Source organism: Artibeus jamaicensis, unplaced genomic scaffold (assembly GCF_021234435.1).
Source record: "Artibeus jamaicensis isolate MK-2021 breed Jamaican fruit bat unplaced genomic scaffold, CSHL_Jam_final contig_456, whole genome shotgun sequence".
Lineage (NCBI taxonomy): Eukaryota > Metazoa > Chordata > Mammalia > Chiroptera > Phyllostomidae > Artibeus > Artibeus jamaicensis.
The window spans coordinates 7,798,327-8,037,431 of NW_026521839.1; the positions used below are offsets into that span (position 1 = coordinate 7,798,327).

General features: G+C 44.6%; 1 protein-coding gene across 6 annotated transcripts; it reads left to right on the forward strand.

Moving 5' to 3' along the window:
• Positions 1-18,275: 18,275 nt before the first annotated feature.
• Positions 18,276-139,998, forward strand: KLHL3 (kelch like family member 3). Of its 6 annotated transcripts, none has more exons than XM_037163489.2 (15): positions 18,276-18,785; positions 36,555-36,674; positions 56,361-56,467; positions 67,539-67,660; positions 76,358-76,520; positions 89,282-89,391; positions 103,224-103,340; positions 107,319-107,468; positions 119,802-119,919; positions 120,330-120,527; positions 122,046-122,147; positions 125,313-125,441; positions 129,651-129,791; positions 131,603-131,746; positions 135,371-139,998. In XM_037163489.2, exons 1-15 carry the CDS (start codon positions 18,772-18,774, stop codon positions 135,397-135,399), a joined length of 1,764 nt encoding a protein of 587 aa, XP_037019384.2. In that variant the 5' UTR covers positions 18,276-18,771; the 3' UTR covers positions 135,400-139,998. The 6 variants fall into 6 exon arrangements, with proteins under 6 accessions (XP_037019384.2, XP_037019385.2, XP_037019389.2 ...); XM_037163491.2 differs by lacking the exon at positions 18,276-18,785 and adding an exon at positions 54,861-54,954 and having other exon boundaries at positions 36,608-36,674; XM_037163490.2 differs by lacking the exon at positions 36,555-36,674.
• Positions 139,999-239,105: the final 99,107 nt, after the last annotated feature.

Below are 239,105 nucleotides of genomic sequence, written 5' to 3' on the forward strand. Positions count from 1 at the left end.
GCGTGCCTCCCAGGTCGGGGGATTTTCCCTGTCCGACCCTGCTGTGCTGCTGGCTTCGCCCCTCTCACCAGTTTAGCTGAGCATTTTGTTGTTTTTGGACTCCGTATTGTCGATTTTCTGTGTGATTTTGTTGCATTTATTGTTGTTAAAACTTTATTGTTTTTAGGTTTGGATATACGAGGATGCAAAGTGTTTCCACCTGCACCTCCATCTTGGCGGAAGTTCTGGGAAGCTCTTTATCTGTCCTTTGATTTTAAATGATAGCCTTGCTGGGGAAAGTAGTCTTGGTTGTAGGTCCTTGCTTTTCATCACTTTGAATATTTAATGCCAATCCTGTCTTGTCCTGAAATGTTTCTGTTGAGAAATCAGGACAGTCTTATGGGAACTCCCTTGTATGTAGATAGATGTCTTTCTCTTGCTGATTTGAAGATTATCTCTTTGTTTTTAACATATGTCATTTTGATTGTGATGCATTTTGGTGATGGCCTCTTTGGTTCATCTTGTTTATGACTCTCTGTGCTTCCTGGACTTTTGTGTCTCTTTACTTCATCAGGTTAGGGAAGTTTCCAGTCATTATTTCTTCAAATATGTTCTTAATTCCTTGCTATCACTTTTCTTATTCTGGTATCTCTGTGATGCAGATGTTGTTATACTTCAAGTTGTTCCAAAGGTACCTTAAACTGTCCTAATTTTTTTAACTTCTTTTTCCTTTTTGCTGCTCTGACTGGTTTATTTTTTTCCGTACCTTGTCTTTCAAATCACTGATTTGACTCTCTGCTTCATCCAGTCTACTGTTTATTCCTTATAGTGTTTTCTTAATTTCGTATATATCTTTTTTTCTGACTGGTTATTTTGAAAGATTTATGTGTCCTTCTCTATGCTTGCCATTTCTTTGTTGAAGTTCTCGCTAAGTTCCTTCAGCATCCTTTCAACCATTTTTTTTAAAATCTTTTTGACCTTTCTGTCTGGTAAATTGCTTACCTATATTTCATTTACCTTTTTTTTCCCCCCCTGGAGATTTTGCCTAATTTTTGATTTGGGGCATGTGTCTTAGTCTCTCCATTTTGGCTGCATGTTTGTGTTCATTTCTGTGTATCAGGTAGATCTTCTATGTCTTTCAGTCTTGGTAGGTTTGCCTTGTAGTAGGTGTCCTGTAGGACCCAGTGGTACACTCTCCTTGATCATTTGGACCATTTGCTCCAGGGATATCCCTTGTATGGGTTACGTGAACTCTCTTGTTGCTGTTGGCCTATTTGTGCATGGGATTGACCCTCAGGCTGGGTGACTGTGAGGTTTGACCCTGACCATAGTATATGAGCTGCTGCATAGGTACTGACCACACTAAGCAGAATTTGCCTCAGCAGCATCTGGTGCCTGTCGACATCTCTCTTTGTATATGCTGCTTATGTGGCTAACTGGATCCTGCTCTGCTGTTGTTGAAAGTTGGCACAGGATGTGTTGATTCTGGGGCCTTTTGGGACTCTGGAGCAGCTTAGTGTCAGACACTACCTGTGACTGACTGGCCCTAGGCAATCTGTTTGGAGCTACACAGTAATCCCTGTTTGTGGCTGCCTCTGCTGGGCCCCAGTGTGCATGGGAAGGATCAAGCTGTGCACCAAGGCTGGCTACTGCCAGCATCATGCCTGGAGGCCAGTCACCCAAAGGCCTAATGCACCCAGATATCCACCTCCAAATACCTCTGCCTTCTGTCTGTCTGTTAGGCTTAGCCACTGAAAGAACTTCTGGTGGTTCTTGAGTTGCATGAGGAAGGTTCTCAAGTGAGTCACCAGGTAGGGGTGAGTGGTGTTCACCAGATTGAAACAGGTTCAAAGTCGGTGTCAGTGCATAGTGTGAGGGCACTTGGCAAATGTCTCAGGGTATACCAAGCCTGGCTGCTACCTCTCAGATGCCTGCAGATCCTTGTGTTGGATGGCATCTCAGGAAGTCATAAGGGTGAGGCTATCAGAGTTTATCAGGTCCAAACAGACCAAGATTTGGCTGTGTGAAGGGAGGTCAGATATGCAAGAGAGAAATGGTCATGTTCTAGAGCCACACAACTCAGTCCGTCCCAGTTTCTCTTGGGAGCCTGCTTTAGCAGGGCAGCCCACCAGGAGTTGGAAGGGTGGGGCTAGTTGATCTCCCATAAGAGGAGTCGCAGGTCAGGCTTGGGGGAAGGTGGGAGGAGTGGCCTCTGCCCCACAACCATGTAACTCAGTCACTGACACCCCCTGAGTCTTCTTGAAATTATTCTCTTTGGCCCAGATAGCTGACTCCTCAGGAGGGTGTGAGCTCCACGGGGTAGGATGTCAGGGAGATCAGAAGGTGGGGCTATTGCATTTTCCCAAGCTGATGCTGTAAGGAGGGGAGTGCTCCACCTAAGCAAGATGGTGTCTGCAGTATGGGAGAGGGACTCAGCACAGGGATACTAGCAGCTGACCCTTCAGCTTTCTGCCTAGAGCTACAAACCCCAGTCTCTCCTTACATGACTAGTCTGCTCTGCCCTTCTTCCACCAGAGCTCAGGGTGAGTGGCTGTGAACAAAATTTCGTGTGTTGGCCCTTTAAGAGGGTGCCTATGCCTCTGGCGGACTTCTGTCTTTGGGAGACAGAATTCCCACTGAATGTTACAGCCAGATGTTATGTGGGCACCTCTTGCTGGCTCTGGTGCTCTGGGCTGGGGAGCCCAGTGTGGGTTGAGACCCCCCCACTCCTCAGAAGAAACCTTTGCAGCTGAGATATCCCTTCAGAATATCAGCCACCCGTTGGAGTGAGGCCAAACCCTTTTCGCATCTCTGCCCTTCTTACCAGTCTCAGTATATATTCTTATGTAAATCCTTGGTTATCAGACTTCCGTTCAGCTAGTCTTCATTTGGTTATTCAGGTTGATTGTTCTATATTTTAGTTGTAACTCCAGTTTTGTCCTGGGAGGAGGTGAGTGTAGCTTCCACCTATTCTCCCACCATCTTGGATCTCCCTAGAGGATATATTTTATTTTTTTATTTAAATTATTTTATTGTTGTTCAATTACAGTTGTCTGCTTTTACCCCCCATCACTCCCCGCCACCTTAGCCAAACCCACCTCCCTCCCTTGCTTTCACCCTCGCCTTGGTTTTGTCCATGTGTCCTTTATAGTTGTTTCCTAGAGGTTATATTTTAGTGACATAATGAAACAATGAAACAATAAATTATATGGGATGTTAGGAGATCAGTGGTATGGGAAAATTAGGGTAAGGGCTGGGAGCGCTGCCAGGCAGGATGTCTGTGAAGACAGTGCCATTTAAAACAGGTGGTGTGGGTAGGCCTCTCTGGGCAAGTGACATCTGAGCAAAGACCTGAAGGAAATGTGGGAGTGAACAATGGAGATATTTAGGGGAAGAGCAAGAGCCCTGAGGCAGGATTATGCCTGGTCTTTTTGAGGAAAAGCAAGTTGGTCAGGTTGGCTGGAACTGAAGGTAAGAGAAGCAAATGTAGGGATTTTTAAACTGTTGTAAGAGTTTTGGCTTTTACTAAACGGTGTGCCATTTCAGGGTTTTGAGCAGAGGCATGGCACTTGGATTAAGGGAGTGTTTCCACTCTCCCCTAACTGATAGCAGTGGTTCACTATGTCTAGACTGGTAGCAGTTCCTTCTGGAGTCTGGAATTTTGATACATGCTTGGCAGTGGGTGCCTGTAAAAGCTTGAGTACTGAGTTCTTGGGCAGAAACATTACACGTGAGTGTATTTTGTATGACTCTCATGGTAGGGAGAGAGCATAGAGAGGCCTGCACATGCATTCTTGCAGACAGCTTGTGGCTTTTTCTCATGTGAACCGACTAGCCTTACTTCCTGGCTGTAATAAACCTTAGCTATGAATACAATTGACAGCATTGCTACGTTTTGTGACTTCTAGATAATCTCAGTGTAGGGTTGGCCTTGGGAACTGGGTTGGTCTTGAAAGCCCCTGACACAGCTAACATTTTTTCTAGTATAACCAAGTTAAGTGGAAAACATCAGATTGTGGGTAAAAGGTGCAATTTTTAAAAAGAACTTCACTTGAGGATATGTTGGTATGTTTATGATGAGAGAGAGAGAGAGAGAGAGAGAGAGAGAGAGAGTGAGAGAAACATCTATCAGTTGCCTCCCATAGGCGCTCCAAGCAGGGATTGAACCCACAACCTAGACATGTACGCTGACTTGGAATCAAACCCACAACCTTTTGGTGTACTGGACAAATGCTCAAACCAGCTGAGCCACCAAGTGCTGAAAGGTGCAATTTTGGAAAACTTTTCACATAGGTCAGCCAGCTCTGTGTATTGTGGAGAGCTGTTCTGAGCATTTCTGCTTTGTTAATTCCTCGTCTTTCTCTAAGTCTTTTCATTATTACAGCTTCTGGCAGTTTTGAGCATGGGAAGATGCACTGCCATTATGCAAATTCTTTGTAAACAAGTTTATGAAATAGACTGCCTTGTATAGGCCTTTAAATGATCTAAGGGAAGGCAATTGTTGACACAGGCATCATAAATAATTCCTCAGGGAGGAAGGAAGTATAACTGCTTCATCTTATAACAGGTGTAAGCATGTCAGTACATTAGATCACATTTTGTTTGCTTGTAAACTGCAATGGAATGTGTAGCAATCTGGTCTGATTTAATCACTTCATATCACTCCCCTGAGGATGAAGTTAATCCTGTCCTGATCTCGTAATAAGATTTTGGTATAGAGAAGATGGGACTTTGGTCACAGAAGGGAGCTTGTGGCCAAAAATGCCCATTTGAAATCTCTTCTGAATTTCTATATTCCTGACATCAGAGATACGGTCAGTTTCCCTCAAGTCTCTGGATCCATATGTACATGAACTTGAAACTTTTATTTTCAATAATGGTGGAACTGTTTGTACCCACCAATTGATTTTAATCACAGTTTGTACTTTTATAAGTGAAAATTCAGACAGTAACTTTACCGTCAGGCTGGGAAATAGGATAAATGAGGAAGGTAAATATGGGTAAATTAACCAGAATCATTAAAGTGACTCTAGGACTTTAAAAAAATATTTATTTAATTATTAAATTACTTTGTTGTTGTTCAATTACAGTTATCTGCATTTCCCCCCCACATACCCCCCCCCATCCCAGCCAAACTCACCTCCCTCCCTTGCTTCCACCCAACCCCCCCCTTGGTTGTATCCATGTGTCCTTTATAGTTGTTCCTGAAAACCCTTCCCCAGTTATCCCCTTCCACCTCCCCTCTGGTTACTATCAGTTTGTTCTTAATTTCAATGTCTCTGGTTGTATTGTGTTTGCTTTTTTCTTTTGCTAATTATGTTCCAGTTAAAGGCAAGATCATATGGTATTTGTCCCTCACCGCCTGACTTATTTCACTCAGCATAATGCTTTCCAGTTCCATCCATGCTGTTGTAAAGGGTAGGACTTTAATACTAGGGATTTAACCTAAGAAAATAAGTCAATGAAAGGAAAACAGTCTTTGCATAAAGATGGTGATTATAACGTTACCTATAATAAGAGATTGGAAACTATAAATGTCAAACATTAGGGAAATGTTTACTAAATTGTGCTCTGTGAAAAGGTGAAATATAAAAAACTTTTCATTCCGCCAACAGATGGCTGGATAAACAAAGTGTAGTATATGCATACAATGGAATATTATTCAGCCAAAAAAGGAGTGAAATTTTGATACTTGCTACAATATGGATGAACTTTTAAAATATTATGCTACATGAAATAAGCCAGACACAAACACAATGACAATTATTGTATGATTGTACTTACATGAGGTATCTAGAACAGGCAAACTGATAGAGGCAGAAATTAGAATTAGAGGTTACCAGGGGCTTAGAGGAGGGGAGAATGGAAAGTGCTATTTAATGGGTACAGAATTTTGGGGGGAAAGATGAAAAAGTTCTGGGGATGGACATGGTGATGGTGCACAACATATATGAGATGGGTATTATTTTTTATTTTTATTTTTATTTATTTTTATTTTTTTTAACTTTTTTTTATTGATTATGCCATTACATTTGCTCTATTCCCCCCTCCATTCCCCTCCACCCTGCATACCCCCTCCCCCACCATTTCCCCCTTTAGTTCATGAACACGTGTCTCAAATTCCTTAGATTCTGTATTTCCCCTACTATTCTTACCCTCCCCCCATCTATTTTCTATCTACTGTCTATGCTACTTATTTTCTGTATCTTCTCCCCCCTTCCCCTCCTCCCACTCCCCTGTTGCTAACCCTCCATGAGATCTTCATTTCTATGGTTCCACTCCTGATCTAGCTGTCCTCTTAGTTTGCTTTTGTTTTAGGTGTGGTTCTTAATAACTGTGAGTTTGCTGTCCTTTCACTGTTCATCTTTTTTATCTTCTTTTTCTTAGGTAAGTTCCTTTAACATTTCATATAATAAGGGCCTGGTGATGATGAACTCCTTGAATTTGGTCTTATCTGAGAAGCACTTTATCTGTCCTTCCATTCTAAATGAAAGTTTTGCTGGGTAGAGCAATCTTGGTTGTAGTTCTTTGGTTTTCATGACTTGGAATACCTCTTTCCAGCCCCTTCTTGCCTGTAAGGGCTCTTTTGAGAAATCAGCTGACAGTCTGATGGGAACTCCTTTGTAGGTGACTGTCCCCTTAGCTCTTGCTGCTTCTAGGATTCTCTCCTTCATTTTAATCTTGGCTAATGTAATTATGATGTGCCTTGGTGTGTTCCTTCTTGAGTCCAACTTCTTTGGGACTCTCTGAGCTTCCTGGATTTCTTGGAAGTTTATTTCCTTTGCCATCTTGGGGAAATTCTCCTTTATTATTTGTTCAAATAAGTGTTCCAGTTGTGGCTGTGCCTTTCCCCCTTCTGGTACCCCTATAATTCGGATGTTGGAACGTTTAAAGATGTCCTGGAGGTTCCTAAGCTTCTCCTCATTTTTCTGAATTCTTATTTCTTCATTCCTTTCTGTTTGATCATTTTTTCTTCCTTCTGGTCCACTCCCTTGATTTGAGTCCCAATTTTCTTTCCATTACTATTGGCATCCTTTGTATCACCATTTATTTCAATTAGTTTAGCTTCCATATGTTTCTCTAATTTGTGACTAAAATCCACCAGTTCTGTAAGGATCCTGATAACCAGTGTTTTGAACTGTGCATCTGAAAGACTGGCTATTTCTTCATCACTTAGGTCTATCGGTTCTGGGGCTCTGAGTTGTCCTAGAGCCATTTTTGGTCTATTCGTGCTGTTAAGTGAGCGGAGCAAAGCCTTAGTTGTTTACCAGGACGGGGAGACCCAGGTCGCTGGTTTGTGACGCTGTGTGTGGGGGCGTGGTCAGAGAGGGAGCAATGGCGGTCCTCTCCGCTAGCCCAGCGCATCCAGTAACTCCACACGTGTGGGGCTTGTTTATCCGGTCGGAATTGTGCGAGCCTGCTGCTCCGCGCCGGCTTCCCTTCTCACTGGTTTCTCCGCACGTACACGCGCGACCGACGGACCGACCCGCTGTGCGCTCCGGCAGCCAGCTCGCTCGCGATCAACGCCCTCGGTTGCCTGCGCGCACCGCGCACCGCCCCTGGAATTTTTTCTTGCTAACCTGCTCCGCTGCTGGCCTCCCTCCTCGTACCGGTCCAGCTGAGTATCTAGTTGTCCTTTGGACTCCGTATTGTCGATTTTCCGTGTGGCTTGGTTGTGACTGCTGTTAAAAATAGTTGTTCTTAGATTTGGTTGTGCACAGAGGCGAGGTTTTTCCTCCACCTACGTCTCCATCTTGGCGGAAGTCCGAGATGGGTATTATTTAATGTAATACAATAGGTAAGTATACTGAAGTAGTGGGTTTAAACAATTAATCATTTTAAATTACTTTTTAAAAATTTTAAATGAATTCATGAGAAATTAAAAGGACCTAGTTGTAACTACTTATAATTATGAATATCCTTTTTAAAGCTTTAAAGAGTTATTTACCAAATTTGCAACTTTATTTCTATTCCTTGTGTCCTATTCCTTTAATTGAAAATGCAGCTTTGGCTGCCTGCTGCAATAAAAGCCAAACTTAACCGATGCCGGTGCAAAAGCAGAGTTTTTCAGATGCCGCAACCTGGAGAATAGTGGACTCCCATCTTAGAGACCATACTCCTTCCTGTTCAAGTCTGTGGTTCTTATTGGAATAGGGAGGGAAGGGCTTTTTTTCTATTCAATTATCTTGCTAGCTTTTGGCCTGCTAGGGCCCTGTTCATTCATCTTTGTATATGTGGGCCCTCTCCATTTATCCTTCTAACTTTTGGCATCCTCAGTGTAAGTACCTCTTCCTATGCCATCTTGGCGAATGAGAAAGACTCCCTGGTGCTCCCTGACAGTCTACAGTAGCACTCCCTGCTTCTCCAAACTGAAAGTTGTTTTCCTCTATTAAGTTTCCATGGTACCTTTTTTCTACTTAAAAAAAAAAGATTTTATTCATTGATTTTCAGAGAGAGGGGAAGGGAGGGAGAAAGAGAGGGAAAGAAGAATTAATGTGTTGAGAGACACATCAGTTGGTTGCCAACCAGGTACCTGGCCTGTAACCCAGGCATGTGCCTTGACCAGGAACCAAGCCAGTGACCTTTTTTGGTTCACGGGCTGGAGCTCAATCCACTGAGCCACACCAGCCAGTGTTCTACACTTCTTTTCACTCTCTCCCTTTGTTTTACCACTATGTATATCCCTGTATAATGTCTCCAACTAGTTTGTAAGCTCTTTGACATTCTATTCATGTAGGATATATGTTGTGGGTCCCTGGTTCGGCCCATTACATAGGCTATGATAGTCAGTAAGACTGAATTATAAGCATGCAGTTATATGAAGGTAGAGAGTGACCAGAATGTCTGGACATACTCATTCATGGGTTTTGCATTAATCACTGGCCTGCCTCAATTCTCTGTACCTGCTATATGTGCAGACCTGATCTCACCCACATACATCATTGTGTTCTGTCCTTGGGACTCTGCCTCGTCTATTTTTTACCTTTTCATGTAAAACAGCCCAGTTTTCTTTGCACCCAGAAAGGAAAGAACCAGAGAGGTGAGAAAGGGCTAGCAGGTAGAGAGAGAACCAATGCAGTCAATTTGAAGTTGCAAGTACCCATGAAAAAGTTGTAAGTAGAAAATTACGTTCATTCTTGAATAGAATGTTCTGTGAAGGATGCTGGTTTCCCCCCACTTTCTAAGCCATTGGTGGGTGTAATCAGATTTTGCTTTTGTTATGAAGAGATGTGCCTATTCACCAGCAGAGGGCACCAGTTGCAGGCTGAAGATTTGAGAGCGGAAGGGATTCTTACTAAGACCCTGAAAGAGGAATTTTTTGCAATGTATTGACCTGTGTGATGCACCCTGCTTGCTGCTCTAGTTGGTCTGGCTTTTCTTTGACTCACTTGGGGTCTAATGATGTGCATCCAGCTTTCTCTAAAAGCAATATGTGGCTAGGCTTGGTTGATAAAGTAAGGTACCAAGGGAAACCAGGGGGAAGGACTTGATAGTATGGCATCCTGTATAAATATCTGTAAGTGTTCATTCGCTGTTTTTCCCCCTGTACAGGTGAGGTGGGAAGGGCATTAGTCTAGGCATATGAAGATCTGGTTTCATACCCTAATTGGCCCTCAACTTCACTAGAGGATACTGAGCCACTGGAGGTCTCTCTCTCTCTCATCCGCATCAGCTTATTTCTATAATGGAGGCAGTAAGATAGGGGTGGTGCTTGCCGTGCATAGGACTTAGTAGTGGGCTCTGAGATCAGGCAGACTTGGTTTTAAACCCATGGGGCCATGGTGAAGTCATTTAACTCGAAGAACCTCAGTTTTCCACGTTTAATTTTGTTCCGATAGAGCTTCTTTTATTGGATTACTTTTAAAAAATATTTTTAACCTTTGACCCCCACCATCCATTTCTCCCTTCCCCAACACCCTGCCTCTGGCAACTGCCAGTCTGTTCTCTGTATCTGTGTGCTTGTATTGTTTTTTTAATTTAAAACATTTTTAAAAATTTTTAAATTTATTTTTAGAAAGAGGGGAAGTGAGGGACAAGGAGAGAAACATTAATGTGCAAGAGATACATCAGTTGGTTGCCTGTCACGTGTCCTCAGCTGAAGACCTGACCCACAATCCAGGCATGTGCCCTGACTGGGAATTGAATCAGCAACTCTTTGGTTTGCAGGCTGGCACTCGATCCACTGAGCCACCCCAGCCAGGGCAAAACATTTTAGTTTTTAGAGTCCATATATAAGAGAGATCATACAGTATTTGCCTTCTCTCTCTGACTTATTTCACTTAGTATAATGCCCTCAAGTTCCATCCATGTTGTTGAAAATGGCAAGATTTTATTCTTTTCCATGGCTGAATAATATTCCACTCCACATGTGTGTGTATCAATTTCTCCCTTCATTCATTCATAGGTAGATACAAGTTGTTTCCATATCTTGGCTATTATACACAATGCTGCAGTGAACATGGGGGTGCATACGAGGTCTGTCCGGAAGGTATCCAGCCATGCGATGTGAAACAGATATTTATTTGAAGAAGATACAAAATACAAGAAACATTGTACATAGGACAATGATGCCTCAGTCCCCTTCAAGGTAGGTACCTTGGGATCTCACACAGTTCTCCTAATCACCATCAGTGTGTTGTATTTTCTTTCATCTCATAGACAGTCTGAAATGTCTTCCTTTCAAAGGTCATTTTATTTTGGGGAAAAGTCAGAAGTCACAGGGCACCAATTCTGGGCTGTAGAGGGGCTGAGTCACTTGGGTGATTTGATGTTTCATAAAAACACTGCATGAGATGTGATACAAGAGCAGTCATGTTGTCCTAATGAAGCTGCCAATCACCACTTGCCAATAGCTGTGGCCTTTGGAATCACCCGAATAGTTTGTCGATAATGTTCAGCTTAATGCAAAATTTGATACAAATTCATTGCTCTATTCCACCCAGAAGTGGAATTGTTGGATCATAATGGTAGTTCTATTTTTAATATTTTTCCCTGGCTGGTATTGCTCAGTGGATTGAGGTCTGGCCTGCAAGCTAAAGGGTCACTGGTTTGATTTCCAGTCAGGGAACATGCCTGGGTTGGAGGTCAGGTCCCCCAGTAGTGGGTGCAAGAGAGGCAACCACCCACTGATGTTTCTCTACTTCTCTTTCTCCTTCCCTTCCCTTCTTTCTAAAAATAAATAAAATCTTTAAAAAATATTTCAAGGAACCTCCATACTGTTTCCATAATGGCTATATCAATTTACACTCCCACCAACAATCTGTATCATTATTAACACTTACTATTTCTTATCTTTTTGATAATAGTCATTCTAACAGGTGGCAGGTGATATCTCTTGGTTTAGATTTGCATTTCCCTGGTGATTAATGATGTTGAACATCTTTTTATGTACCTGTTGGCCTTTTGAATATGTTTCTTGGAAAAATGTCTATTCAGGTCTTTGCCCATTTCTTTTTTCTTTTTTTCCTTCTTTCTGCCTAATACCTTTCTGTGTTTTGCAGTTCTGTTTTTAAAATTATTTTTTGATATAGTTTATTGATTATGCTATTACAGTTGTCCCATTTCCCTCTTTTCACTCCCCTCCACATTCCCCCCTTTCAGTTCATGTCCATGTGTCATACTTATAAGTTCTTTAGCTTCTACATTTCCCACACTATTCTTACCCTCCCCCTGTCTATTTTCTACCTACCATCTATGCTACTTATTCTCTGTACCTTTTCCCCCCACTCTCATCCTCCCACTCCCCTGTTGCTAGCCCTCCATGTAATACCCATTTCTGTGGGTCTGTTCCTGTTCTAGTTGTTCCCTTAGTTTGCTTTTGTTTTCGTTTTAGGTATGGTTATTAATAATTGTGAGTTTGCTGTCATTTTACTGTACATGTTTTTTATCTTCTTTTTCTTAGATAAGTCCCTCTAACATTTCATATAATAAGGGCTTGGTGATGATGAACTCCTTGAACTTGACCTTATCTGAGAAGCACTTTATCTGCCCTTCTATTCTAAATGAAAGCTTTGCTGGATAGAGCAATCTTGGATGTAGGTCCTTGCCTTTCATGACTTGGAATACCTCTTTCCAGCCCCTTCTTGCCTGTAAGGTCTCTTTTGAGAAATCAGCTGACAGTCTGATGGGAACTCCTTTGTATGTGACTGTCCCCTTATCTCTTGCTGCTTCTAGGATTCTCTCCTTCATTTTAATCTTGGGTAATGTAATTACGATATACCTTGCTGTGTACCTCCATGGGTCCAACTTCTTTGGGACTGTCTGAGCTTCCTGGACTTCCTGGAAGTCTATTTCCTTTGTCATATTGGGGAAGTTCTCTTTTATTATTTGTTCAAATAACTTTTCCCCTTGTTGCTCTTCCTCTTCCCCTTTTAGTACCCCTATAATTTGGATGTTGGAACGTTTAAAGATGTCCTGGAGGTTCCTAAGCCTCTCCTCATTCTTTGTGTTCTTGTTTCTTCCTTCTTTTCTGTTTGGTTGTTTCTTTCTTCCTTCTGGTCCACTCCATTGATTTGAGTCCCAGTTTTCTTCCCATCACTGCTGGTTCCCTGTGCATTTTGCTTTATTTCACTTAGTGTGGCCTTCATTTGTTCCTCTAATTCGTGACCAAAATCAACCAGTCTGTGAGCATCCTGATCACCAGTGTTTTGAACTGTGCATCTGATAGGTTGGCTATCTCTTGATCACTTAGAAGTATTGACTCTGGGGCTTTCATCTGTTCTTCTGTTCGAGCCATAATTTTTTGGTCTGTTTGCACCTATTATGTATGAGGGGCAGAGCCTTGGGTGTTCTCCAGGGTGGGTCAACCCAATCCCTGGGTTGTGATGCTGTAGGTGGGAGTGGGGTCAGAGAGGGAGCAATGGTGCTCACTCTGCTCTCTCTTGGATTTCGGTCCCCTCTGCTGCTTCCCAGAAGCAAATTGGGCCCTTCTGGTGCTGGTTCCCAGGTGGGTAGGCTTGTATACATTCAAAGACCCTGTGGGTCTCCCCAGCGAACTCTCCTGTGAGGCTAGGAGCCTCTCCTGGTACCTCAACCCCCAAAAGTTTTTTCAGTCAGTGCTTTTACACTTTATTTCCCTTCACTGGGGCCCTGGGTTGTGCAGTTTGTCTCACTGCCTGTTTTCACCTAGTTTATCTGTGTACAAATGTGTGTCCTTGGTCAGCCACCGCCTTACGCATCTCACTGGGTTTGCTCCTTTCCACCCCACACCTGGGTCTGCCAATCACCACCTCTTTCTGCCGGGATCCCTCTCCGCCGACCTCCGACCCCACCCCTCTCACCAGTCTAGATGAATGGTTTGTTGTTGATGGACTTTTGTACAGTTCAGTTTTCTGTCTGTTCTGGTTGTGTTTTTGTTTCTAAATCTTTGTCGTCCTTAAATTTGGTTGTGCGAGGAGGTACAGTGTTTTCACCTACACCTCCATCTTGGCCAGAAATCCCAGAATTTATTAGTTCTAACAGAGGAGGGAAGTCTTCCAGACTCATTTTATGACATCAGTATTACTCGGACACCAAAACCAGAGAAGGATACTACAAGAAAATAAAATTATAGGCTAATATTCCTGATGAACATAGATGCAGTAATACTCAACAAAATACTAGCAAACCAAATTCAGCAGTACATTAAAAAGATCATTCACCATGATTAAGTGGGATCGAGCCCTTGGATGCAAGAATGACTCAACACATGAAAATCAGTCAGTGTAATACAACACATTAACAAAATGAAGGATAAAAGCCATAGGATCATCTCAATAGATGCAAAAAAGCATTTGACAAAATTCAACATTTATTTATGATAAAAACTCACATTAAAGTGAGTATAGAGAGAATGTACCTCAACATAATAAAACCCACATATGTTAAGCCCACAGCTAACATTGTACTAAATGGTAAAAATTTGAAAGCCTTTTCTCTAAAATCAGGAACAAGACAACAATGGCCACTTCCACCACTTTTATTCAACATAATAATTGGAATTCCTAGCCAGAGCAATTAGGCAAGGAAAATAATTTAAAAGCATCCAAATTGGAAAGGAAGAGATAAAACTACAACTATTTACAGATAGCATGATGATACATGCAGAAAACTCTAAAGACTCCATCAAAAAACTGTTAGAACTAATAAACAAATTCAGTAAGATTGAACAATGCAAAATCAATACATAAAAATCTGTTGTGTTTCTCTATACCCCACATTCAAATCAAGGACAATAGTCCCTTCTATAGTGAGGATTAAGTGACAGCGGTACATGTAAAGTCTTGGGTCTTTACTGAATCTGGCCCAAAGTAAATAAAATGGGGTGGGACCTGTTATTACTATTCAGGGGATGTTATCTTAAATCAAAGGAGATGAGGGATGCAAAACACTTTGCAAGCATTAAAGGGCAACATAAATGTGGTGGGTGATTATTCTCTTGTATCTATCTACTCAGGGCATGGGTTCTTCTACTCTCAGAGGAAGAGTTCAGAGGGAAGCCAAACATTACTCTGGATAAGGTGCTGTTCTGTTTACCTTTTGATGTTTTGGGGTTTCAAGGTAATTTTCAGTTTCTGCCTGTCTTCCTGGGCTAAGGACACTAAGCAGCTTATAGGTAGATTCTGCTCATCAAGTGTCCAGGATCTGGGGGAAAGTTTTGCCGATACAGATGTGGGTAGGCCTTAATTTAGCTCTGGTTTTGCCTAATCCTTGGTGACCTATTAGTAGTAGTTGTTTGCTGGAGTTTTGGAAATGGTTTTAGGAGAGGCCCATGGCTGTGCTTCCTGGATTAGCTACCCCGGCTAACTTCTTGACCTCAGAACCAAGGACTCAGAGAGGTGTGGTTTGGTAGCATTGGCATAGGCAATGCAAATAATAGCTGCTAATGGTTACTGAGTGCTTATTGTAGGCCAGGCTCTCTGCTAAGTGCTTTGCATACTTTCACATTGAAACCTAACAACCCTGGGAGGTAGGTATCATTATTATCTCCCTGTTACAGGTGAGAAAATTGAGACTTGTAAAGAAACTTGCCTAGGGTTATGTTTCTGGTAAATATATTTGGGCCCTGTCTGATCAAATGATGTGAGAAATCTTTTCATTGTTCTAAGTGGACTTTGCATTTAGCTGTGCATTAGAGTCACCTATAAAGTTCATTAAAATTCTTGCTTCTTGGGCCCTAACCCTCTTGTTGTGAGGTAGAGCCTGGTCCTGTAATGTTTTCATTTTCCCAGATTTATTGAGGTATAATTTACATAACATAAAATTCACTCATTTTAAGTATCTAGTTTGATGAAATGTAATAGTCATATATAATTGTGTAAGTATCACCATAGTCAAGATATGAAACAGTTCTGTAACCCTAAAGAGTTTGCTGAGTCTTTTGATTCCCTGATGACTACAGTGTTTATCAGCTGGGCAGATGTTTTTGCTGCTGCACAGCTAGGTGCGGACCACTGTATTGTGTTATGGTACCTGCAAATGTGGGGAACTGAAGTTCTGGAGGAGGACAAAAGCAGAAAAAAACACTTAAAAGGAAGAATGAGACTTAAAAGGAAGGAAGAGGAGAGTATTATGCCAAGTAAAATAGGCCAGTCATAGAAAGTACCATATGATTTCACTTATATGTGGCATTTAATGAATGAAATAAACCAACAAATAAAATAGAAACACACTCATAGATACAGAGAACAGACTGACAACTGTCAGAAGGCCGGGAGTAGAGGAGCTGGGTGAAAAAGGTAAAGGGATTAGGCAACCCCCCCAAACAGTATGGTAAAAGGGGTACCAGAGGGAAAAGAGGGTAGGGGAGAGGTAGAAGAGGGTAAAGGGGGATAAATGGTGAGGGAAGGAGACTTGACTTGGGGTGGTGGATACACAATACAATATACAGATGATGTGTTATAGAATTGTACCCCTGAAAATTATGTAACCAATGACACCCCAATAAATTTAAAAAAAAGAAGAATGAAAAGCTGTGCTGTACTGGCTGCTTGTGGTGAGACAGACAGTGGAGAAGAGAACCTTCTAGACCAAATTCACTTAAACAGCCATCAAGTTTCTTCTAACATGGTTTCTTCCTGAGCTGCATAGAGATGAGGGATTCTGAACCAAGTTGATGCAGATGGCTGGGTAAATTGCTTTGGAGTGGAGAGCTGGGGCCTCTGGGCACTATTGATAAGCTGTGAATGAGCCTTGGGTGTAGCGAGGAGGGCTAGGAAGTGGGTAAGACACTACTGCTAGGCTTCAAGGATGGGACCTTTTCCTCCAGGCAGACGCTACTTTGGTTCCTTTGACTTCCCTCTACTGCAAGAATTCCATAGCAACTCTAAATTTGAAGTCCAATCAGTATGAACCCTAGAGCCAACAGGTTCAGGTTGTGGCCCTAGAGAACATTTGGATAATAAGGTAGAAAATGTAAACTGTAGCTCAAACTGGAGAAAATTAGTTAGGGCGGGAACTTTGTGGCAGCAGTCTGGAGACTTTAATTCTTGGCTCAGTTCTGGCCCCAGAACTGAGGATCTCGCTAGATCTTACTCAGTGAGGATCTATTAAGCCTTTTCTCGAAAACATTCCCTGCACCACCTCTGTTCTGGTACTTCCTGTGCGTAGAGTGAGTGGAGGATAGAGGAGCGTGCAGGTGGTAGTAGTATGGTTTCAGCACGTACATGTAGTGACAGCCTGGCAAAAGTAGATTGCAAAGAAAATTTTGTAAAATTTTAAAGAGCCTCTCAATAGTTGTGTATTAGAACCGACTATGTTCAGCCCTTGTGTATTTCCTTTCCTGGCCTTGTTTTTCCTTTCTCTCTGGTTTGTGAGATGTGACACCACCCCCCCCCCCCCCCCGCCCCGGTTTCCTGTATGGAAGTTGTGAATGAGACTATGAAGTTATAAAAGAGAGACTCATCTTATTTTTATGTCATTTTTATGAATCACCCAGTTGTCTTCCTGATGGATGCCTGCACTTTGGCATGGATTCTGGGATTCAGTCTCCTTATTTGTGATGTTCAGTTACTCCTGGTTCATGTGATTTACCTCAAGAGGAAATGTCTGGAGTAGAGCCATAAGACTGATTAGAGGAGGAAGGGACAGAGAAAGATGCGAGAGGAGTATTGTTGTTAAAGGAGGAAGTGGTGATAACAGGGCTGTGGTTCGCAAATAAGACCACCCAGGCTTCTTCTCATTTGAGAAAGAGTGAGTTTGGGTAACGGCCTAATCTAAGAGGTCACCGAGTTGTCAGGACATCATCTTCAAGAATAACATATTAGTAAGTTTGAGTTCAACAGGCTGTGTGAAGTTTAAGTTACTCTTAGTTTGTATTACCTCAGTGTCCCTCCTTCCCAAAGCCTTGGTTTCAGGGCTTTGTAGCAATGCAGAAACTTAGCAGGCCAAAATTATAACAATAATAGGTTTCTTGAGCATCTCTCTTACTTTTTCTGAAGCCCCCTACAAAAAATTACAGTCTGATAAAATTTTCTTCTTAAAACAATCCCACAGATTATTGTCATAAGAAAAACGGAACATTAAGACATTTTTTAGACTCATGATTTCAGAGTTGAAAAGGACTCTAGAGATTGTCTGGTCTCATCCCATCTTATGGACGAGGTACTGAGGTCCATAGTGAGGAAGAGACTTGATGAAAGCCACTCAGGTGGCTAGTGGTAGAGTGGATCCAGAGAAGCCCAGAGGTGACACGGAGGGTCCCAGAGCAGAGATGCTCGTGTATAATTTACTGAGGCACCAGGGAAGCTTCTAAACCCGTTTTTGTGCCTAATCAATTATCAGTGGTTGGTTGCCTCAGTTACCTCTAAGCTTCTTGGTTGTGGCTAGGAGACAGACTGGCTTCCTGCCTTCCCCAAGATTATGTGTTAGAGTTAAGTGAGTCTGACTGGAGTCTCAGCAGGTGGAGATAAGAGGATGTGAGACACTTAGGCTGGAGATGGGGAGTCAGTGGGAAACTTAGTGGTTAGACTCATAGATTAGTCAAATTTCAGTGCGACAGACTTCAGGAATATGCTTTAGGTTTGTGCTATGAAATTTGGCCTCTTGCAGTAAAATAGGGTTTGTTTCCATTCCACCTGTTTCGACTAGTTTCCTTTTCTAATTTCTCTTTGCATTCTTCTCAGTTCTAGTAGGCTCTTTCCTCCAACTACTCTCTACTTGACTCTCAGAGCCACTGCAGCTTTTGGGAGAAGGAACTGGAACATGAGCTGTGACCTAAAAGTCAATTTCTCCAGGTGGATAAACTCCTCTGTGAGCCACAGAGGGAGGGGCCTCCTCATTCCAGCAATCTGGCCAGGCTGACAGACTCCTAGCCTATGGGGGCAGGGGCGGAGGTGGGGGCCAGTATTTCTTGGGCTAGTGAGGAACTGCCTGAGCCTTTGCAGTCTAGGCAGAGGAGAGGGAAGCCTTTGGGGTGGGCAGGTCGCCTAGCCTGGGGATGCCTGGGCAGATGTGGAGGCAGCTGGAAAGGTGGCACCGCACTTGGGTCGCTGGAGCTGCGCTGTTCCTAGGAGACGGAGGAGCAGCAAGCCTGCGGGGGAGGGGGAGCAAGTGGGTTGCTGCTTTTAGCAGCTGAAAGGGCTGCAGGGAGCTCTGGGTAAGACATTTTCTGCGGCTGCTGCTTCTGCGGTACAAGCTGCCGCTAGTAAGTCAGAGGAAGGAGGATCGAGAGGGAGGAGGCTTCATTTGCAGCCATGCTGAATCACTGTTGCTGATCAGAGCTCCTGCTGGTTGGCTGCGAGAACTGAGAACAGAACTAGGCTCTCTGGGTGCGTGTACAGTTCAGCAGCTGCCATCCCCGCTGGGCCTCGCACAATGGAGGGTGAAAGGTATGTATTTACAAGTGTGTGTTGTGTCGTGTGTGTGTGTGTGTGTGTGTGTGTGTGTGTGTGTGTGTGAAGTGAATGTGAGCTCATGCGGCAGCCAGCAGCTTTTGTGTGTGCGTTAGCTAGGCATGGTTGGAAGACCTGGCCGCTGACGGAACCCAGCAGGAGGCCGAATAGACCAGGGAAGCTCCTTTCTCCGGAGATCTAGCTTTACCAAAGGCAGGTCGGGTTTGCTGGGCAGCAGAGCACCCTGAAAGAGGGACTTCCTGGCTGGTGTTTGGGAATAGTTTCAGCATGGGCTGACTCAGAATTGCCTTTTTCAAGCTGTTTCAAGGAGGCATTTCCCTTTCCTGGTTACTTTCCCCGGGTGTTTTTTCTTTGGTGGGTTTTTTTTTTGATGTCAAAGCAGGGCTGGCGTGGCATAGAGTGATTGTGTTTTCACACAGAGGTGCTCAAATCTTCAGCAACCGTGTCATGCTGATGTCTTTCCTAAAAGTGTGTGTGTGCAAGCATGTGCGTGTGTACCTATATACGCACACAAGTTCAGGTAAGAAGGAGAGAAACCTATCAGATGACACTTGCTCTGATTTGACTTTCATTTGCATTGAAAAGTTTATAAATGATATTGGAAGGTGTGTGCTTAAGAGGAACTCTTGCTTCTCCCTCCAGGGGTTTCTTATGACAGGAATTGGCAGAAGGGAATTTAAGTATTTCTGTTGAGCCGTATCTAACTAGCAAAGGTTTATTTCCTGGCAGGCACACACATGTAAATTTTCAACTATTACGTGAGGATCTGATTCTTTCATCGTGAAAGTGCTTGGTGCAGTGCAGGGGTGGGTCATTCTTCTGTGTACTAAACATCTCATGTTGTGCCAGCCTCTTCATTCTGTGGATCTGCAGCTGGTAGAGAACAAGGCTTGCCATTTTCCTCTAGGTATGAAGACAGCAGGGAGGGGTCAGGCCTTAGAAGGTGCACCACTGAGGGGAGGACTGATGTTTTGTGTTGCCAGTGTGATGCACATGGTGACTGGCTGGTTAAATGATAATAGGTTTAATGAAGTCAACACCGTCTGGAGAGTATCTGAATAAACACCCCCTGTTTTTTTTTTTTTTGCACAGATTGTCCCTACTCTTGCATCTTATGGTGCAGAGTGATGTCATTAAACATATCTAGACCTCATCAGAACTGGCATGATTGTTGGGTGTCCTCTTGTCTGAATCACTTGCTGGTCACATCTCCTGCTGGTTGGCTGCGGGGACTGAGAACAGTGCTATGCTCTCTGGGTGCGTGCACAGTTCAGTGGCTGCCGTCCCCGCTGGGCCTCAGGGACTGCCTGGGGCCTCAGGGACAGTGGAGGCCCCAGGGACTGTTTCTTGACGAGACTTCTCGTAGGAAGAGTCTGGGACTGACTTCCTTCCTTATTTATTTATCCTCACCTGAGGACATGGTTATTGATATTAGACAGAGGGGAGGGCGCGGGAGAGGGAGAGAAACATATATATGGTAGAGAAAGGTCAATTGGTTGCCTCTCCTATGTACCCCACACTGGGGACGGAACCCACAACTTAGGTACGTGCCCTGACTAGGAACTGAACCCCCGACCTGTCGGTTTATGGGCCAACACTCCGTCCAACTGAGCCACATCAGCCAGCGCAGGAGAGTCTGGGACTTTCTAGACGGAGTGTGCTGCTGGCGCAGCCTCTCCCTGGATGATCTTTTGCAGTGGAAGCTTAGTGTTGGACTCCATGTGACCTGATTCCTAGACTTGGAGCAGAGGGGGGCAGGGTCCTCAATTTCCTTTTGGTATGGTATCTAGCGGAAGGGTAGGGGTGATGTGAACGGAGGATTATAAATTCTGGACCAGGCCTGTTTTCTTGGGGCTGAAAGGTCCAAGTGAAACGAGCAGCAGCAAATCAAAATACTGCTCCCCAAGCATTTTTAGGTACCTAATGTGTTCCCAGTACAGTACTCAGTAATGTAATGAGTCCGTGCCCTCAAGGAGCTCTCTTGTTCAATACTCAGCTGGTGCCTTTCAGCTGGCATGACTCATTTCTTTTGCTTTATAAGGACTGTTTTTGCATGTGTGAGTTTTTTGTTATTTGTTTTTGTTTTTTGCTTTTCCCTCATTGGAGATAGAGAGTAGGTAAGAAATCCAAACTGAGCAGTTCAACATTCACCATGTCACCCAGCTCACTACATTTAGTTTCTACTGCAGGTCCAGCTTACCATGCCAGGTGTTCGTTCATGTCCTGAAGTCCGGCTCCATGTTCCATTTCTACTGCTCACCCAGACCCTCCCAAGGGATCCGTGGGTCTCTTGTGGTCGCTCATCCTGTACACTGTCCTACCCAGCCTCAGATCACTTATCTTCCAGAGTTCCTTTTGCCTGGAATGCCTTTCTCTCCCTTTTTCCTGAAAGTTTAAAAATTCCACTTTATGTGGGAAACCTCAGCTTTCTAAGTCCTAGCTGATGTTTTTCTAAATTTCAAGACATCTAGGTTGTATCTTATAGTTGGCTACTGAATAATAATTCCAACCACCAGATTTTTTCCTGCTGTTTTTTCATGTATTTTATAAGTCTCCAAACTTGGAGATTGGTCCTCAAGGGCAAGGATGGTGCCTGTGCCTCTGGCTAGTGCTCACTTACTGCTCTGTGACCGTGTGCATAGTAGGTCCTGGATAGTTATTTGCTGATTAGTTGATAACTCTTGTGGGAAACTCTGATAACTGAACAGAAAATTGTTTAGAGAGGGGACTGAAACCTTTGGTCAACAGCTTCATCCTTGGATACCGGCCTTATTATCTCGGTATGGATAATTGACCCTATGGAATGCTTTGAGGTAGGGGGAGAAGGGGGGAAAGTAGTCTTGTTTTACAAGTTCCTGGAGAAACCCAGGGCCAGGGAAGCTGAGTGATTGGCCAAGGGTCACATGTCAAACCTCCAGAGACTGGAGGAATCCTGAATCTGGGGCTTGTTCCACACTTAACCTGATGAAGCTTAATCGGGGCTGTTTTTAAGCATTAAACATTTTCAGCCAAGAGATTTTTAATGAACAATTTTCTTTCTTTGCCATGAGGGTATGAAAATAACTTCTACCTTTCAAGGCTATTAATTGAAAGCATGGGCTGTGGAGTGAGGCCTTGCAGTGGATCTGTTTCATAAACTGTGACCTTGAGAGTGTCACTGTTTTTCAGAAATAATTTTTCTGTTTGTTGCAAAGGGAGTCATAGTATCTATATCTTATGGAGTTGTTGTGAAGATCAAATGAGACAATATGTATAAAGCGCTTAGTGAACTTTTTCTGGCACAGAGTGAGTGCTGAGGAAATGGAGGGTGGTGATATTACTGTTATTCATTAGTCTTTTATACCCTGTGACTCTACTGGGGTCCTAACAGCTTATTTTAGGGCCTTCTGATATTTATCATCTGAAGCAGATCATGTGGGACCATTCCCGTGAGAAAATTGGGGAAAGCTTATCTGGCCAGCATCTTGCTTCTCCCTGATCTATCTCCTCATAGTAAGATGCAGGAGTTGGCATTTCCTCTTCTTGGTTTCACCAAGAACTACCTCAGTCCTCTTTTTTTATAGGCACCTTGAGGCATCTAGAGGCCTTAGTGGTTTGGAACCATGAACTGGATACACCTTCGTTGTGCTTTGCAAGTTCTCCGGCTCTGCAGGGCCTTCTGAAGCTGTTCCCCATCTCTCTCTGAAGGATCTATATGACTTGGTCTGTCAGAGGAAGACAATTCTGTCTTCTATTTTGCAAAAAAAATGCTCTCAACTACTAGTGGCAGTTGCTCTTGCTATTGCGATTTTATTTCAGTTTTGGAAATCATACTTGTGGGTGGATTAAAGTAAACTTCTATCTTATATGAGGTACCTAGAGTAGTCAAATCCATGGAGACAGAAAGTACGGCGGTGGTTGCCAGTGGCTGGGCAGAGGGCGGAATGGGGAGTTATGGTTTAATGAGCACAGAGTTGCAGTTTGGGAAAGTGAGAACTGTTCTGGGGACAGATGGTGGCGATGGTTGCACAACGACATAAATGTACCTAATGCCACTGACATGTACACTTACAGGTGGTTGAAATAGTAAATTTCATGTTACATATATTTTGCCACAATTAAAACAATTTTTTCAGTCCTGCCCAGGTGGCTCAGCTGATTGGAACATTGTCCCATACACCAGAAAGGTTGCAGGTTTGATCTCTGGTCGGGGCACATACAGAAGCCAGCCGATTGCTGTTTCTCTCTCTCTCTCTCTCCCCCTCCCACCCCTTTCTCTCTCTCTCTAAAAATCAATAAAAAACATGTCCTCAAGCGAGAATTACATTTTTTCCCCAGTCCTAGTCCCTGGCATATATGCAAGAGTTGCAGATAACCACAAGTTTTGGAGGAGCATCATAAAAAGGGGAAGTTGGTCATTCATTTTTCTTAAAATCTTAGTTTCCTTCATCAGAGGCATCAGGGTGCCCCTGCTTGAGGTGGGCCCCATGCATCCAAGTTTATGCGGTGAACTTGTGTGTGAACACTTCTCAGAGAAAGTATGGCTCATCCTTACCCAGGAGGCTGGACTTTGGGGAGCTTTGGAACTGGGAGAAGCTTATCATCTGCCCTTGATCCAGGAACAGATAGATCATATTTTCCGAGAAGACACGACTTACAAAGCTGATGATCTCTAAATACCGAGTTTTGTAGTGCCAGGGAAGATGCTGGTGAAACCCAGGCAGGAGCAGGTATGGAGTACAGCGCTCCTGCCTTTTCTCTCTTCCCACAGCACCTTGCTGGGTCCTTTCCCACCCCAGGAGTCGTGAGTAGAAACTTTTAAAGAAATTTTTTGGCCATAGCTGCTGCCTGAAGCAGATGAGCATTTCATCCATGATAATTGAAATCAAATACTTTTAAGCAGAGTAAGTTTTTCAACTGCAAAAACACAAAGTCAGTGACAGAAATCACTTAATTTCCCCATATCCAGATTTGGGTTTTTAGGATCTTGCTTGCTAGGTTTTAGTTTGTTATTTCAGACCCAGACAAGAACATTTTTGGATAAGTTTTCTAAAGGAAGTTTTTTATTTGATGAAATTTGCCATTGTAGAACTGACCTAATTTTTTTCAGTTGCTAGATGAACCCTAAAACTAGGTTAGACTGAAAATACCTTACTCATTAATAAATTATATAAAAGATAACTTGAATGTACTTTGTTCTCAGATTTTTTCCCTATTAAATAAGTTTATTGGTTCTCAAACTAGATACCTGTAACTTTTTATAATTTATAACAATTTTTAGAGGCTTAGCACAATTTTCCTGGACTTTTTAACTTATTGAGAGTCTATCGTAGCCTTTATCAAAACCACATACAGAACAGCTCAGTTTTCCTATTCAAACCAAGTACAAGGCTGGCTTCCAAAATACCAGATAACAAGGGGTGTGTTTTCTTTTAGTCCTTCTCTTTCCTTGTTTAATTCTGCCTAAATTCTCTTATGTTTTACATTTTTACACAGCCCACGTAAGAGATTCCTGCCCCCCCCCCCGGGTTTTGAAGGAAGTGGTCTGTGAATTGGACTCTTAGGAATGTGATTAGTAACATACCTGTTCTAGAGGTTGTTTATGAAGGAGCACATTCTAAGAATGGCAGCAGCTGCAGTCAGCTTTGATGAATCATGAGGGGCTTGTGTGAAAATTCCAGACTCAACACAGCGAATAATACCGACTCCAGGAAGTGCTGCAGTTGCCCAGTCAGTGGCGTGGAGTAGTGCTGTGTCACAGGTGCTGGTTCAGTCCTTTTGGTTTAGCCTGGTCTGGCCACACAGTGAAGAACCTCAGAGTAGGACATAAGAAACGAGCCCCCATGGCCTGATAGGCTGTAGACATTGTCCCAAGTCAGTGGACGTTCCTAGTAAAAGCAGGGACCCTGAAGTCAGATAGACCTGGGTTTGAGTGTCACTTCTCCACTTAGTAGTTAGGGGGGACTTTTGGGTAAGTTATATCTCAGCGCCTCAGGAGATAATAGCACCTTACTTGTAGGGTTGTTCTGAAGATAAAATGAGATAAAGGAGGTAAAGTGCTTTTTTGTATCATTGGCTTTCAGTTATTATTAACAGTTACTAACAGTTACCTAGGAGCTGTTGCTTCCTGATGCCTGTCTTCCATGCGTTCATGTGGGCCATTGCAGGGACTCAGCCTGGTGCTGTGACCAAGGGGGCACTACTGAAAGAGTACAAAGAATGTCGGACTTTATAGACGCCTCTGTGTAGGTGGTATTGCCTGATGGCAGGATCGTTGCAGGTCCTGAATCCTGCTGCCTGAACATCTTCGAGTACCAGGTCCTTTGTTAATCCAGAAGGAGAAATATAAATGAGGTCTTTTGAGCTTGAACTTTAGGATTGGGATACATGCTAGATCTGCAGTTTGCCCAGAGTCCTATAGGTTCCAAAATCCTATCTCGTCAGCATCCTAATGTTGCCCAGACTTGGAGAAGCTGGGTCAAGCTGATGACCTCATACCTGAAGTACAATGGTCAGAGTGGCAATTTGTTAATTTACTGTGAAAACTATTACTGGCAAGATGTTCCTGAGGGTTTGCCACCACTTTCTTGCTTCCTGAAGGAGAACCATGGGGGAGGCTTAAATTGATAAAAAAAGTTTCATGGTAAACTAGGGACTGAGTTATGGCACTTAAATATTTATAGGCTTCAAGCTTCACTACAGGGGTCTGACCTGAGGCTGAACCAAATGACTATATCTGTTAATTTAATAATTTTCTTTCCTGGATAGTGTGGGATGAGTGGGACCAGGGGCTTTCTCTTTCTGATTCTTGTTTTTTGCTTTCTCTTTATAACGGATACTACTTCTTTGTAGTATATGTGCTGCTGAAGCGAGCACTAAAGGGTACTACTTTTTTCGATGAGGGATTTTTAATGCATTTGGTATAGTTTTATTCCAACCGAGTTGGTTTTTTTCTTCTTTGGGTGACTTTCCTCTTTTTCTATCTCATCTGTAGCTTGAACATAATGTGCCTGGGCTCTGTGTGTGTGGCCCAGTATCGGTGCAGCCTGCTGAAACTTTATTTGAATGTCTTGAAGCCTTTTAGAGGCGATGCAGTTCATAGCACTCAGGAGCATTTCTAAGACTTCCCTTTCCTCTCCTCTTTCTCTCACACCCTGGATACTCATCTGACAGGCCCTCTCCACCACTGCCCCCCCCACCCCGCTGCCCCCCATCCCCAAACACTTCTGCACAGTCGGCCTACTCACAGGCTTTTCTGTTTCCTACTTTGCTTACATGCTTTTGAATGCCTTTTCCTTTCCAGTCATTGCCAGAATTTTCTTCAGCGATGGAAAGAGCCTAAAAACTGACACAGTAAGCAGCAATAGCAGCCCATCTTGCTGCCTTCCTTCATCTCTGGTTGATGCTGGCTTTCTCTGGCCCCCATCCTCCTGATGCAGGGAAACTGGACTGGCTAAGAAAGAATTCCCCAAATACCTCATGGGGAAGGCAGGAGGGGAAGCCGAGAGGGACAAAGCCATAATTATTTTAATAAAGGGAAGTGAAGATAGATGGAATAGTTGGTGGTTATTCCTTTACTTACCTGTCCATTCACTTACTCAATAATCATTTATTGAGCACCTGTCATGTGCCAGAAGCTAAGAATAGAGAGGGAAATAAGACACCATCCCGTTTTTCAGGGAGCTCAAAGTCTAGGGTGGGCAGTGGTGTGCTGGAGCCAATAATCACCCACTTACTTGCAAGAGATGTTTATTAAATTTTTAGGAATTTTGTGAGTCAGTTCTTAAATACAGCTCTTATTAAAAATTAAATTATGTGACTTAATTATATTAAAAACAAGTGTAATAAATATTCAAAACTCATCAGTTTCTAATTAAGCTATTCTGATCTGTGTCTCCTAGATTATGTCTCGTGTCCGTGTAGTGGAAGTGCTGTGTGGTGATGTAGTGACGTGCTGCGGCACATCTCTTCCCAACTCCGTGTAGTCAAGTGACCGTTGTGCTGGTAGCTTGAAATATGCTGTGGTGGGAGTATTTACATCGTGGAAATTGGCAAATGTTAAAAATCAGGGTTCCCTTCCTTGGCAAACAACTGTTAAACATTTACCAGCACACACTCTGTGGGGGAGACAGAGAAGTAAGAGGTAATTACATTGTGATACAGAGGGAAGCACAGAGTTCTGTGGGAACACACAAGAAGGGAAATTAATCTAGTGGGTAGCAGAGGGTGAAAGGGAAGACTTACAGCAAGAGGCTTGAAGGGCTGATAGGAATGAGCTAGAAGTCTGGGGAATGAGTGGGGATAGGGCAAGTCCGGTGTATTTAGGCAATTGCAAGTAGTTTAGTTCTACGGTAACAAGAAGTCTTCAGGGCAGTGATGGGATTATGAGGGGCCAGGCTAGGTCTCTGAGATTTATTCTGAATGCAGTGAGGGACCACATTCCATGCTCACATTGACATTCTGTGAGGATCACTCCGGATTCTGAGAGGCTATTGTAGCAATCCAGACAAGAGGTCATGATGGCTTGGACTGAGGTTGTTGTGGCAGTGACTACGGAGTGGAGAGATATTAAAGGAACATAGGTTTGATAGGACTTAACGGCTGTATGTAAAGGGAGGAAGGGAGGGAGAGAGAGAGAGTATATCAAGGATGATATCTAAATTTTTGCTTTGGATAGGTAAATGGGTGGTTGGTTATGCCTTGGAGATGGAGAATACAGGAAGAAGAGGAGGCTTGAAGGAGGGCAGAGAGCACCAGTTTTGGATATGTTGAGTATGACTTACTCTGCAAAATCTAAGTTTGGGAGCTAAAACATTGAACATGCAGATCTGGAATTTACAGCATAGGGTAGGGCAGGAAAAAAGGCTGTGGGAGGTAGTATGCCATGGGAAGAGCTTCTAATATTTAGCATGTATATATTTTTATTTGTAAACTCTACAATTAATATTTTATGTGTATTGATTTGTAGTTTAACTCTGAAGGCCAACTCTACTTTGGTTTTTAAAATTTTAAAGTAGTTTATTTTTTATTGTATTTTTTCCATTACATTTTCTTACCCTTTATACCCCCTCCACCTCCTCCCACCCCCTCCTCCCTTAGGCAGAAATTGCAATCACTGCACTATTTTGTTAGGGTTGGAGGCAGTGGTTGGGGCAGACTATCCTACTCTGCTCTACTACCAATTGTAAGGATAATTGAAAGGTCTTCAGGTCAGAGTTCAATGATGACAATTATGTAATGAGGGCCTATTGTGGGCATGGCTTTATGTTGGGCAGGCCAGGCCATTCAGAGAGTCCTTGGATACATTGTCTTGCCCACCAGGTGTGTCAAACCGAGTATGAGGGAGATGGATGGTTAGATGGATACCATGAAAAGGTAAATACGGGGAAGTATTTTATGTGCCACTTGAGTTATAAGGCAGAAATACCGTAGGAATTTTGGAAAGGCAGAGATAGGACTGAAGTATTCAGAGGGCTTTACAGAGGAGGCAAAGCTTAGCTGGTTTTAGAAGAATGGGTATTTAGAGTATGGGAAGGGAGAATCTGTCTACAGTAGAGAGTTCATCTGCTCAGTATATAAGTGCCCAGTAAAAATTTAATTAAGTGAGAGGAAAGGCCAGCATTTATATCCAGTCCAGGACAAGGAGGGCTTTGGATACTAGACAAAAATCATGTCTTTATCCTGTAGGCTGATGACTTTTCAGCTTTCTGGCTACAGAGTCCTTTGAAAGGACACCTTATGTGGACACCCAATATTCAGAACAAGTGGAAGCAGAGGGCTGTGACTGAGCCTCCGGCTTATAACCTTCATGGACCCTGAGGAGATGTATGGGCAATGAGGATCTGAAAGATGTGGTCACAGTGACCTTTTAGAAGGGTCAGTTTACTAGTGGAAGTATTTGGAGGGAGGGCATCTATAATGGAGAACAGCAGGTGAGAGGCCAAGGAAAAAAGAGAAGCAGAGAAGCCCAGGAAGGAAGGGCCAGTCATGTTCATTGCTCTTATGGCTATGGATCTTGACTATCTCATATGTATGACTTCTTACATAGCATCATTGAGAGTCTGAATTGTGTCTGAGCCAACTTTCAGTCCCCTTTCTGTGAGCTGTTGTTGGCATTTTTACCTACTGAGCTGGAGGAATTACTATACTGGGTTCACCATGGCACAGTGGTGGTTCATGTAAGTATGTTTAATAATAACAGGACAGTATGTGAACTCAATTAAACTTCTGGGCTAGATATGTGGTGGTTTGACAAAATTGACTAGTTTGATGTGTTCTGATTCTGTGGGGAGTAGAAATTTCTTTGATAATTATTTCTGTATAATTCTATAGGGAAGAATTCTACAAGGATTCTGGCTGGCCCACCCCTCTCATCACATCTATTATTTTATTTTTTTAAAAATATTTTTATTGTTGTTTATCATTTTCTGCCTTTTCCCCCCATCTGTTTCCACTCTCCCTTATTATTGCCCATGTGTCCTTTATAATTGTTCTTGCAAACCCTTCACCATTTTCCCCTGAAATTCCCTCCCCTGGCCCCTCTGGAAACTGTCAGCCTGTTCTCAATTTCAGTGTCTTTGGTTATATTTTGCTTGCTTGTTAGTTTTGTTGATTAAATTCCTGTTAAAAGCAAGATCATATGGTATGTGTCTTTTACCACCTGACTTATTTTGCTTAGCACAGTGCTTTCCACTTCCATCCATGCTGTTGCAAATGGTGGGAGCTCCTTCTTTCTTTATGCTGCATAGAATTCCATTGTGTAAATGTACTATAGTTTTTTGATTCATTCATTTACTGATGGGCACTTAGATTGCTTCCAGCACTTGGCTATTCTTTTGTTTTTATTTTTTTATATTACAATTTTTTAATTGTTTTTCTTTTTTTTAAATTATTTATTTATTTTTATTGATTATGCCATTACAGTTGTTCTATTCCCCCCTTCATTCCCCTCCACCCTACCCCCCATCCCCACCATTACCCCCCCTTAGTTTATGACCATGTGTCTCAAGTCCCTTAGATTCTATATTTCCCATATTATTCTTGCCCCCCCATCTACTTTCTATCTACTGTCTATGCTACTTATTTTCTGTACCTTCTCCCCCCTTCTCCTCCCACTCCCCTGTTGCTAACCCTCCTTGAGATCTTCGTTTCTATGTTTCCACTCCTGATCTAGCTATCCTTTTAGTTTGCTTTTGTTTTAGGTGTGGTTGTTAATAACTGTGAGTTTGCTGTCCTTTCACTGTTCATGTTTTTTTAACTTCTTTTTCTTAGGTAAGTCCCTTTAACATTTCATATAGTAAGGGCTTGGTGATGATGAACTCCTTGAATTTGATCTTATCTGAGAAGCACTTTATCTGTCCTTCCATTCTAAATGAAAGCTTTGCTGGACAGAGTAATCTTGGTTGTAGGTCTTTGGATTTCATGATTTGGAATACTTCTTTCCAGCCCCTTCTTGCCTGTAAGGTCTCTTTTGAGAAATCTGCTGACAGTCTGATGGGGACTCCTTTGTAGGTGACTGTCCCCTTAGCTCTTGCTGCTTCTAGGATTCTCTCCTTCATTTGAATCTTGACTAATGTAATGATGATGTGCCTTGGTGTGTTTCTTCTTGGGTCCAACTTCTTTGGGACTCTCTGAGCTTCCTGGATTTCCTGGAAGGCTATTTCCTTTGCCAGATTGGGGAAATTCTCCTTTATTATTTGTTCAAATAAGTTTTCCACTGGTGGCTGTTCCTCTTCCCCTTCTGGTACCCCGATAATTCGGATGTTGGAATGTTTAAAGATGTCCTGGAGGTTCCTAAGACTCTCCTCATTTTTTTGAATTCTTGCTTCTTCACTCTTTTCTGTTTGGCCAACTCTGGTCCACTCCATTGATTTGAGACCCAGTTTCCTTTTCATCGCTATTGATTTCCTGTGTAATTCCATTCATTTCAATTAGTTTCGCCTTCATATGTATATCTAATTTGTGGCTATAATCAACCAGTTCTGTGAGGATCCTGATCAGCAGTGTTTTAAACTGTGCGTCTGAGAGTTTTGCTATTTCTTCATTGCTTAGATTTATAGGCTCTGGGGCTTTGAGATCTTCTGGAGCCATTTTGTTCTGTTCATGCCCCTTAAGTACGAGGAGGGGAGCCTTGGACTCCCAGGTCGCTGGGTTGTGACTCTGTATGTGGGGGCGTGGTCAGAGCGGGGAAATGGCGGCCTCCTCTGCTGTTTCTTGCCCCTGGGTGAGGAGCAGAGCCTCAGGTGGTTCACCAGGGCAGGGCCACTTAGGTCGCTGGGTTATGACGCTGTATGTGGAGGCGGGGTCAGAGCGGGGAAATGGTGGCACGCTCCGCTACAGCTCGCCGAGGGGACCTGCTGGGTCCCGGTCCAATAGCCCACTCCCTCGCTTGTCTATCCACACACGGATGCAAGACCACAGTCAACCCGCAGCCCCGCAGCCCCGCTCCCTTGCTGTTTCCCCGCGGTCATTCACTGAGTTGCCCACCAGGTCTAACCCTGCTCCTGGATTCCGCGCACCTGAGTCTGTCTGACAGAGTTTTCCTGTGCAACCCTGCTCCTCCAGCTGCTGGTTTCGCCCCTCTTACCAGTCAGGCTGAAGAATTTGTTGTTATCAGACTTCCGAAAAGTTCAGTTTTCTGTGTTGTGGCTATGTTTTCTGTTACTAATATTTAATTGTCTCTAAACTTGGTTGTGTGAGGAAGCACTGCGTCACCACCTATGCCTCCATCTTGGCAAAAGTACATCTATTATTTTTGACCCATTTGAATCTTAACTGTGGCTCAACTTGAAAGTTGCTGCAACTCTGCGACATCTGAGCATGGATGAAGGCTCCATTGTTCAGCAGCCAGAGCTTCAGATATGGTGGAAGGGCCACATATAAATTAACACTGTGGACAAAACTGATAGGCCTCTTGCCAGATCATGAAACTCTGAAGACTGAATCACCTCAGCTGGGCTGGGTGAGAGTTCTTAAAGCCTGGTGTGGTTTTAATAGGGCCTGAGGCTTAAAGGTGGGTTGAAGCTGGAGTCAGTTCTTTAGTCTTGGAGAAATCAACCACTTTGTGCTTAGAGTAAGGGCATATACTAATAAACACTTTTCAGCAGAAAACATCTTGGGGCTGCCCTGACTGGTCTAGCTCAATTGGTTGGGCATCCTCCAACAAAGCAAAAGTTGCTGGTTCCATTTCTGGTCGGGGCATGTGCCTGGGCTGTGGGTTTTGTTCCTGGACAGAGGCAACTGACTGATGTTCTTCTTTCGCATTGACGTTTCTCTCCCTCTCTAAAATAAATATTTTTAAAAAAAGCATCTTGTGGCTGAGTCTGCCCAGAGATATCAGAGATATCAGAGGTATTACCTAGAGGTGTGTGTGATTTTGGCTGGGTCTGGATAGGGTGAAAAGTATGTCTTAGACATTGAACTTTGGCAAGAGAGGAGAATATACCTCAGCATGGTCTGTGTTTCACAGGTGGGGAGGGGAGTCTACCAGCCCTGTCTGGTATCAAGAACTGAGCATGCTGGGGATTGGGCCTTGAGAGAGTGGGATTGGGCTATCTGTTGGGGATTAACTAGTTAAGATTTGGCATGAATTGAGGGAGAAAGGTGTAGGAGAGGGAATGGTGGGATCTAGCAACTCTGTGTCTGAGTGTGTGATTCTAGGCTGAGTCATGTGTATGTGTGTGTGTGTGTGTGTGTGTGTGTGTATGTATATATGTACTATATTGCCAGAGGGTATAGGCTGTGGTGTAAATAATTTGGGCTGATTCAAGTCAAGGACACCTGAGCTCAGATCCCATCTCTGACACTTATTATCTGTGACCTTGTACAAGATTCTTAACTTCTCTGAGCCCTCAGATCCTCTCTTTTTTTTTTTTAAGCATGACCAGATGACCTGTTCATACCATGTATTTTTTTTAAGATTTTATTTATTTATCTTTAGAGGGGAAGGGAAGGAGAGAGGGAGAGAAACATCAATGTATGGTTGCCTTTCGTGCGTCCCCTGCTGGGAAATGGCCTGCAGGGAACCTGCCTGCAACCCTGGCATGTGCCCTGACTGGGAATCGAACCGCGATTGTCTGGTTCGCAGGCCCGCGCTCAATCCACTGAGCTACACCAGCCAGGGCCAGATCCTCTCTTTTCTTAACTTCCTGCTCCCTGGAAGGCTAGTGGGTTGCCAAGAAGCTTGCATCTTCTAGAAACGAGAGACCTCACTCCATACTTCCTGCGTCTTCACAGCCAAGCAGAGCAAGGGATGATAGAAACCCTGGGTTCCTTCTGATGTCAAGTCTTTCCTTCGCATCAAGGGTGGAAAGGGCTCTGAATAGAATGGGGCCCTACCCAGCCCTATAGTCATCACGTGGTTCTTTCAGGGAGGCTTTAGTGTAAAATGCATTTTGAACTTTGATTCTCCGATAATAGACAATCTTTTGTTAAGCACAACATTATATTAACAGGGATATATTATTATTGGGCCATTCTGGTAGGCTGGAAATTATAAAAACACAACAAGGAAGAGCAAGCTATCCCGGCTGCTAGTCACATGGGAGATTGTTGTCAGTGCTTCCAAAATGGCTCTGTTTGGTCTACATTTATTCTGTGTGTGTGAAATGGAACTAACAGTGTTTGTTCACTGGGCTTTTAGGAGCACTCATCTTATTAGTTCCCTGTTAAAAACCTTCAGTGGTTCCCTGATTGATACCAAATTATATTGTCTCTTCCTGGCTTTTAAGTCTCTCTACAATTTGAAGATAACATTTATAATGAATATATGAGCAATGTTTTATAGTTTTTAGATTTATCCCAGGGATACAAGCATGGTTTGGTTTTAGAAAATGTGTTAGTATTATTTACCACATAAAAAGAATAAAGGGGAAAGTCCATATGATTATCTGATTAGATTCACAAAAACATTTGATAAAATTCAACATAACTATGATTAAAAAAATATACAAGGGAATTTCCTTAATTTGATTAAGGAAGGGCATCTACAAAAATCATACAGCAAACATGTACAATGGGGAAACATTAGAAACACCTTTAAAATCAGAAGGATGACAAGAATATTCATTAGCACACATTAGCCAGTGCAGAATTTCTTTCAAAAAGAAATTAGAGCCCTAAGAATTAGAAAAGAAGGAAAACAACTCTTGCATTATATGCAAGCAATATGATTGTTTATACAGAACACCTAATAAAATCTTTTGACAAATAATTAGAAATAGAAACATTTGGTAGGTGGTTGGAGATAAGATCAGTTTGCCATAATCAGTTGCATTTTATAAACCATAATAATAAAAATATATAATTTAAAAGATAATAAAGATACCATTATTAAAAGTACCATTAAAGATACCATTATTTAAAATTATTAATAAAGATACTGATAATTAAAGATACCATTTCCATTATAAAATGGCAACAAAAACCATAAGGTACTTAGTCATATATTTGTAAGATCCTCATATAGAAAAATATAAAAGTTTGAGTCAGAGTAAAGAGGACCTAAATAAATGGAAAGGTATTCTATGTTCGTGCATAGGAAGACATAATATCAGAAAAGTGTAAGTTCCATTCAAATTGATCTATAAATTCAATGCAGTTTCTTTCCAGATCCCATCACAGTCTTTCATGGAACTTGATAAGCTGATGCGAAAATTTGTGTGAAAGAGTAGAGAGACTGAACAGTCACCTCATCTGAAGAGTAGTAATAGGCCTGGGGACTTGTTCTATTGGATAACAGGCCTTATTATGAAGTTGCAGAAATAATGTGTTACTGGTACAGAGACAGATAAACTGACCAGTGGAATAGGTTAGAGTGTCCAGGAACAGATTTCTGTATATTTGGAACTTTAGTATGTGACCTAAGGCGGCATGATAGGTAAGTAGGAACAGCAAGAAGTATTCAATAAGTGGAACTTAGACGAAAAAATAGATCCCTATTTCACATCATGACACAAAAAGCAACATAAGCTAAAATAAGGGATTAAATATAAAAGACAGTAGTATAAAATAAAATATCTTTCTGGCCTTGGAGGATGGAAGGACACTAACTATAAAACAAACTATGCTTGTGGGGTTTCTTACATGAAGTTTTTCATCTTTATTGGGTACTTCCACTTCCTGATCACAGTTTCAGTTTTGAGATTTTCTTTATCTCTTTAAACACATAGCTCTAATCATCTGCCTTTGTGCATCTCTTTATAGTTACTGTCTTGTGCTTGCCTAAGTTCTTTGCACTCGTATACACAGTCCCACAGTTCAGACGTCTGTGGCTTACATTTGCTGCACTGAAGAAAGGAAGCTGAAGGGGTTCGGCATGCACATTTGAATGTCACAAATTCCAGTGTGACATCTACGGAGATTCTCAGGTCTCTGGAACATTCTTGTAATTACAGTATTCCCTTTCTCAAGCCAGTTTGCTAAGCTAGGTAGTAGCATGGACAGAGGGAAAGGGAAAGGCAAAGGAAACTACCCTTACCGTCTTGGAGTTAGAGTTGGAGTGAATTGTGGGTCCCCAGTTCTAAAGATGTGGAGAAGGTTTTGTTTTGCTACTAGCAAAGCAAAGCTTAGCCTTGTCCTAACAGAGGTGACTCCAAGGTTCCAGACTAGACCACGGACCTGAATAGTTTCATCAGTCTGGGGAGAAAGTCCTTTTTTGCTCATTCTTTTGATTCATTCTCGCTGACTTTAGACATGTTGCTTAGGAGTAGTTGGGATCTGAGTATGTTTTTTCTTTAGTACAGAGGGCTTTGAGATTATAAATGACTCTTGCTAGTTACCACCTGCTCATTTAGCTCACATAGACAGCCTTTCTTTTCATAACAAATTACAACCCCTTATCTTTGTATGGGATATGGTTTTCCCCAAAGCACTTACCCTTGTGTCACTGTTCTCTGTACCATAGCCAATGTGATCTTTCTGAAGCATAGATGTGTTCATACACATCATGCTTCCTGCTCACTTCTCTGCTTAAAACCCTTCAAAGGCTTCTCATGGTTACAGAATGAAATCCAAACTGCTTACCTTATATGACACAGCCTGTTCAGTCTTCTAGCCTTTTCTCTTGATAATCTTCTCTAGTTTTACTGAACTTCAGTACTTTGAAACACTTGACTCTTTTTCTCCAGGTCTTTGTGCATACTGTTCCCTCTGCCAGAACACTTTCCATCTTCCTTTTTACCTGGTTAATATATGAAGTTTTCCCTCAACATACCAGCATTGGGACAGTTGCCCATCCTTTGTGCTTCTTTAACTCTTACTGAACCAATACTTACAATACAGTGGCTAAATGCTTACTTGGCTTTCTCCTCCATTGAGCTCGAAGTTTTGTGAAAGCAGAGTCTGTGCCTCACTTATTATTGTGTTTCCCTTAAATTTAAATACAGTGCCTGGTACATAGTAAGCTCCATTGGATGTTGAATGAACAAACACTATGAATTGAGTGGTATAGTGTCCTCCCACTCCTTACCGTGTTAGGGGATGGAAAGATGGCAGTTAAGGACACTGACACAGTCACAAAAGTGCTTGGTGGAAGAAGCTGAGCTAGGACCTGGCTTCTACCAGAGGAATGAATGCATTTTACATTGAAAGATCCTGTAGAAATGCCTGACCCAATGCATTACTTCCCTGCTGCGTCTGTGGTTAACAGAATAGGCTAACAGAGATGCCCCTGGTGGGTGGGAAAATGCACGGCCTTGTGGCAGTCAGGTGAATGGTTTACCAACATGTGATCCTTTTTTCCCCCTCCCACTTCCTTCCTGTTTACAGCATCAAGCTGAGCTCCCAGCCACCGATACAGGCTGGGGATGATGAGAAGAACCAGAGGACTGTCACTGTCAACCCTGCCCACATGGGGAAGGCATTCAAGGTTATGAATGAACTGAGGAGGTACTTTTCCTATTTTGCCTGTGCCCTTTTGGAAGGAACTTCCTGGGTGAGCGTCATCAAGTTCTAATAAGTCAGGATACCACCTCCTAGTGACTTCTGACTTCCCCCTGTCTGCCCCTGCCTCAGATAATCTCTTGGCTTCTTCTTTCGAAATCTGATTGAGACAGATGTCTCTCAGAAATCTCTCTTTCCTTTGTATTTAACACCTATCATTTTAGTACTTCATCACAGGGGAAAATCCTTTATGGTTACAGAAGTTCTGTTCATGAACTTGATTTTCAACTGAACCAGCTGCTTAAAGTCCAATAATAGAATGATTGTAACACCTACACACAATTGCAGATTAAAGATTGTGGATGCCATGCATTTTCTTTTGTGCTCTCTCTCTCATTCCTTGGTCTGAACTTTGCTTGTTAAGACCGCCACATAAATGGAAGAATACCTAGTTTCTCAAATGCAGCTTAACTCTATAAAGAAAGAGATGAAATGCAAATGCACTCATCCTCTCTGAGCTGAATGGTGATGGGTGTTAAGGCTATTTATAAGGCCATTGTGCATGTGCGATGAGCTTATTACAAGACAGGTTCAGGGTACTGACCATATTTTTCTATACAAAGCTTATGTACACAATTTCTTTCTTGAGAGCCCAGAACTTCTTTTGCCCATGCCATTATTTACTGCATACTTCATCCTATTATGAGCTGTAATTGTTTATCTCCTTTTTTCTCTGTAGCTCGAGTTACCTGAAGGCAGGGGCAACGTCTGAATTATTTTGATCTCTAGCACCTACTTCATAGGAATGGAGGCACTGCATAGACTCTGGGATGGATGAGTGGGGGTAAAATGTAAAAAATGTAAATAGATCAGTGAAAATTATATTCTGTAGTACAATTAGGTGTTTTATGAAGGAGGAATGCATCAGGTACCTTCCAGGTGGTAGGTGTGCAATGATTACTTGTTCCTTAAAGTGTATTATGAAAGCAAATATGTTAACTGCAACTTTGGAGAACCCTTCCTAAAGGGGATGATGCTTGAGGTAAATTTTGAAGGACAAGAAGAATAAAGAATAAAAAGTGGTTAGGAAGAAGTATTCCAGGCAGAGAAAATGGCATGAACAAATGTATGTATAGCTGAAGATATACTTGTTGAGTAGGAAGTTGAACTATTAAACAAAAGTTCTATCTGATTCTACATTAGTTTCCTAATTTCTCCTTTTTGAAGGGCCCAGTCTTTGGCATAAAAATCAAGTACAATTAAATTTATCTTGTCCCTATTGCTCAATTAAAATTTTTTTTCATTATTCAAGTATAGTTTTCTGCCTTTTACTCCCATCCCAGCCCACCCCCCCAGCCCTTCCCACCTCCCTCCTATTTCTACCCCCCCCTTGTGTTTGTCCGTGTATTTTTTATACTTGTTTCTGCAAACCCTTCCCCTTTCCTTCCCCTGAAATTCCCTCCCCTCTCCCCTCTGGTCACTGTTAGCCTGTTCTCTATTTCAGTGTCTTTGGTTATATTTTGCTTGTTTGTTTGTTTGTTGATTAGGTTCCTGTTAAAGGTGAGATCATATGGTATTTGTCTTTCACTGCCCAACTTATTTCACCTAGCATAATGCTTTCCAGTTCCATCCATGCTGTCGCAAAGGATAGGAGCTCCTTCTTTCTTTCTATTGTATAGAATTCTATTGTACAAATGTGCCATAGTTTTTTGATCCATTCATTTACTGTTGGGCACCTAGGTTGCTTCTACCTACTTCTCAATTTTTAATAAGCCTCCTGCCAGATTCCTGGAAGCTCTGTCCATATTCGTCTTAGTCAGTGGTCAGTGATGATGTTCATGCCTGTGGGTATGGTTCTCTTGTCAGTAAAAAATTTTCTTTTGAAGTTCTTTATGTAGTTCCCTTGAGTGTGGCTTGTGCACTTGGTCTGATTTAAGACTCCAAGTTTCCAAATAAACAACTTAACTTTATACCTCATAGAATTAGAAAAAGAAGAAAAATAACTAAGCCTAAACTTAGCAGAAGAAAGGAAATAATAAAGATTAAAGCAGATATAAATGAAAGAGACTAGAGAGACAATAGAAAAAATCAATAAAACCAAGAGTTGGTTTTTTTAATAAAAGGATAAAACTGACCAATGTTTAGCTAGACTAACCAAGGAAATAGAAGACTCAAAATTATAAATGAAAGAAGAGACATTACCACTGATACAAAAAAATACTAATGATCATAAGAGGCCAATGTGGATGATTATGTGCCAAGAAATTGTATAACCTAGAAGACATGGATAAATTCTTGAAACATACAACCTTCCAAAAGGTTGACTAAATAAAAAAGAAGTAGAAAATCTGAACAGACCAATAATGATTAAGGAGATTGTATCAGTAACCAAAAATCTCCCAAAAGAGAAAAGCCCATGATCAGGTGATCTCATTGGAGATTGTATCAGTAACCAAAAATCTCCCAAAAGAGAAAAGCCCATGATTAGGTGATCTCATTGGTACATTTTACCAAACATTCCAGGAAGAATAAATAATCAGTCTTTCTCAAACTTTTCCAAAAACCTGAAGAGAAGGGAACATTCCAAAACTCATTTTAATAAGGCCAGAATTATCCTGATACCAAAGCCAGATAAGGATAGTGCAAGGAAATAAAACTACAGGTCAATGTCCCTGACGAATAGTGATGCAGAAATTCTCAACAAAGTACTAGCAAACTGAATTTGACAGTAGATCACATACCATGATCAAGTGGGGTTTAACTTTGGGATGCAAGGATAGTTTAAGATATGCAAATCAATAAGTGTGATAAACCACATTAATAGAAAAATCAAATGATCTTTTTAACAGAGGCAGAAAAAGTGCTTCAATACCCTTTCATGATTAACACCACCCTACAAATTTGGTATAGAAGGAGCACACCTTAATATAATAAAAGCCAGATATGGCAAACCCACAGCTAACATCATACTCAGTGGTTGAAAGCTTTTCCTTTGAGGTCAGGAAAAGGACAGGGCTATCCACTCTCTCCGTACTGTTGAACATAGTATTGGAAGTACTAGCCAGAGCAAGGAAAGGAAATAAAAGGCATACAGATCACAAAAGCAGAAGTAAAATTATGTGTGTTTTCAGATGACATGTCCAAATACAGAAAATGCTAAAGATTCCACTAAAAAAGTATTAGAACTAATAAACAAATTTGGTAAAGTTGCAGGATACAGAATCAACATACAAAAGTCAGTTGCATTTCTATACACTAGCAAGAAACTAAGGAATAAATCAAGAAAAACAATCCCATTTACAATAGCATAAAAACAATAAAATACCTAAGAATAAATTTAACAGAGGTGAATGTGTGTACTGAAAACTATAAGACACTGATGAAAGAGATTGAGGAAGACATACATAAATGGAAAGATATTCTGTGTTTGTGGATTGGAAGAATTAGTATTGTTAAAATGTTAGTACTACCCAAAGTTAATAGAGTCAGTGTAATTCTTGTCAAAATTCTGGTGGCATTTTTCACAGAAATAGATAAATCAATCCAAAAATATGTAGAGAACCACAAAGACCTTGCATAGCCAAAGCAGTCTTGCCAAAGAAGAGCAAAGCTGGAGACATCACACATCCTGATTTTAAACTATATTACAGTGCTGTAGAAATCAGAACAATATGGCAGAGACACATAGACCCATGGAATTTGATTGAGAACCCAGAAATAAACCCATTTATATATGGTCAACTAATTTTTGGCAAAGGAGCCAAGAATTCTCGATGGGTAAAGGACAGTTTTTTTTTTTTAAAAAAATTACCTTATGTTAGGAAAACTGGACAGCCACATGAAAAAGACTAAAATTGGACCCCATTTACAAAAGTTAACTCAAAATTGATTGAAGACTTAAATGTTAAGACCTGAAATGATAAACTCCTAGGAAAAAAAAAACAGGGAAAAAGCCCCTTGTCATTGGTTTTGGCAATGACTCTTTGGATATGACACCCAAAACACAAGAAACAAAAGGAAAAATAAGCAAATGGGAGTATATAAAACTGAAAAGCTTCTGTATAGTGAAGGTCAGCAACAAAATGAGAAGGCAAATTATAGAATGGGAGAAAATACTGGCAAATCATATATTTGATTAATAATCAAAATATATAAGGAACTCATACAACTCAATAGAAACACTAAATAATCTAATTAAAAACTAGACAAAAGACCTGAATAGACCTTTTTGAAAGAAGACATCCGGATGTTCAACAGATATGTGAAATGGGCCTCAACATCACTAATTATGAGAAATGAAAATCAAAACCATGATGAGACATCACCTTATACTTGTTAGAATGGATATTATCAAAAAAACAAGAGGACATAAATGCTAGCAAGGATGTGGAGAAAGGGAACCCACATCCCTTGGGTCGGTGGGAATGTAAACTGGTACAGCCATTAATGAAAACAGTATGGAGGTTCCTCAAAAAATTAAATATGTAACTACCCTATAATCTATCAATCTACTTCTGGGTATATATCTGAAGAAAAAATGGAAGGAAATCCCACTATTTGCAACAACATGGATGAACCTTGAGGGAATTATGCTAAGTCAAATGTCAGTCAGAGAAAGACAAATACACTATGATCTCACTTGTATGTGGAATCTAAAGAAGCTGAACTCAGACAGGAAGTAGATTGGTGGTTGTCAGGGTCTTGGTGGGGTGTGGGAAATGAGGAGATGTTGGTCAGCAGTACAAACTTCTAGTAATAAGATGGATAAGTTCTGAGGATCTAATATAAAATCTGGTGATTTTAGTTATCAATACTGTATTGTATGCTTGAAAGTTGCTTAGAGGTCACAATAAGTGGTAACTATGTGAGGTATAGATGTATTAACTAACCTGACTGTGGTAATCATTTCACAATACATGTATGTCAACCATTACATTGTATATCTTAAACTTATACAGTGTTACATGTCAATTATACCTCAATAAAACTGAAAAAAAAAAAAGATTCAAGATCTCTTACCAGACCTTGTAGACTTGTAGCCAACTCTAGTAACTGCTGGGAGGGAGGTAGAGCTCAGGGAGTGGATATGCATACAGAATCCTCCCCCTTTTCCGTTACTAGCATTTTTTTTCTTTTTCTTAAATAGCTTAAAGAAGAAAGTCATCCTGCTATGTTCTTATTGCTTCTTTGGGAAGTTACCATGTTTTTGCATCTTTCCCCAAAAGCACCTACTTGGATTTAAGATTGTCCAACATTTCTGCTTCTTCTTTACCTTCATATAAATCTGCATTTGCTGGTATGTTCTGAGGAACATTTCCTTAAGATGCTCTGTGGGAAAAAAGAGCTTGGAACCCAGATGAGTTTGAAAAATGATATATATTTTTTGTGTCTCACTCTGACATTCATAATACATATTGGCATATTAAAAACTCTGAGAAGTCCTGCAATACACTTGTTTGAGGATTCCCCACACGTATTTGACCACAGAACCCTCTTTGGTTGTCATTATTATGTATAGACCAACTGTTTTGTGAAATTTGTTTTGGAGAATACTGATGCTTTGCTGAAATGTAGGTGAATAATCTTTATTATTCAAAGTTTTCCAGAAAACCATATGTAATTATATATGAGGATATTTAAAAATATATTTTATTGATTATGCTATTACAGTTGTCCCATTTTTTCCCTTCACTCCCCTCCACCCTACATACCCTCTCCCACCCACATTCCCCCCTTTAGTTCATGTCCATGGGTTGTACATATAACTTCTTTGCCTTCTATATTTCTTAATATTATTCTTACCCTCCCCCTTCCTATTTTCTACCTACCATCTATGCTATTATTATCTGTAACTTTTCCCTCACTCTCCCCCTCCCACTCCCTTGTTGATAACCCTCCATATAATTTCCATTTCTGTGGTTCTGTTCCTGTTCTAGTTGTTTGCTTAGTTTGCTTTTGTTTTTGTTTTAGGCATGGTTGTTAATGATTGTGAGTTTGCTGTTATTTTACTGTTCATATTTTTTGTCTTTTTTTCTTAGGTAAATCTCTTTAACATTTTATATAATAAGGGCTTGGTGATGATGAACTCCTTTAACTTGACCTTATCTGAGAAGCACTTTATCTGCCCTTCCATTCTAAATGAAAGCTTTGCTGGATAGAGTAATCTTGGATATAGGTCCTTGCCTTTCATGACTTCAAATACTTCCTTCCAGTCCCTTCCTGCCTGTAAGGTCTCTTTTGAGAAATCAGCTGACAGTCTGATGGGAACTCTTTTGTAAGTAACTGTCTCCTTTTCTCTTACTGCTTTTAGGATTCTCTCCTTAATTTTAACCGTGGGTAATGTAATTATGATGTGCCTTGGTGTGTTCCTCCTTGGGTTCAACTTCTTTTGGACTCTCTGAGCTTCCTAGACTTCTGGAAGTTTATTTCCTTTGCCAGACTGGGGAAGTTCTTTAATATTTGTTCAAATAACTTTTTTACTTGTTGATCTTCCTCTTTTCCTGATGGTACCCCTATAATTCAGATGTTGGAACGTTTAAAGTTGTCTTGGAGGTTCCTCAGCCTCTCCTCATTTTTTCTTCATTCTTTTTTCTTCATTCTTTTCTGATTGGATGTTTCTTTCTTCCCTCTGGTCCACACCATTGATCTGAGTCCCAGTTTCCTTCCCATCACTATCGGTTCCTTGTACATTTTCCTTTATTTCACTTAGTGTAGCCTCCATTTTTTCATCTAATTTGTGACCAAATTCAACCAATTCTGTGAGCATCCTGATTACCAGTGTTTTGAACAGTGCGTTTGATAGGTTGGCTCTCTCTTCGTTGCTTACTTGTATTTTTTCTGAAGCTTTGATCTGTTCTTTCATTTGGATCATTTTTTTTGTCTTGATGTACCTCTTACGTAGTGAGGGGTGGAGCTGTAGGTATTCACCTGTGTGGGGCAACCCAGTCACTGCGTCGCAACACTGTATGTGGAGATGAGGTCCAAAAGGGAACAATGGCGTTTGCTTTGCTCTCTGCTAGAGTTCAGTCACTTCCCCCACTTCCCACATGCAAATTGGGCCCTTCTGGTGCTGGTTCCCGAGTGGGTGGGCCTGTGTACATTCTAGGACCCTGTGGGTCTCTCCAATGAACTCTCCTGTGAGGCTGGAAGTTTCTCCTCCTGCCGCCTCAACTCTTACAGGTATTTTCAGTCAGTGGTTTGAAGCTTTATTTCGCTGAGCTGGAGCCCTGGGTTGCGTAGTCCATCCTGCTCCCCGGTTGTTTCTCCCAGTTTATCTGAGCACGAATGTGGGACTGTCAGGTCTGTAATCTGCCACTTCGCTGGGTCTGCCAGCCACCACCTTACCCACCTGGGTCCTCCAGCTGCCACTGTGAGTCCTCTCTGCTTGGCTGCCGGACTCTGCCCCTCCTACCAATCTGGATGAATGTGTCTTCTTTAACTCCTTGGTTGTCAGACTTTCATACAGTTCGATTTTCTGTCAGTTCTGGTTATTTTTTGTTTTTTAAGTTGTTGTTGTCCTTCTTTTGGTTATGTGAAGAGGCACAGTGTGTCTACCTATGCCTCCATCTTGGCCAGAAGTCCATATATGAGGATATTTATCATAGGAATTGGCGCATGTGGTTATAGAGGCTGATATTCCCACAATCTGCTGTTTGAAAGCTGGAAACCAGGAAAGCAAGTAGTATAATTCAGTCTGAGTCCAAAGATCTGAGAAACAAGAGCCACTGGTGTAAGCCTTGCAGTCCAAAGGCCTGAGTACTGGGAGCTCCCTCGTCTGAGGGCAGGAGAGGATGGACAGTTTAGCTTAACAAGAGAGAATTCCTCTCCTTTTGTTCCATTCAAGCTGTCTGTGCTGTCTGCTGTGGGCTGGATGACGCCCACCTGTGTAGGTGAAGGCAGTCTTTTCTCAGACTACCAATTCAAATGCTAATCTTCTCTGGAGAAACCTTCACAGACAGGGCCAGAAATAATGTCTTATCAGCCTTCTGGGCATCCCTTAGCCCAGTTAGGGTGACACATAAAATTATCATAATCTTGTTCTTTCTCTCTTTATTTTTCAAATGGACCATAATTTATGTATATTTTGGCTGAGAAAATTTTAGATCAAGTTTAGACATGGATTTCCTTAATTTTTCTGCTAATTTTTAAAAAATATTTTATTTATTTATCTTTAGAGGGGAAGGGAAGGAGAGAGGGAGAGAAACATCAATGTATGGTTGCCTTTCGTGGGTCCCCTGCTGGGAACTGGCCTTCAGGGAACCAGCCTGCGACCCAGGCATGTGCCCTGACTGGGAATCGAACCTCGATTGTCTGGTTCGCAGGCCCGCGCTCAATCCACTGAGCTATACCAGCCAGGGCTTAATTTTTTAATTAAACACTTTTATTTTATTATATTTTTGGTAAAATGAATATATTAGTTACAGAAAATTTAGAAAATACAGATGAGCAAAAAGTCATCTATAGCCTTGGCTGGTATAGCTCAGTAGATTGAGTGTGGGCTGTGAACCAAAGGGTCTCTGCTTTGGTCCCCAGTCAGGGTACATGCCTGGGTTGTGGGCCAGGTCCCCAGTGTGGTCCATGTGAGAGGCATCCACACATTGATGTTTCTCTTCCTCTCTTTCTCCCTCCTTTCCCCTCTCTCTAAAAATAAAAATAAAATATTTTTTAAAAATTTAAAAAGTCATCTATAATTATAATACAATGGTAATGATTTTTAACACTGGAGAGAATATATTTTTTCTTTAAAATACTCATATATTTCAACTAGATTTTTCCTCTTACCACTATATCGTACAAGTTTTTCTATGTCACTAACTCTTCTACAGCATTATATTAAGTGATAAATGATATTCTATCTTTGGTTTATTTTTGTAAACAGTTGTCCTGTTGTAGGATGTTTTGGTTTTCTAAGCCCCCAGGAGCATAACACTTGTGCTGGTTGCATGTGGAGCCGCACAGCATAGTGGTCACAAGTATGGACTCTGGAGCCAGCCAGCCTGGTTTCAAGTCTTGGTTCTGGTACTGATTGGCTGTGTAACCTAGACAAGTTAATGAATTTCCCTCACCTCATTTTTGTCAACCCTAAAATGAGGCTAATAATAGTTCTAGTTCAGCTGGCTTGTTAAGAGGATTAATGAGTAAAGTGCTTAGAACAGTGATAGCACATATATTATTGTTAAATCTTGTGCACGTTCATGATTATTAATGTCAAATTAATTCCTAGAATTGCCAATTTCAACATCATATAGAATAATAGTAATCATCATCATCATCATAAATACCTATCTTTGGATATTGTTATAAGGCCTCTGAACAAAGTGAACCTTCTGTAAAGTGTTACCTCTTATTCTGATGATGATTTGCTAAAAGCACTGTGCTTAGTTACAGGAATATGGCAGTAGACATGTGAATTGAGGTCTTGCCCTTATCAAAAGTTGCATTCTAGTGGTGTTTAAAGATTATATCAAATTTTAAGATATTTAAATGGCTCATTTTAAAAATTAAAGTGGAGTGCTCACTTCAGCAGCACATATACTAAAAACTAGAGTGAAATGGGTGAGGACGTGAGAGAAGGACCTGAGAAAACTTTATTGATCTGTGTGAGTTTAATGGGAACTGGAGAGAGACATACTTTATTTTGATGACAGCCTGAGTAAACCATCGCACCATACAGGGATTAAGCTAATGAAATGTTACATATTTCGAGGACCTAGGGTTATTTCTTGCATTGTTTTCACATTCTCCTCCCCCAATTTTCAGCTGTTTTACTTTAAGCACACATGTTCTTTGCCATTTATGGATCACACAATTCATGAGTTTCCTATTCTTTTTACTTCCCTAGTGGAGAATGGGCTGTTGGCATGGTAACCACCCAATCTTCCTCCTCTTTCTGTGATTCGTAGCTCCGTTCTAGTCAGACAAACTGCTGCTTCTGGGCAGCAGAGCACTAATGGCTCTTTGGCTCCTGACTCTCCATCCAACAATAGGGTATATGGTCCTTTTTTGGAATAATACACCCCGACCAGGTAGGTCTGAGAAGGAGAGAGTCTTTCCTAGGTCATTCTGACAGTTCTAACCTCTCATTTCACCATTGCAAACAGTTGTCTGTCCTCATTTTTTTTTGGTGGGCTGCCACTATGCCTTTAGTACTGGAGTAGCGATGTTAGCACATTGATTTTATCTTCTTTTTTTTGGTACCAGCTTTATCAAGATGTACTTCATGTGCCATACAATTCATGCATTTAAAGCATACAGTTTAATGACTTTTAGTATACTCATAGTCATGCAACCAACAATCAATTTCAGAACATTTTTATCACTCCTGAAATCCTGTATACTTTAACAGTAATCCCCCTGTTTTACCTATCCTTCCTGCCCATCCCACAAACCCCCCAGCTTAGGCAATTACTAATCTACTTTCTGTCTCGATAGAATTGCCTGTTTTGGAATCATATGATATATAGGTTTTGGTGACTGGCTTCTTTCATTTAGCAGCTGCACCGTTTTGCGTTTCTACCAGCAGTGTATGAAAGTTCCAGTTTCTCCATATCCTTACAACACCTGTTTTTTTATTATAGTCACCCTAGTGTGTGTTAGGTGGTATCTCCTTGTGGTTTTGATTTGTATTTCTCTGATGACTAATTTTGTTGAGCATCTTTTCATTGATCATTGGCATTTCTCTATCTTATTTGGAAAAATGTCTCTAGATCAATTGCTTATTTTAAAATAGTATTTTATGTTTACTTACCTTGAGTTGTAATGTTCAAATTCTTTATATATTTTATATACAAACCTCTTATATAAATGATTTCAAAAATATTCTTTCATTCTGTATGTTGTCTTTTTACTTTCTGCAAAAGCAAAGTAAAAAGACTTTTTACGTTCTTTGAAGCAAAAGGTTATAAATTTTAATATCTAATTTATGCTTTTATTTGTTTGTGCTTTTGGTGTCCTATCTAACAAAGCATGGTCTTATCTAAAGTCAAGAAGATTTACCCCTATGTTTTCTTATAGTTTTAAGAGTAAGAGTCTTATAGTTTTAGCCCTTAAATTTAGGTTTTTGATCCATTATGAACTAATTTTTATATATGATATGAGGTAGGAGTCCAATTTCATTCTTTTGCATGTGGCTATCCAGTTGTGTGAGTACCATTTGTTGAAAAGACTATTCTTTCCCAGTTGAATGGCCTTGGCACAATTGTCAAAAATTAATTGACTATAGGCTTCTGGTCAAGATGGCAGTATAGGTAAATGTGGTACTCACATCTTCCCACAACTACATCAAAATTACAACTAAACTACAGAACAACCATAATTCAGAACCCCCTGAAATCTAGCTGAACAGAAATCCTACAACTAAGGATATAAAGAAGAAGCCACATTGAGACTGGTAGGAGGGGTGGAGGGGTAGAATGGGTTGGTCCCACACCCACATGTGGTGGGTAAAATTGGGAGGAATATCTCAGCTTTAGAGACCCCTATCCTGAGAGGGAGAGGTTCCAGCTCCACACCACACCCTCTATCCCCTAGAAGAGAAGTCCCCATAATTTCTGGCTGTGAAAACCAGCAAGAATTGTGGCTGAGTGAGATGGAGAGCTTCTGAAGTCCCAGGCAGTTCTTCTTAGAGGGCCCCTACATGTTCTTACTCAGACTCACTCCCTCTGAGCTCCAGTGCTTGGGCAGCAGCTTGAAAGTCACCAGGGACGTGTGGGAGGAACTGAATTGTCTGGCATTAGGGTGAGAACTGGGGGGCAGCTTTCTCCCAGACAGAAGTGCTGGCAGAGGCCATTGTTCCTTTGATGAACCCTTCCCCTGCAGACTCAGCAGATGGGTGTCATATCTGAGTCCCCATCAACCTGGCTAACACTATTTACCAAGCCCTTGTGATTTTCTGAAATTCTGCCTCACCCAACTTTGGACCCACCCAAACTGTTTCCAGTGGCTTTTCTATACAAATGGCCTGTCTTGGCTCATGCTTCAGACTTTTCTACAATCTCTCAAACAAGCAGCATCTGGCCTTGGCAAGCACTGTACCTCTTGCTAAGTGGTCCCAGGTCTAACACTAGTGGCAGCTGGTCTTGGTTCACAACTTGGCCTCTCCTGGGTACCTCCAGGGCCAGCACAAATAGCAGCCATATGCAGATTGTTTTGTAGCTCATGCCAGGTTACACTGGGTAGAACACATTAGGTATCTGACCTTGGCCTGCATCCTCTGGGAAGCCCCAGAGCCAGCACACCCAGTCAAAAGCTTCAGGACACATTGAAGCACTGCCCAACCACCTCCACAAGTGACACACTTAAGGGGCAGACTCAGTAGACACCAGAGCCCCACTGAAATAAGTCCTGCTCCATAGCATGGGCCCCCTGCACGACTGATCCTCCATGGTGGTTGCGGCCAGTTCTTGCAGTTGATTGGCCTGGGGGTAAATTCCTTTCATTAATGTGCCAATAGAAATGAAGACTCAACTACAACAGGGAAGTGTACACAGCCCACACATGGGGCACAAGTGGAATACCCAGCTCGGGCAAACAGGAAGGCTGTGCTACTGGACCCTACAGAACACCTACTACATTAGGCCACTCTACCAAGCCTGGGAGATGTAGCAGCTCTACCTAATACATAGAAACAAACACAGGTGGCTGCCAAAATGAGGAGATGAAGAAAGATGTCCCAGATGAAAGAACAGAACAAAATTTCAGAAAAAGAACTAAACAAAATGGAAACAAGGAATCTACTAGATGCACAGTTCAAAACTCTGGTTACAAAAATGTTCAATGAACTTAGAAGAGGAGCAGATGAACTTAGAATTTCAACAGCATAAAAAAGAGTGAATCAGAAATAAAGGATACAATAACTGAAATTAAGAATCATTTACAGGGAACCAACAGTAGAGTAGATAAAGCTAAGAATCAAATCAGTGATTTGGAATATAAGGAAGCAAAAAACACCCAATAACAATAGCAAGAAAAAAAAAGAATTAAAAAAATGAGGATAGTGTATGCAGCCTCTGGGACAACTTTTTAAGTGTACCAACATTTGCATCGTGGGGGTGCCTTAGGGAGAGGAGAGAGCAGGGAATTGAAAACCTATTTGAAAATATAATGACAGAAAACTTCCCTAATCTGGTAAAGGAAGTAAACATACAAGTCCAGGAAGTGCAGAGAGTCTCAAACAAGATGAACCCAAAAGGGCCCACACCAAGAAATGTCATTTTTAAAATGCAAAAGATTAAAGACAAAGAGAACCTTAGAAGTTCAAGAGAAAGGCAGTTAGTTTTTTATAAGGGGGCTCCCATAAGACTTTCAGCTGATTCTCAACAGATACTTTGCAGAGCAGCAGGAATTGACAGAAAATATTTAAAGTGATGGAAAGGACCTACAACCAAGATTACTCTATCTAGAAAAGCTATCATTTAGAATCAAATGACTGTATAAAGAGCTTCCTAGACAGGAACTCCCCGCCCCCCTCTATGAAGTTCGCCACCATCAAACAAGTATTAAATGAAATGTTAGAGGGTTTTCTTTAAAAAGAAAAAACATAAAAATATGAACATAAAAATATGACAATAAATACATACCTATAGAAAACAAACTAAAAAACACAATACAAATGAACAAGCAGAACAGAAACAAGATTCAGATGCAGAAAATATTTTGACAGTTGCCATGTGGGAGGAGATTTGGGGAGATGGGTGAAAAAGTGAAGGGATTAAGAAGTACCAGTTGGTAGTTACAGAATAGTCATGGGGATGTAAATAAAGTATAGTATAGGGAATATAGTCAATGATATTCTAATAAGTATATGTAATGTCAGGTGGGTATGAGATTTCTTGAGATTACTAAGATCACTTAGTAAGTTATACAATGCCTAATCACTGCGTTGTACACTAGGAACTAATATAGTATGTCAACTGTAATTGAAAAATAAAAAATGATTTAAAGTAAAAAAAAAAAAAAACCCAATTGGTTGTAAACATAAATGTTTATTTCTGGACTCCCAGTTCTCTTGAGATCTATCTGTCTATATCCTTATGCTCTTACTACACTATCTTTAGCTGTAATAAGTTTTGAAATTAGGAAGTGTGTAACCTTCAACTATGTTCTTTTTGAAGATTGTTTCGGCCATCCTAGCTCTTTTGCATTTCCATACGAATTTTAGGTTCAGCTTGTTAATTTTTGCAAAGAAGCCAGCCAGGATTTTGACGGAAATTCTGTTGAATTTGTAGAACAATTTGGGGGAGTATTGCCATTGTAACAATATTAAACTTCAATTCATAAAAACTGGTGATTTTTCTATTTATTTAGGTCTTTAATTTCTTTTAACTGTGTATTATAGTTTTAGAACATAGGTGTTGTACTTCTTTTGTTAAACTTATTCTTAAGTATTTTATTCTTTTTGGTGCTACTGTAAATGGAATTTTTCTTAGTCTCATTTTTGGATTGTTCATTGTAAGTGTATAGAAATACAATTGATTTTTAAAATATTGATCTTGTATTCTGCAACCTTCTTGAACGCATTTATTTGTTCCAATAATTTTTAGTGGATTACTTAGGATGTTTTATATACAAAATTGTCATCTGCAAATAGAGGTTTATTTCTTCCTTTCCAATTTGGATGTCTTTTATTTTCTTGCCTAATTGCCCTATCTGGCCACCCTAATTTTATCTTACTTATAAGCAGTATGTGTTACAGTTGTTCATTCCTCTCTTGGAGTTCTTGCTTCACTTGGGTGCTTGGATACCCCACTCTCAGTTTTTCTTCCATCTCACTGGCCACTATCTTATCTTTTTTGCTGGTTCTTCCTATTCCCACCCAACCTCATAACCATCCCCTACTTCTGAGCTCCATGCTTATGGATCCACTTGCCTACTTGGTAACCCTCCTTGCATGTCCAATAGGCAGTTCAAACTTAACCTCTAATTTTAATGAAGTATTTTGTGGAAAAAGAAGAAAAGAAGTTAACATTTACTGAATGTTGACTATTATTACTGTTCATTATCTTGGTTACAACACATCTCAATTTGGATACTCAGTTCTGGTACTCAGGATTCAAACATGAACCTTGGTCAAATTTGATCTGTAGTCTGTGCTCCTTACTGAGAGCTATACTGTAATTCTTTATAAATCACAAAGTACAGAGCTCTAATTTTCCTTCTTCAAGATTGTCTTTTGGAGTAGAGTGATAGCTCAGAAAAAGAAGGATCCCATGGGATCTCTGCTAAATGGCATTAGAAGGGCTTGTATGCCACGCAGTGCTCCAGAGCTGCGCCTCCCCTTTTCCGTGCAGAACGGAGACACAGAGGTGGTTCCAGTGTGCAGACAGGCCTTCTCACCCACAGGGAAAGTCTATTTTGAGTTTTTGGCAAGTTTTTCTTGGTCACTTTCCCAAATTAGAGTTTTCCTGGCCTTCAGATATACCTCTCTCTTATTAGAACTGTTCTTATTCATTTGCTTACCTGGATTGGCCATCTTTATTCTTCGTTTCTTCTTGTCGCTTTCTTTCTTTCTTTCTTTCTTTCTTTCTTTCTTTCTTTCTTTCTTTCTTTCTTTCTTTCTTTCTTTCTTTCTTTCTTTCTTTTTTAAAATTGATTATGCTGTTACAGTTGTTCTATTCTCCCCTTCATTCCCCTCCACCCTGCCCCCCCATCCCCACCATTACCCCCCTTTAGTTTATGTCCATGTGTCTCAAGTCCTTTAGGTTCTATATTTCCCATGCTATTCTTGCCCCCCCCATCTATTTTCTATCTACTGTCTATGCTACTTATTTTCTGTACCTTCTCCCCCCATCTCCTCCTCCCACTCCCCTGTTGCTAACCCTCCTTGAGATCTTCATTTCTATGTTTCCACTCCTGATCTAGCTGTCCTTTTAGGTTGCTTTCATTTTAGGTGTGGTTGTTAATAACTGTGAGCTTGTTGTCCATTCACTGTTCATGTTTCTTTAACTTCTTTTTCTTAGATAAGTCCCTTTAACGTTTCATATAATAAGGGCTTGGTGATGATGAACTCCTTGAATTTGATCTTATCTGAGAAGCACTTTATCTGTCCTTCCATTCTAAATGAAAGTTTTGCTGGATAGAGCAATCTTGGTTGTAGGTCTTTAGATTTCATGACTTGGAATATTTCTTTCCAGCCCCTTCTTGCCTGTAAGGTCTCTTTTGAGAAATCTGCTGACAGTCTGATGGGGACTCCTTTGTAGGTGATTGTCCCCTTAGCTCTTGCTGCTTCTAGGATTCTCTCCTTCATTTTAATTTTGGCTAATGTAATGACGATGTGCCTTGGTGTGTTTCTTCCTGGGTCCAACTTTTTTGGGACTCTCTGAGCTTCCTGGATTTCCTGGAAGTCTATTTCCTTTGCCAGATTGGGGAAATTCTCTTTTATTATTTGTTCAAATAAGTTTTCCACTGGTGGCTCTTCCTTTCCCCCTTCTGGTACCCCTATAATTCGGATATTGGAGCATTTAAAGATGTCCTGGAGGTTCCTAAGACTCTCCTCATTTTTTTGAATTCTTGCTCCTTCACTCTTTTCTGTTTGGCCATTATTTCTTTCTTTCTGGTCCACTCCATTGATTTGAGTCCCAGTTTCCTTTTCATCACTATTGGTTTCCTGTGGAATTCCATTCATTTCAATTAGTTTAGCCTTCATATGTTCCTCTAATATGTGACTAAAATCAACCAATTCTGTGAGCATCCTGATCACCAGTGTTTTGAACTGTGCATCTGAAAGTTTTGCTATTTCTTCGTCGCTTAGATTTATCTCTGGGGCTTTGAGGTCTTCTTGCGACATTTTTGGTCTGTTCTGGCCCTTTAAGTGTGAGAAGCGGCGCCTTGGACTCCCAGGTAGCTGGGTTGTGACGCTGTATGTGGAGGCGTGGTCAGAGCGGGGAAATGGCGACGCCCTCTACCGCGTGGTCGGTCCAACCGCCCACTCCCTCGCCTGTCCGCTCGCGCGCAAATAGGCGACCGCAGTCAACACGCAGCACCGCCTCCCCACTGTCTCCTCTGCAGTCGCTCACCTGGTGGGTTGCTCGGTCGCTCACTAGGTCCAATCCTGCGTTTGGAACCCGTGCGTCTGGATTCGCGCATCTGGATTCTGCGCCTTGGTCCGTCCGACTGAGTCCTCCTGTGCAACCCCTCACCAGACGCTGATTTCGCCCCTTACCGGTCGGGCTGCAGAATTTGTTGTTAATGGACTTCCGAAAAGTTCAATTTTCCATGTTCTGGTTGTGTTTTCTGATGCTAATATTTAGTTGTCCCTAAACTTGGTTGTGTGAGAAGGCACGACACATCCACCTATGCCTCCATCTTGGCGGAAGTCGTGTCGCTTTCTTATTCATTCATGAATTATCAGCTCCTTTGTGTTTGTGACTGATATTTCTCTGTGACATTACTTGTTCAGCACCTGGTACTGCAAATTTATTTGGTATTTCTGATGCATCTTTGTCAACACTTTTCTCGTTAAAATACTGGTTGTCAAAAAAAATTACTTATACTTTATTTATTTATTTATTTATTAAAAAATTATTTATTTATCTATCTTTAGAGGAGAAGGGGAGAGGGAGAGAAACATCAATGTATGGTTGCCTTTCATGCATCCCCTGCTGGGAACTGGCCTGCCACCCAGACATGTGCCCTGACTGGGAATTGAACCGCGATCCTCTGGTTCGCAGGCCTGTGCTCAGTCCACTGAGCTACACCAGCCAGGGCCAAATTACTTATACTTTTAAATAGCAGTAATAACTTAATTTCCTCCCTAAAATCTTTAATGGAAGTGAAAATGTCCAAAATGAGTCTATTCATAATGGGAATACATTTTTAGAATAAATTTTGTCCAGGTTAAAAACCAGTCTGTTCTCAGGTAGCATCTACAAACTCATGTGGTCCCTATGATGTATGTCCCAAGGTAGCTGGAAGATGAGAAAACTGTGGTGAGGTCATTTGTCCCTCTTTTCTTAGCCAGTTAAGGGCAGAGCTAGTGATGTTTCCAGGTGAGCTGGCTTATTCAGACAAAGTTTGTGTGTAGGGTCTGCTGGCCACTGCATGGTAAGGTCCCACCCCTAGGTTTTGCCTCTTGGTGCTCAGAGGTTTCACTCTTCCCAGAAGCCCCCTCACTGATACTTTATTGCATACTGTAGACCTTTCCTTACCACCTTCCCTTATCAGAGTTAACTTATTTTCTGTCTTTTTCCATACAAGTGTCAATCAATCACGAGGCATTGTGGTACTGTGTGTGGATTAAAGACTCAAGCTTCTGTAGATTTGAGCCACTTTTCTGAGCTTCATAGACCAGGTAATTGCTAAGTTTGTTTGCAGCTCCAACCTTTTCAGACTTCATGATTCTGTTTCTCTGATGAGTGAACCTGGACTAATGTATTAATAATTGGCAATGGTTTAATATGCTATACCAGGGATGGCAAATATGTAGCTTCTTTTCCATTTATCGACCATCACACGGAGCCCAGTCGTGACCTCAGACTTCTCAATCACTGTAGTGTTCTAAGTAACTACTACCAATGAATCTCAGTTGAAATGTATTTGTCCTGCCTGAAGTACTATGAGTGCCTCAGTCTAAAGGTGGGACTAGTGGTGGCAGGATGCCATAGACGCTAGGAACATGGGTTCTGGGGCTGAGCGACCTGCATTCAAATCCTGTCTCCACTGCTGTCTTTCTGTGTGACCATGGGAAAGTTACTTACCTTCCCTCGGCCTCAGTTTTCTTGTTTGCAATGTGGGGCGTAACAGTAGCCCTACTTCATAGGGTGGTTGAGAGGATTAAATTAAGCTATACAAGTGAAAAAATGCTTAGAACAGTGCCTGGCACATATAACTCAATGTTAACCATTATATTAATAATAGGCATGATAAGAAATTGGAAGGCAGGTAGAGGAAAAATTCTTGAGTCAACAGGGCCTTTCAATCTCCAAAGTAGTCATATATTCATTCTATCTAAGAATGTGGGTTGATCCCATTTCAAAATTTATCCATTTATTTAGTAAAAATGTAGGGCCTACTATGGGCCATGCATGCAGCCAGGATATAACAGTGACGGAGACAAGTCCCTTTCAGCGTCCACAGGGTAGAGGGAGTGACAAACAAGTAGAAAGGTAGTTATGGTATTCTTAATAATTACAATGATGAGAGTTTGCGCAGGGTCTTAAGGGAGCATAGTATGTAGGCAGAGTCTTCTTGGTGATAGTGTTGAATTTGGGTGGGAGGAGAAATACACGAGTGATCCCCATCTGGCTGATCTTTGCCGGTATTGCATAGGCAGTGGATCTCTTGGGGAATTGTTAGTACTTGGTCTCACTGGTGGCACACCTCAATGGCATGCTCATGCCCCTTGGCATTCATTCAGTGACTCAGCTGGCAGCCCCAGGCTTTTCCCACTGCTCCCTGGGCTGCCATACTCCTGTCTCAGTCAGAGCTGATGGAGTGGGGAGCAGAGAAGTAAAGACAAAAAAAGAAACTGAATTTGCAGCCATGGACTAGTTGGATTGCTCTGTGTTCCTTAGGAAAGCATGAATGTCAGACTTGTCAGGGACTTGGAAAAGTTGATGAGTCCATCCTGCTGCTTAACTCTATGACCACCTTATTCAGCATAGTATGGAATCTGGGTGGGAGGAAAAAATACCGTTGTTTGACTGGGGTGGGTATTGGTGCTGTGACCCATCTTGTCCCCTCACTGGTGTCTTACAGTAAGCATCTGTTGTGTGACGTGATGATTGTGGCAGAAGATGTCGAGATAGAAGCCCACCGTGTGGTCCTGGCAGCCTGCAGCCCCTACTTCTGTGCAATGTTCACAGGTATGGTGTGGGGAAACAGTAACCCACAGCTATGAGGCTGTAGCCCTGCCCTGGGAGAATGTTGAGGGAGGCGGCACTAGGGGAGGGAGGAAAGAGAAGGCTGTGACACCCACCCTGAGGAGCTTCTATGTGCTAGGCCAATTGGGCAAGTAGTCCTTTGAGACAGAAAGAGGTAGCATCCTATAGTCCATAAGTTCTCAAACTTTGGCATGCTTCATAATTATGTGGGGAGCTTGTGAAAAATATAAACTTTTGGGTTGATCTCCATGCCTTCCAATCTCTCATTCTGCAGGTGAAGGACACTGAAGTAGAGAGAAGGGAAGGGACTTGCCCAGGTTACACAGAATGAGTGGAACTTGACTTCCTGATGGCTGCCCTCATCTTGTCCCTCCTGAGCCCTTCCTTAGAGGAGGGAAGGGGTTGTAGGAGACGTGATAGTGGGACCTGGGGTGGGGAAGAATAAGACCTAGAGATATTCACTATCAGTCATTCATTTTCAGCATCTTTGCCAATGTTCCAGGGAGTGCCTGTTCCCTGAGCATGCCAGATAGCCTTGCCCAACCATTTCACATGTGTTACTGCTGAAACTAAATTCCTTGAAACCCCTGGGCTGAGCTGCCTGTCTGTAGAGCCTCACAGCCTCTCCCCTGAGCTAGGTCCATGCAGTGCTCTAGACTGCAGTGCTCTAGACATCACTGCTGACTGGAGGCTGCTGGGCTGGGCTGGGCTGGGCTGGGTGAGACCATGGACTGGGTCAGGTGTCCCTTTCATCTGCTTGCTAAGGACCCTGTGCTTCCTCTAGTATGGTCACTATTGCTCTGTGTTCTTGTCTCTTTCCTGGTGTCTGCAGTGCGCAGGCTCTAGCGTCTCATAGATCAGGTGTTTCTTATACTGCCCTTTACAGTTCCAATGTCTCCACTTCCTAGAGGTCTCCTCTGACTGCCTAGCCATAGTTCCCCTCATAGTTAAGTCTCTTTTCCGTCCCATAAGTTGAGTACCATATTTTTTGGACCATAAGATGCACCTAGGTTTTAGAGGAGGAAAATGGGAAAAAGTTTTTTCAAGCAAAAAATGTGGCAAAATATTTAATAACATAAATAACATGATATTTCACCAATGTAAATATAAAGCTACATTCAGACTATAAGATGCACTCCCATTTTCCTCCCAAATTTGGGGGGATTGCATCATATAATCTGAAAAATACGGTATATTTTCAGTACCATTTAAAAATCGTGTTGATTGGTTATTTTTATGTTTTCTTACCTATTTCCCCTTACTAGAATATAAGCACCATGAAGTCAGGGATCTTGTTGGACTTGTTTGTTACTATGTCCTGAGTATATGGTGCCCAACAGGACTTGTATTTTTTAATTTAATGAATGAAAAGTCTCTCACACTTGATTGTGAGCTTTGGGCACTTGGGGACTATGTCTTGTCACTGTTGAATCCTCAGTGCCCACTATCAGGCTTCGTATTTATGGCACAGTCAATAAGTAGAGGTCGAAAGAGTGAACGTAGGCTTGCTAAGAACGGGTGAGTGCGGGCACAGTTGTGCTTCCATAGGCCCTAACCTTTTTCTTAATCCACTACACAGCCTCCGCTGGGCAAGAGTAGTTCCTGCTGGGCCGGACTTGACACTTGGGTTTTCCGAGTGCCTCACATGTGTGTCCCCCTTGGCTCATCATGTGGAGGAGTGGTGTCTCTGCTCAGTGGACCAAGTGACTCTTTCCTCACTTTGAACCCTGGGCTAGAAATTTCACAGTGGAACCTGTAAAACCAGATAATTTAACCACCTGGAAATTTGGAGCCACATTCTCTTTGAAACCCTAGTAGTAATGTTTTAATTTTTCTCCTCTCCTTCATTCATCTCTTTTTAAAAATATAATTCATTTTGTCTGCAATAAGTATTTAGCCAAAATTTCAATGAATATCTGTCAGACATTATTCTTGTGTGTGTTGTTCGGAAAGTCCAGTGCTGTGATAAGAATCTGTTTGGAATTGCAATATATTTAGTGTTGGCTCCACTTTCGGCTAATGAACTTGCCTCTCAGGTAGTGGAAGTGCCTAAGCAAAATGAAAATGACATTAGAAATGGAATAGAAAGTTGCTTTTCAGGCAGATCTTGAATTGTAGTAATTGAAGGGAGGAGAGAATCGAGAGAAGAAAGCAATTTAATGTGATGCCCAGCTGAAGCCGTCTGTTGATTCTGGTTACCATCCATCTGCCCACTAACTCATTAATCATGTATGTTCACTATGGAAAAAAAATGAGGAAATGTGGGCAAGTGAAAATATTAAAAATTACATGCAGTGTAACATCTAGATAACATTATGATTTATGTTCTTTGAGATTTAGATACCAATGTATAGATACCAATTATATAATATTGAGTTCATTTTACATATATACAGTTGAATATCCTCTTTTGAGGTATATACTTAAAAAAATTGCTGTTCGTCTTCCTGAAGTGTTCTCCCTCCCTGCCTGTTTGCCTGCCTAATTCCTATTCACCTTTCATTACCACTTATGCATCATTTACTCAGGAAGGCCTTCAACAATCCCCTTGGATTAGGTTAAATCCCTTTGCTATTTACTCTCATGGTACCCTATGTTTCTCTTCGGTATTACTGCTTATCGCATTATTTCCTCAATATCTGACTTCCCAGGTCAGTCATAAGCTTTATGAGGGTAAGAACTGTACTTTTCTAATTTGATGCTTTGTTCCCACTGTCTAGCATGGTCTTCCATTGTGTAGATGCTCAATGAAAATTTGCTTAATTGAGTTTAACAGTATATTGTAACTATCTTTTCATGTCATTTAAATCACATCTGCAGCATCTCCAAGCGTCCCTAATGGCTTCTTAAGATTCCATCATATGTATCCTAATTGAAAATGCATTTCCTTATCGATTGGAAATTAATAGGCATGTTATTCCTATGAATCTTTACTTACATTACTGATTATTTCCTTAGAATAGATTCCTAGAATGGGAAATATTTGGTTCAAGGGTGTGTACATTTTGAAGACTCGGAGACACGTGCCACAACTGCACTGCCCTCGGACGGTCGTATCAGCTCATGCTCCATCAGCAGTAGACGAGATTTGTGTATTTTTTGAGGCCCCTTGGCTTTGCTTGGGAAGCAGACAACATTGCTTGAACCTTGGTAAACAGGTAACATTGCAAAATTGTGTTCTGATGATCAAGTTCAGCTTTAAACTGCATACAATTAGTAATGGAAAGGCCGCTGACTCATCATGCAAGGCCTGTTTCTGTCGGCGTGTTTAAGGCCAAAAAGAAAACGAGATGCAGGCGACTCTCTTGTAGCTTGACCGGTGCTGTCATCATTTTTCACTCAGGCTTTAAAGGGGTTTTATTCTTTTGTCCTCTGAGTTTATATTGCCCAAATGTCCTGTGGTATCCAAATACCAGCTGTACTCTTGACCATGGCCTGCTCACAATAATTTGGAATAAATGTGAAACGGTGGTCTGAGTGCCCACAGCAGAGTGTCTAAAGGCAGGCAGCCTGTGGGAAGACCCGGGGCCGGCAGTCTCCCTAAGGGTCCTGCACACCTTCAGCTTGGTGCCATCGCAGAGGCCAGCGGTGCTGCGATCTGCCCACCTTTTTCTCGTGAGTGTGGAAGATTCCCCCCACCCATCTCTCCCATCTAAGACCTCTCTCCCAGGGGTGCTAATTTTCCCGAAATAGCCTAGTCAGTTTCTCCTTTTGTCATGCCCTTTACTGGGGGTCTCCCACAGTGTTCGTACTCCATATTGGTCCCTACATTTTGTGTAAGTAGTTTAAGAACAACCCCGTTTTACGGTGTTAAAGGAAGTGAGTTTAAGGAATATGTGGGCTCAGGGTCTTATGCCCATCAACACGCTGCAAGGGGTTTGGGCTCCCGTTCCAAAGGAAGCCCCTGCAGTGAGCTGTCCCGTCCTCCTGGTTCTGTATGCAGGAGCTGGTTATAGATGGTTTTTGTTTTTTTAAAGAAGAATTGCTGTCCAGTTTTTATAAGATGTAGGCTGATGTTTAGCTCTGGTGTCTTTAAACATGTAGTGAGTAGAAATAGGGAGGAGAGTCAGGAACGTGCCGGGATCAGAGGCGAGGGGCAGTGCATTTGAGTGAACTTGAACTATCCACAAGGCACAGCAGTGGAGGCCCGGCTCTCTTACTCGCTTTCCAGGTATGCGCTCCTTTCACAGAACTTTGTTTCCACCCCTTCTTCATGCCAGACTCTGCCAGGCCCTGACCCTTGTTTGTGTTCTCTCTGTTTGCGTGTTGTACTGGTGCCTTTGAAGATCTTCACGGTAACATGCTGCTCAGTAAGACTTAACTCAAGATGTTGGGGCCCGGAGGCAGGGAGTACTAGGGAACTGAATTTTCCGTGGATAAAGGAGGCCAGAGGGGAGGGTGTGGAGTAGGAGTAGTGAAAGGGGTCTGGTTTCTGAGAGTTTGCCTTCAGGAGTCAGGGGTTGGGTAGAATAGTTCAGAAAAAAAAGATTGGAAGCTTCCAAGGCTGCTCGGGATTAAGGAAGAATGGCCTTATCTTCCACATAACTTGCCTTTAGCTCTGTGCTGAAGTTTAAAGTTAGTTAGCTCTGGGCTGAAGTTTACAATGACATAGGGTTTCTTTTTCCTGTCCCTAAAAAGTCAAAGCAGAGTCAGCCATTCTTTTCTAGCTTAAGAGACCCAGATTTGAGGATGAGGGGTATAGTACTCTTGCCTAAAAATATGTTGCTCTTGGTGCAGAAATGATGAGTATTTTTAAAGAATTGATTTCAGGCTCTGGCTGGTGTAGCTCAGTGGGTTGAGTGCGGGCCTGTGAACCAAAGAATCGCAGTTTGATTCCCAGTCAGGGCACATGCCTGGGTTGCAGGCCAGTTCTCAGCAGGGGGCCCACGAGAGGCAGCCGTACATTGATATTTCTCTTCTTCTCTCCTTCCCTTCCCCTCTAAAGATAAATAAATAAAATCTTTAAAAGAAAGAATTGATTTCACCCCAGCCCCCTTCATTAAGGTATTGACAGTTTGACCAAGATGGTCCGGGGTAGACATTTTGGACTTAAGAGTGTAGCTCAGCCTTAAAATTTAGTTCATTATTGGAGAAAAGCATTGGTAATGAATGGTTTATGAACGGTCATAGAAAAGTTGTTGATGTGGAGGCCTCTTTGCTAATGATTAAAAACAGGGTGTTAATGCCACCTTGTACTGGGAGGTGGTGTAGTGTCTAGAAAGTCCTTGGATAAGGCCGTGGAGCCGTAATGACCTGGGTTCAGCACCTAATACCTTTGTGGGGAATTCAGTTAACCTCTGCAATCTGTTTTTCTTATCTGCCAGGCTAGAATAATAACCATAACCAGGGAACAAATATAGGAAATGGGAATAAGGCACGCAATACAGAATAGGTACGTAAAGCGTACTTGTTATTCGTTGAGCACATTGTAGTTTACAAAGCTCCTGTGTCGGTGAGGGATGGCCCTGGCATCAGCCATCCTGATGGTGGGTGGGGCTGATGTGAAACCTATGTGTGGCCACACAGGTATTTTCTTCCAGACGTGGCCCCCGTGTGCCACTAGCTGAGCGGAAAGGTCTTTCCAAGTGGAGAAAGCGTGAGGTTAGGGGAGGCAGGGAGATGGGGTGATACCTGTCTCTGCAGTTCTGCTGGATCCTGCTGTCCTAATTCCCACTATCATCATCTCCTTTGCTTTTCACACAGCCTTTGGGTAAAGGCCGGGCAGGAATGTCCTTACTTCCCGGGAGACAGAGGCCAGCCTTTTGCAGTTAAATGGCCCAGACCACCCCCTTTCAGGAGAGTTGGCTGGGATTCAGGGAGGAGGCAGGGTGTTCCTTTTTCTCATGTGAGGTTAATGTGTGACATGGGTCTCTGCTCTAGCCAGATGAGTTGGCAACCAGACATTAGGATTTAGACAGATAAGAATTAGGTGAAAGAAGTTTAATAACCATTTTTAACACTCATGAAGGATCATTTTACAGAAGATAAGGAGCTTCTGTTTTCTTTCTCCCCAGACCATGAAACTAAATTGCAGCAGTAAGGATTCAAGTTACGAACAGAGAAGAATTCTGTAACATAAGGACTTTTGAATACACTTTTTCCTTCCCTTTGACGTACTTTGTAGAGGTGGTTGATGGTTTAGCACTGGTTCTTCAGAGACCTGTCAGAGCCACTCCAGTATTCCTTTCTCATTTCTGAGGCTTCTTTTTGCTGAATAGTAAGAGTGGGGTTTATACTGGTGACTGGGAAGAAGAGCCAGTGATTTTCTAGACTTCCCGAGTCTCCTGTGATGGTGCAAGGTTTTCCCTCTGCTTCTTGAGCTGCATCTCCTCCCTCCTGCTTCCCTTTGACCGCCTTCCACCTGAGAAGAGCTCAGCTGTCACCTGGTGTGCTTGCCAGAATCAAGAACTGTGACTTGTGTGCATTGCTTGCTTTCCTGGGCTCTTTCTGGTTCTTGGAGACTTCTAGGTGTAAGGTCCTACGGCAGAGCATAAGGAATTAAATATGTTCAAGAAAATACCTTAGTTTACCACCATCATCTTCCACTCGATTTACTGCAGCTGCCTTCTAATTGGTCAACCTGCCATCTATTTTGTTCCCTCATCCTCAACCCATTCTCTGTACTGTAGCTGCAGCGACCTGTTTCCAAAGTAGAAATCTGATGTATCCCTCACCTGCTTAAAACCTGCCAGAGGCACCCCATTTCCCTCAGGATGAAGCCTAAACTCCTTAGCATGACCCACAAGGCCCTCAAGTGCTCCAGACCCTGCTTATGTTTCCAGCCTCATTTCCTCCCTTTCTCGCAATGCTTTTGCTAAACTCAGCTTCTAATGGTCCCTGGACGAGTCATGTTCTTTCTTAACTCCAAATCTTTACATACACTATTCTCTCTGCCTGGAATTTTCTCCCCTCACATTTACCCCTCTTCTGAGTAATAATGATTCCTTCTCCAGATCTCATTCTAGATCAGTGGATCTTAACCATCAGGAATCAACCTGACTTGAACAATGGACCCTCTCTGCAAAAACAAATGTGTGCTCCTGTGTGCTCACATTCTGCATACAGTCCAGAGTGCAGGAATCCTTGTTTAAGAACTTGTAGTGCTGAGCCCCCTTTACTAGCATTTAACACGTTTTCTCATTGTTGGTTTACTCCTCTCTCTCTCTTTCTTAATCTGAGCTCTGTGAGGGCAGGGCTTTGACTTGTTCACCATTGTGTCCTCTGAACCCAGCATATACTTGGCACATGGGGTCTGTTTGATATATGTTTATTGAATGAATGAGTGAATCAACAAATATCTGCCTTTGAGTGGCTCTTGTTCTGTTTGAAGGAATAGACATGGATGTTAACAGATGACAAGCAGAAGATGGAAGGGACTAAAAAGATGTGCATCCAACAGACATTTTCTGAAAGTTCTGAGTCTACGGTGGCTGAGCTGGGCCTCTGGGGGAAAACCAGCCAGGTTGCCTTTATTCTAGTCTACAAAGACACATGTCTGCCTGTCTCTTCTCCCGAAACCAGCAGCCATTGTGGGATGAGCCTGGCTCTAGCAGGCATTCGTGCTATATAGAGAGCACGGGTTGACCTTGAAAATGGAAGTACTTAACAGGGCTCGTGTTCTGTTTTCTAGAAATATTTTGTTAAAGTCGTAGAGGTGAGTGAAGAAGCAAGAATGACCAAACCTTTGATGGTTTCTGTTCCACAGAAATTACTGGAGTCCTTGGAATTATGAGATGTCAAGAGAAAGCCTCTACTCTTCCTTTGTTTCCTCGTTCCAACAAATATTTTTAAAGTGCTTGTTATATGTTACACACTTTGTTAGGTGTTGAGGGTATCTTGAAAAAATAAGCTGACAAGATCCCATTCCTCTTGGTCCATGCTGGCTAGTGTTAAGTACCTCAGAATTTGCTCTCTGCAGAATTTGAACCCAGGGCTTGTTTGGGATACTTTCATCAAGGTCACTAGTTAGGGTCAGGTTTGAATTATAGAGGGTTTGTTAGAAATGATGTGAGGTCTAGAGTGAGGCCAAGGTTCAGGTCCCAGCCTCTGACCTGGGATACCTCCTGTGCAAATACCTCTTGAAATGCCAATGCCGTAATTTGTAAAATGGAGGTAATATCATATGTCGCCTGAGGTTGTTATAAAGGTTAAATGAATTAACATGTATGAACCCTTAGCTGAGGGCCTGGCGCATAGTAGCAACTATTATTACCACTTGTAGGGGCTGTTTAAGCTGAAGTTTTGGTTTGGTGCAGTAATTGCCGTTGGTCCATTAGAGATAAAGTTGAATATGATAAGTGTGTGACTTACACAGGTCTCCAATTTTCCTAAGGGAGCTCTTAGAAAATAGTATTGTCTTTAAGACCCTAGTTTTTCTTTCACCTGTTTTCCCCTTGCTTATTTTATTTTATTTTTTTAAAGATTTTATTTATTTATCTTTAGAGGGAAAGGGAAGGAGAGAGGGAGAGAAACATCAATGTATGGTTGCCTTTTGTGCGTCCCCTGCTGGGAATCGGACTGCAGGGAACTGGCCTGCAACCCAGGAATGTGCCCTGACCAGGAATCGAACCTCGATTGTCTGGTTTGCAGGCCCGTGCTCAATCCACTGAGCTACACCAGCCAGGGCTCTCCCCTTGCTTATTGATGTTTTAAGTACTTAATGCAGAAAATAAGTAACTTCAGAATCATGGTAAAGAAGCAGAAAATAAGTCTCATAAGTCCCATCATCTAGAAAACTAGGTCTTAACATATTCTGGACATTTGAGGCTGATAGAAATCATTTGTCATCCCCCCAGAAAATTCAGACTTTTGTTCGTATATATAAATATTTTCATACAATTGCAGGAATTTCCACTTGTTTACCCAAAGTTACAAGACCTTCACCTGACTCCCAATTGCAGATTTCAGACAGAAAATAATCAGGCCAGGTTCTGATTTCTCGCTCACAGGCGGGCTGCTGAGTCCCTTGGTTCTCGCAGTCAGGCTGCTCTGTTTTTGTTTTTGTTTTTCTAATGCCCAAGTTCTTAAACTAAGGATTAGTTATCTTCAGTGATATTTTGCAACATAATCACCAGCCGACTCTAATTTCCTCCTGGGCATGTTTTTGTTTGCATGTCTTGGAGTAAAATCAAGAAAGATTGTGAGAACCTAGCTTATGGGTGGAGGAGAAATCCATCATCTTTTCCGGCTTCCTCTTTGCTTGTTCGTCCTGCTTCAGGGCTCTGGGTGCTGAGGCCTTTGGACTGGCTTCTACGGGCAGTCTGAGGGAAGAGAGAACAAAGTGTAGGGTCTCTGGTCTACCTGATCTGGCAGTGAAGCTAGCAGGCAGGGTTTGGAACGTCCCCCCTTCCCCTTGCTGCAGTCATTCATGTCCAGAACTCTGTTGGGGCAGGAACTGTGGACTGGTGGAGGAATCATGTGCTGTCCATGTGGCTTGGAGGTAGGCGTCTGCAGCCCACATGCTGGACTGCACTTATTTTCTTGGCTCCAGTGCACAAATTCCACAGAGAGAAAACAACCTCCCAGGCTCTCTTTTTGAGCTGACATGAGGGCTTCTGAGTCCCTGTTTCGTACAGTCAGGTTGCCTTTATTCCAGCCTATGAAGACACATGCCTACCTGTCTTTTCCTCCTGAAACCAGCAGCCGTTGTTGCATGAGCCTGGCTCTAGCAGGTGTCCGTGCTGTACAGCGAGGGCAGGCTGAAGTGAGCAGCCTCAGGCCTGTGAGAACGTGCTGCCGCCGCCGCCGCCTAGCCCACAGGCCCGCGTCCTCTCTTTCTAATCCAACTGTTCTCCTCGACTCTGATCCAGCTTCCACCGTGCATTCCAAATGTCACTCCAAAACACCCATTTGTTGATGTCATTCCCCTCTGTGAAACTCTCCAGTGATACTCTTCTTAGTGTCAAGTCCAAACTCATTTGCAGGGCTTACAGCGTTCTGTAAGTCCTGGCCCCTATCTGCCTCTTCAGCTGCCTTCCTCGCTGTTACCCTAGGTACCAGCCATGCCAACCTTTTGCTGTTGCCAGAATTTATCTCATTGGCAATTTCCTCTCTTTACGCTTATGGTTGATGCATCCAGCTCTTTTCTTACCTTGCTGCCTGCGGAGCACTCTGTTCTCTAATGCCTAGCTCAGAAGTGACCTACTAGGGTGTCTTCCCGGATTCCCCAGGCAGGACTCCTTGCTCTGTCTTCTGCATCCTTGGGATTTAGTCCTCTGTCTTGGTTACAGGTGTGGGGTCAGAATCATTGGTTTCAATCCTGGCCTGACTTGCCCTTTCCTGGATTTGCCTCAGATTCTTCATTTGTAAAGTGGGGGTAATGTTAGTAACCTCATAGGTTGTTCTGAAGATTTAAAAAGGCAACACTTTAAAGTGCCTGAGACAGTGTTTGGCCATAGTCAGCTAAATGTTACTTTTTATTGTTGTTGTTATCATAGTTACTTTGCATATGCCTCTACTAGTTCTTACCACCTCTGTTTATTAATATTTTTATAAATCTGCCAGACTAGACCGTGTGCTCTTTGAGGACAGGGGCATATTTTTTTCTCTTTTTTGGGCCTTCTGTGTAGAGGTTTACAGTAAATGTTGGTTGAATGAGTTATTGCACACAGATTTGCCTTCACAATGGAAATGGGCAACAGATAGAGTGGGGATTCTTAATATCAGGTTTGTGGTTGATCACAGACCCAACGCTGATGTGTCCTGATGTGTCGTCAGCTGAATGCCAGAATGAATTCCTTCTGGTGACTTCCAGAGTGGGGTCAGTGCTTTTATGTTATTTAGACAAAGCAGGAGGCCATGTGAAAGTTAAGCATTCTCTAGGTCAGGGGTGTCAAACTCATTTTCACCAGGGGCCACATCAACCTCAGGGTTGCCTTCAAAGGGCTAAGTGTAATTTTAGGACTGTAACAGCTCCTTAAGAGTTAAGTGAGAGCTCGGCAGTACTGCCAGGTAGAAACAAGGTGCTGGGCCGGATTCGGCCCGTGGGCTTTATGTTGCCACCTGTGCTCTAGGTGCCACGTTCATGTCCATTTTGTTTTGTTTTGAATTGTAGGTGACATGTCTGAGAGTAAAGCCAAGAAGATTGAAATCAAGGATGTGGATGGGAGGACACTGAGTAAACTGATCGACTACATCTATACGGCTGAAATTGAGGTGACCGAAGAGAACGTCCAGGTAAACGCAGACGCAGCTAGTAGCTCAGCGCTCCGCGCACTCAGGGCCCACCGTTTTACAGCGTCCTTCTATTTAGCCCTCCCAAGAACGAGTTGGTCGCTGGAGAGGAAACTAAGCTTCCAAAGGGGTTAGGTGATTTGGCCTGGGTCGCAAGGTCAGTAGGTGGGGGGACGACCTTCAGACTCATGCCCGCCTGACCGCGCATCAGCCACGCTGTTCACCAGTACGCCACAAGACCTCAGAATGAGCTTGGACCCCAGAGCGGAATCCAAGAAAGAGGGCGGGCCCCGCCCAAACCTTTGGTGAAGGAAGAACTGAAAGCCGGGATGACTCTGCTTCTCCCCAGTCATCATCTCATCTCAAGGATTTTGAGTTTGGGATTGTAAGGATTATTTGGATTGTGAAAAATGTTTTCCTGTTTCAATACTAGTCAACTGAATGCATCTGGGCACAGGGAGGTGCCAAGCGCCAGGCCCAAATCTCAGCAGGGGTGCGTAGCTGTGAAGTGATCGTCTTGTGCTTTTTCTTCTTTTCACTGCCCTGCCCTCATCCTCCGTCATCCGGGGCCTTGGAAAGTGGAGTCAGTGACGATGCTGCTTCACCCAAAGGCTCACGTCTGCACTGTGTGGGTGTGAGGCGCAGCAGCAGGCCTCAGGCCGGGAGGCGGTTGGAGGTGTGGCCCCGTCTGTAGCCCTTCAAATCACCAGGCTGCACAGAGACACAGGATACACTGTTCCTTGTCATTGAGGATCTTACTCTTCATTTAAAGTGCTGGCAATTTCATGTGATATAAAGGTTTTTAGTTTTTTGTTTGTTTTTTAAAGTACAATTCCACCTTATTTATTGTGAGGCAGATGCCAAAATACCTACTACCCTACCCAGACATACCTCCTTTTCCAGGACTGAGGTATTTGAGAGGCTGAATTGGTGAACATTTATTCATTCAGTTCAGGCCAAATGTTTGAGTGCCTGTTACACGCCATAGGCTTTGTTGGACAGTGTGCCTGTAACAGTGAGCAGTGGTCACTCCCTTCCCTGCTTTCATGCAGTTTGCGGTCTAGGGGTGAAGACAAATGCTCATCAAATAAGCTCACATGTAGTGTTCATGCCGGAATTGTGGTGAAATCTTTTGAAGGCAAAGAACATGGCAAACAATGAGAGAGGATGTAAAGGGGTCTCGGAAGGGCTGTTTCAGAAGCTAAGATGTAACCTGAGGCCTGGAAATAAGGGGGAGGTAGTTTGGTGGTAAAGGGTACTCATAAGTGGGGGAGGGGTCAAGGTGCAGACAAGCGGAGGGGTGAGGCACACTGTATTTGGGCCTGCAGAGCCCGCCCCACGATAGAGCTGGCCCTTGTGTCTGGGCGCTGGGCACACTCTTGCACTGTACAGTGATCTGGCCTAATGCTCCCCCACCTCATTAAAACGAGGTGTATTTTATACACAGCAAAATGCACAGCTATTCCATTTTGTTTCTGGTCTTACCGTTCAGGATGGAGTGGGCGATGTGATGGTTACATCCAAGGTCTAGCAGCAGAATTTAAACGGCTGAATGGCTTTTGATTAGTACGTGCAAATAATTTAGTATAAAATGAGTATATGACAAATATCTAAAATTTTTTAAAATGGATGGTGGTCATATCAAATTATCATATTTAAACTTATTTAGGTACTTGATATAAATATTGGGATTTACAAAATGCACAAAATTACATTCTTTGCAACTCTAGTGAGAAATGCTAGTTAGATGTCAACCTAAAAATGTTCAAGGGGTAAATAATTTTTGAAACCCTTACATTAGGGTATATTAGTAACTAATTAATCATATAGCATGGTAGGCAGAAGAAGGGCCCCCAAAGATGTCCATGTCTGAACCCCCAGAATCTGTTAGGTTAAATGTCAAAGAGAATTTAATGTTGCAGATAGAATTAGTGGTGCTAGTCAGCGGGACATGCTGTGGGGAGACCACCTTGGATTATCTAGGTGGGCCCAATGTAATAGCAAGGGCTCTTTAAGTGGGACAGAGAGGCGGCATAAGAAGAACTAGAGAGATGTGATCAGATAAGAACTCAACTACATGCTTCTGGCTTTGAAGATGGGGGAGGGCACAGACCAAGGAGGGTGGGGGCCTCTAGAAGCTTGAAAAGCAAGAAAGCATTCTCCTTTAGAGCTTTCAGAAGGAGCAACCCTGCTGACACCTTGATTTAGCCTGGTGAGGACCTTTTGGGACTTCTGCCTTAAGAAACCTTTAAGAAAATAAATTTGTATTGTTTTAAACCACCAATAAAACAAGATAAAAAGCAAACCCAAGTAACAATACCTGCAGGGGAGGTTATAGAATTGTTATGATTGAAACCAACTTTTTCCCTCCCTTTTCATGATGTATTTATTTAATAACGTTTTTTGGTGAAGTACAAAATTTTTACAAACTAGCAATTAGAGCTGTTTCACTCTGCATCCATTTCACTTGGCTAGGCATTTATGTTTGCAGCTTTGGTCTAGCCCAGTAGTGGTCTCTGTAACACCAGTTATCTTAAGGGAGGTAGCAGCAGACAGACTAATTAGAGGACTTTGGGGGAAATGACTTCACCCTTACTTTTAAAAAAACTGCTTTGTAGGGATGGGAGCCCAGGGCGGGAGTGAAGATGTGCAGGTTCAGAGGACATACAGGACTGGAGGTGAGGCGGGCATTGAGAATGAGTGGAGAACTGGGTCTGAGTCTCGGCTTCACCGCGCATTGCCAGTGTACTCGTACTCTAGCCCTTTCCCACCGCAGGGTATTGGTTTCCCATCTGTGAAGTGGGGGCACGAGACTTTGTGACCTCTGGCTGGAGAAGACTCCCAGCCAGCTCCTGGTTTGTTTTTTCTTCCTTCTATGAGAGCCTCTCCGATATCCACACTGACATCCTGCCTTAAGGATCAGTTTTCTCATCTGTAAAACAGGAATCAAAATAGCACCCATATTACTGGGTGGTCATGAGTTAAACCATCTGCCTTCAAATCATGACTCTGCCATTTTCTAGCTGTGCCTCAGTGTTTTCATCTGCAATCTGTGCATAATAGGAGCACTCAAGCACATAGGATTGGTGTGAGAATTAAATGAGTTACTTTAGGTAGGGCACTTAGAAGAGTGCTACCCTGTGCCAGCAGACTATATGGGCCCAGAGAGCACTGGAGCATAGAAACCCTTTCACCGAGGAGCACATGGTCTGAAGCTGGGGACAGATGGCTCAGCATGGTGCCCAATAGTGTTGTGGGGGACAGTGTGGAGGTACCCAGGAAGCAGGAGTGGTCATCACCACCCGGATGAGGGTGGCCAGAGCAAGCCTCGGTGAAGAAGTGTTGTTTGAGCCAGATCTAGAAGGAAGACCGAGGGGTCAGGCCTGCCTCCTCTGCCCACCTCTGTCCTCACTGGTGTGTGTGCCCCCTGATGGACGTGCGTTGGGTGGGAGGGGCCGGCGTGGGCAGAGGCTCCACTAGGAAGCACAGTGTGGAACCTGCAGGGAACTGTGCACTGTTCCGAATCGAGGTGTACTATTTTCTTTTTTTCCTCACTTTAAATTGTGGTTTGCTCAGGGGTGACCTTGGGGAAAAACAAACAAAAAAGGCTTCTTCTTCTCACTGTTATGTATGTTCTGAGGCAGTTGCTCACAAGTTGTCTATGGCATCAGTATTTGAAGGTGTGGTTCCCCGAGAAGGTGAGCATGGTGGCACTGGGCTCTCCTGAAAGCCTTCGGAACAAGAGGCAGAGGTTTGGGGTGGGGTTAAACGGCCGGGAGGCTATGCCCTTAACCTCCTCCTGCCACACAGACCTTGGAGACACTGTGTTGACCTTCTGTGGTGGAGGTAACAATTGTCATAACTGACACATTAATACTTACTGCAAGCCAAGTATGTGTCGATCACTTCGCATGCATTATTTCATTTAATTCTCATAACCATCAAGGGAACAGCCATCTGTGACCCTTCTTTTACAGTTGGAGAAACTGACGTGCAAAGGCGTTCAGCGGGTGGCACCCACAGTCACGTGGGGAGTAAGGGGTAGAGCTGGGATTTCAATCCAGCTCTCTCCAGCTCACTGTATTCTATCGATGTGGTGAACGTGGGTTTCTTGTTGAATGAATGATCAGAATCTTGACTTCGGCTGATAATTAGTAATAACAAAAACCAATGTAACTGAGCACTCCCTATGAACCGAGCACTATGTTAACTGCTTTAAATGAATGATCTTATTTGATTGTTATAACAAGTCTTTAAGGCAGTACCATTATTATCTTCATTTTACTGTTGAGGCAGAGACACAAAGAGGTTAAGTAATTGCTTTTAGTCAAATTACTGGTACATGGAGAAGTCAAAATCCAAATAAGACTTTCCATCACAGTGTTATTTTGCTAGCTCTCTTGTTCACCTATACACATCTCCCCTTTTCTTCCCCTAACTCATGCTCCCTCTTGCCCCTCCCCTTCTCTCTTCTTTTTCTCGACAGATTATTGCTTTAACAGTGTCTGTGCCAGGTCTCATGCCTGGCGCCGGCAGAGACAGACCCACGGTGTCCTGGGGCCAAGGCCTTGGGCAGCCCTGTTCCTGCGCCGCCGGGCCTCTGGCTGGGGCCCTCCCTTGGTGCATGGCCCTGCCTCCCTGAAATTCCAGGATTAGGTGCTTTTTGAGGCAGGGCATTTCCTTTTGTTTTTGCTAAAGGAAATAAACTCTGTGACGGGATATCCTCTGCTGTGTTTTCATATTATCCGAGGAAGGGAAAAAACAAAACAGGGCCTGCAAGTGAAAAATGGAGGTGAGGCCATTCGTAAGCTGGAGGGGAGCCTGTAACCTCTCTGCCGAGGGTCAGTTCCAGGGCCTGTTTTCCCAGAACAGTAATACCGAGGTGGAGGGAGGCAAGCTAAAAGCTTTGACTTAGGATCATCTTCCACCCCTGCCGTGGTTCCAGTCAAGCGCCTCTTCTCTGGTCTCATCCTCCTCTATCCAGGGACCTGGGCTGCCCTAATGATTCCATCAGTCTCGCTGCAAGGCTGAGAGTTACCCAACCTTAGCCTTTTGTTCGAAATCTTGCTACTGCTGCCGCTTGAGGCCATATAAGAGAAGAGGGCGTCCTCTGAACTCTGGTTGATGTGGGAGACGGAGGTGAGGACAGCCCCTTAGGGACCTACACTCTCTTTTCTTTCACAGCCTCTGGGGATTTGTGCTTGTGCTCATGTGTAGCCCCCAGAACCCCGCTGGACTGGGGCCCAGTTTATCCCTGAGAGTCAGAGTTTAAGCAGTGGTAGATCTCCCAGCCTCCAAACCTTCCCCCTCAGCATTCTGATTTCCTTTACTTTCCTTCACGCCTTCCTGTATGAAGCAAATAGTGGGAAGAAAAGGGCCTTTGACTCATAGCTAGCTAATCGCAGTGTAAGATCAAAGAGAGGGAAGGAGCAATTAGAGAAACCACCAGCCCCATTTATTTTAGGAAGTCAGCTTGGGAATGCTTTTGGGCAGGAGAGGACCCAAACAGGATGGGGGGGCAGGTGGTATGGAAAGGTGGAAAATCTTATAATTTTTGCCTACTAAGTGGGTTTTGTGAACAGTAGGGAAGTGGGAAGCTATGTGGGTAGCTCTATCCAGGGAGGTTTTAAAAACTGAACATTTTAACCTAAGGAATGTGTTCAGGAAATGTTTATTATTTTATTTCATTGGCTGGTTGTCATGAGCTAGGGAATTTAAGCATCAAATTGTGCTGCTGTCCTTTTGGTGCAGGAGAGGGCAAGGGCGAAAGGGTGTGTGCCCCTGGCATGATCTCATCTTGGTTTGGCTGGGAATACACCCTGGGTTGGACTGGCCTCTCAGAAATCCTCGTCCATTGGGTTGAAGGGCTGCCGTCCCATTCCTGCCTCTGGGCACGCCTGACCCTTTTGGGGCTTGCCACACCACTGAGGAGGGTGCGTGCTGGACAACATTTGATTACTCCTCTCCACCAGGGCTGCTTAGGGTCCCTGGTTGGAAGTTCCTTCTCTCTAGGGTGAAAAACTGACCCTGGGACGTAGGACTTTAGTGCTAAACCTGACAAAGTCTCAGCAAACCTGGATGGTTGGCCAACCTGTGTGGCCCTAACTATAGGGTCTGTAGCTACTGCTGGCAGCGGGGTGGCTTGGAGGTCATTCGGGAGTTTGGAACAGAGCTTTCTGTTCCCAGTATGTATTCAGCAAGAATTGTTAATAGTTCTCCCCGTAACTCGAAGGCAGAGACTAATCTGGTCCTGGAATCTGTTTGGCTGAGCAAGCTCACAGCTTAATTGAGTTTCCCAGTTTATGACTGTTGAGTGGGGACAGTGGCTGCCTGGTGAGAGTGGAGCTTAAGTGGTCAGATTTGCAGCCCGGCTGTGTTCACTTATGATCTAAAGCTCAGGGGCAGGTGATTTTTAAAAATCTTTCTCCTTTTCTGGAATGAATCAGAGTTTGTGTCTTTGGAAAATACCAAGGACACAATGCTAATTTACCGTTGTCCTGCTGGAGACACAGGAGGGTGGAAGAGAGAGGGTGAAGGAAGGGAAGAGGAGCAAGCAGGTTTTGCAGAATTTGGCCACCATGAAAGAGAAGTTTAATAGGCTTGTAGTTAGAGGAGCTTTTCTTACTGAGAGCAAGCATTTAACTTGGGAGTAGGCCCACTGGGAGTGGAGGCTCTGGTTGCTTCTGCATGTGGGCAGGGTGAGAAAGGCTGCCCCCTGGTCCCAGTGTTAGCATTGAAAGTCTTGTGTCCTTAGAAACCCCTTACTCCTCAGCAAACCTGGACAACTGGTTATCCCAGTGAAGGGATAAGGCCCAAGAATGGGCAGCGTGGCAGAGTTTTTGGCCTGAGCAGGTGCTGGTGAGGTGAGCCAGAGTTGATGCTCAGAACTGTTTCGGAAGATGGTCAGGGTCCAGAATTTAAATTACTGGGAAAAAAACTTGTAGTGCCCCGAGTCAAGAAAATAAATGCATCTGTAGCCTTGTCCGCCTGGGCATGCCCTCGTGGATGGGGACAGCTGGCGTCGGCCTGGCCCAGACACTCTGAGAGCCAGGGGAGCAGCCCAGAGCAAGGCCCAGGGCACGGCAGTTGTTTGGGGGTGAAATGGATGCTGTGGACCCTGCACTAAACAGCCTCAGACCAAACTATTTATTTATTTTTTTCTAAATTTCTGTTTTGAAGGTCGTGCTCACACTTTTTGCCTGCTCCACAGGGTAGGGGTAAGGGGAGGCGGAGCTGGGGTCAGGTCGGACTCCGGCCGCCTCTCCCCGGCAGTGCAGGAGAGGCCTAGGGAATCTGACAGGGTTGGCGGCCTGAGCACCCCTCTGGCCTGTGGGGGCCAGTCCTCCCTGGCTTTTAGGAAAAACACATGCAAACACACCTGAGCAGGACATTCTTCTGTCTTCTGGAAAATAATGTAAATACTCATGTGTCCTGTGACCTTTTAAAAGGAAACTCAGCTCTCCTTTCTCTGGGATTGCACTTAAATACGTTCTCTTTATCTGTTGGATGGGAGAGTGAAGAGTGTTTACCCAAGTCCTAGAGGACTTGTTCCAGTAGATTATAAGGTCCATTAGAGGAGGGGTCTGGTTTGTCGTGCTTACCATTGAATCTGAGGGTCTAGGTTAGTGCTTGGCCCAGAAACATTCGGTAATGAAGTGGTGAACCAGCTAGGGAACAGTTCAGTGAGAACTTTTCTGTGCGAAGACAGTATGCCAATGGCCGTAGGGCAGTGATTCTCAAACTTGGCTGTGCATTAAAAGTACCTAGGGAGCTTTAGAAACATCTCACCGTCCAGGCCACACCCCATTCCTCTTCAGTGAGAAACTTTGTGGGTGAGACCCAGGCATCGGTATTTTAAAAATTCTCTAGGTGATTTTAATGTGTAGCCAAGTAGAAGAATCAATCTATTTTGGTCTGTTTGGGATGCCGTAATAAAATACCACAGATTGGGTGGTTTAAACTACAGACATTTACTGTGTCACCGTTTTGGAAGTTGGAAGTCCAAGATCAAGTTTCCAGCTGGTTCAGTTTCCGGTGAGACCCTTTTCTTGGCCTGCAGAAGATCTTCTTGTGTCCTCACATTATAGAGGGAGGGAGGGGGGAAGAGACAGAGAATGAGAGAGAGAGAGAATGAACAGTGGTATCTCTTCTTTTTGTAAGTCACCTTGGGACCCCACTCTTACGACCTCATTAACCATTGTTACTTCTTCACAGGCCCTGTCTCCAAATATTGTCACACTGGGTGTTTGGACTTCAACATACAAATTTTGGGGGGTAGGGCACAAACATTCAATTCATAAGGGCGCTGATAAAGTACAGTTCATGAACTAGCAGCTGCAACTTCACCTGGGTGTTGGTTAGAAATGCAGGCTCTCAGGTCCCACCCTAGACCTATTGAATCGAAATCAGCATATTGTAATAACAGAGTCCCCAGGGAATTCATATAGACATTGGTGATCAGGAAGCACTGCTGTGGGCTCTAGGGAAACAGCTCATAGGCTGGTGCTTAAGAGTTCATGAGGTGGAGAGTAGTGGGAAATAAGCCTTGGGCCAGATCAGGAGGTTCGGATTGACTTGGGCAGGCAGTGGAGAGCTTGCAGGGACCTTGAGCATGGGAGTGGTGTGATTAGAACAGTGCTTCAGGGAGATGAGGCTCTGTTAGAGGGATCCAGTGTCTCAGAATGTCACCTTCTCCTTCAGGTGCTGCTGCCAGCAGCCAGCTTGCTGCAGCTCATGGATGTTCGGCAGAACTGCTGTGACTTCCTTCAGTCTCAGTTGCATCCCACCAATTGCCTGGGCATTCGCGCATTTGCAGATGTGCACACCTGCACTGACCTTCTGCAGCAGGCCAACGCTTACGCAGGTAATGGGGAGCTGGGCTGCCGCACCTCCTCCAAGCATAGGGATTTCATAACCTGTTCTGCTGCGGGCTCCTCAAAGATTGTGAGACAGGCACTCTGCTGTTAAGCAGTTACATCTTAGGGAGCTAAGACACAGGTGGAAAGATGGTTAGCAATAGAAGAGTTCAACTCATTGCTAAGTATAATATGATTAATTATCACATGGATGATACAGACATTAATTTCCATGAGTGAAAAGGAAGGAGATCTGAGAAAACTTCATGGGGGAAGAGTAATTTGACCTAGTTTTGAAATAAATTTCTATTTTGATCAAAGTGTTCTTTAAACAGGACTTTAACCATCAAATACTACTGCATTTAACCATCAAATACCACGTGGCTTATAATGATGAGCGGGAGTCCCCTGCTCTGCTTTTCCACACCAAGTCGTGCTCTCTGGAGCCACTCACTGAACTCTAAAATAATTAAAATGCAGGCTCTGATTCAGCTAAAATCCATTTCATCTATTTATCTTCATTTATCCAAATATTGGTGATATGTTTACACCACTATTTTTGGAATAATTAGTTTTAGATATTATCTGTTGACTTTTCACAGAAGAATAAGACTGAACTTTTATATTTTATAGACTTCCCCCTCATACATACATCCTTCCCCTCTCTTTAGTTCTCTAATATTATTTCTACAACTGAGCTGTTCTATAATATAATTGTAGTTTTTAAATCTGAAAACTTTTGTTTTAAATCAGAAAGTCAGTAGTAATTGCCTTTTTCTTTTGCATAGTGAATTACTACCACTAATTTTCGTTAGGTAGAATTGAACAGTCCTTCTCAATACGTCAGAGAATCTGTTAGTTTTGTTTTATTTTTCTTAGAGACATTCTCCCTGTTAGAACTTGTCATGCTGTTATTTTAAGATCCTGTTATTTTACGAGGGCTTTGGGAAGGAGTAGAGATGAACACGAATGTTCGGTCCACCATACTTAGGTGGAAAGAGGTCTTCACTGATATTTATTTCAACTTGAAGACGAAGATCATGCATGGCCCACAAAATGGGCCTGGTCATTTTAATTGATAGGTTCAGTTGTGGACACCTCCTTCCCTTGCAAGAAATCATCTCGCTCTTCCCCTGCCTAAGCAAACACCATCTGTATTCTGTCCGTGTCTCCTGTAGCGCCCATATCTGGAAACTAGCTGAGGGCCTGCTGGCCGCCCACCTGCCGGCTCCCTGTGCTGCGTTAGCCCTTGGCCCACAAGGCAGCAGTCACTTACTGTGTTTCTGGACGTCCTTTTGTTCTCCAATCAAGCCTCTGCCCCCAAGAACCTACGTAGACTCTCATTTCTCCCCACAGTCTCTTTCTGTGACACAAGTGGGGCCAGTTGTTAAGATGATCTTGCTGATGATGATTTTTGTGAAGGGCATTCCACAGCTGCCCAGTTCTGAATTCTGCGGCCTGCTCTGTCTCTGAACCTTGACTCTGCTGTTGCTCCTGTGCCCTCCATTCTCTGCACATTCCCTACCACTTTTCTGCTTTTTCTCAGGGAGTCTTTTTCTCTCTCTAGAGAGGACTCTCCAGCCAAGTCTTTGAAGAGGGCACTTTCTTGAAGGATGTGCTCAGGCTTTGCGTTAGCAGCAGCCAAGAACTTGGCTAAAACCCAGGTCAGCACATGAACATCTGCTGGTGCAGTGACAGAGGAAGAGTGCTCAGATGCCAGGGATTCTCTGGCTCCCTTCCTTGGGTCCCTCCCCAGCCCTCTCCTTGTACACGGTGTGTGCGCATGGATGTGTGTACACACAGCACACGTCCCATCCTATTGTAGTTGGCTGACATGATCATCTGAGGCTTGGGAATGTGCTGAACCCCCACCTTTAACAGAGGCTCCCAGGTGCTTCCGGCCTGGTTTTTCCCCACTTTCCACATCTGTGTTTTCTCTCTTTTTCCCTTTCATGGCCTGATGGGGAGACCCACCCACGGAACAGTGAGGAGAATGCGCTTGGAGCACATCAGTGTGGTGGTGCTCCCTGGTCCTGATGCTGTTGCGTGATCAGGATCTGCCAGCACTGTGGGTGTGTGCACACACATGTGTGTCTGTGGAAATAATGGTGAATTGTTCTTAGCCAGTATTTACTGAGCCCTCACTTTGGGTCATGCCCTGTGCTAAACATTTTATGTATGTCATGTCATTTAATGCATGCAGCAGCCAAGGAAACTAAGGTACAGAGAGGTGAAGTAATTTGTTGGTGTCACACAGCTGGTAAAGACAGAGGCGGGATTCCAGCCCAGACAGTGCTGACTCCAGAGACAGTGATCGTCACTGTAGGCAGCCCTGTGAATCGGTAATCGAAGAGTGCTGGTGGCTAGAGTTGGCACTTGCCATGGGAAGTGTGAGCCTGGAGGCCTGTGCCACCTAGTCAGATGCTAACAACCAGACAGGGTAGACAGACGACCAGCTGTCCCTGCTAGACACAGGCTGTTTAGTCATCTCAGCGTGGGGAAGTGAGGTGTGGGCGTCTTCTCGTCTCTGCATGCGTGGGCCTTTCTTTTTTCCCTGGCTTGGTCAGTGCGACTTCAGGCTGAGAGCCTCTTCCCTGTCGTACAGGCCTCTGTGGAGCCTGTGATCATCTCCTGGTCGCAGCTTTCTTTGCAGCCTGCAGCAGAGAAATCATAGGAATACAGAGGTTGATAGGCCATGATGAAAAGACATTAGAAGAAGCAGTGTGAAGGTAAACTGTACAGTGTTTAGAGAAGGAGGTATAAAATGATTATCTTTGCTCCTTCCCCCAGTGGGTTTATATCCGCCCACCGATGTGGGCCTGCTTTGTTTTTGGTCTTGCACTTCCTGACTTGAGTGGAATCTAGCACTTTCTGCCATCACTGCCTCTTGAGCCAGAGCTGCTGCCTCGTCCCACTTGTAAATGTGGTGGTGTAGGCACCCACTAGGGGCACATTAAAGAGGCAGTGTCGGCTCCTGTAGTCACAGGCTTCTCTGGCCCCATGACTCACATTAGGGTGTGTTTTAAACCAACCAAGTGTGAGGAGACCCTCCAGATCACAACTAGGAGTCAGCCAACACTGGAGCTGAGTGACCGCTAGGCCTGTCTTCTCCTCTTTATGGTGAGGGTAGTACATCCTGCCCTGTTTTGGGGATGGTTTGGGGATCAGGCAGCACAGGGAGGAGAGCCTCCTGCAGAGTAGGCCCCACTCAAGGCTGTGCTCTAGAGCCTCCCTGCCAGGCTCCTGTCCACAGTAAGAGAGCCTCCAGTCTGGGTCTTGGTAGGGAGATGTTGCTCCTTGGGTTACCACTGCTGTGCTGTGGACAGCATGCACTTTTGGGGAGGAGATCATTTCCAGAGTTTATGATTTTGCTTTCTCTGTGTCCAGATGCACAGGCAGGTATACCCTGCTCTCCTATCTTGCCTAGTCTCTGGCTACCTGGACTCTGTCTTCACTTGTTCATGGCCCCCAGCTTTGCCTTTGAATTCTGTTTTGTTTTCCTTCTCTAGGACAAACTTGCGTTTGCTGTAATAATTATGGTTGCTATTGTTAGTGCTATCTTAATACAAAATCACCTGTAATTATTACAGAAAAAGCAGACAGGCAGAAAAAGCAGGCAAAGCAACACAATCCTACCCAGAGAAAACCACGGGCAGCACCTTGGTGAATAGTTTTCCCATTATTTTTCATTGCATGTTTTCCAGCTTAAACATATTAGTAGTATATTCTGATGATCCTGCCATGTTAGCAGATGCATTGCTATACTGTTCTTTTAAAACTTTAGAGAATGTATTCAACTTAAACCCATGATACAAAACGTCAAACAGTACATAAAGGTATAAATGCCAAGTCAATCTTCTCTTAGGCTTTCTTTCTGAGGGAACAGGGGAACTATCTAGTGTGTCCTTTATGAGGTATATAATGTATATAATGTATAATGTTCTTTAACTTAGCCAAATAGAAACATTCTGTAATCATTGTACTTTTTCTTGACTTAAAACAAAATTTTGGAGTTCTTTCCAGACCCTGTGTATGCCTATATACTATTCTTTTTATCTGTTGTATCATATGGATGAACTATAATTTATTTAACCCCAGCCCTTGATTAATGGGCATTACTGTTACCTGTTTTTCCTTTTATATAAAGTGTTGAGGAAGAATCTCTCTACATAATATTCTGAAGTGCACTTGTTAGTATGTAAGTAACAGTAAGATTGCCCCCATAGGATACCATTTTAGTAGCATAAAGTAGCTCAAAGAGAGTATGCATTAAAAAAAAAATTATTGGTAGATATTGCCAAGTTGTTTTCCAAAAAATGTAACCATTTTAAAAATCAGCTCGTGCCTTCTGATAAGTCTTCAGTTCCCTGGTGAAGGCACTGTTAGGCAGAGAGACTCCGAGAGGCTGGATTACCTACCACCTTTCTCCTCCCAGCTTACCTGTTTGGTTTTGTGTTTAGAATAGCCCTGTCTTTTCTTCAGTGGCAGTCCCTTCCTGCTTCCTCTGGGTCCAGTTTCCCTGAAGGTTATGCCCCCAGGCTTTTGCTGTGATATGTTATTCTGGGATGGGGGAAGGTGGGTCCCATATTTAGAGGCTGACAACTTAGAACCTTGTCCCTGGCTGATGGTATCAGAGTCCTCCTGGGAAGCTAGTAGCTGGGAAAGGGACCCTGGTATTTTGTACAGCCTGTTTCTTATACCTCATTATTGTTTCTAGGGACAGCTTAATCTTTAACCTCAGAGGCTATGGTAGGTTTATGGAGACTTTGTTTTTTGGTAATTGGATGGCCATGCACCGGGCCATCAGCAGAGCTGGTTGGGAGGGATGTTAATGAGACCTCATTAACGAAATGGCAATTAAAATTCTTTGGACATGTTGTTTACATCAGTCTGCGAAACCCTCCAGCCATGGAATGGAAAAGCCATTCGATTTAACGTGTTTGTGGAGAGAAATGGCCCTTTTTGATTGATTGAGGCATTTCAGATCATGGAATGAAGTGATTAAACTCAGGGCAGCAAAAGACTTTGACAAATCATTTAAAAAACACAAACCTCTGACTCAGTGAGGGTTGTCAAATTGCTGCCTTCAGCTTGGCAACATACGATAGCGATGGTGATGACAGGCATGGTAGGAGTTTCTACTGTTTTTGAACACGTGCTAGGTCCCAGGACAGGTGCTTACTCTTCATAGGCATCGCTTCCTTTTAGCCACATGACTGTGAGAGGTAGTTGTTATTTCCCAATTTAGAGATGAAGAAACGGAAACTCCAGAAATGTTTAGTAATTTGCCCAAGGTCACAGCGTTTGTAAGTGGCAGTGCCGAGGTCCACAATGAGGCTGCCCGAGTCCAGAGCCTTTCCCGAGCCCACTACTTATTTTCACGTCTGCCCAGGCCACACAGCCTCTCTCCGTGGTGGTCGCTGTACGCCTGCCTCCCCCTGGTGTTCTGCTTCTCGCTCGAAGGTGGCAAATGAAGCAGTAGAGCAGACGCAGGTCATTTTCGTTGTTGGGGTTTTAGGAAGCTTCCTTTATTCCTCCCATTCTGGGGGCTACAGGGAGCTCTGGTGCTGAATCAGCGACACTGAGGGCTGGACAGTTTGACACAGCCCTCGGCGTGCTCTCTGCGTGGGTGTGTGCACGTTATAGAGAACGGAGGAGGGGCCCCACATGTATTTCTGGAACTAAGTGAACATGGAAAGAAAGAGAGCACATCTTGCCATCCCTGGGGAGGAGGGGGTAGCAATATTCAGAGTCTGAGGGCTGGTGGTCACGACTCCTGTGGGAGGAGGTCAGGGTAGGTCTCTGTTACCTCCCTGTGGGAGCCGAGCCTTCTCCTCGGAGCAGGGGAGCTGTGGACCCTGAAAACCAAATACTGGTTCAAGAAAGCTTACCTCTGCTATGCAAAAACAGGGCAGTGGGGGGCAGGAGAGAGATTTACGGCAGTTCTGTTTTATTTTTACCTTGCTAAAATGTTTTGGTTCTCCTTGTGTATTCACCTGTGTCAGCCAGCCTTCCCTGAGGTGTGTACCCAGTGGTGTAGTTCGGAGCCCTCATACCTGTTCCCTGGGGCCACCGACTCTGGAGTAATGGGGTTCATTTCATTTCTGCAGGTCAAAGAAGTCTTAGATGGATTTTCAGTTCCATTTGTTCTGGATTTGTAGTTTAAATGAACCTGAGCAAAAGCTTAGGTTTATTTCATCCCATCAGGAGGGGGAAATAGACTTGGGATTAATTTAGGAGGTTGCCTGAGCCCTAGGCAGTCCTGAACAATGGGATGAAGCATAGTAAAAATCTGAGAGCTTAATGTTGGCAGATGTGCTGGACACCGAGGGTTCAGGTTCAAACAGGGCAGAGCCCACCCCCTGGGGCTTACAGTCCCAGTGTGAGAGAAAGACCTCAGATGATAAAACAGGTGGGGGGGGGTATGGTAAGTTTTATTCCCTGTTTTGAGGGCTTTGAGAACATATAGAACAACATCACTTCATCTGACCTCATAGACAGAGGGATTAAGGAAATATCTCAATTCAGGGTGATGGCTGAGATTTGAACCTAGAACTAATGTCAAAATGTTTAGAGTACCACTATTCTAATTTTTTAAAAAGCAAAGTCATTAGATTCATTCTCTTTGTCTATTGAAGCATCTCTAAGAGGGATTCTTAGAGTACTCTGATGCCTGTATTGAGGTTTCCTGAAATGGCTGGCCTAGGACAAGTTGTTACCGTCACGGGGACTAAGATGCTGGTCAGAATGCTTGCTGTTGTAATCAGGCAGCCTGGGTTTCAAAACCTGGCTCAGCCACTTACTGCTCTGCAGTCATAAGCACATGACTAAATAACTTTTCGTGCTTCCCTTTCTCCATCTGTAAAATAGTGATTGTGATACTCAGTTCACCAGGGCTTTTGGGAGAAGTGACATAATACACATAAAATGCATAGCTCAGTGTGAGCTACTAATGGGAAAAGCCCTCAACTTTTTCCAGGCCTGCTTCTTTGAAAAGACCCAGCTTTGCCCCTAGAGCGATCCTTTCATGGGAGTGCACCATCCAAGTTTTGTCATCTTTTTGACTTTGGAAAGATAGATGTGTTGCCTGGCAGGGAGAGAACTGGAAGTTACCTGGTGCCCCTCCGCTTCTCCATAATTTCTCCTCTGAATGGACAGGAACAGACACATCGTGTTTCATTAATTAAAACTTGGAACGTCAACGGCATTTGTTACTTATAGTAAAAGGCTGGTTAATTAGGACTCTTAACTAGAACTCTTAATTGATTCCTCCCCATTCCCCAATTTCCACTTCTCTTTAAGGAGAAAGAAGCAAAATGACAACAAAGTTAAGAATTTGTTACTGGAAAGTTCTTCTTCAAGGGAGTGGCCCATGGGTAAAAGACACTAAGCCCCCTGCATGTACCACCTATGCCTCAAGATCTTGCCTGTCTCTCTGCTGCATCTCCTGGAGCCTGGCACAGTTCCCCACACTTAGTGGGGGTTCAGTAAACATTTGTTAGGTGAATAAAGACATTGGCTAGGCCCCTAGCTAGACTGAACTATTGCTGTTCTCTAGACATGCTCTGAATTTTCCTGCTTCCATGCAGTTATTTGCATTTGGAGCGCCTCTCCCAGTCATGGCCCTGTGGACTCTGGGTTGGAATTATTGTAGGCATCAGCTCTGCTCTTTTTAATTTTGAAGAAACGGCATTTGCTACATCATATACTAACAGGTATTGAGCACTTACAGCAGTCTCAGTAAATGTGAGTTATTTGCTCATTTAATGCCCACACACCTTTATGAGATAGTTACTATTATTAGCTCCATTTAATAGATGAGAAAACTGCAGCCTCAAGAGATTAAATAACATATATCCCTAGGAGGTTTTCTGAACTCAGTGGAATTGAAGTGCATTTCTAAGGCCTTTGAAGTCTGCAGGCTCATCCACAGGAACTGCAGCCCCACAGGATGTCTCTGATGCGGTAGACAAACTTTGTTAGAGAGCAGTGCTGCTCACAGAACTGGGTGTTGCAAGGAGGAACATGGATTGATGATATTAATCCTTCATTTCTAACAAGTTTCTTAAAGATCTTTGAATGGGCTAATATTATTGTCTTCAAACTTCAAAACAACCTTGCAAACTAGGTCAGGTAGTATGATCCCATTTTATGGATGATGGAGACAAAACCTGGAACAAAGTGCCTGGAAGAGGTGGAGCTAGACCTGAACCCGGAAGAGCTGACTCAGCCACAGCTCTTCACTACATTCTCCCATGATTCGTTAACAACAAAGGGAAGCAACAGAAAATCCCCAAACCAACCAACCAACCAACCAACCAACCAATCAACCTGGTAAAGGGAGAGGCTTTCTTGGGGAGGTTTATCTTCTGGGAGCAGAGTGGGCTCTTTCTGGGAAGCAGCTGGGCGGAGGGCTGACTTAAGTACCAGGTCTTCTGGAGAACCCCTGCTTCCCAGGAAATGGAGTTGGTCCCAGCATTCTTTTTGTGGTTTTTTTTTTTTTCTGTCTTCTTGTTTCTTGAGTGTTGCTCACAGAAAGAGATCTCTAGTCCCCCAACTCTGGAGGCTTAGCCCTGTCTCTTCAGACTGAAGGGAGGAAGGGAAGTTTTCTTCTTTGCTCCCTCTCTTTGTCTCTTCACATGCATGCCCTGAAAATTCCCAGGGTTCTGCATTGCCAGCTCTGAGTGAGGAGGAGACTGCTTCTCACTAATTCCTTTTTTTAAATATATTTTTTATTTTATTGATTATGCCATTACATTTGCTCTATTCCCCCCCTTCATTCCCTTCTACCCTGCACACCCCTCCCTCCCATTCCTCCCCCTTTAGTTTATGTTCACGTGTCTCAAGTTCTTTAGATCCTATATTTCCCCTACTATTCTTACCCTCCCCCCTATCTATTTTCTATCTAATGTCTATGCTACTTATTTTCTGTACCTTCTCCCCCCTTCTCCTTCTCCCACTCCCCTGTTGCTAACCCTCCACGTGATCTCATTTCTATGGTTCACTCCTGATCTAGCTGTCCTCTTAATTTGCTTTTGTTTTAGGTGTGGTTGTTAATAACTGTGAGTTTGCTGTCCTTTCACTGTTCATGTTTTTTTTAACTTATTTTTCTTAGGTAAGTCCCGTTAACATTTCATATAATAAGGGCTTGGTGATGATGAACTCCTTAAATTTGATCTTATCTGAGAAGCACTTTATCTATCTTTCCATTCTAAATGAAAGTTTTGCTGGATAGAGCAATCTTGGATGTAGGTCTTTGGTTTTCATGACTTGGAATACCTCTTTCCAGCCCCTTCTTGCCTGTAAGGTCTCTTTTGAGAAATCAGCTGACAGTCTGATGGGAACTCCTTTGTAGGTGACTGTCCCCTTATCTCTTGCTGCTCCTAGGATTCTCTCTTTCATTTTAATCTTGGCTAATGTAATGATGATGTGTCTTGGTATGTTCCTTCTTGGGTCCAACTTCTTTGGTACTCTCTGAGCTTCCTGGATTTCCTGAAAGTCTATTTCCTTTGCCAGAATGGGGAAGTTCTCTTTTATTATTTGTTCAAATAAGGTTTCCACTTGTGGCTGTTCCTTTTCCCCTTCTGGTACCCCTATAATTCGGATGTTGGAACGTTTAAAGATGTCCTGGAGGTTCCTAAGCCTCTCCTCATTTTTTGAATTCTTGTTTCTTCATTCTTTTCTGTTTGGTAATTTTTTCCTTCCTTCTGGTATGCTCCCTTGATTTGAGTCCCAGTTTCCTTTCCATTACTTTTGGTTTCCTGTGCATTTCCCTTCATTTCAATTAGTTTAGCCTTCATATGTTCCTCTAATTTGTGACTAACTAAAATCAACCAGTTCTGTGAGCATCACCAGTGTTTTGAACTGTGCATCTGAAAGTTTGGCTATTTCTTCATCACTTAGATTTATTGGCTCTGGGGCTCTGAGTTGTTCTTGAGCCATGTTTTGATCTGTTTGTGCCTGTTACATATGGGGAGAGGTGCGTTAGGTGTTCACCAGGGCAGGGACACCCAGGTTGCTGGTTTGTGACGCTGTATGTGGGGGCAGGGTCAGAGAGGGAGCAATGGCGGTCCTCTCGGCTCGCCCGGTCAGCCTCACCGCTCGCCCCCACCTGTTTATCTGAGCGCAAATGTGTGAGCCTGCCACCTGCGCCGGGGCCTGTCTGCATGGTCTGTCTCAATGCTCGTCTCTTCACTGGTTTATCTGTGCACAAATGTGAGACTGCAGACAGCCAGTGGTGCTGAGCCTTCCCTGGGTCCGCCTGTAGCTGCCCGGCACCTGGGATCCATGCCCTCAGCTGCCTGCGTGCCCCCTGGGTTGGGGGATTTTTTTTGCCCGACCTGCCCTGCTGATGGCTTCTCCCCTCTCATCGGTTTAGGTGAGCGGTTTGTTGTTTTCAGACTCCATATTGTTCGATTTTCTGTGGTTTGGTTGCATTTATTGTTGTTAAAACTTTGTTGTTTTTAGATTTGGTTGTGCAAGGAAGCAAAGTGTTTCCATCTATGCCTCCATCTTGGCAGAAGTCCCCTCACTAATTCCCTTGTTGCCCCACCCCCATGAATGCTACTTTCTGTAGGGGTTTCAGTGGGAGGGTCTACATGGGCAGAGCAGCAGCACCCTTCAGATGGAAGGGACCTAGATTCAGATGCTGCCATGTCCTAGAGGGTGAGAGATGGGAAGGTGTGGGAGGCTGAGTACTTTTTGCTTTGATTTGTCTTTGAGAATTTTGCACGCACCTGGAATGTGCGTCGCTGCACTTCCATATTCTTCCTTCTCAAAATCTAACCCATCTACTTCAGCTTTATGGGCTCTGAGGAAGAATTTTTCACGACCCAGAATGTTACTTTCTCATCTCCTGTTCTCTTCACTCTCCCTTCCTCCAAATGTCAGGTTTGGGGTCAACCAAAGATAAAGGCAGGAAGGCTGGGTGTGGCCTTGGGCTGCAGGGATGTTCGTGCTGATTCACCTGACTCTCCTGCTGAGCCCAGCGATGGCTGGTTCACGGAGCCTGGATGTCTTGCACTTTGTGTTGGTGAGCTGACTGCTTTTCCTTTCTATTTCTCTGGTGTTGCCAACAAACGTAGGACTCTGGTCCAAAGACTTCTTGGACCAGAAAGGGCATTTGGGAGAATCTTGTTACTTTCCCAGCCTCCAGGCCAAGAATGATTCCCAAAGAAGATTGTTCACTTGCTTTTATTTTAAATATTTTAGGAATGAACACTTTAAAAATGATACTATCTTGTCTTAAAAATTCCCATAGTGAGGAAGGTCTTTTGCATGTCTCATCTAAAATCTAAGCTTTAAATGTAAGGCTTTTTCCTGTTGACATTGAGAGAAGCAAGACCAGCTTCTTACTTTATAACTTGTTTCCCTTCATGAAGGATTGTGAGAGAGGGGCTTAGTGTGCTCTGACTGTCCTTTTCATTATGCAGCTACAGCAGGATGGCATTTCGGCAGTCTTCTAAGGGCGGGGGATCTCAGAAGCTCACTTGAGGAGCTGGCCAGACCAAGTGGGGGCAGCCCTGAGTGGAAGCCAGGAGGTGTAGACTTCCAGAAGCTACTGGCCAGAAAGAGGCCACCAAAGAAGGAAGCGGGGAGGCCTGGAGGGTAAGGGGCACAGATGTTCCTTAAGGTGATGGTGCAGGTTGTGAGAGAACTGAAAAAGGAGCAAGGGGTGGGCCAAATGACAGAGGACCTGTCATCTCCGGGACCTGCTGCACCAGAAACTGTCAGCTCTTAGGCCTGTTCACCTTGGCATAGCTTGCAAAAACACTTTCACAGTTCCTTTCTCACCGGAGCATGGGAGGGAGGCAAGACAAGTGGTTTTATCCTCATTTCACAGATGAGGATAGTGAGGCTCAGGGAGGCAGTGCCATTCGCTCAAGGAAACAATTCGCAATTGGCAAGGCCAGGATTTGTATCTAGGTTTCTTCTTCCTGAAATGCATGCTTTATCACTGACATTTCACTGCCTCTGTGATACAGGGTGGTGGCCTGGGCGAGGGTCAGGGTAGGAGTTGTCCTTGACATTTCCCTTGTTGTGGACCTTAGGCCTGTTGGGTTTGTCTTGTGCTAGCTGTTCCCAAATTTCCCTCCACTTCAACGGCCTCCACAGGCTGGCTGTCGTGGATTGTTCCCAGTGGTGGTAGGACCAACTGTGCTGCCACCACACTGGGATGGATGCTCACAAGTTGGCCCTCCTTGTGAACCAGAGGCAGAGGTGCACTTGACTTTGGTTAAGACTTGACTTTGGACAGGAAAGGATGACTCCTGCCAGCCTTCTAATATTGACTTTCTACCAGAACCTCAGAGACTTCCAGCCACACAGCAATTCTGACCCACTTTTGTTTGGCTGAGCTGCAGGGGGCACTGTCTGAAACTCTGCCAGCTTGCGCCTTGAGGGGAAATGAGCTCAATTAAGTAGGCAGGTCCCAGGGTGGCATTTCTGCAGCACCGTTATTAATTTCAAGGAGCATGGGAAAAATATAACCTCGTATCTCTCTGCCCCATTTTCATCTGTGTCGATGTTCAGGACAAAGGATCACACAGGGGGATGCCTTCGCTGCCGTCTTTGTCTCTGCCTCTCTGTCTCACCCCCTGCCTCCCACCTCCCCCCAAAGCCCCGAAGACTCCACTCTGAATCCCGCCCATTGTCATGGCCTTAGTTCATAGAAGAGCAGGAGTGTTTTATAACTTCATTTTCTGAACTTCTGCTTTCTTTCTCTCTCTCTCTCTCTGTCTTTTTTTTTTTTTTTTTTTTTTTGAAACAGAGCAGCACTTTCCAGAGGTGATGCTGGGGGAAGAATTTCTTAGCCTAAGTCTGGACCAGGTGTGCAGCTTGATATCCAGTGACAAGCTGACTGTTTCCTCAGAAGAGAAGGTACGATGTGGCCCCTCGGTGGAAGAGGAGCCTCCTGTGTGAGGTAGTCATGTGGTTTAGTGAGACCTTCGCTGAGAGCTTTTTTTTTAAATCTCTGTAAATTAAAAAAAGGCCTTCTGATTCTTGACCACTCACTTTCTGGACCCTGTAAAGAAGAAATACAGCGGCGACGATGGTGGCGACAAAGCTGCTTTCACTTACTGAACGTTTATAGTTTGCCAAGCACCATGCCAAGTGCTTTATGTTCTTCAGCTCACTCGCCCCTCACTGTAACCCCGTGCAGCAGGCGTTGCCATTGTCCCCAAATTACAGATGAGGAACCGTGAGACTCAGAGGAGTTAGTTAGCATCTAAGGTCACTCATCTGGTCACTGCAGAGCTAGGGTCTCCCTGTCACCTGGTCTTAGTCACTGTCCCACATGGCTTCTTGTGGGTATCACTGAACAGTTATGCCAGAGCAGACTTTTTGGGAGCATCTGTTCTAATAGGGCTTTGGAATTCTTACTGATGATGAAATTGAAGCCCAGAGAGGGGATAGGAACTGCTGAAGGTCACACAGTCAGTCAGCGCAAGGGCTAGAACCCAGGGCTCTTGACACACAGTCCCCTACCACGTTGACCATATACTCCCTCTGTACTGGAAGCTCGACTTCTGCCCGCTGCTCTCGCTGACCCATGACTGCTCATCTTTCCTTCTGCCAGGCCATCCCTCCCAGTGACCCTCTGACTGGAGAATTCTCCCCATCCATCTCCACCTGGTTGAATTCCAAGCCAGTTCAAGATTCTGCTATAACCAGGGAGAATTTCTTTACTCCAGCAAATGTAGCCTTTTGAACTGAATATAACATAAGCCAGCTGTGTCCAAATCTCATCTCCAGTATCTCATCTCATCCCAACTAATTTACAAATTAGTTGTGTGGCCTTGGGTAAGGTACTGTGCTTCTCTGTTTCCTCATTTATAAAGTGAAGATGTTAATGGAACGTGTTCCATAGGGTGGTTGTAGGAATGAAAGGGGATAAGGTTTGTAAAACGCCCGGTGTCATATCTGGTACCTAGTAGGTGTTCAGTCAGTGTCAGCTGCGTTTATTATTGATCTTGCATCTGGAATTTAGTCCCTTTGTTCTGTGTTCCAAAATGGCACCTTGTTCCGCTTTTTATTGCAATTAGTTCTGACCTGCTCTTTCCTCCTTCATTCAACTGTGAGTTCCTTGATGGTAGGGTCACATTTCATTGATCTCTGTATCTGCACAGATGCTCAATACCTGTTTCTTGAATTGTCCTTGTCTATTCGTAGTGTCAAAGCTTGAGGTCCTTTCATGAGGGGATATTCAAGGAAAAGCTCTCGAAAAGGGTTTTACATTGGCAATAAGACCAAGTCCAAAGGCATATGTCCAAAGAATGGGGTAAAATTCACAAGGCTCTGCCTGTTGCCCTACAGAAGTTTGATCAAGAAGAAAAGCAGTTGTTCATGGGAACTGTGCGCTTCCCAAGGCTTCAGAGAGATCTCTAGAAGGTGACTAGCACAATAATCTGGACTATTCCTTAGGCTTAGGAAGGCCTCTGCTCCACGACTGGTGTGAAACAGCACCTCCGGGGGGATGCATGCCTCTGGCGAGGGCAAAGGCTCTGGGCCGTGGAGCAGACTCTCTCTCTTCTTGCCAAGCCTGTTTAATGTCTTCTCTAGATTGTGCTACTAAGTTGGCACAGTTTGAAGGGATGAACTAGTCATCTGATTGGCTGTATGAGTGTTGGAGCAGTTGGTCAGTTTGGTGCCTGCTTGAACATGTCCACATGTGTAGTTTGAAAAAAATGGAAGCAATAATAAAACAGCAGCCTCTGTATCACCTTGGGGCTGTTGCGTTGAGAGGGGAACCCTGCTACCTTGAACTCATGCTGGCACATCCTGCTCTGGGATCACAGTGAGTTTATTCAGGGGAGGACTTATCTATGCTCACTGCACCAGGGCAGGGTGGGACAAGGCTGCTCCCAGGGAAAGGCAACTTGGAGTCTGGACTCAGGCAGACCTGGTTCCATGCTCTGCTTGATGCTTACTGGCTGTGTGACCTTGAGAAATCACTGCTCTCTTTGAACCTTAGTTTCTTTACATGTAAAATGGGAATACAGCCCATTATGTCATGAGGATTAGACACAATGAGTATACAACAGCAAATATAATGTTTGACAGGTGCTCAATGAATGGCACCTGTCTCAGTCAACTTGTCATTATGATTACTGTAATTTTGAGGCACTTATTGATTATGGTAATGGTATCAATTTTGCCACTGATTATGATAAAATAAACCATGGAATTAATTTTATATTTCTAGAAACAAAGAAGCATGGCATTAAATCTATACACTTAAAAATTGTCAATAGCAGCTCTCATTTATTCATTTGCTTACATATAAGTTGCTCGTTCCATGTAATCAGAGTTGGAGTGTAGAAATTTTTCACATTAATGAAATTTCGTATCTTGTTGGTTCTCAGAAGTTTTGTGTAACTTCAGAGATATGTGCTGCTTTTCAGAAAATAGCTATTCATGATCTTGATCTTTTTGATACCTTTCAAGGTTGGCAGTATAATTTTGAGGCTCATCAAAGTATAGTAGGATCTGGCCTGCATTTTCTCTTTGGCAAAACTCATAGTTTTATTTCCCCTTAATTGACTACATGTTGCTGTAAATTAAATGTCTGGAAGCCTTTGACAATTAGATGTTCATCATTTGGATGCTAGTCTTTTAGACTTGGAAAATTCTGTGATCTGTTCTAGGAGACTTGGTGATTTGTACTCCCTTTATTACATTGCATATGATAGGTAATCTCTAGTGTGCACAATAGCTTTTTCTTTCAATATTGCATTATGGTGAACTTATTGGAGTGTATTTGAAGTAATACCAGGGATCTTAATTTAAGCTAAAATTCAACTGCATTTCATATTAATATTTACAAAGACCCAGCTGAGTCGGTAACCAGATAACCCATAGTCAGCTAAATCCACACGTGGACAGCAATATCAGTCATATTATGTATTACCTCTTTGCCTAGCACATAGGTTTCTTTCAACATATATTATAAAATGCAGCCAGATTTCAGATATTAAGATATGAAAAAACTATGCATCTTAAAATAGAGGAAATGTGGTATTTTAGTATTGATGATGGATAGAAATGACCATGGCTGGGCCCAGGCGGTTTGCTTTTTGGGAGTGTGCAAGTATAGGTTCTGCAGTGAGAGTGGCTGAGTGTGAATCCTGGCTCCTCGCTTTTATAAGCTGGGTGACTGTGGGCAAGTTATATCTCCCAGACAGAATGTATGCCCCGAATATAGTCATGGATTTCGTCTGTCTTAAGGTCACTAAAATGGTATGGGTTCATGTCATATACACAAAAAATATTTGTAGATGAATGGATGAAAAGCCTCTTTAAGTCTCAGTTTTCTCATCTGTAGAAGGGGAGTAGAGTTGTTCTGAGGTTGAAATGAGATAATACATGCAAAATACTTAGCATGTAGGAAGTGCTATTACTATAAGACATGATTGCTACTGCTACAACTGCTAACTGTTGACTGGGGCCTTTCTCAAGGGGAAGCTCTTTGCGGAGCCCATATTGATCTGGGTGGCTGTGTGACCTGAGGCTTGGTGCCTAGCAGGGACAGAGAGTGGTAGTAGCCTCTTGGTCTCCAGTGTACCCAGCAACCTCAGCCCTGTTTGGGCTTTTCACATCGCTCAGATACTGTTCTTCCCCCTCTGTCACTTGTTTTCTCCCATGTCTTATCTCCTCTGCTGTACTCACTCTCCTTGAGGCTGTGAGGGTACCTTAGCCATCTTTGTCTCACTCACAGCACCTGACCCAGACCTGCTGGAGACGCTGAGCAGGTGTTCTCTGAGGGAGTGAGGAGACAGGTTAGGGCTGGACTCTGCTGTGGCCAGCTGAGGTTGTGGGAATAATTTTAACATTTTCCCAGAGAATAAGGAAATATGTGGGAACTAGAGGTCAGAGGAGGGCATGGATCTTTGCCCTTTTTTCTCCTATTTTCCCTTCATATAATTTTTGCTTTAAAATTCTCATTATTAGAGAGAGGACAAAAGGATCTGGTAGGAATCACAAAATCACTAGTTCTTTGGGTGGGACCTTGCTCACCACCCCATTCCAAGGTGGGGGAAAACAGAGAAGAAAGCAGCTCCCAGTCACCAGATTCTTCTGCAAGGGGTGGGGTGGGGGCGAGGGTCAGAGCTACGGCTGTGAACAGAGCGCCTGTTTCCTGTATTCCCCTTTGAGACTCTCATCAGGAGCAGCCTCAGTGGCCCAGGGGAGGGTAAGCAACCCGCTGGGACAGACGCACTCTAAGGAGATGACCTCCGAGTTCTAGTGAAGTTCTGCTACTGAATGGCTGGTAACCGGATTTTCCTGAGTCCTTGCTTTCTTAGCTGGTCAATATGTTTTTACTCCTTACGGGTTCCATGCCTTCTTATAAGACACTGTTGAGGTTTTCAGAGTGAGTACTAATGGGGAAATGGCCCACATTTGAAACACAGGTCAGGAAGAAATTGTTTAAGTCTCTTAAAAAGTTAGATTAGTGTCAAGTATACGTCAGTTTCTCTCTGCATCCTCACACTGTGAAAGTGTAATCAGGGACCAAATTCTGATACCTTATCTCCTAGGAGGGATTAGGTCCTGTCTCCCAGGATCCTTCACGTTGCATTCCCTTCCATCCCAATTCCTAGCTTCTCCATCCAGCGATGGTTATAAGATGCACTTCCTTGGCTAGTTGGCTGGGCTTGACTGCTTGCTGCCTAGGTGGTATCCTGTGACCAAGGAGTACATCTTAGGCCTAGGCTGAGCGGTTGGCAGCCCTGCCTTCCTCTGAGGTCAGCATTAGGGTTGCCAGCTTCTCAGCCTGCATACAATGATGTGTGTGTGTGTGTGTGGGGGGGGGGAGTGTCCTTGCTTCATATTACTCTTTTTGCTGTTCTCCTTTGGAGAATGTAATTCAGTGAGCACCTAAGAGTGGAACACCACAACACTATGACCAAAAATCTAACCTGAGTGCCCACTGTTCTTCAGGTACATTTCACACTTTATGTAAAAATAAAAAGTGCACAGCTCAGCTTTTTACAAAGTGAAAAACACTCACATGACTAGCACCTAGATCAAGAAACAGAACCCCAGGACTCCCTTCTAGTCACTACCCCCACCCCAAGAAGGATAGCAACTATTTTGACTTCTTATAGTTAGTTTTGCCAGTTTTTGAGTTTTTTATATAAATGAAATACTGGTATATGTATGTTTTTGTGTTGACTTCTTTTGCCCAGTATACTGTTTCGCAGATAATTTCTGATTCTTACAGTAACTCACGAGGCAGAGGTCACTGTCTCCCTTCTGCACAGAAGGGGAGCTAAGGCATGTTACCAACAGGCAGCCCGGGGGGCTGAAGCTGGCTCTGCCTCCAGGCCCCTGCTCAGCATTAACGCACGCCCACCCCAGTGGGGAGACAGAGGGGAGTGGCGCTTAGTCAGTAAGTCTGGTGGGCAGACGGACCCAAGACAAGCATCCCTATATGTATGTGGCTGAGAAGTAGTTGCCTGTCATCAAAGTTCCAGGAAAGCACCTGGAGTATTTTACTGGGAATATTTGAGCTAAACCTTGGAGAGTGAGAGTGGGATTTTGGAAAGCTATTCATGTTGAAGGAACTGTAGGAAGTTTGGGTTTTATCTGCGGGAAAGTAGACTGAGTGATGAGAATCAAGGATCTTTGAGGGAGCGGGTGTTGGGAGGTGAGGCCGAGAATGAAGTGTGGTCCGTGGGGACGGTTAGGAGTGAGGACTTCCTTCTCTAGGTCAGTGTTACCCAACTGTGCTGTGAAATTGCCTTGCTGTGAGGTGTTGCTAGGTGTTTCGGTTAAAAAAATAAAGTTCTCAGGTCAGATACATTCAGGAGACAGTGGCTAAACAAAGAAACCAGGTTGAGAAACTGCAGGACTTGGCAGAGCTTTTTCATGTTAATGAACTTTGTAATTGCTAAAGAGGATTTGGGGGTCTGCGTGTCTGTGTATGAGGTGTGCCCCAGGCTCATGTCCTCTGAGGACCCCTTTACGACAGAATGTCTCCTGCCCCTAGAGTTTCCAGGAGTGCGTTATAGAGAGTGGTCTTGAGGCTGTTGTTTTTTGGTTGCCCAAATATTCTATGGTTTATTGCATCTGTTGATTTTTCTTTTGACAGTTGGTTTCATTACTGATCTATAATTTTTGACCGTGAGGCCATCTTCAGAGGGTGTAATAACCACGGGAACCTGGGTTGCACTGGGCTGTGGAAGTGCCCCTATGGGGCAGGTTTACTGGTTTAGAAACAGTTTTTTTTTTAAATTATTTTTTGTCTTGAGTATCTCCTTTACCACTGGATAATGTCAGTTCAAACCCCACATCTGTATGTGGCATGAGCCTGGGATTTTGATTTCGTGAAGATGAAGTTTTTTACTTCCCAGGCCCCAGGCAGCTTCCTTGCCCCTTCCCCTAGCAGGTGGGTGGTGTTCATCCAGTCCCAGCTGCACAGTAGGGCAACCCGGTCCTCAAGGAGCCCAGCAGGATGCTCGTTCTGGACCCTTACGTGAATTGCAGGGGCCTGTGAGCCATCCTGGCCGCAGCTTCCACTCAGCTCCCAGACTTGAATTCCTTTTTATTTAAAGCACTTGGGCATTTCCCTTTTGCTTTTGAGTGTGGCTGAAATCTTTTTTCTTTTTTAGTGGGTTTTCACAGGTTTGGAGCTCCGGGGAAGTTTCCTCCCAAGCCAGCGTGGTCTGTCACGGAGACTGGAGGGCATTCTCCATCCCTGTGTCGCGCTGCCATTGTTCGTAGGCTTGGTGCCACTGACACGGGCAATTCTCTCTCAAACCATTGTGCCTCAGCCCTTTTCCCAACCCTTGGCAGAATCGTAGTGAAAGCCTTCTTACTGGCTGTAGGCAGTAGTGCAAAGCTGAAGAGCAATTTCCAGGCAAGGCAACGTCACTGTCTTTGTTTTGTCATCATTTTTGCTGTTTATGTGACATCAGGTGTTTGGCCGTGTGCTGTTGTAGGAAGAGAACCACGCACCCAGTCCTTCCTGCTTTGGTTAACTTGTTCATTCTCTCAATAAATATGTGGCAGATAGTGTGTTCGTCACAGGAGAAACATTAGTAAACAGATAAACACAAGATCCCTGCCTTCGTGGAACTTATAATCACATGGGGAGGCACATTTTACCAAACATACACACAAGTAAATAGTATGGCTGGGAACCGGGGAGTGTGCTGGGGGGCAGACGTGCAGGGTGCTGAGGACACGCGGATCGGAGGCCAGTGGCTGTCATCGCTGCCCTGCCGCCAGTCAGTGGGCGGTGCTGGGCAGGCAGACAGACCACTGTCTCACTCTGCGCCTCACTCGTCCCTTTTGCAGGTGCCTCGAGCTGCTTCACAAGGGCCTCTGTGAGTCTGAAATGAAGCAACTACGAGAAAGACCTTTTAAGTGCCCTGTTAGACCTTAAGATGATGATAACTATCAGAAAGATAAACGCAACTTGGTAGGTTTTCTCGAGTCTGGGGGCCTGCAGACCAGGAAACCTCCTAACCAGTGTGGTGTTGGTAAATACTTACCAACTGCCTTTGCCAGAAAAAATGCTAAAAGCCCTGAATCGTTTGCTGATTCAGTTGCTAATTTCCGTGTTGTCAATATTTCCACCAAGGCTGATAGCAGAGGACCAGTGTGCTGTTACTAAGCGCTGGGTTGGAGAGAAACGCACAGGCAGGGCGCCAGCCCCGGCACATCACTGCTCCCAGCTGGCCCCGTGTCGTGCGTGGGTGACAGGGAGGTGGAGTGTGGGTAATGAAACTCCTAGTAAGCTTTGACTAAGAAACAACGACAGAAATCTGACAGAATCACTCTTGTGTCCAGAAGTGCTGTCCTCTCGATTTAAAATTGAGGGGGTGGATTTGGCCAATACTGATGCTCAATTCCTAGGAAAGAAAAGGTTAACTAGTGGGGATGTTGAGGAGGCCATGGAGGGTGTGGTTAGGATTATGGGTTTAGGAATGTAGTTTCCCAACTCAACGGTCTGCCTAGGTTTTTCAACAAATCGTGCCTCTGAGGTGCAATATTGCTTACGGTTAGAACTTGGGTTTTTGGAATTAGAGGTGAGTTCATATCCCAGATTCATTACTGCCTGGCAGAGTGTGACCTTGGACAGGTTATTAACCTCTCTGAGGCTGTTTCCTTATCTATAAAATGGGAACAATGATACCTACGTCACCAAGTTTTTGGCAGATTAAATAAGATCATGCATGTAAAATGCCTAACACTGTGACCATTAGTGATAAAGTTAGTCCTCAAATCTTGAGTAACAAATTAGTGCATTGTAGGAACCTAGTTTTTTCCCTGATATCGAAATTAGCTTCTTCCTCTTTCCTGTGTTTTGCTGAGAATCACCCTCAGCCGGACTTTGCCCAGCCACTTCCCTGTCTATTTTAACTGGAGTCCCCCTTCTTGACTCTCAGAATGCATTTGGAAAGCAGGGCTAGGTGCTCCAGGGCTCCCCGCTTTACTTGTGGGGTGCAGGTGCAGTGCGGGGTGCAGGTGCAGTGCGGGGCTGGCTGCCTGTGTGACTGGAGGGACAGGGTAGAGGACGGGTTCGTCTCCTGCTTCCTGGCCAGGGCTTGTGCCTGCATTGGAAGTAGAGTGAGTGGCAGATGATAAAATACAATTTTCTCTGTCTCTTCCCACAGAGCGCCCTTGTAGCCCTTAATAAACTGGTTTTGAATATGGAGCAGTGAGGAAATGATGCTATTTCTCTGTTTAAAAGTGAAACCCTAAGCACCTGTGGTGGCTGATTATTTCATCATAGGACCCATGGGAAGTATTTTCGCTGAGTAGATATCACCCTGTTCCATGACTAAAACCACGGTGTCTCTGCTTAGATTTTTTTAAGAAATTGATTTAAGAGAGAGAGAGGGAAGGGGGAAGGGAGAGAGGACGAATCAATTTTCTACTTATTTTATGCATTCATTGGTTGATTCTCATAATGCCTTGTATGTGCCCTGACCTGGAATTGAACCTGCAACCCTTAATGTATCAGGACAGTGCTCAAACCAACTGAGCTACCTGGCCCAGGGCTTCTGCTTGGACTTTATAGACCAAGAGTTGACATACTTCTCCCATACAGGGCCAGAGAATAAATATTTTAGGCTTTGTGGACAGTAGAGTCTCAATGCAACTCTGCTGTTACAGTGTGAAAGCAGCCACAAACAGTATGTAAATGACTGAGTGTGCCTGTGTTCCAATGAAATTTTGCTTACAAAGCAAGTGGCAGGCTGAATGTGGCCTTTTGGCTTTGGTCTGCCAACCACTACTACAGACGTTGGAGAGGCGGCCAAGAGCAGTGGGTAAGAGCATGAGCCCTGGACTTGGGTACTCATGGACCTCAGCCCTGCTGCTTTCTGGCTCTGGATTTGGCCGAGTCACTTAATAAGGGGCAAGAGCATTTGTTCACTGGGCTCTCGGGAGACTCCAAGAACGTGGTGTCTCTGAAGAATGGGGTGCAGGGTGCGGCACTTGGTGAGTTTCAGCTGCTTTTACTTGTTGCCTCCTTGCTTGGCCAGTCCCTTGATGGGAGGAACTGTTGGCAGTGATTTTAGGCATAACTGAAGGCTAATGCTAGTTGGAAGTTTATGTTTCAAGCGTGAAGTCTAAATGAAAAAACACGTGGCCTCCTCTGCCTGCTGAGAAGGTCATCGGTGTTGCCTGGTGCTGTAGCTTTCACGGCTGAGTAGGTAAACAGTGCAGCTAAGCGGAACCAGTTCAACAAGTCAAGCCAAAAATAAAGATAAGGTTAAATATCGACTTCATTAGACTCAGCTTGCTTTTCAGCTTTTATAACAAAGACTAAGCTGGTTGATGGGGAAGGGTGTGATCATGAAATGCCACCTACTCAAGGACTTACAGTGCATTCTTCAAAACATCTTTTATAAATTTACTTATTGATGATTAGAGAGAGGCGGGAAGAGAGAGAGAGAGAGAGAGAGAGAGAGAGAGAGAGAGAGAGAGATCAGTTCGTTGTTTTGCTTATTTATTCATTGTTTGATTCTTGGTATGTGCCCTGACCAGGGACTGAACCCATAACCTTGGTGTATTGGCACAATGCTCTAACTGGTGCAGCTATCTAGCCAGGGCTACAGTTCATTCTTTTTTTTTTTTAACATTTTATTTATTTATCTTTACAGGGGAAGGAAAGGAAAGAGGGAGAGAAATATCAATATATGGTTGCCTCTCATGGGCCCCTGCTGGGAACTGGTCTGCAACCCAGGCATGTGCCCTGACTGGGAATCAAACCGTGACCCTTTGGTTTGCAGGCCTGTGCTCAATCCATTGAGCTACACCAGTCAGGGCTACAGTTCATTCTTTAGCAAAGCTTTCAGCCATCTGCTCTGTGCCTGGCAGGGTCCTGGGTGGCAGGAGGTGCAGGGACAGAGAACATACACTTCTCATCCTGCAAAAGCTCACAATCTAGTAAAGGGGAGTAGAAGGAAGTAGGATAACCCCAACACAAGGCAGAGAGGGCTGTGGCTGCCCACCACCTAACACAGCAATGCCAGGTTTCTCCGGTATCTTTTAGTCTGTGGCCTGGCTCTGCCCTCTCCACTGAGATTCAAGCCCCCGCCTCCTTAGTCCTGCTTTCTGCTCCAGCCTGGGCAGGTTCCACTGCCTCCTTACATTTGAGCTCAATTTGTCCATTCATTCATTAACAAAATATTTGTGTGTGTATTATGTGCCAGCAAATAAGACAAGGTCCCCCTTCTCAAAGATCTTAAGGGCTAGTCGAAGAAACACAATTATTCATAACATAATACTGTGGGTGTGAGGGGATATTACTCTATGAGAGTTAATAATTTGATAAAATGAGCTAGACAAGGAGGATTTCCGTGGTGTGTATCTGCATGTTTGTGCATAGGTAGGCTATTTTATACAGATCTGGGAGCAAACTGTGCATGCATCCTGCTCCTTCTGTTCCATTCTATTCTCTTCCCTCCTTTTCCTTTCTGGTGGATTCTTTGGTCAATCAAGTATGCCCAGCCTGACTTAAGTATGTATTTTGGAAATAGGTCCAAGCATTTTAAAGGCAAAGCATCATTAACATGTCAATAGACACAAAAAATATAGTCAGGTTAGGAAAAATTAGAGAGAGCCCTCCCTCCTGGAGAAATAGAATTTTCATTTTAACTTTATGCCACACTGTGACTTTTGTTGTAGTATTTTTCCTTTTCCCTTAGAATTTCATTTCTTTCTCCTTCCACTTTTTGTCTTGAAAAATTTCAAACCTATGGTGAAGTTTGAAAGAGTGAACATTCATATGCTCTTTACCTAAATTCACCGGTTGTTAACATTTTGTTTCATTGGATTTCTTTTTCTTTCTCTCCATATTTAATCTTCTGTTTCACTCTAGCATTTGACAATAAATTGCAGACATCATGACACTTCACCCCTAAATATTTTAGCATGCACCTCCTAAGAACAAGGAAGTTCCCTTTTCTAGCCATAAAACCATTACCATGCTAAAGAAACTTAACATTGATACTATAATATTATCTAATATATAGATGGTATTCAAAATTCCTAATAGTCTTGAAAACATCCTCTATGACCGTTTCTTTTAAATCCGTGATCCAGTCAAGGATCATGTACTGCATTTCGTTCTCCTGTCTCTAAATCCCCTCAATCCAGAACTGTCCCTGCCCCGTTCATACTATATTAATGGTTCTGAAGAATCCAGGCCAGTTGTCCTGTAGAATGGTCCAAATATGGAGTTGTCTGATTGTGTCCTTGCTCCAGGTCAAGCATTTTAGGAAGAATACTACATAGGGGATACTGTGTTCTTCCCATTAAATCACAATCAGGAATATAATTTGTGTGTCCCACTATGGGAAGGGGTAACTTTGATCTCTTGTTAAAGGTGGTATCCGTCAGCTCTCCCCATCTGAGGCTCCCCACCCCATGTAATGAATAAATAACCATGGAGGTGATACTCTGAGAACCGGGACTGTATGTTGTTCCCCAAGAACTTCTCACCCAGTTATTTCAGTATCCATGGATGATCTTTGCTGAATCAGATGTTACACTGGTGATTGCAAAATGATGTTTTTCTCATTCTGTCATTCCCTCCCCTTTCATTAGCAGGCATTTTTCTGTGCAGAAGGGTCCTTCCCACTTTTTACCTTTGGTTTTTAGTATTCTTATGGACTCTTAGATTCTTCTTTATTCATTCATCTGTTACTGTTGTTTTCTTTTAACTGAGAAGTTGAGGTACGATCTACACACCGAGAAATGTACAGATGTTCAGGGTGCAGTTTGAGTAGCCTTGACAAATGCATATCCCCACGTAACTGCCACCCTTCAAACTGTGGCGCACGGTTTCCTTTGGCCCCTTCCTGGTTGTTGCCCCCGCCGCCTGCCCGCCCCAGCAGCTCTGATCTGATTTCTTCGCTGTTTCTTTGATGTTTGAATTGTCCCAAATGTGGATAATGGGAGCCCCGTCTATTAGGCTCTGTGTCCATCTGTCATTTCTCCTTAACCTTTGAGCACTTTCCTGCTTTCTGGCACATGGTGTTTTGTTTTATTCTTTTTAACAGCTGAAAATATTCCATGGTATGGAACTACTTTAATAATTTTTCCACTAGTGGACTTTGGGTCATTTCTTTTATCTTGTTAAAAAATGTGCAGCAAACATCTTGGAACATATTTTCGCACCACTTTTGTGAATATTTTTGTAGGTTGGCATTTTTGAAGCATTATTTTTTTGTCAGAATATGCACATTTAAATTTTTGATTGATATTGCCAGATTTTCCCCTCCCCTTAAAAAACCACGTTAATTAAGTTTCCACAAACAGTGCTGGTTTCCTCACGGCCTTAACCACATTGAACTTTATCTGTCTCTGGTCATGGTGGTGCAGAATTTGCATCTGGACTTGTGCTTGAGTAAGGCAAACACCCAAACCATAGATTCTCCTTTTTGGTTCCAAGCCCAGTTTTGATTTGTGTAGAAATGAAACTTCTCCTCAAAGGAGAGGTTAAAACCAAGGGAAATTTTTGCCATTCACTACTAGAAATTCTCTGTCATTCAGTGTCATATTCACCATGACCACCAACTTTCGGCAGAGGGTATTCTTACTGTTTTATTCTGCGTTAGTGGAACACTGGAGATGAAAGAGGAGAGGGACTGTGTATGAGCAGGATACTGACGTTGGCCCCTGGGCTTCCGGTCCCCTTGGGCAGTCTTTATCTAATTGCTTCAGAGTTGCTGCTCTGCATGTCTACTCTTAAGTAACTACTGGAACTGATTTTTTTGTATAGTTTAAAAAATTTTTAATTGATTTAACCTTTATTGTATTTTTTCCATTACCATTTAGCCCTCTTATACCCCCCTCCCCCAACATTCGCCACACTGTTGTCCATGCCCATGGGTCCTCTTTCCTTTTTGCTCAGTTCCTCACCCCCCACACTAGCTGTCATCCTGCTCTACATCTATGAGTCTGTCCCCATTTTCCTTGTTACTGGAACTGATGTGTATTTTGCAATGAACCTCGATGATTCTGCATTTGGGATGGCAGGTTTATCATAACATATGTGTGTGATCACTCACATCAGCTAGTAAGCAAAGACTTTCTATTTTTGTTTTATTTTAAATATTGACCTTTAAGTTGAACGCGTTTTGGATGACTTTAGCTTTTTCCCCCTTCTTCTCGGGTTGAGGAATTCATTTGAAAGCTGTTTGAAAGCTGTTGTCTCTTGGTAAACTTATTTGTGTTGATTTTCTCCATAGGTATTTGAAGCTGTGATCTCGTGGATCAATTATGAGAAAGAAACCCGTCTAGAGCATATGGCAAAGCTGATGGAACATGTCCGTCTCCCTCTTCTACCCAGGGATTACCTTGTCCAGGTGAGTCCTGTGTGAAGAGCTAAGCCCTTCCCTGCTTACCCAGGCCTCCAGTGTAGCCGTGGGCAGCCCTGGTTGCACGGAGCGGAGGGGGAGCTTTCTGGGCCTTCCGTATGGGGTGGGGGGCTCTGTTGGGCTAATTGGGAGGTGAGGTAGTGTAAGGCCTGAAAACATTGGTGCGAGAATAAGACACTTAGGTTTCAGTCCCTGCTCTCCTTCTACTTTACTGGCTAGTTTGGAGTTTTTATTTAACTTCTTAAAGTCTCAATTTTTCCTTCTATAGAAGGGAAATTATAATGGAGCCCAGCAGGGTTGTCGTGGGGACCCAGGGAGCTGTAAATTTGTAAGTTAGATGTTTACGTGGAGCGGGGCCAGGTAAATGTTCAGTAAAAGTTAGCTGCCTTTATTGTAGGAGACCAAGTAAGAAGGATCATTTCCATAGTGTTTTGTTCCCTTTTTGCCTTAGTTTTTAGGCCACTTGGAGCCCCATTTGGGATTGTGGCTCCATTTGGGATTTACCCCATTTGGGATAAAGCGACTCTTCCCAGGTGCCTGGAATGCATGTTGCATCTCCCATCCCTGGAAACATGGCACCATACGTGTCCTCATTCAGTCCTTGTCGTAACCCTGTGAGCAGAGACTATAACCCCCTTTTTGCAAATTGGGGCCTCAGGACTTAGGAGGTTGGGCTTTATCTGGCATCACCAGCAGCGTCAGGATTTAAATCCAAGCCTGTCTGGCTCTAACGCACACACCTTGCGTGAAGCAGCCTGCCACCTTTAGTGCTCTCCATTCTGTTTATCCATTTCATACCTTGATTTGTACAGTAAAGGACATTATACACTCTTGCAAGCAGGCAGAATTTAAAACTTAAATGCATGGACAACACAAAGCACTGAGGCAGTAAGCCAGCCCTCAGCTGTCCCTGACAAATCTCTGGAAGGAATGGAAAGAGTGAAGGGAAGATAAGGGGAGGCTCAGCGGCCCAGCAGCCTAGCTCTCTGTCACTTCCCAGCTATCCCACACTGGGCCAGTCCTCAACCTTTGTAAACCTGGGCTCTCTCACCCAGTAAAAATTGCACCTGGCCTCTGTAGGATTGTTTGGGGATAGAATGAGATAATCCATGTAAAGCCTGCAATAGCGATCAGTGAGTCTAGCTGAGACAGTGTCCTCACAAGCCCTTGTCAAGCCCTCAGCTCATGACACTGTAGTCCGTAGGCCTAAGGGGCAGGGATATGCTCTCCAAACCTAAGCCCTCTTCTCAGGCGCTGAGTCCTGCATGTTTCACTTTGAATGGTACCACTGCCACCTGGCGGCAGCATATCCTTCCTGTAGAAAAGGCCCCCTACGCAGAAAGCCTGAACGGGTCAGAGCTCCCAGTGCCAGAGTCAAACCTCCCACTCTCCTGTGGGAAACTCATCAAAGGCAGAAGTGGATGTTAGGCGTCCAGCACAGTCTTGTTTCACAGGGAGGAAGGGAAGCCTGTGCCCTGGGTTCCAGAGAAATCTAAAGGAGCCTTAGAGACCCCTAGTCCCAACCTCTATCACGTACCCATAACTGAAATTTAGCAAAGACATTAGGAAATGTTCCTGGGCTATTATGGCAAAGTAGGTTTAGATCTGAAGAAGAAGGGATCGGGGGCAGTGGACATGAGAACTGTTGTGTAAGATCCTTTTTAAAAAAGGGAGCTTTTTCAGAATACTTTGGGAAAAAAAGGATATTTCATTAACATTCATTTGAACTTGAAGCTTCAAACTGGTGTAATCCTTCGGGGATGGCTGATTGCAAAGGAGGAGGAGGAAGGGAAAGCCTTTGAGCAGACCAAGACTGTCTGACTTTCCAGAGAGGGGTTTCCTTGTTTGGTTTTGTTCCAAAAAGTTAATAATAAGTAGTTAACATTTATTAAGCTTTCATGAAATATTTTAAAATATTATATACAAAGATACAACATGCTATATCTCTAAAATGATTTTATTGTGTTAAAATATATAACATAAAATTCATCAGTTTAACCATTTAAAAAATTATCGGCGAGAGAGAATAACATTGCTTTGTTGCTTCACTCGTTGATGCATTTTCATTCATTGGTTGATTCCTGTATGTGCCCTCGCTTAGTATTGAACGCACAGCTTTGTTTATTGGGCCAATGCTCTACCCAACTGAGGTACCCAGCCAGGGCTCATTTTTACCATTTTAAGTGCATAATTTAGTGGTATTAATTACATGCTCCATGCAGTACAACCATCACCATATCCATTTCTACAGCTTTTTCCTCACCTCAGATTGAAACTCTGTACCCATGAAGCACTAACTCTCTAGCGGAGCTTTTCATTCATGCTGAATGAGTTCTTTGGATGAAGCAGCTGTTTATTCATTTCTCTTTCCTCCCAAACTTTTAGAGATCCACTCTTACCTTTTTCATTTTTTTTAACTGATGCTGAAAGTTTATGATCTGTCCCGACCTGATTTGGTCTCTTAGTGGGAGGGCAGAAACACCTTTTAAGAAAGCAGAGTGTTCTTGGAAGTATTCTTGGGAATCATCTCTGGGGAAGGAAGTGCCCGGAGGCTACCGATCCTTCTTTCCCTGCCAGCTCCAAGCCGCCCAGCAGGTGATGGCCAGATTTTCATTCTTAGTTACAGGTGGGGACCCTGGAGAGGCTCAGTTACACCTTGTGCGTGATCAGCTTGAGGACTGAGATAATTGCGGTACGGAGGACCCTTCTCATTCTCTAAATGGACTTGAGCACCTTCGGGTTAGCACCCTTGTCTTGTTCATCATTTTCCTGCTGGGGCCCAGCACTGGGCTGCCCAAGCAGAAGACGTTCAGTCAGTTAGCTATTGAATGGAATCGACCCTTCCCAACAGATTCCAAACACTGCTTTGTGTGCAGGAGACATGAAGTGGCCCCCAGAGACCATCCTAGCCCTTCCAGACATTCCACATGGCATTCGGACCTGGATCAAACCGTGGAGATTTGACAGAGCACCAGGATGGTTTCATCCTTGGCCTTGCTAAGGAGACATTTAGGTTTACACTTGCTGAACACCTGCTTAAGTCCATAACTCTGAAATGAGAGGTGAAGAAGTTATTGTCCCAGCTCAGATGGGGTCCAAGGTGAGGTCAGTAGGTGAGGCTTTGTGAAGGACATTTTTTCTTCTCCACTATCACCACTCTATTACACAGGGCCTTACTGGACAGTTTTCTCCTTGAGGATTTCACTTCTGAATATGGATATGAATTCTTTAAAAATATTTTATTTATTTATTTTTAGAGAGAGGGGAAGTGAGGAAGAAAGAGGAGGAGAAAAACATTAATGTGTGGTTGCCTCTTGTGTGTCCCAACTGGGGACCTGGCCAGCAATCCAGGCAGGTGCCATGACTGGGAATCAAACTGGCGACTCTTTGGTTCACAGGCTGGCACTCAGCCCACTGAGCCACACCAGCCAAGGTGAATTCTTCTCCTTGATAGACACCTTCTTTTATTTCATGGCTCCAAAAGGTTGGCTGATAGATTTCTCCCTCTCCCTCGCTTTCTTCCTCTCAAATATCTGACCATTTGCTCTAAACATTATGGTGCATTCAAACCAGGCAGAATGTGGAAAAGGCTTTCAGGACTATTTGTCTTTGTTTTATATAACCTTATTTAAGCTTCAGAGTGAACAAATGAAGTGAGATTGTGGGCAACTTTAATGTGCCCATTTTACAGGTGAGAAAACTGAGGATCAGAGGAGTTAAGTGGTAGAGCTGGGGTTTGTATTCCTGTCTGTTTGATGTCTGAGTTTCATCACATATTCCTCAGTGCTCTTGAAATGCAGGAGATGACCACCAAGTCGTGACTCTGTGGACCTTTCTCTTGAGGTCTGAGATGGTGTGGTGTGAGAATGAATGAGGGTGGGCATGCGGAATGACTCAGCCTGGGGTGGCAGCATGGATATGTGGCCGGGCTCTGCTCCTGGATCATCTGTGGGTTATTACCTCCAGACAGTTGAAGAAGAAGCTTTGATAAAGAATAACAATACCTGTAAGGACTTCCTCATCGAAGCCATGAAGTATCATCTGCTCCCTCTGGATCAGAGGCTCTTGATTAAGAACCCAAGGACCAAGCCCAGGACTCCCGTCAGTCTACCCAAGGTAAGCCCCAGCCCAGTCACTGCCAAGAGTCAGCACTATGTGCAGGGAAAGTGGCCTTTCACTCCTGCCTCCACGTCTCTCTCCTCATCCTTGGCTGCCCTGCATCTTGATTGTGCACCTAAGAGCTGGAGTCTGTTGCTTGCTCTTGAATCTGCTGGCACCTCTCTCTTTTGGGTTCTTCCTTTTTTTAAGAGTTTCAAGGTCATTTCCAGTGTCACCAGGGAGGAACGAGAGCACCTTAGAGTTCTTCCCTCTACCCTTCTCTAGTTCCACACCATGGTTTGAGCTAAGATGCTTTTGGAAGCAGCAGAATGGCTTTGTGGGTTTTGACATAGTGATGGCCATAACAGTCTTCTTTCTAGGCCATTCTTGAGTCAGAACAATTCTAGTCTGGTTCCTTCCCTCTCCACAAAGCCATAAAGGACAATTAGGGCTGTCAGAGGAGTCTGACAGGTAATGAAGAAGGTGATGGAAATGGGGGGAGGGGAATGAGACATGAGGGCGGAGCCAGGGGAAGGGAAGGATGAGCTTAGGAGGGGGCTCCACGATCGATCGATCAGGAGTCTGTGCAGGGTCCTGGAAGCTCTGGCTCCCTGCAAGTCTCCTCTCCTCTCTGGTCCTCAGGGCCCTCGCCTGCTGAATGAAAGGTGCTGCACTAGGTGATCTCTAACGTCCTGTCTGGCTTGGCACTTGAGTAGCCTTCCTAGGATCCTCACGTACGGCAGTGTGTGGGAAGGTTCCCGCCACTGGCCCAGGAGGAAGGATGGGAGGGGAGGAGTGAGTCATGTTGGCTCACTGACTTGCACCCCAGGCAGCACCAGGGAATTATTTATCCCTCGCTTTGCCCTCCTCTTCTTTCCTGCCGGCTGCTGTGCTCCTCACTTGCTGCTTCCAGGAAGGGCAGATGTTTGGATTCTCCAAGGTCTGCGGTTCCTCTCAGAGAATATAGTGGTTGTAATGTGAACGAAAGTTACAAATATCCCAGATGATAACACAAGCACTGACATCTGTTGAGTGCTTATTATGTGCTAAAGCAGTGAGCTGAAGGTGTCTGTCTTATTTCATCCTCAACAACCCCATGAGGTAAAGACCATTATCCGAGTTCTACAAGGAGGAAACTGAGGGACAGAGAAGTTACATGATTTGGCCAAAGTCAACACAGCACAGCGCTCACACTCCAAACCTGTTCTCTGAAACCCTGCTGTCCTGCACCTTGCTCCACCTTTGCAAACCTGAGAGTACTGCCTCCCTGCCGGCCTCCTGTTGCCTCGTGCTGGCCGCAGAGGGCAGCCGCAGGGCAGGTGCCTTGGTCTGACTGGTACTCGACTTACTGCTTTATTTTGTTGAAATATCACACTGAAACTTCTTCATATTTTTTAAACAAAGATAACTTAGTTTTCTTTAATTATAGAAATATGTGCTCATTGTAGTTATTAAAAGGATATTGCAATTTTGAAAGAAATTTAAAAATCAACTGAGATCACTGACAATCACTGTGGTCATTTGGGGAATTTTATTTCAGACGTATCTTGTGCATAAATTCACAAATAGGTCAAAATGTACACTTTTAGATAAATGGAATCTTGTTACATAGATTAAAATCTTTTATTCTACTACTCGACCATATCCTATAGACTGTTTTAAATGTTATCAGTATAGGTAAAATCAGTATTTAAATTATAATAGGTACATGGTATTTAATTAGATTATGTACCATTATTTATTTAAGTGTCCTCTATTGATGGGTTTGGATTACTTTCATTTTTTAATATTATAAACATTTCTGTGTCAAACATTTTTTAAAAGCTGGCATCGTGTTTTAGTTTGCATTTCTTTAGTTGGGAGATTAATCTTGACTTCATATGATTATTGGTATTTCTAGTTCTTTAAAAAAATTCTCTGTTCGTGTCCTTTTCCCATTTTCCTACTGGACTGTGTGTTTTTTTTAAGATTTTATTTATTTATCTTTAGAGGGGAAGGGAAGGAGAGAGGGAGAGAAATATCAATCTATGGTTGCTTCTTGTGTGTCCCCTGCTGGGAACTGGCCTGCAATCCAGGCATGTGCCCTGACTGGGAATCGAACCTCGTTTGTTTGGTCTGATGGCCCGCGCTTGATCCACTGAGCTACACCAGCCAGGGCTGGACTGTGTATTTTTTTATCAAAGGATTTTAAGGGCTTTTTATGTTAAAGAGATTAGGCCTTTGTATGTATTTAAAATATTTTTTCTTAGTTTGTCTCTAAATTTATTTATAACATTTTTTGAATCCTCTGAAAAAGTTTTAGGTAGTCAAATTGATTTAATTTTTGCTTTATAGCTTAGGTTTTGGATCATGCTTAGGAATATTTTCCCTCCTCTGAGATTTAAAAAAAAAATACTCCCATGTTTTCTTTAGGTACTTTTAGATTTCTGTTATCCATTTGACTCTTTAACTCATTTAGAATTTGTCTTGGTTTAGGGAGTGAGGATAGGAACGCAGCTTCTTTGTATTGCAAATCATGAGCAAGTCGCCCCCAAGTTATTTTAGTAAATAAACTCCTCTCCATCTGTCTGAAGACCACCTTCATTATGATCTAAATTTCCACAAGCTTTGTGTCTTGAGATTATTGATTCTAGGGTGCACTGTTGTTTTATGTGGAGGAGGCTGTTTCCTCTTGGGTTTTCTGTGGGCCTTATTGCCTGTCTTTGTGAGTTTTGTCTTTGGAAACCGAGGATCTCATACTATGTCGTCAGGATAATGACATCTTTTCCTGGGGACTGTATTCTGGAGCTAAGGAGATGCTGCAGAGCTGGCCCAGTTTCTTTGTACAGATCCCATACCCAGTGACCTTTCCTTTTCCAGACTCCACATCTAGCTTTTGTCACAATACCCATGAAAAGGCAGATTTAAAAATCAAAGCCAAATTTGCGTCTGGGCCTGGACTAAGCATGCTGAGACTACCCCCTCTTCTCCCCACACACCCTCAGGGAGTGAGTCTGTAGTTGAGAAGAGTCTGCCCCTTGTTTCAGGAGGCAGGTGACCTGTACTCCTTAGAAACCATTTGTTTTCAGAACGAAAATGTTTAGATTCCTGGGCACACAGAGCCTTCTGTGGGCACCTAGTTCCAGGACATCCTCTGAATCTTCCGAAGGAATTTAAAAAAAGGCTTTGCTGTTCTTTGCCTCATTGTTTCCCCGACTTTAATCCTTGAATGATTTAAGGTTGGACTGTCTCATCTGCTTCTCAAACATTCCTGTCACCATTGTTTGGGCACTTAAATTAACGAGGGGGATCCCCACTGTGGGTTGAGGAGTGGGGTGTACGAGGGAAACTCTTGCTTTGAGGATTATCAGATTTTACATTGTCATTACATGATCATCATAATAGACCCATACTGCTCAAATCCAGGTTGAGTTACCTGCCCAGTTACACAGCCAGTAAAGCCAAGTTCTGTTCCACTCCAGAATCTGTGTGTGCTTTTTTCTTGTACCAAACTGCCTTCTAGGGGCTTGTTTTCAGGTTTTGGTGGCAGTCAAAAAGGATTGTCTTTTCTTTTTAATTTTCAGAATCTCTTTTAATTAAAACATAACATCCCATTCATCTCAGTAATAGGTGATTTATAATAAATTTACTTCTTTTTAAAATTAAGGCTTTATTGCTTTATGTTTTTTTGGAGCAGTTTTAGGTTCACAGCAAAATTGAGTGAAAGGTACAGAGATTCCCTATGTCCCTCTGCCCTGGTCCGTATACATCTTCCCCTTATTACCCATATCCCAGATTAGTTCCTCTTAAATTCAGATTATTGTACATGGTAAAATTCATTCTTTTTAGAGATGAAATATGGTAAATTTTGACCAATGCATGTAGTCATATAACCACTATTCTAATAAAAATATAGATTATAGTGATCACTCCAATCAGTTCTTTTGTGCTGTTTGTAGTCAAGCCCCCTCTTCCACTCCCAGCCCATGGCAGCTGTTTCTGACTTCTGTCCATGTACTTTTATCTTTTCCAGAATGTTCTATAAAGGGACTCATGCCGTACACAGCCTTTGGAGCTCACCTTCTTTTTCTTAGCATAATACCTTTGAGGTTCATCCACGTCGCATGCATCAGGAGCTCATTCCTATTTGTTGCTAAGTAACATTCCACTATATGGACTACTATAAATTATTTATCCATTCACCAGTTGGTGGACATGGGGTGTTCAGTTTTTAGTTATTACAAATCAAGCTGCTTTGAACTCATACTTACAGATTCACTTATAGATCTTTGTGTGGACATATGTTTTAATTTCTCTTGGGAAAATACCCAGGAGTAGGATTTCTGGGTTGTATATTAAGTATATGTTTAACTGGATAAGCTATTACTAAGCTTTTTTTCAAGATGGCTATACTATTATGCATTTCCATCAGCAATGGACAAGAGTTCCAGTTACTTGACAGTCTCCTCACTACTTGTATTATCTATTTTTAAAAGTTTGGGCCATTCTACTAGGTATGTGGCGACGTCTCACCGTGGTTTTAATCTGCATGTCCTTAATGACTAATGATGTTGAGCATCTTTTCATGTGCTTATTTGCTACTTGTATATCTTCTTTGGAAAAGTATCTGTTCAGATCTTTTCTCTACTTAAAAAATTGGGTTATTCTTATTGAATTGTGAGAATTCTTTATATGTTATAAATACAAGTCTTTTATCAGATATATATTTTGCAAATATGTGTTATCTTTTCATTTTCTTAGCAGTATCTTTGGGAGAGCAGAATTTTAAAATTTTATCAGTTTCTTTTCTGTTATGAGTTATGTATTTGTATTCTACCTAAAAAAAAAAAAAAGCTTTGCCTAATCTAAGATCACAGTGATTTTCTCCTATGCTTTCTTCTTCTAGAAATTTTAAAGTTTTAGGTTTTACATTTAGGTCTATGATCCATTTTGAGATTTTAAAAAAGAACATGGTATGTGTGGTGGTCAAAGTTCATTTATTTTGCATTTGAATGTTCATTTTTTCCCACAGCTTTATTGAAAAGATTCCCCTTTCTTTATTGAATTATCCTGGCACCATTGTAAATAATTGACTGTATATGTGTTGGTCTATTTATGGACTCTATTCTGTTTCTTATATCTGTCTAATTTTACACTAATACCATGTTGCCTGGATTACTAACTTTATTGTAAGTCTTGAAATCAGGTAGTATGAGTCCTCCAATTTTGTTCTTCATTATTGTTTTGGCTGTTCTAAGTTATTTGTGTGTCCATGTAAGTTTTAGAATCAGCTTGCCTATTTCTACAGAAAAGCTTCTGGGGACTTTTATATCAATTGGGGGGAATTGATGTATTAGCAATCCTGAATCTTCTGGTTCATGAACATAGCATATATATCCACTCATTTCAGTTGTCTTTAATTTCTCTTTGCAATGTTTTATAGTTTTCAGTGTGTGGGTCTTGCATGTCTTTTGTTAGATTTACCCCTAAGTATTTTATAGTTTTTGATGCTATTATAAATGCTTTCTTTTAAAGTTCCAATTTCTAATAGTTTATTGCTAATATATAGAAATAAAACCGGTGTGAACCTTATTTAATGGAGCAGGAGAAGTCAGGTAGATGATGGCTTCATTTGCTTCTGGAAAACACAGGCCGGAGATTACTGAGGGCCCCCAGCTGATGCTTCAGGGAGGTATTTAGGGGTTTCTTCTGGAGCGTCAGCTCCTCCACTACACTGGTCCCATGGTCTCAGGAATTATCCAACTGTGTCCTTGGAGAGTAAACAGTAGTAAACGTTTTTATGAATGAATGAAAGAGATGTAATTCTTCTTAAAGAAGAAATAACCTTGTGGAGGTTTAATACTGACCGTTGCTATTAACCCTAGTTGTTTCCCATGCTTTCGGCATTCACATGTGTGGTTTCTGATGGTCGCAGTGAGGATTTATGTCCTACTGTATATCCTGTCTTGATCACTAATGTCAGCTGACCCTAGACCATTTAGTTTAGCCCACAAGTCCAGTATTGAATGAATCCAATTGTCATTCCTTAGACAGGTTGCCAAACACTTAAATTAAAAAACAAAGCAAAACACTGGCAATAAACTATAAACTGTCATGCATACATTAACCCGTTAACTTATTAATTACGCATCCCACACACTTTCATCGAATCACTAATTGCCAGGCATGGGGTTAGGTGTTAGAGCCACAGGACTAATGTGAGCTGGTCCCTTCCCCGAGGAACTCTAGGAGGAAGGGAGACAGATGTAAAGGGACAGTTGCAGTGGACTACCTTAGTGTCACTTGGAGGTATAGACACAACACTCTAGGAACACAGAGAGGGGCAAGGGGCTGGGGAAAGCTTTCTACGGGAGCTGAGGCCTGAGCTGTCGCCAAGGTCAAACACAAGTTGTCTATGAGAGTGAACATCCAGAAACTGGCTTAGATGACTGCAGGAGAGAACTGGCTCAAACCAAGAGTAATTTGTACTGTGCTCTGTTGCTTCCCAGGGTCATTGTCCTTATCACCAAAGGCATTAATAATGATATGAGCAGGATTGTTTAAATATGGCTTCCTTGTGTTTTCTACAAAGCACTTTATTTACATTATCTTATCTTATCTTGTAGCAACTCTGGAAGTTCTGCTGTTGGAGAAAAGTGAGAATCAGTGAGATTGAATGATATGCTTGGCTAAGTGGCAGCAGGAGAAATCAGATCCAGGTCTGACCCACTTAAAGCTTATGCTTTTGAGCACCACAAAATGCCAACCCCCAGTGATGGGAATAGCAGGTCTCACTTGCTAAGCACTTAGCATGTGCCAAGCATTGGGCTAAGTGACTTACATTTATTACCTCACAGGAGTTTCAAACTTGTAATTATCCCTATTTTACACATGAGAATATTGGGTCTTAGATTATGTCACCTACTCATTATATATTAGTTACCGGCTTGTGCGTTACTGATTACCCTGACCAACAAATGTTTGTTATCTTAGTTTCCGTGGACAGGAATCCCAGGGTGGTTTAGCTGGGCTGTCCAGGACAAGAGTCATAAAGTTGTAATGAGCTGTTGACTAGGGCTCAGTCACCTCAAGGCTTGTTTGGGGAGGATCTGATCCTAAGCCCACTCCAGTGCCTTGTCTTGGGGCCTCTCAGTGAGCTGCTTGAGTGCCCTCAGGCCATGGCCGCTGGCTTGTCCACAGTAAGTGATTCTACTGCAGGAAGAGAGCGAGAGAGCACCTAAATGGCAGCTGTAGTCTTTTTGTAACCTGCCCTCAAAGTGATGTCCCATCACTTCTGCTGTATTTTATGGTCTAGGTACAAGTCAGTAAGTCTAGCCCACACTCAAGGGGAGGGCAATGAAGTTACATGCCTTGAGTGGAGGAGTATTACAGAATTTGTGATGCATCTTTAAAGCACAGCTAGGAAATAGCCAAGCTGAGGTTTAAGCCAGGGATGATAGACTACAGACCCTGTGCCTTTAAATGTTCTATTATACTCCCTCCAAACTTCACAAAAGCGTTTTGGCTGGGTACTGTGTGGAAAGAAGCCCAATTCTGCCCTCTGGGGACTTTTAATTTTAAGAAGTCCCTCTGAGAAAGTGAGATAGAAATATACAAGTAAGCAAATCAGTGGAGAATGAGGAGGAGGCAGGAGATTATTGGGCTCATTGGAGGAGCACCCACAGGAATTCCAAGGACAGGCTAGGTTGGGCTATCAAGAATTCAGTCCAGATAGGCTTGCTGACAGAGCTGGCTTTGAGAAACATGGCGGCGGAGAGATTTGCACTGCTCTTGGCAATTCTCAGCAGTGAACCTGTTTGCCAGCCAAGCTCTCTCCCTGAAAGGAATAGGACTCTGCCTTGACATAGCTGCAGAGGCTAATAAGGGTGTGTTTTTCTGAGGCCTTATATGCCCAGCTCATACTGACACATTCTAACCGGAACAGCTAATAGCATCATCTGTGCTCCCACACATTCACCGCCCAGCACTTTCCCTGAGGCCGGGTTGCCATGGACAACCAGAGGCTGGCTCCCAGCTGCTCAAAATACCCCTGTGTTGCTGTGTTCCACAGACTGCAGTAGAGAAATGAGGTTCCAGGAAGTTGCAAATGAATCCTTTGGAGAGGTACTGAGCCTGGCACTTATCATTGTAATTTCAGTTCAGCTGACATCTCTATTCAACTCTTTAAAATGACACCAAAAAGCCACTGGGCTGAAAGTGGGTGGATTTCTCCTGAGCTGAGCTGTCCTGCTTTCAGTAGATGGTACTGGTAACAAGGCTGTTGGCAGGGTGGGTAGGATGACTTCTCACCTGGGCCAGGCCTCTGGGTTGGCACTGCTCCTCTTCCTTCTTGGCCCTTTAAATGGACTCAGGCCACACCTGGAAAACACCCTGAGGTCTTGAAAAAGCCCCATCATCACCCTTGGAATTAGTGGTGGTGCTCACTCTCCTATTCACAGATTGTGTATTCTTTTTTTACCATTTATTGGGAGTCTGTTTTTTAGCAACTGCTTCAATAGTGGTGGTAATAGTAATGATGCTGGCATGGATCTAATAACAGAAGCTAACATTTAGTGTGTGCTGTTTACTAAGCACTGTACTAAGTCCTTCATAGCATTTAAACCTCCTGACACCCATAGAAGAAACATTCTGTTATCCTGATATTATGGGTGATGAAAGTGAGGCTCAGCAAGGGTCACACAGCTATTTAGTGACCGGGCTGATATTTGACTCCAGGTGTGCCTGACTCCAAAGCCCGTTTGCCCACTCCTGTCTCTTCGGGTCTTGTTTTTCATTGCTGGTTCTCTAACCCATTGTGTCTGCACCTTGGCTGTCAGTCCTTGCCTGGAGCACCTGTTGCTCAGGAACCTGCTGGGACAAGTCTTCTGCCTCCACCTCGACATGGTCCTTCGGATGAACTTTTGGTGTTAGCCCTGCGGCCCCACGCACCAGGGTAAGAGAGAGTCTCATTTCCTGCCCTGGCCCGAGGGACCGACTGGCTGGGCCTGCCTTCTGCCCAGCTCACCGGTCATGGAAGAGAGTTTGGACACACTACTCTTGCCTGATGAAAAAAGTGTGCAGAGCCTAGCTTGTTACTCTCATCTTTGTGGAGAGTTTAAGGACTCGCGGGTTTAGGGTTAGGGTCTCGACCCACAGTGCGTCGGAAAGCTCCACTCTGCTTACCTGCTGTTCCTTTCCCTGGCTATTCTCTGTGAAAAAGAGCATTTTGTATTTACTTAAAAATGATTGTATTTTGCTGGGAGTGAAATTTCCTTCCTATGGAGTCAGGTAGTTTTTCCATGGTCTCACTCACTAATCTCCCTAAAGTAAATGGCCATTTGACTTTTCCTGAATGAGCTTGCTTTTCTTGGGAGTTGTCCAATGATCATCCCCCACACACAGCCGAGTCTGGCTCACCTGTGGTCCGTCAGCCAGAACTCTTGCAGAACTTCTGCAGCCTTCAACACGGTGTCAGTTGAGACTTGGGGGTAGAACCCTGAGGATTCCTGCGGGACGCCCAAGTACATTGCAGTTCTTGAGCATGATTAAAGCATGTTCAGTCTCGCATAATTGTTAGCCCAGAACTGGTTCCTTAGATTATTGTGATTCCCACATGATTACTGGTAGTAACCTTGTTACCTTGGGTTACCTTGAAGGATAAATGTTAAAAGTAGTGATCATTAAATAAGCTGATTTGATTCAGTAATTTCTGTTAAAGGCATTACCAATATCTAGTAAATTGGAATGTAGGGGCATTGAGGCAAAAAAAAAAAAAATACGCCTATTGAACTTCTGGGGCCTGAGTTTTTCTGGAAATGTAGAATGAGGGCTTGCAAGAGACAGTGGTTCAGGTCTCTTCTTGCCCTGATACCCTGTGGTCTTCGTAAGTAGCCAGAGGTTTATAATTTCAGAGATGTAATGCATGTGGACTCATTTTTGTCTGATTGGTTGCTAAGATCAGGTATCTGTGGAAACAATCATTAATCAGTGTTCAAGATAGAAAATTTATTCTTTTTACTCTGCATGATTACATGGTGATGAGTGTAGTGCTCTTTGTATGGTGGCTTCTTGCGAGGGTTGCCGTGGAAATCGGATTTCTTGGGCCTAGGAGAGAGACAGAGAGATAGTTCTCCCGCGGCCTTGAGCAGCCTCCACATTTCCGGGAACCGATGGTCCTATTTCACACAACCTCATAATTACTCTTCGCAGATTGTTGTACAGGTTTTGAGAATTAAAAGTCTTCTCTCACCAGTGTTTTTATGAGCCCAGAGGAAAATTTATTTTAAAAATCTTGTCCTGTATTATTTTTGTCTTTCTACTCATGTTTCACTTGAACATTGAAATTTTTGTATTTCTCTAATTCCGTTTCTGTGTTACTACGAAAATTCTCAGTGTGGGATTCTCCTCAGTGCGAATGTACCTGCTGGTGCCCTGGTGGGAGACGGTTTCTAGGGATGGCGAGCTTTTCTGAAAGCTTCGCCTTTTTTATTTACGGAAGTCTGACGGCTTGTCTAAAGAGTAAGAAACATTTCTTTTGGTAATTGAGTCAGAGGATGGAATGAGTTCTCTCTCTTTGTATTTTGTTTTTCCTTGTCATCCCCAGAATTGTAATTTGGTGTCCAATGTCTTACCCAAGAAAGTACATTCTGGCCTGTGTATTTTTCCCATTTAACTGTATTTCCTTCATGTAACTCTTTGCATGTGCTATTTACTATTCATTCATTCTTTATTCAAAATAAATATTTGAGTCCTCACTTTTACCTAGCACCATAAGGCCTTAGGGCCATCTTGGTGACTGAGGTAGATACATTTCCTGCCCTGGCACAACTCACTGCCTAGGAGGGGAGACAAGGTCACCAGGCGGTTAAAGTACAATGATGGTCATTTTAATGGGAGAACACTGGGCAGGTGTGATTCCAGAGAAGGAGCATGTAACTCAGATTTTGAGGTCAGAGAGGTGCTCTTGGAGAAAGTGACATGTCAACTGAGACCTGAAAGATAGTAGGTGTCAGAGCAGAGGGATCAGAAAGGAGGAGGCATGTTTTAAGGAGCGGGAACAGCCTGCGTGAGGGTGTCGGGAACAGCCTGCGTGAGGGTGTCGGGTGCCTGAGTTCACTGCAGGAAGGAAAACTTAACACTAGTTTGCTTCTCACTGAGCCCCCAAATTTACATTTCAAAGAAAACTTTTGCAATACTTTGACTTCATTTTAGCTCTACCAATTCAAAACCAGAAGGACAATGCAAGTTCTAGGTATGTTTATGAAGGCGGGGCGTTATTGACCCTGGATGACTTGGGCATTGTCTAAAGTTTGCTGAGGGGCTGTGTTCTCCCTTGAACTGTTCGTGGATGCCTGTGTAAGCAAAGAGTCACAGGTGGGAAGCAGTGCAGAATTCAGCTCCCCTCGTAAAAGGGCTGCCCTCGACACAGAGCACTGGGCTCTCTGTGCTGAGGCATGAATGGAAAATGTTTCGTCCAGAAGCAGCAGCAGCTCTAAGCCTGAACTGTGTCCTGGGTTCCTTTGGATGTCCCAGAAGTCAGAAGTAAATTCTGAGTTGTTGAACATTGGTCACCCACTTGGCCACACAGGGCTGTGGACTAACTCTGGTGACCAGAGATGACCCACGGTGTGCAGTGGGTGAGCCTGAGTCTGGAGTCTTGAGGCTTACACGCCTGATCTGGAGTAGTGGTTGTCTGTGTCCTCGTATTATAGATAATGTTCACCTGAAGGATGTACTTGTGTGAGCTCACACTGATTTTGAGGATCACTTCTCTTCCTAAAAATACATTGTCAGAAAGTAAAGAGCACTGCAGTGATTCATAGTGGCAAAATTTTTACTGGCACACCACCAGGAAATCCCTGTGGTTCATGGGCTAAAACAGTGGTTATGAGAGAATGAATAAGTATACCCTGTAGCCTATTGCATTCAAATATTTTTGAAGTAATTTTACCTTAAAAATGCTTTCAAATTTTGTACTGTATTCCAAAATATATGCAAATTTTGATATATATTTGGGAATATTTTGTTTTGATATAAAATTTAGTCTTTCTGCCCAAAATCCTCGAGGGCGCTGAAATTGCAGAAGGTGCTGTGAGTGTCTGCATGTGTCCTAAACGCAGCTCTGGGCAGTGGCATCTGGGAAGCATAGATCTTAATGGTTGCATTTCTGTGGGAAGATGCTCATTAGACATTTTGTGGATATTCACGTCTGTTGGTGATTAGGGGCAGCATCTTCATGTATGTAGCTCTGTAACCTGGCATCTCAGGTCACCTATGGACCCCGGGCAGTTATTATGCGGAAGTACCAGACATTGGTCACCCATGAATCGGGTGTTAGAGAGACCCTGCTAATGCCCACTTGTCTTTCTGGAGGTCATGATTGTGGTCGGTGGACAGGCGCCCAAGGCGATCCGCAGCGTGGAGTGCTACGACTTCGAGGAGGACCGATGGGACCAGATTGCTGAGCTTCCCTCCAGAAGATGCAGAGCCGGTGAGCAGCAGCATCTCCCAGCGTGCAGGCCGCCTTTCCCTGACTTGCCTCTCTCTGCTTGGTGGCAGAAGTCATGCTCTGCTCCTTGTTTCTCCAAACATCTGTGCATTATAGACTCTCTTCCTTTTCTGTCCCCACTTGCCCAGTTTCTAGCTGTACCTTCTGGGGTCAGTTCTTTTGTGCTTAGGGGTGTCAAGCTAAAATTTGTTTGCTTGAATGAAACAAAACCAGAAAAGCAAATATGAAAAGAAATCTGATGAGTCCCATAATGACTTCCAAGTATCTAAAGTCGGAGGTCCTCTCCTGTGGTGAATTATTCATATGCCTGCCTGACTTCCCCTTTGTTACTCATCTACATGAGTTACCAGGTGCCAGAGACAGCCTCAGTGCCTTGGTTTTCTGTGCCTCAGGTGTGGTGTTCATGGCTGGCCACGTGTATGCCGTGGGCGGGTTTAACGGCTCACTGCGCGTGCGGACAGTGGATGTGTATGACGGTGTGAAGGACCAGTGGACGTCCATTGCCAGCATGCAGGAACGCCGGAGCACTCTGGGTGCGGCTGTGCTCAATGACCTGCTCTACGCCGTGGGGGGCTTTGATGGCAGTACTGGTAGGTCCCGGACACGGTCCCCACCTGCCCCAGTCTGGGACACACCCTCCTTGCAACACTGGTTTGCTCCACCAGTTCTTGGGCCAACCTCCTGTCCATCCATAGCTGCTTCCCCAAGAAGTTACCCATCCTTTCCTCTCTCCTAGCTTGGGTATCAGAGCCAGGCCTTTCTACACAAAAAATGTGACTGCCCATGTGGTGTCATTTCTAGGGCTTTAGGAAGGACCCCAATTGTCAGGAGGGGGGCTTTTCGCCCTGCCAGTGGCTGGGAACCCGTTACTCAGAAGATGAGACTTAGAGAGCATGCTTAGTTGGAGAGCGTCTCAGGACTGTAGTCTGAGCCCTCTGTTGGACAGACGAGGGAGCGAAGGTTTAGCCACAGGAAGAGACATAGCTCAGGGCACACAGTTTTTGTCCATTGTCCTTTGTACTCCCCACCAAATCTTTGCAAGGCTGTGCCACTGAGGGAACATCCCTTTGCTCCTGGTCTTTTATGTAGCTTCAAAAGGAGAATCGGAAACTATTAGTGGACGTGGACTTGGAGAGATTATCTCATTTCTCCTCATATCTCCAGGTGGTGTCTCTGTAGACTGTAACTCTATGAAACTATTATAAAGTGATATCCTTTGACCCTCCCCCCCAAGGGATGTGAAAAAAAATTTTTTTACTTCTCTGATTTTTTATGTTTCTTTACAAGTGGGTGACTTCTACCAGCCTCTCTGGACCTCACTCATGTAACTCCAGGGTCTTTAGCCCTCCCGGGCTGCCTCTAGTAATGGAACCTGGGAGTAAAGAGAACAAAAGGGAAGTGGGACATTGTTTCTTTTTAGAATTATTTTAGGATTTTTCTTTTGGCTGTTTTTAGACAAACTGACTAAACTGTGGCCTAAAAAATTAGAGATTTTGTTTTACTCTTGAAACAAGAAGTCTAGAGGTTGGCAGTTGCTAACTTGGTCCAGTTGCTCAAAAATATTGGGGCCAAATTCTGTGAGAGTCTCTTGGCTTTATCCTCATGATCACAAGATGGCTGTTACAGTTCCAGCCTACATATTTGTGTTCCAGGTACAAAAAGCAGGAAGGGGTGACATTTGTATCATAAAAGCAAAGGATATTTCAGAAATCCCCATCAGATTTCTCGGTGGGTCACACTGATTTGTTCACCCCAAGCTGCAAGGGAGTCTGAGAAGGCAAGTTTTCAGCTTCTAAGGTAGATGAAGACAAGAGAAAAAAGTGTTGGAATAGGTGTTTAGTGAGGCAACCCGAGGTATTTATCCCATTCTGTAGATATAACAACTGATGCCTGCAGGGCAGTGCAGTTTTAACCCTGTCCTCTCACAACCCGCCCTGTGGTCCCCTCAGGGAGATGCAGTGCGGATGTGTTTCAGGCAGTGAGGTGGAGGCCGTGCTGGCCCAGGTTTCTAGCCCCCTGGTCTGCACTCTTCCCCATCCACACTGGTTCTCCGCACAGCAGGGTGAGGCCTGGTGCCACAGAAATCTCATGAGTCTCTTGTTTCCCAGGCCTAGCGTCGGTGGAAGCCTACAGCTACAAGACCAATGAGTGGTTCTTCGTGGCCCCAATGAACACACGGCGGAGCAGTGTGGGTGTGGGCGTCGTGGAGGGTAAGGAGCAGCCCCAGGCCCGACCCCAGCCCTGGGCCTTCTCCTGGTTGTCTGGCTGTCTTCCTTTCATCCCTGCTCTGGGTCAGCTACTAGTGAACTAATTTAACAGATGAGGAAAGTTGAGATGCAGGGAGGGGAAGCTGCTGGCCCGCGGTAAATCAGCGAGTGAAGGAGGTGGGAGGAGCCTAGAAGGGACACGCCCCTCGTGGTTTGGCCAGTGGTTAACAGCTCTGTTATGGGTTGGGAAGTGGAGAAGCGTGGGGAACCCAGAGTCAGCACGTGACCCAGGAGTATGACGTAGCGGGGGGTGAGAGTTCAGTGTTTAATGAACTTCGTCCTCATGTTCGTATGTTGAACAGTAACAGAGCCTGACTGAGGTGGGTGCCTCTTCCCAGGGCTGGTTGGTCGCTGCAGGGCAGTTGCTGGTGGGGCCCAGCTGTGGTCAGGAAAGGTGTGAGGGGCGAGGCGGGAGGGAGCGGAGGGGTCTGGGGCCTGCTTAGACAGTACACCATGGTTTGTAAGTGGCGGTGCAGGGCCTCCCTCCTCCAGACCCTTCTGAGGGAAATAGGCAGGACTAGGATTTTCTCCATTCTCCAGAAGGGCAAACTGAGTCCCGGAGGGGTGAGTGGTATGTGCCCCTTGTTAGTAAATGGCACTGCCAGTCCTTGAACTCAGGTCTGACTCCTAACCCCATGCTCTTTCCACTGTGGGGCACTCCTGCAGACCATTAGAAAAGGCTGATTGGGGAGGAGTTTTACAAACATGTGTGCATTTAGTGTATTAAAGCATAGAGCATTATTTGGGCTAGAACATTATACTTTGCAGAGCAATGCTGACTCATTAGCCTGTCCTGAGGTGGGAATTTACTGGAATATCTGTGCATCAGACTTGTGCGTTCTCTGTCTCAGTCATGGGTGTGCGCAAGAACACACACCAGTGCTTTAGGGAGAGGGTAGTGTGCCATGAATCAGACATCAGTAGAAAAATTCTCTTTTCTCAGTGCACTGCTAGGTCTGTACCAGTGTTGTGCAGTTTAAATTTCCATGTTATTCTAACACCCCGAGCAAGTCATCCTCGAAAGTGCAAGGATTTTGTCCTCCTGTGAAGATAAGTTATTTCTTTCAGTCTCATCCTCCTGGTGGGCAGAACTGATTTGCCTGTCAAATGTAAGTGCTTTGACTAGCCACTTTCCCATTTCTCCCCGTTCCTGAGCCAGGAATATTACACGGTAGAGTAGCATATCTTGTCAGTAGACTCAAGGAGAAACCTTGAGTGGGCATTTCTGGGGGGTTGGAGTGGTTGACGGGGGTTGGAGGAGGTCCCTTCATCATAGTGACTTGGAATGTCCCCTGGCCACGGCCTCCGTGAGCATGCTGTCTTCTGACGTGGAGGAAGTGCTGCCCTGGAGCCTGCCCTGCTGACGTGGAGGGCAGACGGAGTTGCTTCTTCTGTCCATCTGGAGTTTGGATCTCCTGGCTGCGCGTCATCCTGGGCAGCAGAGTCTGAGAATGGTGAAGGGAGGGTCTTACGTGGACTGTGCCTCGATGTGGCCTTGTAGATAGAGCTCTCCACATTGTCCCCACAAGCCTCTCCTACCTCCTGCCATCTCATAACCATGGCTGTGCAGTTGGAATGAGACTAGGAAAAAAAAAATGGAGACCAGGAGCATTGCTACCGGCTGCCCAGAAGAATCCGTACTTAGGAAAAGGGACAGTGAAGCTCGGAGACCAGGCAGAAGCTCCCAACAGTGTGGAGATCGTGTGTTATGGAGAATAAGGTTTTCTCCTTATTCTACGGGGGTTGCCCTCTGGAGTGTCTTGTCTCCTGCACACCCAGCCTTTCTTCTCCCTGAGAGGCTTGGCCTTTGACGAGCGGTGGGCAGCTGGTGAGCAGGTTGTTGCACCTGAGCCAGCACATTGTGTGGGACGGACCCAGGAGGAGCTGCAGAGTCCGAATTTTTCTCTCTGGCCTAGGTGAGGGCCGACTGGGGAAGTGTTTCTTTCTTCCAGAAGGGCCAGTGGAGAGAACTTGGGCAGAAAACAAAACCAGGCTAAAGGATAAAAGAAGAAGTAATCGTACATATTTTATTCCCTCCCGGGAGCGGGTTGGGGGTAGAGCCGTGATACGCCAGTAGTCCTGGTGCCTGAGAATCTCTTGCTAACAAAAAATAATTGCAAATTTTCACGTACTAGTTGTACTCTGGGTATTTCTCTGTTAAGAAAAAACACATTGACAAAAAATATTTTAAGTAACCCTGTTAGATAGGTTTGCATCTGGTGTTTATTTAGTCTATAGCTAGTGTTTAAGGTCTTTGTTATAACTCCATGGTCCCCATAGGCTTGCGGTCTACAGGGGAGGTAGGGTTCCCCAGCACACACCCATGCGAGACCTTCCTCCACATTCCGAGACTACATGTTCAGCCCAAAATGTTTAAATAACTGCTCTGGGAGAACTCAAATAATAATGACAATAATTTCCTGACTCCTTTTCCCACCTCTCCCCACCCGAGGAAGAAATGATGCTCTTAGATCACAGCTCGTGGTATTTTTATTCTAAAAATAGGCACTGGTGCTTCAGGGCTCCTGTGCGTGGCTCGGATAGAGGTCACAGGGAGTCTGCAGAGAAATTCTAGCGTGTCGGCCCACAGTGCACCCAGAGGCCTCCACTCACATGCTCCGCCCGTGAGAGTGGTGGACAGAGTACAAACCATGGCTAAGACAGGGTTCGGATTCCCACTGAAGAATATTTCCCATATTTGTTCTGCCTGCTATTGTGAGTGTTTAGCCAGAGAATCAGCCTTCCTGCCCATAGGTGGGGCCCTCTACTTTTCTGTCTCTTGTGTCTTGTTCTGGAGAAGATCTAACAGTTCACTAGTAAGAATACACTGAGCCTCAGCAGTGCTGGGCCAGTGCTTTGCTCTGGGTATTTGGTGCTTATTTAGAAAGAGGCTCAGTACTGCTTCAAGGAGCTCAGGATATAAGAGGAAGTAGACACCTGAGATGTGAAGGATGCTTGCCTGGTTGGGGAGTAAGTTGGTGGTGCCCCTGGAGGGAGCGGGCCCTGGGGTCTGAGGGAGGCGAGGGTGCCCAGTGGGTTAGAGATGGAGTTTCTGTCACGCTCTGGTTCCACGGCAGGTCCCCAGCACCCTCATCTACTTTGTTCCAGGAAAGCTGTATGCTGTTGGGGGTTATGATGGGGCCTCCCGCCAGTGCCTGAGCACCGTGGAGCAGTACAACCCCGCGACCAATGAGTGGACGTACGTGGCGGACATGAGCACCCGCCGCAGTGGCGCAGGTATGGGAGGAGCCTCAGGGCGCAGGCGCTGTCTGATCTGCTCACAGGCGGATCTGGAGACAACAACTTAACCTCCTACCCTTTTAACCTCTCTCTTCTTTCCTTTCAGTATGCACGATCCCACCAGCACCACATAGCTCGGCATGAGCGCTTGCAAGTTAACCTTTCCCCAGGGATCACTTTGCTAGAGAATGGCTGAGACAATACATTCTTCATCGCCATCCCTTCCACTTTTGTGGAGATGTCTGCGTCCCCTGAAAGTGAAGGCTTGACATGTGCCAGGCCCTGTCCTAATAAGGACTTTGTGTGACTCGATTTATTTAACCACAGCCCTACAAGGTAGATACAGTATTGATTTCACTTAACATTAAAAAAGTAAGTCAGCCAGGGACTGAGTAAATTGCTCAAGGTTATATCCTTAGTAGCTGGCAAAGTCAGGATTCCCACTCAAGTCTGTCTCACCTCAAAGTTAGCTTTTTCGACCTCCAAATTATTAGAATCTCATTCTTAGAAAGTGGTAGGACAAGCACAGGTAGCTACCCCAGTCTGCAGTGGAGAAACCAGAACTTGCTTGTCTGGTATCTCTGTTTTAGGGGCTGAGAGCTAAGCTATTAGTGCTTGTACTTGGGGATAATCTTGTATCGCCCCCACTCACTCCTCCGCTTCGGCCCCCGGCCCCCACGGGAGGAGCATGACTTCCCGTTTTTACTTCCTGTGGGAAGACTAGTAGCTGTGTGGTCCTTTGGGACTCTCCAGGAAGTGGAGCAGCATTCCCTTCTTCCTGTTTTGTCTTCCCCCATCATCTTAGAGGACCAGAGGAGAGGGTCTGCGAGGCCCTGGCTTCCTCTCCCAGTTCCTGTGGGGAGTGGTGACTGATGACCAGCCAGGGCCTGGAGGGAAAGTGGTGTGACTTCTGGGAAGGGAAGCCACAGTTGGGAATTCTTCCCTGCATTGTTATTCCTTTGTCTTTGTATTTTTGAAGATTGAGCTGTGATGTCATTTTATAATACTAAATACATGATTACTTCCTCAGCATTCCTAAAAAATTATGCTGTTTTAATATTTCCCAATATTAAAATATTGTGTTCACTGGTTAGAAATGAAAAGCTGCATGATCCCACTTACAAGGCACTGTGTTTGGAATGCAGTTGGAGGGAGCTCGTCTCTGCTGCTCCTGATGGGCTGGCACTTCCTGGACACGCAACAAGTCCTGGGCGTCAGTCAGGAGGCCTGGGCGGGGTCTGCTCAACTCCTGCAAGTCTCTTCCCCCTTCCTGGCCTCTGGTTCCCGATATGTGAAGCGAGTGGGTTGCAGTGGGTGTTCCCTTGGGGCCAGTTCAGTTCACCAATCCCGTGGTTCTTCTTCCTTCACAGAGCTCTTTCAGTACTTTTGGTTTATAGAGTCTTGGTAGAGTCTTCTTTGTACTTCTTAAAAGCCCTCTGTGTGACTTGAGGTGTGAGAGCAGGTGTTTAAAGCCCAAGAATGCAGGGTCAGCTCAGCAGGAGTGGGGCAGCACACACTGGAATGTAGGGCTGCTTCTAGAAACGTCTCAAGTAGGAAGGCTGGAAGTGCAGCCCCTTGTGCAGCGCGGAGCACAGACGTGCCTTAGGAAGTTCAGGCTCGTCTTGTGGGCAGAGCTGCCTTTGGAGGCCACACTGCTCCGACCCTGCCCAGCTGTTCAGGGTATTGCTGGACGGGGACCCCTCGGCTGCTCGGCCTCTCACCTGGCTTGGAAGCCCTGGGTGTTTAGGGCTCTGCCGCCTGTGCCCCAGGGAAGCACAGTGGCCTTGTTTGCGGCCCTGGTCTCTCCCAGAGGTGGGCTCCTTCCTCAGGTCCCAGTCAGCCTTTCATCGGTGCTTCACATTCATAAGACTAGGGGAAGCCTCACCTCTGGGCTGCAGAACCCACATATTTCTGGGGGAGGATGGTCTTTGGTGGCTGCAAGGACCCAAGAACCCTGACCTCTGGTGGTGCCAGGAGCCCCGTGGCTGTAAGTCCAGGAAGCCTCTGTATTCATGTCTGTGGAGGAGAAGTGCCCCTGAGCGCCTGGGAGGCTGCCTGCTTCCTCAGCTGGGGTGGGCAACTGCCAGCAGATGGTGTGGGGACAGAGGCCATTTCCTGGTCCCAGTGTATGCTAGTTCCTGGTGCCTGCGGAGGAGGGGAAGGCAAGGTAGCTTCAGAACCCTGATTTCATTACCCCCAGTTCAGTGGATAGCCATTGTTGGTGTAACACCGCCATCTGCTGCTAGTTTCAGGCAACTGCAAGGAACCGCTAGCCAACCAGCATAACTGCCAAATGAGATTTTATGTATTTTGTCATTCAAACAGTATTTGTTGAGAACCTACCACCTACTTTCAGGCACAGGGAAACACATGTGATAGGACGACACATATGGTCCTTGTCCATATGAAGTTTATATTCTAGAAATCAAGTCCTTGGGTCTAAAACCTGGCTACACACCCTAATCACCTGAGGCACTTTTTCTGATTCACAACCAGTGTCTCTGGGAGTGAAGCCCTGCTGTCCAGGCTTTCGAAAGGCTCCAAGCTTATCGGGGTGCAGCCTGTCCATGCAGTAGGTTGGGGCACAGTGTGACTGCTGATACAGCCTCCCCCTCACTTCACCGAGGGGGAACTGAAGCTCACGAAAGGGAAGTTAGAGACCCCAGCCAGAACCCACGTGTCCCAGCCACCAGGTCACTTGGTCTTTCTAGGGTACTGTACAACCTCCCTCCTGTCTGGCTTTTTAAAAAAATCCTCTCCCAAGGACATGCTTATTGATTTTAAAGAGAAGAGAAGGGAGGGAGAGAGAGAGAGAGGGAGAGAAACATCTACGTGAGAGACCCGAACCAGTAACCCAGGCATATGCCCTGACCAGGAATCAAACCTGCGGCCTTTTGGTTTATGGGAGAGTGCTCTAGCCAAGCCACACTGGCCAGGGCCTGGCTTTTATCTTCTAGACTAAGGGATGCAATTCTGGCGCTCAGCCGAGGTCTGTCAACACTGACTGATGGAATGCCCCTCTGCCACCTAAGAGGAGAACAAGGGCTGGTGGGGAGGGAGAGAACAGCTTCTGCTCCAGGGCAGCAGGAAGGTCGTGCCGTGCTGGCCTCCGTCCACCTGCTGCGTGGCTGGTTTCCATCTTCCTCTCTTTCTGCACAGCTGGTGCTGGGCTCAGCAGTAGAAGCAACACAGTGGCGAAGGAAAAGTGCGCAACATAGAAAGGCAAAGGGAGAAGGAATACAGTTTTACTACTCAGAAATAACTGCTTTTACTGTTGTGGTGGAGTTCTTTCAGGCCTTTTTTCTTTGTGTGTGAAGCCTCCATTTATTTACACACACTTCATGTGTGAGGGGGGACCCCAAAGTCCCAGAATTTATTTATAAAAAATTGCATATTTATTCTTACATGTTTAAACTTAAGTCACCTTCAAAGTACTCTCCATTTGATGTAGCACGCCTGTCAAGACATTTTTTCCACTACTCAAAATAGTTTTTAAACTCATCAATTTTGATGTCTGTTAGTGCTTCTGCCCTTTGTTTGTTTGTTTGACCTCTTCCACATTGGCAAAACATTTCCCTTTGAGGACTTTTTCCACCCAGGAAAACAAAACAAAACAAAAGTTGCTCAGGGTGAGATCAGGCAAATAGGGAGGGTGGGGCACAGGGGTCATGCCAGCTTTGGTCAAAACTGCTGAACACTTTGCATGCGGTGTGGGCAGGTGCAGTCATAAATCTCCCATCATGAAATGGGCAAGTGCATTGAAAGAGTCTTCAGAAAAATTCACTGCAGCTGAACACAGCCTCTCACAACAACGCCAGCTGGTGCACTGACACAGGTGGGATCCTAGAACACTCGCCTAGCAGGGGAAGCCTGTGCTACAAGGGGCTCGCCCTCCAGAAGATAATTCTGGGTTTTTGGGGATCCCCCCTCATATATGTACGTACATAAAATAATGTTTTGGGTTTTCTAAGTAGAAACAGGGCCATATTCACTTTTTATTTTGATGTTTACAGGTTGACAATTGCATAAGGTGTCAGGGTATCATTATATTTGTTTTCCAGCTGAGGACACTGAGGTCCAAGGAAACCAAACGGCACTCCCCACATCACCCTGCTGGTGATGGCTGTCCAGGACTGGATGCCAGGCCTCCTGGTTTCTGGTCACTGAACTCAGCCTGAGGCTGGGACACTGTGCTCTGCCTTTCAGGAGTTGGGGTTCTCAGCGGTCAGCTGTACGCCACAGGTGGGCATGATGGGCCCTTGGTGAGGAAGAGTGTTGAAGTTTATGATCCTGGAACAAACACCTGGAAGCAGGTGGCAGACATGAACATGTGCCGGCGCAATGCAGGTAATGTGACTGCCTTCCCCGTCTGCCCCGGACGGTTGCGGGTCTTTTCTCCCCGCAAACCCTAGCTCTGAAAGAGATGCCCAGGGCCTGGGGCTGAGCTTGTACCATGAACAGGGAGTGACCATTTGCTGATAGGCTCTGAGCTAGGAGGAGGGAGGGCTTGGGACCCCAAAAGTTAGCCACAGGGTCCCCCACTTAGGTGTACAGGTTCCTTGCCTGTAAGTGGAGGGTGCTGACTTTCACTGCACTGCTATCCCTATTAAACGATTTCATTTTAAGAACTTTGCCCTGTGGGTCATGCCCCATCGTTGGTATGTCTGCTTTTAGCCTCCTTACTCTGCAGAAGTATTGGCTTAGCCCAGCTTCTCGGGGCTAAGAGACAAACAGGTAACTTCATCTTCTCAAGCAAACAGGTGACTTTCAGGCGGATTTATTTCCTTTACCCTCAGATGACCTGTTTGCTGAACCCATTTGTGGTGGCTTGTTGAAATTAATGTGCTCGTTGTCCAAGCTGCCATCTGGCCTTAGGCCACGCGAGTGAGGAATTGGAGAGCCTTCACAAGGGCCAGTCTGTCCAGAATCTGAGATTTAAATTTAGATGTAAATGTGTGTGTGTACACACATTCACATGTGAGTGTCTCTATTTTTATAACAGAGATGGAATCACTCTGTGATACTGTTTGATAACTTGCCTTTTAAATTCATTTTATAATCTTTCATGAATGTCTTGTTATAATACTACATATTTTTACACTGATATTATTTTAAATGCCAATATCACAATTTAAATAACTAATCTACTAGTGGGCATGTTAGGTTATTTCCATCTTTTCTATAAGCAATGCTTTGGTTATTGTAAATGGCCCTTCAAGTTAATCAACGCTTACGTCTAAAACTGTCTTTTAGAATAAAAGGCCAGCAGCGGGACCTTGGAGTCAGGGGCACCGGTGCTTTCCGCACCGTCCGGGGAGGTGGCACACTTGACTCTCACTGGTATTTTTGGCAGTGTCTTCGCCAGTACTGCCGATTACTACTTTTTGAGCATCATCAGTGCCTTACGCTAATTTTGAAAAAATACACAGTATATTGGACTATGGCCTTTGAAAGACTTGATGAGCGAGAATTTTATTTTCTTGTTTTGAGTCCCCACTGATGAGACCTTGCTTCCAGACCAGCTCACTCTGGGATCAGGGTCACGCCCTTGGGAACCGTGTGTGGATTTAGACCCCAGTTAGGTGAAGGGTCACAGACACAGTCACGAGTGCCACGCAGTGTGAATGTAACAGGGTTCATCGGGGAGGAACTTACAAGCGAGTGGTAGAAGCAGGCAGTAAATCCCCTGCGTGTCCCACTCCGTAGCTCGGGCTGGGCGCGGGGGGGTCTGCACACACTGGCAGTGATGCCCCAGTAGAGAGCAGCCTGTGCCCGTAATGCCCTACGTGGATGCAGAGCCAGGAACAATTGTAAGACTGTAGTAGTGAAGCTCCCTGGCCAGAGAAGCGACCTTTCAGAAAGGGCGACCCTCAGGGCCCAGTGGCCAACGTCAGCATGTGCTTGTGTGGAGCCGGTTCTCGGTTGTGCTGCCAAGAGCGGGAGACAGAAGCCTGCGGGGCAGTCCCTGTTCTGTCCATCACAGGCAGTGCCCTTCCTTCTAAAACATAATTGTGTCTCTCACTGCATAGTTCAAACCGCAGCCGTTTTCTCGCTCCTTGAAAGATGAAGTCCAGTTTTGTCTCTTGTCTCTTCATGTCCCTTCCGATCCCCTGCTGCTCCTGCCGTCATATTCCCCTTGGCTTCTGTTTGGTCCCCAGGGGTCTGCGCGGTGAATGGGCTCCTGTATGTGGTCGGCGGGGACGACGGGTCCTGCAACTTGGCCTCGGTGGAGTACTACAATCCCGTCACGGACAAATGGACGCTGCTGCCCGCCAACATGAGCACAGGGAGGAGCTACGCAGGTCAGTGTGCGCCACCCCGCCCTCACCCCATGCCGGGGCCCCAGGTGGGGGGGTGCTGGGGAGGCTTGCTCATCGTGGGACTGAGTGCCTCCTCCAGGGGTGGCACGCAGTTGTCACGTGTCACCACTCCTTCATTCTGTGCCCACTGCACGTACCCATAATTAGCAAACCTGTTTGTTTCCCCAGCAGACCTGAATGTGGCCTCAGAAATCTCTTCCAGCTGCTCTAAGTCACCGTAAGAGGCTTTAGAGTTTTATTGCCATTCCTGGTTTTTCTCCTGCAGTCTTCTAGGTGGAATAAGATCCAGCTCTTGCTTTCCAGAAACTAAATGGGAAAGACAAGACCTGCCTACCCAAAACAGGAGACACAAGATGATGCCCACAGAGGTTCGAAGTGGAATGCTCGGTCCAGGCTTTAGGACGTGACCGGCGGGAGCCGGCGGAGTCGGGGCCCGCTTCCTGAAGGAGATGGGGCTTGATTGCCCTCGGAGGGTGGATCACAGTCCCCAGAAATCTGCCCACTGCTGGCTCCTCCACCCTGTGCCACGGGGCGGTGTGTTCAGTACAGTGTAGAATTTGCTCATGTATCGTCAACGACCCTCTCGTCAAATGGGACTGTGACCTTCCATGTTACAAATGATGAAACTGAGGTTTAGAGGGTTTGGTTAAGACCGCACAGCTGCCCAAGACCACACAGCTAAAAAGTGGTGAAGCCAGGGTTCAGACCCTGGTGTGACTCCCAAAGCCCATGCCTTTTGTACGACCCCAGCTCAGGGCTGGGGGGAGCACTTCACACAAGCAGCGGAGGAAGGAGAAGGCGTGAGGCTGGTTCCTGGGGAGAGCGTGTGATGGGTTTGCTGAGGTGCGGGGGTGGGGTCAGGCTTGGTGATGCTGAGGTCAGCACCCGCTGAGGGGGGACCAGCAAACATGTTTCCACCACGTAGTCCAGCTCCTTCTGTCTGGTTTTCCAGAAACTGAATTAATTAGAGCTAACATGTATTTGCTGAGCACATACAATGTGCCAGGCATAATCCGAACTGTTTTACCCCCATGATCTCATGTAATCTACATAGGGGCGACTCTGATGGTGTCCTTATTCCCGTGTTGTGTTAGAAAGGTCAATCACGCCTTGTTTGGATTTCGGGGCAGAGGGCGGTTGGGCCTTGCAGGCTCAAAGGGGCTTGTATCACCTCACACATTTTGTCAGCCCAAGGCTTCACGTGCAGTGACCTTATTTCACTTTTCCCCTCACCTAGGATTTGTCTGTACTCAATAGAAAAGATTTTAGAGGCATCTTCATCCTGGTGTGATTCTGTTCTCATGGTTAATTATTAAAACCAGCACTGTCATTATTTTCTTTCTGGAGTTGGAGTGGGATGAGGCGGAGGCAGGGGTGCCAGTGAGGGACGCCCCTGGGCTGCATGCGCACCCTAGGAGGGCTCCCGCTGAGTGGTTGGCATTTCGTATACAGGCCGAATATGTCCTGTCCGTCTCTGTATGGTCTGCTCATTCCAGACCTAGGTGAGAAGGAGACAAGCAAGTGAGTGATTCTGTTACCTTAGAATCTAAGGAAATGGCCCCAAACACAGAGAATTACGGACAAAATTATTTTGGAGCATTATTTATAATAGCAAAAAGCTAACTACTTAATGTCTGACATGAGGGAAACAGTTAAATCAACTGTGGAATATTTATACAGCGAAGGTATTTTTAATGCCTTGAGAAAATGTTTGTGACAGGTTGTTAGGCTAAAAAAGGAGGATGCAAAATGTATGCACCGTGTGAGCTGAGTCGCGTGGGCCTGGATCGTGGGGGGTGAAGGGCTGCCGATTCTGCGTATTGGAGTCAGGTCTGAATTTGAATCCCGGCTGTGCCGCTTGCCCTGGGACTCTGGACAAGGTAATCAGCCTGACGGAACCTCTGTTTTCTCATTCGTTAAGTGAGAATAAATTACACCAAGCCTCTTAGGGCTGTTTGAGAGAACGAAACACGATTATCGTTGGAAAGTGCTTCGCATACGCCTGCCTGGCCTGTTGCAACCACTCAGAGAAGTATTGTGATTATTAGAAGCCAGGAAACATGCCAAAAAGTAATAGTGCTTCTCTTTGTATGAAGGGACTAAGGTTTGTCTTTTCTTTTGTGTTCTTCTGTGTTTTCCATAATGGGGATATTTTGACTTTTATAATAAAAAGAAGAAGGTTATAGTGAAAAGCAATATAGGAGCCTGCTCTTTAAAAAAAGGAAGCTACCTGGTGAAAGGGAAGCCCGAGGTGCGGGCAGGACGATCTCAAGGACGGGCAGCGTATCTGGGTCTGAGGGCTCAGGGCTCTCCCTCCAAGCTTCCGTGTCTGCGCCTTTACCCAGAAATTAACACGGATGAACTTCTTAGCAGAATCTCACCACTGGGGCGTCCTGGGGTTGCTTTTAGCAATTCTCTTCTAATTTCCTCTTCAACCAGAAGATGTTGCAGTCATGAATTTGTTAAAATAAGGCTCCAGTTACCATCATATCTGTAGATCCTACCTATAAGTTAGGGTTTTGGTTAGCAGCAGGTACCAGAAAAATTCACAGATACTTTTATTTACATACAAAAGGATCATATTTGTCTCAGGCAGAAAGAAGTGAAGGGCGGGTCTGCTGGCTCAGAATGTCATTGAAGAACCAGGCTTCTCCTCTCTTTTCTGTTCTGCCAGCTTTATTGATAGCTTTTGCTGTCCCCTGGGCATTGCAAGCACTCCAAGCAGGACAAGGGACAAAGCCAAAGTTGTGGCACCGGCAGACTTGCATTCACAATCATGTTGGCCAGGCCCAGGTCACGTGGCACCTTCAGCTGAAAGGCGGTGGGGGAGCTGGACACCACAGTGGAGGACAGCAGATAAGAGGGATGTTGGCTGAATCATCAACCTACATTGTCTGCCACGGCCTCAGTCCACTACAGAGGGGTTTCGGGGTCATGTGTGCATCTCCCCAGGGTCACAGAGCTCGCTGTGTAGTGTGGTGCAGCTTGGCTAAGACTGCCGCACCTACAGACGTGTCTGGAAAGTTTATCCAAGAAAGGAGCTCAGCGCTGGAAAGGTCTTTCAGTTAGATGACGGCACTGGGCAGTGTTGGAACTGAGCCCGAGGAGGTAAAGAGGCTGCAGGGAAGCTTGACTGGTGGCGTAGGTGCGGTTGCAGTTCGGTTTTTCTTATTTCACGAAGGCAGTCTGTTCTTTCTAGTTCATTCCAGTGCCTTAAAAGTAGATGTGAATCACTCACCACTTCTCTTAAAGTGGTACAAACTTTGAGCTGCGGAGCTGCCTCTGGGTTTCCAGTGAGGGCGCCGCATCGTTAAGCTCAGTGCTGGGGTTGGGAGGGGGCGTTGTTACAGTAAGAGAAGAATTTGTGTGACAGTGTGGGTAGGACCGCTCACCGCGGTGTCGAGGGACTGTGCTCCTGGGTTCAAACGTCTTGTGGAGACTTGGCTGTTAGAGTGGACGACAGCGAGCTGCTGGCAGCCTGAATCCACAGCCCTTCAGCATTCGGATACAAACTATGTCCTTTTCTCTTGCTGTGGCTTAAGATGTCAGGACTCTGAATAACTTTGGAGAGGCTAAGATGGCAACTTTCTCCCCCTTTCATTTTAGGTGTTGCTGTGATTCACAAGCCCTTGTGACCCCAACTCCCACTGCCGGGAGGTGGGGGATGGGAGAAGCGCTGCCTGGGACTCAGAACGGAGGGATGGAGATTCACTGGGAGAGGGTGCAGCCAAGTGGGAACCACCCTCCTCTGACTTGGCGGACTGGAGTCCACAGTGAAGACTGAGGACCCACCTCCTGCACCCCTGAGGGGTGATGGCCTCTGTCCTGAGCAGTGGGTTTCTGATAGCATCAGGTGGCATCTTTGGGCTGTTTTGGGGTTTCTACAGGGACAGTGTGAGAGAGAGAGCATGAGCGAGCATGCGCAAGTGTGTGTGTGTGTGTGTGTGTGTGTGTGTGTGTGTGTGTGAGTGTGCGTATACGTGTGTTTAGAACATGGTATCTCACTAAGTTGGGGGCAGGCTGTGACAGTCTACTGGTTTTCTGTACTACTGATCCTTCCGCTGTGCTAAAATCAAATCACAGAAACCTCTCCTCCGGACGTGCCCCAAGGGCACCCTGAGACTACTACGGCTGCTGTCTGCTGGGAAGGCCAGCTGGACAGGCACGTGCAGGAGTGACTGGCAGGAGAAGCAGCGCTCTGACCACGCCCACATGCTGGCCTTGACTCCTGGCACTGTCTGCAGAAAAGCTGGGTGTTCTCAGAGCTGCACTGAGTCCTCTGTGTGCTGCAATAAGGACACAGTTCTGGTTCCAGAACTGTGGAACCTCAGAGCTGGAGCCAGGAGTGAGTGGGTGCCCTGGCCCCTCAGCCGGGCGCTCTTCCTTGGACTCTCCTACAGGAAGCACCGAGAACTGCTCAGTCTTCGGACCACTGGTCCTTGATGTTGTGCATTCCAGGCTTGGGAGATTTTGCGTCTCTTCAGCTGGGAAAACTAGCTTTCAGAGAAGCCTGAGTATGACACTAGGGAAAACTATATGTGAAAGACAAAAACAAAAAAAAACCCACCTCAAAGTGGAAAAGCTTTAGTCCCTGCCCAGAATGGTTTCGGAGAGAATCCTACTTCTGGATTTTTTCAGCATATAAAAGTCCCCATTATACATATTACCCAGGAGTAATTATTCACAACATTCTATTTACCCTTGAAAGTGATCTGACTTGGAGATAAGTAAAGGTCGCCCTACCTTCAAATCCAAAGATAGGTTTGTCCCTGCATCGGACAGGGTCATGCGTGGCTCAGATGGACATGGATGCCTTCAAAGGAGCTCGCTGGCTGGGGCCGGTCCTCTGCACTGTGTGACGATGGTCATGTCTGTCTGATGGCCTGTCTTCCTCTCCTGTGCTCTCCCCGGCCCCAGGGCCTGTGTCCTCTCTCCAACCCTCTGAACGCTCCCCTCCGCCTTGGCCCCCCTGTGGGGGGGGAGATGGTGGTGGCCCTGGATGTGTGGTATCTCTCAGGGGTACTTGCCTTTTAATGAACTATAGAAATGGTCCCTGAAAGCATAGTCTTAGGGGGTACTTGTATTTTAAGAGAGGAGCTAATGAGAACTTTGCTAATTTACAGGTAAAAATTATTAATGACAGAATCTGGAGGGAGGTGGGTATTTGAAGGTGCATAGTCATTCACATTAGAAAAAAGAAGAACCTTAAAGCCATGCTGTCCTTGAACTAGCAAGTTATTTATATTGGAATTTCTGGCATAAGGGGTGGGGGTCTTGTCTCTGGAAAATAGTCTTAGACCTTGGAGGCTGAGGTTTAGACATCCTTGATGTCACAGTCCACTTAAAGGGAGCCCAGGGGCTTTGTGGACCCTGATATCGGGCTTCTGAGACATCTGGTCTCCTCCCAAGCAGATACTGTAGGGACTGGCCTTCCCCCACTCACCCTCACAGTTACAAACCAGGATCTCCCCAAGCTAGTCGGCCACTTTGTGTATTTACAGCACACTCATTGTGCACTAAACACTGAACTGTCTCGAAGATGGAACTTTGGATGTTGAGCAGATGTTATTTCAGTGAGACAGTTGGAGAGGACCAAGGCACCCAGAATTTTTAGTAGCCTTGGGAAGAGGCTACAACCTCCAGGTTTGGTGGACCTGGGAGGAATCTCCGAAGCAGTCAAGGCCTGCTTTCAGGTTGGCGGCCCGCTCTCACCTGGCACTGGGGAGGACTGGTTTCAGAGCTCTGCCTGGCTCTGGGTTGGAAGCTGACGGAATGAGCTTTTTGTTCCAAAAGTTCTTCCTCCCTCTTCGAGGAAGGTTTGGGACTTAATTTTGGAGGGTATGTGTGTGTGCTGAGGATGAGGATGAGGTTAGGGTCTGATATGTGCTATTCCCACAGCTCTGATGTCAGATGAAAGGTGAGAACTCCCCTCCCCCACCACATAGGAGCTGGACTTTCACTGTCCTGTGGGAGAGCCTGTTGTTTGTGTATCATCTTCCCAGAAGGGTCCCTTCCCTGGAAGCTAGCCAGCCATGTTCCCTGCTTCTGGATTTTTGCTATTGGTTCCACCTCACGTTTCCCTTCCGAGGAAGCACAGCCCCTCCTGGTAGTGCTGCTGAGGCCACATTCACTTCATCCTCCTGTGTCCTTTCTCATGGGGACTCTAGAACACTGTGATGTCATCACCAAAAAGCCAGCTGCTCTAACTGCCCTCCGATGCCATCAAAAACTGGATGTCTCTATCACCAGGTACTAGTCTCTCTCCACGTTGGGCACAACAGGCCTATTGTCGAGTCCATGCTGGTCGTATGGGGGATGAACCCCCAACGCCCATTCGGGTGGCCACAAGTACTTTTGGGTGCAGCTTTGCCCGTGGTGCACCTGAAATCTGGTCACAGTGATGAAGTGCAATTGTGGCCCAAGGTTAGAAGCAGTTTAGATGCTCTGGGATGCTGATTCGGACTATGTAGTAGTCAGACTCTGAATTCCAAAGTTACTTCTCATAAGTACCCAATGGCATTTCTCCATCTAAAAAGTTGCAGTATTATGCAAATGAAAGTGACCTCATTTTCTGCTATGCAATAAGAATACTTAATTCTATTTCATGACATACCAGTTGCAACATCTCCTAAGATGCTTTTTGAGCTGTCTTACTTTGATATTTGTTGTGTAATATTTGTATATTCCTGAGCCAGATCCTTTCAAAGATTGCCTTTTTATATACCTGAAGCTGCAGCTTTCAGGCTAAATTTTTAATGTAGATATTTTTATAAGATAATTTTTCAGGATATTTGAATTGCTTTTTATCGTCCATGATAATGAAATATTATGTTCTGTACTATATGTAATTCACTCTTAAATGTAGTCCATGCCTGTAGCTGTCTTTCCTGTGTTTCTCATGCTCCCCAAACTGATTTTTCAGTAGCTCTGGGTAGAAAATACAATTACTGGTATTTCTTGAAACCCTTAGGGACTAACGTTAAGCCAGACTCGGTACATACCCATCTGCGTCTGCTCTTTCGGAGCCCACTCTCTGCAGTGGTGAGCCTGGTCGGCCCATCTCTGGCGACTCCCTGCCTGGTGCTGAGCCGGGCCCACTGTGGCGTGCAGAAGCCCCAGAAAAAGGCCTGCCCTCCAGCACATGCTCCCAGAAGCGTCCGAGGTCTAGTAGACCAGCCCTCACTCCCTTCTGTCTCCTTATTCTTCTGAAGCTTCCAACAGCGTAAGGCCTTTGCTGCCTGCCAGCTGATGGCCCTCTTGGAAGCCTTTTGCCTGTGAACTTTGAAAGAGGGTCACTCTCATGAGCCCCATTAAGAATGTGGCGAATATGTGCTTCACAGATACTCGCACTACACTTACAAAATTCCTTGTTTTTTGAGCTGTGTCTACACTCCAGACTCTCTTTTGTGTACTTATCTGCCATTAGCTTCATTAAAAGAGCTTTATTTGTATTATTATTGGGACAGGTGCCATGTGAATTGCCTCCATGCTCCCCATTTGCACCTTGTTGGGTCAAACTGGGAGGTTGAACAAACTCATTCCAGCCTGCTGGAGTTTTTAAGTGTTTGCCTGGAGAAGCAAGGAGGTTGGAATGTATTTTTTAAGTGCACTATTCAGAGTCCTGCGCCCCTCACATTAAGCTGTGCTGTGTATCTACTGACCCAGCAGGAGAGCTGGCAGCACTTGCGACATCTGGGAATGGAAGAGGCTTCTTCTGTTGGTGGATGATCACAGCCTCGGAGCCCCGTGCAGCCTCTGTCCTGGGGCTCGGTGACGTGTGGATCAGCCACGGTGGAAATGCACGGGGCTGTGGCGTTAGGAGAAACAACTCGCTCTAGTGCTATGTTCTTGCCTTTGGTTTTGAAATTTTGAGTTATTTTCCCCATTTCAGTGGCAATAAAGGACCCTTGTTGGACTTCTTGTTTAATTTGTATATGTCGTGTAAAATGCTTTCTTTGAAAGAAAACTCAAGACACTGAATGCGTGTGTCTGAGTGGGTGTTCCTGGGCAGGCGGACTCAGCCACTGACCCCTGCAGCACAGTACCTGGGTGGCGTCCTTGATCTGGTGTTTTCTGCGTGGACATTAGGGCCTTCATGTCTTGTAAAAGAACACTTGTCACATGCTCAGTCAGTGACAGTGCTAGCTGAATCAACAGTTCCTCAATGTGTTATTTTAACAGGAGTCACGTTCTCATTTCCCATACTTTGTTACTTTAATTTTAATAAATGTTGAACTGTGAGAACCTTTCTCAGTGTTTCATTTCTGTAGTCCAGCCTCTCTATATGTCAGACATGAAAAGGACAGACTTATTCCTACGTGTCTTCAGATTTAAAATGTTTTCTCTTTAAGATCGCCTGGTTAGGGTCTGGGTTCCTTAGGTCTCCGTTCTCTTGCCCCAGAACAGCGCCAGACCTGCAGAGAGGCCCCCCAGGCGCGCCCTCCAGGAGGTGCCCCCTCCAGGAGGTGTTCGGTGCGTGGGCATTTGCCCACTGAGCGTCGTGAGATGGCCATGCTGGTCTCAGGCGCGGGGACGGGAGACAGAGATTCAGCTGTAAATAAGCACTGATTTTTACTTTTATTTTTATTATTTTGATCCTCACCTGAGGATATTTTATTATTGATTTTAGAGAAAGAGGAAGGGAGAGAAAGAGAAACATGAGTGTGAGAGAGAAACACTGATTGGTTGCCTCCCGTACTTGCCCTCACCGGGGATCGAACCTGCCACCTAGGTATGGGCCCTGATGCCAAACCCGGAGCCTTTTGGTGTACGGGACAGTGCTCCAACCAACTAAGCCACCTGGCCAGGGCAATAAACATTGGTTTTTAAAAGTTTGTTATACCTAGAGGTTTTATAAGTATTTTCTTATATTTTATTAAATATACAAATATTATATTTTATTAAATTTATACAACTATTTGATAACTATATTGATATATAAGATATCAACATATATGAAGTAACAATAATAGCTAACACTTATTAAGTACTTATATGTCCCAGGCACTTTTCTAAGTGCTTTACTTGTTGTGGATGCCTTTAATCCTCATCACGGTCCTCTAAGTTACTATTATCTGCACTTTACAGGTGAAATATGCAGGGTGGGGAGGCTGGCCAACTGGCCTAAGGCAGCAATGGCTGCAAAAGGATGGAGCCTCTCCAGAGCCTGTGTCCTTAACCTTCTGTCATTTCGGCCTTGAGGAGGTGAGGGGAGCTGGTGCCGAGAAGCACTGAGGAGAGGACAGCACCAGGGGCCCCTGGGAGGTGCAAACATGGTTTAAGAAAAACACTGAAGCCCAACTTTTTGGGCCAGAAAGTGTCCCCGTTTTATTGCTGGTAAATAAATGTTTTTTGCTGTGATGATAGTGGTAACTACTGTTGATGGTGTACTTATTTTGTGTAAGACACCCTGCTATGTGCTTTATAACTTGGCCTTTTATCCAGTCTCTGAGGGAGCTGCTTTCTGGACTCCTCCTCTCAATTACCTGTGGTCCTGGGGAGTCAGGTCCGGGCCTCATGGGAAGTGAGCCTCTTGTGAAGGAGACTTGGCTCAGCTGCAGCTTCTCAAATCTCCGGGCTCAGGGTCCTGGGATCCCAGTCTGATGAACAAGCTGGACAGTTAGTCCCCTTCAGGATGTCAGTGGCTCTGCCCTGGTCCAGGTGGCAGATGGGCAGCACAGAGGGGTCAGGCTCAGCTTTAAGCTGGAGAGATCCAAGGGGTGAAAGGGGCCTCTCGACCAGACCCCTCCCCACATTTGGAAAAGTAAAATTTGAGGTCCAGGAAGGCATGTCCTGCTGGACTTACTCTGCCTCCTTGGCCTGCACTGGGACACTCAGGAAATATTGACAGAAGGCAGAAAGGCATGTGAGGAGGGATCAGGTGCTTCTCCTCCTCCGCCTCTTCCCTGCTCCCCTGGGCTGGCCTCCTGCTGTAGCCTCTCATCTTTCCTCCTGGGCAGTGAATGGAGAGCAGTGGCTTGGGGCCACTGGTCCTTTGCATCTGCAGAACTTAGCCTTATGGGGACTCTGAGCACCACAACATCCCCACAACAAATAAGGTGGCAGGCAGGTAGAATTTCGTCCCCCAGGGACATAGGAGGCCCAGAGGGGAATCCATTTATCTCAGGGTTCGTCATGAGCAGTGGAGCAGACCCAGATGGAGATGATGGACTCTTATGACCCAGAGTTGAATTTGAGGATCAGCCTGAGAAGAGGGCTCAGGCTGCAGTTGTTTTACTAAGCGTGGTAGCGGGCATTACTTGCGCATTTGCTGTGTTCCAGGCTCTGTGCTGAACACTTCCCTTCTGGTTGATCCACATAGGACCAAAGCGGATGATGCCCTGTTCATAGGACCACAGGGGTTAATCAGCGGGCCCGAGGCCATACAGAGCCTCGAGAAGAGGTGCAGCCTCGCTCTCCTGTTGAGGCTGCTTTGCTGAGTTGTGTCTTCCTCACATCCTAGAGGGCTGTACCTTATGGGTGCATCCTGGAGTGAGGGCGTTGCCCATGTCTGGCTCTCAGGGGCAAGCAGGGAGGCAGAGCCCAGAGCCCAGAGCCAGGCTGGAGACGCACTCTGCCTCCGGCCTGCTGGGGGCCCACCTGCTCTGGGCCTGCCTCCGCCTCCAGAGGGCTCTGGGGAAGGGCTGATGAGCTGGTGAGAGCTGTCCGCACACATACCTTTCCCTGCCCCTTGACCCAGTTGGCCTGGTTTCCCTTTACCCAGGAGAAGTCCCAGAGTGAAATCCCGTTTGGTGGTTTTTCTACCAACTTATTTTTCTGCAGTTTACAAATAAGATCTGTTGACCCTAACTTGCTAGTTTGTGTTTGTGTTCATGTAAAGCCTTTTGTTTCTGTCTGTCCATGTGGCTTTCACTGGGCAGTCTGCTTTCCCCACTGGCCATCCATTCCTGCCCAGGTAGCCTTTGTCATAGTGCTCCATGTCACAGCCCATGGAAAGGGACCCCTTGCTGGGACTTACGACATCATCCAGTCTAGCTCCGGTGTTTGCAGATGTGGAGGCTGGGCCTGGAACTGTAGAAAAGCAGCTGGCTGTTGTTTGTGTTCTAAAAGGCCTCTTAGTGCCTAAGCAGAGCCAGGTTCCCCATGAGCCCAGCAGAGGCTGCTCTGGGGCTGGGGAAGGCAGCGACTGCAGGCCTGAGGCCCCAGCCTTCTGGGTAGAAGAGAAAAGACTGGTAGTCCTGTCATGAAGGGTTAGTGTCTCTTAGATGCTTGTCCTGTGGTCACGCCAGCTTTGAAGGCTGCTCCGAGCTCCAGGTGGCTAGAGGCCCCTGTCCCTCCTCAGGGGTCAGAATCCTCCATTACCTGGGGTTGAAGGCAGCTGTTCATAGCTGTGTGACCTGCAGGCCAGCACTTTCCTTCTTTGGGACTCAGTTCCTTAACTGTAAATCGAGGACTCCGTGTCCTTATGAGCAGTTACTCGATTCTTGAGGTCCTGGTCTTGCTCCCACTTGATTGGGGAGAAGATGAGGCCCAGTAAGGCCCTGTGACCGTGGGAACTGGGCTCTGAACCTATCTATGTCTTTCCAGGAAGCAGTTTTTGACAACTGTGCCCCACATTTTCACATTTGTAAGCTGTTAGGCCCCTGGGCCCCACCAGTGAACACGCATGCTACAGATCTGGGGCCCTCACGTCCAAAGCTGCGTGTGGCCTGTTAGGACCGAGAGTGAAACTCACCTGAGCTCTGCCTCCTGTGTAACCTCCGCAACCAGTCCCAGGTGCCAGAAAGTTTAGGGACTGCTGATAGAAGTGATTTGACAAGTCCTCTAATTGTAAGCTCTACAAGGACTGGAAAAGGTAGCTTTAGATATTTCCCCTTCCCTTTCCATTTCCAGTTTCCAGCTGTCTCTAAGAGAGACCCCAGTCTTTCCCAGTGTTGGAAATCTTTCATTTTCTCTTCATACAGTATGTTCAACAAAAATACATCTTGCATCTACACTGTGCGTGGTGCTAGGTACTTGAGATGTAACTGCCAGCAAAGCAGATGGTCCCTGGGGACGTGGAGGTAAGAGTTTTGTAAGGGACAGAGTTGGCAAACAGCAGGTGCAGCAGGTGCCAGTGGGTGAGGGTGAGAGAGGAGAGACAAACATACCTGCCGGGGAGAGAGAGAGAGAGAGACAAACTTCCAGAGACCCAGGGAAAATGGTACACGTTTCACACAAAGAAAGAGGGACAAAGACCTAGAGAGAGACCAAGACACTGAGAGACAGAGGGAGACGTGAACATAGTGAGGAAGGTACACATACACACACATGTGCACGCACACCACCAGAAAAGAGATGCCACTCCTGCAGAAGTGAAGAGGCAGAGACCAGAGAGAGCCAGAGCCAGAACTGTGTCCGAAGGCGGCAGAAGACAGGTCAGCCTCGGCTGCAGATTGGAACCTTCAGGTCGGGAGACTGGTCCAAGGCTGACCTCCGTTAAGGCGATCATGTAGCTTCCAGCCACTCTCTTCACCTCCCAGTGGCAGTGTCCTCAACTGTGCACTCTGGATGGTCACACCAGTTTTGTGAGCTGGTGGAGAAGGTTGTGAGAAGGCCCCAAAACAGAGAAGGCAGCTACTCTGGCTCCTGGGAGGCTGGGCCAGGCAGAGTGGCCTCTGGAATGAGACCTGGTCCACTGCCGTGACAGCTCTGAGAAGGTCCTGACTGTGTGTAGGTCACCACGAGCTAGGAGTGTGAGTGGGGAGAAGAAAGACACAAGAACAGAGACAAACTCCCTGTCCCAGCCTCTTGTCTGGGCTGGGACACACCCAGGGTTTACTTTCTGAAGGAGGGCCCTAAGCAGACCAATGTGGAAGAGGCCTGGTTTCACAGGCAGCCACTTACTTGCCTTTCTGTTTGGCACAACTGTGTTCAAATCACTTTCATTTTCTCCTGCCCTCTGAGGGGCTGGGTGGGGGCACCTCTCTTGAGCGTACGTTCTACTCTGGAAGCAGGGTGTCTTCTTGGCTTCAGCCCCATTGACTTCAGGGAACGTGGGATTCAGTAGGCACATGTGTAACTCCATTACTTAATGGTCTCATTTGATTCTCAAAAATGCTGTGACGTAGCCAAGGCAGCTATTATTTTGTGCAGTGTGTCTACCTGTGTTACGTGTGATGGTCACTTTCTCAACATAGTGGGTAGTGCACGCAAAACACTCTATATGGTGCCCACACATAGTGGGTGATTTTTTAGTGGTAGTGAATATTACTCTTATCATCCCTTTATGCAGATGCAGAAACAGGCTAGAAACAGGTCAGTAACAGCTTGGACTTTATCACCCAGGATCGTGTTTGGCTTCTTATGACAGTCGTGGCTTAACCAAAGAGTGGGTTCCTTTGCCCACATGACCAGAGGAAGCCGTTCCAGGGCTGGCAAAGCAGTTCCAGGATGTCACTGGGGTTGCGGGTCCTTCTGTCTTTCTGCACTTCCATCCTTAGCATGTTACAAGATAGGCGCTCCAGGCTATTTTCACATCTGCAAAAAAGGCATGAAAAAGAAAGGGTGGGAAGGGTAGAAGAGGCAGGGTCTGTACCAGGAAAGTAAAACCCTTCCAGAACCCCATGGTAGAATGCCACTTACATACCTTGAGCATCCCCAACTGCAAGGGAATTGGGAGAGGTGGATACCTTTCACTGGGCACGTTGCTGCTCTGAAAGGAGTTCCACCTGGGAGAGAGTGGACTTGGGGTGGCAGCTAGTGATGCGTTAGCAGTCACCATTCCTGGTAGCCTCCTGACTCTGAGTGCCACGTGGCTCCCTCTTTGCCAGTTGACATGGACTTCGCCTTCTTGGATACAAAGTCCACGTCCTTTTGTTTTTTTTTTTAATTTTTTAAATTTATTTTTTATTGATTATGCCATTACAGTTGTTCTATTCCCCCCTTCATTCCCCTCCACCTTACCCCCCGTCCCCACCATTACCCCCCTTTAGTTTATGACCACGTGTCTCAAGTTCTTTAGATTCTATATTTCCCATAGTATTCTTGCCCCCCCCCCCCCCCCATCTATTTTCTATCTACTGTCTATGCTACTTATTTTCTGTACCTTCTCCCCCCTTCTCCTCCTCCTACTCCCCTGTTGCTAACCCTCCTTGAGATCTTCATTTCTATGTTTCCACTCCTGATCTAGCTGTCCTTTTAGTTTGCTTTTGTTTTTGGTGTGGTTCTTAATAACTGTGAGTTTGTTGTTCTTTCACTGTTCATGTTTTTTTAACTTCTTTTTCTTAGGTAAGTCCCTTTAACATTTCATATAATAAGAGCTTGGTGATGATGAACTCCTTGAATTTGATCTTATCTGAGAAGCACTTTATCTGTCCTTCCATTCTAAATGAAAGCTTTGCTGGATAGAGCAATCTTGGTTGTAGGTCTTTGGATTTCATGACTTGGAATACCTCTTTCCAGCCCCTTCTTGCCTGTAGGGTCTCTTTTGAGAAATCCTCTGACAGTCTGATGGGGACTTCTTTGTAGGTGACTGTCCCCTTAGCTCTTGCTGCTTCTAGGATTCTCTCCTTCATTTTAATCTTGGCTAATGTAATGATCATGTGCCTTGGTGTGTTTCTTCTTGGGTCCAACTTCTTTGGGACTCTCTGAGCTTCCTGGATTTCCTGGAAGTCTATTTCCTTTGCCAGAATGGGGAAATTCTCCTTTATTATTTGTTCAAATAAGTTTTCCACTGGTGGCTGTTCCTTTCCCCTTTCTGGTACCCCTATAATTCGGACGTTGGAGCATTTAAAAATGTCCTGGAGGTTCCTAAGCCTCTCCTCATTTTTTTGAATTCTTGCTTCTTCACTCTTTACTGTTTGGCCATTATTTGCTTTCTTCTGGTCCACTCCATTGATTTGAGTCGCAGTTCCCTTTTCATCGCTATTGGTTTCCTGTGCAATTCCATTCATTTCAATTAGTTTTGCCTTCATATGTTTGTCTAATTTGTGGCTATAATCAACCAGTTCTGTGAGGATTCTGATCACCAATGTTTTAAACTGTGCGTCTGAGAGTTTTGCTATTTCTTCATTGCTTAGATTTATAGGCTCTGGGGCTTTGAGATCTTCTTGAGCCATTTTTGGTCCGTTTGCGCCCGTTAAGTACGAGGAGCAGAGCCTTGGACTCCAGGGTCGCTGGGTTGTAACTCTGTATGTGGAGGCGGGGTCAGAGCGGGGAAATGGCAGCCCCCTCTGCTGTTTCTCGCAGCTGGGTAAAAAGCAGAGCCTTAGGTTGTTCACCAGGGCAGGGCCACTTAGGTCGCTGGGTTATGACGCTGTATGTGGAGGTGGGGTTAGAGCGGGGAAATGGCGGCGCCCTCCGCCGCTGCTTGCCGCTGCTTGCCGCCGGGGCTGCTGGCTCTTGTCCAATCGCCCACTCCCTCGCTTGTCTATCCACACAGGAATGCTCCACCACAGTCAACCCGCAGCCCTGCTCCCTCGTTGTTTCCCTCCTGATTGCTTGCTGAGTTGCCCACCAGGTCCAACCCTGCGCCTGGATTCCGCGTGCCTGAGTCCTTCTGACTGAGTTTTCCTGTGCTACCCCGCTCTGCCAGCTGCTGGTTTCGCCCCTCTTACCGGTCAGGCTGAAGAATTTGTTGTTATCAGACTTCCGAAAAGTTCAATTTTCTGTGTTCTGGCTGTGTTTTCTGTTGCTATTATTGAGTTGTCTCTAAACTTGGTTGTGTGAGGAAGCACGACGTCTCCACCTATGCCTCCATCTTGGCGGAAGTCCGTCCACGTCCTTTCGGTTCATTGTCCAACACGTGTCCCTGCAGTTATCTTGGTTGGACACTGACCGTATATAGGGCTTCTTGTCCTTGAGGACCAATGATGCTGCTTGGCATCTGCTGAGAGTACACAGAGTGGGGTCCCCGGGATAGGGCTGGGCAGGGGAGGCTTCCTGTCAGAGCCTCGCTCAGCCACCTTGCTTCCTGTGTGGGCATCAAGGGTGGATGTCCCTCTTGCAGGACGACTGAGAAATCCTAAGCAACGGAGACCTTTTGGAGCCTGTCTTTGAGGCTTTAGGGGCAGCTCATTTATCAGCCATGGACGTTTTCCTGAAGCACTGATTGAGGAGGCCTGTCAGCTGCAAGATCTATAACCTTTATCTCAAGAATGACCCACGTGCAGCTCTGTAAATCTTTCCGAGCTGCAAACTGGGAGGTGAAGGCAGATGAGATTTAGCCTTGGCCTTTTGGAGGCAATTTCCCCAACTCCCTTGTCCTCCTGTCCTCCAGGACATCCTCACATTTAATGGTAGCCCACTGAATGGCGTTTGGGCTGTGCTGAGCTGAAGGAGGTCATGAAAATGATATGCGCAATCTGGTTGCCAAAGAGCTGTCCTAGGTCTGTTCTGGGCAGGTGAGGCCCTGACTCCAGCCCTGGCTATTGGGGCGGAAGCGGAGAATATCTGAGCTGCTGAGGTCTGGGCCTTCGTGCATGGGGCACGGAGGTGTGCAGCAGGGTGGAGAGGGTCGGGAAGAACCAACTGGGAGGTCCAGTCTCAAAGTTCGGTGTGACAATGATTAAGAGCCAGGCGCTGAGCTGGACAGTGTGGGTTTAACCCCTGCCCACCAATCACTAGCAGTGCGACCTTGGGGATAATAAATCCAGGCCCTCCCCAGCCACCACCTGCGTGGTACTGCAGCAGGGAGGGGAGCTGCTCTCCCAGGGAGCTGACAGCCCTCTTGAGGGTTTGCTCTGGTTCTGGGCCTGACCTCTAGCTTCTGGCTGTGGCCTGGATCCGAGGTGAGGGGACCCAGTGGGGAAAGGCCGAGGCTACAGGGAACATTCCAAATGTACTTTCCAGCCACAGATCCATCATTTTAATGTAGCCTGACCTTGGCTATATGAGTGATTAAGTAAGGAATAGTCTGTTTTAGTGCCTGTGACTGCTGCAGAGCCTTGATAAGGAAGCCCATAAAGCCATCTCTGGGCAGCCAGGAGAGGCTTTACCCAGATCCCAGGGAGCACGGTTTGAATTCTAGCAGCTCCTACCAGAAATTTTCTACTTTGGCCCGGGAAACTACTAGACACCAGGGTCCTGTGAATGCATGAGTGTTAACCCCAGTGAGCCCAGGGAGGCCCAGGTGGAGATGGGTGGGATGAATGAGGGAACTGGGCTTTGCGGTGGTGCTGATCACACAACGAGGGTGCCAAAGTGGGCTCCAGACTCTGGGTGGCATCAGGGGGGCCCTCTCACTGCTGGCCTGGGGGCTGCTATACACAGTGGCTAGTTAGTCACTGGCTGTTCTGGGCTGCTTCTTACCTTGTATGTATTCAATGCATATCAACTCATCTAATACATATTTATTGAGCTCTTTCTGGATATCAGGCTCTGCATCAGCTTTGGAGATATGGTGTAAACGAGAGGGTCCCTGTCTTCATGGGGTTCATGCCGAGTTGTGCAAAATAATGAAGGAGTTATAATTCAGCATGGTAACCATAAGCATGGGGAAAGTACAAGGGCCTGTCGATGCACATGGAAGGGTCAGGGAAGGGTCCCAGTGGAAGTGATGATAAGGTAAGACCCCACTTTCAATGGATGAGGGATGTGAGCTGGGTAAGAGGTAGTAGGAGGTACTAGGGAGAAAGGAAGAAGGAATAGCAAGCGTAGGGGCCCAGAGGCTAGAGAGGCGTCCTCTTTGAGAAAATCCAGTGTGGCTGGGTTGGAGGCTGTGCGGGGAGTGCACAGAGATGAGGCTGGAGAGGTGTGCAGAAGCCATGTCACCAAAGGGCTTGAAACCATGTGGAGGAGGTTGTTCTCTTTCTTAAGGTCAATGGAAGAGCATTGGCAGTGCCTTAGGCTAGATTCCCCATTCCCTCATGCCCCAAATACTCTGAGATGCTAAGCTAGTCATGTGGAATGTTACTGGTGAATGCTCTTAGCAACAACAGCCATGGAGGAGAGAGGGAGGCCGAGTAGGGCACAGAGAGATGTTGGACTGCGACGCAGTTGCAGCAGGGCCTCAGCCCATCCCCTGGGAGCTCTGGAGCTGGGATGGCTTCTCAGCACTGTCCTGAGTGGACACCAAGGGGGACTAGCTTTGGTATCTCTGTAAGAACCAGTCATTGACCCTCCCCCCCCAAAAAAAGAAAGAAAGGTAAATTGAACTTTATCAACATTAAAAACTTTTGTGTTTCAAATGATACCATCAAGAAAGAGAAAGACAGCTCACAGAATGGGAGATAATATTTTCAAATTGTATATTGATAAAGATCTAGCTCCAGGATGTATCAAGCATTTTTACAACTGAACAATAAAAAGATAGAGCCCAGTTTAAAATGGGCAAAGGGTTTGAATATATAGTTCTTCAAAAAGTTATATGAGTGGCTAATAAGCACATGAGAAGGCGCTCAACAGCATTAGCCATCAGGGAAATGTGCACCCAAACCACAGTGAGGTGGCACTTCACACCCACTAGCGTGGCTGTATTAAAAAAGGCGATAACAAGTCCTGGGCAAGATGTGGAGAGGCTGGGACCCTCATCCATTGTTTGTGGAATGTAAAATGGTGCAACCTCTTTGTAAAACAGTCTGGTAGTTCTTCAGAAAGTTAAACATAGAGTTACCTATGACCCAACAATCTCACTCCTTGGTATATATCCCTTCAGAATGGAATACATGTCCGCACAGAAAGGTGCACGCAAACATTCACAGTGGCATTACTCCCGCTAGCCAGACAGTGGAAACCTCAGCGTGCATTAGCTGATGAATGGATAGGCATTGTAAAAAATGAAGTGACGATGCATGCTACAACATGAACGAACCTTGAAAACGTGCTAAGTGAAAGGAGCCAGACACAAAATGCCACATTATGTCTGGGTTTGTTTATGTGAAATTCATTTCTAAGCAATTCCATAGAGACATAAAGCAGATTAGCAGTTGCAAGAGGCTGGAGGAGAGGGGAACAGGGAGTGACTGCTGAGGTGCATGAGGTGTCTGGAGTATATTTTGGGGGTGATGAAATGTTCTGGAATTAGACAGTGATGATAGTTATACATCTTTGTGAATATATTAAACCCCACTGAATTGTACTTTAAAAGGTGAGCTTTTATGGAATGTAAATTATAACGGAATACAAAAGGTCATTTCATATGCATGCCTCCACCTCCCACCCGTACAGGTCATATAACCTTGGGGGGAACAGCTCCTTTGGTGGAGGGAGGGGCTCATCTGTGAGCTGTTAGCAGAAGACGCGTTAGGGGCTGGGGGAGTGAGTGCCTCCGGGATCGGGGTTACGCACTGCAGGCTCCATCACAGAAGGCTGTAAGGGTGGAAGTGACACAGGGTTTTGCCTTAGTGTGTCACTTTCACGGCAACCCTAAGAGGCAGGCGTTAGTGCCCCCTTTTCAGATGAGTGAACTGGGGCTCAGAGAGGTTGCACAACCCTCACAGGGTCTTGGTAGCAAGTGGAAATTTGATCAGGAAGGTGGACTCATCTCTCTCTGAGGCTGATGGCCCTGCTCTTTGCTGATTCTGTGCTACTTTGTGATCACTCATTCACAGATTTGCTCCCCTGAAAAATTAGTTGGTTTGAAAGCAGGGTCCAGGCCTGACTGTATCCTTGGCACCCAGCACACGGTATGAAGAAGGTGTTCAAAATGTCTGTGGAAGAGTTTTGTGAGAAGTTCCGTTCTAACTACCAAAGACGCCAGGCCACCACCAACAGCAGGGGTGTGTCTCTCCAAGTCACGGAGACAAATGAATGGAATGAACAGAATGTCCTCATTCTTAAACCTTTTTTTGGATGTAAATTTTTGCTCATACTTTGACAACTTGTTTGCACCAAAATCTAGTATCACAAGGCATCTTATTTATTTAAGAAATGTAGACTTCCCTTCATCAATATTTCAGTTTTCTGTGAGATGCTCCCACACCTACACATGTTCCCTTGACGACTTGGGGAGAGTTACAGATTTCCAGAAAATTGAAGTCAGAGCTGAGGGAGATGCGATTTGACGGTTGCTTCCCCCAGGCTTCCCCAGGAAGCTGCTTCCCCGAGGCTGCTGGAGGGTCAGGACGTCGTCCTCGACACAGAAGCTGCCTAGCGCTCTGTCAGGGGTGCTGTTCCAGGCCCCGAGATGCTGCCTCTGGGACACACCCTGGCTGGGGATTCAGAGGGTGTGGACAGGTGCACCTGGTAGCTTCGCCTTCCTGTGGGGAGATTGGGAGGAGGTGCACGAGTGGGAGGGGCTAGCTGGGAGACGAGGTGAGTACCTGAAAAGGGGCTTTTCTGGCAAGATAGCTGTAGGGCAGTTATCCAGAACCCGCGAGGGACCCACTCATGTCACCTGCTTACTTTACTCTGAAGTTGCATCCTTAGAGCTCAAAGAGGTGTCGATGCTGTTGAAGTGATAACACCCCTGCCTGTAAAACTTCACCGCTCAGTAGTTGCTCCTGTGGGAATGTGAATGCCTAAGCACACTGAGGAAGGGAAGGGGAGGGGAGGGAAGGAGAGGGAGGGGCAGGGCACTGGGACCTCAGTGGGGGCTGAGAGTCAGGGAGGGGGACTCTGGGGGCAGAACAGCATAGTGGTGAGGCATGAGGCCCTGGGGACATGCTGGCTCTGCTGCTTTTAGGCTGTGGGACCTTGGGCACAATCTCTCTGAGTCTGTTACCTCGTCTTGAAATGAAGGTAATGATGGTCTTCAACCTATAGTGTTGTTGGAAGGAATAAATGAGGTAATAGATTATGGCAAGCATACCTGGAAGTACATAAAATACATTCATAAAATATGAACAATGAAAATGCAGCCTCAGTTTCTGTAATAGTGCTCTGATTTTCCTCCTGAGTCTCCCACTGGTTGACTAAAATTGAGGGAGAACCTGAAAACTTAGTCTTATTCAACAATTTAAATGATTCTTTTCAGGAGTTCTTGACCTCTCACATTTGTTTGGTTTCCTTTTCTCCTACTCAGGACGGCATCTAAGAATGTAAGGGGTTGGGTCCTTGTGGCGGTGGAGGTGTGGTCCTTGTCTAGTCAGGGTTCAGCTGCAGAGAGAGGGACATAGAGCAGGATATTTAATGGCTTATGAAACTGCTGTGACTTGAGGCTGCTGTGGCTCTCAAAACTATGCTACAGACGAGGCTGCCAAGCACGCTGTCTCCGCCCAGGCAGGAAGTCACAGAATCAGAACCCGCGTCACAGCTCCTGGCCCGATGCAGGCCACCTCTGCCACCATCCACACCAGGAGCCTGGGCACACCCCCCAGAGCCTCAGAGCCCAGTCCCTCTTTTGCTTCTGCACACGTCATTGGCAGAACCTAAATCATATCCAAAAACCCTCGCTGCAAGTAATCTTGGGAAATGTAGATTTTAGCTTTTCAGCCTCTGCACTGTAGAAGGGAGGTTAGAATGCTTATTATCAGTCTTCACTGTGTGTGTGAACATTCCTTCCACTTGTCTACTCAACACCCACGTGTGCCTTCTTTCCATACATGCCAATAGCTAGAGCGGCAACTTGCTCCTTTTTAACCAAATGAAACTAGCCTCTGCAAAAAGTAAAATGTGCTTACCCTCTGTCCCTAAAAGGGAAGCCCCAAGTTTCATCAGCCGCTGCATCTCTAGGTGACATTGTTTCTCTTCTAGTTCAGTGGCAATTCTGCCTTGATAGCACACAACCCGAAGCATAAACCAACAGTTAACCTCAATATATACTACAGCCTATATAAGTAGTAAAAAGAAGAGAAAAAGAATAGTTGTGTGTGTGTGTGCTTGTATGTATATATATTTGTATGTAGTATATGTTATGTAACTTGCATGTGTACACATATATACATTAGCTTTCTCTGCATAACAAGGTACTTCAAAACTTAGTGGCTTCAAACAGTCACCATTTATTTTTTTCTGTATTCCACGGATTGCCTGAGCAGTTCTCCCAGTCTGGTGCAGTTTGGCTGGTCTCTGTGGGCATTGCTCACGCATCTGTGGTCAGCCGGCCAGTCAGCTGGTGGCTGGGTCAGCTAGGATGCCATCCCGCACATATTTGGTGGTTGGCAGGTTGTTGGGGGATGTCTCATTTCCCAGCAGGTTACCTCAGGCTTTTCACACACTAGTCTCAGAGTTTCAGGCACAGTAAGCAGTCAAGCCCCAAGTACAAACACTTCTCAAGTCTTTGCTTATCTCACCTTTGCTAATGTCCCATTGGCCAAAGCAAGTCACATGGGCAACCCTAACTTCAAGGAATGGAGAAATAGACTGTACCTTTTTTTTGGACATTTTTGCCATCTATTGCAATACATCTGTACACCCAGACAGACCACGTCAGGCCATACAATGAGTCTCACTAAACGTCAGAGGACCAAAGTCGTGCTGAGTACATCCTCTGACGGTAATGGAAGAAACTAGAAATCAGTAATAATAGCATCCTGTGGGGAAAGAGGTATGTGGGAATGAAACCGAGGTCCTTGTCAGGCTTAGAAGAGGCTGACGGGAGCCTATTTTCACTGTTCTTCATTCATATCTGGTTTTAATTTTTCCACAACAACAGCAGAGATTTGGCAGATTTGTTAGCTAATGGCCTTTTACGCTCTTGGGTATGACCTGTTGTCTTGTCTGTAGATTTTTTCTTTCAAATTTTCTAAGGTCAACTGTGATCAAAGTGGCTATCTATTAAGATATTGTATTAGGGTTCTCCAGAGACACAGAGTAAAAAGGAATGTATCTATATTCCTGTCTATACTTATGTCTGCGTCTACATCTATGTCTACGTCTATCTCTATATCTATGTGGTATTTACATATGTGTGTGTGTATATATATATATAATTTTGATCTTTTATTTCCAGGTCATTGTATGTTTATGCATTTCCTTACTTCCAGCCCTAGTCATTACAGAGGACATTTTCTTTCTTGTTTGTTTTTTAAATATATTTTATTGATTATGCTATTGCAGTTGTCCCATTTTCCCCCCTTCACTCCCCTCTGCCATCCACACCCCCTTCCACTCACATTCCCCTCCTTTAGTTCATGTCCATGGGTCATACATATAAGTTATTTGGCTTCTACATTTCCCATACTATTCTTACCCTCCCCCTGTCTATTTCGTACCTATCATTTATGCTTCTTATTCTCTGTACCTTTTCCCCCCTCTCTCCCCCTCCCACTCCCCTGTTGCTAGCCCTCCATATGATCTCCATTTCTGTGGTTCTGTTCCTGTTTTAGTTGTTTGCTTTTGTTTTTGTTTTAGTTGTTAATAACTGTGAGTTTGCTGTTATTTTACTATACATGTTTTTTTATCTTTTTTTCTTAGATAAATCCCTTTAACATTTCATATAATAAGGGCTTGGTGATGCTGAACCTCTTTAACTTGACCTTATCTGGGGAGCACTTTATTGCCCTTCCATTCTAAATGAAAGTTTTGCTGGATAGAGCAATCTTGGGTGTAGATCCTTGCCTTTCATGACTTGGAATACTTCCTTCTAGCCCCTTCTTGCCTGTAAGGTCTCTTGTGAGAAATCAGCTGACAGTCTGATGGGGACTCCTATGTAAGTAACTGTCTCCTTTTCTCTTGCTGTTTCTAGGATTCTCTCCTTATCTTTAATCTTGGATAATGTAATGATGATGGCCTTGGTGTGTTCCTTCTTGGGTCTAATTTCTTTGGTACTCTGAGCTTCCTGGATTTCCTGAAAGTCTATTTCCTTTGCCAGATTGGGGAAGCTCTCCTTTATTATTTGTCCAATAAGTTTTCCATTTGTGGCTCTTCTTCTTCTCATTCTGGCACCTCTGTGATTCAGATGTTGGAACATTTAAAGATGTTCTGGAGGTTCCTAAGCCTCTCCTCATTTTTCTTAATTCTTGTTTTTCATTCTTTTCTGGTTGGATTTTTTTTCTTCCTTCTGGTCCACTCCATTGATTTGAGTCCCCATTTCCTTACCATCACTATTGGTTCTCTGTACATTTTCCTTTACTTCACTTAGAATAGCCTTCATTTTTTCCATCTAATTTGTGACCAAATTCAACCAATTCTGTGAGCATCTTGATCACCAGTGTTTTGAACTGTGCATCTGATAGGTTGGCTATCTCTTTGTCACTTAGTTATACTTTTTTTGGAGCTTTGATCTGTTCTTTTGTTTGGGCCATTTTTTTCATCTCGACACGCCTGTTATGTATGAGGGGCAGAGCTTTAGGTGTTCACATGGGCGGGGCGAACCACGTCACTGTGTTGTGACACTGTATGTGGGGCAGGGGTCCAAGAGGGAACCATGGTGCTTGCTCTGCTCTGTGCGGGCTTTCAGTAATGTCCCCCACTTCCCACAAGCAAATCGGGCCCTTTTGTTGCTGATTCCTGGGTGGCTGGGTTTGTGTACGTCCTGGGACCCCGTGGGTCTCTCCAACAAACTCTCCTGTGAGGCTGGGAGTTTCTCCCATTGCTGCCTCAACCCCACAGGTATTTTCAATCATCAGTTTGAGGCTTTATTTCTCCGAGCTGGAGCCCATGGTTGTGCAGACGTTCCCGCTCTCTAGTTGTTTCTCCCAGTTTATCTGTGAACAAATGTGGGACCTCCTGCTCCACCAGCCACCTCCTTGGTGGGTCCGCCTGCTGCTACCTTGCCCACCCCAGTCCTCCAGCCACCTTGCTACAAGTCCTCTCCACCCACTGCCCGTCTCCACCCCTCCTACTGGTCTGGATGAGTGTGTCTTCTTTAACTCCTTGGTTGTCAGATTTCCTTACAGTTCGATTTTCTGTCAGTTCTGGTTGTTTTTTGTTTTCAAATTGTTGTTGTCCTTTTCTTTGGTTGTGTGCGGAGGCACAGTGTATCTACCTACACCTCCATTTTGGCTGGAAGTCCCATATGTATATATTTATCAGTCATAGAAATTGGCTCATGTGCATACGAGCCTGAGAAGTCCCACAGTTCACTGGTGTAATTGAGTCCTAGTCCCTAAGTATGAGAATTGGGAGGCCTATGGTGTGAGTGCCATTCTGGTTCCCAAAGTGGGAAACCCGGGTACCAAAGTGCAAAGGCAGGAGAAGGATGTCTCGGCTTGAGCAGAAAGCAATGCCCCCACGCCCGCCTTTTTGTTCTGTTCAGGCCCCCAGTGGACTGGGTGACACCCACTCACCCACATTGGGCAGGTGATCCTCTTATCTGAGTCCGCCAATTAAAATGCTGATTGCTTCAGAGATACCCTTTTAGACACACCCAGAAATAGTGTCTTACCAGCTGCCTGGGTGTCCCTCAGCCCTGTCGAGTTAACACATGGAATTACCATCACAGTGGCTGCTCGTCATGGCCCAGTTCCCCAGACAGGGCTCTTCCACTTCACCCTGGGCTGCCCGCTTTCACCCTGCATGAAGCAGGGGACCGCCATCCACCTGGGCAGTGCCTCTCCTCAGGGCCCCCCCCCCAACCCCACTCCAGCAACTGTTACCCAGAATCTGGCCCTACAGGGCGAGGCACCCGGCAGCCCCTGCTAATCAGTCTGAGTCAGTACCTGTGATGAACCTGATCTGTTGTCTCAGTTTTCTGCACTTGTCCTGTGTTCCTCTGCCTGGGAAAACCCTAATATATTGTTCTGACAGTCCAGTTGTGGGGTGGGAGACAGAAAACTGTATGTCTTATAATACACTCCAGTTGTCAAAAGTGCATGCCAAGAACGAGTCGTGGCTCCTCCCCCAATGGTGTGAAATTCGCAATGTTTCTACGTTGGAAGAATTTTTAAAAGTTACCATAAACAGTGTCATCTGGGGGAGGCAATATTAAACTGTCTGTGCCCTCCTCAAAGCTTTTTTTTTTCACTTAAAAAGCTTTCTCCCTGTCTTATTCTTACAGCTTAGAGAGATGCCAGAAGCTTTCCCTTTGGATGTGAAGAGGATTTCTGTCACATGCCTTTAAAGGCACTTCTGTCCTGTAACTTGAGAAAATGCCTTAGTTGCACACCAGAGGCCTGTTGTTGATTGAGAAATACAAACAGCTTAATGGCTGCCAGCTGTTGAACTTCTTCTAGGCACCGCCCTGAGTGACTTACCTGCATCAGCCAGTTTCCTCTGCACAGCAGTCCTGAGAGCCTAGTACTTATTAGCTGCCCATTTTACCGAGGACGACACGACACAGAGAGGCCAGGTAATTTGTCCAAAAGTGCGCAGGTAGGAAATGGCAGCATTAGAATTTGAATTCGGGTCTTTCTGACATGAAAGCCTTAACTAACACTTTCCCTGGCCTCTCTCAGGGAACATGGTTCATCCTCTTGGATTTGGGGCTTGCAGCTCCCTCTGCCATTCTTGCTTTTCTTCTTTTGCTCAAACGAAGTCAAATGCTTTTCAATCTCTCTCTCTACCTTTCTCCCCTGTTAAGCTGCAAAGTCTGGATATTCCTCAAATAGTGACAATAACCTTCATCCCAGGGACCTAGCCTAAAATGCAGGAGCCCCAGGGCAGAGAAAATGCCCTGAGAGCTAAGTGATGGCATCAGTGCCTTCGGAAGAGTGGAATCTAGAGAGGTCGGAGGAAACTCAGTGGGGCCTGGGAGGAATTGGAATGGAGGAGGTGGAGCGGCGAGGCCAAGTTTGCCTCTCCATTAACCTCACAGACTGTGGGCCTTAGACGTGGAGGTTCATTCAGGGTTTGTACAGTCTCCAGGTCCTTCCTGGAGCCCCAGTTGTGCACTAGGTCCTGCTGGACTCTGGGCCTGGCCAGATGGCTGAGCCCTGACTCCCGGAAGTGCATTCGGAGCACACAGGGAAGCCTGTTGCTGCGGGAGAGGTGAGCTTCGGGTCGGAAGTGCAGGCAGGGGCACAGGAGGAAAGGTCCTGCTGGCACCAGACCACACCTGAGGTCTAGGCCACGCTCATTGTCTTTCCCCTGCTCTCCAGCTAGTGTGACCAACCGGCCTCCTTGTTGAGGCTTAGGTGAATCATTAAACACCATGAAATAAGTGACTTTGTTGTGCTGTCCACTGCCTGGTAGGAAACTGGCCCATCACAGATCAAACCCTGCAGGCCAGGCAGTTTGTGTTGGACACGTGGTTTAGGGCCCGCACCGACCCCTCCTATTTGTTTTCTGGGCCTACAGTGTCTTAATATGTATGTAAACACTTCACCCCAGGTGTATGTGGAGGTAGTTGCACTTTTGGAGGAGGAGGAGAGAGTGAAAACATCCTCTTGGTGCTGTCAGAGTGACTAGTGTGTGTCCCTGTTCCCGTGTTTCGGAGTAACGTTGTCTCCTACATACCTGAAATGTAGGGACAAAGAGCTCCAGCCTTTTTGCTGTGTTATGACAGAAACGTGCTTTTCTTTACAGGCAGACCTCGCTGCTTTGTGCTTTGCTTTATTCTGCTTCGCAGATGTTGAGCTTTTTTACAAATCGAAGGCAAGACCCTCCACCAGCACGGATTACAACTCGCTTCGTTGCCGTGCTCGGCAGGGAACCCACAGTCCCAGGTGTGCCTGTATGTGCGCACCTAGAGACGTTCTCTGGGCAGCTCTTTCCCTCCAGCCATTGGAGCAGCCTTGCAAATGGCTTGCTCAAATCCCTGGGTCCAGCAGAATTCGGTTCTGGAGGCGCCCTGTGTGCTGCCTCCCCAAAGCCCCATCTCCTGCCTTTTTCCACTTCCAGCCCACAGGGGTCCCAGCAACGTAGATCTGCTGGGCCCCAAACCGGATGGAGAGCTTCCACCCACTGAACAGGGCCCAGCTGGAAAGAAAGGGCAGCTGCTGTTTCTCCTGACGCTGGTTGCTCTGAATTCCTAGAGGCCCGACACAGCTCGGTTTTGGCTTCCTGGTTGTCGGTCAGACACTCTGTTCTCCTGCTGCGGGCCACTCACTTGGTGCGTAACAGTAGACCCGCCTCCCGCGTTATCCCGCAGAGAAAGCTGAGGGCAGGACTGGGCGGTGCGGGGTCTGCCTTCCCCTCCCATGCTTCTGTGTGAACCCAGTGCTGGCCATTCCAGCACAGTTTTTTTTTTTTGGAAACATTGTCTAGAAAGGCAGGAGCGAAAAAGAGTGCTCCCCAGGTCTCATCATAATTTGGTTTTATTACAAAGGTTTTCATTTTGATGGCAACATTATGCTTTTTGTGGAAGAAATTATCTTCAAATTATTTAATCTTACTCTTTTTTCTCTGGGGAGACCTTGGGGTATATTGCCGCAGTCTGTACAGATTGCCGGAGAATAGCTGGCCTGTCTGCCGTTTGAATCATTATCACAGGCATGCATTCGGAGAGGGAGAAGGATCTCGTTACCACAGAGACGCCTGTTCCCCGAAATAATCCGGAAATATCTGCTTTGCCGAGCAGCGGCCCTCAGGTGCTTTTCTCACTCCAAAGGAAAATATTATCAGCCTGCCAAGAGCTGAAGGTTTCTGTCAGGGAAGATTCTGAAGGAGCCAGACTCAGCTGTCTCCCTCGGCATAGCATGTGTCACCGTGAACTGCAGATCTTGGGCAGAGCATTCATTGTAGTTAAAAAACAAAGTTGTTCTTTTTGGGGCGTGGCTGGAATATAAGCATTAAATGTAGCAGTAGCTGTTGTTGATGCCAACGGAGATGCCGAGTAAGCTGGCTCAGTGAAGCCTGGGGAGAAGGCCCCTCAGGGGCAAGTGGTGTGACTTAGCCCAACCTCACCAGCACAGGTGGTGCCAGGGTCCCCAGGTCCCACCTGGAAGCAGCCCTGGAGGAAGATACATGGTGAGAGTTTCAGCTGAGACCAAGGCTGCCTGAGCTTCGATGGCTTCCCCAGCTGGTACCAGGAGCTGAGCAGGCCAGGACCACCATGGCCTCCTGGAGGACAGCGCTTTGCGGGGCACTGTGCCAGCTGGCTGGGGGGTATGAGGTGGCCTGAGGGGAGGGCCCCCTCCCCACACAGCAACAGGAAGTGGAGGTAGCCGTGTCAGGCGCAGGCCATTGAAGTCGCTCCCCAGTGCCGGGTCTGGACTGTCCTCCCTAACCTCACTTGTCTACCTGGCTGTGGTGTCTCTCCTCCCAGCAGCCTTTGCTTTCTATCCTCCTCTCTGCAGCAGGGTTGATTGCTACCTCCTATGTCTCCTTAAGGTTCCATGTGCAGACACTTGGCCAGATACCCTCACCTGGAATTGCAAACACCTGTTTACACTGCATGTTCATCTTTGAGGGTACAGCCTAGCACAGTGTCTGGCTTAGAAATGAACGGTAAAACACTCGTTGGCATGCTTTGTACAGAAAGATACAAAGGGAGGGTGTGAAATGATGAAGCATGCAAGTGGACCAAGGTTCAGTTCTTCCTGGAGCAGCACTCACTGGCTGTGCAGCCTCGAATAAGTCACTTTGCCTCTCTGAGTCTCTGTTTCCATGTGGGAGGCATAGAAAGGGTAACTGCAAAGGGCTTTGCTGAGGCTTGATTGGGCTCACCAGGTGGGGGGCTAGTGCTTAGCCCCGTTCTCCTTTGCATGTGGACACACCCACATCCAGAAGGGTTTCGTGGCAGCACTAACATGACCAATGGCATTCTCATCAGATGGACAAGCCCTTCCCCAGAATAGAAGTGTGTGTGCCGGGCGCTACCCGCATTGTCACATCAAGTTCTGGCAGCAGCCCCATGCAGTGAATACCATTATCGTCACTTCCACTGTGCAGGTGGGGAGAGTGTGGCTCAGAAAGGGTCAGTGATTTTCTCAAGGTTCCTCAGATTGGAATCCCAGTGGTCTGACTCTAAGGCCTCGCTCTTAACCACCACACTCCACTGTCCCTCTGTGCCTTGGAGGAAACTGAGGGCAGTCGGATGGTGCTAGGTTGGACCTCCCTGCCCAAGGCCCAGAGGGGTAATGGTGTCGGCCCTGGAGGCAGGGGAGAGAGGGCAGGGAGAGCCGTCAGCCTCAGCCCTGGATTTGGGGTTCCAGGGCTGTTCCTTTCTGAGATGTGGACACCAATGACCTCGTACTGCCCAGGGCGCAGGCCCTTGGCTTTTAGCTCCAAGGCTGTCTCCTAATTTCAGCCCGGCAGGCAGCAGGGGCTTGCTGCCTAGCAGATGACAGTAAGGACTGTCACTCTCGTTCTCATTGCAGAAGACGACACTGCCAGCCCTTCCTCCATTCCTCTGGCCCCTGACACACTTAGGCAAGAGTTCCTTGAGTGGTGGGCAAGGGGGCCCAGTGGGGGTTTTATCAAGGTAGTCAAGGTAGCTCGGAGGTCAAACAGACCTGGGGTTTGAGTTCTGGTTGAGTCACTTAGAATCGTTAAACTTTCTGAGTCTCGGGTCCATCATCTGTGTAACTGGAATAGCACTACTTACCTGGTTCCCAATAGAGGCTCCATAAATTGTAGCAATTATTACCAGTAGTAGGTTATGGTGGAGCCAGCAGCCCTGGGCTGGGTGTGGAGGCAGAGAGAACAGGAGTTGCTCTGTGAGTTATCAGTGGGGATGGGCTTGTGGGATGCTTGGGGCTGGTCCAAAAGTGGGGGGCAACCTGGTCCCTGCTGTTGTCTCCACCAGGAATAGCGCCTTGCTGGGTGGGGTCACCCCCTCTCCCTTCTTCCCTGAAGCAAGCATTTGATAAAAGCAAATATGTCTGTTGATCCTCCCTAGAAAAGCGGATATAAAGGATGGTATTTAGAAATGACTGGGTATGTATTCTAATAATATCAGGATTTTTCTTAAATTAGAAAGCATTTATTTGGAGTTTGGGCTGGGGCTGGGTTGGGTTTTCTGCCTTCTGATATCTTAAGTTTCTCCCTCTGGTGAAGCACGTTGGCAACACACTTCTGTCCCCTCGGCTTCGTGTCTCTTCTCCTGTCAGGAGGGCCCCCTCCCTCCCCCTTCGCCAGGAGCCTGGGGTTGGGGCTGACACGGAGCTCTCAGTGGGGGGGTCTCACGTAAGGGAGAAAGTTGGGGGAGCAGGTATGGAGCTTCCTTCGCTTTCTCCAAATGGGTGCGGATTTGGGGGAGACCGAGACCTCAGGTGCCCCCCCCCCGTTCCCAGGGCTCCCTGTTTTGCCTAGCCCTTGGAGCTGCGTCAGGGGCTAGGTGGGAGGCATTGGCTTCCAGCTCTTCCCCATCTTCTTTGTCCCAATCCCTGCCAAAATGTCACCCAACTCAGTGCACATCTTACCACCGCAATCTGCCACACTCTCTGGGCCACTCTGCTCTCGCCTGAAAGGAAGCATTAGTCCCATAACTACTCTCCCTGTGTCCAGCCTCCCCAGGTCCCTACCCCTTTCCTGCATAACAGCCAGTGTAGCTTTTCCAGGATGAGAAACTGCTCTTGTCTCTTGCCACCTCAGTGGCTTCCCAGGTACTTGCAAGGTAACAACACCCTGAGCGCAGCCCCCAGCGCTCTGTGCGAGGCCCTGCTGGTCTCTGCAGGCCCATCTCTTCTTACTCACTGCATCACAATTTTCTGCACTGGCTTTCCTTCCGCTCCTCAGAGCTTTGCATAGGCTGTTCCCTCATCCTGTAATGCTTTTCCCACTGCTGCCCTTTCTTGCTTTGACAGATTTGTTTCTTTCACGCTTCTGCTTAAATGTCTTCAGTTAAATCTGCCACAACCTTGTCAAACAAAATCAAATTGTTCTATTAAATATTCTCATAATTCACTTTATCTTCATGGCTCCTCCATCACAGTTGTTAATTCCTAATCCTTTGCGGTTGCTCTGCTCAGGGTCTCTCTCACTGTGGGTTCTGAAAGGACAGACTTGCACATAGTCTGTGCACAGTAGGTTCTCAAAATAGTCTGCTGAGTGAACGAATGGAAATTTCTACTTTTTCTCTTCATTGGCTGACCACATCCATTTCCCCCTCAAGACTCTCTGGGCATGATTCTCTCGTGTTTTTTGCAACTTGTGAATTTTGACTGTATAGTGAATGGACACTCAGGAGAAGAGAAAACCACATAAAAGTAAAGACCAGGCATCACCTGCCTTGCATCTTTATTCCCTTCCAGCCTCTGGTGAGTCCCGTGGCTGGTTTCCCAGAGTGGGTACAGGGCCTCCTGCCGCTTGGAGCACTGTGTTGCTCACGGCACATGCGCAGACACGTGGAAGTTTCCTCTCGCAGCTCAGGCACTCGCCCCTCAGGCTCCCTGTCCTTCTGCCACACGGACGTGCTTGCTTCACAACAGGCACTTGGTGAGCACCAGGCCCCATGCCAGACCCCGTGGGAAGCCATGAAGAGTGCAACCTGCTAGGTCAGAAAGACTGGATATGACTTCCTAGCATTATGACTTTAGCCCTGGATCCTCAGTCTTCTCACCTGTACAACAGGGTAACAGCAGAGCCCACGGCAGCATCGTGGGAAGGACTGAAGGCAGTGGGGCCATGAAAGCGCTTGGGACTGCCCACGGCAGGAGGTCAGGGCGTGCCGATAGATGGCCGAGGCTGCTTCTGTCACTGATACCAGGAAAGGGCAGGGAAACTTGTGGGGCCAGACACTTCCCTAAATCCCCTCTGCAGCCTGGCTGGTTCTTGAGTTTGGTGGGCTCCTGCCGTGAGAAGTGGAGAGTCGGGGCAGGCGGGCTGCGGGGAGGCCTGCAGAAGGCTGCGGCTCTGTGGGGCTGTTAGGAAGTCTGTTCTGGTGGCTGTTTGGGGGCCTTCCCCTCAGAGTGTGGGGCTGCCTGGCTGGGAGCCACATTTCTGTGGGAATCCGTGGTCTGGTGGGTCTGGACAGTGTACCGAGAACTGCAGGTGTATTTTACCCAGAGAGGGACCAAAGAAACTTCAGTTGGGTTTCTTGTTCTCAGAAGACACCTCTTCTTTTTGGGCTTGGAAGGGTTTCAGATAGTGGGGGTTGGACCCTGCCCACCAAGGAGAGCACTGGTGGTAATGGTAGAGGTGAGCCTGGGAGACAGACTCGGGTGTTGCCCTTGACTGCACGGCGGAGGCATCTTCTTTGCTGTTCTTGGAATCACAGGTTCTTAGAGATGGTCAAGTTCAATCCTACAGTTTCTTAGATGAGGAAACCTAAGCCTATGCAAATCACACCCAGTTTCCTCATTTGTAAAATAGGGGCAGTAATATCTCCTTGGCAGAGCTTGTGTGAGGACTTGCTGCATGGGCCCAGCATAGCGCTTGGCTTTCAAGCCAAGTAGGTGCCCAGCAAATTTCATTCCCTGAACTTTATACATGCCACTCTGTGTTCTGAGAGGAACTCTCATTTCCCTTCCTGAATTGAGGTACTAGGAATTTTAGGGGGGATTACTAATATAATTTGTGCGTTTGTGTGCGCACGTGTATATGTGTGTAATAAAGAGCTTTAATACTAAAACCCCAATAACCTGATTTGGAATCTTTGCCATTACTGTTAGGAAAAGCACCCTGAAACGTGGGCAAGGCACGTAACTTCTGGAGAACTCGGCTGACCTCTTAGGGCTGGTACCAAGCTTAAATAAATCTTGTACACTGAAGGGCTTCACATGCAGTGCACAAAATGCCCAGCAAGTGGCAGCACCATCCCTCCCTCTTCTCTCTATTGCCTCTCGTATGCCCTACAGTGGGGTTTTCTGCTAGAGGAATGAATTCTTAGGGAATGAGTGATAAGTGGGAGGTGGAGTTATGTCTGGTGCTTTGAGTGAATCTCAGAATGTGCAAAGGGCATGAGCTGGTCTAATTGATTTCTACCTGCAGGTTTTCTCCCTCTTCCCCTTCCTTCTGCCCTGATTTGTGTGAAAGCTGGTCCTTCTTTCCTGTATTTTAATTCTGGCAATGATCTATATAACCACAAGTGAGTAGCTTCTGAACTGGCTGTCAATAATTTCAGGCTTAGTGGATAAGAATCTGATTCTGATTCATAAAAGCCAAGCATTGAATTCTATCACAGCAGAGACAAGGCTCTGGTTTACTTGCAGGAAAAGGGGGAAATTTAATCCGATGCGTGTGACGAGGTTCTTTTAAAAACAGCAGTGGTGATTGCATCTTTCTCATGTACAGTTAATCACATCTTTTAATATTTTTCCTGTAAAAAATTTTGTTCTTATATCTTCCAGGCATCCTTGGTAAATTCTTCTCTTCTTTCTTATTAACATGTTCATTAATCCTCAAACACTTATTGTGCTTCATTAATCAGGTTAGAGAATTAACAAAGGTTGGGATTTTAAGCAATTAAAGTTGCAGGCAGGTAAAATTGTGAAATACAGAATTTCAGTCTGGTGATGGCATCATTGCTCAGCCTGAGTTTTGAGAATGAAGAAGCTGAGGGTGAAGGGCAGCTTGAGTTCAGTTTTCTTGCTGGGTATTGGAGCTCTGGGCCCAGCGTCGGGGGTCCTGTGGGTATAGGAGGTACATCCTTGCTGGCTTCAAAACATGTTTGTTTCAAGAAGCATGTTCCTGATAGTAAGCATCTCAGGGTTCCTGTTAGGGCCTAGAGTTCAAAAGCAATTATTTAAAAATCTTGCTATCTTGTTAAGTGTTTTTGAGGTTCTAATAATACTTAGTTCCTTCACATGAAAGATAAAAGTATTAGTAATAATATTAGTAATTTTAATGAGAGTGCTCATTTATTCAATAAATATTTACTGTGAGCCAAACTCTGTGTTAGGCATGTCCTGTGAAAGTCCTCATTTGACCCTCATATGGACTCAAAGAGAGAGAGGTGTGAACTGTGTCCCTGTTCAGCAGATGAGAAATTCAGGGCCCAGAGAAGGTACTGGCTTGCTCAGGGATGGACAGTGAGTGCTGGAGCCAGACGGACCACAGTGTGACAGAACAGGCACTGCATTGGCGTCAGAGCCTTGGAATCCAGCCTGGGTTACACACCAATTTTGTGACCTTGAAAGTCATTCAACCTCTTTGGGTTTCAGGGGTGCGTTGCTGTTTGCTTGTAAAACACAGCACTGGAAACACACAGAATTTATTTAATTTCTTTCTAACTCTGATGTTTTGGAATACTGAGAAATTATATTGAGAATAAAAAGGGCCCTCATGTGGACTGAATAGAATTATCTGTCATGTGGAGTGCTTCATCTGGCCTTGATTTCTTCCTGTGACCCTTCTATGTTGTGCTTTTGATTAGTTTGCAAGGAAGTCCTTACCCTGCTCTTGGCAGTCTCAGCTGTCTCGTGCCCAAGTCCCTTGAACACTGCCCTCAGTTTTCAGTTTCTCTGCATGGACCCGGGAACCCAGGCAGCATGTAAAAACCAGACCAAGAACAATAATTCCACTTCTTGGTGTTGAGGAGTGTATCAACTTTATGTAATTCCTTGTAGCAGAGTGAGCATACATTATAGAGTTCAAGTGTTTTGAAAATAAGCTACGAAGAATTATTATCTGCTGAAAGAGCTGGCAGTTTGTCAACTCTCAGTGGCTGAGTGACTGAACGAACTCTGTGTGTTGTGAGCTGTCAGTGCTGGTCTCAGAGAAGTATGGGCAGGGGCGGAGGGGGGCCCGGCGGGGAGTGCCCCTCTACCTCTCAGAGAAAAGTATTTAGTTCTTGGAGATGTGATAGGACTTTCACCTGAACTTGAAAGAAGCTATGTAAATTGTGACACATAGGTCTCAATTTACATCAAGGCGTAAAATAAAAACAGTGAAAACTTTGGTATAATACTACTCAATCATACCATCTCTACCTATCTGCTATTCTCATCCAGCCCTGAGAGCTTATTTACTTGTATCAACACCAGTAAATCTCAGCATCACTTGGTATCCTTGATAAATTTCTTACTTTGCTTCAGTAGTTTTGAAACTCATATTTCAATTATAGCTGTTGACTTCTTGGTAACTATAATCCTTTGAAAAACAAAATAAAATGAAACCTTTGTTTTTTCCTTGTCTTTTTCTCCCTCTTATCCTTCTCCTCTCTTTCCTTCTTTCTTACCACTGCCTTTTCCCTCATATTAAAAAAATTCTTGGAAGAGATTAGTAATTACCACTGTCCCAGGTTAAGTGAAAAAACCTTGATTTTGGCAAGTAAGATCAGAACCATGGACAGCAGCCATTTATGCACGCACTTTTCCAGAATCATCCTTCTCTTAAATTAAAATACATTTAGACTTCTGGTCAAGATGGAAGCGTAGGTAGACACACTTTGCCTCCTCATGCAATCACAGAGAGAATTACAACTGTATCTCAAAAGAAATGACAACCAGAACTGGCAGAAAATTGAGGTGTATGGAAGGCCAACAGCCAAGAATATAAAGAAGCCACATTTATCCAAACAGGTAGGAGGGGTGGAGTCATGGAGATGGGCAGAGAGGCACAGAGATGTGGTATGACATGGGGAGGTGGCAGTGGCGGAATGAGTGGTCCCCTACACACCTGTGTGGTGGATAAAAATCAGGAGGGATAACGGGGGAGTGAGAGATCCCAGCCCCAGGCCAGACTGCACAGCCCAGAGTTCCACTGCTGGGAAGATAGATCTCCATAAGTTCTTGCTGTAGAAAGCAGTAGGAGTTGGGGCAGCAGAATAAGCTACTGGATTTTCAGAAGATTCTGTTTAAAGGGCCTGCACAGACTTAGAACATATGCAAACCTACCTACTCTAAGGTTAACTGTGAGGGCAACAGCTGAAAGGGTACCAGGCACATACAGGAAATGAAAGAAGTGACTGGAAATGGGGTGAGTGCTGGGCAAATCTCCAAAAGCCAGGCAGTGGCATTGGCCCCTCTCTGAACCCTCCCTTCACACAGAGGCACAAAGTGGTGCAGTGGGTTGCCCTGCATTGGTGATTACCTAAGGCTCCACCCCACATATATACAGGAGCCTTTTCTAAGACAGGGAGTCAAAGCAGCTCTACCTAATACACAGTAACAAGCACAGGGAGGATGCTGAATTGAGGAGACAAAGAAATATGACCCAAATGAAAGAACAGAACAAAATCCCAGAAAAATAACTAGGCAAAATGGAGATAACCAACCTATCAGATGCAGAGTTCAAAACACTGGCGATCAGGATGCTCAAAGAAGTCACGGAGTATGGCAAAAACATAAGTAAAGAAATGAAGGTTACACTAAGTGAAATAAAGAAAAATCCACAGGGAATCAACAGTGGAGAGGATGAAGCCAAGAATCAAATCAATGATTTGGAACAAAAGGAAAGAAAAAACAATCAGAACAGGAGGAAAAAAAAAGAATTTGAAAAAATGAGGATAGGAGTAGGAACCTCTGGAATAACTTTAAATTTACCAACATCTAAATCATAGGAGTGCCAGAAGAAGAACAGGAAGAGTAAGAAACTGAAAACCTATTTGAAAAATAATCAAAGAAAACTCTCTTAATTTGGTGAAGGAAATAGACATACAAGTTCAGGAAACACAGAGAGTCCCAAACAAGTTAGACCCAAAGAGGACCACACCAAGGCACATCATAATTACATTAGCCAAGATTAAAGATAAGGAGAGAATCTTAAAATCAGCAAGCGAAAAGCAGAGTTACCTACAAAGGAGTTTTTGTAAGATTGTCAGCTAATTTCTCAAAAGAAACCTTGCAGGCACCAAGGGACAGGCAAGAAGTATTCAAAGTGTTGAAAAGCAAGGACCTACAACCAAGATTACTCTATTCAGAAGAGTTATCATTTAGAATGGAAGGACAGATAAAGTGCTTCCCAGGCAAGATAAAGCTAAAGGAGTTCATCATCACCAAGCTATAGTTACATAAAATGTTAAAAGGACTAATTGAAGAAAAAAGAAAATCAAAACAATATTAAAATGGCAATAAATTCACAGCTATCAACAACTGAATCTAAAACAAACAAACAAATGAACAAAACAAACAACCAGAACAAGGAAAGAATCAGAGTAGAGATCATTTGCAGAGTTATCAGCAGGGAGGGGGAAAGAGGAGAATGGGGAAAAGGTGCAAAGATTTAGAAGCATAATTGGTAAGTACAAAATAGAAGGGGGATGTCCAGTGTAATATAGGAAATGGAGAATCCAAATAACTTACATGCACAACCCATGGACGTGAACCAAGAGGGAGATTGCTGGAGGGAAGGGGAATGCCAGGTGTGGGGGGGGGAGAAAGGGAGAAAAAAATGGGAAAACTGTAATAGCATAATTAATAACATAATTAAAAAAATTTAAAATTCCCCCAAATAAATAAAATACATTTAACAGTATCATCTTAGGGCAGGATTGAAAGTAGTAGAAAACAATTTATATATTCATTTTGAAACAATTTATATATTCATTTTGAAATTACCATGTCCTCTGTTGTTCGGGGAAGTATAACATTTTTTACTTTGGCTCCAGCCAAAATTTGTGGCAGAAAGTTAATTGTTGCTACCTTTGAGCAGGGCAGGAGGATGCAATGCCTAGTGAGATTGTAAAAGAAGAAAAAGCCAGAGCTGACTCCAGAGCTGACCGGAGGTTATGGGTCTGGAGTTGGGGCTGTGCATTCCATAGTAGAGAGCAGTGAGTGTTTGTGGGTCTTGGTCAAGACATGTGAGCATTTATAGTAGTAATGGGTAGGAAATCAGTATATGTTTTATCCTCACAGGAACTGAGCATCAGGTGACATAAAATCGGCTGCCATTCTTTTGCTGCCATTAGTCCATGTAGTTTACAGTGTCACAGAGCAGGAGAGCCATAATCTAAATATCAAGAACATTGCCCAGAGATAAGGGAGAATCCAGTGGGGCAGAGAACCTTTTCCCATGCAGCTGAGATCAGGGGAGGCCCTCTGTTGACAGGCTTTCCTGCCCAGAGGAACGGGTCCCAGCATGGATGACGCAGTAGATGGAGGCACTTGGGTTATTCTGAGGACCATGTAATACCAGAGATTCAAGCATTCAATTAGTAATGATTTTACTTATATTCTGAATAGGTGGCACCTGCAGAAGATGTGGGATGTTTTCCCTGTCATGCAGGATCATTTAACATTTGGATATTTTAATTTGTCAGTCTGATCAAATGGTGATACTAATGGCATCTGGGTCTTGTGTCATATTTTTAATAACCTTTGAGTTTAAGATTAGAAAAATTATAACATTCAAATTATAAAAGGTATATGGTTATATATTTTGCCAAGTCATTTTATTTCTTACATTTTGATTAGATTTTACTGTTTTACATTGTTCTTTTCTTATTCTACTTTCCATGACTATTTATTCCCCTTAAACCCTCTTCCCCCCTCTACAATCACCACACTGTTGTCCATGTCCATGAGTCCTTTTCCCTTGTCAAATTATTTTATAGTTTCATGTTAAATGTTATGAAAATTTCAAGTAAGTCTCTCTCTTCTTTTTTTCTGTCTCCCAGCCATCTACGTTTCCTACCCAAAGGCATTGTTATTAATTTCTTGTAAATCCTTCAGGAGATACTCTATGCATATAAATCTATATACCTGCCATACTCTCTTTAAACACATTAGCCTACTGTATATACTATAATATGTGTTACACTTTTAAACATGTTTTATGAGGTAGTTTTGTATCAGGACACATCAAGTTGCCTCATTCTTTACAGATTTCAAAGATTTTTAGATGTGATTGTATTCAAGTTTTTGTGGGGTGAGTGGGCAGACACTCCTGTGATACAGATGAGAAAACTGAGATATCAAAATATTCTGTGACTTGTCCAACCTTTATTCTCCCCAGCAGTAGCAGGGATGGGATTTAAATCCAGGTCTTGTCATTCCGGGGCTAAAGGTCAACTCTTACACACGAAAATTATAGCAGGTGTTTCCCAGAAAGCTTCCTGTCATCTTATTCCAGCAGAGCTGAATTCTTTCAGTTTTCATTTCTCTTTGTTTTACTCATATCTATGTTGTTAGTACTTTTTTTCAGTACATTTTACATATAATTAATTTCTTCATCTTCAGGTTTCTGTTGTTGCTATTGATAAGTTAGCTATTGATCTAACTCATTACTCTTTGTCACTTCCCTCCAAGTGTCTTTATGGGCTTCACTCACACCACGTATTAGGTGATACTGTTTTTACTTGTCTTTCTTGGGATTTGTTGGGGTTCTTGACTCTGTGGATTGGCATCTCCTATGTGCTCTGGAAAACTGTCTCCAAATTTAGCCTCTGACCCATTTCTCTTCTCTCCTACTTTTGGATATGATTAAACTTGTTAGATCTTTTCATTCCACCCTTCTTGTCTCTTTGCTTTAGTAATGGCTCTATTGAGATATAGTTCACATACTGTACAATTCACAAATTTAAATGATCTCAGTCAATGATTTCTTAGTACATCCCCAGAATTGTGAGACCATGACTAAATCAATTTTAGAACTTTTAATCACCTCAGAAAAAAAGCCCACGCCCTTCAGCTCTATGCCCCCCATCCCCCTGGTTATGGACTGAATGTGTGTGTTTCCCCTCCCCCAAACTCCTATGTTGAAATATGATCCTCAGTGTGATTGGTATTTGGAGGTAGAACCTTTAAATAGGTAATCATATTATGAGGGTGAAGCCCTCCCAAATGTGATTAGTGACCTTATAATAAGAGGCCAAAGAGCTAGGTCACTCTTTTTCCAGCTATGTGAGGATACAATGAGAAGTTGGCCATCTGAAACCCACAAGAGGGGCCTCATCAGGACCTGACCGTGCTGGCAGCCCAACCTCAGGCTTCCGGCCTCCAGAACTGGGAGGGATAAATTTCTGTTGTTTATAAGCCACCCAGCCTGTGGTACTTTGGTTGTGGAAACCTGAACTTACTAAGATACCATCCAACTGTAAGCGACCATTAATCTATTTTCTTCCTCAGAATATTTGCTTATTCTGACATTTTACATAAATAAAATTACACAATATGTGTTTCTTTGTGAGTGGTTTCTTTCACTTAGCCTAATGTCCTCAAAGGTCATCCGTGCTATAGCATCCATACTTTATTCTTTTTTTTTTTATGGACAAATAATATTGAGTTGCAATATGGATAGACCACATTTTGCTTACCCTTTCCTCAGTTGATGAACATTGTTTCCACCTTTCAGCTATTTTGAATAAGGCTGCATTCATGTACACTCGTGTACAGGTTTTAGTGTGGACATGTGTTTCTGTTTCTCTTGGGTCTATACTTAGGAGTAGCATCTGGGTCAAATGATAGGTCTCTGTATAACTTTTGAGAATCTCCTAGACTGTTTTGCAAATTGGCTGTGGCTGTGGCATTTTACATTCCCATCAGCTATGTATGAGAGTTTCAGTGTCAGTTTCTCCACATCTTTACCAAAACTGTTACTACCTGACTTTTTTATTACAGCCAACCTGCCGGAGGTGAAGTGGTATCTCATGGTTTCAACCCTCACTTCCTTGACACTACTAATGTCGAGCATCTTTTTAATGTGCTTATTGGCCACTTGTGTATCTTCCTTGGAAAAACATCTATTCAGAATTTCTGACCATTTTAATTAATTAATCAATTACTTATTTTTGACCACTTTAAAATTATCATGTCTTTTTATTTGTGTTTTTAGATATTTTGGATGCAAACTATAATCAGATACAGTTTACAACTACGTTCTCCTCATTTTGTGAGCTGTCTCACTTTTTTGATTGTGTCTTTTAAAGCCAAAAGGTTTTAAATTTTGATAAAGTCAAATTTATCTTCTTTTTGTTGTTGCTTGTGCTTTTGGTGTCTTATCCAAGGTTGACTTCTGCATTTTCATTTAAGGATTTTTGTAGGTCTTTGATTTATTTTGAGATAATTTTTGTATGCGATGTGAGGTGGGAGCCCACCTCCATTCCTTGGCATTGGCTGTCCAGTTGTTTTGGTACCATTTGCTGAAGACTGTTCTCACCTCATTAGTGGTTTTATATCCTTGTTGAAAATAAACTGACCATAAATGTGTAGATTTACTTCTTCACTCTCTATGTCTATCCTTAGGCTAGTACTACCTGGTCTTGGTTACTACAAATTTGTAGTAAGTTTTGTTTAATTTATATCTAAGTAATTTACTGTTTTTGATGCTGTTGTGAATGGAATTGTATTCTTACTTCGTTTTCAGATGTTTACTGCTAGCGTGTAGAAATACAATTGATTTTTTTGTGTAGTGATTTTATATTTTGTACAACCATGTTGACTTCATTTATTTGTTTTAGTATAGTTTTTTAGTGGATTCCTTAGGCTTTCCTATAAAAGACCATGCCATCTGTGAAAAGAGGTAGTTTTACTCCTTCCTTTTCAATCTGAATCTTTTTTATTTTATTTTTTTCACTTTCTTGCTTAATTGCTCTGGCTAGAACATCTGGTGCAATGTTTAGTAAAAGTGTAGGCTGGACATCCTTCTGTTATTCTTGGGGGAAAGCATCCAGTTTTTGTACCATTAAATAGGGTGTTGACTGTGTATATTTTGTAGATGTCCTTTATCATGCTGAGGAAATTCTTTTCTATTCCTTTTTTGTTGAGGTTTTCATCATGAAAGGATGTTTAATTTTATCAAATGCCCTCTTTACATCTGTTGAGAATATAATGTGGTTTTTGTTTTTTAGTTTATTAATATGGTATATTTATTGATTTTTAGAAGTTAAGTATCCTGTTAGTCTCTCATCTGCATTTATACCTTACTCTCACACTTACATTTCGTTATAGCCTGTTTCTCCCCACTAGAATATGAGCCTGATGAAGATAGAGACTGCATCTAACAATAGATTATTGATTTTCAGGAGGGAGATTTTTGTGGACCCTGAAACATGTGACGCCCCTGCCACAAAATAGCACTGCAGAAAAAAGGGGAGAAAAACTCAGTTGGACTGAGGTGTGTATTCTGTGTAGTCACTGGGGCCCAATCTCCAGGGAAGTGTCTTTCTCTTACACACTGGTCTTCAAGCAAGTAATTCAAATTTGTGCCTTGGCAAGACCACAAACCACGGACCTTCAGGGTTACTTTTAACAAGCATGAACATTCAGTGCTGCATTGCCTGAGGTCCAGACCATGGGCATTCATCCCTATAATACCTGGCATGTACTGGGAGGACAGAGGAATGTATTCATTTTATTATGAATGTGTATGCTGTGCTAAGGCACTGGAGTAGGGGCTGAGGTTATAGAAATGTATGAAATGGATCCTTATCTTACAGAGCTCAGAGTCAGTGGAAGTAGAGAGACAATTAAAATACAGAGCAAACTGGCCAAGATGGAGGCATAGGTAATTACACTTTGCCTCCTTACACAGTCAAAAGAAGAACAACAAATTAAAAAACAAAAAATAACCAGAACAGCCAAAAAATTGAACTGTATGGAAGTCTGACAATCAAGGGGTTAAAGAAGAAACATTCATCCAGACGGTAGGAGGCACAGAGATGGGCAGTTGGATGGAGAGAACTTGTGGCAAGGTGGCAGCTGAAGGACCAGGTGGGTGAGTAGGCTGCTGGTAGTCCCACATTTGTGTGTGGATAAATCGATAAATCAGGAGGAACAACTGGGGAGTGAGACAGACCATGAAATCCAGGGTTCAAGTGAAGGAAAATAAAGTCTCAAAATCTCTGACTGAAAAAGTCTGTGGGGGTTAAGGCAGCAGCAGGAGAAACTCCCAGCCTCACAGGAGAGTTCGTTGGAGAGACCCAAAGGGTCCTGGAACATATACAAACCCACCCACCTGGAAATCAGCACCAGAAGGGCCCAATTTGCTTGTTGGTAGAGGAGGAAGTGACTGAAAACTGGCAGAGAGTGGAGCAAGTGGCACCGTTCCTGCTTGGAGCCTCCCCCACATACAGCACCACAACACAGCCAGGTTACCTCACCCTGGTGAATAACCAAGGCTCTGCTCCTTACTACGTAACACATATGCTGAGACAAAATGTGGGCCAAATGAAAGAACAGATCAGAGCTCCAGAAAAAAAATACAACTTAATGATGAAGAGATAGCCAACCCTATCAGATACAGAGTTCAAATCACTGATAATCAGGATGCTCACAGAAATGGTTGACTGTGGTCTCAAGATAGAGGAAGAAGTGAATGCTATGCAAAGTGAAATAAAGGAAAATGTACAGGGATCCAACAGTGACAGGAAGGAAACCAGCATTAGCATCAATGATTTGGACCAGAGGGAAGAAATAAACATTCAACCAGAACAGAATGAAGAAACAAGAACTCAAAAACAGGAGGAGAGGCTTAGGAACCTCTGGGACAACTTTGAACATTCCAACATCTGAATCATAGAGGTGCCAGAAGGAGAAGAAGAGTAAGAAATTGAAAACTTATGTGAAAAACCTTATGTCTAAAAAATATTAGAGAAGGAAAGCTTCTCTAATATGGCAAAGGAAATAGACTTTCAGGAAGTTCAGAGAGTCCCAAAGAAGTTGGGCCCAAGGAGGAACACACCAAGGCACATCATAATTACATTACCCAAGATTAAAGATAAGGAGAGAATTCTAAAAGCAGCAAGAAAAAAGGAGACAGTTACCTACAAAGGAGTTTCCATCAGCCTGTCAGCTGATTTCTCTAAAGAAACCTTGCAGGCAGGAAGGGGCTGGAAAGAAGTATTCCAAGTCATGAAAGGCAAGGACCTACATCCCAAATTGCTCTATCCAGCAAAGCTTTCATTTAGAATGGAAGGGCAGATAGAGTGCTTCCCAGATAAAGTCAAGTTAAAGGAGTTCATCATCACCAAGCCCTTATTATGTGAAATGGTAGAGGGACTTATCTAAGAAAAAGAAGAAAATCAAAACTATGAGCAGTAAAATAACACAAAACTCACAACTATCAACAACTGAACATAAAAAAAACCAAACCAAAACCAAAACTCTGTTTGCTTAGCAAACAACTAGAACAGGAACAGATTCACAGAAATGGAGATCACATGGAAGGTTATCAACAGGGGAGAGGGAGTGGGAAGAATGGGGGAAAAGGTACAGAGAATAAGAAGCATAAATGGTAGGTACAAAATAGACAGAGGGAGGTTAAGAATAGCATGGGAAATGGAGAAGCCAAAGAACTGATGTGTATGACCCATGGATATGAACTAGGTGGGGGAATGCTGGTGAGAGGGGGGTGCAGGACAGAGGGGAATAAGGGGTGAAAAACAAATGCAACAACTGTAATAGCATACTCAATGAAATATATTTAAAAAAATACAGAGTGAAAGCATGAAAAAGCTTATACTTTCTCAATACTGGTGGTATGAGCTCAGGGAAGGAGCGGTGAGGCTTCCTGTTGCCAGTGAGGTCTGTGCTCTCCTCTCTCCACCTCCACTGCCATCTCCTGGCCCAAGTCACCACCACCTCTCAGAATAATGTTGGCATGTCCTAACTGTCCTTTCAGGCCCTACCTTGCTACCCAACTGTCTGTTCTCAGTACACCATCCAGAGTGACCCTTTAAAAGCTTGAGTGTACTTGTGTCTCTCTTCTGCTCACAGCCCAGACTGCCTATCTTCCCATAATTCAAGCCCAAGCTGCTGTCATGGTTCACAAGCTCCTGCCTGATCTGGCCCTCCACTGTCCCTCTGACCTCCTGATCACACCACTGCACACATTCTGATCTGCCTGCCGGTCTCCCAGCACAGCAGCCTCATCTTGCTTCTGCTGGGGGCCTTTGTGTTTGCTGTTTCCCATTTCCAGAATGCTTTTCCCAGAGCTCGCCTCCTCACTCTCTTCAGGCTGCTGCTCCAAGCCCTTGGCAGCAAGGCCTTCTCTTACTACATAAATGTGGAGGCTCCTTCTTCCCTGCTCCCTTGCCACCTGCACCTGCTTTATTTTCTCTCTATGGCTCACTCATTTATTTTTTATTGTCCACCTTCCCCGTGTAGCATGTACATTCTATAAAGTGAGAGATGTTTTTGCCCATTTTGTTCATTGCTGTTATTCCCATTGCCTAGCATGCTTCCCGGCACATGTTAGGTTTCATTAAATTGTTGCTGACCCAATGCACTACCATTCTGGAGGATGAGTAGGAATGACTCATAATGTAGAAGTAATCTGTGATATGAGTTAAATTGGGTGTTTATTGAATCGAATAACTTAATTTCCCCGTATCTGGAGCTGGGGTTTTGTACTGGATGGTTGCTGATGCCCATTTTCATCGAATCATCTCCATCCCTGAAATAACATAACCACACAGACATTTTGGAGCCCAGAGTGTACCAAGAATCTGTGTGAAGGGTTCTGACAGCTTTTAACAATCTGGGGGTGGAGTAGTGCCTGAAAGTTGGTGACACTGAAGCCCATTATGATGATGGTTTTCTGGGACCACAGCTGCCTCATGGATATGACCCACCACTGTTTCAATAGGCTCCTGATCCTCTCATCCCAAGAACAGCCCCTGTGCCAAATGCCAAAGCTCAAGGTTTAAAGAGGCATCCCCATGCTAATATATTATAATTATACACTATAATTATAATTAATAACTATTGCTTATTGAGTGCTTCCACTGTGCCATGCTCAGTGCTGGAAGCTCTACAATGTTCTCTTTTACAACCCTCTGAGAGAGGTACGGTTGGCATTTCCATTCCCCAGATTGAAAAGAACATGTGCTCAAAAAATTCATAACCTGCCTAAGGCCATGTGGCTGGTAAATGCTAGTAAATTTTAATTCCAATCTGATGGAGTCTTAAACCTGTATTTTGGCTACAATGTACATGCTCCAGATCATCCACCTGCAGCAGATATTTTGCCTCTGAGGGTAAGAACGCATCCCTCCAGTTCTTTACTTTTCTGCTTTTGGAAACGAAGTTTGGAATGTTCCAGAAGCTGCAGGTGTGTGTTTATCCTACAGCTTTGCTGGAACAGGGCAGAAGGACAGTGCAGGCTTAGGCACTGCTCTGCTGGGTTATGATTTAACACACACTGTCGCCAAAATCCCATTAGGAAAGTTGTTAGGAGTGCAAAGGGCAAGGCGGACTAAGGAAGTGTTGCTTCTTAGAATGAATGCAGTCTTGCTTGGAAAATATATTTTCTATAATAATTTTGGGAGTCCGGGTTTCATAAGCTTTACTGAAAGGAGTCATATATATTTGGGGAAAGAGGTTGGAATAGCACAGGTTCCCTTAGGGAAAGAGCAGGAAGGTGTGTGTTGAAGTGTGATTGAATTTCCTGTAATTCTTCTAGAGACACTTAGAGGGCTAGATAGGAGGACATGATTTTTAGAAGAAGGATGCAGACCGCAGGTGGCTGCAGGTTTTTCAGAGGGCTTACAGACTTTTTTTGAGGGTCAGATAATGATGAGATTCTTCTTTTAGAGGGCTGGTGGTTCTTTGTGTGGGCTGTTGGGGACCGGGGCTCAGGCCCAAAAAACTGTTCTTGGGATTAAGCAGCCAGGTCTTTTCAGAAAGAGCACCGACTGGTGCAGCCTTTGGATTACATTGTGGGCAGTGTTGTGACGTCCCTGGACTATGTCAGGGGACAGTGTTGTGACAGCCCTAGATTTCATTGTGGCGGTGCTGTGAGAACCTGTGCTTTTTGGCACACTGTGAAGAATTGTGGAAGGAGTTGTGGCATCTGAAATTAGAGAAGCCATTCATGAGGGCATCTAGCATGTCTTAGACCTGGTGGGATAACATCCCCCTCATGGGGTGGTCCTCAGAGTCTTGGCCGAGGATGGAGGGGAATCCTAGGAGTATTGGGGAAGCTACAACATTGTCTAGCCTTCAAGGAGTTACCTCAAAGCCTCTTGAAGGCAAGAAAGTTGTTCAGGATTGTCATGAGGCTAAAGTAAATTTTGTAGCCTATTAAGTCTGTTGTCAACAAGTGCAAAAAAGTGGGAGTGTGTGAAGAGAGGCTTGATATTTTGGTGTCTCAGATTCTTACTCTTGTCTCTCTCTCTTGTGCTGGGGCTGTGATGCAAATTCCAAGGGGAGTCTGGGTCTGGCCAGCTCAGCTCATTAGATTTATCAGTAACTCATTTTCTGGGCAAATATAGTGTGTGTGTGTGTGTGTGTGTGTGTGCGCGCAGGGGGGTGGGTAGGTGGGTGTGTGTGAACATTTAGACGGTAGTTGGGTGGAGTCAAGGCCCATGAGATTTGGTGAGGCTGCTGTACTGCCTCCACACAGCATGGGTACCCCACAATAGGGGACCGCTATCAGTTCTGAGCTGCTGGACTTAACACCCCCTACTCCACCACACACTCTCTAGACCTGCACGTCCATACACTATGCTCATTTACACATTCCTTTACTTGGATTTGAGTTTGTTTTTTTCATCAACATCTTAGTTGAGTTCCCCTATGAGTGATGTCCTTACTTCACCAGAATTTGTTAATTCTCAAAGAAAGCTTATCTGACATACCATTAATACTGCTTAACGCTTACGGTGCTTCTAACAAGGTGTTTGTGGAAACATGGTCTCACTCCACGGAATAACTGAAAGATGGCTATTGTAGCCACTGGCCAGGCTGATGGGGCCTTGAGAGAATCATCTGGCTGGAGAGCCATGGGAATAGGAAGGAGAAAAGAGGGAAGTGGGAGGGAGAAAAACTCCATCATGCAGGGAGCTGTGGGAGGTGACTGGAGAGAATGCTACTGTGCAGGAGATGTTGGGGTTTGTGTATGTATCACAGCTAATTAGGAGAACAGATTATGCTGCTTTGGTGTCAAAATAGCTGCAGGGAAAACAACCTTAATAGCAGGTTGCAGATGAAAGAAAATGAAATGGGAAAGAAATGAAGAGCATTTAAAAGAAAACAATCAGGCTGGAGGTAATGGAGAGAGGAGGATAAAGCAGGGCACATAAAAAATTAAAGAACTTGGCACAGGGTGGCTGGCACATGCAATTCTGATGAGCGACAAGGTAAGAGAGCCTAGTCCCACATTTCCTCAGCCTCACTGCTCAAAGCACTAAGGTTGCTAGGGGACAGGAGGAAGCAGGAGGTGGAAAATAACTTTTGGGGGGCACCCAGGAGGGGCAGCTTCAGGTGACCAGGCTGTGCTCTGTCCGTGATCAGTCTCTGTGACTCCCTGTGGCTCTGCCCTGTTTCCCTCTTCGTGTTCCTCACAGCGATGTTTCTGGTCCCTCCACCCCTTTTAGAGCTTCCATCACCATCCCTTAGTGGATGGCTCTCCAATTTGGGTTTTCACCCCCATGGATCTCCTGAGTTCTCTAGTTGCTACTCCCCCCTCTTGCATTATCTCACCTACCACACCTAAAATTGATTCACTCCTCTCCGTAGGCTGTCCATACATGCTTCTCCTCAAGACTTATCCCATCTCAGCACATGGGGCACCACCATTCACCTAGTTACTTGAGTGGAATACTGGGAATCTTTCTTGACTCTCCTCTCTTCGGTCTGTCACTGTATTCTGTTTACTTTACTTTCCACACAGGTCTCCAGTCAGCTCAGCATTTCTCTTCATCTCACTGGCACTGCCTTGGTCATCACTTAATTACTACACAGCTGCAGCAGCCCAAGTGATCCTTGCAGAATGAATCTAATTGTTGGGAACCGCTTTGCCTGGTTTCAGGAGTTGTAACTGGCCCCCATGGCTAAGGCTGAGTGAGAGACCTCCAGACTATGAGCCACTAAAGAGACAAAGCTTGTCTCTGTTTCATCCCCTGCCCCAATGCTTAGTTGGTTGGTCTATGATGGGTACGACCCTTCAGAGGGGGGCAGCCTAAGCCACACACAATTACTTGGGAGGCCATCATGGAAGGACTCAGGGGGCTGCAATAAAGAGGGAGTGATGGATCCTTCCCCCCTCACCCTCCCCAAGCTATTCTGACATAGCCCAAGTCCTCATTTCCATCTGGGAGAAGAGCTTCCTGGCTCTAATCCACTTAACCCTGAAAACCTATGACGAGGAAGGCAGTGGAGCCCTTTTCCAACTAGAGTGGGATCTGGGGTGATCAGGCATAAGAAAGAATTCCTAAAATCCTTTGAAACCTGCTTTGTTAGAATGCTCTCATTTAAATGATAAGGGTCCAAGCAAGAAGTTTGTTCTTCAAAGTTTTATGGCTCTTTAGCTATCTGACCCTGACTGAGAATAAGCCCTCATAGTTCTTTGAATGCTATCTATAGTTTGATCCTTACCTGTATTCTTGTGCAAAACGAACCCAATAAAAAGCCCCTTGAGGAAGGAGCTCTAGGCCTTTCTCCTCTGAGAGATTGGCCACCTCTCCTCTCCAAGCAGATCATGTCTTGGTAGTTTTACTTTCATCCATGGTGGACGGGGGGACTTTGCAGACAAAGTTGCCCCCTGGTCTAATCATGTCACTCTCCTTCCTGAAAATCTATGATTTTTTTTTTTTTGCTGCTCTGGTTATCAATTACTGCATAAAAATGCTACTACAAAACAGTGGATTAAAACAACTGTTTTATCATACGTTGTACATTGTAGCTCAGGAATTCTGGCAGGGCTCAGCTGGGTGAGCCTTCTGTCCCATGGGGCATCTACAGAGGTGAGTTGGTGGTATTTCAGCTTGGGATGAGCTTGCCTAAAGCCCAAGATGGCTTCACTCACATAATTGGCACTATGGTGGGGAGGATCAGGAGGCTGAGCTCAGCTGAGACTTTCAGCTGGAGCACCTACATTTTTGGCCTCTCTAGCATGGTGGTCTTAGGGTAGCTGGTCTTCTTACATGGTGGCTCATGGCTCCAGGAGTGAGAATTCCAGTGAACAAGGTGGAAGCTGTATGGTGTTTTCATGACTTAGCCTCATTTCCACAGCACTATATTGATGGAATCAGTACTAGATTTCCAGGATGGGGGACAAAGACTCTACTTCTCAATAGGAAGAGTGCATCCATGTCTTCGGACTACCATCAGGGTGAAGAACAGCTTCTGTAGCATGGCATGTGTAACCTTGCATGGGCTGGCCCCTACTGGCCTCTTCTCTGCTTACCATTCCCCAAGTAATTGCATTTTATGCTCCAAGGCTCCAGCCATCCTTAGAGACTTATAACTCCTTGAGTAGTCTGAGCTCTCTTACTTTGTTGGATTCTTCCCTCTGTTTAGAATGGCCTTTTTTACTCCTTCTTCATCTGACAAGCTCCTATTTCCATTCATGTCTTAGCTTCAGTGCTTCTTCCTACAGGAGGCCTCCTGTGAATGTTAGTCTAGGTTAGATGGCTTCCCATGTGGCCAAATAATACTCATTACACAGTACTGTAATTGCATGTTTAACAGCCCACATTTCTCACTAAACTGAAAGCCATGAGAACACAAGACTAGGTCTTGTTCATCTTTTTATCTGTGGGATCCAACACAAGATCTGATACATATTAATTGCTCAAAAGATGTTTACTAGATCTCAGTTTCCTCATTTGTAAACTGGGAAGGTTGGTTAAAAAATAGGTTTATCCAGTGCACGATGTCTTACTCAGTTGCTTCCTCAGCACAGAATTGAAAAGAGTTCTGAAGGTATTTAGGCTCAGTAAGAAAGAGGATTGTGATCCATTAGTGATGTCTGCCATGGGCACAACATAGGGAATAGGCAGCTTATATACTGTGCATTTGATATACCTAGATGAGATCACCTTCAGGGCTTCTTCAACTTTTACTTGTCTGTCCATAACACTATCCAAAACACAGCTACCTAGAATTCTAGACTGTAAGAGCTAGAAGTTTCCCATGGGATCACTCAGGGTTAGATCTAATATAATGAATCAATGTGCACTCATGTAAGCAGAGCAGGAATCAAGGTGTAGTATATTAGATGGTAGATGCTGAGTAGACCCCAGCTCAGTGTTAATTTCGTCCCTTGTCTACTCTCAGGTTTCAAACAACTTGGCAATTGGGCATAGTCATGCGTTATGTGTTTTTGAGGAGATTACTTCTAAACTCTAGTTTAACATCAGTTGCATAAGTAAGAGCACTTCTCAGTTGTTTCTGGGTTATAGAGAGGACTCAAATGTTAACTAGTATTAGTATTAGTATTAGTATTAGTATTAGTATTAGTATTAGTATTAGTGTTACGAACACGTCTATTATTATCACAGGCTTTTACCTGGCCTAATCCCTGGAGTTAGCACAGAGGCCCAGGCAGTGGGGGTTGTGAGGCACAGGGCACAGGTGACCTGAAGTCTTGGGGGTGACTCGAGACCACGTTAAGGAAAATTTGAGGAGTCCCATTTTCCCCAACCAGAAGGCTTTGAAACTGAACCTAATGACAAAATGTGGCTTGCACCTGAGAAATGTCTCTAGACAACTGTGGAAGCAGTGACATTTTAAACTAGGATTTCTGTAAAATAGAGAGGAAAGCTCATGTAATAGGCCAGATGCTTCATCAGATCTAGAAAGTTTTGTCTTTGGAGAAGATAAGGAACAAGTTGTATAAGGCAATAGAAAATAATTGATTTAAAATAAATTTAAGATCTATCTATCTATCTATCTAGAATAAGTCCAACCATTGTTAATATAATAAGAATGGTTGGCCCAACATCAGTGTAACCTGGCAGCCAAAGAGAGTGGACTGGAGTGCACATGCATGAACAATGATGACTTCACTGTTCTAGTCAGTGGGAGTGGTAAATGCCATTGAGTGAGCACGTGTACTTTGTGGCTGTCACATTTCAAAATGACTGAGTAGTAGAGCAATGAATCTGCACCAAATTTTACATTAAGCTTGAACATTCCACCACAGAAACTATTGGGATGATTCAGAAGGCTGAAGCTGCAGGCAACTGGTGATTGGCAGCTTCATCACGACAACATGCCCACTCATGCATCAGATTTTTTAGTGAAACATCAGGTCACCCAGCTGACTGAGGCCTACTGCAGCCCAGATTTGGTGTCCTGAGATGTCCAGCTTTTCCTAAAACTAAAATCACCTTTGAAAGGGAAGAGATTTCAGACTGTTGTTAAGATTCAGGAAAATATGACGGGGCCACTGATGGTGATTGGGAGAACTGTGTGAGGTCCCAAGGTGCCTACTCTGAAAGAGACTGAGGCATCATTGTCCTATGTACAGTGTTTCTTATATCTTCTTCAATAGGGGGCAGAATCAGCAACCACTAGGGTGGAGGACTTTGTCCGTAAATGGTGAATAGTAATGAATTAAGGTAAGCTGATTATGAAGTTTAAAAAATAAATAATTTGGGAAAAATCAATAGAGGGTCTTTATTGCAAAGGCCAGTGCTGCAATGTGGGCTAGGGGAGGCACAGAAATGGGGAGGTGTTGATCTAATTTCTGGAGGGCTAATGCATGAAGCTCTTCAGGCAACAATGACAAATGTACTTCTAATCATCTCCATTATTAAGTTTAGTATAAGGAGAGGGGCACTTTGCTTTCTTCAATTTCATAGGAATATGATTAACATGGATATGAAAAAAGTTAAAGGGAGCAGAATTTGATTTGAACTTAATAGTCTATTTCAGAGTGCAAATTAAGATGTATTTGTAGGGTTTTTGTGGGTATGTTTCCAGGGACTCTAAATTGTGGTTAAACCAATTCCATCTTGTACTTTTCCTCCCTCCCTTTCCCCTCTCCTGGAGGTTTCAGTCTGTTCAGAGTGAAGCAAAAGGAAGAAAGAGATAAACCAGGCAAGTGCAAGGAAAATGGCATGCTGGGGCGGGGGAAGAAGACTGCTTTGGTAGCATTACAGTGTGAAGGATTTCAGGCTGGTGTGAACAGGGGAAATGAACTCTTTCCACATTGTCAACAAACCCTTTGTCAGGGAGAGAGTAGGGCTCTCTGAATTTGCAATAAGAGTTGGGACATAACCGAGGAGGATCTTAGAAAAACTATAAATCTGGTGGTCAGCAGTTTGCTTTAGTGCTGACATGTAATAGGCCAAAATTTCATGGACTGTCTCCTTATGACTCAGGGAGTTTAAGGCAATTCTGAATCCTCTCCTGACTCTGTTGCTCTCCCTCACCTTTTGACTAAAACATTCGGATTCAAAGACTGAGAACTTGAAAAGCCACCTATGGGCATTTCTATCTGGAAAAGTCTCTTCTAAGATTCTCTCCCTCAATTTATTACTATTGGGGAATAGCAAAGAAAGAAGGGGGAGACAAATGGGAGTTCCTCTGGCTTTGACAATGAAGGCACTTGTAGCTTTCTTGTCTTATATCTTGAAAACAGACTGTGCTTTGTAGCTCTCACCCAGTGGTGTTTTAGATTTATTTTTTATAACAGAGATACTTGTTTGGAGAATGCATACAAATTTATCTCCTCCTTTATGATCTTTTTGTTTAGGGAAGGGCCGTCTTTGAATATGCTTTACCTTTAGTAAGTAATTTAAGAAACACAAACCTTTGGTGTGTCTCAACATTAGAAAACAGTGTAATCAAAGGGATGTGTTTAATTGGGAAATTGACCCAGAGCCCAATTTAGCAACATCATCTAGGCCAGCCAGGGCCAAGCTGACGTCAGCAGGAACCTGGCTGTCTCAGGAGTTGGGGACAGAGCTAGCTTGATTAAGATGTTTCCTGGGAATTAAGCCTAATAATTTGCAATGGAAGAGACTGCTAATTGGGGAGGCAGCTGCTTAATTGGGACATCTGCAGGTAATTAAAGGCTTCCTCCCGATGGCTTTTTTCTATACTTATGACTCTGGGAGAATATGGGTGTTCTTAACCCCTGGGCCACGTCTCTCCCTTGACCCTGTGTTCAAGGCCACTCAACCAGGCCACTCTTCTACAATAGTTCTTGGCAAACAGATCTTCGAATGAGGCCTTCATTGGACCCTCAGGAGCTTGGGTGAGTCTAGGTGAGTCCAGTAAGCTCCCTGAAAATGCAGAAAAAGGCAATGGAGTAACATGGCAGTGCCCCAGAAGTACCCTGTGTTTTGATTTTGATACCCAGACCCCAGAGCCCTCATTATTATGTAATTCTGACTGAATGGGAGTTAAGATGTCACCTTCTGCAGAGATGAGCAGGCCCAGCCCCATGGGGGAAGGAAACCCCAGCGAAAATACTCTGGAGTAGGAGTAAGATCAACTGACATCTGGACCCAAATCTGCTGCCATCTGGCACTGTGACACTTACCTCTTCAAGGCCTCAGTTTTCTCAAATGTAGAATGGGAATGATTCTATCTAATTATGAAAAGATCCTTTAATTCTAGGTACTGGGTAAGGGACTGGAGAAGGATGAAATTTTAATGTGTTCTGAGCAACTCAGTCTACCAGGGTAAACATGTCCATGGGCCAGCACTTGCCATTTAGTGTTACAGGTTGTACTGGACAGTGGAGGCACAAATCAGTTATTAGAGGAGATCAGAGAAGGCCTTAGAGGGAGGTAACACTTAAGTTAGTGATTTGAAAGACTTTTATGAATGGATAAGGCAGAGGGGGAAAGTATTCCAGGCAGAGAAATGGCTTATGCAAAGGCTCAGGCACGCAAACCCTATGGCGCATTCCAGGAGCTGTCACTGGTTGTACATTTCTGTTCCTTGGGAAGGATGTGCAGTGTGGGGAGAGAGAAGAGTGAGGGGAATGCAAGATAGTGGAGGCCACAGGAGATGGGTCATGAAAGGCCGTGTAGGTTACTTTGGGAAGCTGGGTTGGACCTTCTCCAGTAGGCAGTGGATGGTTATTGACAGTGTTCAGGGCGGTAGTGACAGAGTCATACCTGAGTTTGAGAAAAGTCACTCCGATAGAAGTACGGTACCAATACGAAAGCTGGATTAGAATCACAAGGCTGGAGGCAGAGAGATTGTCACAATGGTCTAGAAGACAAATGTCAAGTCCCTAAATTCAGGCCACGGCAGTAGGGAGTGAAAGAGAGAACGATTAGAATTCATGTCATGGATTTCTTTGTTTGTTGCTGTTTCTATTTTTATGCTTCTCAGAATCCTGGAATCACCAGCCTTATTATAGCCCTTGCTTCCTTTTGGTCAAAGGCCCCTTGTTAACATTCTTTACCTGCTTTAACCCCTTGCTCTGCAGAGGAGGCTCCTGGGATGTTACTTTCCAAAGGAAACTTTGTCAAGGCTTAGGACAACCCACCCAGTGTCCTCACACAAGAGGAGTGAGATAGGACAAGACTTTGGGGCCTCTGGCTCCCTCAGGATGCTTAGGAAAGAGAGCTCTGAGAAGGGGCAGGAACCCAGTCCAGTGCTTGAGTTTCAGTAGGTTTGGAAAAACTCCTGATGGGGAAGCACAAAGGTTAGGAGAAGCCATTGGTACCTGCAGTTTTCACTGTGACCATCATCTCATGTTCTCTCCTTTCACACCTGGCAGTCTGGGTAATAGGCACAATATTCATGCCTCAATGGATAAGGTATGCATCCATTTTCAATTTTCCTAAAATATGGTTCTTGAGGGCTGGGTCACCTTAAGGGCTCAGTACACACTGTTGGTATGAATGCAGACTCCTGGGTCTAAAACTATTAACTTCGATGCCCTGTCAAAAAGCATCTTCAGTGTTGACATTTTTTGAAGTGCTTGGCTATGATTCTCTGTATACAGTGCTTATGTGAATAGCTCAAATGCACAGTGTGGGTTAGTGGTAATGAGGTAGGCTGGATGGGGGATCGTCTCGCTTTTTATCTGAACAAGCAGACATCCACTTCTCCTCCTCTCACCTGTTACAGCTCTGACTCTCTGGACCACCCCCTAGCAGAGAGTTCCTTAGGAGAAATTGAAATGGAAATATGTGTTGTGTTCCTGTGAAAAGTATTGCTTGACACAGTTTTAAAATTCTCATTTACAAAGTGCAGTCTGGTTCCTTTTAGCTTGTTTTGTTTTCTTTGGAAGTCTCAAGTTAAAAGAGCCCTATTAGAACAAAAATCGAAAAGGGCCTTTTTCTGTTAGGGGAACCTCAGGTGGACCTGCATTTTCTCTCCAGCTTCCTGAGGTCAAATCTTGTGTTTTTGCCTGTGGCCTCCCTGTGTCTAGGCAGAGTGAAGCATCCAGCAGTTTCTTAGGACAAGTCTGGCCATTGGCCATCTGAGACTGATTTCACCCCTGGTATGGAAGAGTTAGTCTTACTACCTTGATATATACTTGCTAGATGAATGAGTAAATGTACTTTAGTCTTGGAAAGTGTTTCCCATAGGGGAAAAGTAGGAATTGTGCTATATGGTTTTTCTTTTCCCCCAGACCCCTTCCCAAAACCATAAATAGAACAGTCCAGCATTAGTAAGTTACTTCCCATTGTGCTCCGAATAAAATCTAGCCCCTTTCTATGGCCCACCCTATCTGGTTTAATCCAGCCCCTGTGGACTTCTATGGACACATCTTGCTTTGGTGTCCCTTTTGCTAATTCTCCATCAGTTGCAGTACCCATTGGTCACAGTCCCACCCCAGGGACAGACTGTTCCTCTGACTGGGGTGCTCCGTTCCTTCATGTCCAGCTAATTCTCACCAATCCTTCAGTTGGCCATTTGAAGGTCTTTATGACCCCCAAATCTACATCAGGCTCCCTCTCCCCTCTCCCATCCATCTTACACTCTCACTTGAAGTATTTATTAAAAATTGTTGGGCCATATCTACATGTGAGATTATTGGCTTAGTTGGTCTGTTTAGACTCTAAACTCCTGGGGGAAGGGTGTACCTTATATTCTCTACTGCATTCTAGTGCCCAGCATAGTACCTGGTGTATAGTAGGTGCGTAACAAATATCTTTTGAGGAAATGAATGACTGATGTTGACTTTTAGTCCATTGTGGCAGCCAAAGTGAGCAGAGCTGGGAAGATTTAGCCATAGTACTAGCCCATCCCAGAAACAATGATGGCCATAGTGCTTCTAGAACTTCCCTGTGTCTGCCCTACAGGGGCCACCAGATTAGGGCAGAGACTAATGCCAGGGCTTTGATACTTTTGACTTGATAGTACTTCTGCTTTGTTATCTCCCATTCTCTTTGAGTCCTGTAGGTACTCTTGGTACTTTGTACCTCCAGAGTGGGGTGGTCTTATGGGCTGGGAGCCAGGGAAGGAAGGGAAGAGGGAGGGAACTGGCCAGATTGGAGACTGGCAGAGCAGTTTTCTTAGCAGGATGTCTGTTGATGAAACACCTAGAGCCAGTTGTGAGAGGTTATTAATCTCCATTAAACCTGATTTGGATGTGATTGGATTTGGGCTGAGACTGTCCAAGTCAAGCCTAGCCCACTTGATAGTCTATTCAGTGGCCTGTTTACATCACACGGGCTAGCATCCACACTGGGACAGACAGATAGCCTCTGAGAAAGGAGGGTGTTGATGCCATGAATATTCAGGAACCCCCACCCTGGGGACAGATTGTAGGGGCCTAATTGCTGCTGGTGTCTTGGGAAGCTATGACATTCACTATGGGGAGATGATTAATTGTCACAATTATGGGAATGTTACCTTGAAAAAAGCCACTCTTTTCATCCTCCTAATGAGACTGTATTGGGAAAGGACTTGGTGTTGAGGTGGCAGGAGAAGCCTGGCTCGTGCTGAGGGCCAAGTGGATTCCTGAACAGACAGGAGTATTCCCCTGGCCTGGCAGGCTGCTCAGGGCTCCAGCTGCTGAAAACCATGGCTCAGACTCAGCCCCTGTTATCATAGGGAACAATGAATTGGGTCATTATCATGTGGGCCAGACAGGCTGGGCCAACTGTGAAACTATTAGTGCTAGCCTAGACTCGGAACTGCAGAGGCCTTGGGGAGCCATTAGCTCTGAGTGGTTGGAAAACGTTCGCTGTCAAATCCCTGCTTTTGTTAGAAAGTCTAGGTGAAAATAAAAAAAAAAATCAAATAGGTGGAATTTAAATACTACACGTGTACATTGTAAGAGTGTTTCAATTGTCTGTTCTCAATTGAAAATAAAACAGTTCTTAAAACCTCTTATCATTTAAACATGATCTTAAATGATATATAATGTTTCATGTGTTATATTAAAAACAAAATATACTTTTATCAAAGTAATATATGTTCAGCTATTAAATGCTAATAATGAAAAGTAGCAAACTTCCCACCTCTCATCCCTTTTCAGTTTTATACTCCAGAGTCAACGACTTTCAACATCTTCGATATTTCTCTGGAAACTTAGTTCCATACTAATAAATAATATGCTAATACTGGCATTTATCGAGTTACTCACTTTATTATTATTTTTTGATTTTATTGATTATACATTACAATTATTCTATTCTCCCCCTTCATTCCCCTCCACCCTGTACCCCCCACCCCCACCATTCCCCCCCTTTAGTTTATGACCATGTGTCTCAAGTTCTTTAGATTCTATATTTCCCATACTATTCTTGCCCTCCCCCTATCTATTTTCTACCTACCGTCTATGCTACTTTTCTGTACCTTCTCCCCCCTTCTCCTTCTCCCACTCCCCTGTTGCTAACCCTCCATGAGATCTTCATTTCTATGTTTCCGCTCCTGATCTAGCTGTACTTTTAGTTTGCTTTTGTTTTAGGTGTGGTTGTTAATAACTGTGAGTTTGCTGTACTTTCACTGTTCATATTTTTTATCTTCTTTTTCTTAGATAAGTCCCTTTAACATTTCATATAATAAGGGCTTGGTGATGATGAACTCCTTGAATTTGATCTTATCTGAGAGCACTTTATCTGTCCTTCCATTCTAAATGAAAGCTTTGCTGGATAGAGCAATCTTGGTTGTAGGTCTTTGGATTTCATGACTTGGAATACCTCTTTCCAGCCCCTTCTTGCCTGCCTATAAGGTCTCTTTTGAGAAATCAGCTGACAGTCTGATGGGAACTCCTTTGTAGGTGACTGTCCCCTCATCTCTTGCTGCTTCTAGGATTCTCTCCTTCATTTTAATCTTGGCTAGTGTAATTATGATGTGCCTTGGTGTGTTTCTTCTTGGGTCCAACTTCTTTGGGACTCTCTGAGCTTCCTGGATTTCCTGGAAGTCTATTTCCTTTGCCAGATTGGGGAAATTCTCCTTTATTATTTGTTCAAATAAGTTTTGCACTGGTGGCTGTTCCTTTCCCCTTTCTGGTACCCCTATAATTCGGATGTTGGAGCATTTAAAGATGTCCTGTAGGTTCCTAAGCCTCTCCTCATTTTTTTGAATTCTTGTTTCTTCATATTTTCCTGTTTGGCCATTCTTTTCTTCTTTCTGGTCCACTCCATTGATTTGAGACCCAGTTTCCTTTTTATCCCTATTGGTTTCCTGTGCAATTCCCTTCATTTCAACTAGTTTAGCCTTCATATGTTTCTCTAATTTGTGACTAAAATCAACCAGTTCTGTGAGCATCCTGATAACTAGTGTTTTGAGCTGTGCATCTGAAAGTTTTGCTATTTCTTCATTGCTTAGAGTTATGGGCTCTGGGGCTTTGAGATCTTCCTGAGCCATTTTTGGCCTGTTCACGCCCATTAAGTATGAGGAGCAGAGCCTTAGGTGTTCACCAGGGTGGGGTCGCTGAGTTATGACGCCGTATGTGGGGGTGGGGTCAGAGCGGGGAAATGGCGGCTCCCTCTGCTGTCTCCCTCTGTGCACGTATGCTCGACCACAGTCAACCCGATGCCCTGCGCCCTCGCTGGGTCCACCGGTCGCTCACTGGGTCCACCTGTTACAACCCTAGAGTCTGTCTGACCGAGTTTTCCTGTGAAACCCCACTGTGCCAGCTGCTGGCTTCGCCCCTCTTACTGGTCAGGCGGAAGAATTCGTTATCAGATTTCCGAAAAGTTCAATTTTCTGTGTTCTGACTGTGTTTTCTATTGCTAATATTTTGTTGTCTCTAAACTTGGTTGTGTGAGAAAGTATGGCGTCTCCACCTATGCCTCCATCTTGGCAGAAGTCCTATTTACTCACTTTAGACATTATGAATTATTTAATTGGCGTTCAGGTAGATTTAGGGTACTTACACATACTCTCCACCCACCTTCCACTCCCACCTCACTGCCACTCCCTTGTTTTCTACTATTATTATATGATGTATTCTGGTTAAATTATAAGCCTAGGGTTACATTATTATGACTGTGTAAATGCAATTTATTGACAAGTCATATACAGCACTATGGTTGTTTTATTTGGGGAGAGGAAATTTTATTTTGTTTTTCCTAGAGTTGATGTCTTTTTTTACTTGTAGAGTTGTCTTTTTATATAACCTTAATTTCTTTTTCATTAGTGATCTTTACACTAGTATCAAATTTTTTTTCTAAATACGCACATAGGTAGTTTATCAGTTCTGTGTTGTAGCATTCCTCCTAGAGTCTGCCTTCCTGGAAACTTCCATCTCCCTGCTTCTGATTTACACTGACTGTTCTCTGGACCTGTGGAACAGCATCGCCTAGGGATGCGATAGCTTTTCTGCTTCAGATTTCCTGCTGAAGTTGTGAGTTCTTTCAAGTCTGAAAGTGAATTAGTTTACTTTCACGTGAATGCTAGTTTAGCTGGTTATAAAATTTCAGATTAAAAACTCATTGAAAAACATTGCTCAATTATCTTCTGCAGCCCATGTTCAGCAACTCCCTTTCTTTGATTTTTATTTCCAGAAAAGAGGAAACTAAGTGAAAAATCTGTTTTGGGGGATATATTCTTTATCTTTGTTTCCCAAGCTTACCACTGAATTTTTTATTTGGTCAATCTTATTTTTAAGTTTAAAGTTATTTCTTCAACTCTGTTCCATTAAAATAGTGAAAGAACCTTATTTCTTAGATACATCATTTTTTATTAAAATCTGACAGCTCTTTTTCTTTATTAGGTCAGTTTTCTTGGCTCTTTCCTTTTTTTTCTGTTTGTTTTGTTTTGCCTCATATCACAGGAATTACTCAAGTGTTAAATGATCTCCGGCTGTTAATATTTAACAAAAGGGTTTTAGGAAGCTTCTTGGCACATGCATGTGTGTGTGTGTGTGTGTGTGTGTGTGTGTGTGTGTGTGTGAGAGAGAGAGAGAGAGAGAGAGAGAGAGAGAGAGAGAGAGATTGGTCAATTATTAGGTTTCACTGTAGTGATATCAGACAAATGTAATAACCTGGCCATCTTTCCTTTGGGCATAAATCTTCCAGTCTTCAGCCTGGGAGGAGAATGCCTTGTTTCCAGGTTTCTGGGAATGAGGTGGGAGAATGGGATTGGCAGATTTTAAGTTAACCTACCTTTATCTGTAACATGCTTGATATTTCTTGAGATGAACTGGATTAATTTCTCCAGAAAATAAACCTTTGGTGATGGAGTGCCTGGGGCAGCAGAGGGAATCTTAGGGCATAATACTTCTGTACTGTGATATTCAGTTAGTGCTCCTGTTTATAGCTTTGTGCCTCATGCTCCCCACCTCTGCCTTTCATGGCATCAAGAGCCTTAAATTCTGGGCCTTTCTGGGACTCTGTGTTGAGGCCGGAGGGGGGAAGTGATTAGTTTATGGATCATAGATATTTCAATTGTGTGGGTACATTATAGTAGCTTTTTTTTTACCTTGCTATGCAAATTACCAATCATTCATCCTCTTTATGTCTTCCCAAAATTTGTGGAAATTTTTCATTCACTGCTTCCTCCTTTCTCTATTTTTTTTTGTGTAGTAATACTTAAAAATTACTTTACCATTAATTTAGTGCAGTTTTCATAAAAAGAAGAGATAAATTCTTGCAGTTAATTGGTCACATTGAACTGGAAGTCTCTTTTATTTATGTTTTTGTTCTTTTCCAAAATTGAACATATAGTTGATTGGCTTACATCCTTTGAATAGCATCAGGACTAAAGAAGTATGGCATTTGGCTCACCAGATAATTCTCATCTGTTAAAGATTGTGCAAGGTTTATGGTTTTTGTTTCAGTAATAGGCCTTTGGTTCCACCCCCATAATCTAATATTCAAATATTTGTAAAAATGAGGAATTACACATAAATGTAGTAAAGCTAACAAAATGGAACTGTCTGAGGAGTGAGTCTACTCAGTCATAGCTTGAAGTGTCTGTCCATCAGTTAGGAATGTTCGACTTGGAGGACTGGGGTGGCCTGGAAATAACATATAAGGCCGAAACTCACAGACATGCAAGTTAAGGACTGCTGGCAGGCACAAGATTTCAGAACCGAGGTTGGCGTTGTGCTCCTCACCAAGCACCTTCACTCCAGTGAGTCTATGTGTTTCTAGCGACCCCACAAGCTGGGGCTCATTTCATCCTCCAGAACCCAGCCCGGGTAGTTCCTCCACAGGGGACCTTTCCTGGGTCCTGGGCAGGGCCAACTGCTCCTTATATATTTTGCTTATGTGTTCTTATTCAAACACTACTGAGGTCTTTTTCAAATGTTCTTCTGTGAACTGGACTGGGGATGAGCTGAATGCAACTTCACTGGTCTTTGGAAAAATTAGAACAACAAAGAAATGTAAACTACTCGTGTGTGTGTTCCAGGCACATACCTGATGTGAAGTTCCAACTCTCCTTTCTGGTAAGAAATATCCTCTTTTCTGAGGCTGTCATCAATCTTATTCTGAAATGATATTGAGATATGTCTTTTATTTTATGAAATGATGGTGGTAGTAGATGCTAGTCAGACACATGTGTACTTGGCAAAAGAACAGAGACTGAGCTCTGACTTAGGGTGCTGACATGTCACATGGGAGCAGCTGGCCCAGTAAACTCCATGGTCTCAATGGCATCCCCTTTCCTTAGCGTTTACCTTCCTTATGGCAGATGTCTCTGTCGTGAACCTCCATGTCCTGACTGTTTATGTGAGGTTCTTAGAAGATACTCAGTATATCCCTGGGTGAAATGGTTGTGTTCTGTGGGTGCTGGGTCAGGCTCAAGGGCTTGCCTTCATGGGGTCCGCAGTCCTGTTGTAGTATTCAGGTCTTGATATTAATGCCATTGTTCCCTGTCTGTGCTGAGGCAGTTTCCTGCCCCCACCCCACCTGCAACTTTCATAGGGTGGCAAAGCCGAGCCTGGCAGCATCAGAGGGACAAAAATTCTTAATGTGCTTTCTCCTCCTTCTTCCTCAGAATAACACACATCTTCCTTTGCCTCTCCTACTGAGCTGTGAGTTCCTTAAGAACCCCCTATATGATTCATTACCACATCCTTGTTTCTCTTCTGGCAACTGGCCCAGAGCCTGGAACATAGTAGGCACTTAGTCAGTGTTTATAGAATCGCTTATAAGTAATCATGCCTAAAAATTTCATAGTGCATATAACTTGCAAGTACCTTCATGCTGTAGTCATTTACTAGAAACAAATGAATATGGGAACCTCACAAATCATAAATTATCAGGAATTTAGGGATGGTCTTTTTGAATGTGTGAACCTCTTCATATTGAATGAAAAATTTTGTGTATGTTTTCTGTATGGGCATTTATACAGGGAGGAGTTTTCATAGCTATACTTTTTAAGATTATGAACCCCCAAAGAAAATGAGGCTTGGAGCTATGCATAAATACATCTAAATGTGCATTCAGAAATGAGAAGTGCTATATAAAGTCAAGGAGTTATTATTATTGTCTACGGGAGTCTTCTGCTTTGGAATACCCATCCTTCAGACCTGACTTTTTATTGCCATCCTTTCCTGGCAACTCCATAGCTTTGGATCTATGGTTACTGGACATTAATCCTGAAATCTTAGACTCAGGGTCACTGCGTTAGCTGCATGAGCCAGGTGACCTGAGATTTTTAGGTGATAACTAACTGGATTGGAAAGAGTATTTTGTTTCACAAATATGAACGTAATTTGTTCTTATTTACTTTTAAGTTATAAATAATTATTCAGTGATTTTTTCCCCTCCTTCTTAATTAAGCTCTTGAAAACACTGTGTTAATGAAAAATAAAGCTTAAAAGCAGCCGTGATATTGGTCTGTAATGAGTGGAGTATAATTAAGAATCATAAGTATTCCCGACTAGACACTGGAATGCCCAAGCAGAGACCCCAATCAACTCGACCCAGGGAATACAGCATCAAGCCTGAGACAGGGACCAGGGAAGTGGTGAGAAGGGGCTGACTCGAGGACCCTGAGCATCCAGGTTGGGTCGTGGGATGGGACAACTAGGGAGAGATTTCTCATCTGTGGTGGGAGCATAGAAGGAAGGTCCTAGCCTTCCAGGCTCTGGGAAGAAAGAGAACTCTGATCAGGGAAAGATGTTTCTGAATAATGTTTCCCTAAAGACTCTGAGTCTTATCTACTTGAGAGTAGACAGCCAGCCTGGAAAAATTCCTTCTCTTGTGAAAATGTAACTCACCTGCAGGCATATTGGGGGCCAGTGTCCCCTTCCCCTGTGGCCTCTAGAGGCCCCATGACCTGGTGTAAGTGCCAGGCTGCCGCCCTCCTCACTCCCATAGCTTCGTGCTGCCTAACATACCCCCGCCTTCCCCACAGCCCCTTACCATTCCTACCTCTTTTTCACAGTTAACATGACTAGAGCTCCATGACCCAATGGCCTCATATTAGCTCAGGAATGAACCCAAGCTGTGACTTGATGCTGAGCAGTGGGTTAATGTCTGAATCATCTGGCTTTTGGGGCTGGTCCTCCTCATGGTGTTATTTCCCCTTGAGCCCTCTCCTGCGATTGGGTGACAATGGTGCCTGGGTAGGGGTGGGATTAAGAGGCTTATCTGAGAAATGGCCTGCTTGATAGACCTGTGACTTGGCTGTACAGTTGCCTGTAACAGAGCCATGGTGAGATGTGGCTGAGCAGGTCCCTTACCACCAGCCCATGGCAGTGGACTTTGACCTTTGGATTTTACCTACCAGAATGTGCTAGCAATGGGTGCACTGGGACATCTTGAGTGAAGAAGAGAACTGCCCAGAGTTGGGCTTTGGAAGATTTGTCAGGTGTTCAGTTTGTGGGGGCCAATAGGTGGGAAGAACCTGGAAGCAGGAAGATGTATGGAGACCACTCCTGCAGTCCGGGGGAAAGGTGATGAACTGGAAGCAGGCTGGACATGGGCCGAGGGAACAGTGGGGTTGACAGGTGGGGTGTGGAAAGCCTCAGTAGAGGAGACCAAGGGGCTAACAGGATGGTATGGGGGAGTGGGGAGAAGGGGCCTATCAGCCATGTTGGGGTTGCATATTTTGAACTTAGTTAATTAGAAGCATTAAGAGAGAGGGACGAGGGGGGACTTAGCAATGAGAGGAGGGAGAGAATGAGTTTGAGATGAGTCATGTTATTAGAGAATGTGTATTGGAAAGTGTCCAACCATATTAGGAGTGTGGGAGTTGGGTTGGGGCATCCTTGGCAAGACAGCAGAGTGGAAATGTAGGAGGGCTGAGGGCCAAGTCCCTGAGGGATTTGGGCAGGAGAAGAGCCTGGGAACACAGCCCTGCTGTGGGACCCAGTGGTGTTCCTCGGGCTTTCAACCTTAAAGACTGGCGAGAGCCGTGCATGGGGTCTGCAGACTCATGGTGGCTGCTGTCCGTCAGGCTACGACAGGAAGCACCTGCGCAGGTCTGGAGACTCTGACCCTGACACGGGGCAGGTCTGAGTTCTAATCTCACTTCTGCCACTTCTAGGTGTACAACCTTGGTTAATTCATTTAACCTCTGCACATCAGTTTCTTTATCTGTCAGATGGGATAATAATAGGACCTTTCTTACAGGTCCATGCAACAAATATTTCCCAAGCAACTTTCGTGTGCTAAGTACCACAGGAAACAAGGATAAGTTGTGACACTCTCCCTGCCTTCAAGCCACTCAGTAACATGCACTTTAGGTGCTCCCGAGAGACTGTGTGTGTGTGTGTGTGTGTGTGTGTGTGTGTGCTGGTGGGGGGGGAGAGGAAGTTTCCTGTTTCCTGGAGGGGCTGTTTCAGATGAACTTGGAAATGGAGTTGGAGTGAGTCCAGTGTCTCTTTGCCCTGGTTGCACATGAGAATGACCACTTAAATCCCAATCTTGGGGTGTAGGGGATGGAGGTCCAGGCTTTGATATAGTTTTAAGGCAGCCTGTGTGGTTCTAATATGCAACCAAGGTTGAAACCAACTAGATTAGCAAAAGAAAGGGGGAACACAGGGGAGAGAAAAGAAATTCCAGAAAAAGTAGCTCGCATGAAATCTCAGAGGGACGAGAGGGAAAGATGATTCTGATGGACCGTGGAAATTGGTTTAGTGCATTGTTTTACAAACTGTAGTTCATGATTTGTTAGTGGGTCATGAAACCAATTTAATGTGTCACGAGCAGCTTTAAAAGCAAACAGAACGAGATGGAATTGAAAACATCGGGGCTCATGGTATATGGCAAGGATCACGGTTTCTCGAAACGTGTGTGTCACTGGCCCACGAGGGTGAGTGCACGGGGCCTCCTGCAAAATGTGCTTCTTGCTGTGAGTGCAGTCGCAGGTTTCTGAGCAACATTGGTTCAGGGAATGACTGCGGGGGCGGGCAGTGGCAGGGGGGCTGGTCTGGACTGGGAAAGCGGCCTGAGCTCAGTCCCTCTGGCAGTGGGAGCCTGTGAAGGGCTTTTCACAGAGAGCAGCCAGCTCAGGGCTGCACCCCATGGCCCCTCACCCACAGTGTGGGCCGTGGGAGGTGAGGCTGCTGCTGTGCTGATGGTCCGCAGGAGAGGTGATCAGCAGCTTAGGGAAGGGGTCGAGGGGCTGGAATTTAAGGAGAACACCAGGGCCACCCTGATGCACCTTTTCTCTTACTTGCTCCTTCTGGGGCAAGTGCCTGGATCTCAAGCCAGGGTATTTGCTAGGCTGTCCCCTCCAGCCCAGTCACCAGGGCCTGATTCAGGACCTCAGTAGTGTTTCTCTCTCATCTCTCCACCTCCTTGAGGTTTCCATCTGGGGAGCTCAGCATCACTGTCATGACTCAAGCAGGGGAGAGAGAAGCCTCTGGAACCTTCTTTACATGGAAGCCCTGTTTGCGTTTCCTGTTCCCCTAGATGCAAAAATAGCAGAACAGATGTAACAGATGCTTTGAGGAAGAAAAATTTCTTTTGAGCTGGTATCAAACATAAACGTTGGGCCTGGAGGGGATGTTCACAGAGTTCTGGGTTGGAAAACATGCCGTTTTCTGTCATTGAAGGGTGAGCGCTCCCTGGGCTTCCCATTTTGGGCAGGGTGTGTGGGGCCTCAGCGGTGCTCGGGGCTCAGGGTGGGAGAGGGCGTAGCCAAAGCGAGCCTCCCCCCACTCTTCCCTCTGCAGCCGGGCACGGGGCGGCGGGTCTGCTCCCGAGCCCACACGCACGTGGACAAGGAATGGCGACAGGGCGTAGTCCCCTGCCTCGCCCCTCCCTCCGCTTCAGCCACACCGGCCTTCCTGCTCTCCCAGCCACACTGGCCCCGGCCCTTGGCCTTTCACGCCTGCTGTGCCCTTGGTGAGGACCCTTCTACCCTAAATATTTACAAATGTCTCTGCTCAAATGTCACCCTTCCTGTAGGTGACTGTCTACATTGTTTTTTCTTGTAAGACTTTTTCATTCTCTCCTCTTGCTTTACTTCTCCTTATTTGCATAGAACCCTGCCTGGAATGATTCATTTGTCCATTTTGGTGGTCTTCTGTCCCTACTAGAGGGCAGGCTGTGTGAAGGCAGGGACCATGTCCACATCTCCCTAGGTCCCCGCTGCATTTCTTGTGCTGGAGCTGTGACAGGGCATGTGACATGTGGCATGTGGCATGTGGCATGAGTGCACGAATGGCAGTGGTGGGCCTCACCAAAGGATTGATTGACTGATTCATTCTTCTTTTAACTACGTGCCAGGCACATTTCCTGCTGGTGAACATGTTTTGGAATATTGGTTGATGTCCTGGAACTTTTGAGGGCACGGCCACTTGCAGTGTGACAGGGCACGGTCTTTTCACCCCAGTGAAGCTGGAACTTTCTGCTCAGAGGTGCCCTGCTTCCTTGGGGACTTTTGGGTGGCCTCTAGTAGTTCGTCCTGGGAGACTGACAATAGGAGTCCAGGTATTTACTGAGACCAATATCCAAACTGCCCCTGTGGTTCCTGTCCTACCAGTCCCAGACCTGGGACACACTCAGACCCCATTTTCTGCTGCTAGAGCCCGGACTGCAACCTCTTCCCGTGCGTTCTCAATCCCCCTCCTCTGCACTGAGGCTGAGAATCTACATGTCGCCTCTTGTACCTTGTGTCATCCATTCGGCTAGATCTGAGGCCAAGGGAATCTCTGGTCTGGTCACAAACTCAGCAGTGTGTCTCATTTTCTGTAACTCTGAGTCCCTGCCCTACCTACCAGGCTGGTAGAAACTCCACCTCCGTCATTCCCAGGCACTGCCTGTCTGCCTGGGACGTTCCCTGAGACGCCCATCATTCTAGCCACATGGGCCCCAACTCCGTGCTTCTGCTGTTTCTTTGCTGTGCTTGGAGCCCCTGAGTCTCATGTCTAGAAGGCCTGCTGCATCAGGGTGGCCGTTCCCACTGAGCGCCTGCCACACGTGTATTAGCAAAGAGAAACAGTGCCTCATCCTACCCTGAAGGACCAGCATGTTTAGCTGCCATGTAGAAAGGATAAGTGATAGTTCAAGGCAGCAGATCAAGGGTGAAAAAGACCACTCCAGCAGATGGGTGAGAAGTGAGAGTAGGGAGGTTTGGAGAGATGGTGGAGGGCTTCCTGGAGGAGACAGCAGAGAACCGTGCACTTGGAAGGGGGATGACTGAGAGCTCTCTTTGGAGAGAGATAAATTCCCACGCCAGCACAATGCCCAGCTGCCCAAGTCCACAGCCAATATGAGGTGCATTTACTAGAAGAAAGAGCCAGTATGAACTCTTGAACTCCAAAAGACTTGAAAAAGTGCACTTGGCTATTTCTGCCTCAGCGTCCTCCCCTGCTGCCAGCCAGGCCTGACAAAGTTGGGTTTGGAGGCTGCAGGCCCTGGATGGAATTGCCTCTTTTTGAACACTGTGTGGCTTTGAAATGTAATGTAACAAGTTCACCTGTCACAGGCCCGAGCAGTTCCTCAGCTGTCGCCGCCAGCTCTACTCCTGTTGCAAAGGGGCCACATTAGAATCCAACCCTGGAGCAGACAAATTTGGAGTTCACTGAGACAGCAGGTGCTTTTCATTGCTCCCAGTGCGTTTTGGGTGGTGCGGGGGACTGACAAAACGCCTCTTCAGGCAACCGCTTCTCCGGACGCTGTGTTTTGAAAAGGATCCAATTCCATTTAAATGATAGCATTTTGAGTATTTTTCACATTCTGTATCCCCTGTCTTCCTTTTTATTTTGTATAGGAAAAGTGCAAATGTGAATTAACGTTGCCTGGGAAAGTCTAGGCATAAATATTAAAACACTTGGCTGCTGGTTAAAGCGAATTTATGTCTGCATTTTCTCTTTGTTGCAGAAACTTGCTTTCATTTTTGGCTGAGGTTGTTATTCCAGACTTCAGAAGATGTCCTTGTTGGGGTTTTCTCTCTCTTTCTCTAGCTATTCCTCTGTCTCTTCATTCTGCTCCCATCTCTGGGTCTGATGGTCTTAGAAAGAAGCGTCCCTCATCTGCAAAGCCGGGGCATCAGACTCGGTGCCTGCTGAGCCCAGCAGGTAAACCGACAGGTGACGGGGGCTGGGAGGCCTGGTGAACTGTAGGGGACGTGCCTAGCCGGAAGGACCGTGATGACTGTGCAGCTGCCAGCTGCCCCAGAGGTCTGCTCATGGTGGCCAGGGCCCCTGAGTTTTCCAGAGAAGCTGGAATCCTGATTTTAGGGTGAAAGTTCTTGATTTAAAAAACAACTCCACTGTGTGCACGGACTAAAACTTACATACCGGATTCAGCCCATAGGCTACCAGTTTGCAGCCTCTGCCATAGCTGTGTCAAGTTTCCCTGGCCCAGGGCGAGCCAGGGTCACCTCCCTGTGCAAGGGAGATCTCCCCACGTGCCCCCAGACCTGCTTGGGTCAGCAGCAACTGTCTCTTGCAGGGAGAGTTTTAGTGTGAAAGGGTGACCTTGTCTTACAGAAGGAAGAACCTCAGCTTGAGAAGCACGGGGTCTGCACTTCTGTTCATGCTGCAGCTTTGGGGCTGGGCAACCTTGAGCAAGTCACTTGAACCCCATGGGTCTCGGTTCCTCTATTCTCTGAAATAATGAAAATTACATCTGAATTACCGGCTAGGTTTCTTGTGAGATAATAAGCATAATATCAATAATCATGATTTTAAAAGTACAAAAGCTAGTTTTTATTTTGTGTGGTTGGCATGTAGTGTGGAGGAATCGTGAATTTGAGAAGTACAGTCTGTTGTATGCCTGTCCAGGTCTGGCCTGGTTCTTAAACCTGAGGGAAGCCAGCCGCGGGCTTTCTGTTGGCACCTGTCAGCAAGGTTCCCAGACCCGTCCCGGCACAGAGCAGGGAACGGGGCAGGGCAGGGTGGGCAGGACACGGAGGCTGGGCACCGCAGACCCCTTCCCGCCCCACTGTGCTGCTGTGGCTCAGCGAATTCTCAAAAATTTGTGGTTCACTAGTTTGTTTAAATACAGGGCCTGCCACAAATAATGCCCCTTTTTTTATTACAAAATCATAAGTATGCAGTAATTCTGTAACATAACAATATCACACTCAAGTACACCATCTGACGTTTTATTTATGTGACATTAGGTGAAATGTTCAAATGAAAACCATAAATTATTACATGCATATTATTACCCTGCCAGCCTTCCTGAAGCAGTCCTTACTTCTGCGGGACCCTGTGGAATATTCAAAAACAGAAATGTCCAGGACGGTGTTTCCCAAGCTGGTGCTCCAAGGCACACTGCTCTCCCCAGGATGTCGAAAGGAATGAGAAAGGGATTTTGTACTCGGGTAAACTGGGGCATGCTGGACTAGAGTCCAGCGAGCTTTCTCCCTGCAGGACTCCTCGGGGTTTTACAGAGAATATGCTGGTGTGTGTTGTGAGGTGAGTGAACAGTGTTCCTCAAACCTTTGTTCACTGAGTGCGTGTTAACACTTCCTTAGATGCAGTGTGGGAAACCCTGACTTAGGTCCCACTGCCTGCTGGGTGGGCACAGGGGAGTCCTGTGGGGGAAGCCGGCGTTAATCCAGTAAGCGCACTCTTGGTGTGAATGTACAATGGGAGAAGGTATACATGGGAGAGGAGCGTGGTGCCCTGGGGGGATCTGCCCCTCTGTGTGGGTGACTCAGAGGGACGGAGAGCGGGCTGAGGGAGCTGTGCAACCTTGCAGAGGGGCTTCCCAGAGGTGAAGAGAGTTGGGATGGCCAGAGCTCCGGGCAAGAGGCCTTGAGGGAGGCTGATGAAGATGATGGGCAGGCACTAAAGCCTCCCTCAGGCCTGACTTGGAGGGGCCACTGTCTGATGTGGCTGGGGCGTGGCCTGGGGCCTGTGGGTAGTGTCTACACAAGGGGGGCTTCCCTTTTCCTGCCCCAGTGGCAGACCTACACGGACTGAGCACACACAGTGAGGAACACACTCTGGCTGCCTGGGCAGTACTTAATTTCTTGCTGCTGCATCTGTGCCCTGACCTGTGGGAGCCATCCGCTCTCTGAGCAGATATGATTTTTCCTGGGGAAGGATGCTGCTGCCTGCTGGGAGCCTCATGACGCTGCCTCCGCGGGTGACTCAGTTTGCTGTGAGGTTCTTCTGGCTTCTCTTTGCTCTGGAATCAAGAATTTGTTGAGTGTGCCTCCCTGGGGACTAATATTCTCCTGAATTTCTTGGTCTTCGGAGTGTAAACCTTGCCAGCACAGCATCAATGCCCTCCATGCATTCAAAATGCACTGAGTGAATATTTATTGAGTGTTATGCTGGGCATGGGAGGTGGAGGGGGGGAACAAGTCAGGTGGGGCCCCTCTCTCTCCAGGCTGTTCTGGGGAAGGGGTGAGGATGGTCAGTTAACCAAGGCGGAGAAGGCTGAGGGCTGTGAGGGCTCCTGGCCTCATTCAGAGGGTCCTGGGGGAAGTGCTAAGGGGGGACCCAGAGAAGGAGAAAGTGCTAGCAGGGTGGAGCCAGGGAAAAGAGGAGAGAGCAGAGGTTACGGCTCCGTCATTCGGCTGTAGCAGGTCCAAGGCTCACAAGGACACTTTGTGAGTTCTACTGTTCCTTATTCTCCTGGAGAAGCTTCCTCTGAATGTGTGGGAGGTCCTGAGCAGCTTGGTCACAGTCATCCAGTACAATTCTGTCTTCCTTCTGAGCACACCTATGCTAGGGGATTGTGACACTTGGCAATACAAGAAACTGCAGTAAGTAATCCTTGCAAACTCTTGGATCACACTTACCTCTAAGAAGCCTCTGCATGGATAGATACCCTGAGCCCTGCATCGATGAACTGATGCAACCGCAGTGACAAGGGACAACTTTTTTACTTGAGTAGGAGGGATGGGGTAGTGGGTATAGATTGACTGCAGTGACCTTTCATGGTAAGTGGAGATATGCCAGTGTTGAAGCAATTATCTCAAGTGCCCTCAGGTACCAGATTCCTGTTGATAACATGTGGTGCTAATTACCTTGATGGATTCAGGGCAGATGTTGGTGCCTGGAATTAATTGGCCAGCAGAAGGGCTGAGCCTGGCTCGGGACTGAACAAAGCTGGGGCAGTTCCACTTCTGACTTCCTGGTTCCCCGACTGCAGCCCTGGCTCCTCTCCTCCTCCAGTTACTGTGCTTTATTGTGCTCTCTAAACCCTCTCGGTGAACCCTAGCTGTGACTGGCTAGCCAGTCACCCCTCCCTCTGTTTATAGCCCTCTAGACCTGCAAGGGAGCAGGATGGCCAGTTAATCAAAATACTCTGTGTGGTGAAGGTCACCCTTGTGGGGCTCCTACTATCTGTTTTCCCAGAATGGGGAGTATTAACATTCTGCCACCGAGTTCCTTGCGGTACTGCCAAGCCGAACCGTGTGGTCAGGAAATTGCATCAATGCTATGGGTCCTTGCTGGCTGCGATTTTAATTAAAGAGACTAATGGTGCCAAGTGTAGTCACGTTTCTCCTTCCTATTGGACAACTGTTATCTGGGAAGCTGGGCCATGGCCCTGGGACACGCTCAGTGCTTTCCCTGCTGTGAGCTCCCAGCCTCTGCTGTCTGCACTCTCTTCTCTCACAACTCGTTACAAGGGTAAATGCTTACGACAGTGTTAATTGACCTTCATCTGCAGCTACATTCTGCCAGGACCTGTACCAAGCATTTCACACCATCACATTTAATTCCCTAAACAACCTAAGAGGCTTATTTGCCCTTTTACAGATAGGAATGCTGAAGTCCAGAAGGGTTAACCACCACACCCAGGCCACTGAGCTAGTTAGTGGGACACCAGGACTTGAGCTCAGGGAGTTTGACTCCAGAGCCGCCTTTGTGGCATTTTCTAACCCCGACCCTCCACCAGACCCTGAGTTTCGTGAGGATGGAGACGGCACCTGTCTTGTTCACCTCTGCACCTCAGTTCCTGATGGAAGCCAAGCACGCAAGGAGGCCCAGCAAGGGCTAAGTGAGTAAATGAATTAAACCCCAGAACTTGCTTGGGTGTAAGAAAAAGAAAGGCGTGTTCAAGGCCCAGGGTCAGGGCTGAGTGGATTGCTGTGTGTTCAGTAGACACGGCCCGGAGGCCTGCAGCGTGTGAGGGGCCGGGCAGGATGAGGGGCAGGGAGGGGTCGCCACTCTTGCAGAATCAAATGCAAACTGCCTTGTTTAGTCAAGAAAAGCTTGCTTTTGCAGAACAAAGAAATGTTTCTGTTAAAGGTAGTGAACCCCGTGGGCCATTTGTATTGGTTCTTATTTTCCAAATTGTTCAGCTTTGAAAATTCAGTCCTTAATAGTTAACTAACCAAAAATGGGAGAAAACTCTAGACCTAGTCAAGTCATTGACCTTCCAAATAGGCTGGGAATCTGGCTCCCTGAGTCGTGAATGCAAGTATCCCCTTTAATGATAGCCCCTAAATTTCTGCAGTGGGTGCCTCTCGCTTTTACCATAGAAAGCTGTCTCCTATTAGAAAAATTAAATTATGCAAGCAAAACAGAAAGGTATGAAGGTAAAGTAAGAATCACTTGAATACATACCACCTAAGGCTAATTAGATAATTTGGTGAACAGCCATCCAACACTTGTGTGTGTGTGTAAACTATAATTTTACAGAGAGTGAAAACTGTCAGTGCTGTTTTACAATCTGATTTCCCCTGTTTAATACACTGTGCAGATCTTTCCATGCCAGTGAATACGGTGCTACATCACTCTTTTTAATGGCTATATAGGACTCTATTGTATGGTTATTTCATGATTAATTTAACCTGTCCCTTATGATATATACTTATTCACATTCATATGGCACTATAATTATCCATTTAATCATCTATCTCTCCCTGTAGGCTGTGAGCTCATGGAAAGCAGGGACATATCTGAATTCACAAGCATCCAATAGGTGTCCAGTACATTTTGGATGGATGGGTGAGTGAGAGCAGAGGAAGAGGCTTTGTTTTGTTTTTGTTGTGGTTCAGTTCTGGCTAAACCTGTGTTCTGAATGACAGCCTGTTAACCTAGGGCTGATGGGGCACTTTAGCAATTATATAACTGGACATTTGCTGTTCTTTTGGTGTCATGAGCTTAAATCGTGGTGCTACAAGAAAGTATTTCTGACACCCATCAGATTAAATTCTGCTCTTCTTGACAAAGTCCTTGGTTTCTTAACCCTGAGGGTTACTTTCCAGTTACATCCTCTCCTCTGCTCATCTCTCCCGAAGCCAGGCTGCCGCCCAGGGGAGGCGCCTCTTACACGTTTAGGGAAGAAGGAATTGATTTTTGCAGGGGAGCCGGGGGCAGTGTCAGGCGTGATGGCTTCCGCTAATTATCTTTTCTTAAAGTTATGAGCTAGGCGCCTTAGCCCCATTGCAGCAGTATAGAATGAACTGGAAAATGAAGATGAAAAACCACAAGCTCCATGGTCATGAAAAGTAAAGTTAAAATTCGCAATGCCTGCTTTTGGGGTGAGGGAAAGACATTTTTCAGCTGGGGTTCTTACTGGGGGTACACCACCAGGGGGCATGTGGACTCCTTATCTACCGATATCTTGGAATAGTATATAGCACTTTACATTATATGCATATATACATTGCATATAATATATATTAATTTACATAGGCATATATACTATATTCGCATTATAATTTTTAAGCATGTTTATATTTCTGGTCTAGATATTTATAGCTCTTGTCAGATTCTCACAGGTTTTGAAGCCTCAAATAGTTTTAAAACCTCTATTTTGGAGGAAAAGTAGTCTAAGTTCAGGAACCTCATTTTTCTTATCTGTGAAATGGGGCCATAGTTCCCATCTCACATGGTTGTGTGAAGATTGGTAAACAAAGTATACAAACTGCCTGGCTTGGGGGCATGGTAAAGGGCCACTTGTTCCTGTTGTTCACAGGGCAATAGAGCAGGACCTTTCTCTGCTCACGGGTGGCGTCCACTCCAGCAGTGCTGTGTGTGTGAGGGGGTGTGTGTAGGGCTGTGTGCGCAGATGTGCTTTCCTAGCCTTGCTCTGCTGTGACTGAGTGGTGGTCCCATGGGAGGGAGGGGGAGAGAGAGAGAGAGAGAGAGAAGAAAGAGGAGGAGGAGGAAGGAGAAGAAGGAGGAGGGGGAGAGGAAGAAGTCCGACCAGTCAGAAGCCGTCTCATTTGTCGGGGCATGAGGTTGGCCGGGCTGGGGCTGGGGGAGGACAGAAGCAAGCGGGAAAGACTCGTTAGGACTTGTGACTGGGAGAGGAGTTAAGAGGACTTCGCAGGTCTGGTTCCTTCTGGGGAGAATGACAGTTCCGCTGACAGACACAGAAAGGGGCCAGTGGCTGGGAGGAAGTCAGTTTTCAGTTTACCCGTAGTGAGCCTGGGGAAAGATGGGCCATCTGAATGGAAATATCTAGCAGGAAATACAGGTCTTAGAGATGTAATACTTTAGACTCCTTTCATTTTTTATTTGCACGAATTGTAACTTAGGGGGCTTTTTGGATTTAGGCTGAAAGAAGGGAGCTGACTTCTGGGTGGAGGGAAACCTGGAGCAGAGAGAGAAGGGGAGGACAAGGCAGGGAGAAGCAGTGCTCTACTGTCCCAGCCCAGTGCCTTGATGTGATGGTGGGAGGGTGCAGAGATGGAAGTGGAAGGTGCTGTTTTCACACAGGACCCCATGAGCCACGGCGATGCTGGAGGATGCTCTGGTGCCCACATGGCAGAGCCACGCAGGGCCCTGGGGAGGGCTTTCTCGCATGCAGGGATGGAAGGCGGTGACTCTAACTTTGGGGCATCAGGGGAGAGCCCTTTGGGCGTAGATGTTGCCATGGATCGGTGTGTCCTGATGAGCCTTGTCAGAAGCAATGGGGGTGAGGCTTTCTTGTTGCAGCGCGAGGGGAGGACTCTGCTAAGGCAGAGGAGGGACGTGGTGGGTCCTACACGGTGGCTGCCGCTGAGACATGGGCCGAGGAGCCTGTAACAAGGAGAGCTCCTCGGGGACTGTTTGGAGATGGGGAATCTCCAGGCAGGTGAGCAAGAGTAGGGAGTCTGAGTTTTTAGGTCAATGTGCCTTTATCTCCATCTACAGGCTGGAGAGGCCAGGGGATTTTTTTGGATAATGAAAATAGCCATCTGGCCCTGGCTGGTGTAGCTCAGTGGATTGAGCACAGGCCTGTGAAGCAAAGGGTCGCCGGTTCGATTCCCAGTGAGGGCACATGCCTGGATTGTAGACCAGGTCCCAGGTAGGGGACACATGAGAGGCAACCACACCTCGATGTTTTTCTCCCACTCTTTTTCCTTCCCTTCCCCTCTCTCTAAAAATGAATAAGTAAAATATATATAAAAAAGAAAGAAGATAGCAATCTGAATGTTGAATTCCAGGAAACTCAATTCAAGAGTTTGGGGATTCAGCTGATAACTTTATTCCTTGTTCTTAGTTTTTTGGTCTCTTGGGGATTGCTCTCTCTCTAAGTATCTGTGCCTTGGAGCTGTGTCCTGGCAGGAAAAGCCGAGAGCCTCTGTCAAGCAATTCTCCGTCTTTCCGTGCCCACTGGGGCAGACCCATTTCCCGGGGCTTCTCTGTAGCGCAGTGTCCCTCAGGTGTGCTTTTCTGCAACCTGCCTCTCCGGGTAGAAATGTCTGGAAGCCCTCTGTTAAGAAGGGGCCATGTATTTCCCAGTCCGCCGTGTGAAGCTTGGGCTTCAAAAGGCCTCTTGGGCAGAAGTGGCCAGACAGCTCTGAAAAGCACTGATTCTGTTTACACTGAGGCCAGTTCCCAGCCACTGGGGCTGAACGTACAGCCCGGGGCTGGATTCTTGGGTCTCCTCGTTCACTCTCTTGAAGCACCCACCTTCCGTTGCCCACCCCTGCCCCTATGCGGTGAGATAGTCCTCCTCTTTCCATTATCTTCAGTAGTCACTTCCCATCCTCCCCGAGGAAGAATAAGAAGAGGGGAAACTGGTCCCACGTGGGCAGATTCCTTAGCTGTTAGGCCAGCGATGAGGTGTGGGCCAGCTACAGGCCTCACCTCCTTTTCCCAGTCACACCTGGTGTGGTACCTCGTGTGCAGTGCGGTGGGCTCTCGCCCGTCTCCCAGCCTGTGTTCTGGGCAGTTCCTCCTGCTGCGCCCACCCTCCTCGCCTTCAGTCTGATGACCCCCTCAGCCACCCGCATTGCCACGGGGCTCTGTGCTTTGCTGGGTGACAACGGGTGCTTATGTGAATATCTCCTCCCGTGACATCTCTGAGGGTTTCGGCATCTTCCTCAGGTCTCTTCACATCGTCCTAGGCCACCTCGTGGGACAACAGGTGGCACTTGCAGTGGCCTGACGTCATCGAGGCGTGTGTTCCTTTCAGGGACAAAGCCTTTCTACTTCAACTACTTTTTTATGGAAATCTTTAAAAATTGTCTTATAAATACTCTTGCCTTTATAATCAGAATGTTGATGTAATTATTGGCCAAATTTACTTGACAACAATGGTTCATTTGAGAGGAACTAGAACTGTCATATATTGCTTGTGAGAATGTAAACTAGTATAACCTGTTTAGAAAGTAGTTTGGCGGTTTCTTTTAAAAAATTTTTATTTATTTATTTTTAGAGAGAGGAAGGGAGGGAGAAAGAGAGGGAGAGAAACACCAATGTGTGGTTGCTTCTGGAGCACCCACTACTGGGGACCTGGCCTGCAACTGAGACATGTGCCCTGAGTGGGAATCGAACCGCAATCCTTTGGTTCTCAGTCTGGCACTCAGTCCACTGAGCCACACCAGCCAGGGAAGTATGGCACTTTCTCAAAAAGCTTAACATGCACCTACACTAGGATGCAGCCATTACGCATTAGGTATTTACTCAGAAAAAAAGAAATATATGTCTATGCCAATACTTGTACATGAATGTGAAGAGCAGCTTTATTTATAATAGCCTAAATTTGGAAATAACGCATATCCTATCAACTGGAAAATGGATAAAGCAATGTGATATATTCATACAATAAAATACTACTTAGCAAAAAAGAAATAAAAACTATTTCTACCTGGAACCACATGGGTGGATCTTAAAATCATTATGCTTAATGAAGCTAGCCTCCCAAAAGAGCACATGCTATATGATTATGTTTATATAAAATTTAAAAAAATATAAACTACTGTATTTTGCTGTATGTAACGTACACCTATGTTTTTGTGTGCATTCTACACGGGATTATTGTATACATGGTATGCAATTATTATGCCCATGTGTAATGTGCATCCTTATTTTCCCTAAAAAATTTGGGCAAAAAAGTGCACAGTATACGTGGCGAATATGGTAATCTGTAGTGACAGCAAGCACAGAGCCTGGCCCGCAGCTCACGACCAGTGACTGTCCTCTTCGTCCTCCCTCCGCCGGGTGACCGCAGGCTCCAGGCTTTACTTGCAAATGTAGAACCGATCCCACAGCAAATATGTTTTGGCTTCATGATGGGTCCATGCAAAAGAAGAAAGAGAACTATTTAAATGATTGAAACGCCTTAACCCATAAGCTCACATAAATATTGTTTTGAACTAACAGTTCCATGTATGTTGGCATCTGTGTTTCATCTTATGGGTGGTTAACATTTCTTGCTGTCACATACTTTAAAAATTCAGACTTTTGAAATTTTCTTTTGAGTTAAACTTGCAATGGAGTATTGGATTGCTTGATTCATTTTTTAAAAGCCTCTTATAAAAATGTTAAGCTTGGTTAATTTGCATAAAATATTTCCTTTGCAATTTACTCTGTATTACTGCTGAAACGCAAATTGCCTCGGCTGCAGCGTGGGGCAGTCTTAACAGCGCACGCGCTATCACAGCTCCTGATTCTAGGGATGAATGTCTCCGGTTTGAAGCTCAAGGAAATAAATAGGAATCCTGCCTTGCCTCACTCCTTTGGGTGATCTGAACTCATCTGAAGAAGAAAAGGAAGGAAAGGAAGCAGGGGTCACAAAGAAAGCGTTTGAAGGCCTGGGTTGAGAATTCAGAAGCCTGTGGTTGAGGGCTGAGCGTGGCTGTGGGCTCCCTCCTGCGTGCTGAGGGCAGGGGGAGGGAGGAAGAATGCCTTGGGGTGTCTCCAGGAAGAGGCTCAGGGACAGCAAATCTAACCAGCATACACAACGCAGCCACGCTCTCCGCCTACAACACAGCTCCCATGCCACCACCGCTCTGCTCCATAGCCTCGGCTGTCTCCCCACCACGGGGAATCAGAGCAGCTGCTGGATGTGGCTACCTAAGGGAACCAACTAGCTTCAGTGCATCAGGAAGGCTGTTGGAAAACCAGAGCGGAGACATTTTCCTGGGAGAGGGTTCTGCCTTCGCCCAGAGAACATCACCTCAAATCTGGGGGTCGACATCCCCTCTCCCTCTCCTGCAGTAAAGCAGAGTGGAGCCATTCTGTATTTAGTGACAACTTCCCATTAAAGCAAAGCTGTTCAGCCTGAAAACCACGATATTCACATACAGCAGATGGGCAAGCCAGGCTGCAACTGGGCAGCTGCTGGCTCCTCACACCCGCTATCTTTGGAAGAGGACGACTCACCAAAAAGAGGGAGGATTCCTTGTTGGGGAAAGGTCTTCTCTTTGCACACAAGAAGCTCCTTCCCTGACTCATGCTAGGCCTTTCTCTGAAAGCTCAGAAGGAGCTAATGTTAGAAGGAGCAAATGAATGTATTCGGGGAAAGGTGGGATTCATGTGCAAAAAGATGGGGTTATATTTAGACCCACGTAATTAAAGATCCATTTGTGGCTGAGCATCCTTAAACAGACAAATATAAAACTCATGAATACCAAATTCTATTTGGGTAACTGGCTGGAAGCGCACGCTCACACAAAGACACTCCAAGACCTTCTCTGCCGGTTCTAGTGGAAGGAAAAGCCACCGTCAGTCTCTGCTCGGATCAGATGGATTTTGAGCCTCACTACTTGGGGATGCAATCAAGAACTTCGTATTTTTGGCTCTTTCTGCTCTCTCTGATCTTGAAAATCTGGTTATCTACTGCAGCATGAAACCCAAGACAATTCTAGACTGAACTGACAAGGAAGAGACCAACATAGCCTGTAAATTTCTTTCCTTTGGGGTCCAAGTAGGTGTGATGTTGGAAACTTAAAAGAGGAGTGACCTGTATCTGTGGTATAATAAAAACCATATTTGGTCTTTGCCCATGGTTTTAGTAGAGAGCTCTTAAAACCCTTGGAATTTCCCTAGTGGTAGGAGTGTCCATTTTTATCCATAACAAGCTCTAAGTACCTGAATTTATGTCAGTGAGGTGACGACTGGTGGGCTTCAGGGTGGGGGCTGGCTGCCAAAGGAACCAACCATGTAATTAGAAGGTTGGAACTTGCAACCCAACCCTTGACCCTTGGGTAGAGAAGAGGGGCTGAAGGTTGAGTTCAATTACCAATGGCCAGTCATTTAATCAATCATGCATACTTCATGGAACCTCCATAAAGCTCCTGAGCAACAAGCTGGTGAACACAGTGAGGTGCTGGGAGGGTGCCTTGCCTGGTGAGGGCATAGCGGCTCCATACCTGTTTCACTGGATCTTGTCCTGTGCGTCTCTTCCATTTGACTGTTCCTGCATGGCTTCCTTTAACGGTAGGTAAAGCACCTTCCTGAGTTCCGTGAGTTGTTTTAGTGAATGACTACAACTGAGGAGGGAGTCGTGGGAACTCCCAGTTTGTATGGGGTTGGTCTGAAGTCAGATGGTCTGGGACTTGAGACTGGCGTGTGAAGTGGGGGCAGCACGGTGGGGCTGAGCCCTTTAACTCATGGGGCCTGATGTGAAAACTCCAGGTAGTTAGTGTCCGAGTTGAGTTGAATTGCCGGACACCCAGTTAGCATCAGAGAGGTGGGGAGCTGGTTGGTGTGAGAAAAAACCCCACACATTTGGTGTCAGAGTGCAGTGAGTACAAACAACACCTACTGAAAAAATACTTGTTTTTCACTTAGAAATACTTCAACAAGGAAAGAAAAAGCCCACAAATTTCCAACCTTTCAAAAGTCCAGCCAGCTTAGAAATGAGAAAAACTTTACATTTTCAACGACTTAGTGGTTTGAGAGAAAGGCTACTGATGGCGGTCTTTCTCCACCCAGTGTCTCATCAGGAAGAGTCGTGCAGAACTGCTGCTGTCATGGTTTCCCCCCCAAAAGAGGGCACGGGCACATCTTTGGATTTCAGCTGTGTTGGAGCTTAAGTGCCGTATCCTTTGCCATAGGACCCAGCAGAGGCTGTGCTCCCTTCCCCGAATGCTGCCCACATGGGGACCTGTGCCACCCAATTCTATCTTACGTCCTCTGTGACGTCGCCCCCGAAGGAGAGGGGAAGCAGCCAGAGGGATTAGGATTCCGGCTGCCGTTCCAAACCATGGAAGAGACTGCAAGGGAGAGGAGAAGTGCCAGGGACCGTGGGAGCAAGCGGCCGGGCCCTCCAAAGATTTCTTATCGATGACTTGGATGAAGATAGAGAGGGTCTGCTCCTCAACTGTGGGTGACAAGGATGGGAAGGACAGCCAATCTGTTGAGTGACAAATTAAGAGTCAGAGAGATCCTGATTGGACATAGTCCAAGCCTAGAATCTAATGAAGCAAAAAGCTAAGGAGTAAAGGTAAGGCCTAAAATATTGGAAGGAAGGACTTGGCCTGTGTGGTTGTAATTTCCGCGTTAGCGGACTGTGAGTGTGCACTGAGTCGGCAGTGGGGTATGGGATACAGGTGAGCAAGTGCTCTCTGGCAGTGTTGTGAAAGGCGTGAGAGCAGCGGATAGGCCCCCTGTGTTGCAGCCTGGCCACATGGAGCATCCTGCTTGGGACAGGACCCCCCTGAGAACTACAGACAAATGGAGGGCAATAGAGGAGGGTCCAGTGGAGCATCTAGAGATCATATAGCAAGAAGGGGAGAAACAGAGCTTTTGGATCCCAAGAATGGAAGGGTTATTTTTGTTTATCTTAAAGTACCTGCAGGAATAACCTGTGATAAAAAGAGACCTGTTCTGGGTGGTCTAATGTAGGGGTTGGCAAACTAAGGTTTGCTGGATGTTTTTGTAAATAGATTTGTATTGGAAGCAGCCACATCTGTTCCTTTAAGTACTGTCTGTGGCTGCTTCTGTGCTGCAGTGACAGAGGTGACTAGTTCCCAAAGAGACTGCATAGTCCAGAAGTGCTGTTTACTATTTGGTCCTTTCAAAAAAAGAGTGTGCTGGCCTCCGATTTACTGTGTGGGAATAAAGTCTGATTTGGAGAATTTGTTGGGGAACCCTTTAAGAAGGCCTGTTTTTATACAATAAAAGTAAGAAAAGTTAAAGTGTCAATGGAAGGTAAGAGTTGAGTTACCTTCTCAGTGGGATTTAGAGGCCATTCAAGCATTAGTGGGTGTGCGGACGTGGGTGGCCCTGACCCCTTTCCAGTTTTGTCAGTGTTTGATATACTACCTTGTGGCAATACTGAAGTCACTTCTGGGTTTATTTCCTGACGTATTTCAAATATGTCTCACCTCTACCTGTCCCTAAGTTACTCCTGCTCCTGTGCTCTGTGGCTTTGCTGTGGCTAAGGTAAGTTCGCTGGGTCTGTCTCCAAGTGTTTTCATAATGGGAGTTCCAAGAGAGCTTTCTCTTAGGAGAGTTTTACCTACAAGGAAGTCCAAAGGCAGGCATTTCAAGGGCAGTATTGTAATGAAATCTAGGGAGGTGGCATGGATTAAAAACAGTAAAGACCTTGGAGCCAAACAGCCTTGGGTTTGAATATCAGATCTACTTTGATTTTAGAATAACTCCTCCCTCCCTCCTTCCTTCCCTCCCTCCCTCCATTTCTTCCAGGTACTGAGTAGATACTGTGGGCCGGGCACTATTTAAGGCACTTCTGATATTATCAGTGAACCAGGGAGTAAAAAGTTACCCTGGAGCTTATAATCTTTTGGAAGAGACAAATAATAAATAGTAAACATAATAAATATGGAAATTACATGTTAGAAGGTGATAAATGCTATGGAAAACTGAAAAGCAGAGCAGGCTGAGGCTGTTTGGGAGCTGGGGCTTGCAGTCTTAAAGATGATGGTCAAAGCAGGCCCCACCGAGAAAGTGAAATTTAGTTAAAGGCTGGAAGGAGGCAAAGGAATTGCCAACTAGCCCTGGGGGGGGGGTGGTCGTGTCCCTATGGTGGGGGCGTCCATGGTGTGTTAAAAGAAAGACAAGGAGGCTAGTGTGGCTGGAGGGGCAGGAAGGGAAGCCATGGGGGAAGCTATCAGGGAAACACCGGGTGAGGGGGTGGGGAGCGAAGCATCCGGGCCTTTCTCTGAGACTTGACTTTTCACTCTGAGGGACGTGGGAAGCCACCTTAGGAACTTCCTTCGTCAGCACAGATGTGACTGGATCTGACTTTCAATTTTAAGGGATGCTCTGGCTGCTGGTAGATTAGACTGTAGGGGGATGTATGAGTTTGCTGTGGCTGTGACTACAAATTATCACATCCTGGGTGGTATTTTCCACCAGCCAGAACGTATTTTCTCATGGTTCTGGGGGCCAGAGTCTGAGATCAGGGTACTGGCAGGGCAGTGCTTCCTTGGGGGTTCTAGGGGAGCATCTGTTCCCTGTCTCTTGGGGCAGCTCCAGGGGGGGTCCAGGCATTCCATGGCTTGTGGCTGCACAGCCCCAGCTCTGCCTCTGCCTTCTCATGGCCTCTCTCTCAAATCGCCCTCTGCCTTACTCTTAAGAGGACATCTGCCATTGGATTTCGGGCCTACCTGGATAACGCAGGATAATGTCATGTAGAGATCCTTCACTCAGTTACATCTGCAAAGATGCCTTTAGCTGCTGCAAACATCCCCGTGCATTTTTTTTGTGTGCGTGCATGCGTGCATGCGTGTGTGTGTGTGTAAACCTAGGCTCCCAACTCATTAGAGTAAATACTTAGTAGCAAAATTGTTGGATTATTGTAATAAAAGTGTGTTTAGTTTTTTAAGAAACTGAAGAAACTGCTGAACCGTCTTCCAAAGTGGCTGTATCATTTTACGTTCCCACCAGCAGTGACTGAGGGTTCCTGTTTGTCCACATCCTCGTCAGGACTTGTTATTGTCAGTGTTTCAGACTTTGGACATTATAATAGGTGGGTGGTGATATCTCACTGTTGTTTTAATTTACAATTCCCCAATGACATCAGATGTGGAGCATCTTTTCATATGGTTAATTGGTATCTCTATATTTTCTCTGATGAGGTGTCTATTTAGGTCTTTTGTCCATTTTAAAAGTTGAGTTGTTTTCTTACTGTTGAGTTTTTAGAGTTCTTTTATTACTTTGGATTAGAGCCCTTTATCAGACATGCCTTTTGAAAATATTTTCTATTTTCCATCGACAAAGTGATTGTTCATATAGTTGGATTAATATCTACCACATTTGTAATTGTTTTTTATCTGTTGCCTTAGCTCTTTATTCCTGTTTCTACCTTCTACTCTTTTTTTCTGACTTTTGTGATTTTCACAGACCATTTTATATGATTCCATTTTATCTTCTTTTAAACATAGCAATTATATATTTTAAAACTATTTTTAGTGATTACTCTGGAGTTTGCAAGATGCTTACAGCTAACCCAAGTCCATTTCAAATAATACTCTGCTGCTTCGTGAGTGGTGCTGGCGCCTTCCAGCACCACAGTATTCCTATGTCTTCTCTTCCTCCTTGTGTCATTACTGCCATTGCTTTTGCTAATATATAAAGTAAGAATCATTGAATACAGTGTTGCTATTATCACTTTGAACCTGCTGTTAGATAACAGTAAAGAACAGTAAGATCAGTAAAGAACAAGAAAAACAAAAAGCATTTTTCAGCTCTGCAGCTTAGTGGTTAGATAATAATATACTTAACATAATATTCCCTTGATATTTCCGGTGCAAACCTGGTACAGTACACAGTTCACACAATATTACTTACTCTATTTTCTATGCTTACTCCCCCATGACTATTTTGTAGCTACCAAATTATGCTTCCTAGTTCCTTCACTTCTCCCACCCAGCCCCCAACACCCCTCCTCTCTGGCAACCACCAGTTCTCTGTATCTACAGCTCTCTTTCAATTTTGTTCATTTATTTTCATAAGATTCCATGTATAAGTTACATTATATGTTATTTTTCTTTCTCTGACTGACTGACTTCACTGAGCATAATGATAAGATTTCATTCTTTTGTATGGCTAAGTAGTATTCCATTATGTAAGTATACTTGTTTATTGATGGGCACTTGGATTGCTTCCATAGCCTGGCTATTGTCAGTAACACTGCAACAAACCAAGGGGTGCATATATTCTTTCAAATTAGTGTTTTGGGTTACTTTTGATAAACCTCCAGAATTAGAATCACTGGGTCATAGGCAGTTCCATTTTTAATCTTTTGAGAAAACTCCATACAGTTTTCCACACTAGCTGCACCAGTCTGCATTCCCACCAGTAGTGCAGGAGGGTTCCCTTTTCTCCATGTCCTCGCCAACACTTGCTGTTTGTGGGTTTATTGATGATGGCCGTTTTGACAGGTATGAGGCGATATCTCATTGGGTTTTTAATTTGCATTTTTCTGATGATTGGTGATGTTAAGCATCTACTCATATGTTTATTGGCCATCTATATGTCCTCTTTGGAGAGGTAGCATATTTGGCCATCTATATGTCCTCTTTGGAGAGGTAGCATATAATGCACACTTTTTTGCCCAAATTTTTGAGGGAAAAATAAGGATATGCATTATACATGAGTAGTACTAATTCTGTATCTATATAAATGTTTTAAATTAGTTTATTTATGCTTATGCATTAAAAGTGTAACTCTAGAAAGTAATAGCAATATCTGTATGCAAAATAATATCCTGGAATATGATAATTGGTTTTGTTTAAATAATTGAATTAAAAAATGAAAATGAAAGATTTTTTTCCCTGAAAGTTTGGGTCAGAAATGTGGGTGTACACTATACACAACAAAATACGGTATCTATTCAGATCCTCTGCTCATTTTTTAATTGAATTTTTTGTGTATGTGTTGAGTAGTATAGATTCTTTATAAATTCTGGATATTAACCCCTTATCATATATATCACTGGTGAGTATCTTCTCCCATTTAGTAGGTTGCCTCTTCATTTTTTTTTATGGTTTCCTTTGCTGTGCAAAAGTTTTTGTTTGATGTAGTCCCATTTGTTTATTTTTTCTTTTGTTTTCCTTGACTGAGAAATGTCTGAGATTTTGCTGCCTATATTTTCTTCTAAATTTTTTATGGCTTTGAGTCTTACACTTAAGCCTGGAATTCATTTAGAATTTATTCTTGTATAAGGTGTAAGGAGGAGGTCTAGTTTCATTTTTTTGCATGTATTTGTCCAATTTTCCCAGCTCCATTTATTGAATAGACTGTCTTTACCCCATTGTATGTTCTTGCTTTCATTGTCAAATATTAACTGATCATAAGGACATGGATTTATTGTCTGGGCTCTTTATTCTGTTCCATTGATCTCCATGTCTATTTTTATGTCAGAACCAATATGTTTTGATTACTACAGCCTTGTAGTATAGTTTTATATCAGGTAGCTTGATACCCCCAACTTTGTTCTTCTTTCTCAATATTGCTGAGGCTATTTGTTTTGTGTGTGTGTGTGGGGGGGGGTTCCACATAAATTTTTGGAATATTTGTTCTATTTTTGTGAAACACACCTTTGATATTTTGGCAGGGATTGCGCTGAAACTAGAGATTGCTGTGGGTAGTATGGACATCTTAATGATGTTAATTCTTCCTATCCATGAAAATGTACATACTTCCACTTATTTATATACTATTGAGTTTTTTCTTCAGTATTATATTATTTTCCAAGTACAGGTTTTTTATATCCTTAGTTAAATTTATTCCTAAATACCTTATTTTTTTTTAAGATTTTATTTATTTATCTGTAGAGGGGAAGGGAAGGAGAGAGGGAGAGAAACATCAATGTATGGTTGGCTCTCGTGCGTCCCCTGCTGGGAACTGGCCTGCAGGGAACCGGCCTGCAACCAAGGCATGTGCCCTGACTGGGAATTGAACCGCGATTGTCTGGTTCGCAGGCCCACGCTCAATCCACTGAGCTACACCAGCCAGGTAAATACCTTATTTTTTTGTTGCAATTATAAATGAGATTTTTTTTACTTTCCCTGTATGATATTTCATTATTGGTGTATAAAAATACAGCCCATTTCTAAATATTAATTTTTCATCCTGAGAATTTGCTGAATTCACTTATCAGTTTCCGTAGTTTTTTTGGTGGAATTTTTAGGGTTCTCCATATATAGTTTCAGGTCATCTGCGAATAATAACAGTTTTGCTTCTTCTTTACCAATTCAGATGCCTTTTACTTTTATTTTTTATCTGGTTGCTGTTGCTAGAACTTGCAGTACTATGTCGAATAAGAGTAGTAAAAGTGGACATCTCTGTCTTGTTCCTGATATTAAGGAAAGCACTTTTAATTTTTCCTTATTGAGTGAAATGTTAGCTGTGGTTTTGACATATATGGCCTTTATTACATTGAGGTATGCTCCCTCTATTCCCACTGTGCTGAGTTTTTATCATAAGTGGGTGCTGGGTTTTATCAAACGTTTTTTCTACATATATTGACATGATCATGTGATTTTTTACCCTTCATTTTGCTCATGTGGTGTATTATGTTAATCGATTTATAAATATTGTTAATCATCCCAGGGATAAATCTCACTTCATCACGGTGTCTGATGTTTTAATATGTTGCTGGAGCTGGTTTGCTAATATTCTGTTGAGGACTTTTGCATCTATGTTAACAGGCATACTGGCCTATAATTTTCTTTCTTTGTGGTGTCTTTATTTGGTTTTAGAATTAGGATAATGCTGGCCTTGTAAAATGAGGTTGGTAGTCTTTCCTCCTCTTGAATTTTTTGGAATAGTATGAGAAAGATTGGTGTTAGTTCTTCTTTGAGTGTTTGGTAAAATTCACCTATGAAGCCATCTGGTCTAGGACATTTGTTTGTTGGGAGTTTTTCAATTATTGCTTTAGTTTCATTAATTGTAATCAGTCTGCTCAGATTTTCTGATTCAGTTCTGGAAGATTCTATGTTTGTAAGAATTTATTAGTTTCATCCAGGTTGTCCAATTTGTTGGCATATAGATGTTTATAATATTTTCTTACAGTCCTTTGTGTTTCTTTGGTGTCAGTTGTTACTTCTCTCTCATTTCTGATTTTATTTATTTGAGTTCTCTTTTTTCATTATGATTCTGATTAGGGTTTTGACCACCTTGTTTGTCTTTTCAAAGAAACAGGTGCTGGTTTTATTGATTTTTTTTCAGTCTCTGTGTCATTTATTTCTGCTCTAGTCTTTATTATTTTCTTCCTTCTGCTCATTCTGGGCTTTGTTTATTGTTCCTTTATCAGTAGTTTCTTCAGGTATAAGATTTGATTGTTTATTTGAGGTTTTTCTTGCTTCTTGAGGTAGGTCTTCATTGCTATAAATTTCCCTCTGAGGACTGCTTTTGCTGTGTCCCATAGGTTTTGAATGGTCGTGTGTTCATTTTTAGTTGTCTCAAGGTAACTTCCGATTTATTCTTTGATATCATTGTTGTCCTATCCATTGTTTAGTGACATGTTATTTAGCCTACATATGTTTGTGTGTTTTCCAGGTTTTTTTTCTTTGGGGTGTGTGTGTGTAGTTGATTTCTACTTTCTTATTATTATGGTTAGAGAAGATGCTTGATATTATTTTAACCTTCCTAAGTTTACAGAGACATTTTGTATTCTAACACGTAGTCTATCCTAGAAAATGTTCTATGTGAACTGAAAAAGAATGTATGTTGTGCTGCTTTGGGGTGAAATGCTCTGAATATATCAATTAAGTCCATTTGATCTAGTGTCTCATTTAAGGCTGTTATTTCCCTGTTGATTTTCTGTTTGGGTGATTCGTTCATTGATGTCAATGGTGTATTAAAATTCCCTACTATGACTGTATTACTACTGTCAATCTCTCCCTTTATGCCCACCAAAATTTGTTTTATTCAGTGCACCTAAGTTGGGGGCATAAATATTTATAAGGGTTATATTTCCTGTTGGATTGATCCCTGTATCATTATGTAATGGCCATCTTTGTCTCTTATTATAGCCTTTGTTTTAAAGTCTATTTTGTCTAACATAAGTATTTCTACATCAGTTTTTTTCTTCCCATTTGCATGAAATATTTTTCTACCCTTTTACTTTCAGTCTGTGTGTGTCTTTTATTCTGAGGTGGGTCTCTTGTAGACAGCATGTATGTGGGTTTTGTTTGCTTATCAGCTACCCTATGTCTTTTGATTAGAGCATTTAATTCATTTACAATACAATACATTTAAAGTGAACATTGATAGGTTTGCATTTATTGCCATTTTAGTCTTCATAACTATGTTCCTCTTTTTTTCTTTTTCTTTTTGTTTGTCTAGGAAGCTCTGTATTTCTTCTTTGATTTAAAATGATAGCCTTTCAAGGTAAAGTAATCTTGGTTGTAGGTTCTTGCTTTTCATCACCTTGAATATTTTGTGTCAGTCACTTCTGGCCTGAAATGTTTCTGTCGAGAAATCTGCTGACAACCTTCTGCTGACAAAATGAGTGGGAGCTCACTTGTAGGTAACCATCTTTCTCTTGATACTTTTAAGATTCTCTCTTTGTGTTTAAGCTTTGCATTTTAATTATGATGTGTCTTGGAGTGGGCCTCTTTGGGTCCATCTTGTTTGGGACTCTATGCTTTCTGGGCTTGTATGTCTATTTCCTTCACAGGATTAGGGAAGTTTTCAGTCATTATTTCAGTCAAATAAATTGTTAATCCCTTGCTCTGTCTCTACTTCTTCTGATACTCCTCTGATGCAGCTGTTGTAAACCTTGATGTTGTCCTAGAGGTTCCTTAAACTATTCACATTTAAAAAAAGGTTTTTCTTCTTGATGTTCTGATTGTTTTCTGCTGCCTTATTTTCTAAATCACTTATTTAGTCTTCTGCTTCATCTAATCTCCTCTTGATTCCTTCTAGGTATTCTTCATTTTAGATATTGTATTCTTCATTTCTGACTGGTTCTTTTTTATAGTTTCTATTTTTTAAATGACTACTATCTCTTCATTTAAATTTTCACTAAGTTTCTTGAGCATTCTTATAACCATTGTTGAGCTCTATCTGGTATATAATTTGCTTTCATTTCATGTAGATCTTTTTCTGTGGATTTCTCCTGTTCTTTCATTTGGGTCATGTCTCTTTGTCTTTCCATTTTGAGTGCCTCTCTGTATTTGCCTAATGCATTAGGTATTTTGTGTAGCTCAGTGGCACAGTTTCCCTTACACTCGAGCTAGGTGCTGCAAGGCTGTCCCTTATGGGGGTTATGTAAGGCCTGATGTTGTAGCTGAGTCTTTTTTTTAACTATTGATGAGAGAGAGAGAGAGAGAGAGAGAGAGAGAGAGAGAGAGAGAGAGAGAGAGAAACATCCACTTGTTTATGCATTCATCGGTTACTTCTTGTATGCACCCTGACCAGTGATTGAACATATAACCTTCATGTACTGAGGTGACACTCTAACCAACCAAGCCACCTGGCTTGGGCCTTGCAGATGAATCTTGATTGCTGTTGGTCCATCCATGCTCTTGACCCTCAGGCTGGCTGGCTCTGAGGCTTGATCCTGACCGCAGTGTACAGGCTACTGTGTGGGGGCTGATACCAGGACTTGGAACTCTCCCCAGTAAGGTCTGATGCCTGCCAAGATCTCCCTTTGGTTGTGCTGCTTGTGGAGCTAATTGGGTCATGCTCTGATGTGACCTGAAGTACACCATGAGGTGTGTTGCTTCTGGGGCCTCTTGGGAGGGACTCCAGTAACTAAGCCTGGACAACCTGTTTGGAGAAACAAAGTGATCCATAGTTTGTGGCTGCCTCTGCTGGGTCTGGGTGTGCATGGGAGGGGCCAGCCTATGAACCAAGGCTGGCTTTCAATAGCACTGAGCTAAGGGACAGGTCAGCAAAAGGCCCAAAACACCCTGAGATTCACATTCACCTGCTGGTTGCCTGTTAGGCTCAGTCTTTGAAGTAGCCTCTGGTCGTTTACAAGTTACTTACAGTAGGTTCTCACTAAGTCACCAGGTAGGAACAAGTGGTATTCACCAGGCAAATAGGGATTCAAAGTCGATGCCAGTGCTGGGTCTGAGGCCACTCAGCACCAGCCCCAGGGTACACCAAGGCCAGCTGCCACCTGTCAGGTGTCTGCAGACCTTTGTGGTGGGATGGGGTCTCAGGGAGTCATCAGGGCGAGGCCAGCAGAGTTCATCAGGCTCAAACAGACCAAGATCTGGCCGTGTGAGGGGAGGCTGTGCCAGGAACCGTGCCACTGGGTAGGCGTGTGGGGTAGAGGGGCCCCTGCCCTGGAGCCACAAGCTCGTTCTCTCCCAGGCTCTGCTGGACCTCCTGAGGGGCCCTACTAGGACACCTGCACCAGGGGTGTGAAAACCTGCACCATGGTCAGCTGATGATTCTACAGGGTGCGAGCTTGGCAGGTGGGTGCTACCAGGAGTCCAGATGGTGAGGCTAGTGGATATCCCATGGGGCAATGGTGCCTATCAAGTGAGCTGGGGAGAAAATGGCCCCTGCCTTAGAGCCACACAACAGTCCCTGACACACCCTACATCGTGGGCACAGGCGGTGAGCTTGTGGATGGGTGGGTGACAAGGAGTCAAGAGATGGGGCTATTGCATTCCTGCAGACTGATTGATGTGCTATGGAGGGGAGTGCTCCATCCAGGAAGGTTGGGGTCTGTGGGCGGTATGGCGGAGGGACTCAGCACAGGGGCCCTGTGGGCTGTCCCTCCAGCTGTCTCCCTGGAGCCGCAAAACCCAGTCTGTGCTTGTACGCTCCAGTTTTCCCTGAGTCACCCTCCCTCTGCTAGAGCCCAGGGCGAGTGGCTGTGGATAGGATTCTGTGCAATGGCTTTGAAGAGGGCTCCTGGGTCTCTCCTTGGCAGACTGATCCCTGCTGATTTCCACAGCCAGACGCTACATGAACCCCTCTTCCTGGCTCTGGTACTCTGGGCTGGGGGGCCCAGCATGGGGCTTTGGAGGGGCACAGCCCACAAAGAGGAGTGCAGAAATGCTAATGGTGTACTAGATCCTCACCTGCTGACTGGGTACTGTTGGGGCCTTGGCTGACTGCAGGCCCTGTCACTGTGGCCCAGACTGTCACAGCTGTCTAGGCCTCTGGACAAAGTTCACACAAGACGATCTCAAGCTTTGTTGGCCAAGACGGGGTTCCTTTGCAACCCCCAAGTTGTTTATCTATGTGCTCAATTAGAATGAAGAAAATGCTGTACCTCCTAGAAACCATGGGAAGCTTTAGGAAAAAAAAAACTGGTACCGTGAGAACTCTAAATAAAAATAAGAGGCTACTATTGCCTCCATTAGGAAAAAAAAAAAAATTCTAAGTTGAGTAGATAAGCCCTGATAAATGAAAAAGGAAAATGCCCCCCCCCCCCAGGAAACTAAAAAAAAGAGGGATTATTGGAAAAGTTTTCCTCTGAAACTTGAGCTTGTGACTCAAAAACCAGGTTTACTAAAGACAAAACAAAACAAAACAAAACAACCTTGGAAATCCCCTCACTGTGCAGCCCACCTGCTCTCAGGAGCCGCCTTGCCTGCCCTCTCCCTCTCTCCCTCCCCCATCTTTGTCTCCAGATGGGCAGTTCTTTGATGCTTGGGCTGCATTTCTGGAGCCATTTTCTGATCACCCTCAGGAAAATCTACGCTTTTTAAGACCCAGGCCTTTGGGAGCCATTCTTTTTATTTTTGGAGCTTCCAACTTGCTTTGTGTGTCTGTTGTTTGTGTTTGTTGATAAACCTGCCTTAAGGAGAAACTTTAAAGGACAGAATCTCAACCTTTCTCAGACAATGGAATGCATTCTTTGATTTTTTTTAGAAAAAGCAAATTTCAAGAAATTCTTACAGCATGCAAAAGAGTTCTACTCAGCATAGGGTTCTGAGTAGAACCCCAACATAGTTTAGTTGCCAGAAAACATATTTGGATCCATAATTTTGGGGGGGAGGGTTTATGTGTGTCTATGTAGGTTGGTTATAGATATGATATATTTCTATCAAAAGATGGTACTGCCAAAAATTGATTTGTAAATTCAAATTTAGATTGTAAAAGGTCTGTCTTCAGTTGGCTTAAAACAAATGAGCGCTCATACAAATTGAAGAAATAGAGGACAGTTAACTTGCATTGAAGTGCATGTGATCTAGGATTAATTTTTAGTAAATGGAGAAGTAGTTTGAGAAGTAGCTTAATGCTGGTTTAATTAAGGACATGCAATTCCCACTGCTCTCTAACTCTGGAGCTGACAAACCAGAAGGGAAGTCAGGTAACCAGTTTGGTGACTCTAATGTGTCATTCGACAAGGCCAGAAGGTCACAACATGCATCAGATTAAGATCCAGGCATTTGTGATGAAGACCAATTAGGGTGTCAGGGTGATGGAAACTGATTTCATACATGGAAATGAGATGTATGTTCAGTAAAAGAAGGTATGAGCGATGGAAATGCATTTTTACTGCAGGAAAATGAAGTAATCTTGTCCTAAAGTAAATGATTATTCTGAAATTTGAAAAGAAAAAAGGTAGAACAAAAGATGAAAGGTTTATGAAAGTTGCAGAAAGTTTGTGTGTGTTGCAGAAGGTTCATGGAAAAGGAATCATGAAAAAGAAATCCTATGGGTGGTCAAACTAAAGTTGAAATGCATTTCCTTATGTTAAAGCATACTGATACAGAATTGGAATTGGGGTTCCTCTCTTTGTTGAAAGGAAAAATGTTATGTAAAGACACACTATTGATATGTTCTAAATAGGAAATTATACAGGGAGAGTAAGATGTTCTGTGCACCGTCAGGTTTTTGATTGCTTAGGTAAACCAAACCTTATTATTTAAAGAACTAAATTTTACTTTTATCCATTTAACTTTTTATAATTTCTTTTTTAAAATATATTTTATTGATTATGCCATTACATTTGTTCTATTTCCCCCCTTCATTCCCCTCCACCCTGCACACCCCCTTCCCCACCATTCCCCCCCTTTAGTTTATGTCCATGTGTCTCAAGTTCTTTAGGTTCTATATTTCCCCTACTATTCTTGCCCTTCCCCCATCTATTTTCTACCTACCGTCTATGCTACTTATTTTCTGTACCTTCTCCCCTCTTCTCCCACTCCCCTGTTGCTAACCCTCCATGTGATCTTCATTTCTATGGTTCGCTGCTGAACTAGCTGTCCTCTTAGTTTGCTTTTATTTTAGGTGTGGTTCTTTAATAACTGTGAGTTTGCTGTCCTTTCACTGTTCATCTTTTTTATCTTCTTTTTCTTAGATGAGTCCCTTTAACACTTCATATAATAAGGGCTTGGTGATGATGAACTCCATTAACTTGACCTTATCTGAGAAGCACTTTATCTGCCCTTCCATTCTAAAGGAGAGCTTTGCTGGATAGAGCAATCTTGGATGTAGGTCTTTGGATTTCATGACTTGGAATACCTCTTTCCAGCCCCTTCTTGCCTGTAAGGTCTCTTTTGAGAAATCAGCTGACAGTCTGATGGGAACTCCTTTGTAGGTGACTGTCCCCTTATCTCTTGCTGCTTCTAGGATTCTCTCCTTCATTTTAATCTTGGCTAGTGTAATGATGATGTGCCTTGGTGTGTTCCTCCTTGGGTCCAACTTCTTTGGGAGTCTCTGAGCTTCCTGGATTTCCTGGAAGTCTATTTCCTTTGCCAGATTGGAGAAGTTCTCCTTTATTATTTGTTCAAATAAGTTTTCCACCTGTGGCTGTTCCTCTTCCCCTTCTGGTACCCCTATAATTTAGATGTTGGAGTGTTTAAAAATGTCCTGAAGGTTCCTAAGCCTCTCCTCATTTTTTTGAATTCTTGTTTCTTCATCCTTTTATGTTTGGCCATTATTTTCTTCCTTCTGGTTCACTCCCTCGATATGAGTCCCAGTTTCCTCTTCATCACTATTGGTTTCCTGTGCCTTTCCCTTCATTTCAATTAGTTTAGCCTTCATATGTTCTTCTAATTTTTGACCAAATTCAACCAATTCTGTGATCATCCTGATTACCAGTGTTTTGAACTATGCATTTGATAGGTTGCCTCTTTCTTTGTTGCTTAGTTGTGTTTTTTCTGGAGCTTCGATCTGTTCTTTCATTTGGGCCATTTTTTGTCTTGCTGTGCCTGCTATGTAGTGAGGAGCAGAGCCTTAGGTGTTCACCAGGGTGGGGCAACCCAGTGGCTGAATGGTGATGCTGTATGTGGGGGAGGGGTCTGAGAGGGAACAACAGCACTTGTTCTGCTCTCTTCCGGCTTTCAGTCACTTCCCCTGCTTCCCACAAGCAAATTGGACCCTTCTGGTGCTGATTCCTGGGTTGGTGGGCTTGTGTATATTCTAGGACCCTGTGGGTCTCTCCAACTAACTCCCCTGTGAGGCTGGGAGTTTCTCCTGGCTCCTCAACCCCCACAGGTGTTTTTAATCAGTGGTTTAAGGCTTTATTTACCCTCACTGGGGCCTTGGGTTGTGTGGTCTGTCCCTCTACCCAGTTTCACTTGGTTTATCTTCGAGTGAATATGGGACCACTCCATCCATCAGCTGCCTTGCACACTGCACCCTTCCACAATCCACTGCCTTGCTAGTTCCGCCAGCTGCCACTTTGCTGTGAGCCCTCTCCGCCTGGCTGCCCGACTCCACACCTCCTACTGGTCTGGATGAATGTGTCTACTTTAACTCCTTGGTCTTCGGATTTCCATACAGTTCCATTTTCTGTCAGTTCTGGTTGTTTTTGTTTTTAAATTGTTGTCCTTTTGGTTGTGTGAGGAGGCATAGTGTGTCCACCTATGCCTCCATCTTGGCCAGAAGTCCTGCTCTGGTGTATTTTAAATTGGTTGTTTTTTTTTTCAATCCTCCCCTCCATGGCTGGAAGCCTGAGAGGACTTTTCTCCCACCTTCACTGTGAGAACTGGTAGGGTTCCTGGAGTTAAAATTGACTGGCCCCATACTGGGGTTTGTTAACTCTTGGGCTACTCAAAATGAACCTTCAGTGATTCATCAATTCTATTCAGGTTTTCCTATCCCAGCCCTGGTTCTTGAGAGGTTTCTCCTTTTTTTCCTCAAGGAAGTTGTGATTTTCTATATTTGCCTTTTTAGCTCTACAATTTTGGGGGCAGTGGTTTATTCTGTGACCTCACTTCTCTGATGGAGAAGAATTTGTTGATTTTTCAGTCTGTCCAGCTTTTTTCCTTGTTGTTAGCACAGAGTGATGACTTCCAACTCCTTATATGCCAGAAAGTGGAAGTCAGATGAGGGCATTGTGATAGTAAATGAAAACAGTTCTGGGAAACCAGGGTTACTCAACTTGGGGTAAAAGAAATCTGGGATCTTGTCCTGCCTCTGGTGAACCTCTTTGGCATAGCATTCAATGTCTTGGACCTTCACTTTCCTCTTATAGGAAAGGACAGAGGGTTGGCCGTGGGCTTCCTCCCAGCTACCTTTTCATTTTATAGGATCTGGTTCCCTTTATGCTGGGTGCTGCCGAGGAATGACATTCTGACTTAAAATAATGGAGTCTACTTTCTAGGAGATGAAATAGAATTCTCTTGTGAAACATTTTTTTGACCTAGAATAATCTTGGTTTGGATGGCACAGTGACCCTGTGCTCGCAGAGAAAGGGCTTCCTCCTGCTTTCACCCATTGTGGTCCTTGTCACACAGCAGTGAGTTTTCTTCCTTTGACACCATCTATTTGACAACAGAACAATTCTTGTTAAAGATAGACATAGGATCTTCTGTCCCTTTTGGTTGAACTTGACTTAAAGGATACCGAGTAAGATAGGAGTGAGGTGAGGGCATGCTGTGAACTTCTGGGATGGCTACCATTTTTTTCTTTCCAAATACCCTTTAGTCTTTACTTTTCCCAAGTATTCCATTGTCCCCAATTTGCCCAGTAGCATAATCAGAAACACTAAGCACATCATTGTCTTCTTAAGTCCACAGCAGAGAGTTATGACAATTTTTATGAAACTGTAATGTGCCCACTTGAACACAAACCCTAATTTCCTGAAGTCTAACTCCAGTTTGAAGAATTGCCTGATTTATTTTAAAATTGAATTTTGCTGTCAGAGGAGCTGCCAATACTTACTGCCAGCGTTGTTATTTTTCTTTACATATTTCAGTCTTAGCTCTTGAATGTAAAAAGATCTCCTCTTCCTTTCCTTCCAAGAATTGAGTTGCAGCTGCGTGACCAGATTGTATAATTGTGCATGGGTTTAAGGCTTCATAGAAAAGTGGAAAGTATTGCTGGCTCATTGTCTCTTCTTTCAAATGACAGGTTTTCCCATGGCCAATAAACACAGGGAGAGGTTAAACAGATTTAAAAAGTAGAAAGGGCCTTAAGAGATCTCATGCTTCAACTCTCTGTCCACTGTCAAGGTGATATTTAAGGCCTTGCAGAAAGAATAGGGAGTGTCACAATATCCTTTGGGAATCATTTCATTCTTAAGAGGGTGTTGTGGAAGGTCTTTAATTTCAGGCCAATTTGGTCAACAACTATAGAGTGTCATGCTATGTAACAGGTATGGCTTCAAGGACTTTTGATACAACAGTGAACAGGGCAGGTGAGTAAATAAGAAAATCAGATGTATCGTCTAACAAGAAAAGAAAGTGGGGACATGTGATAGAGAGGCCAAGGGGTAGATAACAATTTGAGAAGAAGCAATTGGGTTAGGCAAGTAATGATAGTTAAGATCTGGATGACAATCAGATTCTATCCTACAGACAGCTGGGAGCTGGCAAGGGTTCCTCAGCTGGGTGACCACAGTATAGTGTAATCAACAACCTCTTGCCACACCAGATAAGTACCCATGTCTTATTTTCTTAAGAGAAACTCTGGGAGGTAACTGTTATTCCCATTTTACGCATAAGAACACTGAGATTCAGAAGCCCCTGGTGGCCTTGGGCCCGAGGAGGCCTGCAGGCCCTCATTCCTATTGAGTTCAAACATCGATGTTCCTTCCCTTTGCTCACAGTTAGTCACAAAGGCTCGTCAGGGGACCTGGCTCTTTCACACACACTGGCTGTTTGACTTCAAGTCAGTCACCTTTGGGACAAGTTTGCCCATCTGTAGATGGATGTGGCCCTCGCAGACCTCAGATAATCTGAGTTGGAAATTCACCCTTAAAGTGTTTTCCCGCGAGGCCCTCTGGAAGCAGGGTGTCTGTATGGAGCCCTCTGGCTCACTTTTTGAGTTGTCTTCTCCAGCTGGGTGGTGATGAAATGGAGAAAATTTTTTCTCTGTGAGCCTGAGGGGAGAATCACAGAATGTCTGGGGGTCTTGCCAGCCTGCTTTGGGGTGTTCATGCTCTTTGAAGAGCCCATGTTCCACCTGGTCCTTGAAATAAATAGATTCCCACACCTTTATTTCTCCCCTCATCACTATCCTCATTATAGGAGGCTTATCACTGACCTATTAGGCTGTTTATTGAAAGTGATGAGTAAAAAAAAAATCTTTGTTCATTTCTCAAAATGTAGGTCAAATATGCCAGATTCTGCTGTTGTGTTATTTAATCTTCAGCTATTAACTCTCATCTATTTTGCAAACTCCCATGGGGAGCCTGCAATGAGAAGGGATGTTTTATAGCTTGAAGTGTGTGTTTGATGATCTCTGCTTCATTAAATTGGAATAGAACCCACCATTTGTTCTTCTAATAGACACTTGGAAAACACACCATATATTATTACTTTCTGTTACAGTGTCTCTTTGAAACACCTCAACAGTCAGAAAGAAGTCAAGGCTTCTAAGCTTTGTTTCAGCCCCCGCCCCTAAATGCCCTGGAGTTTTCTGGGACTATTTGCAGTAGGTGCGGAAGACTCGCCCTGGTGCCCCCGAACAGTAGCGCTGCCTGAGAGGCTTGCAGCCCCTCAGCTCTTTGCCTTTTCTTGGGCTGGTGGGGGTGGGGGTGTTGGGTGATTATTGAAAACATTTTTTATTGTAGTAAAGTGCAGATAACACAACATCCACCATTAACCGTTTTCACGTGTGCAGTTCAGCAGCATCAGGTACATTCATTGTGTTGTGTGGTCACTACTCCCACCCACCTCCAGAACTCATCTCACCGTTCGAAACTGAAACTCTGCACCCATTTAGAACAATTGCCCCTTCCCCTTCCCTCCACCTTCTGACAGCCACCATTCTACTTCCTGTCTCTATGAGTTTGACTATTCTAGGTACCTCATGTAACTGGAATCACACCCCAGTACATCTTTTTGGGACTGGCACATTTCACTTAGCATGTCCTCAGGGTTCATCTGTGCTCTCATATATGTCAGAACACCCTTCCTGATTCAGGCAGAATGATAGCCCATTGTGTGTATAGAGCACATTTTGCTTATCCGTTCATCTGTGACGGACACTTTCTCCTTTTGGTTCCATGAAAATGCAAGTATGAGCACGGGTGTACAATCTGAGTCCCTGCTTCCAATTTTTTTTGGTAGGTACCCAGAGGTAGAATCGCTGGGTTATATGAGAATTTTGTTTATTTACTTTTTTGGAGCTGCCACACAGCTGTATCGTTTGACTGAATTTATGTGTAATTATTTTTATTGCTTCAATTTTAGTGATACATAATTCATTATACAATCAAATATTTTATGAAAATTTTTCTTTACCTTAAAATAGTCTTTGTAAGCTCTCTTTCTATCCTTATCTGTAGATCTTCCTTGGGAATCCTCTGTGACTTGTCTCGTGTTTGCACATCCAACACCCAAACCATGAGGAATCAGGGCCAGCTTGTATGTCCAGAATCCTAGTCCACTTCTTACCACTTCTACTGGCCTGTCTTGCCAGGCTGTTCTCCTCACACCGCCTATATCTGCACATAGTATGTGATAAAAAAGTTACTTTTTTGTAGTTGATGTTGGTATACTTTTGATTTCTGCTTTTCTTTTTCTTTTTGCTCGATCTCGTTTCATGTATGCAGTAGTGAATATTGTTTTTTAGGGCTACATGATCCGCAGCTTAGCAACTCCCCAGGTGGATGGTTCCAGACTGTTTCTTCATTATAAATATTGTTGCGATGAGTCCCTTTAAACACGTTGGAAATTTGTACTTTTCACCTGCCATTGTTAATATAAACTGTTTAGTCGTGTGTGCGTGTGTGTGTGTGTGTGTGTGTGTGTGCAATGTGTGGAGGCGGTTGTCTCATTCTTTCTTCCTTTGGCAGACCTCACACTCCCAGCCCACTTCCACTCACACAGCCCAATACAAGCACTTTCGCTTGTGGCTTTTCTGGTCAGATTAGAGGCTGAAAAGGGGCATGATTTTCTGTGGAGAAACAAAACAGAGGAAAGGGGAGGGACTTTGTGGCTAGACAGCCTTGGACTAGAGTAATGGTGCTGACATTGTCTCACTGTGGGTCCTTAGTGGAGTTATTTAACTTCAAGTTAAATGGAGTCTTTGAACTTCAGGTTTCCTGTTTAACAAAGGAGACTAAAGGGACCTATTAAAGGGTTGCAGTGAGGAGTGGAGTTTCTGTTAGACCCCTATCTAGTATAGGTCCTGGCACATAGTAGGTGCACAGAAAGTGTTTATCAATGTTCTTTGTTTGTAGGCACTTGGTCTCTGTCCTACAGGGGTTGGCAATTTAGGGGAGAAGGGTAAGATGCTAAGGTTGAATACTACTAATGTTGGGGTTCAGTCTCAAGCAATGAAGGTTGGTCTGGTTTCTTTGTGCATTGGAAACGTGGTTTCCTCCCTGCAGCTTCCCCCCTAGAGGATGATCTGACTTGATTAAAACTCTCCCAGTGGAAAACACTGCCTTTTCTCTCTAGCATAACCCTTCCTTTCATGGCCTGATAGCTGGTGCCTTGCCCTCTGGTACCTCGCCCAAGATTGCTGAGCTGGTTGGTGGCTGGGTGACAACATAGGGAGTAGCAACTTCAGTGTGGCCGCCTCTCCTGTTAAACGAAACCACTGGGTTTAACCCCAGAAAGAACACGCGTGTCTTTGTCTTTTCCTCATCTCTCTCTCTCTCCCTCCCTCCTTCAATCCCTCCCTTCTATCTAATTTAGAGCTTAGAGAAAGAGTCTGAGTTATAGAGGTTTCTAATCGTGCTACTTGGGGAAGGGGGCAGGTGGGGAACTTAGTTGCTCTGGAGACAGGTGAATTTGTGAATGTCGTTGAGGTGTGAGGGGAGAGCGAAGGCCAGGAAAGCAAAGGCAGGGTAGTTGAAAGAATTACAGAGTTAGGGCTATTTATCATGGTAAACAGAGTGAGTAAATGCAGAGACAGATCTGGGTGCTGAGTTTTCAAATAAGAGATATTTTTTGGCCTGGAAATTAAAAAAATGGTTTTTACTATATTAATAAGTATTAGAAATCCAGCTAAAGCTGACTTAAGGGAGGAAGGAAGGAAGGAGAGAAAGAAAAAAAGAAGGAAAGAAAGAAAGGAAGGAAGGAAGGAAGGAAGGAAGGAAGAAAGAAAGAAAGAAAGAAAGAAAGAAAGAAAGAAAGAAAGAAAGAAAGAAAGAGTTGGTAAATGTGCCTGCTGGCTCACCCCCTCTCTCAGCTCTGCTTTTCTTCCTCTTGGCCTCATTCAGGTTCTTTCCAAAGATACTAGCATGATGGGCACCCCTGATTCAGGGCTTACCTCCTACCATCTTAATATCATCCATGAAAGGAGGAGCCCCTCTCTTTCCTAATATTTCGAATAAAAGCACTGGCATGGTGCTCTGTTGGCCAGGCTTGGGTCAGGTGCTCCCCCTGAGTCACTAGACCGTGGTCAGGGGAGTTTCGTGCTGCCTGGCAAGGGTGGGGTTCTTTTACCCATCCCAGGAGCTGAGCCACCTGCCCTCCGGAATCACATGTGTTGAAAATCAGGGCATATTTAGCAGAAGAAAGAAAAAAGAATGCTCAGCAAGCAAAAGCCACAGGCCTCTGCTCCACCATACACTGATGTTTACTCACCTGAACATGTCTTTCTGTGCAAATGAAAGGGCGCCCATGAATGGCTTATGTCGGGTGAAAACACCCAGTCTTCCTAGAAACATAATTATAATGTGCCACCTTTTACAATTTTCCTACAACCTTTGTACATGCCACAAGTAGGGGACTTATACATAGATATTGAATTTGAGTTCAATAAAGGATTTGTACCACCTGAATTACACCTTTACACACAAGACAGAATACATTAACTTAATTACTGCTGGATTCAATAACATAGGCTGTAGCCCCAGGAGTTCACCTTGTGCTGCACCCAGAGAGAGGCTGGGCATCATCTCTGAAGGCAGCCAATTTCCAATTATCCACGCTACGGAGGAACACAGAGTGTGGAGATGCTAAACACAGTTTCTGTTTGGTTTGGGGAGTGGACATGATTTTTTATTTTTCTACTGGAGTTATTTGTTTTGCTTGGGCTTGTGTAGCATTAAAAAGATGGCTCTATCTGGGTCTACACTTTCCCCCTCTTTGTTTATAAAAAATGTGAAGTGTATTTTATTTTTTGAATGTTAATTTTTAAAGTTCTTCATTTTGACATAATTTTAGACTTATGGGGTGGTTGCAAAAATAGTATACAGAGTTCTCTAACATCCTTTACCCAGCTTATATTCATACACGTCCGTAGTACAAAGCCAAGAAACTGACATTGGTACAACACTGTGAACCAAACTACAGGCTTTATTTGAATTTTATCAGTTTTCTACCAATGTCCTTTTTCTGTTCCAGAATCTCACATTTATTTTTGTTTATCTTTAGTCTTCTCTAATTTTTAACAATTCCTCACTTTTTCTTATTTTTCATAATCACGATGTTTTTGCATCATTATTCTTTAAAACGTCCTTCAAGTTGGATCTGTCTGAGGTTGTCTCATGTTTAGAGGAGGTTATACATTTTCTAGCATGGCTATCAAAGAAACTAGTTATATTTTTCTTGTGCATCATGTCAAGAGGTCCCTGATGGCAATACGTCTTGTTACTGTTCATGTTAACTCTCATCACTTGTGAAGGGGGTTTCTGGTAGGTCTCTCCACTGTAAAGTTACTAACTACCCAAATACCCTCGAGGCAGATACTTTGAGACCCTGCGCATCCTGTTTCCCTTCAAACTCTAGCTTGCGGATTTTACCTCCCATTGGTAGCTCTCCTCTGCAGCAATGCTTTCTGCAGTTTCGGACTAGTGATGATTTTCTGTTTCCCTCTTCCTTTCTACACTGGTTAATTGGAATTCTACTGTAAAGAAAAGTTGTCTATTTTTACTCATTCATGTTGGTATGGAATCCTGGGTATTTATTGTATAAGTCAAGTTCAATTCAGTCATTGTTTATTTTGTTTCCAAAAATTTCCCACCTTCGGTGGTTAGGAGCGCCTTCAGATTGGACCCTGCTGTTTCAACAAGCCCACATCTTGTTGCCTACTTTCACACTCCCAACCCATCTACTGTTTTTCCTGCCCTAGCCCTGTAATCCACTACTTCATGAGGAGTCCCAGTTTCTTTTACTGGAGAAGAGAATTGAGAGACCAAGAGCTGGGTACTAGATATACTCACTGCTCCTGGGGTGGGATCATTCCACATCCTCTCAGGCTAGGAAATTTATGTACTGGGGGCGGGGAACACAAAAAACCCAGAATTTTCTTTTGGAGGGTGGGCTCCTTGTAGTACAGGCTTTCCTCACTAGGTGAGTGTTCTGGGAACCTATCTGTGCTGGTGTATGAGCTGGTGTTGTTGTGAGAGGTTGCGTTCAGCTTCAGTGATTTTTTGCGGGGGATGAGTCAACACATTTGCCCATTTCATGATGGGTAATCTATGAGCCCACCTGCCCACACCACACTGAGTATTCAGCAGTTTTTGACCAAAAACGGCACCATGCCTTACCCTCTCTTTTCACCTGATCTTGCCTGAGCGACACTTTTTTTGTTTGTTTGTTTGCTTCCCTGGTTGAAAAAAGTCCTTGAAGGGAAATGTTTTGCAGATGTGGATGAGGTAAAACAAAAAATGGCAAGAGCACTAAAAGGTATCAAAATCGATGAGTTTGAAAACCAGTTTGAGCAGTGGAAAAAACATCTCCATAGGTGTATTGCATCAAATGGAAAGTACTTTGGAGGTAACTGAAGTTTAAACATGCAAGAATAAACACACAAATTTTTATAAATAAATTCTGAGGTTTTTTTGGGTCCCCCTCGTATGTGTTCTAGCCTGTGCATTTACATACATGTATGTTACTTGCACAACGGGCTGATGAATGGAGTGGCTATGGTGGTGGACAGGAAGGTTATTCATAGCCATAACGACATGGGTTCTCATTCCCTAAGGTTGGTTTAGCTATTGCCACAGCTGGATGTTTGACTTGCCAGAAACAGAAATCATTGCTGAACCCTTCATGTAGTACCAGACCTCTTCAACCTTAGCATGGAGCGTGTTTATCCTGACTGGGATTGGCACATATTCTGGGTTCAGATTTGCCCTTGTTGCCTGCAGTGTCTCAGCCAACACCACTAGCAAATACAGAATCATATCAGTGTTTTGTGTCTTGATATGAGATACCGCATAATATTGCCTTGGACTAGGGACCCATTGTCTGGCAAAGGTGATAATGCAGTGAGCACATAACCATCGGATCCACTGTTCCTTTTATATACTGCACCATCCTGAAGCTGCTGGCCTGATTAGGGATTGGAGCAGCTTCTTAAAGGTGTAGCTGCGGTACCAATTTAGAGATGATTTCCTGCAAGGATGGGGCAACATCCCTCAGGTTAAGCATGCACCTCAAACCAACGGCCATCATATGGTGCTATGTCCCCAGCAGACCAAATACCTGGGAACCAAAGAGTCTGAGAACCAAAGGTCTGAGAACCAAAGAGTATGAGAAGGAGCATCCCTGCTCATGCCCACTCTCAGTGACACATCTGGAGAATCTGTACTTCCTGTGTGCAGCTTTGGTCTGTCCAGGTAGAGACCCTGGGTCCCAGAGGGAGATGTTCCCACATGGGCACAGAGCAGGTGTTGCACTGAACTTAAGCTATGGCTGCTGCCTTGTCACTTTGGGCTCCTCATCTCATGTCAGAAGCCCAGCAAGTACAGAAAGGAGTAATTAACCCTCATCATCATGAGGAAGGACTGATGCTCTGGGCGGCAGTGAGGAGAAATAGGTTTTGTTTCAGGTGATCCCCTGAGATTCCTTGGTACTTCATAGCCAATCATAACCATAGGCAGTTAATTGGCCTGGTGATCAGGGGCTCAGACTCTATGTGGATAAGGGTGTGTGTTGCCTCACCAGGCTCATTGCCCTCACTGGCAGAAGTGCCAGTCAAAGGGAGAGGATGGACAGGCATCAGTCATGACTTCAAGACCAAGTGCAGCAACTAAGTGACCCTCGTCTTACATGATTTCTCAGCAAGTGTAACCTATCAGGACCTGGAGAAGCTGTGGATGGATGGGGTGACCTTAACATGAGGAGCACGTAGGTATGAGTGGTTCCCCTTCTCAGGAGATTTGCCCTTGGCAGAGAGATGTGGAGAGGTTATATACCCTCATAACTACTACCACCTCCCATCTAGCAGCCAGTGGGCGATGCCACGGGAAAACAAAGCCCAGCCCCTCTCGGGACAACAACGAGTATATAGACAGTGAAAAGCTTGTGGAAATCACACAGGCATTGGGTGACAGAGCGGAGGTGCAGGCCCAGGTCTCTCTAGCTCAGAACGTAGGCTCCCAATAAAGGATTACTGTTTATGTTACATGTCCTTGCTGAGATATCTTTAGAAGAAGAAAAAGAACATTACCCACAGTTCTGCCCTAACATAGCCATTGCTAGTCCCTGTGTGTTTTCTTTCATTCCTTTTTCCTGCCAAAACATTCTGTACGTCCAGTTCCATAACATGACTTTTTTTTTACTCTATGTTTCTTCATATTGCTTCATGGATTTTATAGCCATCATTTTAATGATTTGCATTATATTCCTTTGTTGGGCAGATGCTGAGTTGAATTTAGTGTTCTCCCACTGAAGATCCTGGGAGAGTTTCTGGGGACCCCTGCTGTCTCCCCTACCGTTCTCCCTGGCTTGATAACTCCCTTTTTACTTTATGACTTTAGTGAAATGGTACAAATTTAACTTGCAAATTGACTGAGGATGCTTTCACAGTTGTGGCATCTGTAAATTATATGTGGATGTGTGTGCAGCCAGGCAAATTCTTCCTAACACTTAGGCTTTAAGAAAACTCTAGTGGAGAGGAGTGTGCAAGTGATTAAAGTTTTTTCTCTGAGTCTAAGTTTCTCAGGCTATAAAGGGGTGAACTGACCTGCTTCTATGAGCCTCATATATGAGACTTAGTAAGAAATCACCCAGTAAATTGTGAAGCATTTTATAGGAACGGCAGTGACACTGTCCTGTCATTTATAGTGTTTCTCACGTGCAGACACTCAGCACTGTGAGCTTCACACACCTCTTAACCCTCCCCACGGCCCTATAAAGAAGGTACACCACTGTTAGCCACATTTTACAAGCAAGAAAAT

Excerpts from the sequence above, each read along its gene's own strand:
- KLHL3 (XM_037163489.2), top strand. Across the intron at positions 120,528-122,045 it reads GGGCTTTGATGGCAGTACTG|GCCTAGCGTCGGTGGAAGCC; the intron begins GTAGGTCCCGGA and ends CTTGTTTCCCAG. Across the intron at positions 122,148-125,312 it reads GGGTGTGGGCGTCGTGGAGG|GAAAGCTGTATGCTGTTGGG; the intron begins GTAAGGAGCAGC and ends ACTTTGTTCCAG.